At 44.8% G+C, this 245,143-nt stretch overlaps 5 protein-coding genes across 14 annotated transcripts; all 5 read right to left on the minus strand.

Moving 5' to 3' along the window:
* Positions 1-2,651: 2,651 nt before the first annotated feature.
* Positions 2,652-7,682, minus strand: mrm1 (mitochondrial rRNA methyltransferase 1 homolog (S. cerevisiae)). 5 transcript variants are annotated; one of them, XM_036523097.1, is made up of 7 exons: positions 7,316-7,682; positions 6,706-6,795; positions 4,822-5,571; positions 4,529-4,622; positions 4,055-4,175; positions 3,679-3,798; positions 2,652-3,165 (listed from the first exon to the last, which is right to left on the minus strand). In XM_036523097.1, exons 2-7 carry the CDS (start codon positions 6,750-6,752, stop codon positions 3,116-3,118), a joined length of 1,182 nt encoding a protein of 393 aa, XP_036378990.1. In that variant the 5' UTR covers positions 6,753-6,795; positions 7,316-7,682; the 3' UTR covers positions 2,652-3,115. The 5 variants fall into 5 exon arrangements, with proteins under 5 accessions (XP_036378990.1, XP_036378989.1, XP_036378991.1 ...); XM_036523096.1 differs by having other exon boundaries at positions 4,822-5,590; positions 6,685-6,847; XM_036523098.1 differs by lacking the exon at positions 7,316-7,682 and having other exon boundaries at positions 4,822-5,725; positions 6,685-6,759.
* Positions 7,683-9,354: 1,672 nt separating this feature from the next.
* LOC118775168 (dehydrogenase/reductase SDR family member 13-like) lies at positions 9,355-11,919 on the minus strand. The gene is made up of 5 exons (XM_036524921.1): positions 11,696-11,919; positions 10,988-11,106; positions 10,696-10,819; positions 10,259-10,585; positions 9,355-10,002 (listed from the first exon to the last, which is right to left on the minus strand). The coding sequence occupies exons 1-5, from the start codon at positions 11,820-11,822 to the stop codon at positions 9,743-9,745; spliced, it is 957 nt and encodes a 318-aa protein (XP_036380814.1). The 5' UTR covers positions 11,823-11,919; the 3' UTR covers positions 9,355-9,742.
* Positions 11,920-13,232: 1,313 nt separating this feature from the next.
* LOC118774220 (dehydrogenase/reductase SDR family member 13-like) lies at positions 13,233-17,514 on the minus strand. Its single transcript, XM_036523398.1, has 5 exons — positions 17,282-17,514; positions 15,095-15,213; positions 14,874-14,997; positions 14,148-14,474; positions 13,233-13,716 (listed from the first exon to the last, which is right to left on the minus strand). Exons 1-5 carry the CDS (start codon positions 17,406-17,408, stop codon positions 13,457-13,459), a joined length of 957 nt encoding a protein of 318 aa, XP_036379291.1. The 5' UTR covers positions 17,409-17,514; the 3' UTR covers positions 13,233-13,456.
* Positions 17,515-19,435: 1,921 nt separating this feature from the next.
* LOC118774219 (PHD finger protein 12-like) lies at positions 19,436-36,347 on the minus strand. The gene is made up of 15 exons (XM_036523397.1): positions 35,658-36,347; positions 34,766-34,947; positions 28,782-28,854; positions 27,845-28,268; positions 27,450-27,570; positions 25,494-25,626; positions 24,810-24,974; positions 24,173-24,328; positions 23,357-24,017; positions 23,146-23,250; positions 22,879-23,037; positions 22,541-22,639; positions 21,070-21,152; positions 20,717-20,855; positions 19,436-20,112 (listed from the first exon to the last, which is right to left on the minus strand). Exons 1-15 carry the CDS (start codon positions 35,721-35,723, stop codon positions 19,724-19,726), a joined length of 2,955 nt encoding a protein of 984 aa, XP_036379290.1. The 5' UTR covers positions 35,724-36,347; the 3' UTR covers positions 19,436-19,723.
* A 2,380-nt stretch (positions 36,348-38,727) lies between these two features.
* Positions 38,728-207,311, minus strand: LOC118774340 (seizure protein 6 homolog). 6 transcript variants are annotated; one of them, XM_036523651.1, is made up of 18 exons: positions 206,915-207,311; positions 116,225-117,019; positions 114,982-115,115; positions 85,925-86,114; positions 65,621-65,806; positions 63,890-64,058; positions 63,119-63,285; positions 60,858-61,052; positions 59,627-59,765; positions 50,735-50,931; positions 49,295-49,489; positions 46,814-47,005; positions 45,547-45,741; positions 45,267-45,305; positions 44,926-45,034; positions 44,686-44,785; positions 42,640-42,648; positions 38,728-40,933 (listed from the first exon to the last, which is right to left on the minus strand). In XM_036523651.1, exons 1-18 carry the CDS (start codon positions 206,997-206,999, stop codon positions 40,904-40,906), a joined length of 3,126 nt encoding a protein of 1,041 aa, XP_036379544.1. In that variant the 5' UTR covers positions 207,000-207,311; the 3' UTR covers positions 38,728-40,903. The 6 variants fall into 6 exon arrangements, 5 of the variants coding, with proteins under 5 accessions (XP_036379544.1, XP_036379542.1, XP_036379543.1 ...); XM_036523649.1 differs by having other exon boundaries at positions 42,640-42,774; XR_005004820.1 differs by having other exon boundaries at positions 38,729-40,933; positions 42,640-42,718.
* Between the last annotated feature and the right edge of the window lie 37,832 nt (positions 207,312-245,143).

Genomic DNA, 245,143 nt, shown 5'->3' on the forward strand with positions numbered 1-245,143 from the left:
TGAGATACCTGTGAGTGCTGTGGTTGCTGTCGGCATCTTGATTGTTCTGGTATTGACGTGGATTGCACTGCTGTCTGTAAGCCTTTTTTCTTCTTCATCATTATGAAGTTTCTCACAGTCCTCTCGTACTGTACGTTAAAACCTTTAATACATCGATCTGATTATATTTCTCCCATTCCTCACTTTCTTTTCTAGGCCAAAAGAACAAAACACTTGTGTAAGTTTAGCTGCTGTTATTATCATTTAAATCAGTAGTTAATTTCTTTTCAGCAATATGGCATCCCATATATAATAGATATATAGATATATTGCAAAGTTTGTCCTATTTTAGTGAGGGAAAAGCTGCTTGCTGAAAAGGTTGTTGAACTGTTGGAGGAGCAGCATGAGGCACTTCGTACGATGTTTGACCTCTCCGAGAATGTAAGTATTCTTTTGTCCTTTTCCCATATGTGTAGGTCTTTGAAACACCCTTAATTTTCCTGTTCCTTGTGCTTGTCCATTTTAGATCAAAGAACGTAACACAAAAATACAGGATTCAGAGAAGCTGTTGTATACGGTGCAATGCACCAACAAGGAGCTGAAGGTGAGAAGCTAATATAGGCAGTTGGCTGATTAGTTATCATTGTCAAAAATGTCTAACACTGTGATACGTACAACTCCGGATCACAGTCAGAATTTACAATTGAATCCACAAGAGTAAGAGTCAACAGTCGTCTCTGTAACAGTTTGTTTTTACACAATTTAATATTTCAAATTACAGGAATCTCTGAAAGATATGGAAAAATTGCTTCAGCAAAAGGTGCTAGAAGTGAATGCCCTGGCCAAAGAAATAGCAAGCGAGAAAGAAAGGAATGAAAAAGAAATAAAGGATATTGAAAATCAAATTGCAGCAATGATGGCTGAGCAGCAGTAAGTAACAACCAAGATACTATCAAGGGAAAGATGGGCTTTGTGTATGCATGGCATTGTAAATGAGGTGAGGTGCAGAGGAATGTGGTTTAGGACCTTGTTATTGCCAATTTATTTGCAATTAAATATTTTTCTTGCTACACACATAGTGAAATATGTTTATGCATAAGTTGGCATCTTGACAGAAAAGATGTGATCTGTACTCCTGATAAGCTGTGAAACATGACTTAGGCAGTATTTTTGCTGTAAGTCTTTGAACAAGACAGTAGACTAATGCCCCTTCCTTTCTAGGTGAAGATCTGAGCTTTGGAACAAGCCCTGCAAGAAGAGAAAGGAATGAAAGCAAGGTTTCACCTGATAGTCATATAAAGGCATTACCCGGCAGCACTTTTATTTATTGATTCAATGACATACCTAAATAAAAGGCTTGTTCCCAGCTCTTGTGATGTTGAATTTATGTGGTGGACCTGGAGCCAATGTTGAGTCTGTTGAATCAAGTCTGAGCTGATGCAGATGCATAGATACTCCAAAGAGACATTACAAGCAAAAAAAAAGATATCTTTCCTTCTTAAAAATAAGTAAAACTGATGACAGGAGTTTACAGTGACTACAGAGTGAGTGTTTTTTTTCTTTTAGCATTATTTGCATTAGCAACATAAACAAAATGTCAGAAATAAGAAAGAATGGACATAGGGCTCCCAATTCAGGCTGATTCCTTATATAAAGTGAGAATCGCGTGTGACAACACTGAGCTACCTTCAGCTCACCAGTGCCGCAATGCACGATGAACCTGACAGCAGCACGTTTTAAGAGAAATCAAGACCGCAGCTGCAGTAGAACATTAGGGAGTCTCGGATGAAGAGACTGAACGACACGGACCTCCTGGCCACACCTGTCACTCTCGTCACCTGTCATATCAGACCAACGGCAGTCAGCCAGTGGCCTGCGCTGACATTAGCTGCCAGTCCGCTCCTGTTCACCGGTCGAGCCCGGTCTCCGCTCCGACCTGCCGGCTTTGTCGGCCAGCCCGCCCTTTGTGCCGTCTACCTATCTCTCCCACTCCTCTTTAATTACGGAAAATTAAGTACCTCTGCTAATTAACACAGGGACAAGAGTGATTCGTGGCTGGAGATTGCTGCTCGGGGCCTCTAAAGCAGGGGAAGAGTTAGGAGGAGGGGGGGAGAGAGATAAGAAGTGATAGAAGCCTTCCTAGAGTTCGTTAGCAAGTTTTAGCACATTTGTAAAGCTTGTTAATCACAGATTAGCAGATGCGGAGGTTAATTGCACCTGTGGAAGTAACAAGACCCCAAGGATGATTCCATTTGCTGATTGGTTCCATCACGGTGTGTGTTTGTGTGTGTGTGTGTGTGTGTTTGTGTGTGTGTGTTTGTGTGTGTGTGTGTGTGTGTTTTGGCAGGGATATTTTATTGGGTATGACAGACAGCCTAATACCACTCTTCTGTTTCTTCCCTCCATCACATTTGTGTCCATGTTGACTGATAGCATTTCAGCATCATTGTGCCCGTTTCCAGACAACACTGGCCTGTGCAGGCCACTGGCTTATTACAACTATAGAAACACACACACACGCACACACACACACACACGCAACAGAGAACCACGGGTATGAACAGACATGGAACAGACACAACTTCATGAAAATACACTGGAAACCAGATGCAGATCAACTGCAGTCATAACAAGCACATAATGAAGGACTCTGCTATGCATATATGCACAGGTTTCCTGGCCCTTTATTTACTTTTTCTGAGAGCAACAGTACACTCATCAAAAACCACAAATGCAAAAAAATCACATTCATGATCAGACAATTGAATTAAGAATGAAATCAGAGAAGCAGCAAACAGTCGTAATAAAAAATGGCACCTAAAGTATTACAGAGAATGCGGGTATCAAATAAGCATCCATGCAAGTCGAGGACTCAGATTCGTGGTGTTGCCACTGTCCCGTAGTTGCTGGGGAGACCACTGTCCCGGGTTGTGGCGACACACGTCCGTGGCAACGTGCCGACGCTGCGTGGCGGTCCGAGGCCGGCCTCTGCTCCAGGCCCCCGCGTCTCGGATGCATTAAAATGCTCAATCAATCCCGGGCCTCCGCTGCGCAGATCGCTAATTGATGCTGTAATCCGGTCTAAGTACTGTACTGAGGAGCTGGGAGTGCGTCCAAAGCAAACACCTCGCGCCGGTCATCGACGCGCTGGTCTCCGTGACGACAGCAGCGTGTGCAAAAGAATGCCTACGAGGTGCAAAAACACAGTGTCAAAACCCACTGATACGGTCATCTTGGATTTTTTTCACGTTTCTCCTGTCAAAGATACTTCTAGGACAAGACTAAATTTGTAACAATCAAGGTCTGGCCAACAAAGACTACTTAATTGAGATATTTGGATGGAACTTTATAATATAAAACTATGGGTGAACACACTGCAGCTGATTAACTATGCCTTATTTTTTAAGTAGTTAAATTTAGAGAAGGTAGTGAATAGATAACAGACTTCAAATTTAAGAGAGAAATAATTTCAGATCTTTGTTTTAGTTTTAAACAAGTCACACTGATGTGATCAGATCTGTTGCTTTAAGTAAATGTCTGATTTTAACATTGACACTAACTTAATTAAGTTAATTACGATAAAACTTGAGGATAGATGAGAGTGCTGCGGATGAGAGTGCTGTAAATGCAGTCAGAGAATAAACGGATGGGGCCTTTGGCGCAGAGGGGATATACATTGACACGAGGGGGCAGCTTTACCTGTCGCCACAGAGACATTGAGGGACTCCACACCTGGGTGCAGCTCTCTGGAGGGGAGGATGGTCAGCAGGGCCTGACACAGCCGGCGCAGCTCCAGGGACAGGCCGTCACCTTCGCCGCCTGAGGAGGGACATGTCAGAGAGACACCGCAGCACACAGGTTACGCACACGCCATCCGTAACGCTATACGCTCACGTCAATGCACACAAAAACGGATAAGAACACAGAGACATAGATGAAGCCTTACACTACGCACAAACACGCACACACGCACACGCACACAGGGAACCAAACGACAGAGCGTGGTCTGGAAAGGAGAGGGGAGGGGACGCTGACGAAGCCCACACGGGTCTGCCTGGCTGTCACGGAGGCTCACCTATCAGCAGCAGCGTGGGCTTGGTGAGCTGGAAATCGGAACAGCGGAGGACGGGGACGTCCGTGTCCACCTCCGCAACCCCCACCGTGCCAACCACCTGCCAGCCCTGCCTCACCTTCACCTGCGTCAGAGAGGGCAAACGTGTCACTCGCTGTGGAGCAACTGCACCACGAGGCAAACGTCAATCAATATTTTAATAGACAAGACCCCGTTATACTATAGACCAGCAATCGTGGAGAAATGGCGCCTTTACTCTGAACCAAACACCTATGGACAGTAGGTTTGAATTACAGGCTGCTGTTGGCTTGTGAAAAGTAGTTTGCACTGTATGTCCCTGTGCTAGTAAATAAAACACGACCAATACAACGGTGTACTCCTGCCCCCTGGTGGATGCACATGTTATCACAAATCTCTTAAAAATCCTTCACGAGGAAATGTTCCCAGAACAAGCTCTGAACAACATGGCACAGGTACCTTCAACATGTCAGGCAGGCTGTCACAGCCATACACTCCCATGACCTCCATCACCCCAGAGCTGGCTTTGCTCACAACCGGAGTCAAGGGACAGCTGCGCACAAAGACATCACTGTTCATAACGCATCGAGCAGATATTTCAACGACAGTGTAAGCACACAGACAGGGTCGGCCACACTATGCCCTGACAACTTCCAATATCGCCAAAGATGGCACTCAGCCACAGGGCAGGACCACTCTAGCCTAAGTTCTGCATTAAAATGTATAGAGGCAGGCTTCATTACCAATCATACCTATTGTGAATGCTGCTGATGATCCTGTCTGCCCCCAGAAAATATGCAGAGCGGAGGATGGCCCCAAGGTTCATGGGGTCCTGCACGCCGTCTAGGACCAGCCACAGGGGGGTCTCGGCGCTGTCGCCGTGCGTTCCTGCAGTGTCCTCCTCTCTGAGGTAATCCAGGGGACTGGCCTCCAGACACAGGCCCTGGTGTACTCGGCCTTCGCACAGCTTGTCCAGCTCCTTCTTGCTGACCAGCTGGATTCGAACCCGCTGCCTCTGGGCCTCCTCGCACACCTGCTGCACAGCAGCCCTCTGGGGGGCACTGGTCTCTTTCACAAACAGCCTGCGCGCCCTCCTCCGGCCCTGAGTGAGAGCCAGCAGGCAGGGCGCCACGCCAAACAGCACCTCCAGCCTCTGTTGCGTCTGGGGGAAGTCTTCCTGACTCAGGCGCTGGAGGTCAGACGGGATCCTGCTGTAGGACGCGGGTCCCTTCCCCGAGTGGGCCGGCTTCCCGGGGGATCCTCTCTTTGAGAAAGGCCTCTGTGTGGCTTTCCGTCCGTCTGACCTCTGCTGCCCCCTAGTGGGCGTCGTTTCCATGACGCTGTGTTCGGTGGAGTCCGGAGCACCGCGCCACCACCTCTCCCCAGGTCTGGAGCCATCTTCTCTTGAGCACAGCAGAGTCACAGAGGAATGGTAGGGCCTCCACCATGGAGTTTCATGGATACCCAGTCTCAAAATTACATCTCTAGTGCAGCTCAACTTCCTGAAACATGCACGAACCCCTGTCAACAAACGCAGGTTCATTCTCAGGTAAACCAACACCCACAATTCTACCGTTTTCCCATCAGAGGAGGAACCGACGTCATTCAATGGTCAGCAAAACTGTATTTACAGATTAAACTGTATTGCAACTACACCTAAAGAAGAGAGAAAGATATGTTTAGAGAAAGGTGCCTCGCTTCGCACTACACGCTGAATACACAAATTGACTCAAGTCACCAGGAGATATTTAGACACCTTCTGTAGACCTTGGTAAATTTTCTGTGTACATTTGTTGTACCTGCTGTACAGCAGGTGGCAGTATACACCTTTTGGTTGGTTTGAAATCCGCTATTCACTGGACCGCAGTACAAAACGCCGTGAAGTGTATTCCAACCTGTGATTCGAGAGCAGCATTCCTTGTGGTATGTGCATGTACATGTTAATAGTGCTATACACTCAGTATTCTGTGTGCCATGAACTGTGTTTTCAATGGGAGCAATATTATGTACACTGCATAAGCTTCTCTGTGTTCTGAATTAAGCTACACTGATCCATTAATAACATTTTTAACATACTTCTTTTTGGTGTTGAATTTCACCACTGTCAAACTATCACACTTTAGTTTGGCGTAGCACCGCCCAGCAAAAATTGCTTAAATTAATTAGACATTTGAGCGGTTTCACATTGATTATGTTCTGATGGACAGTCTACCAATTTAACGTTCTTCATCTAATCTTCACAACGTAATAGTTGTACAAAACCAATAAAATATGTACCTGCTACCGCTACCCTGCTCTCTGACTTCATTTGCTTATTAGCTTGCTAAGTCGCAACTTACAAATGTTCGAGGGGTAGCTATCTGTAACTAGTGGTAGATACTTGTGGCTAGGTAGTAATTAGTAAAATGCCTAGCTAACAAGCTAAACCTTGCAACCTCGAATTAATAGTTCGACCTTTTCAGCTAGATAGGTGAATCGCTAGCTAGCCAAGTCAGACATGTTACAGTCAGCTAGCAAGCTATGCGGCTCCAGAGCTTCACTGTGGACTCAACACGACAGCTATACACTCACGATTCTTCTTACATAGACATAAAGGAACACAGGTTCCATCGTACCTCTGACTGCCACCGTCTCACCTCCATTCATTGAAACCAACCGCCTCTCTTCTTCGCGTACGGTCCATGAGGTCCAATCAGGAAGTAAAAGTTTCCTCCACGCCGTCAAAACTGAAAACAAATTAAACACTACCACCGCCTGTCGTTTTGTGGAATTGCAGTCCTGAACACAAAGTCAAAGACGAGACAAGCTTGAAGTACAATGAGTCAGACAAGTTATTTGGGTAGTCCTCACTTAATTTTAGTGTACATATTTCCATTTTATATTGCTTGTTTCAAATTAATTAGCTCACACAGTTTAATTTCAAAATGTAACAGGTCATGTGAAAACGGATTTTCTGATGCCATGACCCCTCTACAAACATGGGTTGTTGCAGTGAATCAGACTATAAAATATAATTGTGAAAAGCACAAGTTAATCTATATGCTGTTTTGCCATTTGCATTACTGCCTAGGCTCCTGGCTCAAGACTTTATGCTATAGAGGAAAACAGCAAAGGTCTTACAGAAATTACCAAAAAAAATTTCTTCCCTTTACATTTCCAAAATCAATCGTACGTCAAAAAAGGTGCAATTTGATCTTAAATTTAGGACTGCCACACCCTCACACTCGCCTCCAAGAGAGGGCTTACCTCATGCTGAGGTGCTAAGGCACACCCGGCAGCACTGCTTCCTGAAGCCAGTTTTGGACCAGATTGGCGAGCGGCTCATGTTTGCTGTTCGTGTGATGAGGTCAAAGGAGCCCGGGCTGACGAGAGGGACCGGTGCATTCACCGTGTGTGTCTGGCCCCACCTCATTCAGGCACTCCAGCACAATCACCTGTGAGTAGCCATGGCGTGTGACAATAAACACCAAGGGCAAAGCCTCCTTTGCCTGGCTGCAGCCCATTTGTCAGAATCTCATGAGAATCTACCGGCGAGAGTCCACCAGGGAGGCTCTGTCACATCACTGTCCCATATTGTGATAGTTAACGAAGTTAAATAACAATGTGCATCCTCCCCATCCTTTATACGTGGAAGTTACACTTCAGATTGTTGTGTTGGCACTGTGTTGGAATGGTACATTCTTTCTGTCAGGTACATTGTGTTCCGCTTGCTTGGCCGGGTGCACACTTGTGATCTCAGTGGTGTGTTTGGCATTGACAAATCTTCATGGCGTTTGTGGCGTCCTCATTTGTGTAACACTTTGTCTTATGTGCTTTGTGCTCGTAAGTGGGAGTTGCTCTAGATAAGAGCGTCTGCTGGATGACGTAAATGTAAACATATTAACACACTGTACATCACTCTGGAAGTCTCTGGGCGTCTACTAAATGATAAATATGCAGAACCAGGAACCTTGGACAAATTACACTGTTTTCTTTTTTATCAACCACCCATAACCCAACAACCAACTTTGGTGAATTTACTGGGGTTAAGAATTCTACACACATCTGTTGTTGACCGGGTCCCATCTTGGCACTGACTTCAGCCACAGAGCTCACAGACTGCAGGCTCCCCACAACCACCTGATTACAAACTCATTGTTCCCACGTTCCTGAAAGACAGGGGCAGAGCTCGGAGAATGGGGCTAAAGGTGAAAGCTGTGCTCCGAGGAACCTGTGAAACTTGTCTGATGACAAGGGCTTTTAGCCGTGCTAAACATTTCACCTATGTACCACGCCATTCTGGTGGTGAACGTCAGATCTCACACAAATCACGTAATGCTGGGACATTTCTTCCTAAAAAAAAAGCGAGGGTTATAACAGGGTTTGCCCTCGGGTCATTCAACTCCCTACAGCAACATCTGGCTCCTTTAAAAGAAACTGGCGTGGGTGTGCTCACATTCTGAACTATGGTTGCAATATATATTTCCACCAAGAGTTCATGCCCTTAACCTATTGACATTAAAGACGTTTCTCTGTAGGTGGTATACGCTGTGGCTGCATCTATTTCAAGTTCATATTGACTGATAGACAAGTTCCACATATGGGCACTGTTGCAGGATTTTTATTTATTTTCATTGGGTAATTAAAGCTCCCTTCAAATGAATAGATAGATTAAAAACAAGACATCGATTACAATCTCAGGTTTCGCCTTCATCAATGAGGTGACTTTATTTCAAGAAGCTTTTCAACACAGCATAAAATACATATTTCCAGAAAAGACGAATAACATTGATCCCATTTTTAGCCTTATTTATTCCTTAGTTACATTCATTTTCTTTAAAAGTATCAATAACCAGCACGGTGCCAGTTTGCCTAAAATGTAATTCATAATAATTTAATACTGAACTTTTCCAAGTGTTGGTAAACACCAAATCCAATAGAATTTAATGATTTGTGTTTTATAACAATGATATCCATAACTGAAGAAAGGAGCTGTCAAACAGCCGATGAGTGTACACAACATGTTAAAATGACAGTATGGTTAGGTTCTGTCTTATACAATTAGAATGACTCCCTCCTGGAGTATGAGGTAACAGCCCCTGCCCTGATGGCAGTCTGGGGAGGGGCAGCACCATTGTTAAGCGATTGCAGTCAGGGGTTTATCTCCATTGGTGGCAAAACTTTGGGAACACCATGCTAAAAATGCAAAATTTTATCTGTGGGAGCAACACATTTAATTTACATTCTTACACAAGAAATCTGGAATGTTTCAGGGCTTAAAAAAAAAAAAAGACGAAGGACAACCATCATTTGCAATCATTTATTCTTATAAAGCAAAATGATAAATTTATATACATTACTGATGTGTTTGCCAAGGAGTTTTGGCCCTTCGATGCTTTTTCATGACACATAGTATGGGTACTCTGACTGTGCATTTAATGTGTACAATGAACCATTGTTCTCAAACAGCACTCTTCCCTCGCAAAACATCCAGCTAAATTCATTAGAATTCAATGACACTTTCAAGCATTTCACTGAGGGTACATTCAGTTACATAGGCAGGGAAAGGCAAGGCATCTGAAGGTGTCAAATGCAGTCTGAAAATATAGCCATTTCCAAAATGACACAAGCAGAGTGTGAGTGGCAGTCCCATCTCTGCATCCCCGATCTACAAGGGCAGGTGTCAGCGAGTGCTCAAACCAGGCCGCTCAATCTCTCGCTGACCTCCCACAGCTTCCTGGCGACGGCGTCATCTCTGGCCTTGGCGTACACCTCCTGCACTGCACAGCAAGCAAAGTAGCGCCCGCTCAGGTGCTCGATGCCCTCCTGGAGGGCGCAGTACAAGGTGGTCTGGGCACCGGCCTCCGGATCCAGGAACAACATTCTGGCCACTGGCTCAATGAACACCTTCTGCCACAAGCTGACATTCCGCGATAGCTCCGTTCTCACAATCCCTGCATGAGACAAACATGGACAACAGTCAGGCTGAGGTCAGCAGCACACTCGCAATTGCCTTAATTCTTCTTTGCATTGCCAAGCACCAAGTAAACTGGAGCTTAGTATCCCATTAAGTATTTGGTATGTCCCAGCTGAGGTTTAACCAACAACCTCCTGTAAACCAAACATGAGGTCTTTAAATTAACTGCCAGTGAAACTATCGCGCAACTTTCTGAATGTTCAGTCTGAACCCTCAAACATAAAGGGACTAACCTGGGTGAACGCTGTAGCAGGTGACATTGGTACCCTTTAGCCTCTTGGCTAGCTCATGAGTGAAGAGGATGTTACAGAGCTTGCTGTTGCAGTAGGCCTGGAAAAACTGCCAGCTGTATCTCCCAGTGCCCAGGTCTTTTTTGGTAATGAGGGCCTCAAAGTCTATTTTGCCCCAGCGGTAGGCCATGGAGGACACTGTGACCACACGTCCGCCACCTCCTTCCTTCAGGCGGTCCAATAACAGACAGGTCAGAAGGAAGTGGCCTAGGTGATTGACACCGAACTCAATCCCGAAGCCATCCTCGGTGCGCCCATCAGCTACCAAGCCTGAGGTATGAGAGAGACGTCTCAAAAGATGAGTTTTTCACCCACAGTTTCAACCCCGCCAGATAATACGGTCTTTCAAAGGTTATAGGAGTACTCTCACAAAAGCTCACCCGCATTGTTGATGAGCAGGTCCAGTCTGGGCTCAGTCTTCAGGAAGGTGTCAGTGAAGGAGCGCACAGACTTCAGACTCGCAAGGTCCAGCTGCATGTACACCACATCGGCAACTTCACTCTCCTGAAACAGGAGGGGGGCAGTGGTGATCAGTTGCCATCGTACACCAACATTCCCATTTCTCCAGGCAGGCTGAAAACCACTTTTGTGCTCAAACATATGATTAATTGATAGTGTGTGTATTTATTATATATGCAGCAAAATGTGAGAAGAATCATGGCAATTCCTCACCCTCCTGATATCGCCGATGGCAGCCTCTGCTTTCTGCTGGTTGCGGCAGGCCAGGATAACCCTCGCTCCTCTCCTGGCCAGATCAAGAGCAGTGGCCTTTCCTATGCCCGTGTTGCCCCCTGGAAGAGAGAGTCTCTAAAATATTAGGAGGTTGAGGTGTTCAGGTTTAAATTTAAAATCCAATTTTAACCCTTGTTAATCTGATGTATCAGGTTACAACAGCAACTCGTTTCAGATTTTTTTTTGTTTCAAAGCCCACTTACCCATAAACTTGACTGCCGTCAAGGTTAATTATACCTTAAAATCAGAAAACTTTATGACAACACCCACGGGCAAAGAACTGTGTAGCATGCTTGTCATAGTTAAATGTTATATGTGCACTCAACACGTCACCAACTCAGATCTGAAAGCAATTCAAAGACATGTAGCTGCCCAAAGGAGGACGCATTTTCCTTCAATGCAGTGATCTGGTGAATTCTAAAAAACACTACCTGATTCATTGATTGAGTCATTCCAAAATACACGAGCTACCATTATCGAACACAAACAGAAGTTAGTTAGACGATCATTTCAAACCTGTACGCAGCTTTTGCTTAAAGCAGATTTACATGTAAAAAAAAAAAAAGTATAAGGCTCATAAAACTATTGGAGATTCACCGAGAACTTCGTAAAACAGACGATCGTATCGTTACGCCAATAAAAACTTACCCGTAATAATCACAGTCTTCCCAGCCATTGCTGTAAAGCTTCTACACTGAGATCTCTTAAAGAGGGTTTCAACCAAGATGACATAAACGCCGACCACAGTCGCAGCTGCAACAAATAACATTAACATGATCTCAACGCGGGAACAATCTGTTCGCAGGTGCCGTGCTCTTCCTGTGCTCTCAAGAGCCACGAATGTGCCTGCACTTGCCAAGGATGCGAACGCTTTTCGGTCAGTCTGTCATCCTGCCTGTTTTACCGGTTTCCGATTCAAGACGACTCTTTCTCGATAGCTGGCCTCGGTGTACTGGCCGAACCGGTTCTGAATGGTTAGCTCATTCAGATTTGGTAACGTCATCCCGACATGCTCACGCGCTGATTTTTGTCCAGGATTTTTGTTAACTTTTGTGTCATTTACTCGGCATATATAGGCCTATTGTTCAGGCATTTCAAAGAAAAATGTATGCTTTTCCTCAAATGAAAACAAGATGACAAAGAATTTAAGCATTTTTATGTCGCTCCTTCGCTACAGTAAGAAGAGCTTTTGAACTCGTACACACTCATGAGCTATTGTTGGTTTGGCTTTTTATAGATGATTTATTTTATGAGCTGTTGTATTTCATATGTATTATCTGAACTGAAAAATACACTTTAACAATATGGATATTGCCACACACTTCTAAGACAGGGCTGAATATCTACAACGTTATTATTTACATTTTTTCTGCCCCAAATGCAGAAAATAAAAAACATACCCTATAGCATAGAGTGGTAAATATTTTCAGTATTTCTACAGAAACGTTACAAATGAATACAGCCAAAATTTAGTTTCGGTTGGTAGCACGGAAGACAGACTGCCGTTAAAAATCTTGGAGCCATCGTTTTTTGTTTTGTTTTTTTTCTGGGCTTCCAGCTATATTGGCTCCAGGGTATAAATAGTGTCGAAGTGCCGTGTTATGGGTTTCACTCTGCGCGCAGAAGACGACTGTATGTAAAACATCAGAATTGATTTACATGTCAAAACGATGTTTCAATCAGTTTTCACACATTAGTCCTAGGTTCATTAACTTTAGAAAACGTGTTGAAACTAGCTTCATCCCTCAATATGACTAACATACAAGTGGAGCTGATCATGGTAACAATGTGTCACTTTTCAGGTTTCATAATATTTACTGTGATGGTAGAATGGAATAAAAAAGGAAAAACTATGCAGTGAAATATTTGACTTTATTTTCATATATTTTTTCCCCTGTCATCTGAATTGGCACAAAAAGGAAGAGTGGAAAATCATGAATTGTGACAAAAACTTAAGAAAACTAACAAGCCACTATGGTATTTCAATAAATATGGCCCTGCAAAGAAATTAAACCCACTTGTGATGTTTTTAAATGTTGGATAATGTGGAGAACAGAGAAAAATTTATAAAATCCTGACATTTCAGTTAAAATTCACCATATACTTGATTCTCTACACAAATAAGAAAGTACATATAACAGATTAAAACAGAAAAATTTAACTTAAAGAGTCAGCGAGAGCAGTGGGAAAAGGTAGTTACAGAGACTGTGAACACAGCCAATTTACTTAAATACATTTAATTAAATATGTTTTCAGTGGTGCATGTTTTGTTGCTGTTTTAGTTACTAAAATCTCCATCTACAAAGTTATTTAATAAACTTCCGTCTTAAAGCATAAAGTGTAGTTCCAAGAGAGCACGTCTCTGGCAGCCGTCTCGTCTGTAATCTGCAGCCAGGTGTCGGTGCATTCTCAAACCAGGCCGCTCAATCTCTCGCTGACTTCCCACAGCTTCCTGGCGACGGCGTCATCTTTGGCCTTGGCACACATCTCCTGCACTGCACAGTGGGAAAAGTAGCGCCCGCTCAGGTGCTCAATGCCCTCCTGGAGGGCGCAGTACAAGGTGGTCTGGGCACCGGCCTCTGGATCCATGAAGAAGAGAGAGTGTATGGGCTGTATGACGATCTTCCAGAAGCCGCTGATGTGACGACCTATTTCTGTTTTGACTGCTCCTGTGGAATACAAAATCACTGCCATGTGCATTATACCACTTCACCTCAAGCCTCATATCAGCACTGTTTATGTATAAAAACAAATATTTGTGTGGCTCTACACACTGAGTAAATGTGAAAAAGAGAAAATGACCAACAAACTAATACAGAAATGAGAAATTTAAGATACTCGGGAAAGGACAAGGGACAGGAAATACTATTACGCGTGGCAGAAATCCTGATTCTCACATATGCAGTATCTCAGTCTTATACATTCATTTGTTTGTCAATTAACAGACACTCTTATTCATAGTGACTTAAGGCAATGATAGAGTATATATATATCATAATAATTGTAATATGCAGCAATGTATGTTCCTACTCTAATGGCTTCCATTTCTCACATTGGCTGCTTAAAACCTTGCTCTCTTGGTGTCAAGGGTGATACTGACCTGGGTGCAGGCTGTAGCAGGTGACATTGGTGCCCTGCAGTCTCTTGGCTAGCTCATAGGTGAACAGCACATTGCAAAGTTTGCTGTGGCTGTATAGCTTGAACACTTCAAAGCCAGATGTCCCCACACCCAGCTCATTGTGGGTGCTCAGGCAGTTGAAATCAATTGTGCCAAAATAGTGTGCTTTAGAGGTCACGTTTATCACTCGACTTGGACCACTCTCTTTCAGACGCTCCAGCAGCAGAAGGGTTAACAGAAAGTGGCCAAGATGATTGACACCGAAGATCATTCCAAAGCCGTCCTCCGTCTTGCCTGACATGAAAATTCCTGCATCGGAGAGATAAACGTTTACCAGTGGCAAAACTGGGCATGTAAGTGGGCGGAGTTTAAGGGAGTGAGCTTGTAATTTCAATGCTGAAGCCTCAAGTGACTCACCACTATTGTACCCTTGATCAAGGTATCGAACCTGAATTGCTTCAGAATAATGTAATCAGTTCGAACATTTCAGTGAATACCATTTACATCTACATTTGCATTTTGTCATTTAGCAGACACACTTATCCAGAGCAACTTCCAAAGTGCAAGTACAAAGTGCATTTGACAAAACAGCGTGAAATGCTGTACAAAACAAGGACACAACTAGGCATATTCAGACATATAATAATGTAATATAACATGCACTGCCTCTTGCGTGAGACATACAGAAGCAGACTAAAACGTAGTCACCCGCATTATTGATGAGCAGGTCCAGCCTGGGCTCTGTCTGTAGGAAGGTCTCAGCGAAGGAACGCACAGACCTCAGGCTCGCCAGGTCCAGGTGCATGTACACCACTTCATTGTTCCCACTCTCCTGAAAAATGGGGTGAGAGCGCAGGGAATGGGAAAAGTGCCCGGGATAAGTCAGTTTCTCTCCATCGCGGCTGCATCACAGACGGCACGCTCCTCACCCTCCTGAGGTCACGGACGGCCGCCTCCGCTCTCTGCTGGTCACGGCAGGCCAGGATGACCCTCGCCCCTCTCCTGGCCAGATCGAGAGCAGCGGTCTTCCCTATGCCCGTGTTGCCCCCTGGGGGAGAGACACCCTCAGTGCTCATCAAAGGGTCAGGGGTTAATAATGGGCCGCTCACCCCTGTGACAGTTTCTGCCTGAGGCAGTGCTTTTTGCCTTGGCCTACTCTGTGGAGTGTAAACTGTGAATATGTTTTTGTTTTTCTGTGTCACTGTGTGTGGCCTGTGTGACATGCATTTTTCAGAACACTGTATGTATGTCTTGGCACAATACCTGTTCTCTTGCCATTCTGTTATATGCATGAGCTAGTACTACTTATACAAGAGTTTATGAGCAGCTGGTTGTGTCAGTTTAGGACAGCTGAATCATGCCAATACAAAGCAATTAATCAGACACTTTGTTTAAAATGCCATTTAGTCAAACGTGGCATAGTCTTTCATTTTCTGAAAGTGTTTGTGATTTAATTGTAAAGGAAAGATGACATATGTTAATTTTTGCATTAGCATACATAAACATAACTTTTAATACAAATTTTAATTCAACTCAACTGGAGCAACATAAGTCAATACTGATTGTATAGGCTATAAAATCTATAGTCCCAACAAAGAAAAAAATTAAAAATAATTTAAAAATATAGATTATATATATTTTAGATTTTATATATATCATATTTATGTAGTATTGTGATGCATTTTGATTTTGTGTTCTAGGGACTGTTGTATCACAGTATCCTTGGCTTTTGTAAGAGTGCATAGGTTAACTTGTGGTAGAGCTAGAATAGTGTTATGCTCACACTCACTGGTCTGTGATAGTTGTTAGCCTGGTCTGACACTGTTGCTCATTTAAATTGAATGGATAGACTTATGTTCTATTGTGATGGAAGTTGCTCTGGATAAGAGTGTCTGCTAAATGCATGTAATGTAATGTAATGTAATGTTGTACCCCTGTGCAAGGTACCAGTAAGTGATTTGTTAATTTTTAACAGGGGGAATGGCAGATTCACACGCAGCATTTTCTGCTACTAACTAGGGGATGGAGGGGGGGGGGGGGGGGGGGGGGGGGGGGGGGGTGGCAGGTTAACAAGAGGGATACATTTTGGTCATTTTGCTAACAAGGGGGATAGCATCCCCCCTCAAATCGCCTACTGCAAGGTACATAAACCAGAATTGTCTCCGTAAAAATTTCCCAGAGGATAATATGTAAAAAAATGTACGGTATGTAAGTCACTTTGGATAAGAGTGCTTTCAGAGCAACTGATGTAATATAATGAACAAAGCAATAGTTAATTAAAAAAAACCAACTCAGTTTATACAATTCCTGGATACCCTGTGAAGTAATTGGGAAACACTGCACCAGGAGATTCACCCCTTAATAGGAGTGGATGTCATCTCTGCACACACCCCAGAGGGGAGCTCTTCTACTTTCTACTTCTACTTTTTGCAAAAATTGCTATAAAATTGCTATATTACCCAGATGATTTATCTAATAAAGGTGTATTCCGCTACCCCACCCCAGCTGTATGACACACAGTAGTACAAAAAAATTGTTAGAAATCATAAATAAATATATCACAGAGGTCTCAAACCTGCTCACAATGAACAATTCTGCCTCAAGGACCCGTAAGGTTTGCCAGTTAGAACAACATGCCTACTTGCTTTGCTCCTCTTCAAAAATATTGTCGCAGCGTTAATTTCCATGACCCACCACTTGTCGTTGAGAACAAAATAACTCAAAGCGCAATAGCGGGATAGTCCCAAACGCTTGAGTATTTTAACACCAAATAACGTCGAATATCCATGTTTCAAAGTATCCCTTCTTTTTCTGCAAATCTAAATAAAACACTCTTCTGAGTGTTTGTTTAGTATATTTCCTCGCTGAAAGGCATGCTTCCCCCTGCCCCATCGCAGGTATCTACGATATGCCCGTGCTCATCGATACAATTCGCAAAATAATATAAGGAAAATCAGCGTTCCTTCCTGCGGTAAGCGTAATGCAAGAACGCTGCAACTATTTAAATTATAAGGCAGGACCGTTATATAACCCGTGTTTGGTACAGTTTAAATTGTACATCGTTATCGATGGACATTTAAGGTGTAAACTGCGCATCGATATTTCCACCAACTCACCTGTTACGATCACAGTTTTCCCGTGCAGTTTTGTCGTGCTTTTGCACCTCGGCCCTTTAAGGATAGTATGCCATAAGATTGTATAAATTCCTACAACTACCCCGGTAATAAGCAGTGCGGTATGCATGGTAGCTTTCACAATGCGAATGGAGTTGGAACGTCTCGAAACCTTAAGAACAACAACAGCGTTTAGGGTAACGCTACAGTGTTGAACGTCTTAGTCCTTCCAACTGTAGGCGTAATCTTCGTTTATCAGATTGGGGGAAATGTAACTTTGAACAAAACGGAGTTACGTAACATACAGGCGTGTCATGTTAGGAACTGGCCTGAGAAGATATTCATTCATGTGCTGTACAAGTATATGCCCGCAATTCAATGGGAAAGGCGTCCAATATGCAAAATGCTGAAGGGGAAAGCACGGGTTTAACCCATGCCCTAGTACTCCCCCCGGAGTAGAAAGTGACTGTGTTTATCCACCGTCTCCAGCTGGGCTGCATTCAAAAACATGAGAAAGCTTCATAATGCGTTCAATTGAAACGACTCGAGTGTCCAGTTTTCCCCTTAGGGCAAAGTGCGCTAATCTTCCGTTAGCGGCGATACGAAATAACGGAGCCAGCTGGTCGTGATTTTTGTTATTGCCGTTTTCTCAAATGCAAGGTAAAAGATGAAGTAAATGAACGAACATACAGTAATAATTTCGCTCCAGTTAATTGCTCTTGAGCTTCTCTGTCATATTTGACGTCGTCTAGCCGGAAATGCCATAGCTCAGCAACTCTTCTAGCACGATTGACCAATATGTCAAACGCTGCCTCAGTGGGTGTTGTCTTCCTATGTTGCCTTTGCGACGTTTCTTTTTTTTCTGCCATGAAACCTGACATCCAAAAACTTAGACAAACTGCACAGCTTTTACTCCAAGTAAGTTATCTACCAAGTACTGTGGTATTTAATACAAGATCCACATTCAAATTAGTTTGTTTTTTCACAATTTCCTCATTTGGCCTATTACATGTGCCTGAGCACAAAGGAGCATTAACAGTATTTAACCATTTTAGTAGTTGATTCTCACGCAATGATTTTGATTACTGTAAGCAGTTGATTGTTCAGAAACTCTTATACATTGACTGCAGTGGCTTTTCTTGTAAAGCACTACTGACATTGCCATGTTTGCACTCTAAAACCAGCACCTACGTATTGCGACAGGAAAAAGAAAAAGAACCATATCCAAAAGGTATTACGCAGCAGTTGTGTAACATGCTGCAGCCTAAATACCTATACCTGCGCAATGATGCCAGGCTCTTGAAGGGAGAGTCATGGCCGTTTCCCAGCACTTAATAAAAAGGAAATATTTCCAGTACCTCAGAATGTTTACCACAGGTTTCTGATTGCGCTTCAAATAAAGTCATGCTTGTGCTCTGCCGCGTTCTTTGGACTACAACAGGATGGCATTCACAGGTTTGCGGTAAACTACGGTACTTTTACCCCAGATGCCTTCCCTGCGAAACTTTAATGAGGTCAACAAGTCGATTACTGCGAGTTTTTGCAACTATTACACATTTACAGTAGTTATAGTCACTTCGCCAGGCATAAAGTTGTACAGTGAGGCAAACTGATCGTGTCCCGCGAGAAAAGAAAGACAGCAAAAACATTTTTTTTCCAGCTTGTTCTTAAAAAAATCTTTATGTATTTACATGTTATAACGGACAGGCAGAAACGAAAGTCAAAGTAGGTTTATATTTACAGAATACACGAAAATGTTCAGAAGAAACTTTAAAACGGTAGTAAATATTTACACGTGGTACAGTATTGAAAAAACAGGACTTGGGAACAACTTTAACAACACTTTTCTGAAACGCTACTGAACATCAGGACTGAAATCCATGAAGCACTGTGCACATTTACAAACCAACCAAATGCTGTTTGTACACTGAATCCAACAATTTTCTTTAAGTAGAAAATCACTGACTCATTCATGTATATATGTATGTACACACATATACATACATATTCATATATAGCTACCTGTAGTGCAAAAGTAGCAACAAAACAGAGGAACACTACAATTTCACATACAATACATTAAATAAAATGACCAGAAGTACATAAATGTTTCATTTTATGAAAAAAGCATGTTTATATAAAAACTCATTACTGGCACAAAATAGAACAAGTTCCGATTACTTTACAAGTATAATGGAAACTTGGAGACTTTTTTCATTATTTTAGAATGTTGAGGACAATCAAAGTATCCCTTCTTTTTCTGCAAATCTAAATAACGGTTTCAGTTTTGCAATTAAAAAAAAAATAGAAACTATGTGCAACTCGCCCTCAAAATCCGAGCCCCCAAAAATACTTCATTTCATGCAAATGTATGAATACTTAAATAATAATAAAAAAATCCTTTTTTGTTTGTACAAGTCAGACACGTGGCCTGGTGGACAGGGGCTAGGGGACAGAGTTGGAGCGCAGCACCGGCACTTGGTGGAGCTTTAAACTGTGCTGCCTGTCGGACAGCTCTGTCCCGTCATGGCCAGGGCTGCACAGCTCCTCCTCTTTGGGCTGCTTGCTGGCGAACTCGGTGATGCTGAAGACGAACTGCAGGCATCCCAGCTTGATGTAGCTGCCGTGGTGGAGCAGTGCCGTGCCCTCCCAACCCGCCCCGCTGCCCCCGATCAGGCTGGAGCTGCTGGCCTTGCAGCTGCAGGGGCTCGGGGCCGCCCCCTGGGGCTGGCAGTTCATCGTGCCCCCCGGCGGCGTGACCCCGGTCTCTGCCCCTTCCTCCTCCTCTTCCTCCTGTTGCTGCTGCTGCTGCTGTTTCCGTTTCTTACAGCGTCCTGCAGAGAGCACACGGTCAGAGCTCCCACACAGACAAGGCAACACTCCGCCGGAACCACAGTACACACAGATTAAAGCAGCTTTTCAAAAAGCCAGGCAATGTGATCTCTAAATGAAACAGGGTTTCTCAGAATGCAGTGGAACCTCAAAGACATGAAATCCTGGAGGTCCTTCACAACTACGACATGAGGCAAAAGAAAACACCAACCCTTTCAAAGGTTCAATTATTCCTACAGAAAATTAACTGTTCTCATTATACATGCTTGCTGGGGCACTCAGGAAAATCAGTTCAATGTGAATTTACCCAATTGAATTATGTTAAATGAATGCCATGAAGGAATAAAATTTAAACATAACTGCACCCTCATATCACCAGAACATTAACTTAACACTTTTAGCCAGTCAGCTGAAAGCTGCACTCAGCAGATCTTTTAATCCTGATCTGCTTCAAACAGCTCACTTGATTTTTCCGCCACTGGAGAGTGAAGCGAATGGGCTGACACTTCCAGTCTCGACTGGCCTTTCTTAGGTGGCCGTGTGAGCTGTGGCTCTGTGGTGGCTGTGTGCGTTTCAGTGTACACTCAGGGGTTAGGGCGCACTCACGTATGATGCTCTGCACTTTGGAGACCATGCTGCTGTAAGGGCTGGGGGTGGTCTTCTCAGAGAAGTCACAGGAGTACAGCACATTGTCCACCGTGGTCCCGTGCTCGCTGTAGTTGAGCAGCTCGTAATGCTTCGTGTTCTGCCAGAGAAAGACACTTTGCTTAGTCACGCCACACCTACGGTGTCACACCGGCATCCAGTCCTCGACAACAACTGAAACCTCTTATCTAAAAGACACTTTCCAAGGACAAAGTGCCATATGGGAGATGGGTAAAACAATGTCATTCATTTCGTGACTGAAGGAGCATCGTGTTCCTGTGCGGTCAATAACATGTGGAGAAACTGTTACCAACCTCATCGTAAAAGATACAGGCGTGCTTTCCCGACACATAATTGCAATGACCGTAGTTTGTAAGGCACACATCCATATCGGCACCTGCAAACAGAGACAGAGAGCCATTGTAAAATGAGCTAGTCCTCATGACCGGCACAGTACCTCACCTAGCCAGTGCAGGGCCATACTGGACATGTTGAGCATTGGTACTGTTTGGCTACCTTACCCTGCAATAATTCTTAGTACTCATAAAAGGTTCAGATGAAGTTTCAGACAAGTGCAGTGCAATGTCAACATGAAATGTACCTGCACGTTTCAATCTTCTGTAAGAATGTTTCGCTAAACATATGTACATGTCTGTCTAATGGAAGGGTATCTAATCGGGCCAGGACCAGGAGTCAGAGTTCGTCAGTGTTAATACTAAATGACAAAATCTGGTTTTATGCCTCTGGTGAGGGGGAAGCGATAATGCGAACACTCCTTGCTCGAGAGCGCCCTCATGTCTGTCTATGCTATACCCCTCATCTGCCAACAGGTGGCGTACGATGCACACTGGTACACCGAACAATTTGCAAATATCCACGGGCCATAGGTGAACAGTTTGTTGTTGCTATGGTCTCTTATCTTTCCTTGCTGAGCTGATTCAATGTACCGAGTTCACAAAAGATTAACAGGGCCTCTAAGAAAATAAATTTTCAAATTCAGAAGGCAAAACCTGTTGAGGTAATTTTCCTTTTCATATAAATGTATGGCCAAGTTCACTCCAAGCTTCAATCAGAGACTTTTCTAAAGTCATGACACTGCAGTCTGAGTGCAATCTCATGGGCGTGTGCCAAACTTTGCATATGAACAGTAATTCTAAGGATTATAGAACTATGTTGCGCGGAAGCAGCAAGATACGATTTTTCACACAAGTTCCAAGAACTGCGAGACAGACTGGCATAAGATATACACCATCTGTTGGAAGACAATGTGCTGCAACACCATTTTTCTGACTGCGCAGGACCAACAGTGATGTATTAATTCATGCCATTAGTCAAATTCAAAATGGGTGCTTCCTCTTCTTCACATTCATCTCAGCGAGTACACATGAAATCTATGGAAGGGCTACATGAAGCCCTAGGGCTGTACGCTGGGCAGCCCTGATCGACCATATCAAGATCTCTGACAGCAATTTCCTTTGCATCAAAAACCTTCAAACCCAAAGCTGAGAAAATGTAAAACATACATATTGACATCTGAGACAACATCCAACAGACAGAAAATAGTCTACTTTTATGAGGACTGACGTCTCTAAAGAAACACAGCAGCATAAACTGGATCATTTATGCACAGTTAAGCACGAAGGTAATCTTAGCAGGGCCCGTCTGACAGCTGGTGATTTACAGCAGCCTGACAGCTTTCTCTGTGTGAAGAAAGTCATAGACATTTTCTCATTTCGAAGTTTGTGGTTGCGAGCTGCATTTCCTCAGCGGTGGGGAAGCGCTTACCAGTTCCTATGTAGAGGCTCCTGTAGCACATGTTCACCCCACCTCCTTTTCCCATGAGAGGGTAGAACACAGCTCTGGCCTGCACCTCTTTCTGTTGTGCTGAGGAAGGGGAGACACACAAGCTCAGTCACATCGCCTACATGCAGGCAGCCAGATTCTGCCCCCAAAGACAAAGGCAAGTTAAAGGGAGTCACGCATGAAGAGAGACCGCAAAGGATGGGGGGGGGGGGGGGGGGGGAGTCTGAAGCTGGAGGAGAGGGATTAGAGGAGCCCTGACAGAGGAGGTGAAGGTGGGGGGACACGACAGTGAGGGAGTGGTGGGAGGGAGGCAGCCTTACCTTCAGCGTGCAGTGCTTGCGGCGGGGGCGAGGAGGCGGAGGGGGGCGGGCTCACGCGCGGCCCCTGGGTGGGAGCCGCTTTGGGAGAGAAGAGCTGCTGGATCCTCTGCCACGCCAGCAGTTTGATGAACTTCTCGTCCAGCTTACTCAGCTCGATCTCTGCCAATGGGAGGGGAACCGTTTCAGCGTGCCGGCGCAGGACACTCTGGTAGCGTGACGCTAAGCCTCCCAGCCTCTCAAGTGCTGGTGAATGTAGAGCGGACTCACCTCCCTCTCCCTCGATCAGCGCCTTCATGCAGCCGGACAGGTCCCCCGTTGCCGAGGGTACAGACCCGGTCCCAGGGGATACGGCGCGGAGGATGACCTTCCCATCTGAGGACACATTAAAAAAAAAAAAAAAGAAAGAGAGGTCGGTGCCTGCTCTCCAAGACCAAGAGTACCGGGCCTCTAAGACGGCCGTGCCGGCAGCGTTGCTTACCCAAGGGCGGAGTGGGGCAGCCTGGCCTGCCGGGGCCGTCGTCCCGCGGCGGCGCTCTCTGTGGAGTGAGGGCACGGGTCCCTACTGCGGGCGAGGACACGCTACTGCTCATCAGCACGGCGGCCTGCCCCCCAGAGGCGGTCCTGTGCGGCTGAGGGGTGAGGCCCGGGTCGGAGTTGGTGCACGGGCTGAGGCCGGCGCTCTCCACCTTCACTGTCACTCCACCGGTGTGGTTGGGCAGCGTGGGGCCCGGGGCAGGGGGCGTCTGGGGGCGGGGCCAGCCCTGTGCGCACGCCCCCGGGCTCCCGCCGCGCTCCAGAGGCCCGTTGCTCCGGGCCGGCTGCTCCAGCAGGCCGTTGGCCGTCCTGCAGCTCTCACACGGCCTCTCAGAGCACGCGCCGCAGCACCCCCGCTCCTCTGAGGGGCCGAAAGAGTTCAGCAGCGGGGCCCCCTGGGGGCCGATGGGAGTGCTGCAGGGCAAGGGGCGGGGCTCTGGAGAGACCGTCCTGTCAGAGGAGCACAGGACGTTGTTCTCCGCCACCACGCAAGGCTTAATGTCCGCCTTCTCCGCCTGCTCAGAGTCCCAATAAGAGGATGGCATCTGCTTAGCAGATAAATGTCTCACAATGCTGCACTGCAGTGCGATGATGTCACGAAGCCACTGCATGATGGGACGAGAGAGAACCAGCGAAAAAAACAAGTGAGATTAACATGCCACAAACAGCAGACTCAACATTTCCCATAGTCAAATGGGGCCCGGTATCCCCATGAACCCAGACGCCATGACCCTGCAAAGAGAGAAGCGGAGGGGCGCACCTCCTGTTGCTCGGCTTCGCTGGTTAAGTGCTGGGAGGGCAGGTGCTGGTGTGGGGGGTCCGGGACGCCGTTGCAGATCAGCTCCCCGTTTCGGATTCCTGCGGGGGCCACCATGCACGGGGGACACTGGTACTGGGACTTGATGGCATCGGGGACCTGCCAAGGGACAAGCACAAACAAATCCAACTTCAGGAAAACAACCAAGAACAACGACTGTGAAAGAGTTCCAAGATCCAAGCCTTACTAATGGAGGTGCAAACATCTCCACTGGTGAGGCTTGAGTGTCTATAACCCAAGCAGCTGAGCTAAAGGCAATTTGTCCCCAGCTCCAGTGGCCTCTACACTAGCTAAGCTCCTCAGGGACTGACATCACTGCTGAAAGCAGTCTGCTACTTGCTACCCTTTATCACAGGGCTCACAAGCAACCACTTTCAGCTCTGCCATAAAAGCAGCTGACGAAGACTAACAGCTGTAGACTATTCAATTGGAACCTCACCATATTACAGCTTGAGTATTTTGAGTGCTTAGAATGAGAAGTTCTCTTTCCCTTTTGGCATTTCCAATGCCTGGTTTAGAGTTGCGCGTGGCAGTATGGAGCTCCACTTCAGGTCAGGCCCTCAGAGGGAGTAGGTCATACCTTGAGCGTTTTCGTGCGGTGCGGGTGGGCACCGGGGCGGTTGGGCGGGTTCTGACGGTGCACCCGCTGCAAGAAGTCCAATTTCACAGCGTGCTGGGACATCCGGTCCTGGAACTGGTCGAACAGCTGGCAGCGGTTGCTCAGGGTCAGGTTTCTCTGGTTCAGCTAAAAAAAAAAAAAAAAAAATGGGGCCACAGTCAGAGTGGGCCAGCAACGCAGCTGTTCCAGAACCTTCTGTGGCATCTGGATGATTCTGACCAAGAAGTGCCTCGTTACTACATTACATTACATTACATCATTGTCATAGCAGATACTCTTATCCAGAGCAAATGGCATAGGTTATAATTTTTACATGCTAACCATTTATACAGCTGGATATTTACTAAGGCAATACTGGGTTAAGTACTTGTGCCAAGGGTACAACAGCGGTGCCCCAGAGGGGAATTGAACTTGCAACCTCTCAGTTATCAGCCCTGCTCTTTTCCATTATGCTACACTGCCGCTAGTTCCATTTTTTCTTCTGCATTGCAATCAACAAAAACACCACTTGACTCATTTGTAAGATCAACAAGAGGATTTTCTTTTAACGAATCAGTTTGCTCGTTGTAAAGCTGGCTGATACTACACCTCTTCCGCGCATGCTGGAAACCCCACCCTTGCAGGCAGACAGGCCAGGCCTCTTACCACGATATGCTCGCTGTGATTGGGGCACATCCACCTGCCCGTCGGCATGGCGGTGAGGGGGGGGTCAACGCAGTCCATGTGGAACAGGAGGGGGCAATAGTCGCACTGAATCAGCGGAGCCAGCCGGCAGCTCCTGGGGAGGGGACAAAAAAAAAAAAAAAAAACCGAGGACACGTTTAAAATGTTGCCCCCTGTATGATGAAGGAGACCGCCACCTAACCTGAGTTGGTCAGAAGTCGCTTAGCCGTGTCTGGTCGCAGGGGCCATGCAGGATCTCAGTACGTTCTGCAGAAAAGCGCACACTGCTCAGAGATGGTGCCGAGCAGCCAGCGCAGGCCCGGCTGGGCACACAGCTACGGCTGCAGTCGCAGACTTGGCGCGGCCTCGGCAGACAGTGTAATCCAAGAGCAGGACTCATTTACTTTGGGAGTTTAAACACTTTACACACGTCTCGCTTTCTCTCGTAAAATGGCACTGTATGCGAGGCGTTCCTGACGTGGCTGAGAAGCTAGTCGCGGGGCCAAAGGAGGCATGCCAACCCGACGACGGCGTTCCAGTGGGCACGGCGCCACGCAGCTCCAACACAGCTCGCTGGCACCCACCAGCAAAGCATTCTGGGAGGCCCGCTTGGGCTGTGCCAGTGGGGTCACGACAGCACAGCAAGTCAGTACACTTTAACAAGAGGTTTTACAGAACATAGCATGATTTTTAAAACTACCACCTCTCTTATAAACGGGTTTAAAAAGCATCTAACACACTGCAATTAATTAGGTGGCAGTGAGGGATTTTTGCCAGTGCCTCGGGTCACACTGATCTTGCATAGTAATCAAGTCTAACAACAAATTAACACTTCTTCAGAGGAATAGAAACACTCAGGAAAATAAATGAATTATGCCAAAGCGTCTCAGATGTCTCAGACTAAAACAATGTCTGCTATAATTTTAAAGAACAAAAAAGCGTGAATGGTATGTCTAGAGCCTCTTTTCAGTCATACTTCATAGAAAACTACCATGACGGCCACGATTTCTTTCTTTAAGAGTTTGCAATTTTCCTTGTAATTATGGCTTTCCACAGGCAACTCACTGGCAATCACAGCTTTACCCTGATTGCTCTCGAAAATGCAGTACTTAACCCCTCTGCTGGGAAAATGGCTTTCAATTTAAAAAAATGAAATATTACAATTTCCTTCTCACGCACGTTAAATCAAGCAATTATTCCTATGCATTTTTATAAGTTCATAACAGTGAAGAGAACAGCGGGCGACATGAGCAGCAGGCTGCTTTTTTTCTAACTGCCACTGAGGAGACCAAGCTTATAATACAAGCAAACGCAGCAGCGTAAGTAATGTTAACTTTCATAACCACGGCAACAGTGCACCACTTACTAATACTGAATCCAAGGGAGTAAAGTAAATATGTTCAAACAGCTATAAAAAAGAAACCCCAGCACGCCTCTCTTTAAGGACTGCATACATGTTAGTTTGCACACTTAAATCCCAACCATGTGAGAAATTCCACAGTCTAAAATATTTGGGGAAATCTAAACTAAAAGATACTCCAACTCAGTTAGAATCATAATTATGCATATTTTATTCTTTTTCAGTCTCTCCCGAGATCCAATGGACAGTGAAGAATTATCAGCGGAATACATCAAGCGACACTGATAAGCATAGCACATCCTCTTACAGAAAGAAAACAGTTATACTTCAACTAAAATGGAGTTTGATGATTTTAGGACCTTCACAGTAAGGAAAAAACTACTTTGTTAAAAAAAGAAAACCCTGAAAACACATTTAGTACCTGCCAATTAGCTAAAATATTAATGTCAAACGTTGCTTACTGCAGAAGAACCAACAATCACCATAACTGTGACAGGTGACTATAGTTCAAAGGTGTTGTATACTCTGTTTTACATACACTCTGGGTGAGTCTGAGAGGCCTGGAGAGGAGCTCGTACCTGCCACAGGAGAAGCACACCTTCACTGGCAGTGGGACCAGCCCATTGTGGTCCAGTTCATGCTGTGGCCTCTTCACATTCTTTCCTGTCGTCTCCTCTTTCCTCCTCCTTTTACTGGTTCCTGTGTACGTGCGCGCACACACACATACACACAGGCAGCATCAAGCTATGGTCAGAACAAACACATCTGCAGAGCAACGACCGCATCAAACATTGAGTTAGCATTCTTGGGTACAATTTTATCTGCAGCAAGTCAGCTATCTGAAATTATGGATATAAATAGCAGAGATGGAGAGAGAGGGAGGGAGGGAGGGAAGGGGAGAGAGAGCGACAGAAAGCAATAGGAACCCAATCGGGAACAGTAACGGCAGCGGCACGGCGCGGGGCGGCCCTACCTGGAAGTGCAGTGGTGCAGGTGAGGTCGTTGGGGAGCTGGAACTGCGTGGGGTTCCTCTCCATGGCGGCGGCGATCAGCAGCTCGAAGGGCCTCTTCAGGTGCTGCGGGGCGCTCTCGGGCTCCGAGCCCGGCGCCTCGTCCGCGTCCACGTCCAGCAGGTCCTCGTCCACGTCGTTCTGCTCCGAGGGCGTGGCCGTGTCCGTGGAGGCGTTGGAGGTGGGCGTGCCGGGCCGGCTGCCGGGCCGCCGCTCAAGCAGACGCGCCTGCGCCACCGCTGCCCCGGGCCCCGCCCCCGGCCCGCCGTCCAGCCGCAGGGCACCCAGCTCCAGCTCCGCCGCTGGCGATGGGGACGGGGACGGGGACAACTTCGACACCTGCCGCTCCAGCAGGCCGTTCAGCTGCTCCTTCTTCTGCTCCCGCTTCTGTGGGGGAGGGACAAGAGGCCAGACTCAGCCGCCACTCACTACAGAATAAGGACACGCCACTGCATCCATTCACCACAGCTGCTCTGTGCAAGGCAGACCTGCCATTAGCCATACGCCATTAGCAGGGACATGTTCTAGAGATCTCAAAGAAAACCATAAATTCCGTACTACTACTGCGGCAATAATGAACACAAATCAATGAGGGTACATAATAATCTTATGTTATAAACTAGTTATTAACATCTACTGTATATTGACGTAATAATGTTAAAAATACATTTTACACGTCAAAGAAATGTAACACAGCTCAGAATGGTGCTCTTTCCCTGGTGCAACCCAGGGAAAGAGTGCGCTGCCTGACATGGAAAATCAAAAGAGCAAACCATTCATATGCGGGTCTCCTGTTCAGTGGCTGAAAAAACAGTGATAGTAATAAATAGTAATACACGGATATCGTAACCATGAAAACAAAAACAAAAAGGACTATGCCTTTATGTGCGTTAGACTCACCTTTCTACGCACCATGCAGCGATGACACATCCAATCTCCAGGGGGCAGCATCTCCTCACTGAGCGGTGGATTGCTTCCGGTTCCAAACAAAAACATCAGGTTAACTCTATGGTGAAATCAAGACAACCAGCCTATCTAATACAGTATCTGTCCAATGCTGAAGAAATAAAGAGGGTTACAGTAGCCACCGACACTGACCAAAAAAAAAAAAAACTGATACAATGCTCATGTTTTGCCTTAATGTTTATTGAACTTACTTTGACTTTTAAACAACCAACATAGCTGACATATTACTCATTTATACAGAGGAACATTTACAGAAGGAATCCAGGTTAAGGGCTTTCCTCGAGGGCACAACAGCTGTGCCCCTGCCAGGATATGAACCTGAAATCCTGTACGCATTAACAAAAGTTCTCTGGCAAATACAGACATCTGCCCAACCAAACATGCCATGATACGATCTGATACAAACAGCAGTATTTCAACAAGACTGCTTCTTATGCAAGCACCAAATCAAATTTTAATTCCCCAACAGCTGTGCATATGTTCTCCCTAGCAACGCAGTCACCTACAGCAAGTGAAGACAGAGCAGGCTCAATCCAATTTTCAAATGAAAACATTTATATATAATGCACTTTCAGCTCCATCATTACTGCATGATCAGTCTGTTACAAAGGATCAGCAGGCATGGTATAAACATGCAAATAGGAAACTTAAGAAAAATTGTGTCATCCACATAACACAAAATGTGTATACATTTATGTAAGTGTGTTTGTGTGTGTGTGATATATGTATTTACACATATCATTTTACAGCAATATATGTATATATAAAAGATATATGCTACAAACCATATTTACTCAGCACCGTAAAGCAAGGACCTATATTATAGAATTTTATGAATTAGTTTTTGGGCCCTCGTCACAATTTAGTATGCGAACACATGGCAGTTCAAAAAGCTTGTTATGCTGATTGACAGCAAGAATGCATTTGCACAACAGATACAGCATTTGGACTTGTGTTCTGAGAATGCTGCAGTGGCTGGTTCATAGAAAGCCGTGCTGCAGTTTGCTTTTTCTGTGCGTGGCACGGGGAACTGACTTGACAGATTCCTTTAGTTCTCTTTGAAAAACACAAGACGCTCAGCAGCGTGACGTGCCTTTGGTTAGTTAATCACATTTGTTGTATTATAATTTCCTTTGGCTCTCTCTCCCCCATAGGAGAGCTTAGGGAAACGGGTACTGGAATCCACAGAGAGCAGCTTAGAAAAACCTCAATACTGACATTCCTTCAATACCAAGTTAGCCCTTGCAACGCTGTAGGACATGAAACAATGTACAGTGGCTTTACATTATAATATTTATTTCCACTGGAAATAAAAGAAAATCCTATCAGGCAACTGCCTGTTTTAAGCTTTTATTGGGGAGGACCCAATTCCCAAGCGATACAACAGTGAACCACTACCTGAAACCTCTACTGCTAACTAAAAAGTCTGGTTCTCTAACAAGTATGACACACTTTTTCAAATTAAGTTGAAAAATCTTTAGCTAAACCACAGCATACAAAATGCTACTAACGAGAAATGTGCAAAAAATTTCCCTACCCATGACACTGAGTGAGTCAGAGAAGCACAGATAACGGCAGTGCTACAAAGGGATAGTGTTTTACATTCCCCTACATGGCTACAGCACAGGTTGAAATAACGGTCTGAAATTCCTCCAGCTCATGCCACTATGCACTGCAGAGGAGAGGCGGGCGTGGAGTAGAAGTCTACTTTGTTTGAAGAAAGCCATCCATGGAGGCATTACGAGATCCAGCAAACCCATAACTTGTTCGAATTCATTCGAATGCAACCCACATTGGGCACACACGCATAGACACGAGTTGTAGAAATCTGTCGTGATTTAAAAAGTATCAAATTCTCCGGTGTTCTCTAAAGTTGTGCACTCGGCAGCATCACTATCTCCAGCCGTAAATGTTGCCATGACAACGTTTCAGCAACGTTTTCAGCAACGTATCAGAGAATTTCTAAATAGCAGACGGGCTCTGGTTTAACACTGTAAAGTTAGGGCACATTATGAATATGAACAGGATCGTTGTGAACAATAGGTTATTATTTGCTACACTGTATGTTCAACGTCAATAATTTATCGATCAAGAGAAAATGTATTTCAAAACAGAAAATGTTACAACTCATAACATGAAGTAACATGGCTTTTAACATTAACATCAGCTATGCTAGCTAGCTAACTAACTTAACGAGACGAGTCTTCATCATCCAGAGAGCCAGCGTGCTCGAGCATAACTGATGTGCTCCCATGTCAGGAAAGGTCAGGTCTGCAAATGTTGCAGTTCACTACCTTCTTGGCAGAGTGAGCCCTTTCGCGCGTACGGTCACACCGGTGTGATTAGCCGCTTAGTGCGTATGCTAAAACCGGTGCAATTAGAAAACTAGATTGGAAAAAGTCTAGCAAATTTTAGCTTTGAGGAAACAGCGATTTAACATTTAAAAATATAGCAAATGCTAACTGAAAACTATGAGAAGCTTAATAACACTGATGGAAACATAACGAACCATGTAATACGCGCTACATAGCATAAAAAATAAGTTACGTGCGAAAGGGTTAAGAGTGAAATGCTGCCACACTTTTGTGAAGCAACGTAGCTTAGGCTACATGTCTGAGCATTCCGAGTCAGCACGAAAAACACATGCAATGACGTCACCAACTAATCGACAATTAAACTTGCTGGCAACTAACTTGGTCGTCGACTTTAGTCGACTACGTCGATTATTCGTTGCACCCCTAGTCAGAGGAGTAGGGCCTATCCAACACTCCCCCCACTTCGCTGTACTACACTCTCCTTCATGAGTGCAGAAACTACTACAGTAAAAATAGTGTAAGAACGCACAAAGTGGAAGAAAGTATATTAACAAAAAAGTGCATTTGGCTGCGGTCTGCCATTTGTCTGGCCTGCACCTGGGTCATAGTATGGTAACCATACAGCTACATCCCCTTTACACCCCAAATGAAACTACCTGCTGTGTTTTATACAGTCTTAACATGTATGTTAAGCATATGTTTGGCTCATGCTGGCTAGGTACGTCCACCCCAAGAGGGGTTCCGGAGGCATGTCGCTAACAGGTAAACCTCTAGGGGAAGCATGAGGTTGCACTAGGGACCAGACAACTTTTCCCACCTCAGTGACAATAATCACTCTGCTTGCTTGGCCCTGTCAGAAACAGTAGGGGGATAAGGGATTCCAACCCGTAGCAGAGCATGGTGTGTGGAAGACTCACCACACTGACTTCACACACCCTCTGAAACAGGGATGCAAAAAATAATCCAAGCCGGGGAAACGGTTTTAAAATGTAACCCGAATATCAATTCACAGCTTTGAAATGTCATACATTACCAATCAGATCCAGGGGGACCGTGTTTCTGCAGGGCACGGCTTAATATTGAATGGAACACATGCAGACCTCACAGACATGCGGCTGATGAAAGCCAGGTGAAACCGAATACGTTACGATTCCCCTTGGGGAGGTACAGGCAACGCACCAACAACCCCAAGGCACGATGTTGAGATGCCTTTAGAGAGGAATCCACCGGATCTGCTGAGCGGCCGGGCTCTCGAGCTTGCTAGGATTCGTTTAAGCTTTCCTAGAAACGCGCCGAGCGTCGGCAATGCCAAAGAACACTGACAAGACAATGCCGACAGCAGGGGAGGAGACACAGGATCCCTTATTCCCTTTTCTGGCAAGCACCGAGACGCAGTTTAAAAGACGGGGTTGTGCAAACAGATTTGAGGGTAGGTACACAGAGCAAAGCATTCCTGCTGGTCTGACAACAGTGAAACAGGAAATGCCCAGTGTTAACAAAGGACCGATTGCATTTTCTGATTGCTATTCCGGGCAGGGAGCAAAACGCTCATAGGCAGACCCATCACGTTCTCCTGTTACGCTCACACTGGTGTGGCCTCTACGCTGCTGTAAGAACCAGAACCTTCGGTGTCTTTGGGTTCTGCCTGCAGCGATTTCTGCTTGCAGTCCATGGTTAATGATTATTTATACAGGCCCCATACCAGAGCCACCCCCCGCCCTGCACTCCATACCAACCCTATCAAACGCCGCAGCTCTAGCGAGAAGAAATGGCTGCCATTTACTGATGCCTGCCAGCAACAAAGCACAGCAGAGCAGCCAGCCTGCACTAGACCCTCAGCAGACGTATGCCAAAAGAAAAGTGACAAACAATTAAAAAAAAAAGGCAATGACAGTTAATGCAATGTTTTTTAACACCACAGCATGTGTTGGTAGTTCTGCATTTTATTCCTTATGTATGCAACATCTTGCAGAGGTACACGTTACCATTAATTAAATAAAATGCTTAAAAAGCCTCTGTCTAAAAGATTTTGTAACAATGACACAGGGGCACACAAGCACAGACCAAATGGCTTGAGAAGAGGACTGAAAATGTTAAATGATACCTCTGCACCCCCTAAAAAATAAACTGATGTCACTGAGGACAGATGTTTGTGCACTGTTTACCTCAATCTTGTCTGGTGAAGTGCAGCAATACTGAGATAAACAGTAGAAGTGCATCTTACTAATTTCTCCCCTTTTGTCCAGCAATTATGGAAACAGTACGGTCGCCCCCTTGCGACCACAATCATAACTGAAGCTCACAGCTTTCTTCCATTTACATGTGACAAAGAAATTACTAACACACAAATCCTGAGCTGTAGATTAACAGTAAATAAACTTAATCTTATTTTACCGCCACAAAGACTTTAGTACGTTAGGCAAACCGTTTTTCATTCAAAATAAACGCTAAATGAGGTCAATTTAAATGTCCATTGTTTTTCTGTTGGAATCGGGCCTTAACTCATAGCACAAATACAGGTGAGCCGGGCAGATAAAGCAAAATAAAGCACTACAGCGAAACTGATTTTCACCGACCGAACAATAGCTAACTTGGCTAATCAGCTAACTACCTGTACAATAACTCACTACCTACTGCTTAACCTGGTATTGTATTTTGTCGGACTGCAACACTACTCGTTTTCTTACAACAAATCATGTTTAAACACAATGCACAGAAAGCTACAATGTCGCTGTGGGTACTGCTTGCTTTGTGTGTATGATCGGTCATTTTCGGTGGGGTGGGGGGCGTGCACACGGTGACTAAGAGACACTTGGATAAATGAACACGGTGGCTAGCCCAGCTACTTGACAAGTAAAGGTGAGCCGCTCCACAAACCACACGGGTTAAAACCTGTCAACAGACGTTCCTTATTTTGGTGCCTCTCAATTCATTTTTGCGCACGTTTCTTAGCAATTCAGAGAAATGTCAGCAAAATGGCGCTGGAGAAAAAAGAAGAAATTTAAAGGGAGGTCGCCATATTGTAAACACAAGGCAGCGAACTGCAGCGCAGGCTCCATTTTTTTAACATTTCACAAGGCTCTAAGCCGAGCTGGGCTGCTCAAAGACGGTGCCGGGGAAAATCTGACCATATAGCTGCCCAACTCACAATCCGCTACCTATAGACAAACAGCGACCCTAGTCAGTTTAACGCAAAGGTGGCCTAACAATAAAACATGGTTGAATACATAGGTAACTACTTAAGTTCTAACCTATCACGATCAGTCTTCCTGCAGGCTACCACAGCAACGTAGCAGTAGTTAGCTAAGAAGCTAGCTGAGTGAGCATACACTAGCAACACCAGAGAATAGCAACAATTAAAACTAACATCGGTAGCTACTGTATGTAAAAGAAAACACCACCAGCCAAACTCAAGACTTTCAAGTCTTTTTACAATCTATTCGCTAACCACCTACTGCACAATTAGCTACCATATACTGATATAAGCTATCGTTAGAGCTTGTAAGAATATGTTCAACTTAGGTAAACATATTTTACATACAAGTGAGGACAAAGTTGTAATGATCTAGCTTTGTAACGATGCAAAAGTATTAACCAGCGTACCAGCACTGCAAATGGAAAGCGGCAGGACAATGATCGCAGCAGAGGAGGTCGCCTCCCTCTCGGCAGCTGTCGCAGGTATCGTGGTTCGTGGCCCTGCCGCTTCTTCGAGCATCTTTATCCGGCTTGCGACTTCTTTTTTCGCCATCGTCGGACTTTGGGGGAGCAAGCAGGGTTTGGATTTGCTGCAACGTCACATAAAAATGTTTGTCAGCCAAAAACCCTTAGCTAACTGGCGGCTGTCTAAAATGTAAGAACAACGCCAGCTAACGTTAGTTATCCATTTCACAGGCAGCACTGTCGAACTGGCTGTCACCTATTCCAGTCCTCAACAATCATACAGGTGAAATTATTTCAGGTGACATTTGTGCAGCTCGCCCCTTAGCCTGCCAGATACTTATCTGAATGACAATAAGTCGTTTCCTTGTAGCAAGCCGTTAGTTTATAAAGTTACAAATGGATGTGGCTCAAATATCCAGACAGAAGGCCTGGCTCAACTTGGAACACCCAAGTGCCCTAGACTGAATATGAAAACAGTGCAATTATCTGTCGTTGAGATGAAGATAAATCGCCTATAAACAGTTTTTTAATGTATTTATTCTGCCTGGTCAGTAAAACACAGTTGTTAATGTTTCACCACTATAAGGCGCGGTCTAACTAGCTAACGTTAGCACGCCTGTGCCCAAGCCTTCCAAAGTAAAACACTAGCCAAGTTAATACTCTTCGTTGCTTAACTAGCTAACATAGACAATAACTTTTCAACCAAGAGTACCCTAGTTTGGCATTCTGTTTTACTAAGAATGGTCATGACAACACATGGCAAGTGTTAATTTACACATATGTTAGAAATGATTGCACAGCAAGTGAACAGTACAACTACACTTCCAAGCCTCACCTCCATTAGACCCCCAGAGGTATCCAGATCGTACACTATCGTTGGGGTCTCCATTTTGTCCCACATTCATACAACATTCAGTTGCTCAGCTTTTAAAACGAATCCTTTGTTTGTCGGTTCTGATAAGAGGTGATATCCACAGCCCAGATCCTTTCCACTGACAAAACTGTCCAGTTGCTACGTGAAATGTCTTATTATATACAGTTGTTTAGCTTGCTACAATGCACATAGTGCTTCCAAGTCGCTTCAATGCAACGCAGGTTTGACACAGCGAGTCCTGCCGTTCTCTGCAATTTCTCAGGGCTGAATGATTACAGATCCATGTTATCCACAGACTCCCATTAAAATGAAAAAAGGAATTGTCTTGTCGCCAGTCCGTAAAAAGACAGAGTAGGAATTCACAGCAAAACAGAGTAAGGCCTTTGTGAGGCCTAACCTACTCGGTGCTTGTTCCTACTCCTGCGGTTGTAGCTGCTAGCAAAGATGCTGTTCAGAGAGGCAAAACCGTTCCGTTCCATAATAAATCTAATGAAATAATCAAATAACAAACAGGTGAAGCACCAAATGCTCAGTTGCACACGGGTGTCCTTTTGATTATGTTGCTCACCAAAACTGCCGATATCCTGGGATAGTTATTATTGTTATGAATAAATCCTATGCATCAATCCCGACATTGCTAGCTATAGCTACATCCTCTCCACGGAGTTGGCGCAAACTTGAGTGAAAAGGCGTCTGCGCAAGCGCTCTTCCGTAATGGCGGATGAAGCCCATAGCAACCATCTTGGTGAAGCTAACATTTTGGTTAGTGTGGGATGACAGCTTTTAAGTTCATGAAGAGAAATACTGGGTTATATCAAAATACATATTTAAAAAATTAAAATATTTACTTTCTAAGGGAAATTTTTAGAAAAATCTTGACATTTTTTGCAGGCTACTAACAGGACTTCCCTGCCCACTTCCAAGACGCATGCGTGTACCACACTTTTTTTTTCCTTAACAAAATGACGCATTCGATGCTGATTGGCTTCAAATACATAATGTAGCGGCACTGGGCTAATCAAAATCATGTTGTGCTTTGCAGGAATAAATAATACCGTCACTTAAAGGAAACGCCATATTGGTGGTGGCAGATTGGTAAAGGCGAGTGTAAATTATACCATTCGTAGATTGTAGCCAATATGCTTACCGTTATTTTGGTAAGTGAGAGACATATGCCTGTCCTCTCAACCGCTTTATTGGTGAAAGATTATTTATCTGCTGCAGCCAGAGAGTGGTTATTTACATAAGGCCCCCACAATCAGCTGGACGCAACTGGTGCTACGCTGGCACACCAAGAACGGAAGTGCCATTCTGAGATATAATTCGAATTTTAATTTCTTTTCCGGGTTTCACTTGCTGCACAGCAAGAAGATGCGTATTTACAGTGAAGTACAGTGAAGCGCGTAACCAACAACATCGCTGCAGCTATAGCTAGCTAATCAACTGAATAATGAGTCCTCGCTATGAGATTTGTAGACCTCCTTATCCACAATTAGATAGAACCGGGCCTGTTCGCGGTGCATTTGCTAGCTTGTTCTGTAGCCTAAAGCTGGGCTGTGTTCAGGGCGTTGTGCTGGCCAGAATTGATTACTTGCTCTTAAAATAATTTGATTGCTTCATCCCATTCGCTTGGCCAGTCCATCTAATCCGCATTCCGTAAAGATACGAGATTCTGCGTATTTTGTGCACCAAGGTGTGCGTTTTGATGTCGCATTGGGGCAGCGATGAGCCGTTAGGAAGACCCAGTGACCATAGTTTAGCAAAGGTTCGACAGTCACCCGATACACATGACATGCCTCAATTAGCTAGTTGGAACTGAGCCTGACAAAAGGAAAGATTTATAAACTTATCATTGCGTAGCCATAATTATCCAGTGTTATTTAATGACAGTAAGTTACTGCGTGCAGTATAGATAGAGGGGACATTTACCTTGCCGTTTATTGTGGTAAGTGAATATAATAATGGGAAAGAAACTGACTCTGCTATATTACCCACCTGCTAACTGCTAACGTGAAAAAATCTGATTTGAAGACATTCCTTCGATATGGCTAATATGGTCTAGTCTAGTCCAGATAGTTTGTTTACCAACAAGCAAGACAGCATTTGTTTATTATACAATTATTTAGAAATGTCGGGAAAGTGGATGGACAAAGTTTACGGCTAGATAATCTGCAGTCCTATTGCAAGCTCCAGGCGATTTCTCTTCACTGCAACAACGCCCGGGGGGCTAAAATAGGGTTTATTTCTCTGACGCTAAAACTTCAAATAACGTAACCTCAGTGTATTTTGGACTTAATTTCAGTGAAAATATGGCAGTGATAGCTTCATTAGTATCACTGAAAATACCAGGTTACACACAGGTTGCATAGGTTTATATGCTCTGTAAGTTAGTACAAAATAAAAACCCGATCGATGATTAAAATGTGACATCAAAATGACACCAACTTTGAGCCACACAAACCTAAGTTTCTTCGTGTTGGTAACTCGTTTAATATAGTAATCTTATATTAACTGAGTTACCAATAGTTCATCATTTTAATAATATGCTTATGTATAACTTGCAAGTAATAATGCTTGTGTGAATGCATTAAACCAGTCTAGATGTAATTAGAAAACAGTTGGCTTAAACTATCAAATTGTGGACCAATGGCTTCATAGACAGTGACAAAAAAACAACAAACATTGATTTAAATTTTGCATTTCTAGGAAAAATTAAGCCATGGATTCAGATGGATATAATAATGTATAAGAGCTTCTTCCTGTAAATAATTAAACTGTAGCCAATTTGAAGCAGCAAAGTGCTTATTTTTATTGTTGGAAAATCAGTTATATTTACATGCTTCTGTCTTCATATGTTACTCAGTTAGAACTGTGAATCCAAGCAGATCACAAATAAATTTTCATACTCCACTTCTCAATTTCCCCATTTTTACAATGGTAAAAAAGAAAGGGTTAAAACAGTTAATTGAAATGTCACAACTTTATTATTTTACTTAGTTCTTCTGTATTGAACAAGCATTGGATCAGAGGCAAAACAACAACCAAAGTTCTCGGATAAGTTCTTTTTTATTTTCAGAATTACTCCTGGTTGGTATTAATTTTAGAAAATATCTTACAGTACCTTTTGAAATCTATTCTGCAGCTTTTCTGACATCTGCAGAAGGAGTACTTGAATAATAAAATATATACCCACTTTACATCTGTAGTTATTCTGAATGTACAATTGCAGTTCATCAGTATTGTGACACACAAGGTTTATCAATTTCCTTGCCTGTACATGATGATACAATTAGGATAACAACTTGCAAGCATGGACAGACGTACATCACACTTTGAAAATAAACACATCTAATATTTTGCTGCTTTGCAGTGACTATATTGTAATATGGACTGTATCAAATGTTAACCGATACATGTGTATATGCAATAAATGTGTAGGACTGTACATCTTGAGTATTGCTTGTTGGCCATGGGTTTTCAAGTGTTAGACTAGGGACCCCTGTGGGACCTTAAAGTAGCACAAGGGTTCTCGATGAACATGCTCACTTTACTGTCATGGGCAAATTGACTGTAGAAAGCAAGCTGTCTTAGTAATTTCAATTGCTGTTTACCTGTTTCTGTTGGATACTCCTCTTTGCCTGCACACATGGTCTAATTACCACACAAGTACAGCAATTATCACAATTTAACAACATTTAATTATTCCTGTAGAATTTTAGTATTGTTTTAGTACTATGTTAGTACTACTTTTCTGTCAAAGAAAAACAAGAAACCTCATCAATTTATTATGTAATTTAATGACCCTGTTCCGTTGATGTTGTGTCACTGTTGTGTGCATTGTAAGTTGCTTCATCTAGCCAGGGATTTTCAGAAAGACTGGGCATCATAGCAGAGGGGCCTACACTATGAACATTTGAGAACCATTCTTATGAACTGTACCACCTTCAGGGTTGAAATTTTACTGGCTGAATAAAAGCAATTGATCACTGAAGGGGAGATCACAGCATTCAGCCACTTCAGACCTTGACAATTTTGCCACTTTGGTTTTGAGTCTTATTCAACACCCGAGAAATTGACTAGAAATAGAAGCTGCATTCTTTCTTTTTACTCTCAATTTTATAAAGTATTATTCGGATAAATCTGGTTTTAAAGCTCTCTGAGATTAATATGGAACTTGGAGTCCTGTGTTTCCTTCAGTGTTCATTGCAAATCTTCACTGTTAAGTGGCCCCAGAATTTCTACTTCAAGGGCTCAAAAAGGTTGAACCCAGTAAAACCCCACAATGAGTATACCAAGGCTACAATGTAAACAAATGAAATATAATTGTTTGTTTAATATTGCATTGCCAATGGTTATGTGGAGCGGGCTAGTACAGAACAGGGCTTGAAAATGCAACAGATTACAGAAGATAAGACATCATTTTTTAATCACAGATCATTATCTCAGTATCTCTAATGTATGTTTTTCATCCCAAATTGCTCTATGTTGGATCACCAACAATACAAGGCAATGTATCAGGGAAAGAATTATTATTGTAAAAAAAGTCCTGGTTGAGTGTGAGAGAAGAAAGGAAGCCTGATGTAGTTTTTGTCGTACCCTTTTTGTGGCCATGCACAAACCTTTGATGACCTATTTACAGCGTGTCCAGATTGACTCCACGCAGATACCCCATGGTGCCAGTGAAAAGTGGGAGGAATCATAATAGTAACTAATAATCAAGCTGTCCCTCTTGAGCCACCATAGAATTCTTAAGGTGTTGTAACAAATTTAAAGATGTTTTATGTTGGCAAGTTAGGGCCAATTGCAATTGATTTGTGTTCTGTCGAGGCATTGGCCAGTTCATGAATCGTCCTGTCGCATTTACAAACAATAACATTTACAAAGTAATACAATAAATAGAACCCCTGTTTTTTGTTCCCTTAATGATGTTACTTGTAACTGCTGTATTCTATCACAGGACTGAAAGTGTACAAAGATTGTAGCTAAGCCATCACTACTGAAGCTCTACAAAAATAACAACATGGTGTCCACACTCTGCAGTGCTGGCAGATGTCCTCTGAAGGGGGGGATACTTATAGCAGCCAGAAGAGGAGGAGGAGGATGGAGGGAGAGAAGAAGACTCAAGGGGGTCACAGAAGAGATGAAAGGTGCAGAGAAATTCCCACAAGGCAAAAGAGAGGCTCAGAGTCCCCCATTCTGAAATGTCTCTAAATGGAAACCTCATATTCTCTTGTCTCCTGCAAAAGTGAAACACAAATGCTCATGGTGCGCAGTCATGCACTCACATCAAGACTTCTGACAAACATTTTCCCACCATAGGTCTTAATAATATAAGGTGATGTGAATGATCATGGCAAGAAATCATATGTACAGTGGCTGAGTGTAAAAAAAGAATAATGATAAATGTAATACAACAATAATGATAGCTTAATTCAGCAATCCAGTTAGAAAATCTGATTTGATGTAAAATGAGAAAATACAGTAGCTTATTCTTAAAAACAGTAATATAATCCTATATTTTAAAAAGGTATTCATCCTGTATGTATTGTGTCTGAGAATGGTAAAGCTTTCTTGTGAATAGAAACTCAAAATGATAGCTTGCAGCATGGATGTGGCATCTTGGAAGATAACTAGGCATTCTGGTGACAGCTCCATACAGTATCAGTGAGGACTCCAGAATGCAGTCTACCCTCATGAATGGATCAGGTCACAGCTGTTCTCTAAACATGGATAATTGTCTCAAAGTCACCTGTCTCTATATTCCTCTGTGCATGGGGTTGTTAATTCCACTTTGTTTAAACCTGGTAAATATAGTACCAGTCCCACATCTGAAGTCAGATGTATTTCCATATACCTTAGCATAACTTAACAGCAAAAACTGGATAGCTTGTTTTATGGCATGTAATATTTGATCGTTGGTGCGCTGTCCAAACGTCTCCATTCGAATTTACAAATGCAGTTACATCACCACCAGAAATGATCAAAGAAAAAGAAAAAACTGAATGAAAGTAATGAGGCAAACAAAACGAATGGAAGGTTAAGACGTAGAAATAAAAACAAAAAGTGAGTACAACAGATGTTCTTTAATAGCAAATTCTTACAATGATTGACATTAACACAAAGCAGCGGAACACAAGCGGGATATCAACAGAGCAAGGGAGCTGATAAAGTCAGCCCGTGTCCCTCTCCCAGATCATTACACAGTTCAGCTCAGAAATAATGTCTACAGTCATGCTTCACAGTTTTTTTCACGGGCTCCCTGGACCCTATTCGCTTTTGGGGACAATTATTACAAAGAACGATGCAAAAACACTGAAGTAAGTGAATGAAATTTAACAGTACAAGTCTGTGAATGCCAGAACCTTAGACAAAGCTCATAAAAAAATAAACATTCCAGATATATGCACAATGAATCCCCCTGGCAACTGAGTCCATCCCCCTCGCCCACTATGTCCAGCCATGCTATTGTCCTCCAGTATGCCTCTTCTTACTCTGTGTATATATATATATATATATATATATATATATATATATATATATATATATATATATACATATATATATATATATATATATATACACACATATATATATATATATATATGTGTGTGTGTGTGTGTGTGTGCAGATATGTGTGTGTTTGTGGCCTTTTTGGCCTTTTTGTTTGTGCCAAAAAGAGATAATGAGTGTGCACTGTGCTCACGTCATTGTACCTGACCCTGTTTATTGGTGTAACTCTTCCACAAACATCAGTCATTGGGGAGGCAGTGTGTGTGTTTTGGGGGGGGGGGGGGGTCCTTCTGATCCTGTATATCGGTGGCTGCCGTGAGGACAGCGCCATGGCGGAGGGACAGTGGGAGAGAGGGAGGACACCAGAGGCCCAGGGGCATCGCCGTTGGGCAGGGGGCTAATGCTGCCTTGCGGTGCCGGTGAGGGGCCTCACCTCGTTGTTCTTCGGGGGGCGCAGCCGCAGGGGGGACAGACAGACACAGTCATTAGTAATCAGAGAACGCGAGCCGGGGCTGATGGGAGCGTGGTGGGAGGGGGGGGGAGAGAGGGCCCCGGTCACCATGGCGTCCAACACGGGAGTGGAGAGAGAGTGAGACAAACAGAGCGCTTAAGCTGGGCTGAACCGTTGCACATGCCCCTTACCAGTCACCCAGACAAAACAGCCAAACACACACAGCAGAAATATCACAGCTGGCTGGCTTCATCAGCATTAGGAACAGATATTAAGAGAATAGCTATGTGTTAATACAGTGTGTCCCCTATGCAGAGCAAATTCTACAAACACATCTATGAGCAATTTTGTAATGTTTAAGAGGAATGCTTCAGACAGGAGTGCACACATATTGCATCATTCACACAAGATTCTAATTTTTTTTTCTATAGATTTACATGTGTATATGTACGTACAGCATCAAAGCTGTCTTTTGGGCTCATTCTCATGCAGCACCAACACTTTGAATTTTGGTTAATTCAATCTGGGAGATGAAGATGCAATATGGAGACACAGATGGCAGTTTAGGTGCACTTTTTAGTTCCAGATGTTGACATGAGTGATGGCACCTGGGTGCGATGCAAGCCTGGGAGACAGATGACACACTCATACAGATCACACTGGTCCTCAACAAAGTTTTTTGAAAGACGTCTGCTCTACAGAGGATCACCATAGTGATTTATTGAGCTCTCCGCACTGAAAGAGCACAGATATTTCTATTACTCAAAGTTCAACTACCAAGTTTTACAACACCTCTCCATCATTTGTGATACATTCATAAACCATCAATATACTCATGACGGAATGGATTGGTATTGCACACCAAACCAAACAGACATATTTTAAAACAAAGCTTGTATCGTCTTCAAAAAATACAAACATATGACTATATTCAAAATCTGAAAAGCCTATCAAAATAAAAATAACAGGTGTACAGGTGATCCTTTATCAAATGTAAGAACACTCAAATATTAGATTGTCAAGTGTACTCAACCTATTCTATTTAACCAAAAGTATACCAATGTATATACAGTATCCCGTATTTAACAGACAGCTTAAGCATATGAAAGAATTTACTGGAATTAATACTAGGTCATTATATCAGTATCCTTGGTTTAACAGTGTACTCACAGTAGATATTGCCAAATGTCCAGGTACTGTAACACCTCCTTAGTTAATGTAATGTTGCCATTAGTCAATCTTTTGGTTTTACGAGTCTTTTTAATATCCTCTGAATATGAGCAGTACACTGTTCCTGACTTTTCACATTTTAGAAAATATACATTCACATTCCAGAACAGGACAAACAAATCAGACAAATGGAGAACACAACACATATAAAGTGCCAGTGCGGCTCAGCCAACAGGGAGAGATGAATTTCAACATGATGATGTGGGAGATTTTATTTCATATTTTTGAGCAGTTACATCCACAAGACTACACCTCTGAATCCATGGATGCATCTCTTACTGGGTCTGTGCTGTTTGCATTTAACAAAGATCAGATACCCCCTCCAGGAACAGAGTGAGGGGATTGTCAGTGTAGTGTACCAGGAATGTACCTGGAGGATAAATACACTGCTACCAAACACAGCACCCAGCAGGGTAAGTAACAAGTAGTACCCACATTTCTCAATAGCATCATATTTCCTTGTGTAGAGTCAATTAATCTACTGCTTGGGTTGCATTACTTTCCTGCCATTGTGAGAAATGAAAATGTCTGTCTTGGAAGGCCAATCTAATTTTCACAAGTGCTGGAGGCTTAAACTTAATAGTATCCTGTATGGCGGCGCTGACAGGCGCTTGTTAACAGGTAGGTGACCTGGAGATGGGGTTGAAGTGACTGGGAAGGAATGTTCAGCACGGAGTGAGCGGTGCCATCTGCTGGTGGGCTGTGAGATGACAGGCGGGCGCTGGATGGAGGTGATCAGGACAGCACAATGGTGTTCTGGGAGTCGACGTCTCTGAGGTGCATGTCGTCTGTACTTACTCCGGTCTCGTAGATGGGATTGTCGAATGCGGACTCCACCGTCATGTGGTCATACGGGGGGGATGTGGACATGGGGAGACGGAGGGACTTCCCCTGGACTCTGAGCGGCAAAAAGAAACAAGACAGAGAAAGGCCATTCAGACCGGAACTGAGATCAGTGCACAGACAGGTGTGGCCAGTCTTCAGTTGACAACTTGAATTAGACCGCATGTGCTTTCCTCAGTCCAAACCCCGGCTTACTTGGAGAAGTACAGGTAAATCCCGACGATGAGTACCATGACGACGGCAGCAGGGATCAAGACAGCAATCGCGATGTTTGTCCCCTCCATGCTGAGGTCTGAACTGGCAACTGCATTAAAGATGTAGATTGAGAAAGATACAAGATGATCCGGATGATTTCGGGTCAAGTAATAGAAACCAAAGTGCTTTCCAGCACCCCTGTAGTGCAGTTACCCAGTGATGAAGCTCTTTTATAGCCTGTTCTCCAGCTCTCCAATGACTCTTGATATACTCCTTAATTCTAAATAGAATGTAGCCATGATGCTCTGGGTAAGCATGTTTCAGTAGATGCCTGTACTTACCATCCAGTCTGCGCTCATTTAAGTAGTCCAAAGAGGATGCTAAAAAGAGGAAAAACACATAGTGAACATAGTGGAAAATGGGCATCGGAAAGAGGATGTTTAGTTTATGTTCAGTTATGTATCATTAACTTGAAAGAGAGTGTATAATATGTGGTAAAATGCTGCTGAAATACTGCAGTTGCCCCTTTTAATCAATGCCACAATAGTAACTAGAGTATCTTGAAATGGCTGCCATGTGGAAAACGGTTTCTGGATCTTTTGTTTGGTCTGCATTTCCTACCTCTGCAGGCAGGGGGCGGGCCGCTCCACTGCGAGGGGTGTCCAGGGATACAGCGGATACTGGGCTGCCCCTGCAGCTCATAGCCGCTCATGCAGGAGAAGGTCAGCGTCTCCCCCGCCTGGTAGAAGCGCTTCTCGGTGCTCTGGATGCTGGAGGAGGGGGCTCCGGGGTTCCTGCAGGGCTCGTACGTCTCCGCTGCAGGACAGACGGACAGACGGACGCCGTGCGCATGTCATTCAAGCCCTCTCCGTGCAGCGCCCTTGTTCAAGGGCACCGGTTCTGTTCAGCTCTAACTCTGGACCAAAGTCAATAAACCTCAGATGGTGATAAGGCCAGAAGTAAACAGAGCTGTCCCTAGTCATGTTATAAAGCCAGGCAGGTGTGGTAAAGCAGCAAACACTGAGGAATTGTGGGACATCTGTCCCCTCTCCGGTGCGTCTGCCACACAGGAGTAACGGATGTTAGCACACCTACCTTTGGCAGTCAGAAGGCAAACATCATTCCAGGCTCCTGTCTGACTCAGGAACTGAATCATATGACTGTCTCTCCCGTCCTTCACTTGTCCGTAAACTTTTACAAGCTCTTAATTGGCAAGTCTGCTATCTCAATTTCCTGTGTAAGCAGCAGGACTGGGTACTTATAACAAACTGTATTATGACAAAGCACTAAGGTCTGTTCTCTACAAATGAACAGAAAAGAAAACTGTGTCTTTTACTTAACTGCTCATCCAGAGCAGCAGTTAAATGACTGTTTTAGTAACCTGAAAGTATTGTCAAAACCTTCTCACTGTCTTTACAAGGAATTTGTAATGGGCTAGCTATTCAAGTTTATTTTTCATATCACAAAAAATAGTTTTCAGTGGAACTTATGAATCATCAGGAAATGTGATACCAGATGTCTATTTTCTGTGCTTACTGCTTCCTCTCTTAGTTTCCCTCCCTCTTGACACAGCCTTTCAATGTACTAACACAGATGTGTGTACACGTTGGTGTTTGGTAACTGATTGGTCTTCTGGTTCCCCAAACAGAACAATGACATTTTAATTTAGCTTTGTCATGCCCCATGCTGCTGTTGCTGTTGTTAGGAGGTGTCATTAGCTTACCAGTCCAGCAGATGGCGATGTTTCTTAAGGGAATACTGAGACAGACTCACTGAGTTTGTAAGAATGTCTGTGTATCTCAGAACGTGAATGAGTGTGTATGTATGTGTGGGAGAGAGAGAGAGAGAGAATGTGGACGGGCACGGAGGGCGCCGTGGCGTTACTCACGGACACACTTGGGCAGCCTGTCGCTCCACTTGGGGCTGGCCGAGTCGCGGCTGTGGCAGGTGAGCAGACCGCTCCCGGACAGCGCGTAGCCCTTGTTGCAGATGTACTGCACTGTGGAGCCCACGGCGAAGCGGGATCCCTGCGTCACCCTGCGGCTGTGATCCACGTTCCCGGGATCCGAGCATGATGTCACTGAGGACGTGGACGAAGCAGAGGCAGGCACAGGTAAACCTGTCATAGAGCCTCGGAACTCAGCTTATAACCAGACAGGTCAAGGTTCAAATCCCCTTTAAGACACCATTGTTCCTCTACAGCAGACAGTACATAAATTGCATTGGTAAAAATCCAGGTGTGGAAATGGATTCACTAATTTTTGTATGTCACCTTGTGTGTTGGAAATGAACAATCTTGCCCATGTAAATGTCTGGTGTACTCCCTAATGTAATATCTTATCCATGAACAAACATTATGCAAACACAATGGGCCAAATCAGTATTTTTGCAGCCTGCAGCTGCACAGGAAATAGATGAGAAACTTTTAATTAACTACTGAATGGAGAACAACTTTTAAAACTTGTAGTGACAAACTTTAAAAAGTTATAGGGTGTTTTTTTCTGAATTTCAGTATTCAGTGTCTCATCACATTCAGCATAGATGACCTTAAATACAGACAGGCAGGAAGTTACTTATTCACTTGGAAATGACATTAAGTAGTCGGTGACACATACTGATTCAGTTAACTGAGAGAGCAAAGTGACTGCTTTGACACAAATTACATCTCATGTGGGATTCAGTGGGGGTAGGACTGACAAAGGTTCACCTTTCCACACTGCAGGCATGTCCACAGTAACATCATGGGTAGTTCTGTCATTCTGTACGCCTTTGCACACTAATATGTCCACAGCACCTTGCGTTCTGCCTGCAATACGCACTGTCACCTATAGGTGGCATCTGTGCCATCCAGCTTAATGCTCTCTAAAAGGCGGAGTAGAGTTCTGTGTACATCTCAGCAAGGCACATTTCTGCAACAGTAATTAGCTATACCCAAATGATTTACTGTTTTCCATTAACGCTCTGATTGTAAATGTCTGCTTGTTAAATGCGCCGTGACTATTGCTTTGACATAAATGACTTTGGTATAGTTATAAAACACTGTAATGAAAAAAATGAAGAGAGCTCCACGGCGTTTTCCAGAGTCCTCGTCAACACAGTCAGTCCTCAGTCTGCGAAGTTGCAGCCTGGAAGCAGGCCAGGCAGACATGGGAGCGGGTTGGGGTGAAATCACTGTGAGGCTTTTAAAGCAGTCGGCTTCTTGTTTTTTCACAAAGTACAACGAAGGGCTGAGGCATAGTTCAAGATGTAGAAGGAGACCATTAGCATGTGGGTTCAAGCACCCAGTGTTGGAGAGTCTTTGAACTCAGATGAACTCTGCCATCAGCCACTACTCTGCACGGCCTCCGTACAGGGATGCCCTCAGAGGGAATGAGAGAGAGAGAGACAGAGAGAGAGAGAGAAGGAGAGAGAGAAAGGAGAGGAGAGGAGGCGGACGGAGGGAGAGAAGGACAGTCAAAGAGAGATAGAAATAGGAGGAAACAGAGAGAGAGAGATCCTCTGGGATGCAGGGATGTGGTCGTCTCATCTCCGGTCCATCGGCAGATGGCTCGGTCAGGAACGCGACGGGGGACCCCTGTCTACGGGCGTGGAGCGGCGTGATAAACAGACACTGCCGCGTCACCCCTGCCCCCCCCCCCCCCCCCCCCCCCCCAAGCCCTGGCTCTGTCCAGCAGGAGCGGGGTTGAGCCGACGGTGTAATGATGTGGGTGTGGAGCCGGAGCCTCGCTGATTACACTGTGCCTGTGCGCCGGAGAGGGGGGCCAGCACCGCTCGTATCTGTGACCGACCCCCAGCAGCTGGGGACCCGGCTCATTACAGCGGCCTGTGTGTTTATTCGCCCGGCACTGTGCTATTATCACGCTACAGAGTGTCCCACAAACAGCTGTGGGTTCTTACTGACCCCAAACGGAGCACACAGAGAACAAGGGCGACGTGTCCTACAACAATTGCACAAATAATTCTGATACCCTGGGCAGAGCTCATTGCATTCCATGAGGATTTCAGCATTGTGCCAGCGATTGCCAGAGAAAAGATGAGGAATTACATCTGGGACAGAGTGACCTGTTGCTCGAAACCTCCCCTGAGCATGTGAATTCTCACCGGTGCCAACTGTGATTCAAAGCTACCATGCATCTTTGTCTCTTTCACCTGATATAGGACGCAAGGTTCTTGACCATTAAACCTCCCAGGACTTTCATCTGTCCTCATTAGCACTGAAGCACAGGTGTTAAGCTGCGCTCCATTCATCCACCTGTATGGAAAAGCTCCCCTAATCCCTGTATCCCCGTGGGCCACAAAGGCGTGTGACGAGGGGCCAGTGCCCGTGGGACAGCAGAGGGGACCGGAGGTCGGCCCCCAGGACCCTCACCTCTCTCACAGCTGGGCACGTCCCCACTCCACGTCAAGTCCCACTGGCACATGAGGGTCTCGGTGCCCGCCACCTGGAACCCCGGGTAGCACTGGTAGGTCACCACTGTCCCGTGGATGAGCTCTGGGTGCGAGGTGCTCTTCCAGCCGTTGGTGATCTCCGGGAGCTCGGGGCAGGTGTCGTTGCGAGGAACCTCTGTGGGGGACATGGAGAGAGACGGGGCGGTGACTGTGACGTCACCTCTGCGGATGGGGCAGGTTGTTGGGGGAGGAGAAATCATGCCACGGGGTGAGAGGGGCACAGAAACACGCTGACTGCAACACTATGAGCAACTCCCAGGCCAGGATCAGGGAAGCATTTGAGTTATTTCTCTGCTACCAAAGCAAGGGCACTTAGGCATCCATCTATAACAGTAAGTTAAAACAATTAAGAACTGAAGAAAAGCAAAGGTCAGACATTGTGGCTCTTTAGCTGGTTGGCAAAGGGGGACAAGCTTAATTCTGGGTGCTTACAAAACACAGCTGAACACATACAAAGGTAAAAACGGACTTAAATAAAGAAAATTAAGCCTTGTCATGCTGCTACTAAAAAAATCCAGGACGAATGGCCCGATCTTTTTACGCAGCACATTCTGCATGTAAACTTGACTCCAACAAGTGCAAACGATGTCATCAATTTGCTGTGATCGCGTGGTGCCGTCCGTGCCAGAGAGAGTGCTGCCAGGTGTCCTGCCATTGCCCGGGCCATCCTTTCTGTGGCACGGGTGGTACAGAGAGCAGCAGATGCTGCTGATGCGGACAAACACGCCTGTTAATTGTGTTTACGCTTCCAATACCATGATCCCTTGCGCCGGCGCTCTGCGTACAGCATGCAGCTACTGAGAAACACCGTTTCATCTGCTCTCCTGCTGCTGCCTCTCTCTCTCTGCATGGGCTTCATTCTGTATTAACAGATCCCTCTGCAGCTCGGCGTCTTTGATTGGTTGATAGACCGCTCTGTTTCTGACTGGAAGTGCATGCTCCGCTGTCCACGGCAGACAGTGCAGAGGAGCGACAGATTTGCCAAAGAACACTGTCACGTGCACACTTTTTTTTTCTGTCAATCAAGCCCCCTCCCCGTCTAAACCCATTCACTCTCTACCTCTGTGACACTGCAAAAGCGCTTCACTGAAGCGAATGAATTACTCAGCCGTGGGGGAGTGTTAGGAGGAGGTCTCCCAATGGCGCTAGCTGCCATATCTATAACAAGGGCCTAATTAAAATGCTTTGGTTTCAATTAGTGGATTCAACAATGTTTCCGCAACGCCCAGTACCAAGAGCCCGGGGACAAGCACTTGCAGTAATTGGGCTCAGCCAGCGCCACATCACGACTCCGTCAAGGCGCAGGAACCGAGTGCCGACCACACATGGTCCGCTTAGGGACGGGTTAGGGGGAGCCTACCGAAAAAGTGCACGACGAAGCCATTGTTGTAGCCGAAGATGTTGGTGGCTGGGTCGGTCTGGAACTGGACGGTGACGTCGGCCATGGAGGTGTAGAGCTTGAAGCGTGGGTGCGAGCCGCTGTACTGGCCCAGGATGTTAGCTGTCAGGTCGTCGCCATCGTAGAAGGTCAGCATGTCGTTCTTCCCCACATGCAGGCTGTGGACGCAAAGGCATACATTCAAACTCAAACTCAAACATTGGCTAAAAAACCACCTTAAAAAACCAACGTGTTTTATGGCTGCTATCATAAAAAATACATTGTAACCAAAGCAATGTTCTTCAGATTCAAGCGCGTCCAGAAATCCACTTAAGGAAAAAAGGCTTTTGTAAGTGTCGGAACACAGTAAAGAAAAATAAACGGATCATTTTTCTTTTTTTTGTGGCAGAGCATCTACCCATCAGCCCTCACAGAGTGACAGGCAGACACACACAATGCACCTGGCCACTAGGAAGGCAGTCTGCTGCTCCTCTCCCGGTAGGATCGCTTCTTGTCCAGCAAACTGCCAGGAGTTAAAAGCACTGTGTTGTCACCCCATGTCTTTTTAACCCAACACACCACTCTGCGGCAGTCTCAAGGTGAAGTGACTTCAAACAGTGCTGATACTTTTGTACGACATTCGAGGCCTGTGTGTCTGCCTTTATACTGTGGCATTGGTGCAGTGGCACAGAGGCCCAGGAGTACTCCTGGAGTAAAAGGCATGTAAACAGCCAGAGCTGAACCAAGAATAATGGAAACTCTGTGGCCATTTTGTTTCTTTTCCACCCCACTGTAATCAGATTAGTTCTGCTTTTTTATTAAATGGTCTCAGTCACATTTTATGCGGAAGTAAGGTTACTGGCACTTTGTCACACCTCTTATCTCTGTAATCTCTGTCCCACTCTGTGTCCCTGTGCAGAGACACACAGGAAGCAAAGCGAGTGACCTTGGATATACTCCCCTAATATAACACTGACCCTTAATGTCTGTGTATGGAGAGTTCAGGATTCAACTCCTTTTTAAAATTCAGTATTTATTCTGCAAATCACAAACATATCCCTTCCTTTCCGTGTATGAAATGACTTGAAAATTCAGCTCCTGTAAATGGACTGAGAGAAAAAGACTGCTCGAATTTGGGACCTTTGTTTAGTTGGATGGGTTTCATTCAGAAGTAAATTCTGAATAATTCATCATTCATTTACTGTTCTCCAAAACTTCCCCAAAGACCCACTCATAAATGTAATTTCAAGAAATGTCACTTCGCTCTTATTAGCGAAATGCGAATAAGATGAGACCGTCATGGACCTACTTGGGGAGGGCTGTTCTCATGCCCTCTGGGAGATGAGACGGTTGAGCCTCCTTGGCACTAATTAACTATTGATGGTCACTGATCGAAAAACAGCAGTCATTTGCCAGACTTGATTGAGATCCCAAGTCCTCCCTCCTGCTCAGAGGAATAACTGACAGGCCTCACCCGTGAGTGCCCACCTTTCATAAGAACAGGAAATGATAGTAGGTTTTGCCATTATGTCTGTAACCGGTAATTAACAGAGGATGATCCTTTCTTTGACTTTATCACTGACCAGTTATCTGTTGTTTTTTCCCTAAATGGTCCATGTGACCGTTGCTTCCAAATTTCAAATTTCACTGTGCAAGTGACCTATTAAAAAACTTAAAAAACTCAGCAGGGGTCACCGACATCTAAATGTTTTGTTTTATTTGAAACTATTGATAACATTCACTTTTCACAGACTTTTTCATTGTTAAAGTCAAACATTTAACCTGCGTAATTTTACTTCAGAAGAAGCGCTTTGAAGTGCCAGCATAAATCTCCACAGCTCTGAGGATTTACTGTTATTATTACACACTCCCTTGCAAATTTTCATTTTCGATTAATAATGAGCTCAAATCACAAAAAAGAGATAACAGATATTATAAGAAAGAAAAATTGTGTCAATTTGCAACTAATTTCTCATGGCGGAGCTGAGGCAGTCCTCTCATAGGCGAGGCTTGTCACCTGCTGCAAAATCGGACATGTTTACCATCTGGCGATAGTGTTTTAATCATTCATAATATACTTGTTAGTACAGCGGTCTTGCCTCTTTATGAAATGCATTAACCTTTAGAAATGATGGGGTAAGGGAGGCACTTTTCTTTCCTCAGGCAAAAGGAAACCCAGAGAAAGAGGGACATCCATTCAAAGCAGGAAACAAGAGGAAAAAAGGAGAGAAGACTTGTTCCCTTCCAGGGTTATTTCAGCACAGTAAACTCCACCATTGTAAGCGCACCTTGAAAGAGGTGTCAGTGCAGCTTTGTGCTCGGATATTCAAGCGTGTCTGAGGATTGACTGCATTAATATTCACCTACTGTGTGCTACGGAGCTCTTAGAAGGGAAGGGGGGAGTGCAGCTATGGGTAAAAGCAATCCTCTTGTACCTATCCATCACTTGTCTTCCAAATCCGCCACAAGATTTATTTTGCATCCAGATTGCATTTACATGAACGAGTGCACATGGCTTGCTGAAGGATGGCTACCCAGAGGACTGGCTCTTTAATGGTCATTTGGGTTTTTCTCCCTCTTTTCACGCAAATTAATCTACCTGCCTGATTGCTCTGCCGGCAAATCACATTTCTTAATCGCGTTCCCCCAGCGCCGTACACAGGCGCGTGGCCACGCCTTCGCGCACCGCGCACCGTGCCGTCGGGCCCGTTTCCCCGGAGTTCCCCGCTCTCCTTGGTTTGTCCTTGAAAGTAGTCGCCGCCTTCCCCCGTGCATTCACAGAGCTGCTTTAATGGAATGCCTCAGCTCTAGTTTGACTCACATGATACTCTAGAACTGAATGTACAGCAATGTATCTGAGGAATGCAGCTGGACTAGACATGATGTTCTTATAAATCAAAGTTGCTCCTTTTTCATGCACTGAGTTATTGGCTCTGTGTCGGCCATTTTAATAGATTTGTTTTACATTACCTCAGATGTGTAAATGTTATGCTACCCTTTTGCCCTGGTACCTCCTGCAGAAGAGTGTTTAAGTCGGCCTGCCTAGAAGGTAAAGGATGAATAAACACACAATCGAACAAATAAATGAAAAAAGACACCATTTCACATGCGTTTCAAGTGGACAGATCTAATCTCTGAGATGTTTTGATCAGAGTACCATTCCAAATAGGGCTGTACTCAAGTGCTTTGTGTGAGGTCTTTCAATTAGCTGTTAATAGGTCTGCTCAGGTGGCACAATGCCCATGGGAGCTGATATTGCACATGCTGTGAACACAACAGTACCCATGTGTCCTGGCATAACGTGGCCATTGGAAGATCACAGCTGAACTGTTATTTTTCCCTCTGTTTGAGAGTGAAAACAATCTGTTAAGAAGAACCAAAGAGGCACTGCATCACATTCAGATCTAAAAGCAAAGGCCGACAGGCTGAATCATCAAACCACATTAAAACCATACATACATTCTTGGTCACACTTTATGTTAAGTGCCTATTTATACTGTTCGCTCACTGATGATAAACACATTACTACCTATTCAGTATGACTTATTTTTGAAAGCTGGAGGATTAACAGATAAAGTGGACTGGACACATAGCGACCAATCTGGTCTGCTAACAAAGAAAATGGTAATCGTATTAATGTTACATGCTCACGATCTGATTATTAACTGCTCAAAAAAGCTACATTTGTGCCACAGGAAGGGTGAAACACAGACACAAACAGGAATAAGACAGGTCCCATTTCCCATTTTCAGGGGCTATGGCAGCTCTTTGTCTCAGAGGTGTGGGTGCGCTAACAGCACAGGGAGGATGGCTGCTGTCCCCTGTGTCCTGTGTGTGCTGGTGAGATGGCAGCTGCAGCAGCAGAGGCCTTGGAGACACGCTGCGGTGCATACCAAGGAGGTGCCACAATGGCAGGAGGATGTGTCTGCTCGCTGGCCATCACCGGGCCATGATCACTGCGCGGCAAGCGTGAAGCGGCACGGCAGAGAGGGAGGCTGTGGTGGCGTGACGGCGAGTCACCACACATGCAGGCACACACACACACAGACACGCGCACACACGCACACAAACACACACATGCTGGCACGCACGCACACAAACACACAGACACACACATGCTGGCACACACACATACTGGCAAACACATGCACAGACACACACGCCCGCACATGTACATGCACACACACATGCTGGCACACACACATGCTGGCAAACACATGCACACACACACACACACACACACACACACACACACACAGATGCATACACACACCACACATGCTGGCACACACACAAACACACATGCACACAAACACTCACACACACACTACACACATGCTGCCATGCACACAAACACACACTCACACACATACATACAAACACACACACACACTCACATGCCACACATACTGGCATGCACATGAGCACACACACCCTCATACATACACAAGTACACACACAAACTCTCTCTGTCACACACACACAAACGCGCTGCTTTCTCAGGAATGTAAGAGTAATTGAGAATGCTCTCAGAGATCGAATCGCAGCAGCAGCAATTTTTTTTTCTCTCTGAAAAACATGCAAAACGGCTGCTCAGGAAACCGTGAAACAAGAGGCATAACAAATAAAATGGGAATCTGGGCAACTTCATTTCACACTCCTGCTGGGGAAAGAAAACCTCTGCAAGAATCCGATCGACCCTCCAATGCTTTCAGATCCTTCACAAATACCGATGACCGGCGTGACGTCCAGGACTTCGGGTCTACAAACACGGCCGTCTCAAAGGCACCGTAATCCTGTTTTCCACAGATTCCACGCACCGAGCAGCACTCGCGCGATCTGGGAGAGTACCACAGTCAAATCCTGATATATCTATCTGTAAACAAGGGTAAGTGGGTTTAAAGTGTTCTAATCAGAACAGAGCTTATGCCTCCTTTGTAGTCCAAAAGGACGTCCAGTTAATTAATGGACACAATGAACTAATTAATTTAATCTTATTAAATCGGCTGTTTGATGAGATGAAACAGCTGTGTGTGATTGTGTAAGAAATCTTGCTAAGGTGATGGGGATATAGAGATGCCTGCAAGGCCTGCTGTATTTCGGGCCTCCAGGAGCAGGGCTCTGTGCGTACCCAGAACCGGCTGTGTTGCGCAGACTGAGCTGCTCTTTGCAGCAGCGTCTCCTCAGCCTGAGTGATTCCAGGTCTAATGAGAGCTGTCAGGGCTGAGCAAGTCCCTCTCCCAGCACTGGTCGCTGTTAGCTTTCACAAACTGCAGAATTGAATTTCCTTTGGACCGTGCATGCTGCTGCAAGAGCATTAATGGGATGGAAGTTACACTAAACAATTAAGTGAAATGAAATTAAATTAGGTCTTCTGTTTGTCTACTTCTCTTTTTTAATTAGAATGTTACGCATTGGTTAAAAAATAAAATAAGCCGCTGGGGTTTGGCTGTTTGCCCGGTCAGAGGAGAGGAGAAAAACTTCATTAATAACACTGCTGTCAAAAAGTGCAATTCTCTTGAGCCTATGTTCATGCCCCACTCTCAGTCCAGCTGCCAAAAAGTGGTCCTCAAGAGGGAACAACTATCGCCCATGGAGGTCCCAGAGTCCCATCTCCCCAGACCTAGCCACTATGCATGAGCTCTTTGCTTGTCTGGGAATGTCCCAGCCGGTGACATGCAGATTGTGCTCTGTGTGGATGTGGAGAATCATTGTGCATGGCATTAAAACAAGCACAAACTATTCATTACTTTAACCAGATACAGTGATCATATGTGGTCTTTTTGTCCGTTTGGTGTAGAATAAAAACACATTAAGCATAATTGTAGGATGGACACCTTTCTTATTACATGCAGCTGTAATAAAAACATGACTCATTGTTTGTATTAATACTAGGGACATCAATTTTGGCAACAGTACAACAGAGGCAGGAGGAATCTCTCTGCTGTTAACATAAACCTGCAGTGCACACAGCTTCCACAAGAGGGCTCTCCTATCCAAGACTCAAGACCAGTGCAACTCTAACTGGTTAGTGAGGAATGTGTGTGTTTACAGCTCTTTTCCCTGCCTTTAACCCATCTTCTCCCCCATCCGTGGGGCGCTTGCAGCAGGCAGAGCGCTACAAAACATTCTGCGGATGGGGCTCATGGAAGATGAAGTCCAGCGCCCGTTCACCAAACTCCACAGCTGCCAGCCGCGGACTCCCATCCAGCCCCTGCTGTGAACGCTCCGGGGTGCTCAGCCACTTGGATGCAGGTGTGAAGCGCGGCTGCTGGGAGCGGACCGTGGCCTGGCCCCCCGTGCAGGTGCGCTGGCTGTCACCTGCTCCGCCGCCTGCCTCCGTGCCAGCCGAGCTGTGGGGTAATGAGTGCCAGTCGAACCCTCCGGTCTGTGCTAAACGAATTAATCAGCCGTCATTATGCACCGTGTTCTCTTGTAATTGCGAGCGTGGGTATGCTGATGAATGATTATGGGGGAGTGAAAGCATTCTCATTATGAGGGAGAGTGCTCCTACACGGCACATGCCGCAGGGGACGGCAGGAGTGCCGTGCACGCCCAGCGCGAGATGACAGTGGTCTGACTCACATGAACTCAGAGCACCAGGTGAGCAGGGAGGAGCTTGGGTAAATGAGGAGGAGCATCAGGGACGAGTTTAACCTGGTTCGTGGGAGGGGCATCAAATAAGCAGGGAGGTGAATGGAATGATTATCAGGTGAATGGAGAGGAGCTCAGACGAATGGGGTAGAGCATCAGGTAGAAAGGGACAGAGCGTAAGTGTTGCTGAGGTGCTTAGCTGCTGTTTAGCCGCCTAACTGAATAAAGAGTCACCCCCTTCCATTATGCCACAGGCCACAGGGATGTGGGCCTGGCTGAGGCGGAGCACGAAAGTACGTCTTGATGAATCAGTGAGGCCCCGTTTTGTTTCCACGTACGTTCAAACGCAGGCTCCGCCCCCTCTCATTTCCCCTCCATCTGTGGCTCTTACTCGCGATGCGCCTCGCTGGTAATGTTCCATATGCCATTTGACAAATCTGATCATTTAAATATGAAGGAGGGAGGTCTGCTTTGGACAGCCTGGCGCGCTGAGGCAGGATGACCCAGCCCCAGCCTCGTCAGCTCCATCTGCCTGACTCTTACTTAATTACCAAATGGATCTGACTGTGCATTTTCTTACTCTGCCTTTGATCATCTTATCATCTAAAGTGGATGATAAAATACCCACAAAACAATAAGGTGGGGAGAGACCCGGAAGCTTTCCGTGTCACAAAACTACAGCGACCCTCTCCTTCTGGGATGCAGAGAAGAAGGAAGTTGAAAGCGTGTGCTTCGTAGTGCCTGCAAGGCGGCCTATTTCCATATTTAACTTTCACAAGAACTGTCAAAGCCGAGCGTCCATGTTGCAGATAATGGGTGGAACACATGCCGCTGTCCCTGACTGCCGTCTCTAATCAAATTGTCTTACCACACATGAATGGGAAAATTCATTAGTTTGACAGCTTCTTGTGCAATACATAAAGGATGCCATTCATTTTAATGATATACAATGCAGTATGAAAGCCACAGACACAAAAAAAGATGACAAAAACATATGCAAATTAGCAAATATTAATCAAGGAAGCCAAATTTCCTTGAATGCTTCAATAATCTATCAGAGGGTGACACAGCAGGGCTGCCTATTGTAAATTGTCACGTGGCACAGCAATCACAAAAAACACTTGTTTCTCCTCTCAACATAATTGATTCAGAAGATGACGGTCGTTGGATCAAATGGCGGGTTCTCTCTTGGAGTTATTTTTCCTGTGCAGGTACTTAACTCACCCCATTCATGTGCAAAGTAGTCTTTCTTCTTCCCTTTTTTTAATACAAGACAAAGCTATTAGTGCCTAAAAATCTCTCAGTTTGATGTTGAGTCAGTTTGCAGATAAAGCACACGGAGTTTAATGATCTACCCACAGCGCTCTAAAACTCCGCTGTGCTGCCTGCAGGAAGCTCTGCTAAACAAACTGAGAGGTGCGACAGCACCCACTCTTTTGTTATCTTTACTCAGCTCTAGAGTTAGAGCCTGATGAGCCTGCTCTCAGGGTGAGGTGCAGAGGAAAGGTCAAAAATGGCACAGGCCGCAACACTGTGGTACAGTCTGAAAACACCTTTGTCTTTGACAACACTCACATCCCCCTTGAATGCTAGACACTCACTGAATATGCTAAATAAAAATGGATGGCTGTCATTGCTACAACAGTGATTGCCTTCCATGCATGTGACTTACACATGCATATGCACACACACACACACACACATACACAGGCTGTGGCATCTGAGCCAGGCTTCGTCAGGCTGCTCACGCTTTCAACAACAGCTGTGGAATAACGGAGCGGCGGCGTCGAGAGAGAGAGAGAGAGCCGGACCCACAGCTTTTTGAGCTGCAGAGGGGATGTATGTTTATAGTGCTGAATTAATATTACCGGGCGGAGGAGTCTCTGAGAGGTCTCGCTGCAGGCACATATACATTTCAAAGACTCACCGCATCACGCTCCAGGAGGGCTGGGGGGGTTTCTGGGTAAACTGGTCAAGCGAGAACACACTGGTATAGCTTGAATTCTCGAAGTAAGAAAAGGCACGGGGGTTCTCTCCAAAACCGCAGCATCAGTAGGAGGGTTTTCCCTCTATTGCAAGCAGGCAACAGGGGAGTTACCACTCCCATCATCATTCACCCCTTGTTTGATTGTCACACTAAATTTCATCTGACAGGCCCTCTGTGTGTATTCATTCAAGACCTCCAGTTCCATTGTACTCCTGAAACCACAGTTGTTACTGCTGCTACTACTGCTAATACTACAGTTAGCGATCCTGGTAGAGGCCAGCGCCGGCACTTACACTTGGATATCCAGCATGATTCTCTTGTCCTCCTCTACGTGGATGCCCCAGATGCAGTCCTGGCCTTTGTCATAGGCCTCCGGCCAGTTGGGGGACAGAACCACCCCGGCTGAATCTGTGATCTCTCCGCTGCAGACAGCTGTGACACAGAGACAAACACATCATAATAAAGAGCTGGAACAAACTCTCTCTCTCTCCATCGATCTCACGCATACACATACATATAAATGCATTGACACATACTGACTCACGATGGCAACGCTTCCACACACACACACCGACACACATAAATGTAAGCACAGGTGATCTCTACAACACAGCACGAGCGTGGAGAATGCTTCCTGCCATTTTATTTGATCCACATTATCCTTGAAGGAAGAAGGGCTACGCTGGATGTTACAGTGCCATTCTATGGATTATGATATATCCCTTTGTCTCCTTGAAGAAGTCCAGGAATTGAGGCACTCTCTCAGATTGAATTCACAGGACTAAGTAAGACTGGCAAAGATATGGACAAGGAAATATTGCTATGAATAATGCACGCCTCATGCTCATAATAACTGCATTCTCCTTATCACCTTATGTGACAGTGTGGGCCTTCTTCGGTAGAGCCATTTTTTTAAATGGAAAAAAACGGGTCACTCTGACCCTCTGCTAAAGCAAGTGGCAACAGCATGTTAATCCTTTCGATCCGAACTTTATTGTGGCGCTGTGAAATCCTCTCAGGAACAGGGAGCGATAAGGCTGTGGTGCGCTTGGCGCGAGGGCTAACACACTGGCTCTGTGTGAGTGAGCCTCTGGTGGCCACAGACATAGCCCTTACTGCAGGGAATGCCTTACTTTTACTCCATTCAGCCTGGCTACAGAAGGCCTGGATTGCACCTCATATTCAAAAGACCCACATGAATATGAAGTGAGTGAAGCAGCTGGATTTGTCAGAGGATCAGCTTTTGATGCGTAATTTACATTACAACAGCCACACAACATCACGTGACAGCAGATACCGTGCCCAGGTTTGTGGTGGCTGGTCACCATCTACCCTCTGTCAGTGTTTATGACAATGAAATGGTAATGTTACAGAAATCAGACAAAGTCACATGACAGCAGAAATTCATGAAAAGCTTCACAGGTAACTCAGTCACGTGACAGCAGACACTGTCCTCTTCAAGCCCCTCTCTATTGGTGTTGGAGACATGGCATTAGCCGGTCGGGCCTTGGTGGCAGCACTCACCTCTGCAGGCGGGCTCGGTCTCGTTCCACTGCGGGTTTTCCGGGTCCATGCACTCGATGATGACGGAGCCCTGCTCCAGGGTGTAGCCGGGGTCGCAGGTGAACTCCACCACCGTGCCCACCGAGTACGTGGAGTCGCTGCTGGTGAAATTGCCGTACTTCACGAACGGCTCGTAGCAGTTCCCCCGCGCGAATGCTGAAGGACACACGGACGACATGTCACAAGAAGCCACCTTTCTGTCACTTGTCATCCTTTCAGGTCTTAACCTGACAGCATGCGTAATTCGACAATTCAATGTCTTTTAACAAAGCTTTTAACATCTCTGTTAAACACGCACACACACACGCACACACACACACCAGCTGTTGATTGCTCCCACCTGCTCTTCTTGCACTCCTTTTAATGTATGACTGTTTTGTTTGGCCTCGTGGTTCAAGGGTACGGAAACCCTGCTGTTTTTCAGCGTGGAATAAACATGTCTATTTCCCCACCCCTGAATACGCTCACGGTTCGCTCCGCAATCATTAGTTGAATTTTAATCTCAAGTTTCCTCCGCCTTGTTCTGTAGCGGGGCACAGCCGTCACCTTAATTATGCCACGCGTGTAGGTATCTAAAGCGGGTGACATCCGACTAACTGTCACAACGCCACACTGTTGACTCCCCTCATTAGTACGAGAAGCAGCGAGATCAGCGCAGCTGGGAGGTGAATGTACCCCCAACCGGTCTGACTCACTTCAGGCACGGAGCCACACTCACACCTGCTGAAACACAGGGCTGAAAACTTCTGAATGAGTCTGTCTGTAAAAAAAGACACCTGTAAATGAAGTTAAGCGCCTAGCTGAAGCTACATATGGTCACATTTGCTTGGCTGAACCGGGGCCAGTCAGAGAACCTGAATGAAAGGGTTCAAGAGACTCAGGGTTCCTCCATCCAGTCAGCTTAGAGCTCAAAGGTACTCTAGGTCGGAAATGTGTACCCACAGGGGGATGCTACACTTACTTCAAATGCACATGCTGGGGATTTGGCACATATAAATATTAATGCCTTTACAGTGCCATTGCATTTGCATTGTATAACCAGGGGCCGTGAATTTTATTCTGTTGCATTTTTTCCACGATTAAAAAATCAAGAATTTGCTTGGTATTTGATCTGCATCCAAGTGATGCGTGTCGAATATAATTCAAAAGCTCAAAAAGTATGAATGATAATTTCTTTAAAAAATATATTAGTGGAATCAATGAAAGTCAGTGAATGAAGCAGAGAAGTACAGTATGAAGAGTGCAGTAGAGGACCTTCCCAAATAGGCCCTCACTGTATAAACATTCCAATTGATGTTACTATTCAGAATTAAAATCATAGAAAAGTAAAAATCACAGTAACTCATCTTTGGATTTGGATAATCAGTTCTTGACTTTGTAAACTGTGTGACAGGAAATGAAATGGGCTATCTGTGATGATTTTTCATTGGGTTCCCTACAACAGGGCATGGCATGTGTCAGTTACAGAAAAACCCACATCTCAGCCACTTGAAGAGGACGAGAGATAAGGGGAGATTGTTTTACATTTGCAAATGATTCCAAATGGCTCATCTCAGCTGCCCCCTTTTGCAAACAACTATGCAAGGCACATTATAACAACCGGGGCAGCGTTGGGATTAGCCATCTCCACCAAGAATTTATTTTATCCCTAAAAAGATGAAACAATCTGGTTGGATAATGATATTTGAGGTCTCCCACAGGACTGTGCGGTGAGGTGAGCTGAAAGCAGGCATGTCATTTATGAGGTCCTTCTCCCAAACAAAATGTCTTTCTGGATAAGCTGACAGACTGCTCGGAGAGTGTATAAAGATTCAATATTATAAAATGCATCGTGTCCGCTGTTAAACCACGGCTAAATCCTACGGGTCGGATTCGTTCTGCTTCTGTGTTGTTTGATTTTCACCGCTGTCATTCACAGATATAAACTGGAAAACATGCAGCCTTCTCCAAGGTGCAACGGCAGAGATTTTTCAAAGGCAGGCCAGCACAGTTGGGGGGGGGGGGGTGAGGCAATCCTCTGTGTACACCAGAGCCTTTTACAAGTACCCAGAATTCAATGCCTCATTGAGCTCTGGGGCATTTGACCAGAAGCAACTGCGATGCGTGTATCGCATCGGTGTTTCAATGTTCTGATGGCAACTTATACAGCATTTCTCTGCAGAAGCGCCCTGAAGCCCACAGGGACCTGAAAACAGGCGGAGGCCATGTAGGAGGGTCCGTACCTTCGTATCTGATGGCAGCGCCGGTGGAGGTGCCGGAGCCGTCTGTGGTGAACTCGACGAAGAGGTGCCGGGACGTGCTAACGATGCCCTCGTTGGGCAGGTACTCCACCTCGTAGGAGTCGTACACGGCCGGGGAGTCGATGTTGTTCCCATCCTTAATGAGCAGCCTGGACGCAACCAACAGAGGCGCAATGACACCGCTGCGCTCGCAAATCACTTACATCAAAACAGCATGAACCAAAAAACAAGGCCCTGGTAAGCCCTCTGAAGTGCCGCGAGGTGCTTCATCACTGGTTATTACAACGCTTTGATAACGTTCTTATCAGCTCCACAGCCACTGACTTCATTAAATGGCCTTTTTCTACGGTAGCCTCGGGGCGCAGCAGATACTGTTTATGAATGTAACTAAACATCCGCTTTCCAGGATTCCACGGCTCTGCAGACGCGCGGTTAATTAATTTGCATGTGGGATTACCGTTAATTATGTGAGCTGACATAAAGACGGTTTATATTTCGTTCTCAAATCCCTGAGTTTGAGTCACTGTGTGAGGTTGGCCACAGAGCACAGAGCTGACTTTGGGCTCCTTCTTGGTTTGAGGAAATCTTGCCCTAAAGTTTAGCATTATTATTATATATGTATTATTATGTCCAGTGTGCATGTGATAAAATGCCTGTGAGCTGGCCAAACTGTTGTTAGTATCGAATCAAGACAGGCCTATCAGTGCCATTACAGACTGGCGCAGCGATTGTTTTTGGCCCTCTCACTCTCACCTGTCATCGTCCTCAGCCAGGGCCACCTTCTCGAAGTGGATGTGAAGCCGCTGCCCTTCAGGAGCCTCCAGCACCCAGTGGCAGGTCAGGTTGTTGCTGTAGTTGCCAGGGAAACCGGGGGAGACAATGCGCCCCAGCGTGGCATTCTTGACCATTCCACCGCAGGCGGCTGCATGGATCACAGGCAAGGGGGGGGGGGGGGGGTTGGGGGGGGGGGGGGCACGAGGAGCGAGGAGGAGCGAGGGTAAACAAAGAGAGAGAATATCATGTGGAAAGGAATTAGGGGGAAGAAAAATAAGCCCTTTCATGTCCCTTTGGAGAATCACAGGTCACATAACAGGTCTCCAGATCCAGACAAAGCTACTCCCCCTCCCTTGAAATTAAAACACCGGCCAGGACGGGGGGGGGGGGGGGGGGGAGATTTCAGCCCAGACCGACAGCGGCGCCGACTCTGCTCAGTAGGGGACGGGTGGGAGCTGGCAGTGCCGGGAGCGGCAGAAACGGGGACAGGTTCTGCACCATCGATCGCAGAGTAGTGAAGAGTATCTGTGCGGCGCAGCTGCGGGAGATAAAGGCAGAGCGGGGCAGAGGGCCAGGTGCAGTGGCGGAGCAGGTGAAGGTTAGCCGCGCGGGACCGCGCTTCGTTATGGCAGCCGCGCCGATAGGCTGGCCGCGCCTGCCCCCCCCCACCCCTTGCCACTTCGCGCCGGATCAGTAATCAGCCGCTAGCAGACTCCCGCCCCCCCGCCCCCAGACACTCGTCGACTCAACTCGCGTAGGGCCCTCCAGATGCTGCTCTCGCTCGTCTGCGAGCCCGAGTCATTCCAACCGCCCCGCCCTGGGAGAGGACAGGCTTTTGCTTCTCGCACCTGCTGCTCAGCACAACGAGCGCACGAGAAGACAAACCTCATTTGGGGTGGGTGGAGGCGTGGGGGGGAGGGACAGGCTGTTGTTCAGAATCAGAAGCACCTGCGCTTCTCATGCGAGAGGCTCCCGTGCGCTTGGCGGCGTCTCTCTACCAGGAATTGAGATGCAAGCTCTTCAGCGGCGCCGCGGAAATACCAGCCGATTGATTGCTTTCCTCCGCGCAGAGGTGCTGTCAGAAAACCCCTCCATGTGGAAGGAGGGGGTATTTAGAATTCAGCTCCCTCCATGGTGTAGACCGGTGTCTGTCGCCGTAAAAAGCCAGAATCGATGATTAAACCCCAATTAACTTTTTGGGAAAGAGGAGCCAAACAAACAAGAGCTAATTCGGGCTCGGTATAATTACTCCCGCACAACCAAAAATATTTATTCAGTTATCGCCTTCCCCTGTCGTTGCATGGAGGTTTATCAATGACAGGGTCCCTGTGGTGCAAAGGTGTGCTGTTTGTTTCCACCTGAGAGACTCTGTTCCGGCTAAATATAGAGAAACTAACAAATCATTCTCGTGTGGTTAAAATTTCAGCGATTATGGGAACATTAAGACTGCCATCATTACTTAAAATGGCCATCGATTAAAACTGGGCACCACTGAGCATTGAAGACTTGTTCAACTCTAACAGATATATAAAAATATCTGTATATTCTGTACATTCTGTTTCTCTATACAAACATATCTGTAAATTCGGTATATTGTTTCCCCAGGTCAGAATGGCACATGGCCTCTCTTGTGAATGTGATTGTGTGCGTTTATATGGATCTGTGTGATGATGTATAAAGAGAGGGTGAAAGCATGCGCCTGTCCTGTACCTAAGCACTGGGGCTCCCTGCCACTCCAGTAGGGCGTGGTGGCGTTGCGGCAGGTGAGGGTGGAGGGTCCCAGCAGCTGGTACCCGGTGAAGCAGTAGAAGTAGGCCTCTCCGTTCGCGTGGAGGCTGGTGACGGACACATCCCCATAGGCCGGCCGCTGAGGGAACGGGCAGCTCAGCACAAAGGCTGGAGAGGGACAGGGAGAAAGGGGGAAAGATCAGCAGGAAGCGTGTGCCATGCCTACACAGTATAAAAGATCTCTGAAGTGTGTTCAGATGCATAGTGCATCTCTCACTGATCATTCTCTTTTACATCCATGACAAATTAAATGATAAAAATCTCTTTCTGCTTTAAAGATGTTTCTGGTCTTTGTTGTTTCGGGTGCTCTGCAGTACATCAGGCGTAGATCTGTGTTTGGGGGCTGATTAAGTTTCACTTTGAAGATTGTGTGGGCTTTTTTTTTTGCATTAACTTACATTCATCACAAAAAAATGTTATATTTATGACTTTTCTGAGGTCTGCCTTTATGGCTGGTGCCTTTTTGAATATATCACCAGTAAGTTTTACAACCTAATTTACTCCTGTCTTATTAGGTTTGTATTGCGCGTTGAGGTGCCTGCTGGCAAGATTATGTGCTTCTGTAGAATTGACAGCTTTGATGAAAGATCATGCTCAACATGTTCTCCCTCCCTTACACTCCTCCCTCTCTTTCAAGCCCACAAGAGCAGCAAGTGGGAAGTGACCCCACCCCACTACAGGCAATGCCCATTGGAGGAAGACAAAAGCACCCAAACTTCCCCTAACACCCCCACCCCTGTCCTCAAATGTATAGCGTCAAGCTGGATGTATGGCAGCAATCATCTGTTGCCCAGGATGATGGATTAGGCCAGCCATTCCCCTAATGGGAGCCATAAAACAGGCCTCCTTCTACATGTGTGTGCCACCCTGCCCTTCTGCACAGTGGACTGGCGCGAGACACTGTCCTTCCATTAGTGCCTGACGCTCATTAAGGAGGAAAAAAAAAACACCAGGCCGGAGTCTACCTGGCAGTGTGATTGAGGAGCCCTCTCCAAAGAAGGGCTTCCATAACAGACATATCAAAGTGCAGCAGCAGTGACATGTCGAGAGAGAGAGAGAGAGAGAGAGAACAAGCTCGAGTGCTGTTCTCAGCCTGGGGAAGATGCTGGCTTTGCCTTCAAGGCAAACAGAAAGAGTGCAGAAGACAGATGCCTCCGAAAATGGCAGGCCTCTTTCTTGGCGGGGTCCTCATGGAAGAAAGACTCCCCGCAGAGGAGGCAGGCAACCTGTGGTTGTGTGCACCCCTGCAGGCAAAGGGCTTAAAACCGAGAGTTCATTTCATCCTTCGCTCAAAAGTCTTAAACCCACCAACTGTTTGGAATCCTAGATGGTGCTAAATATCCTTACCTACCGCTCCCGAGAGAGAGTGAGAGAGAGAGAGAGGGCGAGAGAGAAAGAGAGTGACGCTGCCCTGTGCGGGCAAGTGCTCAGCACAGAGTCAGCCTGTCGACGACGCGAAATGGGAAGGCGCGCTAAAGGCCCATTGAAACGACATCATCGCCGCCTTTTAAATTCCACTCTCTGCTGCCGCGTAATATAAACGGACATTAAAGCACGCCGTTTCACAGCTCGGCGCCGTCAGATTGAGGACATTAAAATAAAGGATACTTCAGAAAGCAATTTAATTTCAACAGGTTCTCTCGCCGGGCTAGAGGACATTTTGATATTATTGAGAAGGCTTACCCACAGGAGTCGCACTCAATAAGGGGTGGCGGATGGCTGCGAGTGTCTGCTTTTACTGATGGTATTTAGAAATGAGAAAAAAATATCTCCAGGCCTCTATCTCTCTTTGTTCTGGGCTGACTGGATTTGCTTGCATTGTAAGCTGTTTGAATTCTGCACAGTGCACTAACACTGATTTGTTGCTAGGGGCCATCGCAGGCTGTATAATACCTCTACTAGCTTTAATAGGGCAATAAATCACACCTGACACAGCTTATCATACATGGTCCAGTAGATCCAATGCACATTTAGACATCGTAGCTGCCTGTTGTTTTACAATCAATATTATCATTTTGGGCAGCTCTCAAATATTCAGGTCACCACTAACATTCATGAACTTCCACTTACAAGTCTTTTACTCATACAAACACACATCCTGTCGAGGGGTTCTTCAGAAGCCAAATTGCAGGGGATTTTAGATCATCCATCAGAGGAACGTACCGCTTGCAGAGTGGGAATTTATGCCCGTCTTATTGTTTGTTCGTCGTAGCGTCAAAGCCGTGGCTTTGAAACGGAGGCGTGAACTCGCTCACAAAGGAAAACATCTCCCGCAGTGCAAGATCAGTGGCGGTGCTGTCTCCCTGTGCGCCCGCGTAAGGCAATGACACGCTTTCATGTGCTCGGGCCCGACGCACTCAAAGTGACCCAATCCGCCGACAGTGAAAGTGACTCGGTAAGACACACCTGATGTCTGTTTCCCATCGCTGGGGAGGGAGAGCTTTGTCTGAGGGAATGAAAAGGGTTCTCGCTGGTCCTTTTTACCTCAGAGAACTTCATTTCACGTCGGCCGCCACCTCCATGTCACCGCCGTGAGCTGGGGAGGGCTTCATCGCAGGAAATGAATGCTTTTGATTTCTTTTTTTTTCTTTTTCTGCGACATGGCAAGGGTCTGCTTCATGCGCGGTGTTCTTGGGATTTATATTTTCAGCGGGAAACATGTGGCTTGATAAATAGGACCAATTTAGTTTCCCTTGGTAAGCTTGGAGACCATGATAAACAGGTCAGTTTCAGAGGTGGGAAGAGCATGTGTGGTTACTTCTAAGCACCAGGTGTGCAGTGGACCAGGGCCTCACAGAGGGCGTAACCTGGGGGCTCAACCATTCCAGCACGCCATACTTATTTGCACCTGGCACACAATGTTCCAACAATGCCTGTATCAACAATGTACTGTATGTGTCAGCCATCTGATATCATGTATGGTGACTGGTGGGACGTGGAAACGTGCTGGGGGAAGAGTCTCCATGGCAGCCAGGTCCAGTGTCTCTTTGCGGTTGTAATGCAGTGTTCCTCCAATGGCATTATCACGTTGTGGCAACATTATCACAGCATGGCGGCTCACACGTGCAAGGACCGTTTCACAACACATGACCTGAACACCGTGAGGGAGGTACCCAGGGTGGTCTGTCCACTAAGGGGGATCCATATGGCACCTCCCTCAGGCTGACCCGATGTGACCCTGACCCTCTCCACCAACAACAGAGAACTCGTCTCGCTGAGCCAGTGAGCTGGCCTGGAGGGTGTGTGGGTGCCCCCGCAACCGTCCACTTTATTTAGAGTTTATTAAGGGCATATCAGAGCGGCGGGGCCCAGGCCGCTGTGTGGGACTGTCGTTATAGCATTATTACATTGTCATTTCCATTTCAGCAGGACTAATACGGCACGGATGCTGGAGGCAGGCATAATGTGGAGCCAATTCCCCCCCGAGAATTAAATCACAGCCGCTTCTGCCTCCCATTCCAGTGTAGCCACGCGGCTTTATAGGCCATAAAGCTTGATTGTTTTGCTATTACAAGTAATGACGCCGTGGCAACTGGAGCTGAGGAGATTAGCTGGCGGTCAGGTTGCAGGCAACAGATGCTAAATTAATGTCCTCCATTATTTGCCCCCGAAGAGGCCATATAAAATCCATCATGCACCGATGGTGATATATACGTCTCGCCGTCACCGCACACTTGGCACTTTGTCTAACGGTACAGTGGGGAGGGGGGGGCGCTAATGAAGGGACTCAAGGAGACAGAGACTGAAGGAGATCTCATCTATGGCCCCCCCTGCTTCCACCACGGCTGCTCCATCACAGCAGAGTCAATAGATGTCAATACACAGAAGCTGCTGGATCAGAGGGGGCTTGAGCAAGTGTACATTCACCTGGTCCAATGCACTCACCGCTGTACAGCGAACAAAGGTTTTAATGATGAGATGAACTATTAACTATGCATGAGTTAAAGGGTAATCCAGCCTTCAAAAATGAACACCACGAATGACGAATGAAATGTAAAAAAAAAAAAAAAAACAGGAGGACAGCATTGTGTTTGTTTAGAGGCTGCCTGTTTCTGCTGTGGAACTTGTCAACACAGCACGCTCTTCGCTAATGGGAGCTGTAGTGGTCCACAGTTATTTTCCTTAATAGCATTTATTGAGCAGTTGACCATTACAATTGAGAGTTTAACCCAACCATACAAATATCAATACATCACAGCTGTGTTGTAGTAAATCTCTCTCGATTTAATTTCTTTTTCCAGGGACGATGCTATTGATCTTTGTTTAAGGGTAATGTTTCATTGGAGAGGCGCGGAGCCGGACCCGCAAGCACTTTAAACAAGGGCCTCTTTCTCCCAGGGTCGGGAAGAACAGCATCACCACCGGCTTCCAGAGGCTTTCAGAGCCGTGACAAACCGATGCTGTACCACAGAACTCATGTAATCCCAGAGCTTGCTATCAAACTGTGCATCGGAATGGAACCGGAGGCTCCTGACACAGCGCCGTATACATCGGAGCCATCTGATAAGCCCGTAAAAGTGACAGCGGGGGATGAGAGATACTTGGAGCGAAACGCATGTGAACACGCCGGCGCTTGTACCGCACATGTTCGCGGTCTGCGGAGCGGGACAGCACTCTCTACAAGCCTGTCTATGTCACGCCGATAAGCGCTTTCTCGTTGCCCATTCCGGCCACGCCCGCGCCTGCGTCCCGGGAGAGGAGCTGCAGGTCCCGCGCCAGCCCGCGGTTGCCGACATTTGGCCGTGCGGGGGGGGGCATGGCGCCCGTGGGAGCTGGTTTCGCGGTAACAGGGACGGATTGTCTATTAAAGCTCCTATATTTTACATGACCTGATGAAAAATGCATCCTACTTTTGCCCGAGCATTAATTATGAAACACAGGGGGAATTCAATTGCACAGGACTCATCAGAGCTCATTGAGGATAATTGTGTGTGACGGGCTGGCTCGGAGAGGACACGGGCATATGGGAAATCTCGTTCACTTTCAGATTGGATTTCACGCCGACTCACATTAACCTCCCCCATGCGACGGGAGCAAAGGAAGTCGAGAATAACACCACAGACGTGTGACTGGGAGTTAGAGGGTCCCTCAGGGGCTGCGGAGCTGGCACAGACAAGTGCCCCCTACTGCCAGAGATGGCAAACAACAAAATTAACTGTGATCTGCAAGAAAGGAGCTCTGAGACTTCCTTAACGCTGCATGACGGTTCTGAATATTTGATGAGAAATACCCACCTGAATGTGCCACATTCACAAATTAAGAAGGCGTTTTGCATTGACATCAGAAGTGGATTCTAATGTAGCATTGGCCTGTTGTTAAAACACTTCAGTAAGGTAAATCAGTGATTGGATTGACAGGATGATACTCTGCCATCGGGTCCAGTCTTGAATAAATGGATGTGGGACCAGATGCTCATAACAGCAAAAGAGAGGGAGGAAGGTGTAAAATGAATTCATTTTCGTACTGTCCCCTTGGACTGCACATGAAGTCACAGGGGAGGCAACAGCTGAACGTGTGGAACAGTGCACCAGCAGGATCAAACCTAGCTTGCAGGCGCGCTGCAAAGTCAGCTTCGCTCCTATGGAAACTGCTCCTGTTCTTCCTGCCACTTCTCCTGCTCTGCGTGACGAAACATCCATAAAGCATCAAAAGTGGGCCCGTTTGTTCAGTCAAGCTCGCCTCTCGGATCGTCTCTTTAAACAACTTTGCGCGACACGTCTGAGTAACTTTGCACTGGTGCTGGTTCCTCGGTGACCTCACCCCGGGACGATATGGCGAAACACCTCCTCCGTGCTGGAAATGCTAATGCGCCTTATGCCGCACGCGTTTCCCCCCGAGCTCCAGATGACCAGATGGCCTTCTAATCATCCCCTGATATTAAACCATGACAAATTGGGCACACATGCTCCACACAATAAACAGGTCCTTCATCAACTTCCATCGTCAGTTCCGGATTGATTTTGGACTAAAGAGAGGGCGCCGACTGAAAACCCATCTACAGATGGGCAGAGCCAAAAGGCAAATTTCATATATCTTATTAAACGGGAAACACAGACTGAGTCCGTTGGGTTGAAACATGTGTCATGTTTGCTGTTTTTACAAAACAGACTGCTTAACAGAAACGGCAAAATAAATAAGGATGCTTTCAGTTGAGTGTGTGGATTTATTTCCCTTTCTTTTTGACGATTCAATCAATTAAGCCCACACACCTGTTTACCTTTATAAGGAATCAATTTACTGCTGCGAGAGAGATGGGAAGTACATTTTCACTGCGTGGCTGTGTCAGTTTGTCATTATTTGGCATGGATTATGTAACAAAGCTCACTGGTTTCCTAACAGCGGGAGGGAATTGTTATCAGTCCAGGCCAAATCCATGCGCCACTAATTCATCGCCAATATGCTCAGCACAACTACTAAATTATTAACATTTCAGATGACATTTCATCCAAAAATACTTTCTTTAACCGATGTGAAATTAAAGAGATCCAGGCTGTGATGTTATATACAGTCAAAGGCTCCATCTGTATTTACTTCACAGTGATGACAGATATTCACAGTCCCTATTAGCTGAGCTGAGTACAGTGTGACTGTTTTCACCCAACAAGGGAAAATAATTAATAGGATAATTTGCTTCTTTCATGCTAGTAATTAATTTACCACTGCTTAAAATGCCTTAATTAAAAGGATGAAGAGAAACTTTATTTCTTCCAAAGAAATAGTCATTTTTCTATTTGCAATGTTCTTCCTCTTATTATTAAAATGGACTTTCAGTGGCTGTGTGTGTTACATGCCTACAGTTTATTTTTCGTCAAGAAAATTCCTTCCTTCTGAATGTGGGGGACAACTAATTCAAAAAGATTGTGAAAACAAATATTCGGGAACACACTAGTGCAATGGCTGTAGTGAACTACAGGGGGTGAAGTGAATCCAGGATCAGCGTTCAACACCACATCTAACATAACCATAAATTCGTGATCAAAAAAATGATACAATTTCAACAACCAAACTGAATTCAGTTAAATTCAGCTGAATTGAGTTAAACATTGTCCGCAGACCTCTCCCTTGCACCGTGGCAAGAGTACTGCCCTAACAATTATTTCAAAATGTATGGTGACAAGGCTGGCCGACACGTTAAGAAGGTTTAAAACATCAAATCCAGGGAGATAACGATTCCATTAAAAAACAATTGTGCTAACAGGCCCCATTAAAAGTAGGCTTGTAAAATTCTCTTAATCAATACTACATTATAAGAACAAAAGAAATGAATGTAACTGTGAGCTATACCTTACTGGCTATACCTGACCGCACGTCTGAGAATTCACTTAATTCCTTCTTATTGAGCACCCAAAGAACAGGTATGTATTCATTAAATCATTTCAGCCTGTGCATTTCTCAAAGTATGCATTATCCCAGTCCAATAAACATTAAGCTGCTGCTGATAGAGCTATATTGACTGCATAAAGATGCACTGATAACAAAAAAAGAACATTCACATACACAAAAAACACAATTCCATTAACACTACACCTATAATAATGTATTTCACACACTGCAACATTATGCATTAGGTGTAAGCAATATAAAATTAATGACCAATGACAAAATATTTCAAAGTCCATTGTTGCTTGCCTTTTGTTTTTGACTAGCAGTCCCCCAGCAGCACTGACTGGGGAAAGGGCAGAGGCTAGGAAATACTGCAGATTTCATTCTGCAAGACAGTGAACTGTGGTTGGTGGGTGCTGTTTTACACATGGACCACGCGGTGCCTGCTGTCAGTGAATAGGATGGTCACAAAGAGGCTCTCATAGATGCCCTGATACCCTCAGAGTGCCATCATGCATTTAACAGGTCCAGTAGCCCCCCTCCCCCCAATTATTTTTTTTTTCTGACACCAGAAATGACTTTCCACATATTTTTCTGCACACTTGGATATCTCTTTCGCGCCACTTCCCTCTTTCTCACCAAAAGCGGGAGGCAGAGATTTATTACCTGCTTACGTATAAATATATGCTCACTTATACATCCAACATTAATCATTAGGTTTGTACATTTTTTTGCAGAGACAAATTTGTGAAACTTTCTCTGTATATGCAAAAATGAACAAAGGTAGCTAAAAATGCTTACGCTATTAATTTAGCATTTGCACTGCGGGGTGGTTTATGGTGGATAGAAAGCAGTGCCCAACTATGGTACCATGAATTCAATTTATCGAACAGGAGAGCATTGTGTGGTAAAAGTCATTAAACTCACAGTAGAATGTAAAGTCAGCACGCTAACCTGGTTTTGTCAGTGTTTAAACTTGGAAAATGGATTTCATCCAGTACCCAGGCAATTTGTATAAGCCTTGTTGTTGCGCACGCTTTAAAGGAGAGCGTGCGCTAACTTTGAAGATGTGCGTGTGTTTGCGGAGATAGGACTCAGCCCACATATTGTACGACCATCTGCCTATCTTTATCCAGTACTTTTCTCCTAATTCCCCAGCTATGTGAATAAGTGACTCAGTGCTCAAAGCTGGGCTTTGTGGAGTTGACTGTGCAAGTGTGTGTGTGTGTGTGTGTGCGTGTGTGTCTGAGGACACCTCAGAAAATCTGGCCAATGAAAATGCAGGTGGGTGGGCAACCCTCCTCCGCGCCTGCACTTGCCTCACAATAACTCCCACACAGTAAACTGGACTGTCAGAAAACTGATTACCATATATAACTGCTCTCCACAGTTGTCACGCACCTATTGGGGGATAGCTTCAAACGAGCGTTAACAAATGAGTTTCGGAGTTTGATGAGAGATTTTCTATCGCACTTTCACCTGTTCCAGCTGTCCTCATGTGGTGAATTTCTGTGTGCCCTGGTCAATGACAGAGGCGTCTGCTATTCTGTTGTGTGCAAAAACCTTGAGTCTGAGGGCGTCTTCATCTGCCACGAATGCCCAGCAACTGTTGTTTTTTTTTTTTTTGTTTATTGTTTTTTTTTTGCAGGGAAAAGGATGGTGCAAAACGTTCAATTTAAATGTGAGGGTGTTTTTCTGGGGAATCAGAGCCTTGACATCCTGCTGCAGGGCTGTAATTTAATTCCCATTAAGCCTCCGGGGCCGTGGCATGCTTTGCTTTTCGGGCTGAGCCAGACCAACTTTTGGAACCCTGCTGACTCCATCTCTCTCTCTCTCTGTCACGTGTACGAGAGCAGATCGTGGTGGTGTTGTGTTCGCAGGCCACATGCAGGACACACGAGTGGCAACGCTGCCCGCCTCAGCTTTTTGCAATGCCTAATCACTGGTGTCATTATGTGGAAACACTATCATTATCATTATCATTGTCATCATCATCATCATCATCATCATTATGTCCATCGTAACTAGTTCCAGCAGACGCAGGAGCAGTGTTGTAAAGGTGGTCGTTCGAAACGAAGGGTTGTTATGCTCTTCCACCGTTTAAAAGTCACGCACCTGAAAAGGATAAGCACGCGAAACTCATCCTTTGTAGGGGGAGGGGGAGGAGCATGACTGTACGGCCTCTGGAGGTCTCTGCAGTGCCGGGTGGGAGGAGGTGGGTGTTCCCTCCCTCCACGCTGCCCACAGCTGAGAAACATCGCCGGGATCCAAGAGCGGTGTCCCTCAAGATAGCGGATTCGCAGAGCCAAAGGTCCTTCATGCTCCATCATCCTCCAGACCTTCCCACCTGGTGGCGATTCGCTGCCAGCCCAGCTATTTATCAGATGTGGCTCAGTGTAATCATCATTATAGATCTGCTTCCTGCCTGCCACCGTTAATTACACCTCTACTTTAAAAACTCAATAAGCTATAATGTACAACAATATCAATGTCCTGTGTTTGTTTGTTTAACTCCTTTTTAAGCATCGAAGGTGCTAGCACTACAAATATGAGCTCTCATTGTGTATTTATTTGCCTTCTGTTCCTTGTTTAAGCCTACAACACTGGATTACCGCCCATGGGGACTTATTAAATAACAATAAATTGCATTACTTAGTGAGAGCACTTATCCGGCTGGCTTACAAAGCTTGTAGCTCTTGCATACCCTTGAGTGCATTTACACAGCTGGGAGTTTTCTGGGGCAATAAAGGTAAAGAATAGAAATACGTTTGTTCAAGGGGCAGGATATACACGTTGTTAGAATTCATAACTCCTGAACTGAAGGGTTTTAGGTTCTAGACTCTCTTTGGTTGAAATATAGGTTGAATTGTGCTGAAAATGAGCTGAGACAGAGAGGGCGTGGCTTTAGTCGGTCGTTGACTTGAAGTGATTTAACCAGCTTTATTAGGTACACAATGACCAATATCTGCTGGCAACCTGCATGTAGATAAGGATGCGTTTTGGCCATGGGCTTAATTATAGCGGCGTTTTTGTCGCGGCTGGAACTTGTTTCTTAAACCAAGTCCCTATCGATCGCTTCCCTTGCAAATGGAGCGGAAAACATATTGCACTCATGTGTTTGTCAGCAGGACTGAGTGAGCTGCCAGATCTGGCGGATAAATGAGATTAGCTGGCACACAGAAAGAGGGGAGGACGTGACATTGCAGCAAGAGCGTGACATCGAATAAGGTACAAGGACATGCAGATGTCTGACCATATTGAGCCATTGAGAGAGAGACGTCTGTGGTGTCAAGGCTAGGACGAATGCTGTGCTAGTGGGGTGACCATGAACAACAGATTCAAACATTAAATACATTACTGCACCTGCACGAAGCTCATCTCTGTGTGAACCGGTATGTTTCATCTCATCTCATTCTCATCATTTATGGCATGAAAGAAAGAGGGGAGACCTCTCTGGTAAAATTTGTTGGAGGGAGGGTGCTGCTGTATAGGGACGCATTAGCCAGTGAGGGGATTTACTGCGAATGGGAGCAATGCGGCATCACTCCGCTGTCACGATGTGATGGGAGATGTGGCTGCGAATTTGGACAAAGAACACACGAGGGATGCCAGCATGTAGGTAAAGCCGTCCCCCCAGTCTCCCCCCCCCATCATTCACAGTCCCCCCTGACCAGGATGGGATCCCTGGGGAAATCGCCCGACAGACGAATTACTAAAGGTGGGGGCTGCCCGTGGAGCTCTCCTGAGGGGCTGTCTGTGACCCACTGATACCAGGGTGACACAAACACGTGTGCCTGTCGGGACAGAGCTATCAGAGTGAGTGACGGGAGCTGGATGCTGCAGGGAGCGGGGGCGCTTGTCTCCATCGCATCGCTTACTCACTGCTCCTCTCATTGTTTCCCCAAATGTTAAACGCAGACGAAATTTTAGCTGTCGCCTCCCTTTCTGTCTCTCGCTGCTGAAGTGCATGACGAAGAAAGAATGAAAAAAAAAAGAAAGAAAGAAAATAAAAAAATGGAGAAATAGGGGAAATGAGAGGCAAGCGCGTACAGCTTTCTTGATCACCGACAGTCGAGGATTCTGCCTAGCTGGCTCACAGCGCTAAACTTATGCCCATAATGGGATGAGGCCCAGTCAGCAGTTCCACAGCCACAAAAGAAGGACAGATGAACTGTGTGGGCAGAATTAACAGCTCCAGTGGCTCTGGCATTTCCCACATTCACTGGAGATTCTTGTCTGACATTCTCCTCTTCCCTGTAACTGCTGCCGACAGGGCCCTGCCAGCATTTGGACAGGGCTTAGCCACCCCAGAGCCTGCGACTACTCAGCTACTACTCACGCGGGGGCCACTCTCACGGCACGAGCCACGCACTGATCTCAGATCAGCTTTGACTGGCGAGCATGGGGGCTGGTGCACTACGTGCGCCGTGAGTCACTGTGAGGGGGTGTCTCTGCAGACGGAGGCAGGAGGGGATAAAGAAAAGCTCACCTTCACCTTCTGCTTCTTACAGAGAAACAGGAAGGTGGCCGAAGGGTACCCTTTCATTTAGCAGCCCAGCAGCTTTAAGGCCACGAAGGATAAAGCATAATGAACCAGGAACACGGCTTTCAGAATAAGTGGGTGAAGCTCAGAAAAAAGAGAGAAAAGGCCTGCAAATTGCAGCAAGAGCACTGAGCCTGGCTGGTTGGCCTGTCAGCCTCGATGCAGAAAGGGATGACGCCTCCAAATGTCAAAGGTGTGGGCGGGTGACGACACGTGCTCAGTCTTGGCTCACAGAACCTGTCAAGATTTTCAAGGGCTACGGACCTGTTCATTTTCTGGGAGCTAAGGATTCTCCTTCAGCTACCCGATTAGCAGTAGTGAGGAGTCTGCCCTCTTACCTGCTATGTAGTTGGTCATAAGGACGGCCTGCTCTGCCTTTGTCTCTATCCCTATATGACCAAAACACAGTAATATACTTCAGCTCTCTAAAAAGACCACCCTGTACTTCACAGATGACAGGTCAGGTAGCAGCCAAGTGTCACAGCCCCCCTCTCTCACATAGCACCATTCTATTCCTCCTCAATGTAATGTTTTTGTAAGAATAGGAATGGCCCAATGAGGTTAAATATAAAGGTGCAAAATGCTCTTTTCTTGGCATACACACATACATATACAAAATGCGTATACACACACATACGCAAATACACACACACACACACACGCACACGCACACGCACACACACACACACACACACACACACGCTTGTCAGACTGTAACCGTGCTGCTCCACGCTTCCAGAGCAGTATTCATCACCCTGTCATCTCAGCAAGAGGAAGTGATTTAGAGGATATTAATTGCACAGAGCTGAGATCCATCTTTAAACAGATCTGTCTCTTTTTTAAATGCTTGTCCGATCAGATTTTTCACACACCATTATAAAGGACAAGGTGCTCTTGCGGAGCAAAGAGACGAACACAAATTGAAATATCCTGGCTCTGATCTTGACTTTGACTGCGGTTCTGCAGAAAAAGCAAAAAGATTCAGCCATGATGGTCATATGAAAATTAAGACCCAATGTTCTGATTATTCACATGCCTGTCATACCCATAAAATCAACCCAATTGAAATCTATATATTAAAAAATAAGGCAGAACTAATCACATACAGGGTGTATTGGCACATTGCAATTAAGACAAAAAAAAAAAACAAAAGGTCTTTGTCTCAAAGGTCTCACCGGTCTAATGTACACAGCTGCTGCACAAATCAGATCAGATCAGTTTTTTAGATTGTGTGTGCTGTAAATCAATGATATAATAAGCAATACAGCATTCAAGGAATCTCTTGTTCCTATAAAGCAGCTCTGCTCTTGATGAAAGCTCCCGAGCCAGAGACAGCTAAAGCACATTCCAAAGACAGATGTGTATATGTGCGCGCGCATGTGTGTGTGTGTGTGTGTGTGTGTGTGTGTATGTGTGTGTGTGTTTTCTCCTTGTTCAAAAGGTAACAAAGAAAGTCCATGAGGCAGGAAGGCAGCCAGCTTAATGAAGTGGAAAAAGAGACTTCACGGTGTCCAGACCCATGCTGGTAAACAAAATTTATGTTCATCCGTGCTTCTTGGAAAATCATGGCATCGTCTAAATTTGCACATTGAAGTATAAACAATTTATTAATTTTAATATGCTCATTGCAGCCTTGTAAAATACAACTCGGCTGCCCTCAATAGCTTGGGTAGCACTGAGACCACAATAATGGTCCTATTTGTCAAAGCGTTCAGCAGTTGCAGCAATGTCTCTCGGTCAGAATGACATGGAAAACATCATGTGTGACACACAATATTCATACCATTGCCTCATACTAGCATTCACTTTATTTTATGATGGATTAGCCTCTTTAACGGAAGTAAAACACAGAGCAATTTGGAGAAAATGTGCTTTTCTCAGTGGGTGAATATAAACGTGGAATCTTCTGCTTTTGTGGATGAACTATATGATGGATTGTACTCTGTAGGATCCAGGAGAGTAAAGCACAAAGCCCTGCTGGTTTTATGCCACATAGTACCATTTTATAGGTATGAAAGCCACACATGTTCCAAGCTACTATACTGTATAATGTGTGGCAATGTCATGCATTACGAACCACATCCATCCAGGCCCGGTGTCTGCTTCCCCTCATTAATGGGCCTTAAGTTTAATTTCATGTTTGATAACGAGAAGGCAATTTGTTTCTAGGCAGTTTTTCATTGAGATTTAATGCACCGGTAATTAAGATGACCTCATTATCACCTAATTATCAAGCAAGCCAAGGGAATTGTGTCTCTATTTGTACCTGCCTTCCTTAATTGATAACACTGGGGGAGCACCTCCCCCTTGCTGTATTTTGGTTGTTAATAGCTCCATATTGGTGGCAAAGGTTAGGAACACGGCTGGGCAAAGACCGGCCTCAAGCAACAAGTTTCAGCGGTGCGTTTCAGTTGGTAATTTGACATACCGCTGGAATACCTGATGGATTCCAACAATGACTTCATTGAAAGAAAGGTGCTGAAGTGGAACGAAGAAGAACAGAAGACTCCTTGCCCCTAAGCTATGGAAATGGCCCTCCTTCGGTTTGAAGAGATGTGACATTTGCCAGTAAGTGTGATGAAAAAAAAAAAAAACGTTTGTACTCTCAACTTTGGTCTGACAGGAATGGACGTTTCTGTATTAATTTGTATACATTTGCATTTGCATTGAATATATAAATAAATAAATGAAGAACCTGACCTCTATAAAAGAGCAGGCTCTTGGCAGTGTAGAAAGTTCCTGTTTAGGGTGAATTCTTGCAGTGGAAGGGTGAATATGTGAAAAGAGGGTCTCAGACAGACCCTCAGTGATCAGTAGGCAAGGGAGAAGGTGAGATTAACTGAATCTGTAGTGCAATTGATCATTTTTACACCATACACATTTAATGAACAAGTACATACACCAAATTTTTACATCTGCAAAAACGTGTGGAATAAAGTTAACCCAAACAAAAAGGAATTCTTCACACAGGAGTGAAGAAAGGCTGTAGCTTGACTACATCATTGATCAATGTCAATGAGTTGGTCACTGGAACAATCTTCAGCTATGGGTATCATTCTAAACACTCTTGAAGTTACATTTTAGCTCTATGCAGATGACCTGGTCCTGCTGTCACCCACTGAGCAGGGGTTACAACAGCACCTGGAACTGTTGAAGCAATACCGCCAGAACTGTGCCCCGGCAATAAAATTAAGTAAAAAATACAGACCAGATAATCTTCCAAAAAGCCACAATTTTAGGAAAGCTGATACTGCTTTATTTTAGGCTACACTGCCCTAGAAAATACATGTCATGATAACCTCAGACTGAAATTGAGTACATTGAGAAGCTTTGAACTTTGGATTCTATGAAATAAATGTTCTCAATAGATGTAATATTTTTTACAGTGTCAGTTTTTACAGCCTTTTGCATTATGTAGGGGTGAACTATGGCATCTACTCGGTCAGCAAGATTACACTAAATAGGAAAATAAATGCCTACTGTAGCTGAAATAACCCTACAAATGCATGTAGGCTTGAATTAATTTAAAAATGATTCAATTCAAACTTCATTCAAGTCTAGAAAAGGTCACTCAATTCTATATTACAGTTCATCTAAAAATAAGTCCGATAGACACTTTACAGTACAAGGCTTTCCAGACCCAAGAGTTCAAACCGAGAAATGCATCCCTTCAATCATCTGGTCCTGACCCTCACTGCACTAAGACAATAACACCAATCTGGCCAGCACTACTATACAACTGCTAATAAGAGCCAACCAAATCAGAAATAAAATGGAAAAATGCTGCCTTGAATATCCCAACAAAGACGCCAAATCCGAAAGTATAACTGTTATCAGGCCCAAAACAGAGAGTACACTCTGGCTGAGTATCTCTTCACTGTCAGAGATACAAGCAGAGACAGATCCTGACAAAGTACAAGCTCGGTGAATACATCCTTGAAAAATAGCAAACACAAAAAAAATCATGTTTGCCAAAGGAATATTGTACATGTGGTCACTGTGACAAAGTCAGAGACGGAGCCAGAGATTGAAATATTTCAGTGCATTTTTGCAAAATAGAAAAAAAAATCATTTTCATGACAAACAATGAAAGGCTCTATGTTGATGTCCTGTTTGGCAAAGTTCCAACAGCCTTTCAAACCGCACATTTCAGCCTTCCACGGCCTTGAAGACAATGCGTAAGCATCTAGCACTGGCTTACAACTAATAACCATTTGGATGTGTACATATAAGAATACATTGTATTGTTCCCTAGATTATCACTTTATTATTTCTTAAGTAAGTAAGTTTTTAGTGGCATTCTATACTTTGGCAATATTTACAAATGCAGTATATGCCAATAAAGCATTTGAAACTCAATTAAAATTGAAGTGAGAGAGAGAGTGACAGTGAGACAGGGAGAGAGATGGATTGATATGGAGAAAGAGAGAGAGGTAAAAAATATCGCCTGTCCCTCCAGGTGCACCACCGCACCAGCGCGCCTCCAGCTTTGAGTCGAAACATAACTCTCAGAATCCCCGCGGGTGATCTCACGCTCTCTGGGCTGATCTGCACCCGGTCAGAGGCGCGTCTGTGGACCCCGCTGTGGCTCCCTGGGTTTTCCATTACCACTATATGGATTTCCTGACCGGCACCTGACTGGACACATGAGCCGCTGCCACATGAGCACCGCGCTGTTATGTCCCTTAGCCAGCACCGCGTCTCGTAAAAACACGTTTTCATCGGGACACCGCAGCGGAAGAAGCAAGGAGGATGTGCATGTTGCAGCTGAGGACACACAGCACAAAGCTCATGGGTGCCTGTTTTTGCCTGTTTTTAGCCCACTGCTGGTTCATGACAATTCATTTCTCACTAGCATGCAGTCTGCCGTCAGAGCTGTGTGACAGTAAGGCGGGGATGCTCCTGTAATCTGGAGCCAAAGCTCAACCTCACTGCTTTATTCTTCATGCTTCACGCTCAGCTTTTCCCCTTCCAATGCGTTTTATTTGCTCTTAACCTTAACTAAATCTCTTGGGGGAGGGGGGGCGACGGTGCAGGGGTGCACTGTTCTCTTATTTTGTTCTGAATAATTGAGAGGCCTGAATCTTTAATGGACGCCGCTTCTGAGAGCAGCGCGCAGGGCTGCCACTCTGATTCTGTCCACATCATCCATCAGCCTCCAGTTAGTTCTGAGAGCCAGTCAGGGAAAGGACAGCATAGGCAGGCAGCAGAGAGATCCAGGCCCTCCGTGGCAGGGAGGGCCCCGGCGATACCTCATTAACGTCCCACAGAGGGCAGTCGCCCCACCCCGGCCCCGTCCTGATTGACAGTATCATTGATTGTGACCTTGCTGCTTCCTGAGCACCGGAGTAATTTACACAGCTGCACAGCAGCCTCCCACACCGAGCCAAAAGGAGCCACATGCACAGCCTCACAAAGTTACCTTGACATCAGCCCGCTGATCTGAGAATTGCACTGGATTGGCTAGGCTATAGACAGCTCGTTGGCCTGGCACCCTGGAGCCAGAGAGAGGGACATGCAGTAAATTGCACCCACCCCGAACCCCTGAGGAGGAAATATACCTGCAGGCCTGTGGGAGATCACAGTGAAGCACCTCTCTCTCAACCTGTAATGTCTTACGTGTATATTGCGATGGTTGTTTTAATTACACATACCACACAACTGACATTCTTCCTCTGAATGTCACCATCAATAGTGGGGCACTACTTCAGTCGGACATTGATATAATATTATAACTGAAAAATATGCAGTGTAAAGCACTTTTATTGCAATTACGCTTCAAAGTAATTAAAAATCCTATTTGTTAGACATTACACATTGTAGTCCTAATTATATGTCAATGAGCAGTGGTCTTTGTGTCCTTGTCACATTAATTTTCCATGCATTAAATTCCTTGCATTTATTATTGAAAGAAATACACAGCTTATTAGAATCTCATTATCAGAAAGACTCACAATGTTGAGCATGTCAGCCTATATGAGCATGCATTTGAGCATACAGGTAAAAAAAAAAAAACACCTGTCAGTGTGGTTTCGGTTGACTGGCAAATCCATCTGCAGGTTGTGTCCTCATTAACACAAACAGTGTGCCGCATGTCCACCACATGAGTCTGCATTTGGGATGCGCTGGTGAATTTGAATCACAGTTGCCCTCTAAAACCTGAGCAATAGAGCCATTCGCAGTTTCAGGCAGGCAGACAGGTATTCCGCTGTAATTAATTCGATTAGAACAGTCATAGTGATCTTTCTTCTAAAAGAGGAATGAACAAAGGAGTGTGTGCACCGTGGACAAGTAATAGATCAGCTAAAATCAACAGATCACAATGCAAAGCGGATGCAAGGACTTAGACCGTATCATCTGCTGAGGGAGGGAGCTGGACAAATTAAGATCATGACTAGTTTTTATTAAAAGAGACCAAGAGGGTATTGAAAATGATTTGGCTTCTTGCATGTGGCTTTACCAAAGCAAAAGGATAATGATATTTGAAGCACTATCTGAAATGTAGCCTTTTGAGCTGATTTTCTTTTTAATGTACAATATTATTTCAGCTGATAGCATTTCACATTGAATGCATGGCACAATGTACAGTATATTGGCAGAAATGAGTTTTTTGTTTAAAGTGGATTTTGTGTTTAATGTTAATGTTTCTCCATGAATTCACCATAAATCATCTTCAATAAATAATCTCCTGATGGTGCAGATCCAATGCTAAGGGATACTATCCTCATTAAATATTAATTAAATGTGTTCAAGGGTGATTAGATACATTCCTCTGGATACCATGAGAAGCTGGACACCCTGTGCAATAGACAATGTCTTAGAATCTGTAAGCTGCAGAATTGCAGAATCATGTGCAAATACATAAACACAAGCATGATAAAATATGCTAGCAGTAACATCCCAACATTGGTATTGCATCTAGAAAAATACACACAGACACCCTAAACTTTCTGAAGAATGAAGCAAACATGGTTAAGTTCTGGAGATCCTCACAACTGGGGAAATCCATACCGACTCTAAAGACTTCTGTGCAAAAGGGATTTGTTCCTGACATAGAATAACATACAAAAATACCACATAATACTGCAACAACAAGTAATTACTGTGTATATTTATGTAATAATGCTATAAATGTGTGTAATAGTGGGGCCACTGAGTGCTCCCTGACGCAAACAATAGAAACAGCGAACTGCACATCACAAATCTGAATCAAGGGTTTAAGAATAACAAGGGTCTCCTTTGTCCACTAAGGGATTACATCTCTGGGAGCAAATCTCAAATCTTATAAACTGCACACCAAATAAGCACTGCCATTGCCAAGGGCTATTTTCAGACAGTAAGACCGAACAAATGCACTTAGTCAGTAAGAACTACACCAGTTGAGAATTACTTGGGGGGGGGGGGGGGGGGGGGGGGTTCTTTGTATTAGTCTGCTGCTAAATTGCTGCTGCAGAGCATCAAATCAAGAGTTGGTTAAATTTCATTCATTTCAGTGTTTTCAGTGTGCTGAGACAGACTCTATAGCACAGGTAAGAACAATTTGCCAGAATTACGTAGCAATTACATAGAAATAGATGTGATCTCTTGCGACAGACACAGTCCTTGCTGGTACTGCGTGCCAACTGTGACATATCAAGCCAGACTCAGGAGGGGATCTATAGCAGGGGGTAAATGGGAGTTTGTAAAGAAACAGAAAGCCATTATTATATGCCAGAGTTGATCGTTGTCATGTGCTTAATGCAAAGATAAAACGCTCCCATGTTAACCAGTCATATTCCCTCACATCAGTGCTTATCACATATCATCTCCCAGCCACTCAGACGCTGAATGAGAGAGAGGGAAAGAGAGATAGATTGGCTTTCTTATTCAACAGGCACATTAGTGGCATGCAAGATAGCATTGCCCCACTACAAGCCTGTCATAGTTCATTAGTTTACAGAAACAAAAGAATTTGGCTTTGCACTGAGTTGGAAAAAAACATGATGGCAAATAACAGCCCTATGTTTTTGTGCCTCCCTCTGACAGCTCTGTAACTGTCGATTAGCATGTAATTCTCCCAGTGATTTCCCGCGGAACAGCGTTCCCAAATTGACAGCGGTTGTCATTTTCAGCCTGACACAAGCAAATTGCATTTACAAGTGTTAGACTCTATCAGTGTTTGAAAGCTCCTTAGGCAGGAAAGTGCAGGAGATGATCCTAGTCTTTCTGGGCTTGGGTAAAGGGGTCATACCTGAGTCATCCCAACCAATGGCTTCATATAAGAGCTGCACTTGACATTGCAAAGCGCTTCCTAACAAGTATTAATGAACTTCAGATGGTGCAGATGACGTGACACTGCATGCTCAGTGGGGTGGCCTCACCTTGGTAGCGCAGCAGGAAGGAGCCGGGCTGTGGCACCTCGCTCTGGAAGCGGATGGTGATCTGGTTGCTCGAGCTTCGCACCACCAGCCCCTTCATCAGGATGGACTCGTTGGCCAGGACAGAGTGCTCCTGGCCCCCCAGGTCCTCCAGGGTCACTGTCTCCCCCTCGGACAGGCTCACGTTCAGCACCTGGACAGAAAAGCAGACATCTGAGTCAGGAACAGGGCGTAACAGGTTAGCACATGTCAGACCAAGGTCAGGCTGGTCCAGACCAGGTCCAATTCAGGGACATAAAAGCCCTGTGTATTCTGTACAAGATGTTACTGCTCTGTCACATCTGAGCACAGCTGTCACCATTAACTTCCAGGTGCTAAGCACAGACGCATGTTGTGCATACTGCCAGACCTCTGAGGTCTCCTGCCGCCTCACCCTCTAGCCTGTAAATGAGATGTGAACACAGTGACACGCTTTCTGAATTACCCTGGCTGCGATTTGTGTTGTCACGGCTCACTTCTTGTGATATTAATTCAATTGACATTCCCCGTCATTCTTAACTCATTTTAAATCGGAGCCAGCTTCCTTAGCGCTGGCCTTGATTAATGAGGTACTTGAAATATGCTTCCTTCTGCTCAATTTCCATTAACGACGGGAGTTCTTGTTTTTTTAATGCAATTTCGGGGTATTCGAGGGGAGGATGCCAACCACCATTGGTCAACTGGAGCATCTCTGTTTAATACCTTGTCTTCTTTACCCTTCTTCACCTGATGATGCAGTTAAAAGCAGCATCGAGCACTAATTACCTTCAACCTGCCTCCATGACAGCTGTGTTTTGTCTGGTTTCATAACAGCTGCAGCTAAAAGTGTGGGCACTTCATATAATGTTTTGTTTTTTATAATTCTATCAATTTACGTCTGTAGAGAAAAAGACAGACATATTAACAGACATTCTGTATGGTAAGAGGAACATCTGGTGCAATTTCTGTACTGAAAGCTGTGAAGAGTTATGAATTGGTGGCAGAACGCTTCAGTTCAAAAGTGTGTCTTGAGAGTGATAAATGATTGGCCAAAACTCTTTTTGTACTCTGCCAGAAAGCCCATTTTTGTGTAGTACCACTAACACTCACTGTTACAGCTCCCCTGTGGCCAACTGTCGGGCGGAGACACTTGCACGTCAATAGGATCAATGGAGATGTGTTTTCTGTGCTTGAATTGTGAGCAGGAGGGTGAGGAGTAGAGCGGTCTGAATACCTTAGGCTTAAAACCGTACTAGGTGAGAGATTCTGTGCATTTGGGCTATGTGTCTGCATTAACAAAGACTGTTTTTGCGGATAAGGAACAATTTACAGGCGGCACAAGGGAGCCAATCAGCACGTGCTGCTAGATGGCCATTTCTGGGGGCAACAGCCATTGCATCAGAATGCATCCTCCATTAAGATCACAGGATACCATAAATCTGTCTGCCATCCTATTCACTCTCCCATAGAAGATTTTTTTTATCAGTTTAATATTCAGGAGAAAAATGTATCTACTTCTACGTGCTGGATTACTTCAATAGCACGCCCCTCAACAGAAAACAAATCTCCCTGTTGACTGTGGGTAGCTGTGCTGGAAACAGTGGTGAAATATTGGGAGTGTGCGGTGGAAGAAGTGTGTCTCCACAAAGATAATTATTACTAGATTAAATGAATACCGATATTTCATCTAGTGCAATTCCGCTGTGAGATTGCTGCGTGCCTCATTAAAATGGATGATCCCCGTCCCTGGGTCTGTGAGCTGGGAACGAAGCCCTCCATTGGACCGATCCCTCAAGGGTAATGAAAGTGTCACCGAGGCAGACTAAAATGGCTGAGAGCATGACGCGGGTGAGCGGCGGGCCGAGACACCGCTATAAAAATGAATGTCGCGCGCCGACTGTCTGTCACACGGTTCAGGACGAAAACGGGGATGAGGGGGCTGACTGGGTTTCCCAAGGGCAGAAATCAGCAGCTGTTCTCCTGGAGATACCCGCACTGTCGCCCTAAGCGCTCATTTTTCCTTTTACCCAGCATGCACCGCCAGCACCTGAGTTTTTCGCTTTACCGCATTAATTCGGTCCTCCCAAAAAAGTAACAGTGACCAGCCACTTGACAGACACAGAAATGATTGCACAGTTAGCTGAGGTCTCAATAACCTGGAGCTGTTTCGCAGACAGAAACAAAGCAGCTGGTTAGAGGACAAGGACACTGTCGAGCATGCGAACGAGCACATGCAATACTCAGCGTAATCCAATAAAAACACGGGGAAGACTTCATAATGCAGGTGCATTACAGCGTAATTACATTATAGTCTCTTGGATTACAAAGAGTTTCCTAAATATTGCTTGACACAATCCAATTACATATGATATTGCATACAATCACTGCCAGGTATGAGCTACCACTCTGATGAAAAAAAAAAAACCTGGCACATCTCAATTATGATAAGACAGAGAACTCCCTGTGTTTACATGCAATTACACAGCGCGAGGCAGACTCTTTGGCTGGATTGGATTTTGTCTCTTTCTTAGGAAATGAAATTAAAGGCTTAATGCTGGACTCACTCTCCATTTCCGGGGTGCACTGGAAGAATCAGGACTGGAAATATCCCTCTCTCACTCACTCAGTAATTCACTCACTGACTCACTGAAGTAACAACAGTAACGATGCTGAATGACTAGAGGGGAAAAAGACGAGTGAATTAGTCAAAGCTGTTGAGCGATGTCTGTTTCCATTTATTTATTTTGCTCGATTTTGTTAACAAATGTGACATTGCCCACTTTTGTAATTAAAGCGTTGCTTGTTGAGAGAAATTGTAATGAAAACGCAATTGTAAGGAGATGATGGGGAAAGCTAGTTGTCCTTACCCAACACCCTCATTTACCTAAGAGGAATTCTGATACAAAATGCAATTACCAACTGATGAGTCCTTGTTAATGTCATTCATAACCCTTTAGCTGCATAATTCAGGAGCAACATATAAAAGAACCATTAGGGCACTGTGGCTGGCAGCAGAATTTTTGTGCAGTTTTTTGGCTGGCACACAATACAAGCTTATATATGTATACACACACACACACACACACACACACACACACACACACAACCCCTTTTTTCAGGATTGCTGAATGATATTCACAAATCACCTTCAAATCCTCATCATACATTTATTTCAAGGGCACCAGAGAGGACATAGCCTTGTGGGACTGTGCTTCTCTCAATCTGCTTTCTTTGATGTTTCTTTCTTTCTCTCTTCCATTGTCCTAGCTATTTCCACACACACTAAGAATCGGTTGACATTCTGTGACTTTTCCACAATGTACTGCAAGTCTCCAGCATATCTCACACTGTGCACTTCACTTTCAAGCACCTAAGTATCCACAGCCGCTCTGTACAGCTTCTGACTCAGCATGCAGAAATGTACACGCTAAGATGAAAGCACATACTCATTTAAAGCGCTTCCTTCACCATACATACAGTGTCATGCCAGTGTTTGTGCTTTACATTTGAGTTTTTTTCCTGTTATATATATTTTTCCTAAAGAAAGGTTTTTGGTTTACTTAGGGTAATACCTGGCAAAAGCAAAATTTGGTTATGATGAAATTAAGGGTCTTGACAACACATATAAGAGGAAAGAAATACACCTTTTAGAACATATAAACACATTTTAACAAAACAAAAAAGCAAGTTCCTTCCTCCCCCCTTTGGACCTGAAACAATTTACTGAGAAAGTCTGATTTCATCATACAGATAACCGCTTCTCGGCTGCATTCCAAAGTCAGACGTGGTTTTTAAGCGAAATCATTCTGAGACAGGACACTTAGCAATGGGCAGCTCAACACGTTTCCAGCTCACTGCATTGTATTGCTAATCCGGCGTGCGGCTCAGGCACCTGAGATCCTACATGTACTAATAAACCCGATAAGAAGGTCATCGAGGCAAAGCTGTTGAAGATGGCGGCTGGCATCCCTCGCAACGCTGACTGGATTTGTCATGAACTCCAGCAGATGTTTATTCAATAGACTGACTTTATCTTCACAGGTGCTGTAGTGAGGGATTGAAGCAGGCAGTCTGTGGCTTGCTGTGCGCAGTCCCCCATGTGTGGCAGGATTACGGACCGTGTGCGCTGTGTACGTGTCACAGCAGTGGCGTGACAGCCGAGGGGAATGTGTGGGGCCCTGCAGACACAGACGTGACAGTGACAGCACAGCTATGATATTGGAGAACCTTGACTTCCTGTCATTCCAAAAGAAAAAACCCTCTTCTCAACATACTTCACCCCCTCCCCAGCTGGTGAGGTTGGGTTCTGGTGTCTCTGTGTATTTGTAAGGAGAAAAATAAGTAGTTAATGTATGCCTGCACAATGTGGTGCAATGGAGACATAGGGGGAATGAAGTGTGTGCAGTGCATTGTGATGTAGACAGAGGTGTATGTACAGTGTTATTATGTTGTAGACTGAGCTGTACAGTCTATTGTGATGTAGACAGAAATATGTGTACACTGTATTGTGAAGTAGACAGTGCGGTGTGTGCAATGTACTGTAATTCAGACAGAGGGGGACATGCAGTGCATTGTGAGGTAGACAGGGGGGTGTGTGCAATGTATTGTGATGTAGACAGGGGGGGTGTGTGCAATGTATTGTGATGTAGACAGAGAGGTAAGTGCAGTGTACTGTGATGCAGACAGAGGGGTATGTTTATTGCATTATGAAGAGAGCAGACAGTGGGAATGTGTGAGACACTGCCCTGACTTTGCAGGGCCTTAGCATCTGTCACATGCCCCAGGCCCATTGCTACAGCCAGGAACAGCTGTCCTGCTTCAATTATGAATCATCAGGTCTGTGTCAGGAGACACTGAGCCTGCTAAACTCCTGCAGCGCTGGCACACAGGGGACCACTCAGGCTGGGAGAGAGATTAATCCCACAGTGTTACCATGGCATGTTTACAGGAGACCCCAGGGGCATTCAGATTCAGAGGCTGCAAAACCCTAAATTACAACAATAATAGTTTTTTTTTAAATGGACATTTTATTGTCATAAGAAATGCAAATTGTCATAAGAAATGCAAATTGCGTGGCTCCTATTTTTCCTCTACATTGTTCATTATTTTGAGGCATCATGGGAGAAACTGAAGACTCATATGAAAATGTCTCTCACAAAAGAACGCTGGCAAGTGTTGCACCTCATTACCATATGTGATGCATGTATGTAAAAACAAACTGACCAAATAATAACTGTGCCCTGAATTAGGGAATATAATATGCACAATGCTAGCATCTGTGCTTCATTCAAATGGTACTTTGTTTGTAGAACCATAGGACAGAATGAGAAAGATTGCAATTTGCATATCTAGCACAGATATAATGTGAACCTGAGACAATGCTCTGACTACCACAGTGTTGGAGAGTGCTGCTCTGTCTCACACACACTCACACAGTCAAACACAACACACACAGAACCTTGGCTTCTATCAGTCATGGCCACAAAGAAAGGATTTCATAACTTCTTTCTCTTTCTGTCCATCTGAATCAGCCCTCTCAATACAAAACCAGCCTTTTCATTTCATACAGTATCATACCATTGTGTTTACTGTGAGACTGGATGGAAATCAAGGACTTGGGCTTTGGCTTCAATTTGAGGGAGATATCCCAAAATTTCAAACACACCACCTGCATTTGAATGCCTGCTGACACTCAATGACAGGACAGCCTCTGGAATTGAGGACGAGACAGTCTGTGAAGTAAATATATTTGTTAGCAGATTGATGAAAAAAATCTGCACTTTCTCTCCACACTTTTTGAAAGAATGTTTTCAGAACAGAAACAGTAGCTTTTGTTTAATGATATATATAGTGAATTGTTATAACTTGGTAACATCCCATGCTGGTTTCATAACTATTTAATCATACTGATATTTTGTGTACCAATATTGTATAATATATGCATTGTATATATGTACAATAGCTGGTAGCTTTGGACATTCAGCTTCCTAGCACTTTATTTGTGCTTTGTAAGGTCAATGAGAGCTCCATGTACAGGTGAAAACGACGTAGGCTTTGCCCATCTGCCGACCTAGAGACTAGCCCTATCCATTTTTGATGGTTTGTGCTGAGCCCAACCTCAGGTGGCCTGGGGCAACTGCAGATGGCACAGTCTTCTGTCTAACTGCTGTAAGAATGTCACTGTGAACTGTAAATGCCCCTGCGTGCCCAGACTGGAACACATAAACACTGCATCAAAGCAATTACTGTTTCTAGCTCTCTACTGCCACAATGTGCAATGTGCTCTGGTGTGAGGTGAGAGGTTTTCACTAAACAGCTGCAATACACTTCATGCTTTGTTTTTTACTGTGTATGATCTACTTTCCATTTCATAAGATCCACTATAATGTTTTTTGAATAAATACACAAAGGAGGATGCTTATAATATATCCTTGGAAATTAACGAATAAAGCAGAAATTATTTATTAATGAATGCATATGTTTGTAAAAATGTGTTGCTTTGGATGAGGTCATTTTCTCTGACATTTTTAATAACCAACAACAAAAAATATGGAACTGCTCCATAATGCCATGAAAATTAACACAAATTAATGGCTGATTTAGTAAAACCAGCAGATTTTATTTCCTCTTTACACAGAAAAGAACAGACTTCTCCCTCAAAATGTTCACTCTTTTAATACTTGCCTGTACTTCTTATTATTTAGGCAACAACAAATAATTATTGGATTATTCAAATAGGACTTCCTTTTAACCAAATGATGAGTGGGTGGCAAGGAAATTGGCATAGACAGCCTGCTTGGAGGATTGCCAGACAACTGCTCAAGAACAAAGGGATGGGGAGAGAGAGTAAGGAAGAGAGAGAGAGAGACAAGGTGAGGGAGAGGGAATGAGTGAGACAAGAGGCAGAGATTCCAAACCTCTCACTGTGATGAAAGCAAATCCAAGTCTCAAGCAATTTGTATTCTGCCTCAGCGTCTCAGATAAACACATAGTCAGATTCTGTTCACAGCCTGGGAGATAACGGCTTTCGCCGCTCTACCTGACTGAAATAAGGACTTGAAAATGTCATTCAGCGGCAGCCTTCCAGAGATTGTTGCGGGGTTAAATACTCATGTGCACAAATAATGAATCCATCAAAAAATTCTAACAAAAACAAAGATGACAGAAGGCTTTCGGGTCCCCGATGTGTCATAGGTGCTAGGGCCAGGAAACGCAGACATGCCATGTCTATGTCAGAGCAGAGAGGGAGCAGAGGAATAGCGTCAGAATGAGCCCCGCATAGACGCGGTCCCCCACGGCCCTGCACTTAGCCCAAACCTAAATCCCTCAGGGCCCTCAGACCCACAGAGCTCTGCGGCTACACAGCAAGGGAACAAACTATCTGTCTACAATCATTTAAAGACACAATATAAATTCCAACCATAGATCACGCGTTGATAAGCAGCTGCGATTGTGACTCAAGCCCCTCTTACTTCTGATGCTTCTCCGCCAGTGCTTGTGCTGCGCATGAAAAACGAGTATTTACATGACAGTGCAGCATGCATGATTCATTTTTTTTCTCTCTCTCCCTCTCTTGCCTGAATCCCAGCGGCAGGAAGTTGGCATTCTGATCTCAGCTGAGTAGTTGGTTCCCCTTAATATGTAAATCTTAGTTTGGCGCGGTGGAGCTTGAGACCTCCCTCTCCTCCTCCTCACCGGCAGAACAGTGGAAAATCCCAGAGTGCTCTCCATTTTGAATCCACTGTGTGTTTCTACCCCTCCCCAGCTTCCCTCTGCCAACGAGCAGAGGGAAAGGAGAATCTCCCCCAATTAGCCAGCGCCCCTCTTTCAGAGCTCCGGTCCCCTCAGGAGGAGGCGTGTGTGCAGGACGGGGTTTGGACTGCTAATTAAAGGGTGTAATCAAGAGGGAATCGAGTGAATGATGTAGGACCGGCAGCTGGCGAGAGGGAGAGCTGGCCCGCTGCCTCACGGCGAGGGTCACCCACAGTGAGTGCCACACGACTAAATATAGGAGCGCCCAAAGCATGACTGTACCACCTAGCACACCTGTCATGTGCTGGCGGAAAAAGCACTCACTCTAGCTTGCGCCAATGACAACGTGCCCCCATTGGCTCGCCTGCAGATGCTGCTCACTCAATATCAGAAACCGTCCTCTTCAAAACGGCCTCAATCTCATAGGTGCTGTAGAGAAAAGGAGCTGGGCTTCGCAATCTCCGTTTGCCTTTGCTTTTCCAAATAGCTGGGCACTTTTCGTGACATGCAACTTTCAATAAAATGCATGCAATATACTATGAGTCATGCTTCAAAAAAAATTTATGGAAGGGTTAAATTGAATTGCTCCTTCCTCTCTTTCAGCATCAATACACATCCTCTGACCCACATCAATACGATAAGTAAAGATAAAAATACAGGGATGTAATTTTATATTTTCAGAAATAGATTTTATGTCAAAAAATGTCCAGGAATCATTCCACAAGTATGCCGAAAAGGGTTTTAACAGACTGTAAAGAACTAAGAGAGCAGGAGGAGTGCACACGCGAGCTCATGCATGTGCATGTATATACGTCAGACTATGGGGTGCATTTACTGTATATTTAGGTCTCTGGTTATGTGCCACAGTCACAGTCTGCTGTAACGCAGGTGCTCTGGCCATATCACCCCTTCGCTCAGGAGGCAGAGGGAGAGGATTAGATCTCCATGCTTATCAGCCACACAGAGGGGAATCGGCGCCGTGGCCACCGGAGGTCTGTCACATTCCGCTGCCGGTGCTGATACACGGCCGATGACCACGGTAATGTGCGGTCAGAGGCTGGCAGCGATACAGGGGGAGCGCACCGGTGCCGGTGTGACAGGGCCTTATCTCCGCGCGCAGAGAGGGAGGGTCACTCCTCTGCAGCGCCCTCGAAAAAAGGCTACAGCCAGAGAACGGCTATCTGTCCCCGGCTTTAAAGAAATGCGCAGTATCAGGTGAAGCGGATTTAATTGAACCGGGAGGATAATCACATTTTGTGCAGTCTTCCAGCTCCTCATAAATGATATCCGGCCTGTGTTATGTTTTGAGTGAAGAGTCACACCTCCATTTTCAGTGTGTTACCCACCACCTGGATCATTATGCTTGAAAATAAGAATGGCAAGATTCAACAGCAACTCAAATGTATAGGCACTGATAGAAACGCATGGAGCAGTGGTTGTAAAATATGAGGGAGGCCTATATACTTACTTATTACTACTTATATATCCAAAACACAAATCTTAAGTAACACATATGAAATGGCACTGTAAATCAAATAGATATATGCTCTGCAAAATAAATCAATAATGATCATGTCATAATGATCTTGATAAGGCATCTCTGAGGTGATTCATTCAAGTTGCTGTTAATTTTCCCACAATGACAGGAGCTAACACCAGTCCGTCAGAGCATTTTCTGATTTTTAATCATGGGCCAAGTGCAGCTTTTTCAAGCAAGCACAGAAATTACTGTCAGAACTCCTTTCATCATTTTCATGTCATTAGGGTGATTCATAAAATGAAATGACACTGTAAAAAAATACCAGATACTCCCCTGTAGTTTAAGGCAGGCAAAGATAGGCCTATTACACCTATTTCATGAATCAATTTTAAAACGTCTATTTCTGTGAAGCGTGATTTAAAATGTGCTTAATAGACTGCAGTGGGCTTTGTAATTGCGAATGACATTGCTTAAGAACACCAGCTCAAACCCAACCATTATAACATTGCACAGTAAAACTACGGCTTTCAGTTACATTGCCATGGAATACGTGTATAAGATAGCTTTCATCAACCGCGGTTTTGTGTACTGTACTCTTACAGTTGACATTCCTACTGTGGGACGACGGTCATCTTTCTGCAAGAGGAAGGTGCCGTTCCGAATTAACCTGCTACATAATACAACCGAGCCTGCGTTATCTCCACAAACGTAAGGAGCGCATTACATCTTTATGCGCCTCGTTCAACTGCGAGACTACTCATGTGAGAGTCAGCCATCAATAATAAGACATATATTACGGCTACGTATTTACAACTGCGATGATAAGGCTTCCGCGTCGGTATATTACGTTTCCCAGACCACAGGATGAACACATTCAAGCTGCCACGCACATAAACGGGTAAACTACAAATCATAACGTTTATGATGTTTGTGCCACAGTTGTTTGTGTGCTGCTTATATTATTTAAAGACAGTAAAGTTATTTTTGGTGTAACACCAGCTCAACACCCATAAAAATCAAAACCATTCCAAACAAGTAAATGTGTGTTTACAGGATAATTTACATAAAACGTTTCATTGGTTGCTATTATCCGCAGGCTAATTTACTGTAGAGGATTCTGCATTGGCATTACACCGATGTTAACACCGAAGCATGGCCTAATCGGTCACTGGCTGCCTTGAGCTGGAACATACTGTACTACTACCGCTATGTAATACCCCACCGCAGACGCAGAGCTCTTACTTACTCTTACTGTAGACTTTTATGAATCACCCACATTATTTCTTGGAATTTTCCCTGTTCTGTTGATGGAAACATCTGTGGATTTTACAATAAGCACGGAGGGAACGGTAGACTTTCTGTGGATTTATTGACCCCTCTCTATTTTTTCCCCAACATTTACATTAATTCCAATCTATATGTATTCTTTAAGTAGCAGTCTGTCCAAGAAAACAAAATGAAGGCCACTCTCAACGAAAATGAACATTGTCAAAATGTAAAACATTCCAGGCTGTTTCCACAGATGGTAATCTCTTGACAGAGACAAGGTGTAATCGAGTGTTTTCGCCGACCTCCGGTGAGTCGTGTGTGTACAGTACAGATCGCGCTTGGCGTGTCCTAATGTTTATTACATGCCGAACACGCTCTGTGTCACTCGCCCTATCCGTTTCCAATTAGCCTCCCTCTGCTCCGGCGGTGCGCGGCGCACGGACGGAACGGAGCCAGCCCTCTCCCCAGCCCGCGCATTCAAATGCTCTCCCTGTCTGTGGTTATCTCGCGTTAACATTCACCTCGCCAATTCCTTTTTCATTATCGCCGCAATCCCCACACGCCGTTCAGAAAATTGGTTTTATGCAATACACCCGAATAAAACGAGAGTCAAAATGCAGAGGGAAGAAAATCCGACAACGCGAAAACAAGAGTGAGGTTATGTAAAAATGTTAATGCCATATTGTATAAATAATAACGATGTCCATTATGGAGCAATTGCTCCAAGCCTTTCTGGGTTTTCTTTACTTTTCAAATCACATTTTCTGGAAGAAATGAGGGCCAAAAAATGACATGTAACATTCAACGCTGATTTAAAAATACAATGATGTATACTTCTGGACACTTGCTGTGCCCATAGAAGAAGTTTCCAGCAGCACAAATATTAAGAAAACATAGCAATTATTGATAAAAATACATTATTAGTAAAAAAAAAATCAATCCAATAGGCAGAATTGAGTATGTTGTTTGCCTGGCAGTACCCATGGGTCAGTAAAAAAATAGATGAAAATGGTTTCATCTATGGTTTATTCTCACATTAGGTGAAAAACAGCATTAATAATTGTGCTTTCTCTGTCAGGAATGTACTGCCTCTCCAAGGCAGCACTTTCCTCTGACTACAGGTTAAAGTACCCTCTGCACCTTTAAAACCATCATATGAATTATGGTTATGAACCATATTAAATTTCCTCTGTTCAATGATTGAGTTCCCTCTTTTCTTTTTTTTCAGAGGAGCTGCTCAGCCATGAGATTTCGTTTTAATATTTGCGACGGATGCAGGCTGAATAGATTTGAATACATCCATGCGAGATTCCTGCATTCATTTCCCTGTCTCTCCCATCGCCAATCAATCATGCTCTCCTGATCCTCGGACAGCAGACGGCAACAGAAAGGATGGGGACGTGTTCTCAAAGTCATGTCTCAGTGGCAATTAATGCCGGCTGATGGCCATTTGCTGCGGGTGGGTGAGAGACCCATAAAAATACATCTCAGTCGGGTGCGATCCCTAAAAAAGTCTCACAAAGAGCAGGCGGGAGTCCTTTATCTCACCGTCCACACATCTCTGTCCCGGGATAAAAACCTCTCTTGTCTCGCCCCAGGTTAAGCGAGTCGCCAGGTCTCTGCAAGCCTCAGTTAACAGACCAGGCAGATACTTGGGCGTGACCTGCTCTCTGAGTGATACCCACTGGCTCCAGATGGAGAGCCCTGAGGGAATGCCTCACTGGAGCCGCCCGCTCCCCTCCGCCCGCTTTGCAGCACTCAGAACAAATGTGCCATGCATTATTCACCACTCCCGCTCTCCTCTGGGGGTGACAAAGGTCGCCTGCAAGCCACGCAGCCCATCCTGATGGAATCCCGTCTGATGCTCGTTACCCAGAAAGCCTCGCGCTGACGGCCTTCGTCTGGCACCTCGTTTTCGCGCCTCGTGGCTCCGATAACTTGTCATGTGTCAGGCGGTTGGAAGAAATTAGAAAATAAGTAGAGAAAAATCAGGGCACTTCAACACGTGGCAGACCTTCAATATTGATCCACCCCCCTCTTTCATGGCTGGCCTCAAAAGAGCAGGTTCAAGAGAGACAGGCTGTTTGTAAATGCACATACTTTTCTCTCCACATCTCCAGCCACTGATTGTGGTATGTTCACAGGGCAGTAGCATGTCTCTGATGACACATTCATATGCTAAGGTGGCGATGTCCCATTTTCAGGACCCATTCTCCCAAGAAACTGACTAATCTGCAAACATCATGCTTGTGCAATTGTTCTCTGCTAATTGTTTGCTGGTCGGTAGAGCTGTACATCACTGGCAAGCTCTGACACATTTTATTCTCATTCTTGCCAAGTTTTATCGAGGTCAGTGCCAAGTGTTTCACTTCCCTTGTCAGAGCAAGCCGAATTAAAATGAAAGCACTCCAATCAATAGAGCAATTCTTTCTGTATCAGAAGGAGCCCCCTCTCCAGCTCTGGGTGATGTTTATTAACATGTGTATTGATCACAAAGTCACAAAGGGCTGAATCACGTAAGCAGAGCCAAACAAAGTTGGTTGACCTTTGTGTCTGTTTAACTGTAAGCACTCAGCATGCTCTGTCACGTGGATAAGAGTCTGCAAAAGATTATGGGGGTACCAACAACAAATCCCATTCAAAAGTACATAGTTATATTCTGAGGTACTGAGGGTTTGCTACTCTGGATAGTGCCCCAATGGAAAATGTAAAAAAAGAGAGAGTTGTTTACCCCTGAAGTCATCTGGATGGAGTCTTAGCAGAGCATACAGGAGTGTTCATAAATATCTTCAGAGAGAAACTGTTTTTCTAATTTTTCCAGACACTTTATCTTGATGTTTCTGTATGAAGTAACACTTAACGGTCTTTGGGAAACACGTTCTTCCTTTCTTTCCTTTACCTGCAGGGGCATAAAGATTTGACCTTACCAAAATTCCATTTGTAGTTTGGTATGGTATATTAAGTATGTCAGAACATGCAGACTGGTGAAAAGGAATAAAATGTTTAGATACCCAAGAAAAAATATTCAGATTTTGTCTTGAGGCATGTTGGTTCCCCAAACTAGCTGCCATATTGGTCCACGGAGGACATGAATCTTAGGGTGCATGTTGTTGTTTTTTAGGTTGTCTTGATTTCTGCAGCTCCTTCTTTATAATTGATCCCAGGGTGTTTGTCAGTGTAGGGCCATGAAATCAATGGACACATTGATCCGGAAACAATGCTCCAGGGCAGAAGGCTCTTGTGCCAGGACGTACTGAAGGAGCATCCACAGGAGCCGTAAGTACAGGTGATGGCAGCCTTTGCTTTAGATCTTGTTAATGACACTTCCACCACCAAGGTGAGTGCACCTCAAAGGACTGCTTTCTCTGGAAGGAATACCAGTACCTCTGCTGTTATTATTGTTGTCTGATGTAGCATTTAATTAAGAATTTTACTAGCCCGAGCTTATGTAAATGGAGCTAGCTGATCAGTGGGTAACTAAGTAGCAACTTTAGATCCTAGTTAACTAGCTTGTAGCTAACTACAATTAGGTTGTTGAAATAAGCTAGATACTGATAATGATCATTCTCAAATTCCCAAATTCCCAGATTCCTCCAGGAAAGGTCCTTGTACCTGTGGATGCTAGTATCGGCATAATCCCAGTTCGCTAATGTCAGATTCTCATGATCTGTGATGTGTGCCGTTGTTTTTAATTAATTCAATTAAATTGGCGTATTTAGATGAAACCTTACCCTGTGGCTTGATTGGTTGCATGTCTAGCACAGAAAACCAAAAGGGGGTTCTATTTTTAAATCAATGACTTTTCGGTCCTACTCAACGCGTGTGCTCGCCCAAGTGTGAATGTGCCTCGACCAGGAGGCAGTTGGCAGGGACAAATTTCACTCTCACATTAGTGCACCTTTACCGAAACATCAACAAGTACAGCGGCGCCCTCTGCTTCCCACTGAGCCCCACCATGAATTATGCTGCCTCTGGGCTAATGGGGCCTTCTCAAAACCATCCTTTGTGGCTCTGAGACAAATTGACAGCACCAAGCTTCGCCACCCCTGAAAAAACTCAGACAGACTCTCTGCCTAAAGATCTCTCTTCTCTCTCCTCCCATTCTTTTGCTTTCTCTCTCTCTCTCTCTTTCTCTCTCTCTCTCTCTCTCTCTCTCTCTCTCTTTCTCTCTCTCCCTGTTAGCTGCAGGAGCCTAGGACCTGGTCTTTCTGAGAATGCATTTTAAAGTCAAAAGGAAATTGCGCCAGAAATCTCCAAAAAGGTAACCCTTAGAAAAGGGGTCAGGTAGAGTGGAGTGTGAGGGGACTGTCTCACAGCAGAATAAATCAAAGACAGCCAGACGGGCTGCAGAGAGCTGATAGCCAACCCATCGGGGCCGTCTCACCAACCCCAGAAGAGAGAAAGAAAAAAAAAAACCTGAAAGGATTTAAAACTGGAGAGAGGCCCTCTCCAGCTCTGAGAAACCTTACCCCAGCCACACACTGCACTGGAACTTAAAGCCCCTTGCAACAATAACAAGGCACAAAAGAGGCACTTAGAGCCAGGCAGTGGATGTAAGTAATGAGCTGTTCTCTCTCCAGGACTTTCATCTGTGGAAACCGCCGCGGGGAAGAGGCTCTTGTGACTACTCTACTAGATCAGGCTCCGGAGCAGTCACTCACAGGTGCACGCACGAAGCAAGTGTCAGATGAATGGACTGGACAGACACACATAAAAGAGCTTATTTGACAGGTGCAATGAGAAGTGCATTATGCACATGTATAACACACGTGTGGACGTGCCTCTCACGCAAGATGAGTGCAATATTTGACCACAGTAGAAAGGAATACAGGACAGATGTGTTGCAATAACTGAACCAGACCGAGCGAAAGTCAATCCAGGGCCATTACCCATGCCACTATGTTTACCCTTTGCCCCCTGTGGACAGAAGAAGGTGAGGGGAGTGACCAAGCACAGCCTAGGCCCCCTCCTGATTGGGTGTGGCCTCCCTCATGCAGCCATCAACAAGGTGTGTGGATGTCAAGCGGTAGGGAGAGCTCAGACTGGCTGCTACGTGTTCTGTTACAGCCAAGCAGCTTTAAAATAATTAAAGCAGAGTGCCACTAGGAATCTTAATGACAGAGTCCGCCGCGTCTTTTTTTTTTTTCCTTTTCTCCTCCATGCCCTTCCATGTTGCCTCCCCGCCTCATCTCCTCTCCTCCCCTCCCCTCCTCTCCTCTCTCTCTCCTGCTGCGGAGATAATGAGGCCCTTACAGGCAGAGCGGAGGCAGGCGGACCTCTGGAGAGGTGCATGCTCGAGAAGATTTCTCTCCAATTACAGTTCAACAAGAGTCATCCTCCAACACTGCCAGGGTCCTGTGGAATGGCTCCCCGTGTCTGTCCGCCTCACACGCCGAACGCACAGGCTTTGGTCAGACCGGTCGGGGGAGATGGCTCGGGGCTTCAGGATACGTGCTCTCAGTCAATTAACGAAACAGCTGTAGAGATCAGTATGCGTCCAAGCCAATCAAATTAGACATCCTCAACAAAACGTGTCAATGTGAGGAAAACCCCTTTAGGATTCAAACTGTGCCATTATCCTTATCTATCTACTTAGCAGATGCTTTTATCGTGGGGAGTGTTAACATAGTTCACAATTTTGCATTCCTTTAGATATATAAATTTAATGAAATGATGTAGGGTAAGTACCTTGCTCAAGGATACAACAGCAGTGGCTGAGGCTTGTGTTTAATCTTCCACCTTGTGGTTCCCTAAACACTACTCCACCACTACCCTACAACACTATGCTCCTTCTGATCCATGCAAAAGGAGCATAGGGGAGATAGTAGAGGGCTGCTCATGTATATGTGAAAGGAGGAGTGATGCCATCAATTTGCTTCAGCTTCAGAAAGAATTGTTTCATCCCTCATTCAATTGTCTGGATTGAAAAGGAAACTGATGCATATAGACACGACATCACTATGGCCACATCTCACCATCTCGCTTACTGATATCTGTGAACTTGAAGCACACTGTTTGTTTTATGGATGGGGAAAACTTAATGTACAGAAATGGTTGTCCAAGTTATGGCCCAGCAAATATGAACACCCACTGTATCTGTTCGAGCTTTTAAAGAGTGAGAAAGAACATTCTTTTTACTACATTTACTACATACTACATAATGTCCCAAAATATCAAATATTGACTTCTCTGCTTGTTCTTATCAAGTGGCAGTTCTTTGTAGTGTTAAATTATTTACGTTTCTAGGTAAGGTAGATCTGAAGTACAGTATAGCCTTATTGGTAGATGTAGATGTTTTTCCCATGCTGTCTGCTAACCTGACCTGAAAATGTCATTCCACCCTGGTCGGCCGTGTTGTGCCCCCCACCCCCCCCCAAATCTCTGATCTATTCCACTTCTTGGATGGGAAAGGGAAAATGTGGCAAAGTGGCATATTTTCATGGCCAGGAGACATGAAGCACAGGTGCCATAAAGACTAACAATCAAGCTCAAAGCGGGCAGCGCACCCACTGTCCCAAGTACAAGGCCATGCTTGGTTTCTCCCATGCAGCAGAGGCAGATATACTGTGTAATCTGCTAGTTGCACTTCGTTTGGATTCTCGGCACTGAAGGATACTCATCGGCGCCACCCCTAGCAAATGAACAAGAGGCACGCGCACGCACTGCACACTGCCTAAAAAAAAGAGCAGCCCTCTTCCCTGGGGCGACGTGAGGAACACTGTTTGTGGGCGAGCGCAGGAAGGAGAGAGAGAGCTCATCTGCCATCAAGGTGAGGTACAGGAGGGGCGCGGCATTCCTCTGATGACCTAGCACGGACACCGCTGCTCAACACAAACACAGCAGGGTCTCTGGAGGAAGAAGGGGGGAGAAGCCCCAGCGAGCTTTTGATCTAAGAGCAGCCTGGAGTGCTTCGCGAAGAAGAACATGGCTTCACCATGAAGAGGAGCTCATCCTGCAAGCTCATTTCAGCTACACTGTGTCCAGGACTGAGGCACTCAGCCAGGCAGCACTTAATTTCCACTGTGTCTCCTTCAACCTAATAGCATTTTACGTCAACCACAGCACTTCTCCGCAAACCAAACACAGCCTCGTTCGTGCTGTGCCCATCTCTCTACCTTCTCCACCGAACAGGTGCAGTATGCAACAGTCAAAGTCCCTCTCATAGCCAAGACAACCAAACCCCATGAATAGCAGTAAGTTTGACAGCTAGGAAATGCACCTGCAGATTCATTGAAACGTAGCTTGTTTTTAAGGTTTTTAGTTGCACAATGAAGGCAACAGTCACTTCAAAACAAAACATTTGCTTGGCTTTCAACGTGGATGCAGAGAGCTGTGGGCAGAAAACATGTAGCATCTATTATGTATGCAGTGTGCAATGCAATGCTCTAAACTTAAATGAAACATAAGGGTTAACTGCTGCATATTACAAGGTCTAAAAAAAGTGTAAGTTTTCTCACACATGATCATGTTAATGAGTTCATTCTCTGGGATAAATTAAGAAGCTGTTGTTGATTGAGTGTTACACATCTCTGGTTTTCCTCTCACTGGTCACAATATTTCCCCATAACCGCTGTTTATCTCATGTTTTCCTCATTTTCCCTTCCCATAGGACTTCATAATCCACCATTTCTGTGAGTAAACTTGAGATGTTGCACAAGTGTTGAGACCTTATGGCTTTAAGCAAGCAATGTAGTCCACCCACTCAATATATCTGAAGTATGGTGCATGATAATCATTTGATTGCAAATGACTAAACTCATTACAGTTGGATATTGAATTGCCTTGTCTGTGCTGGCAAAACAAACACACATATATGTTTCAAAAGTCTATCCTCATTTAAACCTGCATTGCCCTTGGCTCGAGGTTCTATGTCTTGCTTAAGTACATAACACAAATTGGGACATTTCAGGTTATTTTGTTTTGTTGTTTTGGCTATTTTTGTTGTTGTTTTTCTTTTTTTTTCTGTGGCAGAGAAGAAATCACAATGTCGAAGAAATTGAACAGCCATTTTGAAGGCTGAGGAAGCAGTTAGAGATCGGCTTGCATAAGATTCAGCTACAAGGTGCTGACTCTGTTCAGAGCAGTTTATTTTCAGAGCATGCAATCTAAAAGTCAACTCAGGATAATCAATTTGCAGTAACCCAAAGGAACATTTCATACATTACAAGGAAAAATAAAAAATAGGGTTGGGGGCAGGGACGTTTCTAGCTATTGAAAAGATTGGGGGCTAAGTCAAGTTTGCCTGGGGCTTGTCTTTTTTTTTTGAAGGGAGATTGGCATCGGTAGTTTGGGGAGGTTATATCTACCTTTATAATGAATAAATATTATCACACCTTCAGACGCTGCAAGTCAAGTTCCACTCTGTTACACAGTCTGTCTGTTGTTTTGCTATAAACACCTCCATCTTCAGGGCGAAAATATTCGGGGCCAGGCTTAAAATGATCAGACTTAACAACGCCACTGGTTGGGGGTATGGCGGGCGCTGACGGCTTTTCTGAATAAAAAATTGTGATTGTCTACTCGTTGTCTTTTAACTTTAGCTTTTGAAATGGAGTGGGGCACAATGGCACCAGGAGCAGAGAGTGACAGGCCAACGTGAGACAGGAAAATGTGAGATTGCGGTGCCTATGCACTCCACATTACAGATAGGCTCACTCTTACTTATCGGTCTGTGACAGCAATGAGAGGAGTACACAGGGAGCCTCAATGAAGAGTGACTATCAGAGGCACCCTGCCTCCCTTTGCATGTTCCCTAGCCATCAGCACCATCAACCCGCTCCTCACTGTCAGAGAGGAGCGATGGAGGGGAGGGAGAGGGAGGAGGCAGGGTGGGGGACAGAGAGGGCCATGGGAAGAGCCCTACCGAAGTATCACTAGCCTCTGGGTCTGTGGTCAGCTGGTATGCGTGTGTCAAGAGTTCTGACAGAGTTAATTGGCTGGGCTGGATTCCCTGGAGGTAAGCTGGTGAGGCGCCGGGAGCACGCATTCCAGGGCAGAGTGAATAATTGTTTGATTGGCTTTTGGGCGCCGGCTTCGGCTGGAGTGCGGGCTCACAGCTGCTCCTTGTTCCTGATTAGGGCGCCAGGCAGGTATTTAGGAGGGTTGCGAGGCTTAGTTGCAAGGGACGCCAGGGAAGAAGGCTCTGCGTGTGGGGAGTTATAGACAGGGTTTAGTGTAGGTTTTTCTTTTCATTGTGGAGCCGGCCATTTTGGGAATCCGTTGGAGTTTTCTTTCTTTGTAATTTCTTTCTTTGGTGTTTGTTTTAGGTTCCTGGAGATCGCGGACCGGGAACCTTATTTTTTGTTAGTTTATCAATGAATTTTTTTGTTCATTTCCTTTTATTTTTCTTTTGGGGGTTTTTGGCTGCGTGGTTTGTGTTGTCTTGTGTTGTCTGTCGGGGCAGAGTGGACCACGGGCCTTCCTGGAGGTGGTTCCCGAGACAGAGCGACACGGGCCAGGACTGATACGAGCCGGGGAAAGGGGAAGACAGCAGGCAGAGAGACAACGGCCTAGGACCCCCCCCCCCCGTGTTGGGCTTGAGACAGGGAGTGGATACCCCGTTGTCGTAAGGAACGTCCGCGTCCCAGGGAAGCATTTGGGTGTGTGTGACCGGTAGCAGCAGGGGGCCGGGGTAACGCAGAGCTCTGGACCTGACGGTGCAGCGTCGACGAGGAGGAGCCAACGACTGGGGATGACGACAGCCGCTGGGAGGCCGGACAGTGAGAGCAAGAGCGTGCCCTCCACCTCTGTGTGCTTTCTTTTCTTTTGGTTTTTATTTTGGGATGTAGCTTGGCCCGGCAGAGAGGCGCGGGCCAAGCTACATCCCACAGTTATTGTATTTTCTGGTGTGTGTGCGTGAGGGCACAGCGGGCATGAGCGTGGGAGGGGCCAGAATGGGGGCACCTGGAGTGGTTATTAGCACGTGTGGGTGTGGGAGAAGACCCGAGTGGTCCAAGTGGTCTGTGTGGGGGTTGCCCATACCTGCGGGTCGTCCCTGGGCTGGGTGGAGGAGTCCCGGGAGGGGAGAGCTGGTTGGGGAGGGGAGTGAACCAGGCCGGAAGAGTAAGACTCTTGGCGTCCCTGTTTGTATGCATTGTTTTTAAATTAAAGTCTCGCTTCTCTTTGATTTACTCTGTCCTGGCATCCTTTGTGGAGGGTGGATCCCAAAAGACCGGTTGGGGTTCAGGGGCGAGCCAACGCTGCTCCTGACACGTGTGCCAGGCAGGATTGAACATTGTCATTGATGTACTCTGGCCCTGTCTCGTTATTTTTCTAATGCCGCAGTGTGCAATAATATACACTGACAATCCTCTCACCCCTTCTGTCTCCTCTCCACCAGGAGTGTACATACACATGCATGTGCTCACGTAAGCACACACACCACATACATATACATGTATACACTATGCCAGCTTAAATCACAGAAAGCACTCTCAGATCTACGTGGTCATGTTCATGCAGTTCTACAGTGGAGACAAAGGAATGACTGGCCCTGCCCATTTGTAGGCCTCTCCTGAGGGAGGAGACCAAGAGGAACTGGGGTGCTGGGAGCTGTGCTGTGGCACTGAAAACAAAATGCACCAGGAGGAGTGAAAGCGACCTGTGATCTGCAGAGCGCACCGTCTGAAACAAATAGATACCACGCAGCAGACACCGCTCCACCGCTGCAGTGTTGTTAGGTGTCAGCGGCGGCGAGAACACGGTGCTGTTCTGTCATTGTGAACTGAGGCAGCTGTAATCACGCTATCAGGGAATAGCGCTGCCAGAACAAACTTAATTAGTCAAAGGAGGCTGCACGGCATGGCACTTCTTAGCACCCCGCCGGTTTACCACGGTCGGCAGAGAGTCCTTTAATCAGGCTGGGCGCCGGTTGCAGAGACACATAGCGAACCATCGTGGCTGAACATCACCCCCCCCCCCCCCCCCCCCCCCCCGGCTTTCTACGTTATTTCAACAGACTGCAGTGAACTGACCAAGTCTGGATCCCCATACTTTCAGATGCAGGCTCTTTATTGTGCAAAGAAGACGGAAGTAACAGAGGTCAGGGGGAGGGGGAATCAACGATCATCTCAGTTACGCACGTGGATCACAGCGCCATTCAAACACCACGTTTACTTTAACATTATGGCCGTGCGTGTTTATGCTACAGATGCGTCTCAGGGCCTCTCTTTTGGGTCCCTGCTGGCGTTCTTGCAGAATTCAGAAAAATATAAAAAGAATATTTTAGTAGATCACACATAATTCTTTCACATGCAGGGTCATGGTGGTGCATTTCCCTTTTATTCTTTTATTATTATTCATTATTCTTTTCTAATTCGTCAGCCGATGTGTCAGCTTCACCTCCCACAACCTCCTCTTCAAAACGATCACTTGTGGAGAACTGGCAAGGCTGTCTGACCAAGAAAACATGTAATCTTTGATTGGAGGGATAACACACACTATAGTACAGTATCAGAACCCAAGAGGCCATAGACTCTGTTGAACAGAGGCTCCACTGCCTGCTTGTTATGAAGCCTTCATTATACAATGAAATGCAAGCCAATGTGAAACTTAAGCATATATCAGGCAAATATTAGGGCTTTGAAAGAATTGAGCGAGTCCCATCGGCCCCTCCACCTGCCCCCCAAGTTAAAATTCACATCCACATCACCATTCTGCCCTGCGAGAGGGACCATGGCTTCCCCCATTTAGCACCACCCAGTGCAGAACAGCCCTCTCTGCATCTCTGCCTCCGCTGAAACGCCTGGCCTAATCTCACTGTACTTCTGTCTTATTCGTCAGCGGCTCTGCTCTGCACAAATCTGCACCAATCGGATAAGCCGTTGGACTCTTACAGCTCGCCATGGAGTCTCTGAACGAGCCCGCTCTCTCTTTCAGCCTTTTAGAGAGCAGGGCTGGGGGGGGGGGGGGGGGGGGGGAATCTGCAGGAACAAAGGGCCCTTCTCTGATACAAGGCTGAACATTTACAGCATTGTCATCCCCGGGATTTCACCCACAGAACAGAACACATATGGATTACATATCTCTGTACACCTAAGCCATGATTTTTAGATGAAAATGCTATCGATTTAGCAGCAGTTCCATTGCGGTTGTTTGAACGTCATTCAAAGCAACGGGGCGATCTTGGTCCTGCTGTCTCAACTCCTCACAGGCCGCGTACGAGCTCAGATGCTTACAGGGCTTTCAAGTCTTTTGGCAAATAATTACCATTGATTTTCCTTGAATCCTTTCCATGTGGCGAGGCAGTGCACGATCAGAGGATGTGTGGAATGCCCTGTAACTTTGGAGCAACTTGCTCTTTGTGGCACGTTTAGGCCAATGGCAGATGCCACTTCCTGGTATGCATCCCTATGGCCCCTGCCTGGACCCGGGTGGATGGCCTCAGTCGGCTTGACAAAGGATACTTCAAACTGCCGACGTGGCACAGAGGTGCGAGGGTACAGAGCAACACGAACAGAAAGCAGGCAGCATGTAGCTCTGCTTTTACCAGCTTGCTGCTGATCTGAGCGCAGCTTATCAGGGCATTTCACCTCCACTGCCCTGATTCATTGGCTGTGGTCACAGCCCTGTGGTCAGTCCAGTCGGAGCTGTCCTCCTGCTGTAAATACATGGTTTGTGAGACCTAAATAATTCAGGCAACCTCGGGACCTCAGCAGTGCGCAACGTGCCCTGGACACATAACCCTTTTGGCAGAGCTTCCTTCAGACTGGATTAAATGAACCATTGTCCTTGTCTTTGACTCACAAATGAATGCAAGTCTTATTTTTTTCAATACACACACATTTGTTTTGCATTCATTTTAGTGATCGCAGAACAGCAGTCATGACGAAAAAAGAAGAAATACTTGCACTCAACCGTGAACCAGAACTGAGGACCACAGCTGATGCAATCGAGCGGTTAGTCGCTGCCCAGGTTAGAGCCGAGAGACAGCGACTCGAAGCAAGGGAGACGCAGAGTCGCCAGGACACTGTGTACAGAAGGCTGATGTCCTCGACTACACTCTATACACGACTCCCCATGCAACGCGCGTCCAGGAGCCGTCTCTGCGGCGGGGCATCGATCGTCAGCCCCCAGCCGGGACGGCGCTGCAGGTGCAGAAACGATTCGGGCCTTAATGAGCTCGGCCAACCTTGAGCGTCTTCAGCAAACTGCATATCTGCCCGCATTAGCATCACAGCGGCGAGGGCCATAGGACACCAAAGGCCCAGAGGAAAAGAAAACCTAAACCGGCTCATAATGGTTCCTTTCTCCCCATGGAATTTGTCTCAGCACTAAATGTCTATTTCCTTTTTACCTACGCTTCCTCTGTGAGGCCTGGTCTACATACCTATCAGTACACAGGTTATGAAAAAGGACTAAAGTGAGATTCTGATTCACTCATGTGGTGAATCACGCATGAAGAGTTCTGCTTGACCTCCAGCTTCATCCAGGCACGCTGTAGAGGGCAGCCCTTGCGTTTGCAAGTGCGCTGACAGATACGTTATACTCAATCTCTACCATCGGCACAGGGATTTGAGATGTATCTGCATTTTACTGAACTGCACTGTGGTCTAGCTCATCCAGAGACTCAAAAATATTGATCCACAGTCAATACTGTACATTGCCCTTGGCTAGGGCAGATTGCTTATATAATAGACCCCTCCTACCCTAGCAAAATGCTGCTCAGATCTGGGCTCTGAGACCCTAACCTCTCTGGGTTACACTCAGAACATTAGGTTCAGTTCTAAACCTTTGAGATGTTGAAGATTGAAGTTTTTCCCTCATGCAAGGTTTCAGAAGGGCACAGTCATGCCTTTTGCCCCTTTTTTCATCAAAGAGGTTGAACCAAACTGGCGTACCCTTTGCAGAATAAGCTGCAGTGCATAACATCAAGCGAAACACTGGTGTCCGCTTAGATTGAGATAACCGTCCAAACATCCTCTGCAGTCCAAGGCTGAGGTTTCCACAGTAATGCTACACTCCTTGTTATTTCTATCTTCCTCTGCTTTCCTGCAGTGATCAGCAAAGGCAGCATGCTCTTCTCTCGCTTCCTTCTTTATCCATTTGTTTTATCTCCTTAGTCTTTAGTGTCAGTGGAGAAGGAAGCACAGTAGTTGTGCAGCTTGCCAGCTCCACCCACCGCTTGCTTGTAAGTAGGCAAAAAGGGCTGAGCTGACATTGGCCTGCATGAAAAATAAGGAACATGGAAAATCACTCGGACCCTGAACGAACTGTGCACGGAGGCCTGAAACACACACACACACACACACACACATACACATGCACGCTGGCTACAGTTTGAGAGCAGTGTGAGACTTTCCAACTCAGCTTATCAAAGTCAGCAGGACCGGGTGACATCAGCAGACCAACAGAGTTAAAGACGCACGTATGCTGTGAGCTTCACTGTCAGCCAGCGCAAGTCAAAGGCCCCAGGGAGACGTCCAGAGCAGCTCGCATATTAAAACAAACACTCTGGACTTATCTTGCTTCTCCAGAGCAAAGCTGAACAGCCACAGACCGCGCAAAGTCATTTGTTGTAAGTAAAGTACCTCCGGAGCTGCAATTGCCAGGCGAAGAGTAGACAGATACAATTAATTTTGGAATGACATTGTGGCTGTGTTGAAATGCAAGCAAACAGATAACTCCAATAGACAACTGACATGCTTGTCAAAAAGTTCTTGCACTTAAGTCATAATAGTGATCTGTTCTGATGACTTGAATTGCCTGATGAAAACTGCTATTCTTCTGGAGGGAGCTTGCACAATGGGTAAAAAAAGGAGCATGCGGTGAGTTTTTATTGAGGAAATCTTCCCTCTGCGGCCCTCTGCTTTCCTGTGCTCATCACAGTCCATCTCTGCTCTGAGTCATGTGTCAAGTGCTACATAGGCACTAGCATAGAGGGAGTCAAATCTCCAGAGCAGAGGTCCCACACACGGCTTTCAGCAGGTCTTCTCAGACAGATTTTGCACACTAATAAACAAGGATACAAAACGCTGTGAACAGAAATATAAAGCAGAAAGGTGAGATGGAGGGTTAACCAAGTCTCGCACCCACAGACCTCTCCCCCCTAGCCCCATTGCAATACACACACACACACACACACACATACACATGCACACACACAGCATTTGTTGCCTGTGTATGGAGTGTGACCGCGTTCCTTTATGTCATTTTGACGACCCCGCCTTCACACAGCCCCAGAATGCGCCGCACGGCAGGGTGACATTTTCAGAAGCCAGGCTGTCATCGAACAGAAATGGCGAGGCACACAGTCATGGCAACCACCACAGCCACCTCATGCGTACCTTAACCGGCGGATCCACGAGCCACAGACTATCAATTTCCAAACACCGAACTCTGCATGAAGACTCAAGGGACTGCTAAGGATTTCATACTCATGCAAACAGGACACCCCACAATATGATTGGTGCAATCAATATTGCAATTTATTAGATTTAATTCAAATGCACTTATCCAGGTGGGATGGGGAGGGAATGTACTCCATGCAGTCGCTTCTGCACTCAAAATTTTAGAGAAGAAAAACACAGCACAATATTTCAAAGCTTATCCACAGCTCTTTGCCAAAAAATATGACTCAAATGATATCTATCATTTAGAATATGACTCCTCTCGGGCTGGCCCTCACAGCTCTCAGCTGAAACACCAGGCAGCCCAGTCTCTTTCAGCAATGATGTGAGCAAAAGAAACCATGGATAGATTGATGTTTTCACTGGAGACACATCTTAGAAATATGCATAATTGAATGAGGTACCTTTTTTTTAAGTGAAGATGAAGGGGATTTGTGCGAGAGAACTCCCACTCCCAGCTGTGCCCATCAGTTTAACAGTGCTGTGGAACGGAAAGGGAAGGCTTGCCGTGTTCTTCCTCTCAGAGAATGTAGCTGAAATACCAATCTGATGCGAGACGTGCATCTCCACACTTGACATGCTGGGCATTCCTGATTGACACTTGAGAGGGGGTTTTGGGAGTTTCCATACACTGTTTTAGGAATTCAATCACGCAATCTGCATTTATGAAAATGCTTTTTATCGATTGTGTTGTGTTTATGGAAGTTGTTCTTAATAAGGTGATGGAAAACAAACCCCCTCATTAAGATCCCAACTCTACAATGATTTGTTCTATACGTATATGTTAAAAATTCTGTTTTCCAGGGGAGGACTGGGTTTCTGTGATCAGAGGCTCTCTGCTTTCTCACAGTGAAATGATAATGTATCGATGCTAGAGTAAACTTTCACCTATCAGGGCTAGGAATAGTAAAAGAAATGGCAGGGCACAAATACGAGACCGAAATATCATTATGTGGGAGAGAGCTTGTTAACCCCACCTGGGAGCAACTATGTTGAGCGCAACAGGGAATACAGGGATCTGTTACTTAACTTTCCCAGTCATAAACCGGCAACTGTTCATATTGGGAACAAAGGACCCCGTTGGAACAATTCTTAAGCTCTAGTCATCGAGGATGGATGGCCTGTGAATACGAGGGATTCTCCCCCAGATCATAAAGATCCATGAGAAATGTTGCGCCCTGTCAGCTGGTCCAAGGTTGGGTTGTGTGAGATTTGTGAATGGAGCGTCCCTGGGGAATGGGTTGCATGGATCGCAGCATGACCCGAACTGTAAATCATCAGTTTAAAAGATGGTATGGACACACAAAGCTGGAAAACACAGGCAACCTCTGCTGGTGTGGTCACATTTCAGACACTTTCCAACTGTCCAGCTCTTCATAACAGAAGGCAATTGCAAACAGCCAGAAGCCATTATAACCTGGACTTCCTGCTAATGCATCATATTATGACTAAAAAATTAAATCTGAAATTGGACTGAGCAGATTCAGAACCATGTTCTGGGAACAGGAAGCATTAATTTTGAATACACTGGGCCAGGAAATGCTTCCAAATGCAACTGTGGACTCCACAGCGTTTGCGAAAAATAAACATCTTTTTCTGACCTGTCAGTTTTAAGTCGAGGCTTACGGTTAATAGCTGTTTGGAAGGCATATTATCAGGAGGCCGCCAACAAACATGAGGAGCGAAAAGCTAATCCATAAGAAGTTAATTAAAGGAGGAACTCAGCTGCTTTTCTCCGTATCAGGCTCTCTGGATAATTAAAAAAAGAGCAGAAAAGAGACATTAATACTTTATCCCCGGTGTTTAGGAGTGCAGGCAAAGCTGAGGAGCTGTCAGGTAGCCCACAGATTCTTTCCAGTCCTGTGGGCAGCTGGGGCACAACTTCCAAGAGTATCTGCTGTGCAAACACCTATTCTTCCAAAGTGTATTAGCACAGCCAGCTACTGTGTACACTATGAATATGCAAAGAGGCGAGTTCATCACGGGGATGAGCAAGGTTCAGGCGAAGGTGATTCTCACTTTAAATTACCACATCCGCTCATCAGCCGGAGCACAGTGGCAGCAAAAGCTATCAATCCTGGGTCGCTTGACTGTTGGCAGGTCAAGGAAAACGTCCATTACATTAAATAGATCCCGTCATCACCCAGAACGCTCCGCTGTAACTGGGGAATTTTTATTTTATTTATTCATTTTTTGGAAGGATAAAGTGGAAGGCGCAGCGCACCCAGCAATCCCACGACCCTCCGAATCCGAAACTGCTGAGGCAGACCAGCGAAGCCTCTGCGGTTTATCGCCTGCACTAACCGCTAACCACTGTGCACGCCAGATAATGGAGACGGCACCTGTTTCAACAGATAAATGCCGCTGTGGTTGCCGCGCGGAGGAGGCCCATTTGCATTCGTGCCGGCCGCTGCCGCCACGCTCGGCACACCGCAGGGCTGACCTTTTACACGCACAGCCACAATGCCTCTTTATTCCAGCCGATGCTAATGCCGCCTGTCTGAATGGATCATTACCAAATTACATCCAGCTAAACAGCTTGCTCTGCTGTTTTGCTCGACTTGATTGTATTGATTATGGTACGGCTGCAAAAAAAAAAAAATTAATAATAATAAAACTGGCGTGGGGAGATAACAAATTTCACATCGTTTCATAAAACTGCTACAGTGCTGACCAGGTGCCCTGCTGAATTTTTATTTCCCGAATGACTGATATCAAATATTGTAAAGAACTTCCTTTGATGGCTGGATTTACAATTTTATTTACCCCTGATAAAAATAAAATCTATTTCAGCAAGGCTTCACCACAGTGTGGAGGCTGCTATTTATACACAGCCTAAATTTAATACGGCATTGCTGTTTTTATAAGCCTGAAGGAATTCTCCAAATGGTGGAAAACTAATGTTTTCTACAGAATAACTGTAATGTGAACAGTAAACTGTAATGTAAAGCATTTCTGTGTCAAAGAGAGTGATCATTTTGATATGGGTCATTAGCATGGTATTGTGGTTTGGACACTGGCCTCCAGTTATGCGTTCAAAGGTTATGTGTTCAAATCCAACTGCTATCATACCCTGGAAGGAGTGCATCAATATACTCGCTGCAACTCCCATTACAGAAATGGATAAGATTTCTAGCACAGGTGATGAAGAGTCATTCCACATAATGGTAATGACAACAGCAGCTCATGCGTACCTGAACCTCCACGCCGTAGCCCAAGTAGACAGTCACGGTGAAGGTGCAGTCCACGGTGGAGTCCAGCCAGGCGCTGGACAGGTGTGCCGTGTCGATGTACCCCTCCGGGTTGGTGAAATTCACGTTGCACTCAACTGCAGAGAGGGAGACAAAAGTGCCATCGATTAACTTGACAGCTCCCCTCGCCGCCCCCCTCGCTCCCCTTATCCAATTTCAGTCACAGCCCTCGCTCCCTCCTTGACTGGACCCCTCCCCTCTCCTTGGCTTCCCCACTTTCATTCAGGATTAACAGTGCTCCTCTGTTCCCCGTGCCTGTCCCAAGGACCGATCGCGGGCTGAGATCAGTTCTGCTTCCTTTGAAGTCCTTCCAATCCACAGCCTGCTTTATCCCCCTCTCCAGTTTAGGCTTAGGGTGGTTTATGCTAAGTAATACATGACAAAATTCAGGCCTGCCATTTCCCACTCCCAGCACTAGTAGGTGCTCTCCTCTCAGCTTCATTCCATTCACCTGCCTCCACCTCTTCGGGTGGGGTTAGGGTGAAGTGCTCGCACTCCAAATCAAGAGTCAACACCTTGGCCGCTCCAGCTCTGCCTGACACTGCATATATCCAGCTTTAAGATATATTGGGAAATCTCCCACTCTCGCTCCTGGAGGAGCCTTGTGGCTAAATTGTCAATTAAGCTGTGACATCGCCAGTGCCTAGATCATGCACTCCAGATTTGTAACTTTTTTTCCTCTCACAACGAGGCTGAAAAGCACAAGCTGCTATCTGGTCTCCTCAGCTCTGTTTCAGGACCACTTGATCGAGTGAGAGAGGATCAGGAATACTGATGCTGCAATTACTTTAAGCCCTCAGCTGTTTAGGAGTGAGGGGAGTAAACAGAGGTCATTGAGAGCACAGCGTTTCCAATAACAGGCTCTGTCTGAGGGTGCGAAGGGAGCCCTTCACAGAGAAGCAGTGTTCTATTTAATGATTATTTCAGTAGACATTAAACATTAAACATTCTACACATATGCCAAATGCCATCACACTGTGCGTGTATGATGTGTGGTGAGTGAAGTGTGTTTCTGTTACCCAATTACTAAGTACCATAACCACTATTTGTATTGGTAAACCTTTCCGCAGGTACTTCATTAGAGGCAAATTCTCTTCAGTGTACTGTAAGCGGGTGTGAGTATGAAACTATATTTCTCCATTTGGTCAATATTTATGAGTAGCTACGCCCGTGTCGATGCTCGCACCTGGGGTCTGCATGGTGGTGATGATGGTTGTAGTGATGATTGTGGTCGTCATGGTTTCATCATCTACATCCCCCGAGGATGAGGATGTGGTGGCGGCGGCCTCACCGGAGGGGCCTGTGTCGTGCTCCACAGTGGGCCCTCGCGTGTCTGCCTCGCCCTTTCCTCCCGCAGTAGTCAGGGCAGGAGGTGCGAGGCTGGTCGCCACGGTGACTGTGTCCGGAAGAGGGGGCCCCTCCACCATAGGTGTGGCGAGGGCGGGATCATCCCTGCGGAACGGGGGCTCGGAGGCGTGTGCGACAGGGGTCGTCAAGGAGCCTGTGGTCGCCGCGGCCTTCTCCACTGCTGGGGCCCTCCCGCCGTCCTTAGCTGCCACAGAAATGGGAAGCGCTGTGGTGATGGTGGCTACGGTCGTCATGGGCAAGGTGGCGGCCACGGTGGCGGTGGTAGCGACGACATCAGAGAAGGCAGGCGCATCCTCGTGCGGCACCACCTGGGTGTAGGTATCGCCGGCCAGGTGAGAGCTGGGGGCAGGCGTGGGGTGGCCCTCCGCCACCCCATCCTCTGTGAAGAAGTGCTGCTGCCCCCGGAAGTCCTTTGTGAGCAGGGCCTCGTGGAGAAGAAAGCCCTTAAACAGGGGCCGGTGGTGGGGGAGGTCCGGTGGAGAGGCGGTGGTGACCACGTGGACTTCACTTTCCCTTTGTGGGTCAATGGTAGTCACGTAGGTCCTGTGTCCCCCCTCCGACTCCATGGCTACCCCTTTCTGGCTGACCGCGTTCTTCTTCTCCAGTGGAGGACCTGGCGATGACACACAAAACACAAGCAAGGCCTGTCAAAGAGAGCTGCAAAATCCAAATTAAAATCCAATTAAATGATACGCGACTGCTGCTGAAGAGCTCTGCAGAAAAACAAATCAGAAAAACAACGTTGATTTTTCCCCCCTCTATCTGAAACACGTCTTCAGCTCCTCGGCAGAGAAGATTTGAAAACTTCCTTTCCTTCTCCTGTCAGAATGAGAGAACATCTTTTGTTGCACGGACCTGAGTGGGTGTATTTGTGGAGAATATCTTTTCACAGAGAAGCCTGCTGAGTATTGGGGAGGATCCGGACATATTGATCGAGCGAGTGATGCTATTTGCATACGACCACCGAGCCACATTGTGATTAGAGACAGTTTAAACAGAGGGTTAAGCACCTCTGCGAATGAACAAAGGGAGGCTGTAAAACCACTAATACCATAGTGGATGGATCACTGTGGGAGGCCCCTTTGAAAAAGCCGTTTAGCACGCAGAGCTGGAGAGATAACCTTGCAATAATTGCTCATTTGAATAGCTTCTCTCCCCCCCCCCCCCCCCCCTCCAATTAATAAAACGAAAGGAGTTTGCCCTGAACTGCTTTTAATTATCAAATATAATAACTGAGCTGAGGAAAATAATTATCCCCACCTGCACCTGGCAAGATAAAATCAGCAGCCCTTCAGGAAGCTGCGGTTTCGCCAAAGGAAGAGTCGATTTCATCACAATGCTTCATTTCAGCTCTATTAGCATCTCTTCAGCTCGTATAGAAATCTGCCTCAGACCATAGAGTTCATTGTATCAACATAGCATTTTACAGAGCATCTCCTTCAGTGGGCAGAGAAAATTGCTTAACCCTCTGAGAATTACAAGGGTGGACCAGTCAGGTGATGAGAGTGCAAACCCAAAACAGGGCTGGTCTTTTCTTCTCTTCCCTTCTTTAAGCCAAGGTGTCAAATGGAAAAGGACATGTCTTTGCCCCTGAGGAGCAGCGTGACTTTGGCGAAGGGTTTGGATTCGGTATGGATGAAGTCATATCTGTATTTAATATGTTGGTTGCATACCATAGCACTGCAAAACAGCTGCAAAGGGGGCGTGGACATTGGAGGCTGTAATTTATTCTCGCCATCACTAAGATTTCAGTGGAGGATGTCTATTCGAAGGATCCAAGTGCATTGAGTGAACCATTTGGCTATTGTGGCCTGTCAGCCCAGCAGTACGGCTCACACACACTTATCTCCATTAGCGCCTATGAAATACCTTGGAAATAGCTGAATGACAGATGCATCATTCCGCAATGCACTATGGTAGCACTTCAGCACAGATGCTCATCATCAAAGATGAGTGTTACTATCAGTGTTGAAACCGACACTGCACTGCATTATAAAAGTGAAAACATGCTGCCAACATCTGAGATACTCTGACAGAAAGATCCTTTTTTCACTTCTGCAATGGACAGAGTGTTACCAAAGGACAGGGTTACTTTTTCCATCCTCCATCAACACCACTCCACCCCCCCAGCCCCCACCCCACCCCACCCCCTCCAAACTTTTCCATGTCTTGCATCAGACAACTCAGCTAGGATGAAATGCTGGGGGAAAAGAAATCAAACAAAGCGATATAAAAGTCATGTAGAGATAAACTACTTCAAAAATATGGTAAAAGGCCTTATCTGAAAGTCTGCATAACCCTAGAGAAATGCTCTCTGCTCCACGCCTCAGTGGGGCTGCCAAAACAAATGCCGATGGAAAGTGATAGATACAGTGCAGCAGAAGGAGGAGACCCAGCGCGAGGGGAGCTTTGGGGGTGAGACACTTTCAATTTCCGCTCTTAACTGAGGTTGAAATATTAACACACGGACTTCGCTTTCTGCCCAAACAGCTGAGGTGCATGTCCCCGCTCCTACAGCACTGATTTTTAACAGCTCGGACTTGGATAAATGTCTGTCTTCACGCCTGCGGTACAAAGCGACAGTTTCTTCATTTTCTTTGCAGTTGTTGTTTACTGTTCCAGTGCAGTGTCTTATGAGACAAATGTGTAAAAATGAAACACTGCCACCATGAAAGAAAAAAAAAACTTTTACACAACATGAAAGATAAAAGTTTGTAGCACTTTCTGAATATCCCAGCAAGGCATTTAGCAGACATGTGACAAACTTTGTAGCTATCTGATTTTGTTGTCCATGGTGATTGTTCCCTAAAATGTGTAAGAGCAGGCAGTGAGCTGAAATTTTATTCAGACAATAAAAAAGAATGCATCAGCGAAGCCACAGCAAGAAGCAGCCACTGGAAAATATGAGGAAATCATTAGGTGTGATGTAACGTTAGCTAAGGGTACGCTAAAAAGTCTGTTTACTACAGTTATAACCTTAATGTCAGACTGTTCAAGCACACGGAGATGCAGTCCAGGCACCGTTCCATTGTGTGTGGCGCTATCAGAAAAGAGCAGTCTGTTTCCTCTTAGCGTAGGAGGGAAAGGGGAACGAGGGGAGGGGTGATACACATGCATTTATTTGTTGGCCCTCTTGGGATTTTAGTGTCCAGGGCTTGCAGTGCAGCTTGCTTTCTTTCTGAGCTGAATCTCACTCCATAACCCCGCAAAGAAGAACACCTGTTCATCTGCTCTTTTCACCTATCACAGCAAACATTTGAAAGACAGCAAAGGAAGAGGCTTATTCAGAGAGCTCCATCAGAGGTTACGGGTCAAATGCCTTCAGCAGAGTAATTGGGGTCTAAAGGCAGAAGGCAAGGCAAGGCAGGTCCAAAAGATGTGCCAGAGTTTGATGGTGACATCATCCATATGCTGGGCTGGGCTATAGGTTAATGCCATGCCGAAGTGTAGATATGTATGCTTGATGATGCAGAGTGCATTTACACAGCTGGTGGTCTGGATGAGACTGTTGGCACAGTGGCCAACACCACATCCCATGAGCTCTCCTTTAAGAAAACAGGAGTTGTGAGAATTTCAGAGGCAACCCTGGACAAACTTATGAAAACTTTTACATTCTTTGGGTATTTTGAATAGATTATATCAATTATCTCATAAAGCCTGACTATCTCGGTTGTAGCAATTAACTTTCTTGGCTCAATTGAAGTAATCTATTTGATTATCATATGCAGAAAGTTTGCATTTCGGAATTCTAAATAGACACTTTTGCCCCGTCATTCAGTCTTTTCAGTTTTCATGATCGTAAACATCAGAAAAATTAATGTTGATCTAAATATTTCAATGATGGTTGTCAGTGATTATAGCAAATAGCAAATTCTTTCCACTAAAATGTAATTTGAGGAGCGTGTATCGGGGTACTAGTAGGAAGCTCTAATAACATGAAATTAATATTCATGACACCATGGACATCATGGACATCATTCATCAACAATCATGGACACCATTGCTTACTGTCCCTATCAGCCCATAGCTGAAGCTCCGGCTTGCTTTTGCTGAACTCAGTTAAACTCCTTCACTCTCATTACTTAATCAACATTGTCAGGACATAAAGACCCTCAGTTTCTCTGTGCTTCCTTTCAAATTCAGTTATTTGATTCTTTTAAACTTGTTCCCATGGCGTAGCTACCAGTACTCCTGGTGTGTCATTAAGTGAATTGCTTCCTGTAATATTATTTCTGAAGTTCTCAAAATAAGTGTTATTTCCTAGTATTGAGGGATTCGGTCTCCAGTGTATTTTTCTTTATGAGTGTGATGGAAAGCCCTAAGTAAGTAAGCCCTAAGTATACCGCAACTGGGCTAAGAGCACTACATCACAAATATCATAGTAATGGACTTGAACATGAATTTACGTAGCAAGAATGATCAACTCATAAGTAGAAGTGTCTACTGGAATATTAAGTATAATGCATCTACTTCCATCTCATCACATGGTCTTATAACTGGAGACATTTCCGAATTTACCTCATTACCAGAAATTGTCTGAAGTGCAGTACCAATGAGTGGTTGAAATTGACTACTGCAATGTAATTCGCTGAAGAGTATTCTGTTTCTGGAATGACATATTGCACACAAATTGGGAGGTCATCTTCATTTAGGAAAAATAATTAGCAGCAATCTCCCCTACTGATATTAGACCCATCACCATCCCTGGTGGAGCTGATTGTCAGTGGAATAGAATGTCTTTATGTATTAAAATACATTTTTAAAATTATTATTATTATGATTATTTTATTTATTATTATGCGTTTGAGAAAGAAAAATACTTCTTCAGACTAGAATCTAACACTATGTTATCCTAACATTGAGGCTTGTACAGATTATCTACACAATATACACAATATCATGTACTTTCGAAGGACACTACAATGGCTTTGTTCTTTAATTGACATTGTTGCTTAAATGACAAACATTCCACCTGCCAAAGGATATACTTTATCTTATGAAGTAAAAGTAGACAAAAGCTGAAAAAGGAAGAGATATATAGCTCTATACTTTTCCAAAGTGCTTTGTGAGCATGGGCTCGGAAACGTATTCACTATTGGGCACACAAACAGTTCCTGTTCCTTCTCTCCCGGACACCAAATGTTTTCCTGTTTAACAGTGTTTTCAGGCTTTAATCACACAAGGTGCGCCCTTGTTCTTTATTCACTAAGGCTGGTGTGCCACCCCTTCCCACTGCCTCTCCCTCCGTGGGCCTTCAGGACCTTGGACAGGGCCTCGGCTGTCTGTCCAGCTCACAGCGCCAGCTCATTCTGTCAGCACACATCTGTGGGCCATCCTGCAAACCTACATGGCGTGCTTAAAAGGCAGCCCTGCCGGGCAGGTGGAGGAGCAGGAGCCACATAAGTGACGCCTCTGCATGCATGCATGAGTGGGCGTGAATCAGGTGTAGCGGCCGTCTATCCGGGTCAAAAATCTGACAGAAGCCACTGCTACCCCATCCTCTGCTAACTGCCACCCCAACACTACACTGCATTACGTCATGTGTCAGATACATGCCATGTCAGATCCACCTGATCCTCCTCTGATTAAGTGGCAGTCTGGTCCTACAGAGTGTCAGGTTCACTCAGTCCACTTGATCGCAATTTTTCATCAGGTAAATGACAGCTGGGAAATACAGATCTTTAAAATCGGCCAAATAAGCCTTTGCAAATGTGTCAGACAAAAAGAAGGTCCCCTCGATATTTTTCGTCGGTTGATTTTGCAGTGGCTGGCGAGTTAGAGAAAGATCAGGTGGTGGTTTTCAGCGTCGACAGTGTAGCCCTGATGAAGATGTTCTTGAGTTATGTGTTTTCATCTGTGCGGCTTATTTGCTGCCTTTGCCAGTTCAAATGGAGACGTGGACTTGGGCTGCTAGACCTTGGCAGACTCTCACACACCGAACACTACAAAGCCTTTTGTTTTGTTATTTTCAGATCAAAAACCTCTCGTACCTGGGGGATCCAATCATTCTCTTTCTGCTGAAAACAACAGTTGCTCTCCGCTCCCTCCCGGTAAGGGTGGGATGTAATTACATAGGCTGACGCCAGGCAGGAACCGCGAGCAGCAATAAGCTTCCCGGCCCTGGGTTCTACGGCTGGTTAACAAAAGATGTGTGTGTTGACCTGGCTTAAACCTGTCCCAAGAGACAAGGAGCAAGAAATCAGAGATCTAACATCCCTCTTTTTCTTCTTTTTTTTCATTTGTTCTCCGCCTGGCATACGTTTTTGGGGTAATTGTGCACCCAATGTTCTCTGAAGCCCTGAAAAATCTTTATTTTGATTGTTTCACATGACTCATTGTTTACCAAACAAGATGGTAATAGGCAAAAATAAGGTAGTAATAACCACATAGTAATACAGTATGACAATAATAGTATAAATTATTTTCTCTAATACCATTGAATCCCTAAAACACTGTCAAAAATGTCAGATCATATGCATTCTCATTGAAAATTAGACTGTCATTGAAAGTTTCGCACCTACAAGGAGATGGAAACAAAATCTTTATCACCGAATAGTTGTCGCCACAAAAGACCCATACGTTTCTGGTCTTCAGCAAATTCATTAAAAATCTATATGTTCTCACTGTGGTATAGACCATAATGTAATGATTCGTTTGTTTTAGGATTTTTTTTTCCTTCTGCATAACATTGTAAAATCAGCATATTTACTCTGGATTATTTTTAGAACATGGTGTCTGCACGAGGAGGAACAGAACGCTTTGAAATAATATGCATGCTTCTCTAGCAGTTCCAGCAGTATAAGCCTCTTGACAAAGTCATTGTTATTTATTACAGAAGTGAAATAATGCAACCCGAGACAAGTTAAGGTACTTAACAAAGGAAACAAAGGAATGTGTACAGCAGAGAAATTACATGTTTGACACCTAAAGAGTGTTTTTTTCCCTCTGAACCTCAATGTTTCAAATTAGATGTTATCTTCATGCTCATTGTTTTCAATCTTTTAGTTTCCTAGCTAGCGCTGCCTTTCAATAAACTATTCAGCTAGCCTGTGTCAGCAGCTTTACGATCCAGTTTCCTGTAATTTACCATTTCATGAGCAGTGACGGAGACTGTTACTTTTAGTTAGCTAAAATGTGATGTGTTTCACAGTGGTGAGTGATATGGACTCGAAAGCCTTTGCTTTTTGAGTTGTCAGTATTAGCCAGCTCCATTTAGGTCCTTAATTTCCATTAAGAACAACATCTGAAAATGAATGTGACAAAATAATTACAAGTTTTGGAGAAGGTAATGGAGTCCAGAACCATTATGAACACTCTGAATATATCCAAGCGCTCAGAAAAATTATATAAATTTACATCAAAATATACAAAATGGCTATACCCAAACTCGGCATGCCTGAATTTCATTTTATCATTATGAACATTTCTAACAATACTGGATGGAAAATGTGAATTGTAGCCATTGATTGACAGCCTTCACTGAAAAACTCAGGACTATGGATCTTCGGCAGCAGGAGGAGACACCACTGCAGCCCATAATGTTTCAGTGGACAGGAATCTGTTCCACCAATCAACGGTCGCCTCCCATCTCATCTGTCCTAACGAATGTGTTTACTTGCACGGCTCCTCAAAATTGTACTCAGTTGTGCCTGTTTTACAAGAGCTTACAACAGCCTCCCCAAAATGGCAAGGCTTCCTGGAGGGAGATGGAGATTGGCAAGGGGAAAGCGTGGCAAGGGTTGCAGGCAGGAGCGCTCTCCCACTCTGTGTGCAGCTTCAGGGATGGGGGGAAGGCACAGACAACACGCCACCTTCCCCCCCAAAACAAGCCTCCGGGTTTATGAAACTACCCGACCCTCCTCCCTCTGCAGACTTGCAACATGTAAACAGTGCCGTCCCTCCGAGAAGCAATCTGCAGCGGAATCTTTGGCACGGAAGCAAAAATAAGGAAGACGTGTTTTTCTGCTGCGTGGGAAAAGGATGGGGCCGGTGAGATCTGGGCATTTGAATTCCTGAATGTTCTGTAAACTTCAGCAGTGCTAAACAGTGCTGGGCGGCACTGCGCCCTCCTCCCAACCCACACAACCCTTATGCAGAAATGTGAAATGAATTCAGATTGTCTGGGATAGGTGTGCAGATTCATCTGTTTGCAGCTTTAGTCATAGTAAGGCTTTGAAAGAGAGATTGATGGTGACAGTGGCGAGTGAATCAGTGGTGTGCGCATGTTTTCTGTCAGCGGGTGGGGGTCGCAAAACCTGAGGGGAAACGGCTCATGAATCCCTTTGATGTGCATCGTTTAGTCTTTTGAAGCCCGTTACAGAAAATTGGATTATCTCGAACAAGTCCTGAATTCAAAATGACCTGCGCTCATTAACCTGTGTGAGTTGTTGCACCAGGGCAGTGGGTATGGGCCGTGGTTCAGAACAGCTCCTCCCATGAAACAAATAGTTATGGGGGTACGCTTGACTTGATCCAGCAAACTTCAGAAAACACTCTCTTATTTGGAAAGTGTATCATACAGGATACAAATATATATGTCAGCCTACCCTTATTTTGCTTTAAAAACCCATCTTGTGCTGCTGTGCGCACCTCTGTGCACGTTTTTAAATCATCTCAAAAGCGCCCGGTGAATCATTGACCGTGCTGGTGTCAGCTCGGCTCTGCCTCTCTCTGGGCCGTGTTTTAGAGCTGGGAGGTCGTTTTTTTTCCGCTCATGAATCAGCACCGCTTCAGGGCTCGTGCCGTGGCGAACGGCCCAGATGGATCCTGGCGGATTTACATCAGGCCTCAGCTCAGCTCGCCGGTGCTCCCCTCAGTTCAGGTGCCCCCCCTGCTCAGACAGGGCCTTTAAATCAAGAGTGTTGGGTCCGGCCTTCAGAAGCCAGGCCAGAGAGAGCGGCGCAAAATAAACGCTTCAGCTGAAGCAATTAGGACCCCATGAGCAAACAAAGCCCGCTCCCGCCTCCATCGTCACTAATGAATTATACAGGGCATCTTAACAAAAGACGTTTCCCTCATGACTAATACATGGGTCCAAGCGCACGCTGGCATGCCAGAATAAAGAATAGAATAAGTAAAATCAGATTTAGCCGCAAATTGAATTTCTTTGATTTGTCGGGCTGTCGAGTCGCCCACATTGTAATAAACCACGCTGGGCTTCATAATTCATCACGTCCGAATGGCTTTTTGCTGGCCGGGCACCTCGGTCCAACCTTTATTACAATGGTGGAAACAGTGGAGCAGCAGAGAGGGAAAGTGGATCAGCGCAGTCATCTCTCCAGAACTTATAGCACAGGGCATTGCCAACACACACACAGGAACACACATACAGGAACACACACACACACACACACACACACATCTCTTCACCTGGTTTGAACTGGAGTCACTCAGCCCACTTGACAGTCATTAAAAATAATTTGTGATTCAGCAGCCACTGATGTATGAAACTAAAAACATTAGATTCTTTTCCTTTTCATTTTCTTTTGTGAGTGCAAGGTGCGATCATCAAAACCCACAGTGACGTGCTATTTAAAAAGCGGGAAAGATCAGCATCCTGGTTGATTCTAGGAGTCACCTGTCCCAGGACTGCGAGTTATCTCCAAACGAAGATCCACCTTGTTACATTCCCTGTGACAGCACTTAAACTAATTCATCTCACTCTGTGCTTTTTGGCTTGGATAAGGAAGGCAAAATTTCTGCCACGTTCATCACGGTTCAAAGACACTAATAGTTCTGGGCGCCAATATCAAATCATACACACCACAATTTGACATCCCAGACAGACTGTACACAGTGGGTGACAGGTGGCATTAACAAGGGGTGAGAACTGTCACTATGTTTCATAGGAGGAGAGATGAAAGCCTCCAGCTGACACAGACAGCAATGAGTAAGATCTCCCAGAGAGAGACTTCAGCTGAAGCTCAGAGCACCCCAAGACGCTGCAGCACAGCACAAACTCAAGAGAAAGTGCACTGAGGACCCAAGGGAGAGCTGTCTGGGGTTTGGATATCTGAACCTGGGAAATCAGGAGAATCTTTCATCTGGATCCTCCTTGCCTACCAGGCCTGTTTATATATTCAGATGGGTCTGGAATCTCGTACTTGCCATTTCCAGAAGTCATGCATGCATGATCGCTTAGCATTTCATCAGTCATCCTGCATATTAATGGTACCAAGAGTTAACCATATATACCAGAGTGACATTTGTACACTGTCACATCATATAGAATTGGATTCTCAAGTTACAATAAGATGGCAAGTGACTCTAGCAGGGGCATGAAGTAGAAATTCAAGTGAAAATGGCAAACTCTTTATAATAAGTTGACCATTTACCAAAGTAATAATGTAATAAATAATAATAAATTGTAATGATAAAGAGCCTATTATTAAAGAGCACCCACATAGTAAAATGTGAATAAAGAGTTGCTGTTTTTGTAATTGCACATATTATCTGAATAACCCCTCCAATCTACTCTGACCCTCATTCTGACCCTAAATTCAGTGTCAGTTTTAACCCTCACTCTTTAACCCTTCACCTTGCCCTGACCCCACCCCAAATCAAGCCCAACCCTTTATGTAATTACACAAAAAATTGAATATCTAGAGGTTACATGGCACACTCTTGTAATTCATAACATATACATTCTAACAACAGTGTAACAACACAGGTAAATGTGAACTTAAAAATATACTGTGGCAGGTGCTCAAACTGGCAATGTCCAACAACAATTATTGTTTTTGCATACCTACATTATTTATACTCTTAGTTGTGGATGCAAAGCCATCATGATATGATTAACCGTGTGCGGAAGTTGAAGAAAAGGAGGGTATGTCATTCAGGTGGTAGATGAGGGTGCAAACATCGACCCCTACTCCTGAAACCTCCAAACTGAGCTTGGTCTGTAAATTCAAACCAGATAGTTGAATAGGCATGAATCAATACACTCAGCTCACAATATGACATGTTTCACAAAACTCAGTTCACAACATGAAATTAACATGGTACTTATGTTTCCCCCAAAAGTAATGCCAATAGGTAATAGTGTGCCATCAATTAGATGAGGTTCAAATGATTACCATTCAAGAGGAGTACTGGACATAACAAGTAAAGCAAATAAAAATTCCACTGACATCATTTTTTTTTTTTTTGAGAAAAAATGTCTACTACATTCTAGTCAGTTTATTGACATGTTAAATTGACATTTCTGCAGGTTCTCAGGGCCCCAAACAGTTTTACATTTTCTGTTTTTGTGAAATTTAATATTACAATATTCTGTCCCCTGTCCACTGTCTGCCTGTTGCATTTGATTGATGATGCACTGCTGACACCTAATTAAAAATCTTGTGTCTAAGTTCCTTATGTAGACCACAAATCACAAAGCCATTTTGGCAGTATTGATCATGTGGTTGCGGTTTTCCCCACAGAGTGCACTCCAGATATCTAATGCAATCTAGCCAGAGGCTAAATGTTCACACCTGAAGCCTCTCTCTCTCACTCTCTCTTATCGATCCCAAATTAATACCAAGGCCGGGGGACATCCTCTCATCCACTACTTTAAAAATCTTGAAAATCTAACAAAGCACAAGCATCTATATTCACCATAATATTTAAATTCACAATGATTTTCACTGCACAGAAGGTGGCCCTCCCCTCTCAAATGGTATATTTCAATGTAGCCTTGCGAAGGCAGGGATAAGCACAATGATAGCATACTTGAGTCTGAGGCCTCATGACACATCAAACAGACAGACTCAACCCAAAGCAACAGCATCATGAGACAATCAAAGAGATTTTAATACTTGTGTAACTTAAAGTTCAGGTCATTTACATGGGAGATACCTGTATAAATGAGGAAGGCAAAAGGCCAGCCGCAGAAAAACGAGATTCAGTAACCTTGGTAACCCTGACCAAGTTCAATTATTACTTCATACCATTATAAAACAGTGATACGCAATACTGTGTAATAGGTCTGCAGTCTTGTGGCAGACAGGATTATATTCACAAGCTAGGTTTTAACAGATCAAATGTCCACTGTAATTGTGTCCCACCTGCTAGCTGCAAACAAATGCAGCCAGAAAAGACAATTTGGCCTTTTTGAGAGCAACAGCTCCAAAAATTTGTGAAAGAAAGTTTGATTGTACTATTTTAACAGGAACTTCTTACTTTGGTTCGGAGGAAACTATTTTGTTACAAAAGCCCTTTCAGAGTGACGCGAGGCTGACATGTTGCATTATATTTTACTAGCAGATTCAACACCCTTCATTAATCTTCCTCAGTGACAGAAGTAATTCAAAGTCCTTTTGATATGCAGAGATGGAGGGGGGGACATGTCCTTGTAGCCTTATTCTGTCACAACAAGAGCAATCTCAGCTTTTCTTAAAAGCTAACCAAACACATTTGACATGGCTCACAATTTGGAGGCTAGATGATAGAGGCAATTTAAACTAGAATGGTAAAGTTTCAGGGGGAACATTGTTTGCATGTGAAAGCAGTTTTTCTCCAACAGAATTGTGCATTTTAACATTGTTTCGTGTTTTGTTTGGTATGATGTTGTATGGCAAAGTATATAATCAAGTCTATGTTACATATGATAAATTTACTATGGTAGGCTAGATTGTGTATGTATGAAATGGAAAGAAATACAATCAGTCTTCTTATTATTATCTTGCAGCCAGTTTTGTGTCAGTTTTAGCTGGTTCTGTAAACACTGACTTCGATTTTTACAATGCTTTATTCTGGGAAACCCATCATTGTCTGGCCTTAAAATATTTTACTGGCATTAAAATATTATTAAAACTGTCCTGCTTTAGTGTTAGAATATTTAACACTCTAATTTTGGATGTCAGATGACTAGGTTGCAGCTGTGTAGTGTACTAGTTTTTTTTCTATTCTGTCAATGAAGGTTAATTTGTAGAATCACCGCAGTCTGTATGTATATGACGTGACTTTCAGTGTTAGTCAAAGAGTATGTCAGCTAACAAACCATTAAGCATATTTAGCATGTGCATGTCTTCTACAATATTTTGGTGGAATCTTCCTGATCCTCAATAATACTTGGAATATCCATGGAATACTTCACAGCATTAAGGATTCCATGTTTATAGGATGCTAATAAACCAAGAAGCAACCACATCCCCACACATAGAATGTAATATGGCATGTCTTTAGCATGTCATTAGCACAGTCAGTGTTCAAATGCTTCTGACAAAAGGACAGTAGTTTGCACGCTTCTTGCATGCAAACCAAATACAAAATACATCTCGACTGACTCAGCCCAGTATTCACCAAATAAGCCACTATGGAACAGCAGAATTAGTGGCATTTTTAATTGTGCCTGTGTGTTTCAATGAAACTGCTTCACTTCATTTTGCAGGAACTGAGGGCTATAGTGGATGCGGTCGGCAGCAGATTTGCGCAGTGATTTTTGAAATTAAATAGTTGCAGTTGTACCCTTGAGCAATGAGCTTGACTGGAACCACCACAGGCAGTAACTGAATGTAAAATGTAATGGTGTAAAATGTAAACTATGCAGGTTTTTGGATGACGGCATCTGCCACACAAACAAGTAATCCAATGGGAAGATGATATAAAGAGGACCTGGGATTCTGGATTAAAGGAGGATCCTGAGCTGTGTCTCTTACCATATTCTCAGTCTACCGTGCAGACAAAGCTCTCTGCCACCTCAGCCTCAGCCGAGCTTTGCGATCGAGGGTGGAGAATTTGCCCCTGGTTATCCAGAGCTTCTGCTGTCCCCGTCAATAAGAGATCGATCCACAATGAGAAATAACACAGTGGAGAGAGGTTAAAGCCCTCTCAGCGGTGAAGATAAGGGAGCACACATCACAGCGGAGCCAAAATCATTAGCATGTGCACCAAAAGCAGTGCCAGTGATTGCTTACACCAGCAAATTAAAGCAGATCTGAAGACGTCACAGTTCTACTACAACCACTTCAGCTCACAGCACAGTAATACATGCATTCAGCTGTGAAATCTGCATGGTCGTGTGCCTGCAATTACTCAAGATGCTTGTATTATATACAGGACATGCGATCCACAACCCACCCACAGGGTAAGATGGGACAGATGTCTGTTTTCAATTATGCAGCTTATTACAAGCAGCTCCCCAAGTCCTCCTTACTTAGAGAAGCTTCATTGTAAAAGTCACTTTCACTGATCTCCATAATGACCTGAGACTACGAGCTGGCGGGCCGGATCAATGCACAGCACCCCTGCTCTCTCCTGCTAACTCCTGCTGTCATTAGACATCCCGAGCCTACTCCTCTTGGTGTCTTCATGAAAGGCGTGAGTGCAATGGGTGCAAGGCAGTTAGTGTTTTTACCCTTTCTCTTCACAAAATGCAAGTGAAAAAAAGATTCATGGGGCAAAAGAAGACTTCAGGAGAACGTCAGGAACACAAGGTCTGAAGGACATCAGGGAAACAGTGGCCTGCCTGGCCATTGTGCAGCAACAATAAGCATGTGAGGCTGAAATGCCCATTCTGCATGAGTTAACAAAACAGAAGGGACATTGTGTAAAAAGCGAGGGAAGAGACAAGAATGTCTTTAACTCACCGGGTGAAGTGTGCAGTCAGGGACGATGCACAGATGATAGCAAATTATGTCCGCTGAACGCACAGAGCCGAGGGATAATTGTCAAGGGTGTGCAGGGGAGGGAAAGAATCGCACAAGGCCGGCTCTCCACAAAGAGGTGAAGTCAGAATTTACCCACTCAAGCACACCTCCTCATCGGAGAGTGCACTCTGTGACAGGTTTAAAGGTGCAAAAACAGGATTTCCAATGCTCGTCTTATTTCCCCCCTTTATCTTGAGACGGTTAACAAGATTTTGTTCCGCTTGGTAGCGGGTTTGGAGACGCAGTGAGCGATCTGCCCTCCGTTCACAGCCGTACGCGCACACGCGACTGGCGGGAAAACGGTAAACCTCACAGCTGACATTAGCGGAAGCAGAAAAGCGAGGGCACTGTTCCAGCACAATCTCTCTTCTTCCTAAAAGGTCACACCACCACATTTTCTCCCAGAGCCCACGTCTGGCTGCCCGAGCTGTCTAATTAATATCACGCTAAGGACAAGGCAGGCGTGTGCCTCGTGCTAGAATACCGCGTGGTATCTGATACCTTGGAAGGGTTGCGCCTCCAGACGCGATATGTGATATAACTATTGATTTCACATCCATTCACTCTTAGGAGGTCTCCCCAGTGTAGTCGGGTGCCATTTCATGTTATTTACTTTATGGGCTAAAAGAGGAAAGCCTCATACTCTCATAACAAGGCACCATTACCACAATAGCTTATGGCTGACAGGAGCATTTGGAGAAAAACAGCACCAAGAGCAAATGAGCAAATGAGCCCTCACATTTCTGCAGCTCACATGTCTAACTAGATATCACAGTAAAACATCCACTGGTTCTGCCACTGCCATTTAAGCAAATGCTTCATGAGGATGAGTACAGACTGAGGGATGTTTACAGGGCCATTTACATTCACCAGTGTGTGAAAATATATTGAGAACCTGCAGGGTCTAGAGGGAAAAAAATAAATAATGTAATAATGCCACACTTGTACGTGGTATAGTGTCTTAAATGGTGTGGGGAGCACTCCCACTCACATTTTCCAGAAAGTATAACACAGGGTATTTTTTCAGCCTTCAAAGAAACGCCGTCACTTTCCAGAACATGTTAGAAGTGACACACAATGGCTGCAGAGGCAGCTGGATGTAAGCAGGAGACACAGCTATCTTAGGCACAATTGGGGGAACTCCTTCAAAATTACAGCGGTGGCTGCTTTTCAGGCATCGTTTTAAGCGCGTCTTTTCACAGAAGTGTCTTGTTTTTTGTTTGGAATGCGCGGCATTCACCCCTAAGCAACAGATTAGCAATTCTGGCTCATTGTGAGGCGACACAATACAAGACAATTAAGGATTTTCTTTCTCTTAACAAGCTTTAATCCCGGCATGCTTTTCATTTCGCCTGATTCTCCTCGCGCCGTGCCAAAGCGCTGAGAGAGGGATTCTGTCGTTCAGCGCCGGCAGTCAGACGTCTCAGTGGCTGTGCCGCGCCAGCGCAGGAATCTTTAGCTCGGGGTCGGTCTGCCTTCCGCCGCTCGTGTCCTGAGGCTCCTCACAACAGCACGGGCCCATGATGGACGCAGACGGACTGTCCTTCAAGCGCTCAGCCGGCAGAAGCGGGTGTCAGGGTTTAGACTGAACGCGATCGATCGAGGCAATCTACAAAATGGTGTAGCTGCTTTTACAGAGCAATATCCTAAATTAATACTCCGAGTTGATCTGCTGTCTGACCTCATATCCTTATCCTTGGGGCATCTCTACAACCTTGCGCTCTGCCTTTCACCTGAATGTTTTATGCTACAAGCACCCAACACTTAAAGCTTTTGTTCTCGGGCTGCAGTGCCTCATAGTCTTGCGTTCATTTACTTGCCTGATCATTTATTGCACTGAGAATGGACCACTTTTTGGTTCATTGTTACCCAAATAAAATGAGACTACTATGAGACATAAAGGATCATGACATTAAGGTAGCATCAAGATTCTTGTAGCTAATTAGAAAAGCACATCTTCTAGACTGGCTCACACAGGCTTGATTTTAAGAGCATTCTGTTTTATCCGTGCAAGCTAGTGCATTAGGTCAGCATGTAAGCATTCTCAAGCAATTCCATTTACGCACCCCCCTCCCCCTTCCCTCCCAACAACATGATACGAGGTGTACTCTCTGAACTAGCAGCATATCTATGAAGTTGTCAAAGAGCACTTTGCATGGATATAGGGCTAATCAAGCACTTTAGGTAATGCTCAGGGTGAGCCACTAAGTAACAATTAGCCACCAGTTTCTATTTTTCATTACCTCATTATTCAAAGAAGGCAGAATAGAGAATAATAATAATAACCTCCTCATCCACTACATCTGCATTCTTCTTCTGTTGCACTCTTTTTGAGCCTTAAAATCTAGTAGTCTGTTCTCAAGGAGTCATCAAGCATCCAGCAGTATACATCTTTTCAGTACAATCATTCTCACAAAATGATCAAATAAGATTGTATTTACAGTTTTTCGTCAGAGGGAATTCATGCTCTGGTACATGTGAGAGTGTTCACGAGTTTGAATAGGGCCTGGCCTGATTGCAATTCCATGGAAACCCTAACTATAGCAGCCAGAATACTGTAGCATAGTACTTCAGAGGGTGAACGTGGTTCTTGTGAAGAGAGCTCAGATTCTTTTGCACAACACATATAGGTGGCAACATGGCCGTCAGGTAAGGTAAGGTAGGTGTGGAGCTTTCATATTAATCTGCATTGCTGAATGAATGCTAAATCGTAAGAACATTATCTAGAGCATGTAAATACATAGGTCTACGGTATGAAGCTTGATAATTAAGCTAAGGTTATTTGTAACCTTAGCTAGCTATAAAAATAAAAGAAAAATGCTTGAGAGTAACAAGCTAACATCATTAAATACTTATATTCATTTCCAAATTTGGCTTTGAAATGTTTCGTAGGCCTACTATTATTGATACCGTCGCCTACATAAGCTAGTTTTAATCAATGTTGTGTGAAACATTAGCTAGCTTACTAATATGAAAGAAATAGCCTAGCCTTCATCATGGCCAGAGTACGCATAATTAACATGTTGCATACAACTGCCTTTACTCCAGACGCTGTACCAGGTTACTGTTTTGAACGTTTCTTACAGATAATTGCATAACGATCATAGCTTTGTCTTACCAAATGGTATGCTGCCAGTTCACACACAAGCCACCTGCTGCTGCCAACACGCATAAATTCCAATTGCTGCTGTCAGTGGAAGCGCTGATGATGCAAGGGGCTGCGCTTGCGCCCTCTCTCACCGCTCTCATGCACAGCGGACACTAAATAACAATTCTAAACTGCATTAAGAATGCACTCGTCTCAGAGGAGAAGTTCTCAACCAATCGATTTTTTATCCAGTTGTATTGAGCTTCAAATTTTATTTTTAGCTTTAAAAAATTACCAAGGTCCAGATCTCAGTGACCTCATAGCTGGTTATGGGCATGGGTGGCAATGGCAAAATGTAGGTGGTGCCATGTCAAGATCTAACTTACTGACATATCAAATGGGTTCTTTCTTAAAGTTTGTCCCAGCTAATACTTCTGCATTGTGCTATCCCTTACAATGATAAGTGTGTGTTGTCTTCTGGCCAAGGAAGCTGAAGAGGGGTTGTCAAACAGCGGTTGTCTTTTCCTGCTCCAGCATGGCCCAGTGCTTGTCCTTTGAGCTACTCTGTTTCCACTTGTTCTCTCAGTTTTGATAACCTGCTGGGAAATGCTGCACCGTGAACCTGAGTCCATATCATACCCTCATACACCTCAGGCCATCAACCTTGCTTCCAGTTCCACTGTGGGCAAAATCGTCAGATCAGGCCCTGCTCCTGCATGTCATCTCCAGGCACAACACAGAACAAATAAGCCAATTATTTTCAACACCCAAAGATGTCAATTTTGATTTGAGACTCATTCAAACGGAAATGTGACTGAACAAGAGAGGGATGGCAAATGGGCGCTTGTGGTTTATCGCAGACGACGTGTTCTCCTGTCAGTCGGAGACTGTCACCAGCCTTATTTAGCTCATTATCTGTAAACATAAGCACTCTTTTCTCTTACCGCTGTCACTCTCCATGTTACAGCTCATTGGATCCTGCCCTTCAAAAGGTGCTTTGAACAAACTGCATCTTAATGGCTCTAATGCGCTCATCAGACATGACCTTTTCTTGGCGCCGTGACACGGCGATAGCACCGTGAGCCACTTCAGCTTGAAACAGCGCCACTGCTTTGGAAAAGCCCAGTCAAAAACACGAAGTTCAGTCAAAACCCCACAGCTAACGCGGATGGTGACTACTCGCTGATGAGAGCCGAACAGATCTTCAGCGATCGTGGAGTGACTCGCATACGGCAGCGACTTTACAGTGCAATCTGGGATCCAGGGGTTTGGTCTGGCTGTTTTTGTTAGGGGATTGAGATTTGAGCCTGTAATCAGTTTGGATTTGTTTGGGGTTGTTGGCACGCGTTGTGTACCCACACTTCACCTCGGGTGGGCCGTTATGTCCCTGTTGAGGGCCATGCCAGGTGTCCTCAGTGTATGCCACGCTGTCTGATGTGGTTAATTGATTGCACTGTAAAACTTAATGGCTTTATTCAGAGGGGGGCTGCCTTTTATGTTTCCATCACGGTTAACACTGGTGTGCATCCCCCACAATTCTTTACTAATTGTTTTTTGTCACGGGTGATTACCTCCTCCTTGAATCATTGATTTTTTTTCCTCTATTTTTCCCCATAGTGGAAATATTTGGGGAGGGGGGGTTGGGGGAATATAGGCGTCAAACTTAAAAATAGAAAGCATTATAAATCACCTAGGGACCTCTGTGTTGACTGGCACTTCTATCACGTACACGCTGCAGTGGACCCTCTGGCAATGGTCTGGTTCCAGTCAGGCAACAAGCCAAAACATCACCTCCTGTCCTGCTAGTTTCAAATCCGGTATTGGACCATGCACTGTGCAATGACTATAACTATGAAACAATCTAAAAAGAAATAACCTGGGGACAGCAGAAAACATTTTGTCATTCTATGTGTTATATTTGCTATATACTGAGAAATGCAGAGCACAGGATCACAGAACAACTTGCCCCACAGTATGCCTGCGTATCATACAGTCACAAAAAACATAGAGACATTAAAGAAATAAATAATCCAAAAAAGTTTTTTGATCAAATCCCATTAGGCCTATATTCATGCAGCTCCAGGCGTTTCATTTAAATTTCAGTTTCAGAGGGTCTCGGATGACCAAAAAAATATGCGGTAATGTTTATTTTCCAGCATATCCTTGCATATCAGAGAAGGCGGGTGGGGAATGATTATCTCTAAGGAGGATATTTCTGAAGTGTTCCAAGCCACTGGCATTTATGAATTTCCTCCATAAACAAATCAGTCCCATCAACTAACCAAGCATCAAGCTGAAAAGGACATCAGTTTTAAGTATTGCTGTCTTTTTCAGGCATTCAGTGTTTTACTGCACACCATTCATTGCTCTGGCTAATGAGAACAAATCTGAAAGGTGGTTGTAATGGGGAATACAAGAGTCTTACAAAATATTCACTGCACCAGCGCTGATAGCACAACGTAACAGCACTCCAGAAGGCCTTTCTGCCCACTAACACGATGAAACATCACCACATTATCAGATGTGCTGCAGCATGTACATCCTTACAGCCGTCTCACACTGCAAACAATAACAGACAGAGGCCTAGGTGGACACTTTGATCCACAAAAACAAGAGCCTTTCCTAAACAGCTGCCACAAGAGGAGTTTCAACGAAAACTAGGGTGGTGTGACACACCAGTTGGGCCAACAAGTATGAGGTTCTGAGAGAGTCACCATGATGGACAGTAGGTGAAAGGACTCTGGCTTCACTACTTTAGCAACATGGTGGTAAAACTCACATTCTTGCATGATTTTAACCAGTTTTAATCAGGAAGAAAAAAAAAACAGATTATAAAAATGGCCACATTTATTATTTCTGAGAAGTGTTCCCAAAGGTGCAAGCTCCTCAAATAATTCATATGTTCGCTTCACTAGTTCACTTCAAGTTTACAGAAGAATGACAGGATGAATAATTTAAAGCTTACATTCAATTAACAGCAAATGTGATTTATATACCTAAGGCGGCACACTGTATAGCTTTAAGATAAGCCAACATCCGTATTGTCTATATTGTGTGTGTATATATAATCTAGCTTCCCTTTGTTTCAACTGGCAAAGGCTTCCATTCTGAGAAGGGGTGATTATTTGCACACCGTTTCTCTCATAAATATGCACCACAGTGTTTTTATCCATGCTAGAATTGAACAGGCATTCTCTGTAGTTTTTTTTACTGCAGTGCTGCGTGGCACAGGGGTCAATGCCAGCCTTCTTCATTTCACACACCATTAAAGCTTGTGCATGGTAAGGCAATGCGTGGAGTGGACGAGTGAGGAGAACTGTGCCCCACACAGTGGATGAGGGGGAAATTTCAGCTTTGTTTTCCATTACGCTATTGCTGAAATACAAACGCCAACACTAACACTCAGAGTTAGCACATACGCTCACAGCCCATGCCCCACCCCACCCCCCCACCCCCACAACCCCCATCCCAACAGCCCACCTCCCATTTTTTCCTCAGTATGGAGAGCTGGACGCCCCACACAGTGGATGAGGGGGAAATTTCAGCTTTGTTTTCCATTACGCTATTGCTGAAATACAAACGCCAACACTAACACTCAGAGTTAGCACATACGCTCACAGCCCATGCCCCCCCCACCCCCCCACCCCCACAACCCCCATCCCAACAGCCCACCTCCCATTTTTTCCTCAGTATGGAGAGCTGGACGCACTCTCATGGTTAGCGAGGACGCTGATACGTAAACAAAGAGCGAGCAGAGAGGATGCTCGCTGTAGGTGATGGCGTGACAGCGTAGCAACCTGTCAGCTTTGCCTCACACATCACACTCTCCTGCTGCTGCTGCCTATGGGCAACTTAACAAAGGAAATAGATTCAAATAGACCACAATGCACTGCTTGTCCGAACAGGGGGTTTCGATGGCAGCTGTCTTTGTTGCTTATTAACGATCATCTAGCTTGAGCGGCCCAATCTTTTACATCAACACATTTGCCATTTTGTCTATCCTTGGCACGCTCCTCATATCTGCTGTCCCTTTAATTAAACCGTAAGACCACTGCAGCCGAAGTCTGACACGTATATTCAGTACTGCAGCTACACACACAGTGAGGGCTCCTATGGCGAGGGGGGTCAAGGCTCCAGGGGCCGTGAGCGTTGAACAGCAGCCCTGTCTTCGTGTTGTCATGGCAGAAGTGACAGGAGCAAAATTTGTTTTCCACATCCCTCATGGATTTTATCCTCGGAAAGAAACGGCTCCCGGGCATCAGTCTGAATCTGTAATCTGCCAGTAGGAGAGGAGTCATGGGGGACCTTCTGGGTGATTGACAATAAAGCACTTCCATTAGCTCCAATGGCTGACTCCCCTTTTCAAGTAAAGAGACTGCTCCAGATAAATGTTACTCAATTTCATTCGCAAAAATTGAGGGTAATATCATTCTGAATGAGGAATTGCACCCATTTTTTTCTTTTTTGTCTTCCCCTTTGTCAGGGAACTGAGAGTAACCAATGTAACCGAGAGAAAGAGGGAGAAAGAGTTTTGGGCACATGTCTAACCGTTCTGCCACGGCAACCACTGATTCATTCACCACGCTCACCATCAATCTCTTTCAAAGCCTTGCTGTGACTGGAACTGCAAATAGAATATTCTGCATACCTCTCCAATTTACTGTCAACTCAATTGGGCAAAAATTAAGCATCCAGTGTTAACAGAGCAAGGAGGAATAGTCTATAGGCTATAGTTTAGCACAGTAGACTTTTTTGAGTTCACATCAAATTCTTTCATGATTTTCAAATGATCTCGCTGGGCCATGTTTTCAACCGCGCACTAAAGGACTTGCATTTTTTGTCTTCTTTTTGATTTCAAAGATTCAGCGGGAGTGTGAGAGAGAGGGGTAGAGAGAGAGAGAGGGAGCTCGTAATGCTTACACTCCAGATTAAACATACATTAAAGTAGCATCTCCATCAGCTTGTCTCATGATCACCCTCACAACTCTCAGGCGAGATAAAAAAAAAGTACCAGGACCAGAAGGGGATTAAAAATTGATTCAGCTCCTGACCTCGGTGAACTCTTAGCGCTGGTGCAGGAACTCTCAGTATTAGAGCAGCGGTTTGAGTGTGATTGTGTTTGAGTCTACTGCTGCCGTTGCACACGTCTACATCAGCTCTTCGGTCAGCCCTTTAACACCAGGAGAACTCCCTAACGGTCTCTCTGTAACGTGTTCCAAACAAAAATAAAACCTGCTTCGTTCAAACCCTCATTACTGGTCTGATGCTGTACATTTGTGGGGTAGGATTTATTTAGCGATGTTTGGCCCCTGCAGAGTGCTGCTGCTGGTGCGTGGCAGCTGAAAGGGCCAGGGGAGACTTGGGGCTGGGTCTGCATGAGGCAACTCCTACTCTATTGCACTCTTCAGAGGAACGGAGTAGGTGGTATGACAGCCTTGGATGGATCAAATAAAGGAGGATGATTTCAGATGCATTTAATTTCCTCATATTTCTCCTTCCAGACTGTTTTGTGCACATTAAATATATATGAATATGCTAAATATGCATTAAAAACACTAAAGGAACCAGAAATGTATAAGCTATGTTTTTTAATGTTCATCTTCCCTTTACACAACCAGGGAGTAATATTCCAATACAATTGTAGAACATGGTAGGTGTGGAATAGTATTCAGTGCTTTGGCCACTGAGTTCCAGATATTCTTACCCCAGTAAATTCAAGATTGTATCTGGGAAAGAATATTGTCATTTTCGAATCCAAGCTTAAGACCCTTCTGTTTCGCAAGAAATATTATTTATAAGTCTTATTCTTTTATTGTCTTTGTTAAGGTGCATTGCTATGTTCTTTTTGACCTTTTATCATTTTATTATTTTGATCATTTTTCATTTAATTCCTCCATGTTTAAAAAATATGTGTATTTTTTGTTTCCTGTTTAATCAGTTTCAATTTTGAGTGAGTTATGTGCAGTGACCTTGTGTTCCAGAAAGGCACTCTTCAAACAACATGTATTATTACTATTATTTTTACTGGGAATATGAAAAGAGGATAAAGTGGAGAGATGATTGTTTTGAAATTCTGGAAACAGTATATTAGAGTCCCACTGTGTTTCATCATTCATGCGTTAATATAATTGTTTTAATATAAGCCTTGCTGTGGCGGAGCGGCTACAGTGTTTTTCTGTTCCTGTAACTCCACCATGGTGCCAGTCAAAGGAAAAATAACCTCGGCCGTGTGCTGTCTTTAACATTTGCACAGTATCATTCTGTCAGTTTTGTTAGGTTGTCATCTCTGACCCTATTTAACAGATCACACAATCTGTGGTGCCCACCAAAAAAAGATATACGCGTGCGATAAGGGAGTTAATTAAGAGCACTATCTGTGACCGTATCTGTCTGAGTACGAAACAAAATGGAAGGAAGACCTTGAAGCATTGCTTCGTCTGGAATCAATTACGCTGGACTGCAGGGCAGGCTCTCGTCTCCCCTTTAGAAGGCAGCGGAGTTGGACACCAGAGCAGATCAGAGATGCGGGCCGTGTCGCTCTCCCGCCTCATCTCTCATCAGCTCGGTGACACCGGGCCCCCGAGCCGTGGCACCCGACTCTCTCTCCGCCTGTTTATCAGTCCATCTCCAGCATCGATCAGGACCGCGTGGAGCCTGCCAGAGCGTGCCGAGCGTCTCCCGGGCACAGAGACAGGCCCCCTGTCCTCCTGCTAGGGTGATTATTTAAAATTCAGCTCTCCGCTGTCTTTCCCCGGGCACCCCGCTGCCATCCCAGACCGCTCATCGGCCCTCTGTCAGCGTCTCTCCAACACAATGGCCGACTCTTAAACCCCCCCTTCCATCAGCTCGCCCCCTTCCGAGAGACCACGCCGCCCGCCGAACGCGGAATTGCGTGTCATGTGGGCAAGCTTTGCGGGGGGAGCCGCTTGTCCTGTGCCAGACGCTGCTCTCAGACAGGAAGGAAGAGCGGGTGAGAGTACATGCAGGGAGCATCCGCGCACATCGCCGTTAGCGGCTCCGGCCAACTCTCTCTTCCCCTGCCGCGGTGCTCGCTCTATAATGGAAATCTACACTTCAGCAATTTTAGTGCTACATGGAAAATAAATAATGCACCGGGGGACAAATGAACGCTGGACCGAGTAACCTGCTACCCGTATTAGCTATTCCCCTGTTTTTTAAGAGGAACAAGAAAATCCAGTGGAATTCACCCAGGTCTGGTTATAATTTTCGAGGAGCAGAAATGAAACATGTCGCAGTGCTGAGGCATTAATAGGCCGGTGCACGTTACGCTGAAATTGCTTTCATGCGGTCTGTCAGGCGGACGTCAGGAAGCCTGCGTCGAGGCTGGCAGCTGTGAGTACACAAGCCTGAGAACGTTAACGCAGTACACAACCAAAAAAAAAAAGGCTCCGCTCTGCCCGAAAAGGAGCTCTGCCAGACACATTTCTAAAGCCGATGGTGATAGATGCAGCTCCTCACGCTGTGCAGACCTGGCCTTTGGGTTGCTTGGGGGGACCGTGAGATTTCAGGAATGAGAGATAATAATCCTTTGAGAATATTCACTGGCAGATGTAGCCACTCACATCACTAGGAGGCGTGTGGACAGTGTAGTTAAGTGTAGAAGCTGGGGACAAGCAGCAGGTTAAGAATAAGACCTCTATAGTTTCCCAGAGAAAGCCGAACATCCACTAGATGGACAATTCCCTTATGTTAACGAAACTGAATGCCCAAAACATAGATTAATATTAAGGAGGCAGACCTTAACGTGTCCACTGACTGTAAATCTGTATAAAGGCGTGGATCTTGTAACACTCCTACTCTACAACCATGTCCATATATCAGCTCTCCTCAAAATCCGAAGCTGTTCACCAAAACCAGTGCTCATTCCCTCTCTTCTCCCTCATAGGTCCCATCTGCAGGATGTGCTGTCCCAGGCCTGACCTGTGTCTGCCATTTCCCATCTGGACTCAGGACAAAAAGACACTCCTGAACAAAAAAGAAAAAAGCAAGCTGCCTTGCATTATAATATTATGCACCACACAAAATGTGCTTCAAATTTAGTGCAATCAGAGAATTCATAATCATGTGTATGACTCAAATGATACAATCATCCTTCATTCATAATTTCGTGATTTGAAATTGGTCTCTATAATCTAAAAATTTGCATCATCGCAGAACTAGAAAACGTACATAAGAGAGAGACAGTGAGAAAGACAAATGTGTTCTTTTTCTAAAATGTTTTGACAAAACTTGCTTCCTGTCATGTTAATAAAGTCAGTTTGAATCCTTCAGAGGGCAGGCAAGGAAAAGGCAGAAAAAAAAACACAGTGTGTATATTGCCAGCTGAATTGGGTGCCCGGGGATGCAGTGAGAGCCATCCTGAGATTGAGTCTTGGATACAAATTGGATCCTGACAGCCTGCAATCCTGTTAAATGAAGAAATATGGCAGCTCCTGGACGGAGACAGTGGGCCCATCACTGTCTGGCAGCTTTATGGAAGATCGAGCATGCAGCACACCCTCTCTCTCTCCCTGCTGCCTCCCGTCCCTGGTCCTGATGTATAACCCTCCGCATCCACTCTGATTTGCTAAAATAAATGATCACGCCACCCTCATCAGCAGTGCAGGGCTGCTCAGCGCACACAGGCAGCCTTTTTAGAGGGAGGAAAAACAGATGAGGGGTTAATTGAATCCTTGGTCCTGCCCCGTGACTTTGTCCTACTATCCGACAAATTTGATCGTCACTAATGCTGGTGCGGTGTCAAACACCTCTGCTAGTTTCGTTTCCCATTTTGTCTCTTTAGAGTATAATTTTCTTCTTCATTCGAGTGGAAATTGTTTTTGCTGCGCATTCAAAAAAAAGATTTCAGGGGTACAGTGCTGTACTGAACAGAGCTGAGAGAAAAAAAAAACTTTTCTCTGTTCCTGCCACTCCATCTCCCTCTCTGTTTTGAATGGCACGACCTCTCAAGAGTCATTCATTTTGGAGAGAGAGTGGAAAAGAAGAGAGAGAGAAAGAGAGAGTGACCCTGCCCTCCTGTGAGAGAGCGGGTCCTCTTTTTGCCAGCCCGGGGACTGCAGGAGGCACACACCGCCCTTACCCCTGGGAGTAGTCTTGCCCAGCCTCCCTGAGCCCTGCTGGGCAGCCAGGCCCACCAGCAGCCGGCCCTGTGTCTCACATCAACCAGCTCTAGGGCTGAAAGGGGCAGGGGGGTCTCAGCAGCTGCCAATTGCACAGCTGTGGACCAAACCCTTTGAATGGAGGGAGAGAGCTTTAGGCCCAGGTGCTGATGGGGAACGCACCAATGTGCTGTGCATTTGTGTTAAGCAGTGTTAGCCTTTTCAGAGAGGCATTTAAGCTATTTTTTCAGACACTTATACACATGCTCATTTTATAGATAACACTTCCATAATCACAGTCATAAGTTGTGTCACACACTGTCTGAGCTCTACAAGGGGCCATAAGAAAAACAGTTCTTAAAATGTAGAAGCAAAGAATATGGCAGTATTGTTTTTTCCTTCTGCCAAATAACTTAAGCTTATTTGTAAGTTCCACTCATTAGCACAAGCAAGTATGACTTGTACTAAATGGCCTGTATGTTGGATCTGAAGATCAGATTCATTTATTGATATTCACTTACAAGCACATCAGTGATAACTGGCTCAAATTGCAAAATCATTGTCTATAACTGTGTACAAAGGACAGCTGATTAATTAATCAAATAAACTTCCTTTTGCTGCTTCCTTACATGGATTGCAAAATCGGACAAGATGAGTAGCACTCTTCACAAACTGGTTTGCTGATAATTCTAATGCTTGCTTTGCCTTCCCAACAGAGCAGTGGGTATTAGAGGCCTGTCTCACTGAAGGCAACTTAACGATTAAATAAGCCACAATGCTAGGGGGAAAGTCTTGCTCTGCTGGACAGAAGCAAAGCAAATGCAAGCTCATGCAGCCAAGATCTGCATAAAAGCAATTAACAAGTATTCATCACCTTAACGGATCATATTACCCATTTACTAATCTTTAGTGCTCTGGTATGGAATGTTATATTGTCTCAATCATCATTAAAATAAGAAGTACCGAAATGACAGAATTGATAACGAACCTTACAGTACTTTTAACTAGTTTATTGAACAATTGCAGCCACTGAAGTTCAGTGAAGTGTGTTATTTTTTCTCCGTTCTGATGAATAGCAAGAAAGGTGTCCTTCCTCCCTATTCACTGGCATGTTGGAGTATCAGCAAAACACACATCCATTTATCAAGACTCAAGGACATGAACAAATTATGGAAATACCATCCTGTCTTACCAAACACTCTCTTTTATGGAATAATTCTTTTATTGTCAGGAGTTCGAGCTTTCAATCATATTTTCTGGCCATCCAAAGGTGATCTTACCCTATAGGACACATTCAATAATCTAAAAATAATCTAAAGTTTGCACAGTTTTTGACACCTTAGGGATACCTTAACTTCTGTCTTTTTGTACCTACAGCTGTATTCATCCATCCTTGCCTGCAAGGCACCATAATGTACTACCCACACATCCTATGGTGGAATGGATTTCTGACATTAAAAGGATAGTATCCTGTCTGTTTATGTGATTGGTCTGTGAAATTTCTTTTCAGATTTTAAATCAGTGCATACATCTTACACTGCCCTGTCAAAATGCTTCAACTTTTCCTTCAAAGAGATCACAGCTGATCTCTTTTGCATGTTGCGTGACAAAGGTGAGATCTGTACTGCCTTATATTTCTTCTGGGCTATTCAGTTGCTGCCGGTCTTTGGAAAAATCCAGAAACAATAATTTCTGAGATCACTGTTAAGATTTATCCTACTCCAATTGTGTAATTGCTGAATGATGGCTGCAGTTTGGACTTATCTGTAACAAACTGACAAATTACTTACTTTTACCAGAAGCTATTACTCTTACTGCAAAATATATACAGTTCTGGTTCACTCTCACTCTCCCATTAATTTGTACCCTCACACACAATATGCAGAGATCTACAGCAAAATTGTAAGGAGCTAAGTATGGTTCACAATGTTAGATATATTACAAGATGGAAGAGATTACAGTCAATTACTTTGTCTAATGTGCATACACATACATAAAATGTGTTTATGTTTTCAATGTCACTCTGTACTACTCAAAGTGAATTTGGTCTTACATGGTTTGGTGATTTATATGAATGTTTATATATATATATATATATATAAATATGTTTTTTATATATGAAACTCAATACAAAAATTAATTCAAAATGTTCATTAAAAAGTCTCATGGACCAAGAGTAAAGAATATCCAAACAGACACTATTCCATAGCTGTTACCTCGTGAGCCATTCCTTCACTCAGTTACTGTCACTCAGTGTGTCATTCAGAGAGCTACCATGTCTAGCACTGTTTCTTCTCCCGCTGACCCTCCTTCCTCTCTTAAGTGATACAATACCCACTGCTCTGTCCATGCAGAGCCTGAGGAAAGAAGAGGCAGAGAAAGCCAGAGTGGAGAAGAGAGAAAAGGTGTGCGAGGGCTCTTTCACCGACAGTCTTGCATTGGCGCTGCGGGACTGCATGTGGAAGATGGAGCAACGCGTGTGCGTTCTGCACACTGATGACTGCTGGGAATTTTGTGTTGAGCCTCCGGGAATGGATTACCAGTGTTACCAGCAGCTCAGAGCAGGGCTAAACTACACAGCCTTTGTAAATGTATTTCATTTCATGCTTTCATTCAGAGCAGTTGATTATAAAGAAGCATTTTGATCCTGTGAAAACCTACATTGTTCTCTGCATTCTCATTGATTTTCTTAACATGTTGCCTGTTCAATACAGTACCTAATAAGATAATTGTGTCAGCTGGCACAACTGTGTGAGCTGTGGCTAACAAAAATTGCTATAAATCATTGCAGAACAACCACACTCATTTAAAAAACATTTAATATACAACCCAAGAATACTGAACACTGCAGAATCCCACCCAGCATTCCTAACAAACAAATCTGAATGCTGTAGAACATCACTATTCAAATTATCATACAGTCACATCCTACACTACCATCACACCCCCAACCCCCCACCCCATTCTGCTACCCCATCTCCTCCCACCCTCAAAAACAGCTTGAAGTGCATAGATGTAAATATGTAGTCTAATTCTATTATTGGCTGGCACCTGCCTGTAAACACGGAAAAGATCTAATTCTATCATGGCAGCATAAAGAATACGGATAAAGGTATGAAAAATGACTGGCAGAGGAAGCAGTTAATAATGACCATACCGCACAAAATAGAGGGCGCCGTGAAAGCCCTTTCAATGGGAGCGGCTGCTGGTAGCGGAAAGAGAGCTGCTTTCAGCCGCCGCCACTGCCATTCTGAGCATGCATTAGCAGATCGGTCCATTTATAAGCATCTAGTAACCTGCTATTAAATACATCTGCTAGCATTCGCCAGCAATAGCGACGTATTACGATCCCATTTTAACCGACCCGGCCATAATGGAAAGAATCATGTTAGCTTATTAGGCATTTTTGCAATGGAGCTGTGACAAAATTGCTTTTCAAGCCTGGCTACCTCGGCAGATCCACAGAGACAAGAACGAGCTGGGGGGGAAGGGTAAAAGTACGAATGAAAAAAGATAGTAAGGAAAGGGTTGGGGTGGGGGGGGTAGAGACATAAAGAGAGATCTTTTTCTAATGCACCTCTTTCCAGCCAGACCCATAACACAAACATTGTTACTATCCGATTAGTTATCCGGTAACTTTCCCTGTGTCACTGTTCCCTCTCCTTCGGTCCTGGCCTGATTACCATACAGACGAGCCATGCCAAACTCAGTGAACTGAAATCAGTGGAATGAATATGTAATAAGTATCGGATGGAGCAGGCGAACCCCAGAGGAAACCAGGTCTGGGGGCTTGGTCAACATGAAAGAGCGTGTTTCGGGCCCCTCGCTCCAGCTGACCTCGGCCCAGACTCACCAGTGTCTGCGCTGTTCCCCAGGGCATGCAGAGGCACCCGGGCCTCAGTCACACCACATGACAAATCCAGCTCCATGTGGGTCTCTATCCTGGAGGGACAGAGGATGGCCACTGGCACTCAAAGTTCTGGTTGTGGGAAGGGCAGAGGGGGAGAACACTTCTGTGTATATCTTGGGCTATTGGCTATAAGGAATCTCTCTCTGCATTCTTGGGTGATGTCAGACTGGAAGCCCGTATGTGGTATTGTGGAAAAGTATATGAACCTGATTGCGACAGACCAAGGTAGTTTTTGTTTCTCTTCATTGTGTAATTTTATGTGGTTGTTTCAACAGCAAAGAAATAGTACAGGTTCCATCTTTTTTTCATTTTTTCAAACCCGCCCTTCCTTTTGGCTAGCGCATATTAATAGAGGATTAAAAGGATTTTAAAGGAAGGACAAATTGAAATACAAAATTTGAGCAGCATAACAGCACCCAAGCCAATATTACATCTAAAGGCAATCTCCTTTCAAGAATGTTTATCATTTGACAGTGAAAATAGGGAACTGGGAAAAAAAATTATTCACAGTTCATTTTGTAGCTGTGAAATGAAATTGGACTCAGCTGCAACGCAGAAAGGCGGACGCCTCATCCCGCACATGGCCCGCGACGAACACGGAGAATGCAGCATTTTTTCAGACTGACCGCAAACGGCTCCACAAAGGTTAGTCACTCTCGTGGGCAGCGTAATGCATAACACACGGCGTGTTTGTTTCCTCCAAATTATACTTAATACACAAGTAAACTCAAACACAAACAAACACAAAAACCACAGCAATAACAGTGCTTTGAAGCCGTTTCGAGAAAAAACGTTCTCGGCTTAAAGAGAGGACAAACAGGTTATGTCAGGCGACCCGTGAGGGGAGCTTTTATGATGCAAACACAATCATGAATGAGGCTGTTAAAAACAGTCTCGCGTGCTTTCCCATCCTGTAACAGGCTGGACCATGCCACAGCTTGCATACAGAGGAAAGGAGGCTTCCAATTTTTTAAAGATTATCCTTCCCGCGTGTGATTGAACATCTGAGATGCCTCCACGGGTGGGCACCGCGCCAGCAGGCACGGCAGAGGCAGCCAGGACCGAGGGAGGAGAGTCACCTGCAAAGGGGGACTGACTCTGCTGCCACCGACGGAAGCTTCCCGATCTGGGCAGCTCTCCAACAGGCGCCATCGGTGTATCACACATCCTGTCTCCTCAGCCGAAAAACAAAATCCGTGCACTCGCTTTCCGCAATCAGGATGCAGCGCGGCTCGTGGAGGAACTCCCCAGAGTGGGAGGAGAAATAGAGGAGAAACAACCGCATCCAATGACTGAGTTCCGCTTGCCAGGAGGCAAATGGAACGACAGAAACTAATCATGTGAGGTCATTTTTTTCAACTGGGAGGAAAAAAAAAAAGTTACAATAGAACTTTATTGGATTGCATTTTTTTGTGGAAAGCAACTATTCCTCACCTGCCCTGATTGAAATCTGTCTTCACAATTGCATTGGCAGGTCACCAACGGCTCAGATAGATTTTCCTTGGACAGCCTGTTATTTCCAAACAAATAAAATTCCAGGGGCAATTTGTCTGTGCAGCATGGTGCCAAAGCAATCCTGCTATTGACATTTTTTTGCAAAGAGACCGCGCTGCAAATTAGCTGGAAGTAATCTGAATGTTGAAATGCTGCGATCGATTGGAGCACAGCTCTGGCCACGGGTTCTGCAGTCATCAGTGTAGGAACTGGCGCCATGGCTGCTCTCACTGCCGGGTCCACACCACCCAATGCCCTCCAACATCTACTTCTGATCCTAAATGTCAAATCCCAAACATTTGTTTGTGAGGATGCTACACTTTCATGTGCAGTGGTTCTTAGGTTATCTTACGTATATTGCATATTGTCATACACAAATATTGAGTGAAAAAAATAAATTTACTTCCTGAGGTACCAAAAACATTGATACAACAGCTGAGCTGAGCACCTCTTTCATATGTTTACATGCCCCCTTTTTTTATCCTGTTCACTACTGTTAAATATGTACAATTTTCTAAAATATGTTTTCTACAAATTATTGTACAACACAGGTTAGAGCTGGGAAGAGATGGGATTTTGGAGAGTTCAAGGTAATGTTTTATGTGGAATGCGACGGCCTCCATTCAATCCATCTGCAATGTGCTCTGTCCTTAACTTTGACTAATACATTTTTCAGATTCTTCCATAGTTTTATGAGCACAGCAGTCACCAAAATTGATTAAAAACACTGAAAAGAAATAAAGAACATAATATTTGCTTAAATTTGTCACTCAAACAGACATTTCACCTAGAGTGAAATGTTTAGGTCATGTGGGAACGGGGAAAAGTTTTAAGTCTCTGATGACAGCTAAAGATCAGATGATGGAACAAGAAAGTAACATTGTAACACCTTATAACATTAATTGCCATGGTAGCATCCAAATGAAAAACATATGGTCAATTACAAAACAACCGTATATGAGAGAACTAATTATACTATTGTTACTATACATGTGGTGTCACATTTTCCTGTTGCACAATACTGGGGTAGATTTCAGTTTTGGCTTGTGTCTGGAAAAAGATTCAGGTCTCCCACCTTGAGGGTAACTGAGGGTGGCATGGTCAATTACTCTGACCGCCTGTTCATTTAACAGGCCTGGCATATCCACCCAACAGTCTGTATGAGACCGTATCACATAAAAGAGTGCTCAGCCACAGAGAAATTCCTTTGAGGTTGGACAGCTGTCGTTGGTCAGATTTTTACTCATACTTTACAACTGTCATGCTGAGTGAATGCAGTATGTTGCACGAAGGTATGATCAGCACCGTTAGTGGACTCTGTGTTTTGGGGAGAAAACACAAAAAGCCAGTGGATAGGTTCTTTACTCCCCACTGCTGCCTGCACAACATGGTGCTGAAGAATAACAGGAACCGAAAGGAAAATCAATACTTATATGCTCCACTTTTTAACCTGTGACTTTGAAGCACTCTGTGAAAGAGAGCCATCTGGGCTGATGTCAGAACAAAACTGGACTTGAACTAAAGACAAAAGAAAACACTTTTTTCCAATTCACAAGCTACATGTACAGAATATTCAGATTATTAGTGCTGTGTTTTTCGTTCGCCATTCTTTTTAAAGCTCAAACTGTGAAGTGCACATTCAAATATTTATCAAGCGGTTGAGACATTTATCAAAAATTCAGTTATTCAGAGACAGGCTAGAGTATGTATATTAAGCCAGTTGGAAAACTTACACTGGAAATCTAAAAGAAATTTATAGTTTATAGTAATGGTTGCTTCTTTAAGCAGATTTCTAAGGCATGAACTCTTGTAGCCTGCTGCTTTGCTTCACTTGCCTGCCAGAGAAACTCCTACATATGTTTCTTGAAGGACTGTTTTTTCTTGTTATTTTATTAGTTTGTTTCAGTTTATTATCCATTCTCACAAATTCATGATTTCTGAACAAATGACAACAAGAATAAAGCCATGTGGAAGCAACATGTAAGTACTCTGTGTATCTGATCAACAGATGGGTTCATAAGCTGAGGGCATTCAGTCAGAGTGTTATTGCAACATATATAAGAGCAAAGGAATGAAAGAGTGCTAGACAGTGATGTGAAAATAACATCATAAAAGGCATCAAACCCTTTAGCCTGGAATGAACCTCGGGTCTGATAGGTGCCATAGGCCATAGCAGGTACACATGCACGGGGGGCGGGGGGCTAAATGTCACATATAGTTTCTGTCTGTGACTTCCCCCAGAGGCATCAATTAAAAGATACTCACAGCCATTCTGCCTGAGCAGGGCCCAAACAATCACACAGAGAAAAAGCTAAATAAATGAACTGACCCCCCCCCCTCAGCCCTCTTTAAAATGTTATGCCACGAGGGGGAGAGAAAAAAAGAAAGGAGAAGCGGGTGAACCAGCGGAGCGGGCCACAGAGTGGAGGCTCTGACAGTAAATGATATGTGGTTTGCTCTCCAGAAACAGCGGAGGGCAGAGATCACCTCCCAGGAAATAATAAACATGATCTGCGGCCTTCTCCGCCTCGCCAGCAGAAATGTCAAGTCGTACTGGGGGAGTGTTATTACAAGGTCGAGGATGCACGACGCTCGCGCCCCACAACACCTTGCCCCGCTCTTTATTTACCCCTCTCAGCCTCATTCCTCTTCTGTTGTCAGTCCTGGCAAGCGTCCGCCGCCCGGCACAGCCGGGCCAGGAGATCCCTCAAACCCTCGTGGCTCTGTTTAACTCACTGCTTACACACTGAGAGTCACTTCTGAGTCTCAGAGTTCTCAGTCCCCCCTATAACCACCTCAGCTCCTTTCCCATATTTCACCACACATGGAAAAAAAAATGAATAATATTAGCAATTCCACAGCTGTTTTGGTACCCGCTGCACAGCAAATTCATATTGTAAGAGGAGCAACAACTCAATTAGATTCAGGCAGCTGAGTCTTGATTTTCGGTTGAGGAAAACAAACACAGTTATAAAATCAATTACTGCGCTCTGATTACGGCTGATTTATCATTACCTCGCTCCACACGCCATGTCAATGTAATAAACCTTAATTCTACCAAGCTGTTTGCACTCATCCTGCACCAAACAGCCAGTCATTTTCTGAAGTGCCTCTCCAGGTGCAAGTTGCCATCACTGTGCAAAAGGGTTGAGCTTCACCCACATGCTTCCTGCCATTACTTCTACAAGGCCCCTCTCTCCCCCCGGTTGACTTTGAAGGCACTCATTAACTACCGCACCTGTCTGCACCTCCATCCCTTTCCATGCAATCTGAAGGAGGTCCAGTGGCCTGACCGACTCCAGCGAATCCAGCACTGACCTTTGACACCTTGGTTGAAATCCAGGTTCAGGTCATTATCATTATTCATTTATTCCCATCAGAGGACCCCTCGTCCAAGGTGACTCGCGTAGCTTACATTTTGCATATGTCCGTTTATACAGCTGGATTTACTGGTTTACTGATGCATTTCAGTTTAGCTCAGTCCCCATTGCTTAGAACAATCCCCTCTTAATTAAAGTTAAATGGTAGCCTTTGAGTTAAAAAGTAATCAGTGTACTGAAGTGGCTCATTTCCTATTTTGGTACGCTGTAAGGTCATAAAACATGATTGGATTTATTTCGAAAGCACCACCCACTTGAGCAGTTGCATACTGCATATCTTCATTTGTGTCACGCACTGCTGCATTCTACATACAGTAAACAAAGGTTGGGAAATTGAACAGTATTAACAGGGATGTTTAATACCCTTTCTGAGTAGGAGTGACTCCAGGTCTGATGCGATACAGTGGACAACACTGTATTAAAGACCAAAAAAGGGGTGAGTAGATTAATTCAACCTAAAAACGGGGGTATGTGAAGCCCTAAAGCAACAAAACTCTTCAAATTAACAAACACAAAGCAGGTTTCCACCACAAGGGCTAAGGAAAGCCGAAACGTACCTCCATTTTATTTTCAAAGTGATTTAGACTGACATATGTGCCATCAAATACTTTAAGCAGCTGAATTATTCATGGGAATTTAAAGGACAAAAGGTAAAGGAAGTGATAGCTTGTCAAGCTGAGATAAACCCAAGGCATGGGAGCAGGAGCAGAAATGAAAGGCAGCTGCAGAAGAGAGCTCAGCGATTACTCTCTCTCTCTCTCTCTCTCCTCCTCTCCCTCCCTGCAGCAGGTGGGTCCTCCCTCCTTTGTTTATCTATTTACTTATGATGCCTTTCTCAGACTGCGTGATTAAATTGTTCCTGAACGCCCGCCGTGAATTTTCAAAGGCTGTCACTCAGACGAGGTCTGTGATTTGCAGTTCAACAGAAGCCACCTCAAGGAAAAAAAAGGGGGCTCCGAGAAAATTTCCGCATGGCCTGGCCGAACCGTGATTCATTTTGCCCTCCATCGACGCTGAATCCATTAAAGTGCAGCAGGACACTCTGCTGATGCATAACACAGAGAGCTGTGTGTCGGGGACACGTCAGCAGAAAAGTCTGAAATAGAAATGCGCTCCTGGTCTGGGATCAGCTCACCAAATCCTAATCTTAACCAAACCATTGCAAACCATTGGGAAAAGAGATGACTTTGGTCAGGGTTCAGCAGCTGGAAGATGAATCTGACTACAATGCAAAATGAACATCTAGGACTCTCTGTTTTAGCATACCTTTGCCTTTTATGCTTGGAGGTTGTTGTTTTCAGAGATGTCAATTCACCGTCAGAAGAGTATTTTTAGCCCCCGGTGATTCAGGGGCAAAACTTATTCCACAAAAAAAAGAGTAATAAAGGACTGAATAAAATAAACAACAGCAAAAAAAAGTATGGTATACCCATTCTGTTACGTGTCTGATTCATTTATGGGCAGCAGGTCACAGCAACACCAGTAAATATGAAGCAAGCTCTACCAGATACCCAGAATGCAACATTCTCAGAGTTGAGCCCGAGTGCAGAACCGCAGAAGAGGGCTCTGCGGGAGTGATTCTGTTCTCTACTACGTGTTCAAAGAGCTAACGAATTCACAGCAGAACCAAACATAAGAACAGCTCCCGGAGCAGTAAAAAGTACTCACCTGTTCAGAAGTGCCGAGGTTAGGGTTGGCAGCAAGAGGGGGCGGGTGGACGCGGCCCAGCAGCATAACATGGAAAGAAGAGAGAGGTTTATCAGTATTAAGGAGAAAATGGACAGGGAGCACTGCTGATGAATGCAACAGCGGTGAGAACGTTGCTGATGTGCTGAATAACAGAACGGTGTAGGTTGTGCAACACCACATGTGGGTATTCTTTTTCCTTGTTCATGATGAGCTCTCACATCCTATCTAGCACCTATGGGATATACGAACATACTTGTTTTTTACTATAAGTTTATCGTTATTCTCATCACTGAAACACCACTGAACTACAAAAAAAGTCTGATAAGGTTTTTGTCTCTTGCGTTGATGCTAACAATAAAAACGACAGCAAAAGACAAGCAGAGAGAAGATACGTGACAAGAATGCACCTTCGGCTACTGAAGACCGACATGATGCCACACAAGGCGTCTGATAACATGGAAAAAAATATCAAAAAGCCGTGCCATTTAGAGGTAGGGAAAAACACTCAATCACACTGGTGTTTGGCATGGAGCGAAATGCAGTGGGTTCAACCATAAACACTGGCAGCAGTGTGAGAGCTCGACCTTCGAGGCTTGCTCACCGAGGGATGGAAGAGACACTCCATCTCAAGCCTTTTGGAGGCGGAATTTAATTACACAAACCCCGGAACTGACATGGAAAAAAGGGGGCCCTGAAGCACACACTGCAGCCAGAGAGCCAAGCGTAGACTGTAAGCGTTGCAGTAACGCTGCACAGCAAACTAGCCAGTCCAACAGGAACCAGCAGCACACGGAAGACCCAAAGACAAGACTTCTGATTTGGCTTTCTTCCATTTTTTTCTGAGATTTCTTCGAGATGTTATTCTCTTTACCATGCCGTACTGAGAAAAGCCATCCTCGAATGAAAAATATTGCACCATGCATATTAAACATTCATGCCTTTCCATAAATAATGTTGCATAGCTTTCCATCACCATGTATGTATAATTTCTGTTTTACACCTTTAGTGTGAATGGATGAATGATGTACAGGGCTTCAACATATATGTTACTGCATACCTTACAAACAAGTATAAGTAAAATTACTTGTCAGTGTCAAATGAGCCATACAAATATAAAAAAGGAGGTAAAATGAATAATTCACGTCATTTGGCCTACCTGTGTTATGTTTGGACCTTGACTAAATTCATGTACTGTTTCCCCACTACATTTGTGTACTCTGTATCAGGCAGAACAATTCTACAACAACGTACAACATTGTATTATTTGTGATTTACAAACACAATTCAAATGGTGATCAAGGATTTATACAGAAGCTCATCATTTAACAACATGACTGACCAGATGGAAGAAATATAAAAATAAAAATACAGAAAAAAATACAGAAATAGGATTTTAAAACAGGCAGATTATTTTACATATGTATTTAGACCAGATTAGATTGGATTGGATTAGAAGAATGTATTAAATAATCTCAAGCAAATACAAAATGTTTACAAGATTTTCTTCAGAAATGTCTTGTTGACTATTGTGCCACAAAGACTGTTTCAGGGTTTGGGAGAAGCAGTCATACAGTATGTAACACCATGGAGCAAACCACCAGACCGTGCAAGATTACCTGTGGAAACCCCCAGGAGAGATCCTGATGGAGTCCCTCAACCAAAACTGACAGAAAAAACCTGATTCTGTGTGTCCCTAACCCCATTGTACAGCCATCCAGAAAAAGCTTTCTGGATGGCTTTTAAACCAGTGTTTTTACATCCAGCTTTTAATGACGCAGCATGTTGAATGATACGCATGATAAATATGGAAAACGAAAAAATGTTTAGTCCAGAATTAATGCATGTTTGTGAATGGGTTACTAAGGAGGAGGCCAAGGTTGCCAGGTTTAAAAAATGTGCTGATGCTATGTTGTACATGTATGTTGCTATGGTGCATCTCAACAGTGGATATTGTAACCTTGAATGAAATTTTATCAGTCTGGCAACCCTTTAGATATTATAATAACACCTTTACAAAGGTTTAATATAAACATCCTCAATGCATTTGGTAATGATACACAATGCAGTTATGTTTTCAGTTTATGATTCACACAACACCCAGGACAGACCTAAACCCAAACAAAACCTTAATATATTAAGTCATGATTAAAGTGCTTTGTTTGAGTCACCACGATGTTAAAGGAAGTCCATCCATGATTGTCTCTGACCTGCTTCTGCACAGTGAAGCCGTAAATCTGGAGACTTTAATATTGGGAAATTTATGAGAATGTCACCGGCAGGCGGATGTCGTGGTGCCAGCGACGGGGGCACCGTAACTCATTTCAAACAGAGAACTTCAAACGCGTCTTACCGAAATGGTGGTGGTGGGATCGCGGGTACGGAGGCAGGTGGGGTGGGTGTGTTTGGAGGGGCTTAAGGCTGGGGAACATAGCTATGAGGTAAAAAGGCATCTATTGATGACCAAAGAACAGACAGAAACAGAGAAGGCTGAAGCACAGATTCACTGTGCCAAAAAAAGCAGGGGCCTGGGGGGAGAGATCCTCCCGGAGGACAGAGACGGTGGAAGTGAGTGGATGAGCCGATTGATTTTTCGCAGATACGCTGACCCGGGAGGCGGCTTTGAGTGATGTGATACAGATAGCACTGACAGCTGCGCTCTGCAGCCACCGCAACCATGAAACGCCCCCCCCCCCCCCCACACACACCCCTCCGGCCCAAGCGTGCCGGTGCCCACCCTGAGATCCCAGCCGAGGGACCGTGGCGCCTCGCAAACACACAGCAGACTGAGCCCTGCAGGGACGCAGCGCGTCCGCAGTCCCGTCTCCAGGCGACTGTCAGGTGAGAGAGAGAGGTGAAAATTCTGGGAGACGCATCACAGTCAGCTAATGCACTGAATGCATTACGGTGGCACTCTCAGATACCAGTGTTTTTACATGTACACCACTGATAACGCCCTGTTTACTGTGATAATCACATATTCATAGAGATAGGAAATAACACACAATGGGATTGGAGGGGGGGCAGAGACTACACTAAGAGGGTCAGAGGAAGCTGGATCAAATGAATAATCAGTCAGCCTTTACTTGTGCCCAGCACAGAGCTGCTCAGCAGGGAAGTGAGATTCAAGGGACTGATAGGAGCTATGGCCCTTCACTGATTACAGCACACTACTATAGACCGCTATGGCACTCTAAAGCTGCTTCCATGGTTACAGGACTCCCTGGCTGCATGAACCAATCAAAGGCTTGTGCTTTAGACCATTAGAATGTTCCATTTCAGGTCCAGAAACTTGGTGTTGGTTCAGAGATGCAAAATAACGGTGAGATTGCTCTTTATCCGCTAACCTTATCGCATTCAATGCACCTGTCTGAAAGGCTGTGTGCATTCCATGCAGCCAGGCAGTATCTCTCTCGTTCTTTCCAAATGAAACACGTTGAATAGACAAATCAGCCGTATCTGCACTCTTGAGCTTCTTATAGATTTCTTGATATGACCATGGCCATTTTCTGAATGAGCAGCAATTTAACAAGCGTATTTGCTGAAACAATGGAAATTTCCATCTGTACGCTTAAACCCTATCTTGACGGCATCGCAGATTTTTGCAGTGCAGTTCCTGTCAGTCTAATCAAAGTTTAGTGTAGCACAGCAGTACATTAGGTTTTTGGCAGTGCTGCAAATAGTTTGACCAACATCTGCAGCTTTGTGCATGTGCTCAAGACCAGACAGCACACGGCAAACCAAAGCTATCGCATGCCTTCAGATGTTGAATTGGATCAGGGCTGTTTCTGCATACAGCTGGTACTGTGCTGTTTCAGTGGGACTGTTTCGATGGGCGGCTAAGTTGTCAGACTAATTCAGAGGCAGCTGCTATTCAAAGTAATAGTATATAATATATTCAGGAAGCAAAATTAGCAAGTGGTAAATAGAATGGAAATAAACAACATACCACATTCCCAACACATTACTCTACATCCTGTGATACTAACACATTTGCTTAAGTTCCCTTATGTCACAGGTACAAAAACAGAAGGTCTCTTCTTTGTGTTGGATTACCTCACTCCAGGGGAGTTCTTGCCAGTAGAACAACTCAAAAATACAGCAACAATTGGCCAAGCCATCTGTTTACTGCAAAGTCCTCTACAGAGACATTGCATTCAATGGCAACTGTCTAAGAAGGAGTGAGAGTATAGTCCTCTCAATGATTATTATACTGTGTTACTTCTCTCAGGGTTGTAGCAGTAACCACTGCTATTTTGACAGGGAGACATTTAGCTGTCTTTTTTGCTCTAAAGCATTGTTTACTCAGTAAGAGTATCCAAATGAACTTCAGTTTCACTGAGGAGCAAGATCTTTAGCACTGATTGACTATGTTAGTTTAAGGTTATTTAGAGAAACTAATAGTCCCAGTTTTGGACCATGCAAACACTTGAGTTGATTGGTGTTCAAGACCTCAGTCCTCAGATGAGAATGAATCTTTCTCCTGTGTAATAGCTTACTCCAGTCACTCTAATATTACAAATGGACTCAATGTCACAGTAGTAGAGGTCACAGCCCAGGACTAAGTATCTGAGTCTTTGAAAATCTGTGTTAGTGGTCTGTATTGTCTTGTTTCAAAGCAGCAAAATTTCCTTTTTAAATGAGTGTAGCCTACTTTACAAATAGTGTACTATTAACTGCTATCATCCAAATTTGAGTTGATTCAGCATTTTCAATGAATCATACTTCTTATTCATCATCATCATTGCTGATATACTGCATCAATGACATAGCATATTTGTACACTGAAACATCTTTTCTGTTTTTCTCCCTGTCAATTACATTACTTCTTGTACTTATTTGAAATGAATAACAAGATCTGTTTTTCTTAAATGAAAGTTCTGTCAGACTCTCATATTGGAGATCTGTCCCAAAATGAAATTGCAATTATAATCCATTGTAGCATTTCAAACACTACAAGTCTAAATTAATTCTTTCTGATGCCAGTCTCTACTGATGGATTATTATTTCAAGGAAATCAAGCATTGTTTATTGTAATTAGATCCAGAAACAAAAAGAGTTTAAATGTTACTGATACATGTAGTGTTAGGAAACAGTCAGACAGTTGCAGTCTTTCAGGAAATGAATCATTTGTTAAACTGTCACTTCAGAAAAAAACACCAGGCAAACACCATTTCACTTGGTATTGACGGTAGTGGTCTGTAGGCTTTGATCACTCTTATTTTTGACCACTGAATGCAGGAGCACCGAGATTCAGTTAATGAGGTATGACATAAACAAAACATTAAGAATGTCATCTTTGACACTCTGTAAAAAAAAGCTTTTGTGTGATGCTGGATGTGAGCCCTAACAAGGCTTTTCCTCGGCCACAATCGCCATCCCCCCTGTCTCGGTGGCACCGAGCAACGTTTGTGTTCTCCCTGATCAGCATTGCTGAATCCACCAATAAAGGAGGATATTTGTCTTTCTCTGATCACTCGGCAGAAAAGATAACTAAATAAATAATAATCTTCCTGCTTGTGAAGCTGTTCTGGTGTTTGTCCTGTGCATTAACCCACGGACCACAGAGGCTTAGCGTCAGCTGCACAGGTCTTGACGCCGCTGAGCAGCTAAGAACAAAATCAATTAGCGTGTGTACTGGCTGTGCCATGTGTGCATTGTCTGATCTTGGTGAGGGGCCAGAACAGGGTAGCAAATTCAGTCATTACCCTCAGAAAGCAAACGCTGTGTAATACATTCATCACAGAGTGATTCATTTCATTACACCAGATCTTAATGAGAGTCTTTTCAATCTCACCACACATGTCGCAAGTAAAGCCTGAGATAGCACAAAAGGAAGAGGTGGGGAGTTTTATGACCCCTTCCTTCCGCCCACCCCACCACCCCACACTTTGCTAACGCCAGTGCGATCCTGAGTGTCCTTGTCTCCTGAGTCTATCGCTGGAAATAAGTCAAAATCACAGGCATAAATTTGTCTGCTGTCATGGCCTCCCCCTGCCTTGGCCCTCTCCCTGCGGAGGTAATGGAGGCATTACTGTGAGTGATAGCCTGGCCCGCTCCAGTACATCATCTCTGTCATTACTTCCATTGTCAGCTTCAAATGACCCTCTGGGATGTCTTCATTTTCTCAAGCTAACCTTTCTCAGAATCTCTTTGCAAAAAAAGGATGGTAATAGTATATTTCTCTTGCAAAGTTCCCTCGTCTATCTCTCTCGGATCATTATGGCTGTTGCCCATTTGTTTCCACAGTGCTATTGATGTGGAAGGCCCTCAGGACCCTTCACCAATCACCATCCTCCTAGGGGACTGTCGCCCAATGGGATTGGCTCCAGCGCTGACCCTCTCCTTCTCTCAGCAACAGCTTATCACTCTTTCACACGGTCGAGTCCAACGCGATAAACAACATGGTCCAAGCCACCCGCAGCATTGGGATTACAGGAACGGACCCAGTAAAGCGCAGAAAGTGCGCAGCTCTGCCTCAGATAAAACGGTCAGCCCCTGTTACTCAGGCAACATCGCAAGCTCTGCTTTAAAATGTAGTCTTTTTACTTATTGATAGCTTGGTTTGAAACCTGGTATGCCCTCACATTGGCTGCTTTCTGAGGAGAATGGAAGATGTCAGCGGATTTGTTTGTGTTCATATTTCAGGGGATTTTGTGAGTGACTGATTGAGGCTGCGGCCTCTTACGGGGCACCAAAAACTGCCACAGATAAGAGAGAGTGCTTGCGGATGACTCTGTTTTCGTTTTATTTTGTTCCCCATGAGAACTGCTACACAAATTCAGTCAATAGGCATTGGTTCTCACAAAAAAGCCTTTACAATTTGAGAGAAAGGTCTTTAAAGACAGCGAGATGAAAGAAACAACACTTAGTGTTGAGGCAGTAGAATTCGGCTTTTCACTTTTGAGTTGCGGTGAGTGTATTCCCTGGCAGCTATATACTCCGAGGGCCCCTTGCCTCCTCCTGGCCCCTGATTTCTTAACACCCCCCATACACACACACACACACACACACACAGACCAAGTCTGTTCTGCGCTGCCTGGTTGTAGCACAACTCTAATGTTCACAGTGCAAACCCTGCTCTCTGACTGAGGAGCTCTGAACAAACGTGGAGAACTGCCAGCCTCACCCCACGCAGTTCCACCTCTCATGACCTGCCCCAGCTGTATGCCACGGTGGCTGCTTCGGTTACTTTTGTGACTCAAAGCACCTGTCTCCCTCAGGAGCTTCCCTCCTCTGGGAGTGTGGCAGCAGGAAGGCAGTCCAGCACTGAGGAGGAACTGGAAGAGGGGAAGGATATTGTGCGTGTCAATGCTGAGCGCTGGGGGCGAGTTATGAGCTCTACCGGTGAGTTGTAATCAGCCTGGGAGCCCTGTTGTTGGGCAGTGATGTTCTTTATAGCAACATTGACCTTTCAGAGACAGTAAAACCTGCCTGCCAATCTCCACAATTTATCAGAGACCCCGCTTTACTAGATATGTCTTGCTATGAGAAAAAAAAAAACTCCCCAAAGTCCTTTCCTCTGACTCTGAGGGCATCCAAGACAGAGCCATTCTAGGGCTTTTTAAATCTTACGGGTGGTACTAGTATAGCTGTAGACGTATATTTCCAGCAGATGAAGAAGACATGTTTTACAGGAGCAATCGATAGGTCAAGGCTGTCTGCCTCCTGCTGTGCAGAATTTAAATCAGGGACATGAGTGCTGTGCTCCTGTGTCTGAAAATAATTATGAAGCAACAGCAGCTGTGTGTATGTTGGGAGAGAGCTGGGAGTTGCCACAATGCAGGAAGCTCCAGCCGGTACCTCCACACCAGGAAAACTGCGCCACAATCAGAAGTGGAAAGGATTGCTGCACCGCATAAAATCTCATGCATATATTTCAAACCAGCTCCCAGAAATATTGCCCATATTGCTATTACTGTATGGTTAAAATGTATAATCACAGAGTGCTAAAAGAAACTGCTGGTGTGCTGCTCAGTGAATGAGCGGGAATGAGTAAACTAGGGCTCGCACGGATGATAAAGGACTTGGGGATGTGTTCCCAACGCCCCACTGTGTTGCATTAGGCTGCAGGGCAGCCGCTTCACACTGCGCACACGCGCGTGCACTCCAGACAGCAGCGTAGCGAGAGGGGCCTTCCCTGAAGAGCCAGCGAGGGCCTCCTAATGAGGACGGACAGCACGGCTACTCGCAGCAGCCCTCTCCTTCTTTCAGGAGGCCACAGCTGACCACGCCCCAGTACTGACACGGTAGCTACATTCACTCTGCTGTGGAGGGATATGAAAAATACCCAAGTTTCCTCTGAAGGACTTTGTTGTCTAGTGTCTGCCTCGAGAGTTGGCTGAGAACCCCAACAGTTACTGCGAGATGGAATGATCACAGGGCTGTGACCTGGTGCAGTTGGCTCCCTGGTGGCAGATCAGGTGAGTGGAGAAGATCCTGGGTAGATGTGGGTGGGGCTGGACAGGTGGCCCGGGCTGGTCACTGTACAAGTATACTAGTGAAGAGTGTTAGTGAAGTACACTAGTGTACTAGTGAGGAGCGCTAGTGAGGTATACTAGTGTACCAGTGATTAGCACTAGTGTACTATGTGTCAATGCTGAAGGTTGGGTGGAGGCTGAAAAGAGAGGGAAGACCAGATTCTGTGCTCATGGTGGGAGACTGCGGCGATAAGCACCATGAAGCTGTAATGACAATGGGAGAGGACAAGGATGACATATGTGCAGAGAGAATGCACAGAGCAGCATCCCCTGCTAACCCAGTCGGAGCCGTCAGAACCAGAGGAGTTAAAGCACTTTCCCTCCAATAATCACACCGCCAGCAGAATCTTTGGACACACTCTGTGGCAGCCGCTTAGTGCGGGATTAGGGGAAGGAGTGGAGGCCGTCATTCGTCACTGCCTTACTGGATTAATCTCTTTGAAGATTTACTTTAATGCCAGATGTAAGGGCTTTTAGCTCCTTTTCCCAGTCCAAATATGGCATCTATAGAGCAGAAATTAATTACATTACCTCTCCCTCACTTCGTGTATGACAGCTGGAAGGGTCTCCCTGAGTCTAGGGGCATCTTAAATTTTCCAAGACCCTGGCAAATCTTCTCCCTGCCTGTGGAGCTGTGTGTAGACTGTGTCCACAGTGGCCAATCCTGGAGCTGTGAAACTTTACTTAAATCCTGACCTCGTGAGGCTAAATTTGTTCGGTTAAGACAGAAATTTGCAGATTCAAGTGACTTCAAGTTATTTGGTTGAAAAAACTTCCTTGATAATGACCCTGTGACCCTAAGACCAGAATTGGCTGCTGATAGTTTTTATCACCCCATGTGCGGGAAAAAGATTTCTGTCACCAAATTGCCCAAAGGTAAACCAGTTGAAATAAATGCACAGAGATAGCCTTGAGCATGTGACGTGCTATGCATGCCGAATATTGGAAGCTTTTGGCAGCAAGGACATTTACATTGAATTTAAATGTGTTTGGAAACGCAATTTGAGAAAAAGAAAAAGATTTCACTTCGTGCGGCTGACACGTTTCTGAATGAAATGGTGCCGTGACAGAGCTGCTTGTCCTCCAGAAGAGAGCGAGCAGTTCTTCAAAACAACAGCTATCTCCGTGGCTGCAAGTAACACATCCCTTGTAATGCGAGCCGTATCCAGGGAGGTGTCCGCATGGGACTATTGATGCCGGCTGAGATAATGTGTGACGCCAAGCTGTGATCGATGGCTCCGCTCCTGCTCGTCAGCATGATACTGGGCTCTGAACTCCTCTTAAGAGTGGCTCGTGCTGCAATGTTGCCACAATGCAGCGACAACGTCGAGACAACATTGTTGTATTAGCTTCGTTGAAAACTACAAAGGAGCTGACTCCTTTTCTTTTCTTCAGTGCATTCAGAACCTGGTGTGGGACAAAGTGAAAATAACAGCTTGAAACCAGGGCTTACTGTTCTGCTATGAGGTTCACGTTTTCGCTCTACTCACTGCTGCTTATGACCATGACTACATGTTGGGTTTTGCTACACCTGGAATGACAGCATTTTATTGAAGAGCTGATGCAGGTAATGCTATTTTCCATGGTTACACAAACACACACAATCTGTCAAAATCTCCCCGTGGATCACACACTTTACACCTGCTGTTTGTGTGTGTGTGTGTGTGTGTGTGTGTGTGTGTTTGTGTACGTGCATGTGATTTGATTTGCTAATACTATCTCTAAGTGAACACTACAACCGAGATGGTAAGATGACACTGATAAGGTACATCCTGACATCTTCCATTACCGTAATGCTAGGAATTTTCCTCTCATGGTATAAAACCCAGAAAAGCCTTGCATAAATGCATCGCTATTTTGCAAGATGGTCACATTTTCAAATGACTTTTTGAATAAAGATTGCATTGAGCAACCATCCAGATTGGTTGCTCTCCCTCCTGAAGCACCAAGTGAAAAACACCAAGTGAATACAGCCATTCAGGAACCGCTGTATTACCAAGAGGATAGCAATACCTCGGGAAGTGAGTCTGTCTGTTGGCAAAGTATAAATTGTCTGCTGATGAGAGAACAGAACTGGCCTGTTATCCAGGCCTGGGCTGGACTGCTTTCCCACAGCAAGCCCATGGAGGACGATTAGGGAAAAGCGGCCAATCACTGCCTTTAAGCAGCCAGCTTCAGTTGCGACTGCGCTCATTGCAGTAATCTCCAGGACAAGTGATAATCTCGCCACAGGCGCAATCTGGTTTCATTTTCAGATCAGCAACCATTTGTTTTTTTTTCATTTCTTTCTTTTTTCTGGAAGACTGTTATCTCGCTTAAGATAAGACAGCATTCACCAGCATGCATGAGATATGAAAATTTGCCCTGTGTGGTTTAAAACCAGGATGAGAAAGTAGCCGAGAGGCGAAGACTTGGTCTTCCAACTCCCAGCACCAATTTAATTACCGGGTCTTTGCCTCCCGGCTACTAATCTAGGCCACTGGAGGATTTTCCTCTAAAACCGATACCAACACAACCCTATCAGTGAAAGATAAAGCAGAACAAAGGGAGGAGAGGCAAGTGTAATATGCGGCACACTTAAGTCTGTGATCCGCACAGTGTTAGGTAAATCTGTGCCTGGCTGAACGCAGCTTCGCCCCCTATCAGACCCTCTGTTCCCCAGGCTTCAGCATGTTACTTTCTTTTAATGCAGGAACAGAACCAAAGGGGCCAATCTGAGGACAGGAAATCATTTTGCCGTTTAAAACAAACAGTTGCGGTAACTGTCGCATTTGCACCAGTTGCTACCCTTTTTCTCCTCTAATTGGTCCGCCGTTCTCCCACGCAGCTGGAAGGTGACCAGTGAAACCCGAGGGACAGGTAGCTAAATTCCTTCTTCTGCAATAATGAGACTCATAGTGTGTGGCAGCGTGGACCTGAGGTCAGGTGGGCTCAGGTAGAACAAATGTAACTCCTGAAGCTGACATTTGTGAGTGATTTAAGGAGGATGCGAACCGCTGATTTTCCTTTTTTTTTCTTTTTTTAGCTTCCATTTGGAGCTGTGCAATGGTATTAATAGATTAGAAACCACCAAAACCATTTGTACTGTTACTTTCCGAGGGAATACGCCGAAGTTAATCAGGCCTAAATCATACAGTGAACAGCTGGCACGATTGATAAAGCGAAAAAAAAGAGTTACAATTATGCACTGCAAGAACAGCAAGTCACCCCGCAGAAGTGCAGGGGCAGACACGGAGAAGCTGACAGACTCACGCTAACAGAGGAAAGCTTTAGTCGGGGGGACAGCGTTTTGTCTCAGGAAATATAGGAGGCTTAATGGGATTTTACGGCCGTCCACCGGGGGCGGTTACTGCAAATCCCCTCCACATCCCCGAGACCAGACACACATAATAATGACGGAGCTGATTGCCACCACTCTGCGCGTTCCGAGCTGAGGGCCGAGAGGACCGCTTTGATCACACAGAGCGGACGTGGAGGTCGGGCCGCGCAGATTTACGGCGGGAGAGAAGGACAAATGAAGACAACATGAAAGCACAGCGCGTCCCCTTAATGTGTCGCTCTGCCACCCGGTTTGGGTTTTTGCGCAGGGTCTGCGACCTCTGACGCATTTTGTTTCTTTTCGTTTACATGTGCAGGCTTTCCTGTTCATTTTCTATCCATGGATACCTCTGCTTGAGTGCGTCTGCAAATATGTGTACAGCTTTTCAAACAATTTGGGTTACAGAACAAAGATCAGAGGCTAGGGTGTATTAAATGCACTAACACTGTAGAGAGAGAGAGCTAAAAGTTATCTTTCACCTGGCAGGCAGATTCACTCCAGCCAGGTGGTTCTTGGCACTGAGTGTCAGACAGAGAGGTGAGTGTGAGACAGACCCAGCATGCACAGGTGATGACCACCACGTTCTGCTGGCAACCATTCTACTCTATACTGTCCTCCAGTCAGAGGAAGACTGGATACATACAGCAGGGATGTTTGACAAATGGTTTCCAGTCCTAATGAATTGTGAATTTGAACACGTCCTTAAATCCTTGAGGAGTCAGTGTGAGCCGGAGTTACAATTTTCATGACTTTTAACATGGTTCGGTGGCTACTGAAATTACTGCAGACAAATGAGTGACTTTCATTCAAAGTTGAGAAGAACATGAAACTCAGTAGGGTTGAATCCAGGCCACTGACACAGTTCTCACTACACAAGCTATCAGTGGCAATAGAGGACTGTAGAATATCATACAAAAACAAAATATTTCAGTCATAAAGCCATGAACACTCACCCACCATCCTCAACAATCCACTATTCAATACAGGACAGCCAAAGGGCAAGTACAATTTTTTTTCCATCACATTGACAAATTCACAGTCACTCACATGTCCTTCAAAAATCCTTGGCAATGCCATATTTTGTATTAGCAGTATTTTAATACTTTCTCTACAATAATCAGGGATTCTGGACTGTATTCATATATGAGTAAATTGCAAAAAATAACTGGTGCACAAACTATGAACAGGAGCAATATAATGGGCATGGAAACAATTTGTACCTGAACAGCATCATTGTTGCTGCAGCCTTTATGCTCCATCGCCACACTCAGATGTGTGCAGAATACTTATTTTCCCTGACATAATTACCATATGGCTGAGTGAACTCATGTTGATTGAGACATTATGAATACAACACACAAGCTTTACCTCCATTTCTGTTCTCGCTCAAGTATTTTTATGTACAGAGCACAAACCTCCCACTAAAATTCTTTAAATGCTGTCATTTCACAAGGTCATGTCAACAGACAGTAGAATAAATTAAGAATGTGTGTGCGGGCTTGAACACACCCACATACAAATAGACACACACACACACACGCCAAAACACAGACTCAAAACACACATTACACATGCTCCATGAAGCACTGGTTTGCTGAACTTCTCCGCCTGGCGTCAAAATTAAAGGAATGTATGAACATTTGAAAATGTGTATATGAACTGATAAATGTAAAGATCTACACTGGAAAAGCAGAGCCAAAATATTGAAACATAGATCAAAGCTTCAAATTATAATGCCATTGTAAAAATAAAGATTTATGGGAACTCATAAAATGAGCGCCCATACTCACATGCCAGGGTCTACGCTCATGAATAAGAACTACGTCTTTCACAAAAGTTCATCTCACAGTATGGGCATGTCATTTTTAAAAAGGAAAAGAAAAATAGCAGCCAATGTCTGTAAATATCCTGAGTACTCCTTTCAATGATGACTAATGTCAAATCCACTGTATTTAATATTTCGATAGGTGCATCCTCTTGCCAAGTGTTACACGTTTTAGAATTGCAGCGTATTCAGGTTCGAGTAATAAAAAGGTGAGTTTGTAGAGTGCTCCAGTAAAGTTACCGGTAATGGGCTCAGCGCTGGACTAGCGCTCCGTGTGTTAGCACACATCGATTTAGCAACTCAGTTACTTCAGCTCAGACACCGCTGCAGGGCAGGCACACCTCTAGCTGACGGGGCTTGTCTCACAATATTCTCCCCTCCTGCTGGGTGGAACCACCATCGACCTGCGTGGATATTCGGTGAAGGGGGGACATGACGCTGGCACAGCCGTATACGGCTGGTTCGGGGGAGCGCTAATGCGATTTTAAACAGAGAGGAGTGGCGCTACAGCCAAAGCCAGTTCCCCCTGCTGACATTTCCATTAAGGTGGGGCAGACACCCCTGGAAGCCAGGCCTCCACAGCTGCCTGCACAACCCACCCCCCCCAACTTAATCCTGCTGACATTTCAATAGCCCGCTCCCTCCTCAGACACACAAAACAACATATTCATCATCGAGTGCCGTTCACACGCGGGGAGCAACGGCCTTCTTGGGACTCGACTTTGCCAAGCACATGCAATTTTCTCTAACCCTCCACGGTTTTGCATTTCATAATTCACACACGGCCCCTACAAGGAGCTGTAATGCAATTCAGCCAGTTTGGGTGTGTGTGTGTGGGGGGGGGGGACTCTGGCTAATAGAGCCGCGCTTCTCAAGAGTCTCTGCAGGTTGGAACGCCTCGGCCTCATATCTCAATCCCGTTTTCACATCACTCTCCAGCTTAATCAGATTACCAATTCAGCGAAGGTAGAAGTCATTATGCGCGCTAATTGAATCGCTGTGTGTGCGCGCACGCCTGCTTTCTGAAACCGCTGGTGCATAAACCTGGTGGTGAGACCGCATGCATTTCATTACATGAACCCCCCCCTGGTCGGGATGAGAGGAGAGAAGATTAGGGCTTTACTCAATGTGTGGTCAGTCGGTTGCAGTGCTTGACCTGTTTGACTTTATTTCAGTGGTTTCAGATTATTTGGTTATTCAAAGGGTTATGATATGATGTGAGACTCCAACATATCTATTAAAAGTGACACACATCTGTTCTTGTTACAAAGTAGGGCTGTTTGCACACACCCACACACGCACACACACACACACACCCACACACGTACACACACACACCCACACACGCACACACAAACACACATTCATGCACACTCCATTGATTTTCTCAGTGTTGATTGTTTTGTTTTTCGGTTTTAGGCTTTTGGCCACCTCACCTATACCCACTTAAAACAGCTGTTCCCAACAGAGTGTTTCCTGCCGATAGCCGTGGATGCACTGAGACAGAGCTGGCCTAATCAGGAGAGATTCCGAGTCCTCCCGTTTTGGTTCCACTTATTTCGCCCAATTCTGTAGCTTCTTTTCCCATTCATTACTCACTCACACACACACACACACACACACACACACACACACACACACACACACAGGTTAGACCTCCCGTTTCCAGACAACCGGTTAGCTTGCTACCGCACTGGGATCAGTTTGAATAGCCAAGTTTAGGTGGGAGTAAGGGCAGATTTATGTTACTCCATTCAAAACATTAACTAAAGCTTTCCCAATCAGCCTGCTGTGCAACGATTTCCTTTAATTTAGTAGCCTCAGTAGCTGGCTGGATCTCCTGGGACCACACACGCTGTACCCCACTCTTAAAACAGTGGAAGAAATCCAAGATTGTTTAAATGACAGAACTTGCAAGAATGACCATTTGATAATTACACTTAACGGTTGGGATTTAGCCTTTTAAAGTCCTTGCTTTCCTTCTCGGGTCCACCATCACTTCATCCTGTTTTACAGAGCCGACATTGAAAAACATCATAGACACACTTTAATAAATCCCACTGCGTACAGCACACACTGCATCCTGAAACTAATGCAACTGATGTTGCCCTGTTTTTTTCAGGAGGCCTGGTGCTGGCAGCTCCAGACCAACAGCATCTGCCATTAGAGAGAAGGTGAAAAGAGCCATCAGGTACGGGGAGAGAGAAAGAGAGAGACAGAGCTGATGAGGGTCAGGCTGGGATACCTGTGAGGACTGATGGAAGACACCCCCGCGCCTCCCATTAGTTCATGTTAACAAGACCATGCATCACATCCTTACACAAACCTCCCAGATGCGCCCGGGCATGGCTTTGATTTACAGCTCGACTCCGCACGACTGAGATCAGCTCCTCGGCGCGCAGGTAGCCAGGGAGGCATGAGTGAGGATTGAGTGAGCTGACGTTGTAACCGGAAGGTTGTGGGTTCAGATCCTGGGAGGGAAGCTGCTGTCATACCCTCAAGTGAGACGCTTATTTGGAATTGCTTGACCCACAGGTTTGAAGTGAGCCGCAGGGAGGCAACCATGACAGCATAGGTAACCGGTTAACTAACGGGCCAGGGAGACAAGATGGATTTCCTGTCTTGAACTTTGACCAGCTAAGGCTGTTGGCCGTTCTGCCCGGGAGGTATCTCCCTTTGCAAGCACGCCGCAACACAACAAAATTGTTAAGAAATCCCGTTTTCTCCTTGAGGCATTACACTGACCCAGCCAAGCATGTAACTTGGCCTCTATAGGGATTGGTGCCAGGCTAATACTGTGGCCTTAGGGCCTACATAAATGTCAAAGAAGCACAGTGAGGACACAATGTCCTCAATACACACAAGGCAAACATAAGCATAATGCAGGTAAGAGAAACTGTAGAAGCGTGGCCAAGGCTGATGCAGTGCCAGTATGCGATGACAGCCACATCTTCTCAGCTGCCAATTAAAGCAATCTGGCATCTCAACTGAGAATGAGCACTTTGTAAAGCTTTAAAAATGAATGTGGCTTCATTCACTTTATAATGGAATGGTCTCAAGCAGTTTTTCCTTCCACCACACATAAACCTAGGAGGTTTTTGGCATTTCAAGGAATAAGGATTTTTTTTTATATTGCCTTACTTTGAGCAATTACAAATAATTGAATGCATCAGAGTTTAGCGAGATGGATGGGCCTTTCTTCACCGGAATATAGTTAATTGAAAAACTTGTGCATGTTCACACAATCATTTCAGAATAACTAAATGTATGCACAATGTGCACAAAACATGGAAACCCAACATAATAACCATAACCCTTTAACAGATGAGGTTAGAATCATGTAGTAACAAGCATCATGATACTAATGAAACAGACCTGTATGCTTGTTATGATTGATGATGCATTATGTAGCACCTACTAAGGCTGCTACATAAGATGCATACTTCAGGTGGTACCCAAAACATTTGACCAGTTATGTAAATGTGGTAACAACTGAAATAGAGGTCAGATTAATGCACATAAAGTGGATGACTAAGGCACCTAATTTACCAGGTCTACAGGAAGGAGCAAACCCTGCTTTCACCGTACCCTCGCATGACCCAAGCATTCAGCTGTGACATTTTCTGCCTGCCAACTTGTTACCCTTTCCTGTTCCTTCTCTAGTGTGTGGGTTTTTTTTTTTTTTGCTTTTTTTTTTTTTCAAATAACATTACCCCTGAGAGCATCGTCGACACAGTCCATTCAGCTGAGGCAGATTGAATTAGCCACGGCACAAGTGGATTCTCTCGCCTTGCCATTGGGGATCCGCAAAATGCATTATGCCCTGCCTGGGAAAACAGTGTCCCAGGAGCCGCTCTGTCGCCACCCTCCTCTGGGAGGGGAGGATAATCCCACGTGTGAGCAGACGCTGCTGTAGAGGTGACTCCCAAAAAAGCCAGGAATCAAAGGCTGTAGCTAAATCAGAGGAGGACACGGACACTCACAGATCAGAATAAACCCTGCCAATCAGCGAGAAGAACATACTCTTTGAAATCCGTGTACAGCTACATGTAAACGTGTGACTTTAAACACATCACAAAATCACAAGAGCATGGTGGAGTGAGTATTGGCATAATGAGAATCTGATCTGAGGACAGTCTTTATTTTCTGCCCGGCTGAGGCCCCTGCTGCTTGAACATCAGCTATGCGCTGGTGTAATGAGCACTGCCATCCTAGCGTTCCTATTATAACACCACGCATTCACCAGTCTCTTCACTCAGCACTATGAAGGCGTCCTGCACTTAAAAGAGTTGACTTAAGATGATACTGTGTACAGCGTAACTGTCAATGCTTATCAACGCTGAGATTGTTAACTGGCTAGAAGACTTTTCTCCCTTGTTGAGGTGGTCTCCAGGGATAGTGACAAAAATAATCTGACAGCACATTAAAGCATAAAAATGCTTTTTATAATAGATGCTGTGAAAAAGGTAAAAAAAAAATTGCAGATCCAGTTCTTTTTTTTCTGCCTCTCTGCTTTACTCGAGTGCTGTGGGGTTGCAAACACACCTCCGAGGCTGCAGGTGAGGGGCCCTTCTGTGCTTTGCACCTCAGTGTTGAGCGAAGAGCAAGAGCGAGTCAGAGGAATCACTGCCATCTTTATCACTGACGCTTCTCAGGCATGCCCCAGAATCCTTTACACCTTCTACATTCCTTCCTTTGTTTTCCTACAGAAAACCCCACTCAAAGTTTTCCCCTCTCAAACGTCTTTTGTTCTTAGAAGTTCTGACCACAAGAAAGGAAGAAAATCTAAAAATACGGATTAAAAAAGAACAAACATTTGGTTTCACTCGTTTGCCGCAGCGGAGCTGTGCGGAGGATGTGGAAGTGCGTGCAGACTTTCAGCTTTACAATGGCTTCACACACAATGTCTCCCATAAAATGCATTAAAACTGAGCATCCTCCACAGGACCCGATGAAAAGAGGGCCTGTCATGTAAGCTTCTGGCTTACAGTAAAACCCAAAAATAAGCCCAGACAGGACAGGAAATAAAATGCCCTCGACAACACGCTCCTGGGCTATCTTAAGGACTGCAGAGCCCTTCTTGAGGCCAACTCGCTAATTGCTTTTCGTTGTATTCAGTCTGAGCCGGTGGTGCTGTAGTCAAATATCTAAAGGTGAACCCCTGTTGAAACAATAGCTGAGGGTGGGCACGGTGACAGAGGCACAGCGCAAAAGAGATGCTAGTTATTATATATTTTCAGATGAAAATCATGTGCCTTGCGAATTCATTCAGGATGCTCTTATTATAGCTTTGCTGCATGTGTAAATGTTCCTTCTGCCAGAGTCTGTCTCTGGGAGAGCCAGAGATAGTCTGTGTTGATGAATGGTCTTGTCGGAGGTGATCAGAAATTACAGATGGCTCCTTCAGGAGTCCACGTTCCTCTGGGAGACTCCAGGAACACTCTCTCCAGCTCTGGCTTTGGAGCCAGCTGTCAATGGTGGCTGGGTTTGCCACATCGAGCCACATGGTGGCAATACCAGGCTGATGGGTGGGTGAGGGTGCTGGGCCAATACTGCACTCAGCTGCAACCCCCCCACCCCCACCCACCCACCACCACCACCGTGGCAGGGGAACACAAGCGTGCCAGGTGCGGCCTGCCACCCGGAGGAGACCCGGTGATCATGTGGTGTGGGCCCCTGGCCCCCACTGTGTGCGCAGACCTGACGCCCGGTGAGCCCCGTAAATGGGACTCAATTTGTCACTTTCAGGAGATTTCCAGGGAGGAAACGCGACGGCTTGCGGGCAGATAAGGGGACGCACGTGGCTGGCGGGTCTGACTCTTTTTCTCCTCCATCGCTGATGACTTTGGCGAGACAGGGGGCTCTGAGCAAGAAGGGGGGGGGGCAGATAAGTTGGCCGTATGAAGAGGTCTTGGAGTTAATCAGGCCCATGTCTTTCCGTGACCCCCCAAGACCCGCATACACCTGCCCTCTTGTTGGCAGGCCTCATAACCAATTAAAATGAGCAAAGATGTGCAGGAGGACTTGAATAAAACATCGGCAGGATGTAATCCGGTAAGGGCATCTGGAGCCATTTCGGTCACCCCAGCCGTCAGGCAGGACTGGCAATTTATTCATTCACCACAAATGTCCCCATATTAATGACAATCTGACAAGGACGTGGAGGTCAAACCCTTTTCTTTGTAATCAGTGTTGCTATTCATAATGTATATTAATTAGTTTGGACTTGTCAGAGGCATGTGTTGAGCAGAATCAAAAATTGCCAGCAGGGGATGTTCCTCTTGTCAAACTTTTTGTTAAGTACAGAGCAAGATTTCAGCAGAGGCTATGCTTCTGCGTTTGTGTGTGTGTGTGTGTGTGTGTGTGTGTGTGTGTGTGTGTGTGTGTGTGTGTGTATGTGTGTGTGTGTGTGTGTGTGTGTGTGTGTGTGTGTGTGCGTGTGTGTGTGTGTGTATGTGTGTGTGTGTGTGTGTATGAGTGTGTGTGGGTCTGTGTGTGTGTGTGTGTGTATGAGTGTGTGTGGGTCTGTGTGTTATTTACATTTTGCTTAGCAGACACATACTGAGAACAACTTCCATATCTTACAATTTGTATGTTACCAATTTTACAGCTGGATGTTTGCAATTCGGGTAAAGTGCCTTCCCAAAGGATGCAACGGAAGTCCATGCTGGAATTGAACTGACTTCCTTAACTTACTCAAGCCCTTAAGAACCCTAGGCAGCTCATGCTCTCTGTTCTGCATTGTGAGAGTACTCCATTTGCACTGCGTTGTCATTAATTCAGGGTTCTATTGACCATTCAGTGTAGATGGATAGTATGTTTTTGTTTCAAAGGATAATTAACACAAGTTTAAATCTAGATGAGGGTCTTCTGTGGCTACAAATCTTGTTTTTTTTTTTTACTCTTCCTTGCATCAAAAACATATATTTCACCTGCCAGCTACTAAGAATAGATTCCTTCCAGCTCACGCAAGAGCTTTACTTATTATCCCCTCAACAAAAAAAATGCAATTCATTTTTCAATAAGCTGTTGGCCCAGCAAGGTCAAAATGAATCAAGGGTGATATTTGTGTGTGTGCCGAGACCAAAAAGAAAGTCATTAGCATAAACAATTGGGAGATTCTGCTTAACAAAACAACAGAGTTCTGTTGAGTTAATTTAGTCTCTGTTCATTTTACCCATGCCTTTCGTGAGCTTTTCATTTCATTCTCTCATGTTTATTCTGCCACAGATAAAGAGGTCACGTTCACCCATTAACACCTACTTTCTTTCCCTGTTTGCTGTAAACACCTCGACATCAGCCCAAATGCAAATACAAATTTGACATTTTATACTACCCTCTCTCTTCTGTGTGCTGGAAGCATAGGGTTCCTCTGACCCAGTGACTGTGGAAAACAGCATGTGCTTTGATTCTTAAATAGGATTCCAGTTCCTCCCAAAAAATGGGCACTCTTACAGATTGAAAAAAATCCTCATGTGAGAAAAGGTTTGATGTAAAAAGACAATGAACTGACATTCCACACTCACATTCCCTTTCTGTGCCCTGTCCAGCGGCCATGAATCTGATTATAGATCTCATTCTTTCTTTTTTTAGTGCTTTTTCTTAACTATTCTTTATCTGAACAACACTACCCTCAGGAGCACTATGAATGCCATATAGTAAATCTGAACAGCAGCAGCAGCTTTGTATCAGAGACAAAGAGGAGATTGCATTGGGAACATACACAGCTGGCCCTCACACACAGGGAAGGATCCTAAGCATGGCTGTTGAATATCTTATTTGATTTATTGTTTTTTTGGTACAGTACCAATATTTTTTGGTTAACTTCCATGTCATTCATTTAAAAATCTAAAGTACGCACCTGTACTTCATTATGAATGTGCTTTTTAAAAAGCGTATTACCAAGATGATTTGCTAATTCCAGCTGTTAATTATACATAGAGATGGAGGATTCAAAGGGGAAGCTACCGGCAGACACTGCACACATTCGGGTTTCAGTTCTCACTTCAGTAGAATTAGGTTGTCATAATGTGACTTGTGATCATATCGTGATGCGCCGCATATCTTTGCACTATGACTCCTGTATCATGATCAAACCCTGAGGAATATGGTGATAAACAGCTTCACGGTTCACTATACGTTATTGCATCATAGAGGCGGCACCTCAGTAGGGACTGCAGTGGACAGAAGCACTTCATCAAGGATGGTACAAAACAGGAGCGCTCTCTGAAGCGCACTCGGCAGGCAGTTTGGCTTCGGGCATGTGCAGAGGCGGATTCGCCGTTTGTGACTTTCATGAAAGCTGAAGTGCAGTTCAAAAAACCGGGGGGATTGTGTAACGGACTGTTTTCTGTGCATTGATGTGAGCGAGCGGTTCGAATATCGGCAACAGCTGGAAACCACAGACTCGCCGCTGCAGCGAGGACGAGGGACTGCCTACAAACAGCCCTGTGTCTGAGCCCCCCCTCCCTTCCACCATCAGACACAATCAGGGCTAATATTTCAGTCATGGCTGGGGAGAAGCGGCCCGCTAATTCGTCCGCTAGCGCTCTCGGACCTCTAATGCGGAATCACTCAGGCATGCAGAGTAATGTTTAAACAGCAGCTTTGGCCCAGTTCAACACAAGACCACAATTTTTATCTTCTAGGAGGCTTAATTATTCATGAGTCCAGTGCTAATTAATTTACACATCCATTTTAGCACAAGGAGCATTTAATGCATCATTGAAATGGGCCTGAGGATATTTAAGGCATTCCCGTACATACTAAACAGGATGAAGGGGACAGTATGTAGACCAGCATGTCCCAGAGATGGAAACTTTTCAGACGACATCAGATGTGCAAACCCTGGGACACATTACATTACAGTATTGTCATTTAGCAGACACTCTGATTCAGAGTGATTTACATAAGATACATTTTCTTCACATGTTATCCATTTATACAGCTGGTAATTTACTGAGGCAACTGTGGGTTAAGTGTCTTGCCCAAGGGTACAGCAGCAGTGCCACAGCAGGGAATCAAACCAGCAACCTTTTTTTGATTACAAGCCCTTCTCCTTACCGGTACACCACACTGTCCTTCACTCAATTAACATTCTCTCTTTAAATTTAACTAAAAAATAAACCAAAAATAAATAAGTGTTACTGCTTAACAAATTGAGTTCAGCACATTCACAGATTACCAAAATTAAAGTACAAAAGAATTTTTTTGTATGAAAAGATGACTGAATTCAATGATAAAATAAATGTGTAATCTTTTCGCCCCCTGGAGTTTTTGTATTTCTTTGCTATTTTGTATTTAATTTACTCTATTCTGTGATTATTCTCTGTGCGAGCATATCAACATGTGATATCAAGTCTTTTACTAAATAAAGAGCAAAGCCATTCTCCATAATACACTGCTCCAGTTATAGATTTGTGAAAGACTGGTAGAGGGTGATTGAGCTTTAAGTGCTTTAAAAAGGCAAATACACAGGTACAATGGGAGGACGTTTAAATAGCTTGAAATTTTTATGGTCTCTCAAATTCCACCATGATTTACTGTCATACTTAAACATATATATTATACAGAACTCTACAAATGAGCCATGGCAATTTACAACTCACCAATGAGTGAAATGTTTACTCATTTATAATCATTCCACTTCTTAAATATAAATCATCTTTTCTCATCCAACACTGTCTCCCTCAAGACATTCTATTTCTTGTTTATTCCTACATGTGTATTAAAATATGAATGAAAGGCATTAGAAATTATCTTGAGTGTCCCATCACAGATTTTATAATTATGTACAAATGTTTTCAGTCTATCTGTTGTTAGAGTTGTTTTATTGTACATGTGCACGAAGAGGTTCCACATCATGAAAAATGTTAAATTACCTAACGATGTGTAGGTCAGATCCCCCTTGCTGAGATGAAATAGCAGCACCCATGGCCACACGACCCAGCAAATGCGTGTCCTTACAGTGCCAAATGATACATGAGATTACATTACACCGCTATCAGAAATGCATCACTGTCATTTATTCATCAATGAGCGCCGTATTGATCAAATTTACTGCTAAGCATTCTGGCCACCTAAATCTAAGCAGCAAACATGAATCACTTAACTGCATGAAATCTTATCCAAAGCCTCAGGCAAGTCTTCACATAACTGCCAACAATTTAGGGGATTAACGTAACCCTGTGAATGTGTAAATGCTTTCATATCATGGCAAATTATCCTGATCTTTGGAAAAGGCATCTTACACACTCTTTTGTTTCCATTCATCCCCTTTATGAAAACGCCAAAGCCTACCCGATGAGACAGCCACACCAGAAGGGGGGAAGGCTAGGGGGTTTGGCATGATTTGTTTTATCCTATATTTGCTGTGAAATGTAAACCCTTCGTTGGTGAAGCAGCTAACATTACAGCTGGCTGGGTGTGTGGGGAAAGGGAAAGCTGAAATAACATCGTTAGGCTTGAAATAAGTAGTCTGATGAATCTACTGTTCTCTGTATTCTCAGTGCAGCTGCTCCACCATGGTGGGTAGGGCTGAGACGCAGTACGCTGGGGACTGGAGGCAGAGCCCCTCCTCTCTGCTTTCCTCCCCCTTGGAGTGCCAGCCCCTCTCCCTCACACACACACATTCTATTCTCCCTGAACAAATCCATTCTACCCTCCCCAGTCTCCCACTGAACCTCCATGTAAGGCATGTCATGTACACAGCAAACGGGTATGAAACAATCTGAAATAGAAACACTCTGAATAGACCTGCCCCAGGGATGAGCTTCAGTCAGGTCTAGTCCTTTAGCCCCCTCTTGCATATAGCATTGGGCTTCTGGCCTGTTGCTGCCTGACACGTCACTTAAGTGTATTCATTTGTTCAAATTGGTTTTAATGCTTTCAGTTTTCTGTTCAAGAGATGTGTGGCATAATTTGCGTATTGTACTCAGGATAATGTAAACCAATGAGCAAGCAGTTAAAATCCGGTAGATCACAATGGGGCTGCCAATACCTGAAACTGGAAGAATCAGCCATGCCTATGCTGTCTACAAGCTCTACTCCATGCATCTGGGACAGAAAAATTCCATATGTCACATGACAGCTCTACACAGCCAGTGCTATATGTTGGCCAGTTCAGCAGTGTTCTGTTGTAAATCCCTTTGTACATTTTTATTAATTATACATACTGTAATAGAAGGATTCCACAGTATATTGACAGCAATTCTAGCATTCGCTTTCAGAATCGTGATAATAACACATTCGTATAGGGGAAATTAATTGAGAAGGCCGGGGGTAGTGAACATCTTCCTGCCTGGAGTGTGTTTGCTACAGAATTTGTTTGCAAATTCAACCCTCATCGAGGGGCTAGAGACAAAAGGCTTCAGGTTCCACATTAGGCCCGGTATCCGCATTCCGAGCACAGACGCATGAGTAATCAAACGCCGCGGGTAAATGAGGAAGGCCTCTTATTCTTAGTCTCTTAGTCAAATGGCTGAGGGAGATCAGCAGACTAAACTCCTCTGTAAGAATCAGCTTTCCAATCAAGGAGCTCCGTGAGCTTGTTTACCGTGACTTAGGGCCAAAAGGCGCACCGTCTCGGGGCTGTTTCCTCCTACGGAGCGGAGCCCAAGGCTGTGACTTATCATGCGTTCAGAAACACGGTATCCACAACGCAGAGCCTTCGTTCCTCCACCACCTGCTGCCCTGCAGACCCCCGTCAGGCTACTGAAAAGGAGGCACCTGTGGTGAGGGGAGGAGTCTTCTGATAGCGCCTCCCCCCTCCCCTCCTCTACCTGTCCACCTGCCCTCCCACAGACCGTCATCGTGGAAATAACGCCACAGGCACCAGCCTCCTTCCCGTGAACCCCATCCCTCCGCACAATCACGGCGCAAGGAGAGCGGCCTTTGATCTCCAGGCCGCGCAAGCCTCTAAACTGAGATCAAGGGGTCGGTCTACCTTGAAATGCACAGCGCAAGGAGCCCTAGAGACCGACAGCCGCAGAGAAAGTATTTGTTGCACTTTGAAATACAAGGATTTGACCTCGCTTTGAAGTATCAGATGTCATTCTTTTTTTTTTTTTTTTTTTTTGTGTGAGGTAGAGGGGGGTGGTGCAGTGAATAGCACAATGAAGACATTAATCCGGCGTTGCCCAAGTTTCGCGTCTTTGTCATGAAGTTAATCACACAGAGATCTCAGGTGAAGTGCCCGCATGCTGTAGTCATTCTCTCAGTGCAGGCATAAACAACCTTACTTCTAGTAAAAGCAACAATAACCCCAGTCACTTTCACATCAACACCCGCAACAACAGTGATACATCCGCATGCTTGTGCGGGTTAACCTGACGGGGAGAATCCTACCCCTGTAAAAATGAAAAAAAAAAAGGCTGAAGGTACGACACCGCCTGTGAAAGACACTATTTCCCCAGTGCCTTGTTAACTTTCACAAGTTTGTCAGTTTATTTATACTTTCCCGCCGGGTCCTGCGTGGTTAAAATTCTTACCCAGATCACCATGGAAACAGCAGTTAGGTTTGTCCCAATGGATCTCTTTAACATCAGCATTGAATAATAAATATGTGAATTTGAAACTTTATGACCTCACCGTCTATTGGTCTGGGCTAACACTAAAATAACGGAGAAAGGGGAAATAAATACATATCAATGCGGATGGGAGAACAGAGCTTCATTTTCTCGTGGAGGGAGGTGACAGCAGACTCATTAAAAAGACAAACGACGCCATTAGAATAGAAACAATAAATAGTGAGGTGAGAGAAACTATAATTGTACCTAATATAGAAGGCACAATCCAACAATGGCAGACACAGGGAAAAAAACACAAAATAAGAATAAATGTGTTTATGTAGGTCTTCTCAACCTTAAAAATAGAAAGATAATCATGTCTAGACTAAGAAGTCTCTTCCTTCCTCCTTGGAGCACATGCGAGACAGTTGGAGACCGGGAACTGGAGTGAAATGAATTTAGTTTTCTGTGACTAATGACACCTTAATGGGCAATTGATGGTGTGCCTTTGACCCAATCACAGTACGGTCGGTGTCCCGGGAATGCTCTCCACCGGGAGCCAAGCACGTGACTGATGTGGCATGAAATACCGGCTAATTTCCGTTTGTACTTGGTTGTGTGTAAAAATGCTCATTACACCCCCATGGCAATGCCCCCTTCCCCCTACAAATGCTGCTTGTGGGATAGCCGCACAGGTTAACCACATACTGCCTGCTGATGAGAAATGCCGAACTCGGCCATCGGTCGGCCATTACTGGCCACCCATGGCTGAGTAGTAGCGAACAGAGAAAGTAATTTCACCTTGTGCGACAGCAAATAACAAAGAAATGAAACTGAAGCAGTACTCCACACCAGTTTATTGAAACGACAGATGACACATTCAAGGAGATTGCAGAAAATGTGTCGACTTGTTCAATCCAAGAATTGCACCAAATGGTGATATCAATCAAAGCAAAGTCAACATCTGCGAGCTGGCATCTGAAAAAGAAATTTATGACCACTGTGCCCACTGCGTGAGAGCAGGCATCACTAATATACAAGCCATTCATTTGTCTAATCTTGTCACAGCAAGGGTTCCAAAAGGTCTTGGTACAATTGCTTCAGCGTTATGGCTCAGGAGACTGCAGTGTGAGAAGTGACGTGTGTGTGTGTGTGTGTGTGTGTGTGTGTGTGTGTGTGTGTGTGTGTGTGTGTGTGTGTGTGTGTGCTTGTATGTGCATGTATATATGCTGGCATGACAACAGGGCATGCTGCTGGTATGCACTGCTACTACATTTAATAATTGTTTCATTTGTTCATGTTTTTTCTTGTTCCTGTTCAGTGCCATTAGTGTTTTTTATACTGGGCTGAGGATGATATGAGCTGAAGATGAATTTCTATTTAATGAAATGTTTAATGGAAAATCCATTTTTTTTTCTTTTTTTTTAGCATGAATTTGAATTTAAGCAGTTTTGTTTATCACACAAAATAAGGTTCGAGTTGAGGGGTCATGGAAATAAATGAAAAATAAAAGGAAACACTTAAATTCACTTGAACACTTAAATTTCTTACACACAAGGTCCATTTAAGCTGAAGACTGAATAGCAGCCCAAGCCATTCCAGGCGCATTAAAGTGATGGACCAACATCCCTTTTAAAAGGGTGATTAAAAAAGCAAATTAAAATGTAAATTGCTTTACTCAAGAAGAAATGATCATGAATCAATGCTGTATGCCCAAAGAAAATAGACAAGGACACTGCACTTGACATATCAGCGTGCCATTCGAAGCAACTCTACAGCAGAGGCTCCTGATTCTTGAATGTACTGTAACACGTTATGCTTTCATCCCCTTCACCCCCTCCTTCATCGCTAGCATGGTCAATTTTATCCCTTTGTATTCACACACATACATCAGCATTTAAATAAAATAAGTCAGCTCAGTAGCTGGCCTCTATATAGATACAACAGCAAAGAGGGCTTCCAATGAAAGCGCAGCTGGACACAGTGGCCCTGTCTGCAGCGAATTATCATGTTTCTCCACTGCCTCGCGGCTGATTGGCTGTCCCTGTAAGACGGACTAGGCTCCTTTTCCATTGCCCGGGACTCGGCCCAACTCGCTCATAAAAAGCCGTTAAACCTCCAGCAAATGCAATTTGTAATACAAGTCATTTTCTATAAGACCCTGCAGCCAAACTGGCACACGAACCGTGCTCATTGGCTGTAGCTCCGCTCCACAGTGCAGCCATTAACGCCCCCCGCCTCTGCGGGGCCAGGGGCCCCGCCTTTCCGAAGTGCCTGCTCCATGAGGCATGGGCATTATACCTCTGCAGCATCATACGTCCCATCTCCATGGCATCTATCCCCATGGCAACCACAGGTCACTGAATGGGTCTATATGGACAAAGTACAGTCTGGAGGGCAGGAAGGAAGTACTACATCTCAAAGATGTCTAATTTTAGTCTTTGCATGAGAGGAAGATCATTTTTTTCCTTCTTTGGGTAACATCTGGGGCAACTCTCCCTGTCCCTGATTTGCAATGTGAAAGTATGGAAATTCACACTGCAATATTTATTGGTCTGAATCAAATTTTTGCTTAACTTTTTCAGATTAGTCTGTTTAGAAGATGTTTTTATGCAGAACAACTTGTAAGCCTGTCATAGCAAAGTAATGTATATCCTAATGAATTTCCCATTAATGTTAATAGAAATTGCAGAATGCCAAGTGTGGCACTGAACTTCTCTCTAGAGCTCAACAGTACAGACACTGTTTAACCATCTTCCAAACACTACCTCAGTGTTTGTCAGAACTGTCCAAGAGTGGCTACCACGTGACAGGTGACCCTGCTATCACAGAGCTCTGAAAACATCCCATGCTCACAAATGCATTCACATATACACTAGAATGTAGTTTATTTTGGCCACTTGCCACTAGGTGGCATGCAGCACAGACACGCGTCGGCAGCCAAGTGTCTATATTACAATGAGCAGGGTCTGAGGGCACAGAAAGCCAGAGACAGGAACAGGAGAGTAAGATTAGCATTGTCAGCACTGTAATGAACTGCAACATTAAACTAGAGAGGATGAGCTAGTAACTTAAGACAGTCAAAATCCCTTGAGAGATAGATAGGAATAGCTCGGGAACTTGGGAAAGAGCCAGAATATTTACATTTAAAATGATCATTTCTCTCAACCTGTTTTTGTTTGCTTGGCTTTATTAGGCAATTAATTAGCTGAGTAATTCATATTAATCAGCGGCAAATTCCCTTCGTCTTAATTGGATCTTGTAGTACTGCTCTTTTACCTTCATGTCACAAAATCTCTCTGAGGTTGACAGATTTACTCTTTGAAGAAAGAAAAAGGGAATTACCTGGGGGGGGGGGGGGGGGGGGGGGGGTGTTGGGTATTCACATTATTGGTACACTTGTTAATCAAGCACAACAAGCAAAGCATGCTGATAGAAATAACCAGTATAATGAAATTTCTCCTTACTCAATTTCAAGCTCACAAGCCATCTCTGATCTAGAGCCTGTGCTTTGCCCCAAAATGAATGCTTCTGTGCCTCCATCCCAAGTTACCTGCAGGGACCCAGAGCAGATTCAGTAATCTTATCATTGCTTGCCTGCCCCCTGACACTCAAACACTGTACAGATCCTTCCTTCAAACCCGGCTCCACGTATATGGATGTGACTTGAATGCATTGAGCTGGCATTCAAACCAAAATAAAGCTTGTGGCTAAGTGTCCTCTGTTTTTGATTTAGCAATGGGATGGGAGCCCTTGTGATGTGACCCTGAGGATTGCATACAAAACCTGATTCTTTGCGTAACAGAATTGAAAAGGATAGCATGCTGCTTCACACAGAGCCATAAAATCCAGTTTTGACTTTAAAGGAGTCATTCCACTCTAACTGGTACAGTAAGAGATATATAGGTATACTGACACTGTAGACTCAGTCGACTATGATGAATTCTTCCTGTCCCTCTTTCAGAGCATCTACATGCCCCGTTTCCCATTAAAAATATATCTCTTGTACACTGTCCAGCCATGCACGTTTAAGGAGCATATTTACAGCTAGGCTCTGTTCTGAAGCAGGCAATAGAGCTTTATTAAACTACAGAATACCCCTGAAGCTACAGTGTTCACCTAACCTGTGTGCAGACTCCATGGAAATTTTCTGACATTTCTACCCTTAATTCAGGTGTAAGCCATTAATATTCTAGACATTATGGGGACACTGCTGCCAGACTGGGCCTGCATACTGAACATTTTTTCTTTAGTTTTGCTTAGTGCTCTCAGTGCATTGGTTAAGGGCCATCTCAGTCGGGTTCACAGAGAAGGTGAACCAAATCAATGCCACCTTGTTTTATTCTGCGCATGCTTGGCAGACACTCTCATCCAGAGTGGCTTCCTGTGCATGCCTTATGCATTATTATTCATTTAACACCAATTGATATGTACTGTAGTAGTTCAGGTTAAGTACTCTGTTCAAGGGTTTGACAGCAATGCCCCATCCGAGTGCTGAACCTGTTATCTTCTGGTAACAAGCCCAGTTTCTTAACCACTATGCTATACTGCCATCTTGTAGCCACCTAGTGATGTCTTCTTAAATACACACCACCTCTGTAGCTCTGCTGAATCAACAAATTTGTAAGGGGAGAAAAAAGTCAAAGGAAAAAAAATCTCAAAAGGGAGGCAGTGCAGAAAAGGAAACATAACACAGCATATGAAAATGAGTTCCCAGAATCCCCTGTGCCTTCCCAAACAAATACGCAGTAAATAACCACGGAAGAAAAGATGGAGCAGCGGAGACAGTAATAGGGAAATAAGCTCAGGAATAAGATGACATTCAAGCAGCTGTTACACAGAGGATCTTGTCTGGTCTGAAAGGTTACAGAGGGGGCACAGCACAGAGAGAGGATTCCCGAAACAACAAGAAAAGAAGCACCGCCGCCGGCAGCACGGCCTCGCTCAGGGAATACTCATGCTGTTTAGTGCATGATCAGCCAAAGGCCCCGTGCTGCTATCCATGTCTCTGGGAAATACAGCTCCACAAGCTATGTGCACACTGCAGATAATGGGCAAACGGAATCCTCCGAGTGGAGCTAATAATGCCACCAACTCAGCAACACTTCTACGCTATAAACGTCCTTTCCACCATTTCCAAACATTTACATTTAGTTGCTTAGCAGACACTCTTATCCAGAGCAACTTGCATAGGCTACAGTTTATATATGTAATCCGTTTATGTAGCTGGGTATTTACTGAGGCAATTCAGGTTAAGTATCTTGCTCAAGGGTACAAGAGCAGTGCATGAGCAAGGAATCGAGCCAGCAACCATTGGATGGCAAGTCCTGTTCCTTACCATTACATCTGGCCAAATCATTTTGATTCATTTAAAGTATGTTAAGATAAGGATGAAAGAACACCATCTGCAAAACTCAAGTAGTCTCTAAATTGTTTTTTGACGTCTGCTGAGGAGAGAAACCAGCACTGCGCCTGCAGTGTACCCGAACAGGAAATGCAGGAGTATTAGGAAGAAACACAAAAAAAGAGGGAATCTGGATTTTTTCACCACATTGTAAAGTTGAACGGCCAGCCTTTTAGTCTCACTTGCGTTGAAGGTGGTCAGATTTTTGGATCGCAGCATAATGCATTCAGCCGGATCCACCGCGGCCGCTGCGATCGCATGCGAGATTAGCGCGCTGGTCATTGACAGACGTGATCCTTCCGGGATGAGCCGCCGCCCATCGCCCTCGGCTACCCCACGGCCGCTCCTCCTCCCTCACATGCACTGGCACTGTGAGGGCTGATGCACCGCGCAAGGGAGGAGACAGTGATGGGCTCTTACCGCAGATGGAGCGCTTTTGGATGAACAACCTTAACACTCTTTCCCAGGGGCCTGAATGAAGAATTTGATTTCAGCCCTTTCTTGTTGCACTGTAACAAATTGCATCTCTCTTTTTTCCATCATGTGGTTTTTATGGTCCTTGAAGAATTACATTTGGATTGAAAAAATCTTTTTGGACTTGAGGGCATATCACTCAGATACTATACTATCACTGGAGTATACCACCTGTTTAATATTTTAAAATATGTGAAAATTTTGCCTGAAATGGCTTATTTATACAACCTTATATAGCTTCTTTGTACAAAAAAAATGTCCTGGGAGGTTTTGAAACCTGACCATTATTTGATGTCTTCTTTTTGACATCAACAGTGCAACGGCTTCAAAAGTAATTCCCTAAATTATTCTATTATCTTTTAATTCTATTATTCTATTATTTATTAATGACTGTTTCCAGCTTGCTTGCAAACTTTTGTCTCATACAGATGCATTCACTACAGCACCTTCACCTGACCAGAAAAGACCAGAATATGATTAAAACTTCATGATTCAATTGAAACTTCTTTTTACGTTCAGCATGCCCCTGAGAAACCCCACCTCCAAACAATAGATTGCATGTCACCTCCATCTGATACTCCACTTCTAAACAGCAGACTATCACTTCTATTCAGTCTCCACCTCCAAACAGCAGGCTGTAGATCACCCTCATTCAAACCCCGCCCCCTAATATCAGACTGCGTATGACCTCTATTTAACCCCCGCCTCCTAATAGCAGATTACATATTGTCTATCTTAGGATGTCACACAGTGCCTCACTCTCCTTGATACATCGTCCATTCATCACTGTTTTACTGACCGATATGTGTATGCCTGTTTTCCTGTTGCACTGGTGTGGTGCCGAGGATAGGAATTCACAGAGAAATCCCCCGCGATAACGGCGAGCAACATACACATGCTGATTTATTTCAAGACCACTGTTCTAAAATAATAGCATCTCAGCAGCCTCCAACAGCCCAAGAGAGAAAACAGAAAAACAATGTGTCGACTTGATCGCCCAAGATGACACCATTTTGGACTGTCGCTGCACAGGCACAGAGGACACTGTGACCCATCGGAGCTCGGTCGAGACGAGGGCTGCATCGGGGTGTGGGTGGAGAGGCACACCGCATCCACACACAGAGAGGCAGCAAAGTCTCCTGGATCACATTCAAGATGGGGATAAACTGCACCCGTTGTAACAGCCGGGGCGCTAATCCACCCTTTTTCGCCAGCAGCGAGTCTTCAAAAGCCACACGGTGATGGATCCTAAAGGGACCAGGGGGCCTCCCCAGACCCACCCAGTCGCCTGTCTCAAAACACACTCTGCACTGCCAGTGCTGTGCACATCCTCACAAACACCGGGATAAAGGGGTAAAAACTGAACTGCTTGGGAGGAAATGTGACCTGTGAACTGTAAGTACACAGATAGTGATCAGCCCTTCTGCCTCAACACATAAAAGAACCCATAATCCCCACAATGAAGGGGGTGCGACAGATAGATGGGCAAGGCCACGCTCACATAGGCTCTACTGTGGAATCACCCCCCCTCCCCCCTCCCCAGCCACCAACAGCCACAAACTCTGGTAATCCTCTCCCAAAAAAGTAGTGGAACCTCCAGCAGAACAGCAATACTGCCAGGGCTTTAGAGATTTGGAGGCCTAGCAGACGGTCAGGGAGCAAGGCCCAGGTAATGCCATTTTAAAACAGCCAGAACCACATGCAGCACATTGCCCATGAGCAAAGGGGCGGGGGAGGGGGAGGAGGAGAGCAGACGGGGTGAGGTTTGGGGAGGTGGGGAAGTATGCTCTTGATGGGTGAGAAACTCCCCATGGCCACTGGCTTCAGGGGATGGAATAAAATCAATCATTTCAAGAAACTGACACTTGATTTTTTTTTTTTTTTTTTTTTGCAGAGGGCAACACAAAAGACATTAAAAAACAAGAGGGAGCCATGCAAAATGACCTCTAAGAGCTTTAGAGGCAGGATAAGCTTAAGGGAAATTCCGGGAAAAAAAATCCTTTCGTTTACGAAGGTGAAAACAGGTGAAGGCCGTAGGCTCAGAGGAAGGATTTTTTTTAGGCAGGTTTTCGCCTTCGGTGAGCCTCGAGAGCAAAGGGAAGGCTGCCTCACCTGCCGAACGCCACTACAGCTGGGTCTCCTCTCGTACGCCTCGGCATCCAGGCAAAACGAGAGGATCCTGGTGTCGGGCCAGGCAGCCGCCCTGCAGCATTCCAGCTGAACAGCTTTGTCAAACTCAGTTAGCCGTCTTGGAGGGGAAGGCGGAGGCACGTGCTCCCGTAGCAACAGCGGCGCTCTTCCAGCGCGGCCCTGTTTCGGGCCAATCAACTCGCAAAACTGCAAAGGTAAACAGCTCGGCACCCGGCACCCGCCGCGCACACGGCGTCGTACGCCGGTTGGATTACATCGGCCATATGAGTGACGGAAATCGCTGGAGGGGAAGGGGTGGTTCATTAGCTGGATATAACCATTACACAGCCCAGGCTCAGCGTATTGTTAATATCCCCCAATAGGTTTCCAAGTGCCTCTAACACAAAGCACAGTCTATTTTTTCCCCCTCGATTAAGGTAAATTAAATCCAATAGGAGCTCATCATCGCTGCGTGAGAAAGGTCTCTTTGGTCAACGGGATTTGCATTGTGATATTCCTCTTCCACTTGTGTGTGTGCAGCAGGAAACCAGAACCCTCATTCTCAATGCTAGCAACAGAGAGCAGGGCAGCTATCTGAAGATGAAATTCACACAGCTGCAAAACAATTCAGCCACGTACATCTCCCTCTCCTTGTGGGAGCGGGACTCACAGTCTTTCCAGCAACACTGCCCTTGGCCTCTCTGGGATTGATTAAAATCCGCCAACCCTGGGGTAGCGAGACATTATTTCTGCCATGAAAATTCAGGACAGACTGGCAATGCTGTAATCTCATTAGAGATTTTATACCCCTGTCGGTGCCGTGTGAAGTCTGCTGCTTCGGTATTCTTATTTTGTCTGGCCTTCTGATATATAAAGAGCTTTTCTGGTAAGCAATTTGTTGCATGAAAATCCACCCTTGAGAGGACTATCCCCTAGATTCAATAGATACTGGTGAGTTGATTTAAGAAAAGGTGCTATTCAATAACACCCCACCCGCCCCCCCCCCCAAAAAAAAACTGGCACCCTATTATAAAAATGAGACCCCTCCATTCAATCAGCACCACCAATGCAATCTGAAAGGTAAAAGTCACTTGTAGTACCATACTGGTTTCATTTGTGGAGGGTTTTTTCTTTGTATCAAAGAATTATTGAGAGGCAGCCATTAAGATGTATTCACTGAATCCAGGGATAGACATTAAATTTGCTGCAATGCAAATGCATAATCAAACAACTGAAAGAGTGGACTATTTTGCGTGTGCAGTTAGTTTCATTTCTTGTTTCCATCATGTCTTTGATTTCAGCTTGCACGTCAACAAACTGTGTAAGTGTGGCTATCTTGAAAGACTATGAAAAATCCAGCCTAAAATAAATAGACTTTCAATACTTCAAACATCTATTCCCCCTTTCTCTGGCAGAAATAATATAAATCCTGGTTTATTTGAGGCATTTTCCATGGACATAATCTATTTACCAGTACACACACATACACACACACAGGCCAATGCGAGAAGCAGATAACAAAAGACTGTGGAAAAAAAAAACAATATTCTCTGTGAATTGTGTGCAAACACAAATTGGAAATGTACGAGATAAATGAATAAAAGCATAAAACACACCGACTCACAGCCGAACTTGAGACTACCTTCTTAAAATTTTGATTCACTATGTGTCGCTGCTCTGATAATAATTTATTTATTTTCATTTATTTGGCATTTATTCAGGCAGTAAGATCAAACGAGAATTTATTTTGCATTTACGGCGATGACCTCGGCAGTGGAGGTGGGTAAGGAATGCGTGGCTTCGCATAAATAAACGACTGTACGGGAGATGATTAGGTGCGCAGCCTGAGAGAGCCAGGCCAGGAAGCTGGCCGGGCCATTGGAGCAAGCACCCCTGCTTTTTTGACAAGTACCGTGGGATCTCCAGTGAACGTTGCACACAGAAGAGAGTCCATTTTCTTCTCTTTTGGCAATTTTAAACCAACATTATCTCAAAGTACCCAAGAGTTTAACGATCATGTTTTTGGATGTAAGCAATAAAAAAGCCTTGTTCCCATCTCTACAGAGCGGAAATGGAAGGATTGTGGCCATTAGCCTGAAAGCCACGGCGCAACACACACACCTCACTACAAAGGCATACATTTGCTGGCGACTGCTGATGGGTTTGAATGGTGCTTGGCCTTATACCTTTTCTTTGCCTTCTGCTTTTATGGAGACTTGAGGCCAAATTACAGGTGAAAGCACGCTGTGAACGAGCATGCTTTAGACGTTGACCGAGGGAGGTATAAAATATTTAAATACAATGAGAGGGTTTTTTTCCCCAGAGTTGCCCAACCAGGCATTGGAAGTGTGTTAAGAGTAGGCCTTAAGTGCTGTTGCTGGATGTTCCTACCCAAGTTCTCTTGTTTGCTCAGCTTGTTTTTTCCAAGCGTACCATCATATCCGACCTTGTCTTATACAGGCTACCTTATCTAAACATCCTGACTCAGGATTACACTGGGAACTTCTTTGCTTTCTCACTCAGTACTGACCAATGGCAAAGCAGAGCTTTCCAGGTCTAAACTGAATCAGAATTGTGAATTTGTTTCCCTTTAAATGAGTCCAGTTTGAACTCAGGCCTTGACTCAAGCTCCATCTTCTTTCCTTTTGTTGCAGTTTTCCTTCCGTTCGGGCAAAATATAGCAGATACTTACTTTTCAGCATTGTAGTGTTGTTTACGTCACTTGCCGCTAAGCATTAGCTCACAACTTGAAGTTTCAAATAATGTTGCCTGTCAACTCAGAGTTAGAACCTAGGAATAACTTGTGGGCACAAAACACAACCAAAGCTGAATTCATTAACAGCTGGCATCTGTGACATGCCTTCCTCACACACCACTTGCAGTGTGTGAGTCTTTCTTCATGCCAGAGCAGGACGCTCTTTTGAACTGTAGTGTGGTTGAAATGGAGTATGTTGTGGCCTAACTCAGAGCTCAAGGAGACAAACTGTGACGCGTCTCTGCGCTCTGCAGCAAGAGGCAGCTCAGCTACAGTGACCCTCAGGGTGGCCGCCGGGCCGATTACATTCCTCCAGGGTCAGCCTGTGTCCATGGCCGCCACTCGGTAACGGACACTATGCTTAATAGAGGTTGCACTGGGGCTAGCCGGAGAGCCACAGCAAGCAGCTGGGCAATTTCCTTGTGAGCTGAACTGCTCAGCCCCCTGATTTCCAAAAGGTGACCAGTTCATAGCTCCACCCCCCTTATTACTCTCAGGCTTTGCGTTTGATTGGTGCAGACGTCTTACTGTCCACCAAGTCAGGACAATACAGCAAGCTCTGCACCTTTCCTTTCCCCACACGATCAGACTGAAATGAGCCAGAGGCGGATTTGAACGCGAGCGGCTCCAGAAGGAACATGCCAGATGAGACGTGCTGGAAGAAGCGCTTTAATCGAAATCAGACATGTTTTACCGGTGTCAAAACACATCGATCACGCTGCGCACCATTCCCAGGGCCATTATCATATCAAACGTCCTCCGCCTTTTTTTTTTTTTTTTTTTTTTGCCGAGCAAAATTGCTGAGGCGCAAATAGCCCGGTGGTGTGATTGTGGAATTCTCTGAGCGTGACTTCCTCAAGGCCGTACGGCTCCGGCAGGGACGCGGCGGGGCTGGCTGCATGATGATTGTCCCTTCCTGTCCCCCCCCCCCTCCCGCAGGAGCGGCGGTGCGGCAGACACAATTTAAATGGCACTTCAGGAAAGCGTAATATTTCCTCAGCGAGCGAGACACCATCAATCTGTTCCCCTTGCGTCTGGGGGGGGGTGGGGGGGGCACCAAAGCCTCTCCTGATGTGACAAGATACACTTTTCACCAACATGGAGACACAGGGCTGGAATATTTTGAGCATCAGGCACAGTATACTGGGGAGCCTGGTGCACTCTGCTGGGAGCTTGCAGCCCAGAACTTTCCACAGCATGTGTTCTCCTTCTGTTACACATTTCAGACAGCATCTACAGACTGTGTTTGCTGATACAGTTTTTTTTGGGGGGGGGACCTCGAAGATATATACAGATGTATAAAAGCTCAACTGTCAACTGAAACACAAAAGTCAGCTGTCAACTTGTGGTTTGTGAAGTGTTCTCAAAAAGTTACAGTGGATATTGTCAGCATGAATCACATGCTGTGAAATGGGGAGGACACTAAACCTGATGGTCTAAGGTGGAACGGTTCTATATTTAACTATATATACAGTATAGGATAGGTTAAAGGTGTGAAATTGTATTTCTAATTGGTAAGCCTTGCACGTTATCAGAGATAAGAGCACCTACAATGCAAGTAATGATGGTAATGATTAAAATCAGCACCAAAGAATATTTCAAAGGATTACTTGAAAGGTCCACAATTAATGACTTTACACAAGTAACCTCCCTTTGTTTAGAAGCTGCACTCTGAATTATTGATGGTCCATTCAGTTTGCATGTACCTCTGTGTGCGTGTGTGTGTTTGTGTGTGTGTGTGCACGCGCATGTGTGTGTACACATGCACACATCATATTACCACCACAGACAATTTCCAAAATTATATTTATAAAAGTATTTTTTGTGGTGACTGTGGAGACTTAAAAAACCTCTCTGAAGTTAAATAAATCCCTCAGGCACAACGCCTCAAGGACGATTCAAAAACACTAAAACAAATACATCCTCCAGAGCGGCACCCCCTGTGCTTCCTCCCGCTCCTATCCGTGAGAGACTGCTGGGAAAAATAAGTGCATCAGCAGCCCAGACGCATTACCTGTACACCTGGCAGTGCGGGCTGGGTCCCCATGGCGGGGGGTAAGCAGTTTGGTCATGTTGCACTGTTCAAGATGCGGGGGAGGGGAGGTGGTTAATGTGGTATAAAATATCAATTTTAAAAACATATATATTGATAAAGATATATGCAGGGGTGCAGAACACAATTTCGTGGGCAACAATGTAACATAACATAATGTAATGTAACTGGTCATCTTGATGTGCTTTTTCCACAATGTGTTAACACTGTACTAACACTGAAAGCGCAGGGGAGAAAGGCTAAGCAAAAACATTAGCAATGTCCATCAAACTGTTCAGCGGGCTATCCACATGGGGATGTTCACGCTGTAATGTATTTGCAGCTGTTTCATGATGCTGCCATTGTGAAGAAGAGATGCTGAGCAGCATTTAAGGAAACCAGAGGGCCAGAATGAAAAGGACAGTGTGACAGGAGGAACTCCATTAGCTGTGAGAGGATAATGAAAAGCTATCTCTGATTTTTTAAAATCTTTATTTTATTTAGTTGATCTGTTTATTGTTTTGTTCTGCGTGTTTTGGTTTTGCATTTTTTATTAGAAAAGTGTTCCTGGCCAAATAAAGGAAAAGCGTACAAATATGACCCTCTAATTTGCCCTCGTCCATTATCATGTTTTTATGCAATTGAAAAAAATAATACACTCCATTTACGATATAATCAGGTATATCTATGCAAATAGGGTTCTTCCATTAAAAAAATGAATAACACAGTAAGTAATCTACAGCCAAACATTTTTTTTTATTTTGAACCTTCTTTGGACAGAATAATTACAGAGTTTTACTAACCTTCACCTTGGATTAGTAACCTTGCAAAGCCTCAAGCACCGATCTACATGAATAGCAAAAGTACAGCCAGGCCTCCCAAAGCATAAAGATTCCCAGATATTGATGTTCCGCATGTCGAAGACCATTGAAAAAATATGCTTTTGAAAAATTTCATTAAAGCCATCCTTAAATTAATTGATGCAAAGGTGTTTCCTCTGTTCATTCCAACTTAACTGTGGGAGGCACGGGACATTAACTCTGGACCTGACTCGTGCAGTAGGACTTAGGTGTGCGACAGGAGGAGGGCCACCCCCCCACCCTCCCATCCTCCATTCAGCCTCAGCTGTGACTTGAAATCCATCATCCGCCTGTCTCTCTCGCCAGGGGGCCATCGCACAGCTGTGGTCTGCTCTACAAGACGCGACGATTTGTCACCATGTCGCCTGGTTCGCCAACCGCCCCTCCAAGTACCAGGGACTCAGGGGCTGCGGAAAACCACCACCCAGGGCAGGGGCTTTCCCGTGATCCCTCAGCAGTTGGTACGAGGAGGATTGGGGGGGGGGTTCTCATCTACAGAACAAGCCACGTTGGTGTGCCAGCCCTTGATTGACAGGGAGAGACTGCACATGCTGGCGTTCTCTGCTTGGAAATCACTGTGCAGGGGATGCACATGTTCGCCTGCACGTCTCCAGCATGGAAGAGGTATGTCCTGCAGACTTACGCTATTGCAGATGAGAAGGAGAGGCAGCCCGAGAGAGAGGCAGGCAAAACCCTGAGGTTACATGGAGCTGTCACACGGTGAATGTAATCAGCGCTGTCCCCCGGGGAATTTGGACTCGGCTTGCTACAGCAAGTGGAAAATAGGAGATGAAATGGATCTGTTCATTCTTTTCAACAAACAAACCCCAAGTTGGGGGGGGGGGGGGGGGGCTGGGAGGGGGTCTGGGGGAGGGGAATGCTGTCACACCGAGGGCCAGACTTATACATTTTATGTGCTGCAGATTATTTCTTTCACATAAAAACAAAGACTCACAGTGAAAAACAAGTTAGGTAATCCTTTCATCATTTCATTTCAATACCTTTCGCTGTGGAGGGCACCGTTCCTTCCGTGCTACACAAAGGGTTTCGGTCAAACGCGTGCGTGCGTCCACAAATGTTAAGAGAAAATAGAAAATGCCCCCAAAGGCTTCAGATTGGCACTGGCATTTGAATATTCTCTCCACCGCTGGTAAATTAAACGCGACGCTGTGGAAACTTTAATGTGGCATTCAGCGCTGTTGGCGAAAGCGCAGTTTCACTCCCAGACTTTCATGCGATGATTTACTGATGCAACCGCAAACCTCACTCAAAATACACGGTCTTCAAACACAGACAGACACAGCGGTTCAGCCACAATGGTATTTGCATTTTCAGAGCTGAGCGCGCTTGAAGAATGCGTGGAAACAGATGTGCTATTTGCAGCCATAACATCTTACTTGGATGATTGCTGTTGTATGCACTTAACAATCCCTTTTGAAATAGCACTAAAGGACAGCTTTACAAATGTTTTGTACGTGCCATCCATTTATTAATCTGGATCCAAGGAGAAAACTGCATCTACATGTTTGCTTTTATTGTTTTTTTTTCCCATCAGTTTCGAGGGAAAACTCGTATATTGGATGCAGAGTTGCAGCCGTTGTTATAGAAAGAGCCATTTGATCTGATTCACCTGTCAGAGAGCCAATGAGCCATTCTCAACAGCAGGAGGGTCTGATGTGGCCGTCCCAGACCCATCAGCCCCACCTCTGCAACGTTTATCAGTCATGGCACCTGCTGCCCCGTCCCATTGAGTCGGCTACCCGTGCAAATGCTTGCCTGACATTACTGAAGGTCAAAGAACCGAGCCTTCGCCTTCAGTTCCTCACCAGCTGCAGCCCGCACGGCAGGGCACCGGGCGCGTCCATCTGGAGAGAACTGTGTGCGCGGCTCCACTCACGAACCGATCAACAACCGGTCCCCACAAATCGGTCACTCCTCTGGGAGCTGGTCCTCATTGTGAGCATGGACAAACAAGCTATAACCAGTTCAACAACCACTCACAGAAGTCACGGAGCCACTGGGGGCTAAAAAGACAAGCAGAGTAACCAAGCACGAGACAACCAAGCCCAAAGAAAGCCAGACCACACCCTCTCTCCGGCTGTCACCCAATCCTGAGGGGCTGCCATTGTGACGGGCGGGTATGGAATAACCCTCACTTCTTTGGTATTAGGTGGCATTTTAGACAAAGGGCCAGGGCTGCAGAGAGGCATTTTTCTGCATTCACAGACGGGAGTCAGAGCCCAGTGGGACGTTGCCGCAGCGCTTCTCCTGTCTACAGAAAGGTTACGCACCGTATGTGACGGGAAAGGGGGAAAGAAATCATTTATATTTCCAATAACGACGTGGACACTCTTTGTTACCATTTCGCCTATAGACATAATTTCAGCTCTGAAACCTTCAGCAATGCTCACATGGACAGGGACAAAGCCTGTCTTTCCAATTCAGCACAGGCATTCAAATCAATGAAAGACACCGGGGGACAAAAGAGAACAAAACCTTGGGAACTACTGTTCAGTGCATCATGCTCAACATTTACCGCTACAACTGAACTGCAGAATCATACAGTCCCATCTACTGAACAGCATTCAATGTGTGGCAAACAGCAAATTCGGAGGCACAGATATGAAGTACATCCCTTGCATTCAGCTTAATGAATCATTTCATAATATCAGTAGCCAGTGAGGTTGTAAACCATCTGTCAGTTAAACCCGCCATTGTCAGTACTGAAAAACTCCAGCAAATCCCCTTCATTTAAATTGATGGGGTTAAGATCGAGCAACAGAAAAAGATGTGCAATATCTAAGCATCCTGCCGAGACATCCATGTTATTCTTGCCTCTCCTCAGACCTTTCACCAGCATCCCCACCAGTCCCTACATAGAAATAAATAAAGCCAAGCAGGGGGAGTATCTTTGCGACGGGAGCCGGAGAGAGGGAGGGCTCGTGCCCCTGATCTGCGTTATTCATCTTTATTACCACTGTGTCTGGGGCTCTTAGCTGCCTGACACCAGCGCTACACTTGGTCAGTTCATTACCGCAAGCTCCACAGAGCGGGGAGCTGAAGCCTCCGTTCTGCCTTCGGTAATATACTACGGGATGCCTGCTTTTTTTTTAAAAAAAAAAAATGGAGTTACCGGGCACAAGCCCTACAGAATGTCCTAAGGATCACTTTACCTTGAATACAGGTCCACTGTCACTGTAGATTTTTTGTATCCTTTGATGAAACGCAAAACAAGAAAGGGGAAAAAAAGCAGTCCTTGGAATCAGCAACAGTGCACCCAATCGGCCGAGCAGCATTTGAGGGGGATTTATTCGAAGGTTCTTTTTGCTCTTTGCTGATTTAATTTACTCCAAAGCTCCCCACAGCAGAGCTGTGCAAAATCTTCACGTACAGTTTACCTCAGGACGAGCAATCTCCGTGCCTCAAATCTATATAATTTACATTGGGTTTTTCAGCCTATGACCCTTTATTTTTTACAGTAACTTCTCGAGGAGGCTTGACCTGATTGCATGCAAATCTGCAAAGTGAACAGATATGATTTGGAATGCAGTGGTGATCATTACGTGAAAATCATAAGGATGATTTCGGCACATAACAATCAATGGGCAGGCCAGGAAGAGCGGTTTTCGGCGTGATCGGATGCAAAACGTGATAGATTCCGTTTTAATCAAGAGCCACTCGCATCGCTAACAGAAAGGCCGCCGTTCCTTCAGGAGGGAGGGGCCGGGAAACCGCATGCCGCTGTGATCTAATGACCGCCTTAACAGACAATCTTTTGTTCGTCTGCTCCGCCGTTGCCCTGAGTGACAATGTTCAATATTTTAAATGCGGCAGTACATCGTGTTACCACCTCTAAATTATACATGCTCCAATGCCCTCTGGGAGACGGAACACAGCATTATTCAAATACCTTTAAACATACAGTGCGGGCCATGTACAGCTCAGACCCCCAACACCCCATCAATCAGGCCATTATAAGACCCCCAAACAGCTTTATGGCCATTGTCAAGCTCTGAGTGTGATGTAAGGCTAGAGTGCATAGGGTGCACACATACACACATGCACACACAGGCACTGCACACACACAGGCGCGCGCGTGCACACACACACACACACACACACACAGGCGCGCGCGTGCACACACACACACACACACACACACACACACACACATTTCAGGGATGAACTCCAATTTGCAGACAGCGTTTTCTGGAGAAAACGTTAAACAATCTTGCTGTTATCCTTGCCTATTGTTTGGAAAATGCTGTCTGTTCAACTGGAAGAATAAATCGCATGAGTGTCCATAGAGTTATAATGGCAAAAAAATGTTCACTGCTCTCCTTTGAGGTACACAATGTTTGTCGTAGCATTTGAGTGAAAACTTTTAAGAGGTATTCACAAACATTTGCTTTATTACAGAGCAATGAGCCATGTTCTTCATTAAACACAGTCCATGAAAGAATTATGTCAATACACAGTGAAATGTTTTTAACAGCATGATCTTTCAAAAAGAACACGGGGCTCTATCTCCCACAGTCATGGCACTTAAAATGAGCAGTTGACTACGTTCTTTTAAAATTGTTTACAGACGCAAACAAAATGTAAATGACCCAAAGGCAAATTAGTGGATCTATTAATCTCTTCCAGTATCTTTCATTAGAGACGAGACTGATGAATGTTTCATGTGAGCTCCTTATTGGCACTCAGATCATGATCGCATCGCTTATTCATTCCATTAGCACAGACACATAAACGCCTCAATCGGATACAACGCTTCTTGTACTGCAAAGCCAAATGACATTTTGCAGACCTGAACTGACCGGGCCAACATTTGTCAGATGTCAGGGCATGACACGTGCGCTCGATAAGCTTTATTCTTCCTATGCAAATGCGGGGCATCGGGTGGAGGTTGCCCGTGGTACCGGCGCTCCTCTGCACAAGGGCTGACCGGCGAGCCTTTTCTGCACAAAGACACTGCTCGCGCCCCGCCTCCCGCGCGCGCGGCCCTGTCTCAGGCTAATGGCCTCTCCCTCAGCACGGGCGGACGGAGCGCGGCTTTGTGATCAATTATTTTTCAGCCTGCCAGCCTCTGATCTGCTGTCGCTCCGCGCAGCAAGCGGGAACAAACCAGCGGGTTTAGCGGGGGGGTCCCCAGCGGCCCCCGGCGGGCAGCGTGGGTCGGAGTAGGAGGGTGGGGGGGGCAGGGGGCACGGCACGTTTTTCACCAGCCCAGCCCTCCCCTCCTCCCCCCCTCTCAGCTTTTAGCACGGCTCTGTTGACGGCCTCCTATGTGCCGATCCCAGCACTGCCTCATTATCTCACTCGGCTACTTAAAATATGTTTACCCTCCCCGCAGAATTCAATTACATCTTTTCAGGAGGAATCACAGGGGGGCACGCTGCGCAGGGGTCAGAACAGGCTGTGAATGCCAGTGCGTCGCCCAGGTTATTACCCCCCCGCGCCACCCCGCTGCTCGCCGGCCCGCTCCGGCCTCCGCCGCTCCCGCCCAGATGAAGTGCTTTTTAGATGGGAGCTGGCGTGCCGAATGAAGGGAAGAGAGCTGGAGCTGTCCGAGGCCTAATCGCTGCGGAGAGCCTGCGCCTCCTCACTGAGACGCAGACGCCAGGCCTAATTAGCCAGGTGTACGCTGCCCGGCGATCCGTGAAAGGGGAGGGGGCACGACGCTAACGTTTTCTGTCCCTCCCGCCGCGGGGTTGACAGAGAGGTGGGCCTGGGAGACCGTACCTGCTGTGCTTCCCGATGGAACCACAGTCACATGACTCTGTTCTGGAGGGGAGGGGGTGAGGGTGGGATGTGTGGGCGGGGAGTGTTCAGTATTCTAGCACCTTGCATTTTCATCCTTGCGGGGTCTTTACGCCATGACTCCAACTTCATCACCCCCAACACATTGAACCATGACAGAGGAGTTAAACAGCAGAGCAGAAAATGAGCAGAAGTCACTGCCCGTGAGCGGCGTATTCTCTTCCAGAGTAGGACACGGTATCCTTGATTTCATACCCCTCCACTTCGTCAGCAGCGCTAATGGGCTCTGCGATTTATACGCCACATGGAATAAATGCATCAGCCCAGCAGAGATAACAATGGGAATAATGTATTGGCCAAGCACCTGCTGGAGTTCAGGGGGCCGGCTGGGCGTGCATGCTGGCCATTGATTTTACATAAATACTTCCAGCCGGTCCCTTCACCCTTGTGGGGTTTAGTGCGGAGCGAATTCATACATGCAGTGTCACACATTAATAATGTGTCATTAAGGCCATTTAGCCTTGCCTGCACAGGAGAACCAGGGCACTTTTGGCTCAGTCCACCAGGTAAAGATCAATCGAAAAGCCCAGGCAATTTCAAACCTCCAGCCCATAACCAGGACAAGTAAGACTGTAGCATTTCATGGCATTTTATGTTCTTCAAGAGAAATACGTAGAGACTCTTGTTTCCTAATCTAGGTAGTGGGAAACTGCTGAATGGAAACAGAAAGGACTTTAAAAGTACCCGTTTAAAGCAACTTCTTGATTAGAATACTGACAATTTGCCAGCACGTAATACTGGGAATAGCAGGTGCTGCAAAAAAACAAAGGTCCCATTCAGTCATCTCCACGGGGGGGAGGGGCGGGGGTCGGGGGGGGGACCACTCAAGAAACATGCGAGGAGGTCTCAATCCGAACAAGCGCAACAAGAGACTTAAAAAACAAAAACGCAGCCGACCTGTACTGACTCACGGCGGCACGAGCAGCCAAAGAGTTGACTGGGAAAAGCTCGTCACAAATCACAAACGTTTGAATTGAGAGAATAGAGGAAAATTAAGGCTTCCTTGCACCCTCTCAGCGCTTCCTGGATCGTGTCAAAAGCCCTATTCAGAGAATCTGCCTGGAGAGAGGGGGGGCCATTCACAGATAATGACACTCATTTACCATTGACAAGTTGGAGGAAACTAAAAATAATTAGGTATGGCACGCAGCCCCTGAATAGTCCCTGATGAAGTTAATCACCAGTACTCCAAAAACAGGTGTCGAACATTTTCAATCCCCCACATTCTATGATCGTTACAATTTAAGAGCGCGCATTTTAATTGGAAGGAATGGTCCACCCCCACCACCACCCCCACCCCACCCCCCACCCCTGTGCCACAGAGCAAAGCTCGTCAGATCACACGAGAGCAAATTGCTTTTTTTCAGCGGTCACTGGAAAAGATGGGGGGGGGGCAGCCGTCGCTTATCACAAGAGCGCTGTGATGATGTGTATAATCTGTGAATGTCTCTTGAATGACTAAAAGGAGCTTTGGCCCCATTCACACTAATATAATAAATGTCTGCGCTCTTGGGCTGAGAGCAGAATGCTAAGAGGTAATCTAATTGCAATTTAAAAGCCAAACAGAAGTGGGGAACCAGTACTTACTTCAAACTCTAAGAAACAACAGTCTCAGGTGGGGTCACAGACCTGGGTGGATGCATCCCGTCTGTGCTTAGATTGCATTTCATAATCTGAGAGTGTAATCATCATACCCCCCCATCTACCCCCCACATCAGTAACCCTTTGCATTAGAGAACAGATATCAAGAAGATTAAACTCCACTGACCATGTCATTCTGTTCTGCTCTTCGGTAATGCAACATATTGAGAACTGTCCCTTGCGGATCCTAATTGATTCTGATTTGTCTGAATGATGGATAACAGTTTTCCAGAGCAGCTCCAACCTTCGGGACTCCACCTCCGTAGAGCCCCGCAAAATAATCCTCCATTCTTCCTTCACATGTCTCCGTGGAAACCTCATTATTTTAATCTCTCAGTTTTATCTTCACTAAAACATTCTCACCAACAGCAGCGTGTCAAGGAGAATGCCATCAGCCAAGCGGGCACTTGTAATTTTTTTAATGAGCTGCAAGATACATAAAATATCTCTTCTTGTCACAATCCTCTAGATCTTCCACAATATATTTCAAAAGGCTCAGATAATGTAGAACTGTAAAATGTAACGTGCTTGCTAAAAATGATAGAAAACCTTTAAATGTGATTTATTCTGCACAGCTGAAACGGGGCGTATGAAACAAAGGAGGCACCACATAAAGACATTTACTGTGCAGGGTGTATAAAGCTGTGAAGACACTAATTGACACAAGACCCAGGAGCTGGCATTCTCCATCAGGGTATTAGAAAAAGAAGCTATATAGATTCAACATGCCAGACATTGGCTTTTGATTTTAATTCATAAAAAAAACAGAGCTAACTATAGCCTCAGTGGGATGTTGCCATGACCTTAGGATGTGAGGATGAAGGTATTTGTCTATGTATACACGTGTGCATGCATGCGTGTATGTGCGTGCAGGCTAAAAACTTGCCCATGTGCATTATTCAGCCCTTGGTTTTATCTACAGCAGGAAGGAATAAAAAGATCCAGAATAATTTGAAAAGCATACAGATGAGGCACATTGAGGGCAGACGGCTGCACAGAGGAACGAGACGGAGGAAAAACAGCGATAATGGAGAGGTGAAATTAGACTTCCACAATTAGGCGGGCTGCCATGCTTCGGCTCTGTCCCGAGATTAATGCACATGCTCATCTCGGCAAAATCGATTCCAATACCAAGCGATTGACAATGTGTTCAATCTAGCAGAAGCACGTCTCCCCTCCACCCGCCCACCCCCCCACCCCCAACGCTCCAAGGAGGCAGGCATTTCTCCCTCAAGGGTGCAGCTCAACACTTTCTGAACGCTTTTTACCTCAGGATCGTCAAAAAAGGAGATGACAAGACACTTATTATTGCATTCATTCATCAAATTCCCACTCAGGATACAATGTGTAAAGCAGATCCGAACCACCACGAACAGCATAATTTGATCTTCTGTTTGACAGTTCGTGGCATCTGTGGCTTTTGTTCCTTCAAATGCATCTGTGTAAAATTCCACTGTGTTAATTAACTTTACACATATTGACAAGGTAATAGACATCAATGTATACGATTCATACTCATTTCACAGAGCTAGCGCAGATATGTCTGTGTCCCCTGTTGACAGGAGGTAATTGGACAGTTGAGATTGCGATTTATTTTAGCATAGCTGTCTGTGAGTACACACGGAAGGGTGTTCATTGCCCTCTGCTGATGCTGAGTGAGTAGAGATAGCAGGAAACCACCACTACATGATCACTTAGGGGTCAGACATTCTGTCTCCTGTCCACAGCTTCAAACTCAGTAGTGATGCAGCAAGAAACAGAAGAAGGAGTGAACTTCCAGCGTGCAGAAAAACAATTGATCTTATGGAGTGGGACGGGGTGTAAGTGGTGTGGCATTAACTACCAAAAACAGGCTGACTTTCAGAGGGAAGGAGTGTCCGTGCTCCTTTCTCTGCCTACCACAGAAAGGAAACAATGTGTCACCCTGCCCTGACGCTCAGTAATCTTAGCTGCCTCATGGCACCACTAGCACCAATCAGCTAAAGTACTGCTGCAAAAGTGTGTGGCTGTTGCTGACCAAGCTGGTCGTATCATTCTCGTGGAGTCAATGGGGACGCGCTCTCTCAATCCGTGTGACTAGATGGTCTCTGTCCGTCTTATTTCTGCTGTTGTGGCATTGCTAGATCTTATGAGGATCAGTGATAGCGGGGTGCTGACACTTTTTTCTCTGCGGAGAGCAACAAAACTCTTCCAGCCTCTGCAGAAATGAGCAATGTGCATCACACTTTCAACAGAATATATATGTCAATGTTTTAGAGCCGGGCAGCTCCTGTACGAGTTTGCACACGTTATACAGACAGCATTGACGCTGAGGGACATAACCGTAAATCAGCCTATTGACCTTCACCTCTTTTTTTTTTCCTGAAACAGCGGGACGATGTCATCAATCTGTGACGCCTTCAGCTTTTTCCTTGTCTGCGGTGCTTCAGCCCCGATTGACAGATCTGCACTTTAGCTAAAGTGATTTTCAAGGTGCAGCACTGGAGCTCAGGGAATATTGGTGCAAGCTGCCAAATCAAGGCAGGACGACACCAGTAGGCCCCAGGAGTCAACGGTCAAGCCACTGTAAAATAATGCCCTGTACCTGAGGTACATTCTACCATTTAGGAAAGCACATTAAATTGCTCCCCAGAGGATGTAAAACAATTTGACCCAGTAAAGAAACAAAGGATCCTGTATATTTAAGGAGAGCATGTTAATGTGTGGTACTGCTTTCTTAAAGTGCGCATTGTTGCTCCAGCACAGCATTAAAAAAGAACAAATAACATGACATTCCTATTAGAGAGGCACACCATTGAAGAGACTGGCTCAGTGTGCTTTGCTTGGGAAACATGAAAATATGTTTGCATGAAAAACATTCACAGCAAGTAAAAAGGTCTTCTTTGCCTTGTTTATCACGGACCTTGCATAATCACGGCTCTGACAGCACTAATGAAAAAAAATGTGAAAGGTAACATTCTTTTTTAATACGCATTATGTGCCATTTCTAATGGTGCTTCACAGGGGGTTGGATGGTTATTGTTTTAATTGGCCTCCTATTTGTGGATTTAAAAAGGAACACACACAGAGCCATAATTTAATGGCTGATATAGTGTTTTTTTCTGTAGCTCTGTGGTGGAACACTAGTATATAGTGTATACCACAGAATGAGGCGATTTGAGGTGCAAAGGAAGGAGCCATTATGGCAGTGCATATTTTTTTATTTTTTAACAGCATAAATAATATGAATGAACAAGGATAACGTGCCCATTGTTGCGAAGAATGTATTTAGGATTGTGGACCGGCTGTGACATTAACTGAACAAAAACATATGCTAAGTGTTTTTTGTTTCCTTTAAAAATCCAGAGGTTATGGCCGTATGGAATGGGATATTAATCTTCGCCCTAGTATGAATTTACCAAATGTGTTTTTATAGTTCATTTGGCATCATAACAACGTGCATCACGTTTTTATACCGGGAAGCCGCTCAGTTAATGAAGTAGCGTTGTACAGGAACATGTTAACACTGAGAGTAAATTTCTCTCCTTTCCGAATTGACCTAGCGGTGCAATACCTATACACGTTTTTTACGTGTCATGCTCAATTTGCAAATACAAGAGTTGCTATCCAGACGGGTAATACTAACAGTTTAACAAAGTCACAGGGCATTTGCGCTGAAACCTCCATGCAATGCAAACATCCCGATCATTGCGTGGTATTTATTTTGTGTCTTTAAGTACTGTGAAGTGGTGAGTACTTCTCTCATACCATTTTCATAGAGAATGCGTCCGCAGTATTATTTCTCTATTTTAATACTCGCCTGCTGTTTCTTTTAATGTTTAGATAACGGCTTATCTCACAAAATGATAATCAGAGAGACAACCAGTGACATACTAAAGGCTGACATGCGCTACAAAACCAACCTTTTCAGAATCTGAGGAAATTTCACCTCATGAAAAAAAATATTTGGATCAGGGTAAAGCACACGCAAAAGAGCACGGTATGTGAATAAGCGGTGTCGTAGAGAATAAATTATTTATGGTGCATACTCTGGGTAATCAATTGTAATTCTAAGGTGAGGACGTTGGCGTGATACAGGCTGTAGTGGGAAAAACGTTGAATTGTAATGTTTACTGTAGGCAATTACATTGTGAGAAGGAAAACAAATGTGTACATTAGCATTCCAGAGAAAAGCACGACAAAACCGCGTGAATCCCTAATAGGCCTCAAATGTATAACGAATGAATTTGGGGGTACATATATGGCCGAAACCTCGTTTTGCAATACAACGCACGATTGCGTCAAACAGCTCGAGCAGTAATCTTCTGCGATTCACCAGGATTAAAGCTTCATTACCCTGTACCGTCTGCCACATGGAGCTTCAGACTGCGAGCAATCTGAGCCGCGTCTTATGCACGCCCCAGTGTTGCGTAAACGCGAAGGAAAAACACCATTAAAACGAGTACAATATTTAAGAAGAGGCCCCAAATGAAATAAACACTCCACCTCAGCACCACTTTGTTTTGCTCCAGACCACAATAATGTAGGAAATCTCTAAATGAACAAAGTTAAGTACATCATATAAGCAATGCACTCGTATAAGTTTATACAGTAAGTCCTCTGTATGCGATTTTTATGTAAAACCAAACGTGTTATTAATGCAAGATTCGTTTGATATTTTCGTTTTGCGTTAGAGCTTTAAACATTATTTGGCTAATAAACAATGTGTATTTATAGTTCCCATGCTGGATGGTGGAAATACTGGGACCCAGTATGAACATGCTGTACATCTATGTAACGTCGTCTTTTAACTGTGCTCGAGCTTTTCATGTATTTGTATTTGTAATCGAACAGACAAATAACAGGTGAGGATCGAGGGAAGCTAACGTTGGAAGATGATAGAAGTGTCAAGTGTGTTGGAAAATTGACTGTTGCAAAAACTTACAAACTTACCACGTCCAACTTTTTAGAGAAAAGGGAAACATTGTTTTGTACAGTGGCGTGTATGCTACGCACGCAACACTTTAGATAGTTATAGCAAAGCACCCGTCAGAAGTGATTAATACCCTTTTCAATGTTGCGAATGGGAAAAAAAGCAGAATGCGGGATTATACAAAGATATTAGTGCCTCCATCACAACGCCGAGGGATGTCGCAGACTTTGGAAAGCTGATACCTTCCCATGTGGAGACATTACGGTTGTCGAGCATGTCTGTGATATCTCTTCTATCTACGACATGAAAAAAGGCCAAATCGTAAGAAAAAGTCAGGGAAAAGTGTCTTTTTCAGTTCCTGTTGGTTTTATGTAGTAGAGATACAAACAGGGTAGACCTGTTGAACTTTTAAAAGTCTTATTTTTAGTCAGGACATGTAACACAACACACAGTAGCTCACACTGAGCAAAGAGGGCTAATGGGAAACTTGAGACGTTTTCATGTTTTATTGAGAAGTGTTGCGTTACGTTACGTTATCAGCACCTGTCTGCATTTTGTAAGGGGGAGGTAAATGTTAGACGCATACATATTATTAAATTATACCGCATTTTAATACCAACTTTAAGATTTCAGTATGCATCGTTTGAAGGTGACTAAGATTTTTACACTGTTGCTGACTTCCCTTCATTCAAGTTCTGACGATTACTCTGAGCTTAGGCGTGCTTAGTGGAATCCATCTGTTACAAACGTTAACGGTTGGCTATAAGAAGGACAGGATATTTTCATCCCGCTTTAAAGCCGATGAACGATCATTAACTGTAAAGGACTTCGTTTGAAATAGACCCATCTGCAAAACCCAAGAAATCGATTAGATATAACGACACAACACGCTCGCACATTGTGTTTTTCAGTCGCTGTGTGGCATTGTAATCGTGTTTTAAAGACAGCCGAGATCCTATATGTAAATCCCGTGCTGGGACCAATACACATGGACAGTGTACTGTAATCAGAAATATAACAACAAACAGAGACCTTACCTTGCCCACGTATCTGCATCACTGACGCGCAAAGCGTCAACACCATAAGGAACACGTTCAATCGGTAGTCTCTTCTCGTGCACATGTTTACTGAAGTGGATTCCTCCGTTTACAAAATAATACGTGCCTGTATTAAACACTTTCCAGACAAAAAGAACGAGAAAGAATCAAATGATTCGAGCCTGACACCCTCTCCCCGATACCTCCGAAAAATATCCCACGCTGCACGGTGGGTCTTCTTGTTTTGGGAGTCGAGCAGTGAGTAGATTTGTAATCGGAATTGCCTGAAAGGCAGAGAATGTTTAATTTCGATGCTCAGTAAGCGGATTGCTCGCCCCGAGTGCTGTCAGCGCCTTCAAGACAGCACGCCGCTGCCGTTTCAGCACCGCGGACAGCTCCTAGCGTCAGCAACTGGAACAACTTCAGTACCGGTGAAAGTTTGTGGCTGCCGTGCATAATCTAATACTGCCCTCGTTTAAATGGCTGAAGTACTACATTGGCGGTGTTTAATTTTGAGCTATCGATTGCCGGGACCATTGATTACAGTCGTCAGCAATCTAGTACCAAATATTTTTCATTGAATTTAAGGTCCGTCTTTTGAATGATGGGTTTAAAGCATTAACCAAACCCGCACAGGTTTTAACTGCATCTAGAGATCGTATATTATTCTTGCAATAATTGTTAGTAAAAGCTTAGGACTTTAGGGTTCACATTTCTTGTAGGGACGGCCCGTTTGAAAGCATTAATACTTCCTTGAGTTATAGTCTTTTAGTTGTGCGAGCAGTTACTTGGCATGATTATTCAGTACTATACGAAACAACCTCATATTAAGCTTCAGGTTCCCTTATCTCGGCATTTGGTGCCATATGCTAGCAAAAGCAGTTACCACATGTTTGTTTGTTACAGTATATAATAGATCTAAAGATCTTAAATACATTCGATGAGTTAAAATGTTATCGTTATGGGGAGTTTGGTTTTCCATGTGTATCATTTTCTAATAACCTAATAAAACACTTTTTGACCATAATGTTCCCATAAATCAGCATACTGTTTTATCCTGTGAAAAGGCCAAAGTGATTTGAATCAACAAAGGGGGTTATTGTACACAGATTTATGGACACTTTACATGAAAGGTCATTCTGAGTAATTCTCTGTTTTCATGAACAAAAGTTTCAGGGTTTGAAATTAAACCTGCAGTGGGCAGAGTATTGACATATCTGGGAGCCGACCATGACAGTCATCAGGACATTTGTGAAGTTTAGAAACAACTGTTTTAACACATTCCCCATATTCATGGGAAAGTCAAATCTTTTAAAGGGGAAAAAAATAATAATCTCTCACATAATCTGTCAGAATTACCCATACAACAACCTCTCTCATCATCAGCCACCATCTGCAGAGATAAATTAGCAAACTATAAACAGCGAAAGGCAAAAATCATGAAATATACATAAGGATACACAGAGAATTTTATGAATTTAACATGGAGAAGCAAGCAATGGCACAGGGGCTGCCAGCTCAGTGTTATGAATTCAGTCTCTTGAAGTACCTCTTCCTATGATTTCTTTTATTTGTTTGCCTGTGTTTGTATCTACGGGTAAGCCTCCTTTGTATGAGAGAAAACATGCCCTTACTATGGTAGTAGTCTTGCTTAATCAACATTCAAAGCTCTGAAACAGGTCTGGCAAACACAGAGTAGTTATGTAGTTACATGTAAAGAACAATAACTGGAGAATGGTTTTGAGTTAGGATAAAGACAGATGTATTGCAGAAACCCCCACAGAAGCCATCATATTGTTTTGTTTTTTGTTTTTTTTTTGTTTTTTTTTTCACTGCAAAGAAGACGCTGGTACATGTTGAGGTGCTCTCATGCTACTCCCATAAGGGATGACTGAGCACAATGGCTGTGCTGGAGGTTAATATCAATTTCACCCTCTGCGGCTATAACACACCTTGCTACTGGCATCGTTACCTGGCATGGGTCCATCCGCAAGGCCACCTGCTGCTGTCACGGTGCAATTACAGGTTACATGAGACTCCGGGCTCATATTCAGACATGGACATACTGTCTGTACATGTCCTGAACATTACCAACTGAACAAAAAGCAAAGAATCCATTCATATAGAGCTTGGTAGGATGTTATTATTATCTGTAATATGCAGAAATGTAAAAATGGATGGCAAATGTGAATTAGCCTGACTGTTCCAATCACGTTGTATTTTAAGCAGCCTTAATTGACCAAAAAATGCAGCTGATCCAATTTAACTTCATGCCACTTCTTTCCCTGCATTAGCTCGAGCTTTTCAGATGGCAGTGTCAGGGATTATTTGCTGTGCTTAAAGGCTCATGCACTTGAATGCTGGAAACTGAAATCTACAATCAGTTTGTTTGAAGTCATGGAGAAAAAAAACAACACATGCGCTGTAGCGATCCACAGCAATTAAAGCAGGGGAAAGTATAAAATATACATGAATGCTACATTTTGCTTGCCCACTTTTGTAATACAGCCACTACAGTGTGTTGTAGCTCATGGCCTTCAGCACACATAGAATGAAGAAGAGAACATGGAACAAAATTTGTGTTTCAGAATTCGTGTCACAGAGCAACAACCCAGAGAAGAGGTGGAATTTTCCAGTGCAATCCACCCACATGTGCAATATGTGGCTTTCATAGTCCAGGGTCATAAGCATTTCCTTCCTTTTTTCCATCCCCGTTCAGGTCAGGAGTCAGCCATTATTCTTTGCCATCCCCATCGTGTCTATATGTACAGTACATAACCAAGGAGCAGTGTGCAATCAGGGCTGGTCAGAGCACAGCATACAGCTGTGCCTTCTACACTTTTGTGGATCTGCTTGTGGATGCGCAATTCAAATTCCATGGAGTAACTCCTTCAGAGGGGTCAGTATAAGGTGTGTGAATGGAGTGGTCTTGTTCAATTCAGGGACCCAGCTCTTTCCACTTTGTTTTCAACTCTATGGCAGGGGCCTGTAGTCTAAATAGGCAGACTAGACTCTCTGGAGCCCCCTGACAGACTGAGGGATTGTGGTGGTTTATTTTGTGCTTGCCATTTAATAAATCCACAGCCTCATCAATGGGCAGGTAGATTTCATTAATGAAATCCAAACCTGTGAAATAAGGCGGTTCATGTCCCAATATCACACATTGGTCTCGGTAAGCAATTGCAAGCAAGCAATTGATAATAGTTTGATGGCATCCATTTAAAAGAACATGTTGAAATGACCACTTTCCCACACCAACATTTATCATATTTCAGGCTAAATATGATTAAAATATGTTAAAGCAGAAGCATTTTTTGATCATCGCTTGCATTTACTGAGAGAAAATAACACAGTCATTTCATAATGTGTTTTATGAGCTGCTTCTGAACAATGGAGGCAAGAGTGATGTCGAGTTTTCTGCTCAGTAGAAACATAGAAAATCAGCCCACTAGTTCCGCCTCATTTGCTCTCAACCCAGAGCAAGTCAATCACCTTGTCATTTGGGCCCATTTCTTCAAATGCAAATTATAAATCTTCCAACAAGAAATAGCATCTTCAGTGTGCACAGTAATGTAAAGGCACGGTAGAGAAATACCTCTGTGTCACTCAGAATGCCAAAAGAAGTATGTCAAAACATGATGAATTACAGCCATTTTGGCTTGTGCAATACAAATCTCAAATAGTATATATATATATATATATATATATATATATATATATATATATATATATATATATACATATATACATATATATAATATTTTTGTCTAGAATGCATGCCAAACTCCTTTTACACTAGACCGATATTCGATTCTTATTTGCACTGGAAAGCTCTCTTCATGGAAGCAAAATCTTAATTTTGAAAAAACATTTCCAATGGCTTCATTCCATATATTGCATTTTGTAACCAGCTGTGAACATTGCTTCCACGTCTATAAAATTTGATCTGATATTTATATGGCTTGAGTCCTTAAATGTGAACCTGAGGACTGTGCATTCCTCTTTCCAGAGGGACACTCAAGCTAGTATATTTACCTCAATTGCTCCATTACAAATGGGCAATGCAAGGTATAATCACCGCAAGAAAACACTGTCTAATAAGTAATAACAATTTTTTGTAATGTCTGAACTCAATTAATTCTTCAGCACTCTCTCTTTCAAAACATAAATGTTTTCATTTTCAAAAGGAGAACCTCACAATTACATGCTAAAAGCACCTTGCCTTTCTTCGGCAGCACATCTTATTTGTCTTAATAAGCCAAAGTCTATTAAGCCCTCTCCCTTCCCCCGAACACATTTCCATTTGGCACGCAGGACAGATCACCAGGCGCTTCCTGATGAAGTCATTCTAGCTGCACACACCATCTGTTAGAACAAGGGAATTGAATACAAAAAAAATGCACTCTAATTGTGGCACTGTTCCGCAAGCTCTGATGATGCGCGGTGTGGTTTAACTACAGCTAGACCATCTCTGCTATGGTGTGATATGCCTATGCTGTTGTTTTTCATTATTTGTGACAGAGAGCTAAATGGATCAGCATTTGGTGACATGCATTTATGAGTCCAGAAGTCACGTCGAATAGCTCATCAGCATCGCACCATATAGTTCCTGCCATTGTGAATGCAACACTCTACGGTTTAAGGTCAGATGTCTAATTGATTTTAAAATACTGTTTATTATCATTTTCCAGGATTGCCAGAAAATCTGCTTTGATGATGGAGCTGTCCATCAGATACCCATTATTTAGCCTACAGATATGACCTATGGTACATTGTACATTATGCAATGCTAATACGGGAAAGTGTTCTGTAGTTAAGCATGAGGGAGACTGATATCAAACTTTAATTATTTTTTCATATCTTATTATAAATCATTCAGATAATATCAAAGTTTTTATCAAACAAACGTTTTTAGTAAATTCTGAGGCTGTGCACAGGTACGATGGCATCGTCACTAGTGCTCTCTGACATTTTATGATGTAACCAGAGACTGGGCCCTGGTGCACCCTTATAAAACTACCTCTGCTTTCACCCTAGTCATTGGCGTTTCTGAAAAGGTTTTGCAGCACAGTCATACCCGTCTGCATTAAGGCACTCAACAGACTATGAGAATCAGAATCCTAGCAGAACACTGGCGTTCATGTTCAGTTGCATTACCGTAGCTCGCAACCAAACAGCAATACATAAAAATATTCAAACAAAACATCCAACATCTGTTAAGTTATTAGCTGATTAAAATTGCAATGTCATCTAAGTTAAAGTTTATACTGTGCTGCGACTGCCTTTACCTTGACTGACATGGAGTGTAAATATTAGAAGTGGGCTACCTTTCAGTTTACCTCTTGTAGTAATTAGAGAGGAATAACTTTTCATGTTTCTTTTCTATTCTCAGTGGCTTGCAACTTTTTAAATACCAACAGCATTATAATATTATTAATAAATAACATTGTTTATCAAAATGATGTCATCTATTATTATAATTTAAATAATATTATTCAAACTCCAATTCCATACACCTATTAATTTATAATCAAAAGGGTAGCACTGATCATATTTCAGAGAACAGCTCTAGGTGTTGTTTAACTGCTAGCGAGAATGCTATGCTGTATTCACACAAAAAATGGAGGAAAAAGAAAGCATTGAAAAGGTCACAAAGATCATTTTTCCAATTCCATCACAAGACATTGTGCCCATTTCAAATCTGTAGCCGCTCTGCTCACAGAGGAGCATTCAGCTCATTTTCCTCTCACTCAGCATGAGTCAGCCTGCATTTTGACCAGGTGTGACCTGCGTCTCTCCCAGCCCCCCCGCCCCACCCATGGGCACTGCTCCTGTCCGAAATCCCAGAGGATCAGCCGCACGGTGGCTAGAGCTCCTGACGCCACATTAATCCTGCCAGGCCCCGTCCATTCCCACTGGTCAGCGACGCGCGGTGCTGACGTCTGTGTGTTTGGTATTAGGGAGACATGCAGAGGAAGCGAAAGCATTTAGCGTGGGGGAGATGCAGAGCCTTGCCCCGTGGTGACACCAGCCTCAGAGAGTAATCACTTCAGGTCCCGGTCTCTTTCGCTTGCGGTAAACAAAGAGAGAATTACAAGTGGAGAGAATTGGCTACAAACTAAAGTCACTGAGCTTGCACCTTTTCTGCCTGTGTTTCACATAAATATTTCTGAAGATTATATTCATTTCTTTGCTGAGCCCCCTGCGGCCTACGACAACCTCTGGATGCAGGCATGGTGACGGCTCCTATAGAACTATTAATCTCCTTGAACTGACTGCCTCTCTCCCTCCCTCCCTCTAACCTATCTCTTTCAAGAAGGTAGTACTGGGAGTGTATCTGAAGCATGTTAAGCATTTGAAATGTACAGCTTTTGAAAATACTGCTATATTAATACATTTATTAACATTATTGTCACACTTCTTGAAAGTAAGCTTTATATGTGCGATGATTAAACATTTCACATTTATAATAAATTACCATAAGTTAGAGGCAGCAGTGTAGCACAGTGGTAAGGAGCAGGACTTGTAACTGAAAGGTTGCGGGTTTGATTCCCTGCTGTGGCACAGCTGTTGTACCCTTGGGCAAGGTACTTAACTCAAAATTGCCTCAGTTAATATCCAGCTGTATAAATGGGTAACGTGAAAAAACTGTAACCTGTGTTAGTCGCTCTGGATAAGAGCATCTGCTAAATGCCAGTAATATAATGTAATTTATAAGTTGCACATGACTGGGTCATACGCACCCTTTTTTCAGTGAATATAGAATAACTACTGTTTGGTGGGAAATTTGTGAAAGCTTAACGGAGCCTTAAATCAGAGCTGACCTATAATAAAGACAAGTGTGCTATAGCAAGGGACAGCACCTGTTTTAGTTATCCCAGCTCTTAAAGCACTCTGAGAAATGCATGCCCATGCCCTGCAGACGGCCTCTGTGGGTTGAGGAGCAGTGTCGTTAACATCTCCCTTGTTCCGCAAAATAGCTTTGAATTGTTGTGCTGTGCAATTTGGTGGGTGTGCTGACAGTAAACAATGCCTGTGGTACTAGGCCGTGGAGAACACAGTGTGCCCACTGCCATCTCCTGCACTGGGTACAAATGAGAGCCAGTCGGCTCCCACAGACGGGCCGCTGAAAACAGCTCTGCAAGTCCTGCTGAGCCTCACAACCGATGGCACAGCACAACCAGATTACTTTACACATGGCGCCCAGATTACTGAAGCGCAGTCACCACCCCCTGGGGTCAGAGGTCAATTATCTGTGTTGTGTGTTGAAGGTGGCGGGGTTTCTGGGATATCTGCTGGCATAACACCAAGGATGCGAGGGAGCAAGGTGACTTTGAAACGCCGCCCTGCTTTCCCACAATACAAGAGCCGACCGAATTTTTAAACACTGCTATAGCTGCAAGCAAGCTGTATGTAAACAACCAAGCCCCACGTGCTCTTGCAGCACCAGGATTCATTTGAGCCAGTCTTGATGACATAACAAGATTTCAATGACGCGCAGTACAATCACCCCTGTGCTATTCGACAGCATGTACACAAGCGCCCACTGTTTCTGCCAAGAGCGTCTCTCACTTGATCTATGTGTTTGTATCATCTAACAGGCCCTGCTGTCATGTGTCAACAGCCCCTCACTTTCAGCCCCTGTTTTTCTGAGACCTGAGATCCACTTCTGTGTATGTCATGTTTCGTGAGGGGGGTGGGGGCAGAGGCATATCATCGTTCCTGACATACTTCAGCTCCAAATGAAACGGCACGCTGGAAATGGCCTTGGGCGAGGCGCTCTGAAGAGCGGTTACCGTGAAGGAGCCTTTTAAAGCAAACACAGTTCCCATGGCAAGGAGAACCCTTTTCTGCAAACAAGTGCCGGAGTCTGCCGTCCCCCCCGTTTCGCTCTGACCGCCCCGCCCCCGACGCAGTGAAGGCCACGGGCACCCACGCCTCTCTCGCTTTTCACCTTTGCCCTCGTGGAGGTCGCCGAGCTCATTTCATTCTGCAAAGGGAGTGGCGGATCTATATTCCGAGCGCCTCCACTCTGCAGCTGAGGACCTGAGCCCACTGCTTCAGGCAGGAGTTACGGGCAAAGCGCTTATGGAAAATTGTTCTGCCGCAGTCAGATTACATGCCCTCACCATAAGCCCTGCAGGAGTCTGTGAAATTAAAGCCCAGAAACGCCAGGCTGCTCAAACAATGGGTAAGCCTCTGAAACCTCAGTCTGTGGTGGCTGGCCCATAGAAACAGTGGAGTTCTGTCAAATCAACTTCCTTGTTTCTTTTTCTTCTAACATCAGGAAGAGGAAATCAAATACACAGACACAGATGAACAGAACCCAGCAGCGAGAACAAACTGCATAATTGATGTGTTTTAGTCTATTTCAGGGAAAATACGGCAAACATGAAAAATGATAGAGGGCATGTGCAATATGTCTGGTGCCTCTGACTTACTTTCTGATCCAATACCGCATTCACCAGTAAACAGACGATAATGGCGATAGTCTGCTTGTGCTCGATTCGCACATCTACTTGGCATTAAATCAATACCCACAGTACAGGCTTACAAAAAAGCACAGGCCCTGAGAACTTTCCCAAGGAGTCTGTGAATGACTCTGAGCTCCAGAATAAATTGTTTGTAAATTTACCCAAACTCTGCGTGCGCTGAAAAGGCGTGCATTGATTTTAGTGTCGTTGAAGATGGCCCTTCTCCGCTGTGCCAGAGTGTGAGGTGTGCTGAGGCTGAATTAATGCTGCTATTCACTCTGTGCCCACCACCAGCACCGAGAAGTCATCACTAACAACGTGTTGTTATTAATTCCGGCTACACTCCTTCACCCGGTGAAAAAACATGGCGGGTTTGAGGCAGGTTCAAGGCGGGATGCTCATGGTGGGTCTCTGATTTGCGTGCACCGCCATTCTGTACCATTTACTACCTACACCACCCCACCCCTGGGCTCCCGCCCACCAGTGTCAGGGGTTCAGTTAAACCCACTGAAAAGACCACTGACTGGAAGACTCAGCACACTGTGTCCAACAAAGACAGCCCAACGGAGCACATTCAGGGAGTACATAATGAGTCCAGGTCAGGGGACCTATGGTGACTTATCTTCAAATAAACAATTAAGCTGCATGCATGGAGTTATGATTAGTGCGGCACTATAAGCTTCAACAGTGAGGGCACAGGATTGCAGGAACACTGTAATCATTCCTCACTCTCAGTAGTAATGAGTCGCCGTATATAAAACAGCTGTACGTGCGAGAGGGATATTGTGTTTGTCTTCGGTTTGACATAAGGCCCATGAATTTAGCCACCGATCCAATCATCTCGCCGCCAGCATTCAGCCCTTCATTGATACTCATCATAATTCAGGAATCATAGAGCGCATTTGCAAGCCTTTTTTCCCCTGATTGCGTATTATATAATTATAAGGGCAGCACACTCCGCGCCGCACACCCCCATCAGTACTGTAAATGAATACTCAAATCAAGCTGAGCGCAACCTTAAAACGCAGCGGAATTACGGCGTATCATTATCCTAGCACACCAAGGGACATCCATTAGAAGCTGACAGCGGCGGTCCTCTCCTAGCGAGAACAGCCTGATCCTAAAAATCATTTCAGGCGGCCGAGCACGAGTTAAGTGAGTCATCATTTGTCCGGCGCGGAGTGCCAGGGCCATCTTCCGTTACTGTGGGCGCGGGGAGCTGTGAGTCACAGTCTCTATCTCCCGCATCGGGAGCTCAGACTTCCAAAGACACCTGATCCACGGACCCACTATCGCCACCTGACAGGCGGGGAGGAGGGAGGGGGGCATGGGGCGGGGGGGTTTACACACAGCCAGCGCATTATTCATGGGGCCCAGAGGACGTCCACTCTGCTGCAACAACTATTCAGTGGACAGGGCCAAACATTATCATTAGCACTCATTTGCTTTGCAGATGCTCTGGTCCAGGGTCAGTCAACCAGGCTGCATTTTAAACATCACCATATACAGCTGAAACTTCACTGAAGCAATTCAAACCCAAGGATACAACAGCAGTGCCCCACCCTCTGGTTGTAAGCTGTGGCACAGCTGGGGGTGGCCTGCAGCCAAAGACAGACGATTGGCACAGGGAATAGGCAGGGCTTCAGGTGCTGAAAAACCAGGGTAAGGTAAGCAAATAAGGTTGACAGCAGTGGAGGAAATTCTACACAAACCCTGGACACCCAACTCAAAATATAGCCTGAGCCTTTTAATAAGCCAAATCTCTTTCAAACAAATAAAACAAACAACCAGAGCAGCCATAGAAGGCCATGCAGATGAAGTTCGAAAGTTTTGTGATCACTGAAGCATGTCTTTTCAATCTTTGGCTGTGTTTTTGTTGCTGCATCTGTGTCTGCCACCAGCACTTGCATAGACCAAGCTTGGAGACTTTTTGGGGCAGTAATGAGAGGCTTGATATGCATTGCTGTTTTACGTTGTTGTTTATGCAGTTATCCTGGGTGGTACTACCACTTAGCGCCTCTGCTGCGTGTGGCTCTGTTCGTCCCCGTTGAGCTCGTTGTTTCGAGGAGAGGTCTCTTCCAACCTAGACCCCTGTAAAGTCTTCAGAATGACTGCAGACTTGGCGGCCGGAGGGTGCATGATCACTGTTGCCAGTCATAGATGAGGTCCAAATGAGTTCGCCCCACTCAGACAGGGGTCGCATCTGTGGGCGTCATGTTACGTAAAATTCTGGACAAATTTACTAAAATATAAAATAACAGTGATGTGTGAATCAGCTAATTCAGTAGACATGGTGGATAGCCTGAATCATCCAGATCTGTGAATCAGCACTGGAATTCAGCCATCCAGACACCCTTTGACACAGCAAAGCAATGTAGGCAGAGCCTTGTCATTTGGCACAAACTCTCAAGAAAGTAAGCATGACAGGAGCGCAACCAGTCCGCTATCAAAGAAAATGGGGAGCTCGTTTGCAGTGTGACTTTCCTGTTTTGTTGTGTCACCTGACTAATGACTGGTTGATTGATTACGTGCTTCTGGGAAATGGAGTGCAGGACTGCCAGCCATTTTCCCCACCACTCCCCTCCCTATGCCACAGAGCCCTGTGCCACTATCACTTTTCCTCGCCATTGCTTTTAGTGTGGATCTATGCGTATGTCTGTGGAGTAATGAATAGTCTCAATGAGGTCTTTGCATAAAAACATGACAAGAACTGAGTCACACTGTGTATGGCAGGTTAAACTGAGAAACAGCATTGTCCCCTATTTGCTGGTGCTGCATACCGTGGAGTGGGTTGATGCATTACCCTTCGATGACAACTTGAAAAAGCTGTGCGAGGAGCATGAGCATTTAAATTTCATTTCATTACAGAACAAACAGTTCTCTCTGGCTCTGCACTCTGGGCTGAAAATGACAAAGTGCACTGACGTGGCTCAAAAAGCACAGCCTCCGCATGCGTTTTCAGCGGGCGAACACAGCCCTTAATTGAAAGACCACTCCTGCTGACCCATTCAGTGGCTGCGGAGCAGAAAGCGCTTACTCTGACAGCCCGGGCTCCTGACGGCGGACCGCTCGCCGTGCGCCTCCGTCACTCGCTTCAGGAGGAAACAGGGGCGCTGCCTGAAACGGCCGTGACGCAGGCAGCCCCTTTCTTTGTGACAGGTTCTGCGGCGGGGCTGGGGGAAGCGCCGCGTCCCCCGGGCAGGCCGGCGTGATTATCGGCTGGCTGCCTGCTTCTGTTGCAGAGCTTGACACCGGGTTCACGGCTGATTGGGGCAGGTGTTCTGACAAAAGGCAGGCTGGAGTCTGCGCTGAACCACTGACCTGATCTGCTGGGAAGACTTGGCTCAGTAGTCTGAAGCCTCGTTGGCCTGTGCCTGGTGGGGGAGGGGGCCCTGAAAGCACAGAGGTGGTGTGCTGAGGTGTAGCATGGTGTGTTGTGTAAGTAAGAGTGCGCATACTGCAAGCATCGTGTGTTCCACATCTTCTTTCCCCTGGAGTATATAATTCACCGCATGCCTTTATAGCTGAAATGCTCTTATCTTTCATCATCAAAACCTTCAGTGTGTTGCTTCATATACGCCTGAGCCAATGTGTTTATTTACCCTTAACCTTTCAGTAGCAAATATAAAATACTTTCTATTTTTATAACTCTGTCCATATTTCACTGAAACAATTTCTGACATATGTGGGAATCACATAGTATATAATCCAGTGTACATTCCTGGTATATTCGTTCATGAAAAGTCAAAATCTTTATGCCATTGTTGCACTGATTCACATGATATGATTTTTTTGTTAATACATTATTAAACACTTCTGACACAACACATTAAGTGTCACCCCACAACTACCATGTCAAAAAAATAAATTTGTTCTATATGGCCATTACATTACATTATTGGTAATTAACAGATGCTCTTATCCAGAGTGACTTACATCAGTTGCAGTGTTTTTACAATGTTTTTCATTTACATAACTGGATATATAGTGAGGTAATTGTGGGTTATGTACTTTGCCCAAGGGTGCAGCAGCAGTGCCCCAGCAGGGAATCAAACCAGGAACCTTTTGGTTCTGAGGCCAGCTCCTTAACCACTATGCTACTCTGCCAGTAGAATATTGTAGGACCCAGTTACAGTGAATCTGTTCTTATGACTGGGGCCCTTAAGATTAGTTAGCACTATACCAATGAGAACCAATGCATTAAATGCATACCACACTTAACTCTACCACACTTAACAGCTGTGCTTTCAATTACATTATATCATTAAATAATTTCATTATATCATTAAATAATTTATTCTGCATAATTTCAGTCATGTTTCTTACAGATTCATCAATAACATTTTAGCAATCTCATAATCTGAGGGACAGATAGATACACAGGGGATTACATGATATATCAGCTAGTGATGGGACAGTTAGGAGTCATAAGCTTCCAAAGTGGCTGGAGCCATCACGTGCTACCAATGACTCACACCTTTGAACCAGTCAAGGTGTTTTGCTGTTAAGAGCAAAGTCTTTTGATTGGTTTAAGTGACTGTGTGATTGACAGCACATGGTACAGTAGGTCCACCCATTATGGATTTTACAAAGCCTCACCCTCCCAGCATGAATATCTAGGTCTGCTACCAGCAGATAAAGCACCATAGCTACATATATAGCAGCCTTCTATGGCAAAAGATTATGATTATTATATCACTGATCATATTGGTTGCACTGATGTCGCTGGGACTGGAACTTGTCATTAATTGAAAGGCTACTCCCGCTGACCCATTCAGTGGCTCACAAATTTAGTGCATTGTGTAGGGACTCATCCGCACCAGCACAAAACGCGATCTACGACGGGAGGCCTCGCTGTTTTACTACCCGCCAGCAGCTCCGGCAAGGACTCAGAGAGGATAATCCTTCATTGCCGGCAGATGGGATTCTGGTGTCCCAGCAAGGGGCAGGCTTGTAAACCACACGCTGGCGTCCTGGCTCAATTCTTCGCAGTTTTACTCTCTGCCCACCTGAGAATCCAGGCGACGCGCTCTCCTCTCCTCTCCTCTCCTCTCTTTTTTTTTTTTTTTTACCTGAGACGTTATTTACCAAAACAGCTTGCACATAAAAAAGCGCCTATTGTTATTCCTTTTATCACCTGTGAATTCCTGCATAAAGTGAAGTCTTAAACAAGCAAACAGAAAGAAAGCACACAGAGAGTTCTCGGCGCGGCCGCCGTGGTTAGCTGCGCGCGTTTCAGCGCAGCTGGCTCTGGTAGCAGGCGGCGGCTTTGAGAAAGGGTTCACTGAAACGCCTGAGCCCCACACCAAGGCTTTGTGAACAGAGCTGCGCATTGATTGAACAAATGGATCCAAACCATACAAATCCACTCAGGGGGAGAAAAAAAAAACGTTGAGGAAAGATTCTCTTCTCTCATGAATAAATCAAATTGCAGCTGCCACCCCAACTCACTCACCTGTTTGATATGCAATTACCGGGGAGGGCTTGAGAACATGTTTCACTGCCTTTTGCGGCTGCCGATGAAACGCACGTCTTCATTCGCAAAACGCCTCATGGATTTCCAAATAATAACATTGTCATGTCATCTATATAGCGTTTCTGATTCACCAAAGCGGTGTGTGTGTTTCTTTGTGTGTGTCGGTGTGATGAGCAGCACACACTCCCTCCGTCTCCTGTCGGCTTTCGCCAGGTTTCAGGGTAATTTGGCCTGGTTTGAGGGTGAGCGAGGTGCCCAAAATCACCTCATAGTTTGTCAGCATTCACAACCACTGAAAATAGCAAGCAGGCAAGGAGCTGCCTCTTGTGCCAAAAGGAAACAAAATTAATTGATGAACTTAGAAAACAACATGAATCCAAAGCAGACAATCATCAGATAATGAACGGTCTGCATAATAACAGTGCTGCTGCATGCGCTGACACGTCCAGGGTTTGTTTTCTCTTTTAGACAGCAGCGTTACTGTTAAGCATTAAATCTCGTGATTGTATACACACGCGCATACACACACAATCTGGAAGACGCCGTCCTCCTCCCATTGGTGCAGGGTGAGATGTGACTCTGCGTCCGTGGGCAGGCCAGCTCGTGCCTCAACCACGTGTGACACCACTGAACAGCGGGGTGGGTGACCACTTGACCCCGCTTGGGCCAGGCTGTCCCCAGGACCCATCTGCTGTGCCTGATGTCTGCAGCCCCCCCTCCACCACCACCACCACCCCGCAAGAGAGAGATGGCTTCTCATTACAGCCGTAAGACTCTCACATGCCATACTTTAACCTGAGCATGCATCACAGATATTTACTTGTTGCAGTTACAGCATGTAAAAAATGTCTCCCCATGCCTATACCCTCCTTTTTCATGGAAAAATAATCCATTCAGAGAAAAAGCACTGCGACAGTCTGGATCCATTTCATGTTGTCACACCAAATGGAAATGTCAGATTGTCAGGGTAGTGAAGGGGGCGGAATGGAAAATGCCCCACACCAGCTGAAAAACACTTCATCAAAAATTGCTTTGTAACCTTTGAGGAGCGATGTCCTGGTTTGGATATTTTTACACCAGTGTCTGGCTGCAAAGCCACAAGCGTATCCAACTTCTTGGACAAAAGAGTAAGCGTTCACTCGTTTGTTAATTTGAAGGAGACAAATACAATCCTGGATGCTTTGCACAATGCAATTATGAGATGTTGTGCTCAAGTGTTTTCAGACAAGGCTAATTTCACCTTTAAAGAAGACATTAGGATGCTGCAGAAATGGCATACTATTTAGTCTGTCTTGCTCTTCCTTTCTCTCTCTCTCTAAATGGTACATTTTGCTACTTATGGAACAATGATGAAAGAGACGGCTATGAATGAGGGACCTTTGAAACACCATGGCAACAGATGAGTCAAGGGACAAAACATGACTGACCTGAAATGACTATACACTCTACCAGCTCCTATTAACCTCGGAGCACAAAATGTTCCCCGCAGCACGGGACAGCATGCATATGCACTCTTTAAGTATGCTAAACTGTGCAGACGCTGGTACCGGAGCTTTGATTGAGCTGCTGTAGGAGCTTGGAATGCAGGAATCATTTATTGGTCATTGCCTGAATGAAAATAACAAAACTCTTCTGCTGGTCTGTAAGATTAGAGTTAAGTCCTTGCCAAGGCCTTTTACTTATTTTGACTCCATCAATGTTTGGGGTGAACACGGCAGCACACCTCAAGCCCCCCGTCCACCCCCCTTTCAGCCCAGGGGCTTCACTTTGCGGCAGCAATTCCGACTCAGGTAGCTGTAAAAGTTCTATGCTGTTTAGTGAAACAATAGCATTCAGAGAGGGCAACCCGAGTGAGAATGCGAAATGCTCCACCTGTTTCTCTAAGGTTACTTATTAGGATTTGAATAAAGGCTTTGAATTTAAATGCAGGAAAGCTCAATGCTAATGATCAGCCTTGATGCTCAGAAAACCGCGAAAGAAAAAACTTTCCTCTCTTGGAGTTGCACGTACATCTCACAAAGGTGAAGTGTCAGTTTTAGTGCTGTGGCTGATTATCTACATGCCCTAGAAAGCAACGCTAGAACCAGTTATTTTCAGCCAAGGCCAAATCTGCGGCAGATTGCAGGTGACCTTGGTTGTGGATACAAAATTACACACCAGCTGTATCTGAGTTAATTTATCTGAAACAGGACACAATCTTTTATTCTCACAAAAAGTCATTAAAGGGCACCGCTGAGCGCTCTGGGAAATTTCAAAGCGAACCTCAACACACAAAATACACTTTGCACCTTCCACTGGTAGTTGTTTTTCTTTTTAAGAAACAATCTTGACATAGCTTGTCACCCCTTTTTTGGAGATGGCTGAGCTCTGGACAGATAAATACACTCTCCTGAGTTGCTGTTAGTCTTCCTCAGACTCAGAGCACAAGCACGAGAGTTGCTCAAAAGACAGCCGGTCTGATTAACATGATGGCCTGATGTCGGTAAAAGCAACTGTGCTGCTTCGTTTCGCTGATTATTGGTATACAGGTACACAGTATACATACCATGACTCAAACTCCCGGTGCAGTTCCTCCTCCCTCTCTCACGGTCAGACCTGGATTGCTCGGAGGGCCTATGAGAAAGCCTTCCGCAGTCATGTGGAGCAGTGCTACCGGCTGTCATCCCATCTGGAGCTGGGGGCCAATGTCAAGCTGTGCAGGTGAGTCGCTGTGTCCCGGGAGTGTGACTGGGATGGATGCAAATTGATGAGGGTCTACATGGCATGGTAAACAACACTGTGTGTGATCAGGTGCTCCTCACCCAGGCTGTAACTTCGACACTTTCAGTGACCGCCTCATGCTTAGGGAAATGTCCCCGGGGTGCGTGTCTATTTGCATATATATTGATACAAGGAGGATATTAGGATTAGGAAGGGAGTTACACCTGTAAGCGTTTGTCACTTATCTGGCTAAACGGGTTCTCATTAGCTCAGGATGCTCTAGAAGCTCTCTCCCTCTGACTCTGAATCTGATTGGGGATTTTTTCTGCTTCAGTGACCTTCTCTTTACCTCCAGAGAGAGCGGTGTAGAGGCGTGTGTTCGCGCATATGCCAAAGAGATCACCGTGGCATGGATGACGCACTGGGAAGTATAATCGATTGACTCATGGGAACACGGGTGATTCACTTGCTATTATGATATAAACAAGCAGTCAAACATTGTCACACAGTGTAAAAATACCTGCGTGGTGCGTAAGCGTGATGCTCCACGGTCGAAATCCAACGGGTCGTCATTCAAAGGACGGCTGTGCCCTCTCGCTTTAAAAATCACACTGAGCTGAGGGGGAAGGGGGGAGGAGGAAGGGGGAGGGTGTAAATCGTTTTGAGCGATGCCGCGGCCCTCTCTCGTATTTCACCCCTTGGATGGTCCCTGCGGACAGGCGGAGAGATAACCGAAATCCGCACAGCCCGACACCACTCCGCGCTTGGTCCCTCCCGTCACACTCCCCCGCTGCCACCGCCGCCACCGTGGCCATCAGTCAGGGCGCCGCGGCCAGCGCCGGGGCGTGGATCATATTTACACGCGGCCGGCAGACGTGGGGTCGTAAGGTTCCCTGATGAATGGCGCATCCGGGCAGCTGGGACCGCACATGGATCACGGTGGCTGGCAGATGTGGAGCAGCACTGAGGTGGGGAGACTGCGCGGGCAGGGCAGCGAGCCCATCCCTCAGCCAGACCACTCAATTAGGCCCGGCCACTGAAGGGTGCGAATTACACACTGTGGGTGGGTTGCCTGGAGTGGAGCTGTGTATCCCCCCCCCCCCCCCCCCCCCACAAGGACTCATATCTTCACCTGAAGTGTGAATGTCATAACAATAGATAGTATTAATAGATAACAATTTTCACAGGAGCTGAAGCAGTAAGAGACTTCCATTCTCCTTCAGTGGTGGGTGGTAGGTGTTTGATCCATCCTTCATCTGCCCATGCTCTGTCAGCCTAGAAATAGACACATTTCTCACTTAGTTAAAAGTATTTTAATGTTGTGTGGTGAATGGCATGTACAGTAAGCGGTATTGGGAGGAAAATTCATGTCCACAGGCATGCGCAGACAGAGACAGCTCTTTCAAGTTAACATCTCACTTTCTCCTTCCTCCATTGATAACACAACACCACAAACCTCCACGGAACCTCACTGATTGGGCCACAGCTGCGTGCTGCACAGCTTTGTGGACTCTAAGCATCTCATTGGCCATAGCCAGCCTCCCATCTGTACCGTGACCCCTTTGAGGAGCACCAGGACTACCGATTTTCTCTACACTGACACACTGATTCAGCTCTATGTTTCACACATAGATTTCTATTTCCGTCATTGTTGAAGCTACAGTAAAGGCATTCTGATTTGTTGACTCCTTATATGACTTTTTGCTTGTGTTGTACTCTGCCTCACTTGTAAGTTGCTGTTGATAAAAGCTTCTGCAAAATGAATAAATGTAAATGTAATTATGAATACACTTGGCAACCAGGACCGTGGTCTGTACCACAACAACCATAGCAGCATAGCAATGCAGACAACGCCTGAAGCCCCTTTTACAGACTGCAACCTCCTAGACAAAGCCGTACAGAGAATTGAAATAATGCAGGACTCAGTCACATGGTCATAATGCAGAACACCTGTGGCAGAACTTCTTACTTTATACAGCTTTTACAGATTGGGTTTAATTAACCTTTGGGTAAACAAAGACCAGGCTGAGGTGAAATATGCCACTAGGCAGCCTGGGGCACAAGGAGAGGGCTGCATAACCAGATATCCCTGCCATTCATATAGCCAGCATTAACTTGTAATCAACCCCCCAAATATCAAAATATGTTTTCATCTCAGCTGATCTTGCTGAGAACAAATAGTCCTTATCCACAGGCAGTTACTCTCGTGCTGAAGTCATTGATTTCAATGTTCTGTCAAATATTCATTTAATAAGGAGTTTGAAAAAGGTATCGGGGGTGGACAAGTGATGACTCTTCAGAGTGGCAGAATTAATGACAAGGCTGTTATCTCCACATTACAGGAGCCGCACCACGCTTTCCAAACATCTCCAACTCCCGGTGCCACTCGCAGTTCACTCAAGAGCTGACGAGAAATACTTTAGATGAAATTTAAAAAATCATTTTCAGACAGAGCTGAATAGCTTGGGGAGTGAATCACATCAGTATGAACTCAATGAGAATGAGCAATTATCCAAATCACAATCTTATTACAAGAATACCAAAAAATATCTGAAATTCGCTGCAAAGTTTTTTCTGATGCTTGCCAAAAATACACTGAAGATAAACTTAGTGCAAAGTACCAGGTCAAGCATATCATATGCCATTGAATATTTCTGCCCACAATTAGGGTTATTTTCAGTTACTAAACTGAAACAGATATTTTTCAATTTCAATATTTTTCTGTGGTGTGAAATATGTTTCTCTCCAAAGCATTCTACTTTGATGTTATGCTCTTTCATTTACGTGCCCATTTTCTTTTCTGTTCCTGACTGCACGGAAGGACATTTACTGTGAGGGAGAGCTTATGATGGTGTGGCAGGTTAAATTTAGAAAACAGAACAGATGATGAAAAAGTGAAGCATGCACTCAATCATTATAAGGGGGCAGTAATTGGCACAAGGGTAATGAAGCTGACAAACAATAATATATTTCATATTACATATATTTCAGTGCAAACAATACGCCATTCACATGTTTATTTGCAAGATATTCCTGTTTGCCTTTAGGAAAATACGCATATGATATATGATCTGTTATTATCTGTGAAGCAAATGTTTCAGTATTGTATGTTTCACTTTCATGTTGTAAACCAGAATTAATTAAGAAACCTGGAAAGAACTCCTCCTTCTAGTTTATCTGATCAATTGTTTGTTTTGTAAAAGTTCAACATCGGTTCATACGTGGGTGGTTGCCTGAGCTTCGAAACGTCTGCACTTCTATTGAATTTAGATATTGCAGTCCATGTCTCCCAAGGTCTTGCAGATATCATTACCAGGACACTGATTCAGAAATTGCCCTCTCTGCTGCAGTGGTGGGATGCTGGCATAGACTGAATCGTGCCTTCCTGGTGCTGTTATACGATTCAATTGTACTGCACAACACCAGGAACCCAGTATCACTGTTAATCTGGCCAATGTCCTCCCTCACATAAGCAAAGGTTACACTGGAATATCTGAGGTGGAAGAACACACCTTGTGCACCCTATACTATTGGACTGGGTTATGCTATGGGATCATGGGAATTTGTAATATGTTAAATTCTAGTATTTTAATTATAGCATGTTAAAGGCTAACACTGAAAAATTGGTCCATGTGTAACATAGCTCACATTGGGTAAATTCAGGATATTCAGATGGCAGCCTGGAGGCCAAATGTGGTCTACCATACACCTCCTAGGAAACAAACATAAAATGGTTTTTAATGTGGTTTTTAAAAAGCAAATACTTGGAGCTCCAATATAACTTTATTCCATACATCCAGGAAATTGGTCCCCTGATTAAATATAATCACCTGTTTTTTTTCTGTTGTTTATATATGTTGTTATTCCTCTTAGGTCCTAATCCTAATTGTTATTGATTGTGGTGTTGAATACTTTGTCAGTATTGTACTGTTTGTTTAATAAGCACTCATACATTGGTCCTTTACCACAAGCAATAAACAAATGGGGAGTAATGATGATGCTCAATTCTGGAGGCATAAATAAATAATGGTAATGCATATTTTAAGAATCTGTCCACTTTGCTTATACAGATGCACATAATATTTATTTACACATTCTTTAATGAAAGGCATGTGGAAAATTCCTTGGACTTCCCATACCATTTTCCTTCCATCAAGCTTCAATTAAAAATTAGGTGAAGAGCCCTGCTCTGGATAAAATTCAGCTATAAATATGTCAGGAAGAGTGAACATAAGCATACCATCAAAAACAAAAGTTTTCATAAAAAGTCACAAATAATTATAACAACAATAACAACACCGCCACTATTATGACTACTACTGCTGCAACTACTAATGATAATCTAGGGAAGGTGATGTAATGGTCCACACCTTCTCCACCAGCATGACTTCTGCCTGCCTGCCTATGTGCATTGTATGCATTCATTAGAAAGCTGAAACTTTCAGTGTGTCCCTCAAGGCACTGTCTGTGGACCGCTGACTGATCTTGAGTTTCTGGTGCACTAACTTTTCCAACTAGACATGGCCTACATAACCCTTAAACTTCGCTGCACATTTCCAAAGGCACCTACATGTGCCTTTGGAACAACATTCAACATTAAACTCTTCAAGGTTTTCAATTTTTGTGGTTTTTTTTGTGTAGTTTTTACACCAAATGTGTGTGAAGAGGGTTGTGCTTGTCCCCACTTCTGTGATACACTTATTCACTTCTTATTCATTGATGCTTATCTACTTTTCATGCACAATTATTTCTTTTCTTTTGCATGCATGTAATACTGTATCTGTCCACTTATTAAGAAAGCCCCTCTCAGTGTCTCACTTTCAGGTGGATTTCCAGAGTCTTGGGTGGATTGTTTAAGGAGAAGGTTGTAGATATTAGGCCTGGCTTTGTTGACACTGTCATAACACCATCTGCAGTATACGCAGCCAAGAGTCTGATCAGAGCCGGGGCCTGGGCCAACATGGCACTGGCCTACACCGGCTTTCAGCTCCCACTGAAGGTACCACACTGTGTAGGAAACACAGACACATGCACAGATATAACACACACACACACACAAACATATTCACAGCGTGTGTCACACCAGCAACAACCTCGCCATCAGATTCAAACAGCACATACCAGCACATAGACCTTGTGCCATACATTTTACAATGTCATAGTGTTGTTCGTGACCTTGGGAAGCCATTGAACCTTCCACAAAGTTTCCATAACATTCACGCATTGAGTAAAACCTCCTGTCACTAGTTCAAGGGTAAAGTGTTTGTGGATTCCATTTTAATTTAGAATTTTTTTTTTTCATGGGGAATTCTCAATACTGGTTACCATATATTTTTTTCAATCTGGCTTTGATAAAAAAGAAAGACAACTGAAGGAAGGACATACTGTGTGGACAAAGGGAATCATCAGACTTCAGAATGAGTTGCAGAAGCAACATATACAAAAAAGACCTGTCTTCAATCTCAGGAAGACCACTGATTAAATAAGAATCTTGCATGAATCCAGATTGTTTGGAATTGTACTGATAAAGACCAGGGTGGGATTTTGACCTTGAGTTAGCAAGTTTCTGCAACCTGGGTGCAGGTACATTTATTCTGGCCCCAGAGTGGAATGGTAGCGTGTAAGTTCATTAAACTGAAAGCCACGGGACAGCACGTCCTTATTAATTCAGCGAGGATGTGGGCCGTATGAACGCACATCAATTTAATGAAAAACTCATTATCGGTACTGGAACAAGCCTCACTCAGATTTGCGCTTGGACGGATGTCAAAGACAGGGAAGCGCTCATCACATCTTGAAGTGCCGAGTGCTTCTTAATCAGGGCGTTGGCATGGCAGGGCGGGGTGGGGGGGGGGGGGGGGGGGGGGAGTGAGTAAGCTATTCCCCTGTGTGAAGAGTGAAACGTCTCTGCCCTTGGCGTGCGCGGCGTGATCCTCCACGCAGGCAGGTGCTGATTAATGTGCACTCCTGTGGGGAGAAGGACCCTGGCACCTACAGCATCAGCAGGCGCTTCATCTGTTTCACGCAGTCAGGGGCGGAGCGTCACGCCTGCAACCGCCCATCCAATGGGTGCCCAGGCCTGGTGAAGATGAGTGACAGGGGCGGTGTTTGCAAAACGTGACTGACTTTGTGGAGAGGAGAGAAGTAAGGCGCGAAATAATGCAGCTACTGAGATGTGCCAGTTGTTACTGAAATCCAAATGGCTTTCATTTAGATCCACATACTACGCATCAATCCACCTATATGTTACAAATGAAATTCCAGTGAAAAATAACTTAGCCAGCCGGACCTATCAAAGGGTGTCTTTCCTTTTGCATTTGTAGCAAATCTAGGTTGTGCTCCGGTTTCAGCAAAAAGGTTAAAAACAGGGGGTCTGTGGATTTAAAGAATTTCATTAATTACATTCATAAAAGATCCACACTCAAGTGTTTTTCAGACTCAAATGCTTTGCCATACTGTCTTCATCGGTGGAATGGTGTTCCATTTTTATATCTAAATGCAATGGAATAACAGGTGCACAAGTTCATTACAGAGTAACTTCTAATCAGTGCCTCCACTGTCAGAAAGGCTAGTAATAATTTCCAAACAGCAGTAAATTCAGAAAGAAGTACACAAGTAGATTGCAAGCTTACTTCGGTGTACAGAATACAAAAGGAGGAGATAAAAACAGTATCAGCAACAACAGTACACTCATGAAAGATCCACTCTCACCTAGTGGCAGCAAATCTGAAAAGAATAAACTCCAGAGGAGTTTACCTTTTCTCTTGCAGAAATGGGGCAGAGGGAAAATGACTCTCATCAAATGTCCTCACTCTACATTCACTTTCACTTCCGCTGTGAATTACACAGTCCATTCATATACCACTTACCACCACAAAATAGCCACTCTGTTCTTGGTAGTGGTTTAACAGTAGAGCTGTATGCCTTAACATTTAATAAAGCAACCCATCACATTCCATGGTTAGGCTGATTAATTTCTCTTCAGTTTAATAACTGAGACATAGAGCTCTAAGACATTCCCAATTTTTGAAACATTAATGCATTAAATACACTTTAAATAGATAGAATAATATAAATTAGAGAGGAAATTTAAAATTTAAATCCAATATTACTGAGTAAGTGGTACATGCATATGTGTCAAGTTGTAAAACAGTGTGGACTTGCCTGCAGTTACTGTACTTGTGGTACTTATTCAAGTATAGCTATGATTACATTGGCATATATTGCCTTCATAACATGTGACAATGTCATTTAATTCTGACAAAGTACTTGGGCACTCACCCTGACAAAGTGCCTTTTCCAGTAAAAATGAGGAAATTCATTCAAACAAAGTGCTGGGCTTCTTTTGGGTTAGAGGACATGGGCATTGTATTAATGCATTTCAGCTTGAGCGTGATAGTTGGCCAGGCTTTAACTCCAGACAGTTCACACGCTTCACTCCGCAGAGCCGGGGGAGATGACGGCCTCCCGCTGGCTCATTAATCATGACATGACTGCTTCACTTTGTATATGCACCTGCTGCTAAGCTCGCCATCTGTGGGGCTCCTATACGGACAAGGAGTTACATTACATAATTCAGCCAATGCAGACTGGGCGTGGCACTCTTGTCGCCCTCATATCTGCAGCAGCGGTGGTGGAGAGCTGCATGTACGTGGTCAGTGCATGCTTCCGACCACATTACTGTCCCACAGCCATTTCTGACAAATCCACGAACACAACATGCTACTGACACACTATACTCTGACCACATGCCCTGCTTTCTCTCTTGAACACCTGCCCGCCCACAGCACTGACATGCTGACTCTGTGCGTTTTCTATAGAACACCTGCCCACAGCACTGACACACGATTTCTCTCCTCTGTACAGAAAACCTTCCCACAGCACTAATATTCACTCTGTCTCACGTCCACTGCTGCTTCCCATTATGGTGCACTGTAAATACAGGTTCATATTTTACATTGTGAAAAGCCTATCAGGTTCAGCTATGCAGAATACAAGGACCCTAACAGTGAAGAGCCAGGAAAAATAGGACTTTTAAAATCAGACAATATTCATTGTCTCCATTTGAGTGAATGAATGAATGCCCTCCATATTACCAAGTACCTTTTATCCCTTTTCACTGTTCTTCATGTGCTTCATAGTAGGGGGAAGTATATGATTCATGTTAACTGCAACCAACATAGAACATCCGATAATACCCATTTTTGTACCAGAACGCTAAAGTGGAAAGGCAAGGATTGATTTTGGCCCTCCTCCTTGCCGTAGGTGAAGAGCCAGGCTGGGAATTTGGTCAGAGCACTGTGGAATGCCTTCCCATGTTTGCTTTCCACACAGACATGGACTCAGTTATTCTGTATCCGTTATTGCGCGTATGTCACACTGTGGCCTTCTTCAACCTCCTCAGAGAAAGGGCGCCCAGAGGCTTCCTATTGGTCACTTCCAGATTGTCTGTTCCCTGGTTCCCCCTCCCCTCCCTCCAGCCCACCTTTGCTCAGGAGAGTGTAAATGGAACACAGAGCCCAGGCGAAGTGAGGAAACGATAATGGCAGGTTGATTTCAGTGGCTTTTTAAGTTGTCACGGCAGGTTAGAGCTCGGGATCATGACGCCCGGGTTAGTGATGGGTTCCTGATCAAAGCAGAGGTAGGGAACATTCCCATATCGCCAAGGTCATACAACTCACTGTTTTTTTTTGTGTGTGTTTTGTTTTGATCACTGTTCCAGTCTGCCAGGACCACACACTGAAGGACTAACAACATCTCTTTGTACTGACCACATAAGAGGGTTCCAAGAAAGCAGTTCTGCTGGGTGAAATACTTCAATCAGATCGTTACCTTTTTCCAAGGGACAAGAAAAGGATATGTTTACTTTGCATAGTATGAATTTAGAGACAATCTGGCAGCACAGATTGTTGACAATATAAAGACCAAAGAGAATGTTGTTTATAATGCTACCAGAGAATGTATGCAGGAATCTTTGTACTTTGGAATCTTTTTCAACTAAATTAACTAAATTAGAATTGTTCTAATGTAATTCTATTATAGACAAAAAGCTGATGTGATCCAAGAACATCAGATGGCCATGTCTTGTACTTATGTTCATTCACAATGCAAAACTGAGTGGGATAGTTTTACTATGAATAAAATGTTAGTAAAATGGAGCTTATCAGCTGTGGTAATTCTGTATCTAGAGTTGTGAATATTTCAATCTTTCAATCTTTGCAGCTACACTGTGTACGGGCAATATCTTCTGTCGTACAAAACCCTCTGACCCTAATGTTCTATTTGTCACCTGCAACCACCACTTTGATTTGGACTGCCATCCCATCCCCAGGAACATTATCATGGGAACAGAAGTCTCAGGCCAGTATGGGGTCTGAGGTCTGCACTTCACCCATTAAATCCACGCAGCCAATAACTTCTCACTACCATACACTATCACAGCCTGTCATACTGCATAGAGCCACTTCTAAATGTCCAGTCAAAGATGAGTACTAACACTACCAGGTCAGGTCTGCTTTAGTACATAAATTAAACAGGCACTATGGCTACCCTCACCATTCCCGTACTTTTTTCCCACCAAGGAAATCCACTCCTTTAGGGCAAATGGGGCTCTCATAGCCTTTGTTTCATCCATTTCTGTAAGGTGAGCTAATTAATAGTGTAATTAAACGCGTGATTAATTCACGCTCTTAATCACATTAAAGAGCGGGCCATGACCCAAGCGCGGTTGGCGGAGGCTGTGCGTGCGAGATTGAGTTTGGAGGGAGGGTTACCGAAGCCACGCGGTACCACCACCGGGCTGAGCCGCTGCGGGTCACAGCCCGCTATTCATCTTCTGACGCACACCCTCACGTTAAAGGCACGCTCTCTGAGGCAGGGACGCGGGCATCACGCCCCTGTCTGGCGTCCGCCATTGTCTTCTCACTCTGGCATTCAGAAAGCTGATTTATTGCAGGCATTCTCGGGCTTTAATAAGGAATTAGAGACATGAAAGGGGTGACCATTCATCACTGTTACCTTTTCACTCCTCTGTCCTCTCCTCCCATTGTTTACCGAGCCGACGGCATTCTTCACAACAGCTCTTACTTGTGCACTCATGATGAATGCACTGTACCACTCAAACAGATAATCCCGCATTGCTCACTTCACAGGAGTGCTTCAACAGTCCTACAAAAGCTCCCTCCGTTTTCCCTGTAGGTGCCATAGGCACGCATGGGTTGACCTGCATTTTGGAGCCTTAGACCAATACGTGTATTTAATTACTCACGTCTATGTTTACTTACCAGAGCAGCATTTATTGTTGGAATTTGTGACTTAATAGTGGAGAAAATTTCACAAGCGGACACATCAGTGCATGGAAGGTAATGACCTGCATTGTGAAGTAGTGCAGATTTTATAGCATTTTTACATTGCTTAGAAGACCAGTATTACTATTCTGCGCAACAACCAACCTACATAATCAAGTAAGTCATCTCCACAGAGAGACACCAACCTAGGAGATGTGAGGAAGTGCCTTTGCTTGTATGCTTAACAGCAATGTCCTATTTAGATTTCAAACACCTGAACAGCTGGCCCAGCGCCTGAGGTTCCAACCACTAGCCCACACTGCTGCCCAATTATCGAGCCCCTGTCACAGGACTGAGACAAAAAGCAGTCATGGTCTAGATGTGGTCCAGGACAGGGAAAACTCCGCTCATTATTGTGGGCTCTCTTCCTCTGAGAGAAGGGCCCATCCTGTCACTCACAGGACCAGCTCCCTTCAGAGCTGCGGTTGACCTGAGCTCAAGTTAGAAAATTAATGTTCTGCAGCAGATGGAGCAATCCCATCATTGCAGGGGTCGTTTTTTTGTCATCTGCTCTCCTCAGAAAACCTTTGTCGCACATTCAGTGGAATGTGTGACTGAGAGGTCTAGGCTGAGAAATGATCAGAGGGCCAAAGAGAGGCTTTTTGCTTTTCATGAAAGGTTCTCCACTCAAAGAAAAAAGTTGCACCTTCACCCATGTGGAGGTAGATTGGTTTCTCGTCTTGGCAAGAAAATTCACTGACGCTCTTCTTGTACCTTTAATAAATATTCACTTTTACAGACATTTTTATACAGTTTATGACTACATGACCAGCCAAGTATCTAAGAGGCATATCTTTGGCCAAGGTTAATGACGAGCCCAGTCCACTGTCTCTACTGTGACTCTGCCAGGCCATGGTCACAAATTTAGTCAGACTGTTGCAAAGGTGCTCTTTTTTTAACTCCTTCCAGATGTCTTTTGTTCAGACTGAAACAACGTCTCTTAAAATATTGGGGAAAATGTAAACTGGGTTTGTTTTGTGTAGGTTTAGCAGAAAAGGTCATGTAAAATCTCCCCGGCGGCAGAGCAACATTTCATTGGACAACTGAGTCCCACGGGCATCAGAATGGTCCAGCACGAGCACGATGCGGCTAGGTTCACGCAGGTGCACAACAGGAGCAGGATATGAACTGAAAACGGCCGGGATTCATCATTAAAATTGGCAGTGATGGCTGAATGCCTGGGAGTGGGCTGTGAAATAGCGCTGATGATGCAACTGCTGCCACAGCAGCTGATGACGAGGTTTGATGAAAGAGGCTTTAAATTTTACTTCTGACCAGCGCTGTATGACCGTAAGTGCATACATTTGTATTAACAGGTTGGATGTGGGTCAGAGGCGCCGCCTTGTTGATTTCAGACGACTTCCTTTTGCCTCTCTCACCCCCTCTTGCTTACACTCCTTCACCTCCTCCCCGTTGAGCAGCCTCCCTCACAAAACAGAAAGCATTGTTAAAAAGCCATCAGCTACGAGGCCATTTGTCTCTCCCGCCGCCGGCTGCACGCGCTGTTGTTTTGCCTGTACCTATTTCCCTCCACAAACATCTTAATCACTAATCAGCCAGGCGCTTACGACAGAGGACGTCCACAGCCATCAGCTCCAATGGGAAAATTATACAGTCAGGAGACCTCTCTCGCGTTTCATTTCCCAGACCGGTAAGTGATTTCGTACTGATGGAGCGAGCGAGCGAACTGCAGAATTAAAAGGCCATTAAGCATGCTGGGCATTATCCATCTCCCAAAAATCAGGCGGGCTTACTGTAGGTACAGCCGAGGGTGCAGCCTTCTATTCAGTCTGAGGAACACCACACCACAGAGGAGTGAAGAAAAGCAGGCCGTCTGCATTGCATAATTTGCATCATGCCTTTGTCCAGAGGCACTTTGCAACGCAAACAGTTTCACATCTTACACTTAGTCATCATTCTGTAACCCAGCAATACAACTGGATCTTACCAGCATGATTTAGCTGAAGATGAAGTGATTTGCTCCTGTTTGCCCAGAATTCTAAGCCAAAGCACCCAATCAGGAGTCCGAAACTCCAACCATGTCCTGACGCGGTAACATTTTTTGGATGTAATTAAATCGATATCAAAACTTGAATCTCTTGATTCTTTGTTTTCGAAGACGTTACCTCATCCTAAAAATAACAAAGCTAAGAAAAGCTACAATTCTATTATAAATTGGTGGTGACCTTTAGTAAATTGGCTGCTGTAAAAGACATTTTTTCAAGGGTGTCCACAGCGACCTTATTCCTCCCCTTTGCTGATGGCCCCGTCTGAAATGTCACCCGCCCTCCAAGACAGTGCTTTGAATCGACATTTAGCCCTGCCCTGGGAGAGGGAGAGAGAAAGAGAGAGAGGGAGAGAGAGAAAGAGAGAGGTACCAGCCAGGGAAAAAAAAAAAACACCCAGCCCCTCCCCTCCAAAGAGTTCCTCACAGCCACAGGATTGACCCTCGCTACAGCCAGCACTGCGAATCAAAGGACAGCATCTCTGATTCCAGAGGTGACTCTACGTGACCCAGTGAGGGCAGTGGTGGAGCATGGAGGGGGTGGTCAAATGAGCAAAATACCTAAATCTGGCGTTTTGCTCGTTTATCCATTTCAGTTGCTCTTATCTCACCATTAAGGCTGATTAGCTGAGACTCGATGATCTTAGCCGAGGGCACACTCATGTAAATTTTCAGACAAATAAGCTGTGCATTCCCTGCCACAAGGGGAATACAAATCCACCCCCCCCTCCCCAATTTTCTCCAAATTGCACTTGTGATTTTAGTGTTGACCCCTGAATTAGCCTGCCGCGATTAGGCCGTTGATATCTCGCGTTGCGCTGCGTGGAACAGGGAAAACAAACAAACGGGGGGGAAAGCTGACAAAACGGAAAACTAACATTGCGGCTTCGAGCACTGGGTAACTATGGCAACGCCTTCTTTTTTTTTACAGAGCGGGGGCGTCCTGTGCACTTTAGCTGATGGAATACAGAGGGAGGTAATCAGTAAGACAGTGTATTATTAGATGGCAGGGGGCTCATTGATGGGGGAGAGTAGGGGGGGGACAGGGGCCATGTTAATGGCTCCCCCGCCGGGGGACCTGAACGCCAAACTCGCTGCTGCCGGCATCTGGTTGGCCCGGTTCGCTTGAAGTTAGTTTCTTAATTGTGCATCGACGGTCATTAAGATCTCGTGCACCTCTTGCCAGCAGGAAGCCCATTAATAGAGGCTCGTGGTGCGTAAAGGGGGCCTTGACCACAGATTTTTTTGGATGCGAGCTGCACGTTTGCAGCTTATTAAAGGCTATGAACTTGCAGAGAAAGCCTTTGAAATTGACCTTTTAAGTTAAGTTAACGGCAGGAGGCCATTATAAATTCACACCCTGTTCTGGTGCAAATGGTGCAGCTGTGTGAGGAGAGAAGAGAAGAGCAGCATGGTCTTCCATGGTCAGCACTGGCCTGGCCCCAGGGGCAGATACCAATACCTCTTGCATTCTGGGTTAGCTGGCACATGTATGGGGCATCCAAAAATCTGTGGGGTGACCTAAGGTTTTAATTGATAATGGAAAGTAAAAAAAACCAATGTCATACACACATCTTTGGTTTGTGGAAGATTTATGCAGTGCAGAATTATTCTCAGCTGCCACCTGGCCGCATTTCTGTTCACAAAGTGGCTTTCCAGCCATTGTGAAGAATAACAAACGGTATTAAAATATTAATAATTCTATGTTGTTGTGTTTAATTTACTGGGGTTGTGACATACAACAACATGTAGGGTTTTAAAGAGAGGACACCAGATTTGAAATTTTTTAAAACATATGAAAAAAGTTCTAGCATCTCTAGCAGAGGTCATGACCCTCTGACCCCTCTGCTTCTGCAGAGTATGATTGCAGCAGCATCATAATTATACCTCTTTATTTCAGCACAAAAAATATCTAGAATGAGACAAAAGGCATGACCATAAAAATCAGGATTACACAGCTGTTCTAGGGGACTATGTGATTAAAGAATAATTAAGATGGTCCTCTTTTCAATTACTGGTCCTTGGGCATATTATTAAAGATCTATTATTGCTTTCATGGGTGAGAAAAGGCTTAGAAGAGTCTGTGGTGATTCATTGCAATGTAGAACAGAGCAGCTTGGACCTAACGGAGTCATGACTCCATGAGATGCTATTTCGATTTCATTTAAGGAGGTGGAAAGTTTACTTTTCCACCTTAGGGTTAGCGAAGGATAGTGGTGGGTTGTGGGTGCTGGATAGTGACGGTGTTAAAGTGTAATGAAGCACCACGCACAGCGCCAGTAACTGCTGTAACATTTGCATTTCCAGCGAGCCCACTCCTACACTGCCAATACTCCTCTCATTAATTCAGGTGGCTCCCTGAGGCAGGGAACCTGGCTCAAGGGGTCAGTCATGCAGATAGTTACAGCTAGAGAGAGGAGCACATTATGATAAAAATAACAAAACGCGGAGAGGCCGTTTATCACCGGGGAGGCATCTTTTGCATTGATGCCGCGAATGTTTGAGCGGCCGTTCGCCTGACCCCATGCGAACCCCACAGGGTTGCGACTGCGAAGGGGAGGCATAAGCGTGACTTCCCAAGCTGCCAGACCCCGCACTCTGCTAAAACTCCCTGTACTGCTGACCCTGGCACACCAAAATTAATCCACACTCACTCCACCGTGAAAAATGCTCACAGGGTTGTGGCCTGCCAGGCCATTCCAAGTCAGGGCACCGGAGCACAATGCCAGGTAGCTGACAACTCACCGAGTGAGATATTCAATGACAGAACTGGCAGCAGGAAGAGGGAGCATTCTGTCATGACTAACAGAATTTCAGCTACTGAACAGCTTCATCTTCATGCACCAAAAAACCACAATGCTGTCTTCCAGACATCAGGGCTTTTTTGGTGGGAAACCCTGGAGGAAAAGCCTTCCAACCATGACACATGGGCATATTACGCTGTGGCAGTGTCACTCTAAGATCCATTGCCACAATATATATTGCAGGCAAATGCTCCCTCGGCCAGCGTCATGGTGAGAATTCATTAAAAAAAGACGCTGAGAGAATGACAGAGTGTGCGAGCCAAAACAACAAGAACTGTCATGTGGCCCTGGAGGGACACAGGAAGCAGGGCTATTTGGAAGTGTAATGAGCTTGGTGCTGGGGGAGACGAGAGTGCATCAAACCCCTCTACAGCATCTTCTTGTCAGGCCCTCCCCAGGGGGAGGGGTTACACTTATCTCCCTCCTGTCTGATCCCCCTTTCTGTGCAAGTTTTAGCTTCATGCCAATCACTTTCTTTTTTTTTCTTCTCTTTTCACCATGACTTTGGACTCACCACTTGTGCATACATTAAGCTCGCCTCACTGCAACAGGTGCTAATGGAAGGTTTGAATAAAGAATGGGGATGCTGGACACCATTATTCCAGATAGGAAGGAGTCTTTCATCAGGTGAATGGCTCCGGAATGAATTCATAAATAGACAGATAGATAGATAGATAGATAGATAGATAGATATAGAAATTCTATCAAACACACACACACACCTCCAGTTCAGACCTATGTGATTTTCCTGTGAGGGGACACAACATGTACCAATGAAGTGAGCCACACCAGAGTGGCAGGGTCTAGCGGCTCTTGTCATCACAGAGTTGCAAATGGGCCCAGCCTCATCACCTGGTCCTCGCTGGGGGCCAGCCCACACCTCTGATCGTCACATTACCGACAGTCTGCCGCCAACGCAATTAGCCAGCCCTAACCCGGGAAGACAAGGCTCGTTTCCCTGATATAACCCTACCCTCTCTTACTTTCAGCTTGGCAAAGAAAGTTAATCCTCTACCTGAGGACAGCCTGTTCCCCAGCTCATATATGAAGCCTTCCCTGGTGTGAGAGGACACAGAGGCATAAGGAACATGCACTCGGCAGGGGGACAAAGTACTCAAGGACAGCATTTTACCGAGGGACAGAGCATCCACATCCACGATCAGCCCATGTGCTCAACCTGGCGCTCGCCTCTGCTCAGGAGCACACCGCACCACCAGCTGGGACCCTTCAGCTTAAGTAACAGAACCCACGCTGCCATGACATCCAGCAACTAAAACCACACTCACCACTGTCCACACGGATCCAGCTGGCGGGAACCGTGAGGGCATAGGACCTGCTGGGACTGGCTTGGTATGGGGACGCGGGTGCTGGGCACTGTAGAGGCTAAAGGTGGGCCGGCGGAGGTGAATGGAGGAGGGCAGACTGGGCTGATATATGAATGGCCTCTGAGACACCACATCCGCTCCGCCCTGCTACGATTACTACACCTCCACCTTTGCAGGTCCGCAGAGTCTCCAGCCGCCTCCTTCACACACACACACCCCCCCCCCCCATCTCCAAGAGCCGCGCTTCCCTGGGAGCCAATTGATTGTTGGGTAATTACCTGGGAGCCTGCTAATTGGATGCACTTGAAAAGAGAGCGTCTTAATGCACTGGCTGGCGATAAAAATCTGTTCAGGGATTTTTCCCTACATGCGGGCAACTTGGTGCTGGCAGTCTGCTGCAGTTATGAGCCCTGCATAATGAGCTCAATCAGGAGATTATTATTATTGTTATTATTATTGTTAATATTGCAGATGCTGCAGGTGGCAAACAGAGCATTTGAACACACAAGTTCTAAGTATTTGCTAAGAATGAGAAACTATGGTCAAGTCTATAGTTCAGTGTAATTCATTTACTAAAAATGTAACTTCTGCAACTCTAAACAGCTGAAAACAAATATCCAGTCCAAAATCAATGGTATGTTTACACTACTATGCTGATTAAGAAGCATAGATTCTCTCAGTGTTTCTGTACAAACATAACAGGATCCTGTCCAAGAGCTGTGGGGAGCCAGGCAAGATATCGAACACTGTACCAACACAAAATAAAATATATTGACCATATATTTTAAAGAATATATTTTTAGCTCAAACAATACATTGAAAATATGTAAATGATTGACGTGCAATATTTCTTTACGCTTTACGTTCATTTATTTTAAATGTATTGCAATATGTTCTTGGGCTGAACAACATATTTACTGATAAATTACGATTTCATTTTCATATGGGTAAGGAGGCGTTAGGTCAGACGTGTATACTTGAAAAGAGGTTGATGATATAAAACGACAGGATGAGAGGAAGGCAGAGCATGACACCAAATCTACTTTATGCATGATTTTGATCCAGTTCGTGAGAGTTCGCTTCAGCTGCAGCAGTTTCAGTTCCGGTGACATCACATGCAGCGCGTGTCGCCTTGCCCTCGCTTTATTCCGCTCCCGCTACCGGCTCCAGCGGAACAACGCTGAATAAGAAATGGGGTTTAATCAGACGCTATACAGCAAGGCCTGTGAGCAGAACGACACAATCACCCGTGGCATTCATGTCCTCCCGACGTGAAATTAGCCGCATTTAAAAGCGCAGCACCTGCGTCGCGACTGTAGAATCCTGATCCGAAGGACGGGACAGTGACGTGTGACGTACCCTTCCAAGCAACATACTGTGCGAACAGGCAAACTATGCAAGACACTCTTTTATAACCAGAATTACACTCCAGTTAACCACTGAGCTCATAGCTGGGAAAGGCTTTACCACTGCCTTCATACCTGAAGAGGATTCTCAGACGCTATGGGCTTTCAGCCCGGTAGTTTTATTGAAAAGCATCAGAGTACTCAAAACACACAGTGAAATCGTTCCTTTCACAAAATCCACTGCACACATAAACAGAACACGTCAGATCTCTCAATTCACTGAGGGGGGGGTAATGCAGCATCCTGTGGAGGCGCGCTGCAAAGCTGTCAGAATCAAGAACCAAAGTCTTCATTATAAATGTTCAGCACAGCACTGCAACAGCAATCCTTCAGGTATTTAAACTGGCAATGTTTTCTTTATCCGCTCTCCATTCTAGTCCATTTTCATCTGTTTTGTTTGTTCTCTCTGTCTTTTACTGTTTTAGAACCACCACAAAGCCTGAGCAACAATACTTTCCAATAGTCCAATTTATCTACGCAGCTGGAGTCTGCGCCTCAGTGGACACAGAGATAAATGCACAGTAAAGCTCACGAAACCATTAAAAAAATAATGCCATGCTATATGTAAGATTAAATATTGATAACTCAATTTGCTGTGTCTCGCTCAGCATTCAGGCGTGCCGCCCCTCCAAAATAATGCCCCGGCTATACAGAGGACACCTTTCAGACACCGGTCTGTGAAGGGATAAAACTAGTGTCGAAGTCAATCCTTATTTTACAGAGTTAGCCTGACAAATAAACACTGTCTTTTGCTGAAAAACACAAGTACTTGCATTGTGAAAGCAAACTTTGTTTTGTCACTTTTTGTCACATATATAAAAATGTGTCCTGCAGAAAAAAACACCTAAACAAAAAACATTCCCGTTAATTATTTAGTGAAAGCTCTGCCAAGAGGATCCATGCTGCATTCTAACATCCAAATGAGGCATGCCATTTTTAATGATGTTTGTGGTCATTTTTGTTTACTTGCCACTCAGAATTTTTCAACAGCAGACAATGCCATAACCATGGTGTAAAATAGCCTCACTCCTGATGCAACTACTTTGTACATTCCTTCTTCTTACTTTTTCCATAGAGAAAAATTTGTAACTTTCAACAAAATGGAGTTAAATTCTGATAAGCTACTGTCATTGATTACAACTAATGGGCAGCCGCAAAGCTTTCGAGCTTTCAGGATGGCTGGTGACCAAGTTGTAGTAGTGACAACACTCGCAAATACTTAAATGTGGCAAATGCAAATTGAAGGCAGATGAAAAGGATCTTTGAAATATTCATTAATAATATAATGTAATGTAATGTAATATTAATAATGATAATGCATTAGGTCTTCTAGTGAGGTGAAGTAGCTTGGTCACCCTGACATAAATTCCAATTAAGGCCAAATAATCATTATCAGGTTACTATGAGTTAAATTAGCAACAGTGTAACTGTAAAGGGCATGGTTTATGACCTATAGTGAGGAAAAGCAGCACACATCATCAAGTTGTTGTTGAGAACACATGCAATGTCAGAGCCTTGTATTGCTGTAAAACGTCAAGCAAAAAAGCTTTTCAACCTCCTGAATGTGAGATTAATGTATTAACACTGCAAAAAGTCAAAGTAAAACATGTATGTGGTGGCCATATCACTTGTGGCCTGGGTTCTAAGGCAACAGAAAGCGTGTCACAGATGTCTACAGTAGAAAATCAGGCAATGTTGTCAAATTTGACATATTCAAGAAAAACTATGAAATAAACAAAGACTACCAAGTAGCTAGTGGATAGGGCATTCGTTTTGAGCACATGCTCAGCTCAGCTCATGCTCATGGCCGTGTCCCACCTGACAATGACCAGGAGCCCTAGGCGGCAGAATAACTTCATTCATTCCGGTAGGGGATAGGGGTGGGTATGTTGGCAGGGGCTACCAGTCTGGCCGCTCTGGGGCGTCATGTGACCCATCAGGCATCTGCAGATTGCTTGGTAGACATCAGTGAAACCACATCCATCCTCACATTGGATCTTTGCTCACTGTAGTATGCTGGTGTGAAAAACAGTCGCAGTCGGCATGGGTGTGTATCAGAGGATTGCATTCACTATGCCCCCACACTCCTACATGAGTACAGTAGTTGCTGTAATATAACGTAACATATCCAATTGGTGATCCCAGAATAGAGCTGTATAAAGGGGGAAAAAGCATTAAAAATGAAAGAGATCAGCACAGTAGTTTTTGAGTGATTCTGATTCAAAAGCCTAACTTTAATGACAATGACAATTACCAACAAATAAGAGAGCCACTCTTCATAATCTCACTGCATTAAGGCAATATTTATTCATTTGTTTTGAATTGATTTTTTTCTCTTGGGAAAAGGCTTGATGCTATAGGATGCGCTTCACCCAATAAATATGTTAAAAATCATAGGAGATGAATGAATCAAAGACAGAAAATCTCCTGTCCATCTGAATAATATGCTCGTCAATCTTTTTTAAAAAAAACAAACATTCCAGAAATGAGACATGACATACATGTCAGTGTAGAAAGAAAAGAGAACTGTTGTGAATTTAATGCAACTCAAAGCTTCTGCATAAGTGTTCCACACAATAACAAAACCATCCGGGAACAATTCCAGAACAATCACCATCATTTATTTACAATAAAACTCTAATGCAAAATTATTACTATAACAAGTGGTCATTTGTCCAATAAAGAAAAATAAACATTAACCATACTGAAAGCGAGAATGAATCAGATATTTATATATATATTAATGTGTACAGCCAGTAATGTTCATCTGTTGCACACACGGATAAATGCATTTCCTTTTTTCTTTATTTGCCTTTGTGTTTTAGAAGCATCATCAAACTCTTACATTTCATATTAGAGTTAATGTTTAATGCATAGAAAAAAGGGGAAGTAGTAGACCTTCTTGGACAGCGCGTAAAACAGAGATCCACACAAAGCGTGTTCAATGCGGTCAGGATGAACATCTTCCCTAAAACAAGCACACGCACATACGGGCACGTGCGCACAAACACGCACACGCTCATACGGGCACATGCGCACAAACACGCACACGCTCATACGCGAGTGGGCACGTGCGCACACTCACACAGACACACACGTAACATCAGTGAAATCCTATCATTCCCACGCTGTACTCCATGTAAAGATACTTTGTATTTTGGCAGATTCACTAAATTCAAAAATGCCATTTCACAAATACCAGTTAAAGAATACTAAATAAGCAACCAAAATGGAGATGATTTGTCCTTTCCTGGTTAAATTACGGCTCTTTGCAAAGTACATAATAGTTATACAGTAAGGCCAAAATACTGGTGAATCCTAAATGATAATATACTTTTCAAAGGAATTTCGAAGGATCTCACAGTAGACGTTCTGTTAAGTACTTATTCCCCACCAAAGGGCAGATTCTATTGAGTCGTACACAACAGGCAATGTGTCAAATTTAAAATCCTACAGAAGATGCTTAAAAGCCGTCCGTTTCCAGTAAATATCCACGATGAAAGCTGGAGGTAAAGAAATGTAGAAAATCACTACAAAGCACCACCATACCCAGATATCTAGTACATTCCCTTTGGACATCAAATTTTAACATCATACGAGAAAAGAAAGCAAGTGGAAGAACACAGAGGCTGAGCCAAAGAGTCCCTATCAAAACCATTACTGCAAGTACTTGTGAATGGGGAGTAAACTGCG

Source organism: Megalops cyprinoides, chromosome 3, assembly GCF_013368585.1.
Source record: "Megalops cyprinoides isolate fMegCyp1 chromosome 3, fMegCyp1.pri, whole genome shotgun sequence".
NCBI classification, from domain to species: Eukaryota; Metazoa; Chordata; class Actinopteri; order Elopiformes; family Megalopidae; genus Megalops; species Megalops cyprinoides.

Excerpts from the sequence above, each read along its gene's own strand:
- mrm1 (XM_036523096.1), bottom strand. The coding sequence starts at position 6,715 with ATGAATGGAGGTGAGACGGTGGCAGTCAGAG. Across the intron at positions 4,623-4,821 it reads ATCAGCAGCATTCACAATAG|CTGTCCCTTGACTCCGGTTG; the intron begins GTATGATTGGTA and ends CTTTGTGCGCAG. Across the intron at positions 3,166-3,678 it reads CAATGTCTCTGTGGCGACAG|GCATTCTTTTGCACACGCTG; the intron begins GTAAAGCTGCCC and ends TGCACCTCGTAG.
- LOC118774220 (XM_036523398.1), bottom strand. The coding sequence starts at position 17,408 with ATGCATACCGCACTGCTTATTACCGGGGTAGTTGTAGGAATTTATACA. Across the intron at positions 14,475-14,873 it reads CCTGCTCATCAATAATGCGG|GAATTTTCATGTCAGGCAAG; the intron begins GTGACTACGTTT and ends TCTCCGATGCAG. Across the intron at positions 13,717-14,147 it reads CTGCTACAGCCTGCACCCAG|GAGCAGTCAAAACAGAAATA; the intron begins GTCAGTATCACC and ends TGTATTCCACAG.
- LOC118774340 (XM_036523648.1), bottom strand. The coding sequence starts at position 206,999 with ATGTGCACGAGAAGAGACTACCGATTGAACGTGTTCCTTATGGTGTTG. Across the intron at positions 117,020-206,914 it reads GATGCAGATACGTGGGCAAG|GTCCTCCACTGGAGAAGAAG; the intron begins GTAAGGTCTCTG and ends TGTCATCGCCAG. Across the intron at positions 59,766-60,857 it reads GACCGAGCCCGCCTGCAGAG|CTGTCTGCAGCGGAGAGATC; the intron begins GTGAGTGCTGCC and ends TCTGTGTCACAG.
- LOC118775168 (XM_036524921.1), bottom strand. The coding sequence starts at position 11,822 with ATGTTAATGTTATTTGTTGCAGCTGCGACTGTGGTCGGCGTTTATGTC. Across the intron at positions 10,820-10,987 it reads CCATCGGCGATATCAGGAGG|GAGAGTGAAGTTGCCGATGT; the intron begins GTGAGGAATTGC and ends CTCCTGTTTCAG. Across the intron at positions 10,586-10,695 it reads CCTGCTCATCAACAATGCGG|GCTTGGTAGCTGATGGGCGC; the intron begins GTGAGCTTTTGT and ends CTCATACCTCAG.
- LOC118774219 (XM_036523397.1), bottom strand. The coding sequence starts at position 35,723 with ATGTGGGACAAAATGGAGACCCCAACGATAGTGTACGATCTGGATACC. Across the intron at positions 27,571-27,844 it reads CTGCACCACTGCACTTCCAG|GAACCAGTAAAAGGAGGAGG; the intron begins GTAGGGCCGCCC and ends GCACGTACACAG. Across the intron at positions 22,640-22,878 it reads GCAAGCACTGCACGCTGAAG|CACAACAGAAAGAGGTGCAG; the intron begins GTAAGGCTGCCT and ends CCCCTTCCTCAG.